The sequence below is a fragment of the Acomys russatus genome, chromosome 6 (assembly GCF_903995435.1).
Source record: "Acomys russatus chromosome 6, mAcoRus1.1, whole genome shotgun sequence".
NCBI classification, from domain to species: domain Eukaryota; kingdom Metazoa; phylum Chordata; class Mammalia; order Rodentia; family Muridae; genus Acomys; species Acomys russatus.
The window spans coordinates 52695807-52984164 of NC_067142.1; the positions used below are offsets into that span (position 1 = coordinate 52695807).

Genomic DNA, 288358 nt, shown 5'->3' on the forward strand with positions numbered 1-288358 from the left:
TCTGTTCTTAGCTTTTGAGAAATCTCAATGCTATATTTATGACTATAGTAATTCATATCCCAACAGTGCAACAGTTCTAGTCTTTGCCATATGTTCATTGGCACTTTTAGATTTGTTTGGTTTTTTTTTTTGGTTTTGTTTTTTGTTTTTTTTTAGTAAGCTGATAACTCTGGGTTCGATTTGCATTTCCCCAATGGTTACTGACTGACTGATTGCTGATGTTTTATTCATAAAGAAAATAGTGTGCATTCTTTTGAGAAGTGTCTATTTAGATCTGTTGCCCAATTTTGAAATTGGGTTCCTGCTATATATTGGGTGAAAATGGGCTTTTCTTGCTATTGAGTTTTAAAAATTCCTTTGAACTCTGGGTATCAGATGTACAGTCTGCAGATGCTTTCTCCCATCCTATAGGATACCACTGCACCTGCTGACTTTCCATGACAATTTCCTAGTCTCATCCACGTATATTTGCCTTTATTCTTCGTGCCCTGAGGACCTTGCCCTGCCCCCATCCTTGTACATTTCAGAAGCCGGAAGGCTTCCCCTGTGCTTGCTTCTAGCAGTTTCATGACTCCAGCATTTATACTCAAGTCGTTTTTATCTACTTTGAGGTTTTTATAACTGATCAGCAGTAGGGGGCAGAGTTTCATTTTTGAGTGTGTGTGTAATTCCCCCAATACCATTTGTTGAAAAGAGTCTCCTTTCTCCAGTGTGTCTTCTTTGTACCTTGTTGAAATTTGTTGCCTTTGGTGCGGCTTTACCTCTGGATGCTGGTCTGTGTGTTTTATGTCCAGCCCATGCTCTCTTGATCACCAAAGCTTTGCCCTCCCAGATGAAGTGGTTGTGATGCCTCTGGCTTTGCCCTTTGTTAGAAGAGGTTTGGCTATTTAGGTTTGTCTCCGCTCCCCAACCCCACCCCCATGTGCACATCTATATAAAATTTAGAATTTTCTTTCTAGTTCTATAAAGAAAACCATTAGTGTTTTGATAAGGATTGAACCGAGTCTATCAATTTCTCTGTTTTTATGTGGGTTCTAGGAGTGTAAACTAAGGTTCCTCAAAGGGCCACATCTATGCTGAAGATTTTGTCAGGCTGAGTAAATGATTAGAATGTTTTGACTGTGGAGTTAGACTGGTGCAGATCTTGGGCTATCTTTGGTCTGCTTCATAGTGATTCATTGCCTGCCTCTGTGTCTCACCTGACATCCCTTTATCAGTTTTTGGAATGTATTCTTAGTGGGTCAGTAAGTTGCATCTACTCACTTGAGACCCACAGGTGAGTTTTCTACACCTTGGTGTATAATGTACCTATATGTGTTCTACGTCATCTGTGCATTTGGAAATGCCTTGATTCATGACTGTTTTGTTCTGTAACTGTACACGCTTCACAAAGCACTTCCGTATTGGAACGTGTTGCTTGGAGCAACCTGAATGTGTGGTCCAGGGACATTGGCACACATATTTGGCTCATGATGAACAATCTATTATTCTCTTTGAAGTGAGAGTGTGTTTCATGTCGACAGTTTTGGTGCCCCACAGATGACCAGTCTTAACCAGAGCAATCCCCTGGGTTGGCGCCATGTACCAGTGTGGGTACCTTGTGCCTATTGTCTATGCTGCTTCCTTGGGACGATTTCTGGCCAGCTCCTTCTGGGCCCTGAACCTCTCTTTGGTGTGGTTAGCAGCCTGCCATCTTATTCTGAGCCAGTTGTTGGGTCCTCTTCTGTTTCTATGCACTCGGCCATAGCATGTTTGTTTGTTTGCTCTTTGAGCATTTGTTTGTTTCCCTTTGCCATTTCTCCAGTGCCTGCCTGAGTTCTGTTCTGTGTGTCCCTAAAGGCAGCCTTGGCCCAGGTAGTTTAGGAATTCTGCATGCACCATCACAGGGATACAAAAGGCAAGAGGTACACGTTCCAGCACTACAGGATGGAGGTGTCAGGGTGAACACCCAATGATGTGCACTGACCTCATACAAAAGACCCCAAAGCGCTCTTCCTAGGCAGGAAGGGACCGTGAGTTAGCCCAGAAGATACATATAAAGGCTGATGTCTCAGTGGCAGCCCCTCACACTCCTGTAAACATGAAAGACCAAGGCACAGTGGGAAGGACCAACCTCAGGAGAAGCGTGAGGAGCTGCTCCCATTAGCGTCATATAAACCCCAAACACAAACCCTCAGACCCACAGAAAAGGCTGCGATTTTCAGGAGTGGTTGTGGTGGGTCATTAAAATGGGAGAGGGACATTTAGAGAGAATCCAGTTGGTGCTCCAGTGGGGTTTGCCTGATTATTGAGGTAATTTAACTTATGGTTGGTTTTTTTTTTTTTAATAGGAGACACATTTAATAGTCTCATATCCTTGTTTCATTCATTTTGCAGTGATAAGGTATCAGTCACAGCAATGAGCATACTAAGGCAAGAGAGGCTTGTTTTAGCTTGCAGTTTCAGGTTATAGGCCATCATAAGGAAGTCTAGGTGGCAGGAATTTAAAACACGGGCAGGGCTGGAGAGACGGCACAGTGGTTAAGAGCGCAGGCTGCTCTGGCAAAAGAACCCGAGTTTGGGTCCCAGCTACCACATCAGGGAGTTCCAGGGACCCAATGTCTCTGGTCTCCACGGGCATGATGCTCACAGGTGTACATAGCCACACATAAATACACAAATCTTAAAAAAAAAAAAAAGATCACATGACAGGATTGAAGATAGCTCAGTGGTTAAAAGCACTGGCTGTTCTTCCAGAAGATCTGGGTTCAATTCCCAGCATCCATATGGCAGTTCACAACTCTAGTTCCAGTGGATCCAATGCCATCTTCTGGCTCCTACAGGCACCAGGGACACGTAAGGTGCATAAACATATATACGGGCAAAATACCCACACACATTTTTTTAAAAAGTCACATGACAGTCATGATATACTTGCTTGCTACTCAGCTGGCTTTCTCTACTGTTGTGTACTCCAGTCCCAGTCAGTGGATTGTTTCCACCTGTACTCAGGGTGAAACTTCTTACCTCAATTAACAATCAAAGTCTACCACACACAAATGCTCACACACATGCTCACATGACAGCCTGCTCTGACTAATACCCCCTTAAGATGATCTTCCTAGGAAATTAACTAGCATAAACTAGAAATCACAGGTACTAGAACAAAAGATGATAACTAGACAGCTTACTTGTTATTATATTTTTATTCTGGAAGGGGAAAGTGCTTTTAATTTCTTATTAAACGTTTTTCATACAATATGTATTTTTATTTTTTAATTAAAAATAATTTTTGTACAATGTCTTAGGGTTTTATTGCTGTCAAGAGACACCATGAGCAAGGCAACTCTTATAAAGGACAACATTTCACTGGGGCTGGCTTGCAGTTTCAGAGGTTTAGCCCATTATTATCATGGCAGGGAGCATGGCAGCATGCAGGCAGACATGATGCTGGAGAAGGAGTGGAGAGTTCTACGTCTTGATCCAAAGGCAGCAGGAGACTGTGTGTTACACTGGGCATAGACTGAGCATATATGAGACCTCAAAGCCTGCCCCCCCCCCCCCCCCCCGTGACACACGTCCTCTTACAAGGCCACACCAGTCCAACAAAGCCACGCCTCCTAATAGTGCCACTCCTTATGGGCCAAGCATTCAAAATAAATGGGGAATGGGTCATACCTATTCAAACCACCACATTCCACTCCCTGGTCCCCATAGGCTTGTAGTCGAAACATAATGCAAGGTGCATTTAGTCCAACTTCAAAAGCACCTGTAGTCTATCACAGTCCAAAGTTCAACCTCTCTTCTGAGACTCATATAATCTCTTAACTCTAATTTCCTATAATATCAAAATTTTAAAAAATCACATACTTCCAAAACACAATAGCAGAGGATATACATTACTGTTCCAAAACGTAGGGCAGGGAGCATAGTGAGGAAATACTGGACTAAAGCAAGATCGAAAGCCAGCCGGGCAAACTCCAAAGTCTGCATCTCCACGTCTGATGCCAAAGTTCTTCAGATATCCAAGTCCTTTCATCTCCGGTGACTGCAACACACGCTTCCCCTTGGGCTGGTCTCACTCCCTGTTGGCAGCTCTCCTCCCCGGGTACCCCAGAGCTCTGGCATCTCTAACACCCTGGGGTCTCCCAGGCAATCCAGGTTTCATCTTCACAGCTTCACAGGATGGCCTCTCTGGGTCTCTGTGCAGGGACGCCCCAGCCACACGCGTGGCCTCAGGGGCTTTCCTTCGTCGCTGAGGATAATCTCATAACACCTTCCTTGTTGGGATAATCTCTTTGTGCACTGTGCAAAAGGTTGATGCTGTATTGTTCAAATGTTGATTTCTGTACCAGCAGAGAGATGAGTACTGCCCGACTTTGGTATGGTCAGTTTTATGAAGCATCACCAGTCTCGTTATTTTGTAAACACACTTCCCTCACCTTTGCATTGATTAAATAAAGGCATGATGACCCAGAGATAGGCAGGAAAGGAGGGACTGCCGGGCAGAGAGAGGGACTCTGGGCAAGAGTCAGACTCAGGGATTTACTTGCCAGCCACACAGGAGGAGTCAGATGGAGCACGAATGAGGAGAGGTAACGGGCCATGAGGCAGACACGGACTAGGATAAACTGCGTAATTGAGTCACGTGAGCTAGTTGGGGACAAGCCTATGCTATAAGGCCTAGGCTTTTATACATAATAAAAGGTCTCTGTGTCATTATTGGGAGCTTGTGGGTTGAGACAGTCTGGTTATACTTTTTTCTACCCTTGACTCTATGAAACCAGAACCACACGGCTGAGGCTGCCACGTTCTGCTGCTGCTGGGGCTGAAGCATGGTTTCTCCTTACTTTCTTTACTACAGCCTTTCAGCTTTTAGTTCTTAATGGTTTCCCCTCATTGCCTGAGCTTGGCTGTCCTGGAACCTGCTCTGTAGACCAGGCTGGCCTTGAACTCAAAGGTCTGCCTGCCTCTGTCTCCTGAGTGCTGGAATTAAAGGTATTACCACCACACCTGGACCTAAACTTTAAGTACTTTTCACAAAATGGAAGCCTAGCTGAGTGGGTCCTTGTCCAGAGGTCACCACTCCCTTAATTCCATTTATTATCTTTGTTCTTGTTGGGGTCCTGAGTGTGCTGAAGAAAAGACCCCAGACTCAAACAGTATGCAAACAACAAAAAATATTTATTCTGTAGAAATCCAGCACGCTGGAGTCACCACTTAGACAGAATAGCCACCCTGAGGTGAGCTCACAGGCTCTTTTTAAGACATCTCAGGGAATCCCAAGGGGGTTAGGCAATCTTTAACATGATTGGAGCATTCAAACTGAAAAAGTGTGGGCAAACTTAGTTAGGGTCATGAGTTAATCATAAAACAAGAGATTTCCAGACTGGCAGTAAAACATCCTTAAGCAATTAGACCAGCAGTAAACCAATCTTAAACAATCTTATCTTTCCTTTGCAAGTGGCTGTTATTTAGAGAGCGCTTCTTGGTTAGAGATGGGGGCTCCACTGAGACCCCATCTGACTTCAACCTGTGCAGGTCTGTGCATACTGCCACAGTCTCTGCGAGTTCAAGTGTGCTTCAGTCATGTCATGTTTCCTTGGTTTCCTTCATCCCCTCTCGCTCTTACAGTCTTTCTGCCTCCTTTTCCACATAGCTAGTATTACTGGAGTGTGTTATAGAAGATTCCAATATAACAACTCTTTTCACCTCCAGTTTTATCAATTAAAAAAAAATTATGGTTGGTTTAGCTAGGGGCTAGAAATTAGATTGCTAATCTTTCATAGAACCAACTCTTTGGTTCTGTATATTGTTCCTTTAAACTTTAATTTCTGCTTTGATCTTTATTTCCTGTCATCTGTTACATTTGGGTTTGGGGACTTCTTGTTTTTATAGAGATTTGGGTGCACCATTAGGTTATTTATTTGAGGTGTTTTGTTTGTTTTTAATGTATATACTTACAGCTGTAATAATTTCTCTTATGGTGGCCTTGGCAGTGTCTCAGGGTTTCTGCTCTCATTTCTACTTGATTTTCTTACCCTGTGGATTTTTAAGGTTGCTCTCCTGAATGGATTTCAGACTTCTTGGCAGATTTGCTCATTGATGTTCTTTTTTATGGGCATCCATATATGTATTGTTGCTGTGACTTCATTCTTCACCCTTGAAACCTAGTATTTTGCTTAGTCTTCTCTGCTGTTTTTGCTTTTTGATGTGGCTTTTATTTGATTCTTTTATTTCCAGATTTCCTGATTTTTTTTTTCCAGTTTTCTTGCATGGATTTTTTTCTTCCATGTTTCAATTTTTTTCCCTCCAACTTGTTATTTAATTTGCTTTGGTAACTTTCTTGTCCAGGTCCTTATTGTAGGGGATTTGTCAAAGACGACCTCTCCGGCATGGCTTTAAGCCAATAGAAAGTTTCTATTAGGCAGCAGGAGACAACACTGGGTGTTTGGGATCCAGTGTAGCTCCTAGCCTTACTCAGGGTGAACTTTTAAGCACAAAAACCATGTTCCAGGCTGACATACTTTGGTTAACAAAAACAGTTAGCTATAAGTGGAACTACAGAAGCCAGAAAGCAAGGTTAGTACATTTAGAAGACTTCCCAGAGTATGGACTTTGATGAATTAGGCTTTTGTTTTTAGCTTGGGCATGCCGTGCTGTGTATGCACTCTGTTTTTATAGCTGGAATGGTACTTGCATATTGGAGGCAGTTGTGGTAGGGTCTGGGGTCCTGTTATAGTCTTAAGTTTATTTAGTAACTTTCTTGTCCGGGTCTTGAATTAATTTCCTTGTTTATATAACATTTTTATTTGGTCACCGAACCTTCTAAAAAGTAGGACTCTGGAGTCTTTTTCTAGTATTTTCATTTCATCATCATCTTTGTTTTCTGGTTCTGAGGAGCTGTCAGTTTGTGGGAGTATCACAGTGAAATGCTGTTTCATAATTTATGTACTTTGCTGTGTGTTGAATTTCTCTTGGAAAGTATGTCTTCCAGCTTGCAATTTTTTTGCACTTTACTCACTGTTTTTGTTTATTTTATGTAAATCCTCCTGGTGGATTGCCATCATTTGGATTTAGATTCAGAGGGAAAGCCAACCGCAGCAGCTATGACAGCAGCCCCAGTGTTCGCTTCAAGAATTGATAGCTGTGGCCTTCAATGAGTCCAACTATGGCTGTCTCCCAAGAGTCCAGGAATCCAGAAGTTGTTCAGTCCAGGAGGCTGGGTGTCTCAGCTGGTCTTCAGTATACATGGAATCCCAAAGAAGTAGGCGCTAATGCCAGTGAAGGAGTGCCTCAGCAGCAGGTCCTGTGTGCCTGCCAGTGAGAGCTTCTTTCTTCCAAGTCCTTTATATTGGCTGCCACAGGAAGGTGTGGCCCAGAGTTAGGATGGGCCTTCCCACCTCAAAACAATCCAGTCGAGAGAAAACAAAAACAAAAACCCTCACAGGTGTGCTCAGCTGCTTGGGGTTTTAGTTAAGTCCGGATGTAGTCAAGTTGACTGCCAAAACTAGCTATCACACCCCCCCCTCCCTTAATCTCCTCCCATATCAATCTCACTTTCCTACCCTCCAATTCTATCTCCCATTGAATATAGCTTGTGTTACCCAGCTGCTCTTGGGGAGCAGGAACTGCCTTGGAGAGTAGTTAACCAACCAGGATCCCAGCAGCTATTAAATGCCCAAAGCTCTTAAAAGTACCGATGGGATTTCATGTCCACTGTCCCCTCCCTGACCCCAGTGGCTCTGCCAGGACTCTTGTCTGGCTTGAACTTGTGCAAGTCTTGTGTTTGCTGTCACTGCTGTGGGTTCATATGTGCAACTGCTCTGCTGTACTGGGAAAGTGCTGTTTCCTTGAAGTTCTCATTCATCTCTGGCTCTTAGAATATGTCTGTCTCCTATTTCTGGAAGATCCCTGAGCTTTATGGGAGGGGTGTGATATGTGCGTCCAATTTAGGGCTAGCACTCTGTAGTCTTACTCTGCACGTTGACTAGTTGAAGGTCTCTGTTTTAACAGCTATCTGCTGCAAGAAGGTTCTCTGCTGAGAGGCACTGTTCTGTGGGTATGGCCCTCAGTCATCAGGAATTGTTTTAACATTGTCTATTGAACAGAAAATAGCATTAGGTTCTCCCCTAGTCCCTAGGGCCTATCGCCAGTTTCTTCGCCCTGAATTGATGATTTTTGATGAATCGTTACCTTTATTAACATATAGTGGCGCTTTTTATCGTTTCTAATTTTGCCCTATCAGGCTTTAGAGTAGCTCGGCCAGCTTGTTTTGACCTTCCACTTGATAGGTTGCCTCCTAGCACATTCTCAGACTGTGAGTGTCCTTGCCAGCAAGTGTTTCTTGCAACAAAGGCAACTGAATACTGTTTTGTAATTAAGCCAGCTCCAGTCATCGTATTTTTATTGCTAAGTTGAGTCCATTTACGTTTAAGGTTGTTGTTGGGATGTTTGTTATTTTTTGTGGGATTATTGTCTGCTCTTTTCTTTCTCCCCCATTAGTATCGAGGGTTTTCTGCTTCACTGCACTAGGCATGATGGACTGCTTCCCAACTCTCCTTTGTTCACCTGGTCCCCTCATGAACACTGTTGTTTGCTGTTCTCCGGTGGTTGTGCTTGTCACTCTTCTATGTACAGTAACCCTTTAAGCATCTTCTACAGCACAGATGTGGTCATGAATTGCCTCCTTTTTCCCTTGTTTGCAAGTGTACTTATTTCTCTATCAATTAAATATATATTTATTGTCTGAAGAGATGTCTCAGTGGTCACAAGCTCATACAGCCCTTCCAGAGGACCCAAGTTCATCCTCGAGTATCTACATCGGGTGACCCAAAACTACCTACAATTCCAGATCCAGGAGATCTGCCTCCTTGGGGACCTCAACTCATATGCTCATACCCATGTACAGAAACACACATTAAAAATGTCTCTCTTTTAAAAAAGACTGTGTGTTTGTATACATGCAACACTTTTGCTCAGGATGCTTGGGGAGGCAGTAAGAGAGTCCTCGATCCCTGGAACTGGATTTATAGGCAGTTGGGTGCTTCCACTTGGGGCAAGAGCAGAAAGTGCATGTAAACACTGATCCGTATTTCCAGCCCCACTCTGTCAATTTTAAAAGATAGCTTTGCTGGATCTCACAAGCTTGATTGATAACTATTGTAATTATTTTCTTTGAGGGCTTCATCCCATGTAAGGTAGTCAGTGGTGACCTTGAGCCAGGGGCTAGTATCTGTGTCTCAAGAGTATGCTATTCATCTGAGTCTGGATGTCATGTGGACAGTGGTCTGGATATATTAACAGATGAACTGGAGAGGGGCCTGGCCACTTTGGAATAGAAGTACAAGATCCCCCAGAATGTCATAGGAGTAGGTGTGATTCTGTTGATCCGCTACCCTGAGGTGAGATGGAATGCCTCATATAGCTGCTGAGGTGAACCTAGAATCCTAAGCAATAGGCAAGTCAGGGTGGTGGACTTGGATCCAAGCCTCACAGGGACACAGAAAGCCTCTGACCCAGTGCTGGCAACAAGGTTGCCTAGAATCTAGAGCCTTATTAGTGATGAGGAAAGAGTAGCAGAGTGAGTGCAGAACCCCAAAGAGGAGGGGCTAGAACTCCCCCAGCAGGGCACAAGCCCAGTCTGAAGAGGGGGGGAAGTTACTAAATGGTCAGGAAGCTGCATCAGCTCACCTCTCAGGCACCAGAGAGGTGACCAGTGTCCAGTTCTAAGTAACAGTAACAGCTAGGCAGTGATGAGCAGGTTTGCTGGAGACACTTCTGAGCCTCAAGCATTTGGAAGGAAGACCCACATCAGTTGCTGAAAAGGTTTCTGCAAAGTACAGATCAGAACTAGATAGCCTGTTGTCTAAAGTATGCAATATAAAATGCTCTTAGCTCTCAAACACACTCCAACATGCCACCCATATGATCCAGTCAGAACATATACCACATTCTGTTTGTCCTTTCATCAGCTGTCATTTCATAGAGTTTTTCAAATCTTTGATTATGCTTTTCCCCCCTTACTGCTATCTGAATGTAGTATTTCAATCTTGTCTTCGATTGCTTGATCTAGCCTTATCAGTAAAACTTGCACTCTATTTCCAGCATGTCTATTTGAGGTTTTGTTTTTCTTTGTTTGAAAACAGTGTTTTTTGTTTGTCTGTCTGTTTGTTTGTTTGTTTGTTTGTTTTTTGGTTTGGCTTTTGCAGCTGGGCACAGGCTTCCCAGTTCAGCCTATCCTTGGACCACAGTGGCCTGGAAGAGGATTTCATACTCTCAACCTTCCTGCTCTCTAACAACAATACCACGAATCTCTGTACTCATCTGCAGTAACTGGGACAGGGAACAGGGCCCTGTCACACCAGGCAAGTGTTCCACACTCAGCTACACCCTGTGCCCAGTTTTCTACCCCTGACTCTGGCCCATTTGTATCTGTCAGGCAGCCACGAGGAAGAAGGTATCGTAGGGAGCAGTTAATACTCCACTGGCTACTCTTTGCCTGTTAGTGTCTGAAATGGCATGCGCAAGCTTAGCCGGCTGATTTCATACACACAGTGTCATATACCAGAGCTTCCATCAGAGACCACACTGTAGGAAGAAAAGACAAGACCTTGTTATGGAATAATCTGTTCTAGCAAGAAATGAGTAGAAACCAGTTTTTGGCTCCTACTTATGGCTCACTAGGATGACAGACGAAGGAAAAGTTTTAGAATTTGCAAACCACCTGGAAACAATCTATTCCAGGCAGAGCTGCACTGCAGGACCTGAGTGTGGAGCAAAGGAAGAATACTGAATGGCAACTCAAAGACTAGCTTGCTTGCTTGTGGGATAGCATCAAAGGCGAATCTTGAGGCTGGCTGCTGCTTCACAGGGGCTTGACACATTGCCATAAATAAAAGACTAGTCTTTGAAGAGCAGCTAGCTGCCAGGAGCTTAAGTGTCCCAACAGCAAATGAATTCCCAGGTTCATGGAATAAGATGATAATACAACAAAGGCTTAAACAAACAAACAAACAAACAAAGGCTTGCAAAGGTCTTGCCAAAAACGAGGACGAACAGTTTAGCCAACAAGGCCAAATCTACTTTCTAACTATATAAACTCTTTATTTTACTCCACTAAGTATCTGGGTCACACATTCAAGTCAATAGTTCATCCCTCAACATAAAAACATAAGCATCTAGACATTTTTGACAAAGCAAGCCTGATCCCCATAAATATTTAAAGAAAATGATATTACATGCTCCAAAGATTAAGCTAATCTTTCTTCTTTGATCCCACTGTCTATTATATAACCAAGAAATCAGTTTTACTTATATCCATTTTCCATAGATTAAAAGTATTTATTTTAACAGAAAGCAAGATGATATCCAATAGATTTTGTTGTTGTCGGAAGACAAGGTCTCACTATGTAGTCCAGGCTTGCCTTGAGCTCACTATGTAGCCCAGGCTGGTTTTGAACTCTCAATGAACTTCCTGCTTTGGCCTCCTAAGGGCTGGGATTATAGGCAGGCACCACCACACTAGACTGGGAAAGGATCGAAGGCAAATAGGATGTAAGACCAAGAATTCAGTTTCACATGGAAAAAGGGACACACTACTTCTGTTACTAAATATCACAGAGCTCCTTAACTGAACACTTCGTGTTTTCTGTGTACATGGTTAAAACAGCAGTCAGTGCTTGAAGAACTTCAGGTAAGCCAACAGTATCAGAGCCTTGTCAGGCTGATTGGTGAGTCACTGAGACAAATGACACCTGTTAGGAACGATGCTGAAGTCACAGTATTGGATAGACTTATTGACACTGCTATGCATTTCGATTGATAAATAAAAGTTGTCAGGATCCAAGTAAGAGGTGGAAATGAATTATTTTCAGTGAGTTGGGGTTGATACCTAATTATGAATAATATAGTCAATGCCACTCATGACTCTATATTGGAGCTTAAGTCTAAAAAGAGATAAAATGTTAGAAAACACAAAAGCTAAGAGACAGCTCTAGAAAGAATTCTCTGGGGGGTGTTAGTTTCCCATTTCTTTCTTTCTTTTCTTTTTTCTTTTTAAGATTTATTTATTTATTATATTAACAATGTTTTGCCTGCATGTATACTTTCTTGCCAGAAGGGGGCACCAAATCCCATTATAGATGGCTGTGAGCCACCATGTGGTTGCTGGGAATTGAACTCAGGACCTTTGGAAGAGCGGCCAATACTCTTAACCTCTGAGTCATCTCTCCAGCCCAGTTTCCCATTTCTTATGACCCCCTTTTCAGATACGCTGGCTGTGCAACTGGCTCATTGTCACGTAAGTTATCTATGCGTAACATCTTTGTGAGCTGCCTCCCACTGCCTATCAATTTCAAAAGGTTTCTTTGGCTGTCAAAAATCACTCTTTTGGACTCATTTACTGTAAGTGTAACTGTGTCTTCTGGCACAAATAATTTAAAGCACATAAAAGGGACCTGCAAGTTTTTGCTCTGGAAAGGCACTGAGCTGGAAGCTACAGGGCACAGGTGTCACTTAAGCTCTATGGCTCTAGAAAATCCCGCCTTCCCAGGCGCCACATTTCCTCAGCCAAGGTTCTTGTTCCATAACGTTAGAACCTGTGAAATGAGAAGGCCCTAGGTTCCTGGGTTTAAACACAATGGAAAGTGTATGCAACCGTACTTCACAAGAGGGGCTGGCAAGCAGAGGAACCTGGCCGGATCTGGCAGCTGAGTCAGACGCTGCAGCCAGTCCTGCAGCAGTAGAGTCCCTGCCTAGAGGCCTGGAGAGGCCATTGTGTGGCAGGGATGTGAACATCTTTTTGTCTTGCTAAATATCGATCACAAAACATTGGTTTTTCAACTTTCATTTATCAGTCATATGTACAAGAGGAACTCACAGAAACATATACATAAATACCTTTAAACTACTTCATTAAAACAAAGGTGAACCAAACCATTCAAAATGAAGCAAAATCATGAACAAAAATAAAAATGAACACAAAATATCAATACTTACAAATCAAAGTGGCTAGCAAAATAAAGCTAGCATATGGTCATAGAGAAAGACCAATCTATCACTACCCAAAGCTACTTTACTTCATTTTTCTCTGCCTTCTGTCCCTCAAGCTTCCACCCTTTCACACTGGGGTACCAGTGCAGGAGGCTCCTGGAGGTGGCTAGCCGCGCAGCAGCTCCCAAGACAGCCGTGGCTGTGCTTCGGGGAATGTAGAGCTTCTGGGACACCTGCTGCTGGGGGGACAACATGAAAGAGAGCTGGTCTAGGGCTCCTCGGCGCTTGTCCTTGAGCACCGTGTCAGCAGGCCTACTAGAATCTTCATTCTTTAGGCTCCCTGGAGCACTTTCCACTACAAAAGAGAAAAAACAAAAGAGTCTTTTCAAGTCATTCTCCAGCCCACGGCCTGTTCTCCCAGGCTAGTTCCTTACCAACATGTGTTACAGCCTTTTTTTGACTCAGGACAATCACCAGTCAGCGGGCTCTACTCAGAAAACAACCAAGGATAGGGAAGAAATGAACCTGAATCCTGACTAGCATAAAATAAATACTGTCAGGCTGAGGACCAAGAGAGGGGGAAACACCTGAGTCAGGAAAGGAAGATAGTTTAGGGAGTGTCAGAAGATAAACTGGATGAAGTTCAAATCCCAGAGAAGAGCGCATGAGCTCAGAGCAAAGGAGGCTCTAGGGCACCTTTACTGCCAAGTGGCTCTAACTCCATGCCAATGCAGCCAGGACACCGCTGTAAAAGCCTGCCTGCTCTCAAGTACCTTCTGTGCTGATTTATGTATGCAAAGATAACCGCGTCAACAGGATGAAATGCTGGAGCTCTAACTCTCCAGAGTTTCTAGTGACCAAGGATGCGACAGGAGACAGTCTGAAATGGGTGTGTTAGACCAGCGCTAATTCCTCCCCCTGGAGACCCCTTTTTTGCCTGAGAAAGTTTTATAGGAGCCTAGTATATAAAATAGGTATATAAACCAAATGTTTACTGATAAATCATATTTATTCTTAAAACATCTTTGGCACACATGTAATTTTACAATTATTAAAGACAATCAAATTCGCATACTAGTATGATGGACGCCATTATTTTTTCACAAAGGATTGAATCTTGGCTGAGTATCTGATGCTATGAAGACAGACATCTTCAATGTTTCCAGTTATCAGTATTTTAATTTTATTGTCCATGCTGAGAACACTTTTGCCAAAATGTATTACAAAATGACATAAATGTTTTAGAACCATTTCAAAAGTTGTTGGAAATTCTACCCTAATCCTAAAGGCAAAATTCATTCAATTAAAAAAAAAAATGAAACTCACAATAATTCAAACATTTGAAGGCATTGCAATCCTTTGAAACTTAGATGTTAAGGAAGGACAATTGACAAATAGTAAGTAAAGTCTTTGTTTTCTATAATTGAACTATTAAACTATTATGTTGTATTGTTTTCTGTTTGTTTGAATACAGGGTTATCACATGGTACATTCCACCCTCTGGAACTCACTCTGTAGAACCCTTGATGCTCCTGCCCCATCTCCAAGTGCTGAAGTTAGTTCCTGCTTCACAAATATGTCAGTCAGATATACTGGGACAGAAGGCTGAAGACAATGCTCCAATGTTACAGAGTTTTGCGTGACTGTTCAGGCAGCAAACTGTCTTTGTTAATTTTTTCATTTTGGAAGCTGCTAACCTGCACACTTCCTGTTTACTCAGGTAATTAATTTTTATTCCTTCTCAAATCTCTTATGGGATTGAAAACCAGATTAGTTTTATAATTAAGCTTAGTTGCTTAGGGATTAAGATTTTTTAGGTCTAAATAGATGTTTTAAGTTGATAATGACAAGATACGATAGATATTGATTTACATTCAGAATTTTAGACTCATCAAGATAGGAAATATGTTTTCTCCACATTTGCTAAATACAAATAGCCAAAACACTATGAATGTAATATTCATGTAATTCCTGATTGTTTCATGGTTCTTCTTGCTGTACGTAGTTTATTGTATATATGTGTAATAATACAAACGTATATGTAAAAAAAGAAAAAATAATATTAAAAAAAAGAAGTGCTTGAGGTTGAAGCCAGGGTTTTGTGCACACTAGGTGAGAATTCTACTAACTGAGCCCCTACCTTTTTGGTAAACCATTATGTTTCTATAAGAGCATAAAACTTTGCACAATAAAAACACTGAAATTCATAACAACTTCATCTCAAGTCTGAGCCAGGGTGTTCCAGAGAGCACTTGTTGCATGGTGTGTTGGCATGCACAGCGCAAGATGCTCGTCTTAAGTGTACAGGACAAAGGCTGAAGCAAAGCACTGTGAGGCAGTGTGTGCTCGTGTACCACAAGCACCCTGCATTCATTAACAGTTCGAATTGAGGGGCTGGAGAAATGGCTCAGTGGTTAAGAGCACTATGGCTGCTCTTCCAGGGGTCCTGAGTTAAATTACTAGCACACGCAGGGCAGCTCATCCAATGGGATTAATGCCCTCTTCTGGTGTGCAGACAAAACACCCATATACATGAAGTACATAAATAAATCTAACAAAGGTTTGAGTTGCGTTTTGATGGTTGTGTGTTTAAAGCCTTTTACTACCATACACTTTTACACCCTCACAGATTTAAGAAGCTGATTCGTAGGCCAGTGCTACGCAAGGTGCCATCTTGCTGTAAGGGAAGCACAGCCATGTTCTGGAGCAGAGTAAACAACTTGGATTTCTTCCACAAAGCCTTGCTTTCATGGAGCACCCTAGGCACACACCTGTAATCTCAGCACTTAGGAAGAGTAATGAGGTTAGTAATTTCCAGACAAGTCTCAACTATATAGCATGGTTCAGTCCAGTATGGGCCAGAGAGCAAGGCTGACTCTGTCTTAAAAAAAAAAAAAAAAAAAAAAAACGAACCAACGAACCCTGCTTTACAAAATTCAGGTGAACGTGACTCTGCTCAGCAGTGTAGCTGGTCTGCTTCCAACAGTCTGACCACTGCACACGCTTGATAGAAGAGCACTGCTATCTTCAAAACATCAATTTCAGTAACTTTTTTCCCTCTAATCATACAATCCCTTTTATCTTTGTATGTTAAGCACAACATACATGATATGTTATCTCTGGTTCATGTGATAAGTTTTGCCAGAGAGGATTTGACAGTGTGTTCTAAAAAGTAATACTCTGACCATAAAATTGTAAGCCATGCCCACTAGAGAGAAAAAGACACAAATACATGAAAGGAGGGGCATGTGGCTACACAGACAGCCGCAGCACAGAGCAGGAGTCTGCTGGCAACTGTGCTGAAGGACAGTGGCTCCTGAGGGAACAATCTAGAGGTGTGTGAAGCCAATGTTGAGAATTACCACCTCCCACGCCTCAGAAAGACGGAAGGAAGGACTCCAGGCAACATACAGTTCAATGTCCGGGATCCAAGGATGTAGAGTCTGACTTAGAATCAGGAGAAAATAACAAACAGACCAAGAGAGCACACAGATGGTAAGTTTCAGAAAGAATCTCAAGAGAAAACACATCCAAGCGGGTGCTGGGACTCTAGATAGTTAAGAAGAAAGAAAACTGTAATCATGATGGGAAACAACTGAAAAACAAAGACTACAAACAGAAATGTGGAGATAAAGAACAGATTACCCGAGATCAAAGTCACACTGGGACACAGGGCAGATGCGCCCAGAGGGCGAGGCTGAGTGAAGAGCCATCAGTGAGCTCAGGGCACCCAGAGGCCTAGTACATGTGCGACCGAAAGGAAACTAACTTCAGTATTTAAATGCTTTCAGCTCTGTGCTTCACGGTTTCATTTAACCTTTGTTCACAACTGTTTCTGTACAGGTCTTGCATAGGTCATATGCCCACAAAAATGAAATACATATATTTGGGGGATGCCAGGGACCAAACTCAAGGGCCTAATGAATGCTGTACAAACTACCACCCAACCACTCTCTAGCCCTATTTTCTAGTCTGGGAGCCCTCACTTAAACTTTGAAATAAAGGGCACTGGAAACAATAAATATGTAAGCAAACACACACAAAAGGCTTTCTAATTTTTAAATTTCTTTAAAAACTGACTATAAAGGAATAGATTATGGGCATATAGCGTAAAAGTAAAGCATATACTATGCTGGGATGAAAACGTACTATTGTAGGATTTTTACTTGTGTAACAATTTAAAGAGGATATAGTGGCAAATACGCACAGAAAAGATGGCTAATATGGGAAACAAAAGATTCAAATGAAAGTTATCATAGCCTTTCATGTGCCACTAGATAGCCAAAGTTTAAAAAAAAAAAAACCACTTAAAATAGCATCTGGGGGCCAGGATGTGGGATACTCACAAATTCCATACCTTGTTTATGGGCATGTGAATAATACATCCACTTTGGAACACATTTTGAGAGTTTAAAAAGCTATGCATATAGTGAACATAAGCCCTAAAAAAAAAATCACATCTAAATAAAAAGCCAACTGAAAAAAACACTACAAAATGATGAAAAAGGAAAGAAGCCAGGTATGAAAACTACATGCTATATAATTCTAGAAAAGGCACAGTGACACGCTAGCGGCCAACAAGCTGATGTAAAGGACTGCAAAGGAGCACAAGGAAACTTCAGGATGATGGAAATATCATGACTGAATACATTTGCCAAAACTCAAGGAACCATGTACTTGAAACTTTATATAAATGTAAAGACCCTGCAAAAGCTGCAAGCAAGAAAGTGGCAAAGGTAAGGAGACCCAAGCTCAAAGCTGAGATGAAAACGTGGAGCGAATGACAGCACTAGCCATCTTTCAAAGAGATAACAGGTTCAGCCAAACGGCAAAGGTCCTGCTTGTCAACTGAGCATGCACAAGGACACACAAACCCACCAGAGCCAGAGTGGTTTTCTGGAGAGTCAACCACTGCAGGAGTTGAAGCTGGCGCTGTTGAGGACGCTCGGCTGTGCTGAGGCTGAGTGCTGGCCGGTTCAGCCAGGCCCCCTTCTACCGACTGCTGGGACTTCATGAGAGAGATGTAGAACTCTTCCAGTCTGGGCAGTGTGGACGAGTCCAAAGGATACTGTAAGTCCGGTTGCTGCAGGACAGGAGAAACAGCGCAAAGGCGTGAAAGGCGACTGCCAGCACAAGAATCAAACCCTTCGTGTTTACTTACTTCAATCACAACTAAAAAGTAAAACTCTGGAGAAGGCAAGTTCTTCTGTATTTTAATGAGATTTCAAAATTCATCTTAAGAACTCTTTATTCCTAAGAACAAATATGGGTGAGCGCTATCCCACAACAGAGTCACACCCTCCTTCTGCCTCGTGCCCAATGTTGAAGTGCACACAGCATATGACAGGTCAGGATCTTTATCTTCTGTGATGTTAATAGCACCAACGTGGTTACCCTGAATGTGGACAAACTGAAGCACTCAAGTTGCTGGTAGAAATGGAAGAAGACGTAGCCACTATGGAAAACAGTCTGGCAGTTTCTCAAAATGTTAGACATAGCATTATTACATATTCGTTAGATTATCTGCCTAAGACACATGAAAACCTTGGCACAGAGTAAAAGGATAGCGCAGAGCCCCTCAGACAGCTGGGAAATTGTGCTAGATATCAGGAAGAAAAAGAAGAATATCACAAATTCCCAAGAAAGACGGTGCTTCAAAAAGGAACAAGAGGCCAAAACATCAAGTGTAGCTGAAACCAGCTAAGAAATCAAGCACTAAGTTAGCACTCAGCAGACGAAAGGAAGGTGAGCCCCTTTCCCGCATGCTTTCTTGTCAACAGTTTGAGCCTTGCCGGAATCTGCCATGCATACATCCCAGAATGGGAGGCAGGGTTCCTGGCCGGCACAGGACACTGGAGCCCTGGACAGGCCTTACACTGACAATTTTAGAGGAGAAAAGAACAACAGGCTTTTGGCTCCACCCTAAGCTTACTGTGTTCTAAAACCTGGGGTCAACTTCATACATGCTGCGGTTCCTCCTCCTAGTAGGGAAATTTTTCTTTCAGTAGACACGAGTATAAGACCTCTGGAAGGCAGTCTACTAGAGCGGTAAGATTAATAAAAAGTTGGTCACGCTGCACGTACATGTAATCTGAGAGAGTAATATCCCCAATTAGGATGTAGTTAGGTCAATTACATCATACTAGTTTCCAACATTTGAATGCTGCCATGACAGAGACCATACCCCCAAGACATGATACTTCAAGAGGGAAAAATACACCCATATGCAATTCCCAACAACAGAGCATTGCTCCTTCTGCTCGAGAGAAAAACACCACATGCAATTCCCAGAGTGCTGTTCCTCTGGCTGCAGACAGCCCTTAAGTTGATGTTGATCCAGGAGGCAAATTTCTGCATCTAATTTTTCTCTCATCCACTTTGTCCACAAGAGTGGGCTGATATTTATTTTTTTTAAATGTGTACTGGTGTTTTGCCTAAATGTATGTCTGTGTGAGAGTGTCAGATCTTGGAGTTACAGACAGTTGTGAGCTGCCCTGTGGGTGCTGGGATATGAACCCAGGTCCTCTGGAAGAGCAGTCAGTGCTCTTAACTGCTGAGCCATCTCTGCAGCCCGCTGATATTTATTCTTAGTGTCTACCCTCCAATGTAAGACATTAGTCATGACTTTCTTTGGAGTTTTGTAAGTGACCTCAATAGGAAGTCTAAATTACAGGTCTGACTTTACAGAATCCTACTCAGCCCCTACTTCAGAAACACTTCAGAGATGCTTCTCTTCAATATTCAGGCCTATCTTCAAATTGTCAGTCCTTTAAAAACAAATTTAAAATTAAGACTTTCCCAGTATACGTGGTCCCCAGCCTGCGCGTTTATTTATTGCTACTGCTACTGCCGTTATCTCTACTTTATAAACTAATATGTGCTCACCATATGTCAAACACAGCCTTAGGGAATAACCTCACTACTGTGGGGGCTGGAAGTGGAAGGCTTCAGAGGGTCACAGATTTGCTTGCTTGCTCTCCAGCTGAGGAGCGCTTGGGGAAGAATTAGAAGGTGCGGCCTTGTTAGAAGAGGCTCGTCTTTCTCTGCCTCCAAATCAGGCGAATCTGTGACTTCTCCCTACCAGGGCTGCCTGTGTGGCGCCCGTGTGCACTAACCCTCTGCAACTGTAGAACTGTCTTGGTCATGGTGTCTCGTCACAGCGACTAACACAAATACTTAGGATAACCTTTGGCAACGTAATCTATGTCTATACCTCCTCATTTAAAATGGTGATAATAGTACTTCTTTTTTAAAAAGATTAAACAAAAGCCAGGCATGGTGGTGCATGCCTTTAATCCCAGCACTCAGGGAGGCAGAGGCAGGTGGATCTCTGTGAATTTGAGGCTAGCCTGGTCTACAAAGTCCAGGACAGTCAAGGATACATAGAAAAACCCTGTCTTGAAAACAAACAAAAAAGGTCAAATGAATTGACAGGGACGTACATGAAGTGCTTACAACAGTGGCAGTAGCTAGTGTGTGTTGTAACCTGGTTAAATTAAACTCCACAGCCCCTCCAGGGAGGCCTACTTTAGTTCCTAGTGTAACTGTGGCTCCTCTGTTAACCCCAGCTAACACTCTTAGCATAACAGGAGCCATTTGGATTACAAGGTGAAATTAAGTTCAAGCTCTCAGGCCCTATGTGCCTGAAACCAGGAAGATTCAATGTTTGATGCTTAGAATAAAACAACAGATGATAAATGCATGTTCTGCTTGGGTCAAAGATAAATTGTGTTCTATTAGAGTTAAGGCCACAACATCTTGCTACGTTCCTTACTCCCAGAGAGTTGGAAAGGTCCCAAGAGCTCCCCTACCCTAAATCCCACCCAATCAGCTTCACATGCTTTGTCTAGCCACCTGGATACATTGTGCTCCAAACAAAATCTACTCTTCTTGTGTTTAACTGGTCAAAATGATGTAATGCTGCCCTCTTCCTTGCTTCTCACCTGGTTACAGTTTTTCTTATAAAAAGCTTGCCTTAGCCGGGTGGTGGTGGCACATGCCTTTAATCCCAGCACTTGGGAGGCAGAGGCAGGTGGACTGCTGTGAGTTCGAGGCCAGCCTGGTCTACAAATTGAGTCCAGGACAGCCAAGGACAGACCCTGTGTAGGGTTTCAAAAAACCAAAAAAAGAAAAAAGGAACAGATTGGTGTCATAATCTGGCTCTTGAGCCCAGATTATGTCCCTGACCAGTCAGTTTTTGTTCAGTGTTTCAAATAAACATCCATCAATCTGGGGCTGGTGTTCGAGCTGGCATTATGGATTCTTGAATCCAAAACAGTAAGTGCTTACTCACTGTCAACAATGTTATCTTTCATCCCGCTGGTAAAGAGGTTATGGAGACAATAAATCCCAAAATCTAAGCCAGCTATTTTACTCCAGAGATGGGGCTCCTTATAACCATGAAGTTCACAACTCCTTACAGACGAGCCCTGGGGAAATTAACTGCCATTAGTTGAAAAGTCCCAGAGTGTTAGGATTCTGCTTCAGCCTGCCTACCTGTGATGTCACTGCCTACCTACCACGGGAGGGGTGTGGCCCTGCCCAGGACCATATAAAAGGACAAACCTCTACGTGGCTCACACTCTCTACCCCTCTCTCTACACTGTCCTCCCCCCCTCTCTCTCTGAGGAACGCACCCCTCTTTTCCTCCCCCCCCCATGCTCATTTAATAAACTCCATATAACATAATATCTGCTGCCTGGTACCTTCTTATATCTTATCACCTTATACCTTACTGTGTTATTTTTTAAACATAACATTGGTGCCTATCATTGCTTTAATTATTAAATATAAAACAAAGTATGGTTACTAAAAGCCCCAGGAGAATCAGATATAGCTGGTTAAACAAATCCCGATTCCTTGATGTGAAGATATAAGCTATAAAAATGTTAGTGAAGCTTCTAATTCTAGTCACAGGGCCCCTCAATTTCACTGCATTGTAAATATTGGACAAATTATATTTTACAATATTGGAAACTCCTGGGGAACAGGCAGTCAGGTGCATTTTCAGAAAACAAAGCAGGTCCCATAGTCACCTCAACATTTCAACTAAGGCATTATCTATTCAGGAGTGGGGCTGAGGTCCAAACAGAAGTTGCAGTCTTACAGGCTAATCAGAGGTCAGATCTGAGTCTGACAATACACCGAGGCCTTGACAGACACACTCAGAGACAGTGACTAGAACAGCCCAACATCCAGCTTACAGCTCTCTCTAGTTTTCTGCCTGGTCCTATTGCAAATTCATAGAGTGAGAGTCTATGAAACCCCGCAGAGAACTGCAGCTGGCAGAGGATTGAGTCCGAGGCTCACCAAGGGAAAAGAAACTCACCAGGCTTTCAATTTACATCAAAGGCCTTAAGGAGTAAAAGCCAAAGAGGAATAAGGAGAAGGACAAGTGTGAGCTAAGCTGTCCTAGTCAGCTCTGTCAACTGGCACAGCCTAGAATTTTCTAAGAGGACGACAGCCTTAACTGGAGAGAGAGCTGCTTGGGTTGGATGGGCCTACGGGTGTGTCTGTGGTGGCTGTCTCGATCAGATGACGCAGAAGAGCATACATGAGGCACAATTTCTGAGAATGAAAATTAATCATCCACCTCATTATAATAATGCTAATTAGATTTTTACCTTGCCAATTCCGGTCATGGCAGCATTTTTTTCTTGAGCAATGGGCCCTTCTGGTGTTTGACTTCCTCCTTTCATGTCATTTCCAAGGCCTAAGGTCTGCCATGAATCATCCCATATATCTTTAGATGTAGAAAAACACCAGTCCTATAAAGAAAAAAGTGGAACAGTAAATCAAGATACAGTGACACAAGATCTCAAAGCAAGATAAGCTGGTGGTAAGGAAGCAATGAGTTTTAAACAACAGAAGGGATGGGCTGGTTTTCTGTCAATAAATACAGCACTGTGGTATTTATACCACTCTCCTAGCTAGATTTTGTATTTATCTACTTTTTAAAAAATCATGTATTCCTTTGAATTCCAGTATGTACAACTTTCTAGAAGTCTAGTCTACTAGATTTCAATTTTTATGATTTGCTGTTTGTTATATCAAGGATCTAACCTTTTGTGTCATTTCTCCATGTGTCTGATACTGTTTCTTCCCAACAAGGCTTGAGGTAAGCAGACGGGAGGCAGGACCCCTTCCCTTCCCCACTTTAGCCTGCAGAGGCAGCCAGTTCTCATCCCAAACATCACCGCCTATGGCCACTGACTCCAGGCACGGCATTCCTGAAGGGATCTCATCCTGGAATATATCACAAGACAAAGAAGTACTTTTAATTTTTATTACCCAACATAAACACATTTTAAAATTGAAATGCATTATTTTTTTCCTAACCCCAAGACAAGATACAAGTTTAGTACACAATTTATTACTATTTTCCCAACTCTGAAATGCCACAGGAACAAAGACATTTGAGACATGTACATGACAAAGAGGTTAGGAGAGGAGAAGATGCCACCTTCTGGGTGTAGGAAAGCAGATGTCATAACTTATCACAGACTTCTGAGTGTACAGTGGGAAAAACTGAGAAACAACCAGATACATACATACATACATACATACATACATGTGATGTGATGTGGTGTGTGTGTGTGTGTGTGTGTGTGTGTGTGTGTGTGTGTAACATAAAAGTTCAGGAGCTTTTAAAGTAAAGAGTAAAACATCAAAAACAAAGTTCTCCGAGGTCAGACAGTAAAGGGGAATGAAAGTCGGTGTAAGGAGCAATTGTATCTCCAGTACCCTGGTGTACTCCAGGGACTCAGGCAACTACTTTCTTCCATCTGCTGGAGACCAGAGCACCTTCTGGAGGTATTTTTGGAAGTAAAACAACATGGAATAAAAAAGGAGAAATGAAATGCTTTTGTCTTTTGATTTTTGCATTAGTCAGTTTCCTATCACTCAATTTCTAAAAGAAACATTTCAAAGGGAAGAAAAGTTTATTTTGACTTCTGGCTTCAGAGTCTCAGTGCACGGTCAATGGACCTGTGGAGACAGGTTATCAGGGCAGTGAGAGCATGTAACAGAAGAGACTCTTCACGCATGGTCGAAGAAAAGAGGCAGGGAAAGCAAGAAAGCCTGTTTCCTGAGATTTCTACTACATCACAACAATACGACACTCGAGCAAACAAACCTTTGGCCTTTGGGGGACATTTTACACCCACATCTCCTAAGTCTCATGTCTACATCGTGCAAAACCACCCCTAGCCTGCCTTCAAGAGTCCCAAAGCCTTAATGGTTCTCGTGTTGCTCAAAACTACAAGCCAAAAGTCTCCTCAAAAAACCTAAGGAAAATCTTAGCGGTGAACCCTGGGAGCCAGAGGAGGGCAGATCTGAGTTCCAGGCCAGCCAGAGGTATTTAGTGAGATCCTGTCTCAAAAGCAAAAACCAAACAAACAAACAAAAAAACCGATGCACTTAATGATAGCACAGAGGTAAAGCCTCTATTCCAAATGAGGAACAGGAGAATACCATGAACGGGCTGGACCAAAACGAGCAAAACACAGCATGGCAAACAGTAATTTCTGTACGCAGGGAGCAGGGGGTGGCAAAGGGCTCTGACGACCCACTCCCTGTCTAGCTGCAGCCCACGCGACAGCTCGCTTGGGCTCTGGTTGGTGCCTATAGCTTTCCTCTGCAGATACCCCATGTTCCTGCCATCTCTAACTTCCTGGGTTTCCACTATGACTGTGGCCTCACTCAGGCTAACGCCCTGCACCTTTAAGAGCTTCTCACAGGGACTCTGCCACCTGCCTGCTCTCCTTTGAGACCTGTAACTCTTACATTCTGTATGATGCTAGACTCTAGTGTCAAGTTTTGTTGTCAGTGGAGCCGCAGCCAGGGCCACTGAATGCCAAGGTGGCTGAACAATACGAAACCCCACAACTCAAGGTTTTGTTTTGCTTTTTTTTCTCCAAAGTTAAGCCTTTCTAATGCCCTCAAAGCATCTATTGTCCTGATTCAAAGTACTTAACTACTTCAAAAGCTTATGCATATCAGTGTTTTGCCTACATGTATGCATGTTATGTACCACATGCAATGTTATGTACCACATGCATGTCTGGTATCCAGGGGCCAGAAGAGGGCAACAGACACAAACTGGTGAGTTACTATGTGGGTGCTGGGAACCAAACTCAGGTCCTCTGCAAAAGCAACCAGTGCTCTTACCCACTGAGCTATCCCTCCACCCCAAACTACTCTGATCAGTATTCAGGATGCCCTCCATGTATTTCTGCGATGCTTTTGTGCCATATGTGTAGCAAGCACAAAAAAATCTTAGCCATGATTATGATCACATAGCTATTTCCCTTTAAGGTTTTGTGCTTCAGGGGTTATTTCCTTATCTAGGGCTAACTGGATGCCTATAAATGCCTGACTCATCCCAGCAAGAGCTAGATGTCCAGGGCTCCATCACCTTGAAGCTAGTGTGCTGGAGCAAAGAATGAACAAAATAGCTCTTTGTCAGAAGTTTAAAGAACGTAAAGATAGTAGAGCCATCACCAATACCCCCAAAGATGATGTTTTTCAATACTAGGTCAAAGAAAATCCATACTCTGTGTACCTGAGGGTTCAAGGGGAGCTGGTGGCATAGACCTCACAATTTCTCAAACCCAAAGTCATGTTCTTTCAACAGCACAGTGGGCTCCTGTTGATTAGAGGACGCTTTGGAAATCCCATTCTTTGCTGCTTCCCATGACTAGCTCTGAGCAATGGCACCAGGGAGGAGGCACCAGGGAGACATGGCATTCAGCACATTCCTGTTTACCTTGCTTCCCAGACCCACAGTAAGAACTCCTCAGGATAGACGAGGAGCTGGATGTTGACTGTGTCCACATCCAAGGTCATGTTCACCTGAAATTTCTTCATATTTGGGTTCATTTTTACATTATTTATTAGCTGAGGCTCTAGATATTTTATCTTAGCAACCAGACACCCCAGCTGGAGCGTGGGTGAGATGTCTTTCTTCTCAGAAGCCACAGAGCTGTTGGGGGTACAGTAAAAGCCTCCTGGGGATTCATCTCCTGGTAGTCAGTGCATCAGAGGCAGCACATCGACCCACATTTCAGGTGCCTGGGAGTAGCTCCCAGGTAACACAAGCACATGTGACAAGTGTTTTTCTCTTTAAAGTGATGAGCATGGCCAGTGCCTTTCCTCTGCTTGCTCTCTCTGAACTACTTTTTAATGTCACTAAGATCTTTACTAAACCTACTTATTTGAGAGGGGATGAAGGAGATAGATTGTTCTCTGGTCTACTCCAAGTTTTTCGTAATTTTTTGTTATGCCTTTTGTACCCAATTCACACTATAAAAAAAATCTAGCTAAAAGCAACCAGTGATAACTATGCCAAAGCTTGACTTCTATGCTGCCTTGAAACTTCCTTCACCATATAAACTAGTCCATCACCTTTAGATCCATATAATCCCAGAACATGAACCAGTGCAGAATGACCTCTATCTAAGCTCCCACTTCTGTGTAAAATCTAATGTATTAAGAGTTCTCTAGAGGACAGAACTTACGAAAGTGACTCCCTCTAATAAAGGGGATTTATTAGAACAGCTTACAGGCTGTGGTCCTCAGGGTACAATGATGGCTGACTAGGAATGGAAGGTCCAAGAATCCAGGAGTTGTTCAGTCCCTGAAGCTGGATGTCCCAGCTGCTCTTCAGTATACTCCAGAATCCTGAAGAAGCCAGTTCTAATGCCAGTGAAGAACAGACTTGCCAGCAAGACAGCAAGCGGAAAAAGAGACAGAAGCTCCCTTCCTCCGTGTCTCTCATACAGCCCACCAGCAGAAGGTGTGGCCCAGGCTAGAGGTCAATCTTCCCACCTGGTAAGATCTGGATTAAAAGTGTGTCTTCCCACAAACATCTGATAAGAACTGGGTCTTCTCACGTCAAATAATTAAGAAAACATGCTGCACAGGTATACCCTGTTTTAGTTAATCTCAGATGCAGTCCAGTTGACAACCCAGCATAGCTGTCACACCTAATAAGCACAACCTTTACTGTGTGAATTCACCAGCACTCTGATCTTCTAAGCTTCTTCATAACTAACCATTAAGCTTGGCTTATATAACATTAAGCTTGGCTTACAGTGGTCTAGTCTTTCTCTAGTCTCCTCCAAATTCCTCCTACAAGGCAGTGATTCCAAAGACTTCCAAACTACAATTTCATGGAATCACAGCAACAACATTATAGCTGGCACCAGTTTTCTGTATTATTTTCGTAACTTTGAAAAAATACCAGAGGCAGAACAACTTAAAGGGGCAATGGTTCGATGACTTTGAAGCCTATGGTGAGGCAAAGACATCATGGGAGAAGGGTGTGGCAGAGAAAAATCGTAAGTCAGTCATTAGGAATTGTTTAATATTATGTCCATTTAACACAAAATAAATAGCATTTGGTTCTCCCTTAGGCCTTAGGACCTGTCGCCACAGGTCCTTGGCCCTGAATTGATGATTCTTTGTGATGAACTATTGCTGTCTCGGCATTCTACTGCTGTGACGAGACATCATTGTAGGCAGTATTTTTTTAATTCTCTTTTATTTGGGGGTTCCTTAAGCCTCTACCTCTAGGTAGGAAGAAAGGGGACATAGGCTTCTTTAGATTTAGTTTGGGCTAGTTAGGGTCACTGGGTTCTTTGGGTAAATACCAATCTCAGCATCAAAATATCAAGCAGTCCAGCAAACGCAATAGGATGAATTGCAGCCTTCTTCCTCCTTCCTTTTTCTGGGCTCTGGTATTTATATTTTCCCAGAGTCCACAGAATTCCACTAACTCCAGCTGGCAAAGACCACACCCCTTTCCTTCAAGCCACAAGAGGCAATTACCAGCTGTGGACAAACTAAGGCAGTCCCATGTGTCACACTTGGGATTGAAACAAAAACCTATTTACATAACATAACTGAGGATTTTTTTCATTTTTTAATCACTTCATTCGTATTACATCTCAATTGCTGTCCCATCCCTTGTATCCTCCCATTCCTCCCTCTCTCCTGCTTTCACCCTACTCCCTTCCCCTATGACTGTGACTGAGGGGGATCATCTCCCCCTGTATATGATCATAAAATATCAAGTCTCTTCTTGGTAGCCTGCTATCCTTCCTCTGAATGTCACTGGACCTCCCCATTTGGAAATCTATCTGGTGCTATCTCAGAACACTGGCAATAGGGCTTCCTCACAACCCAGCTATTCCACTCCTTGGAATATACCCAGAAGATGCTCCAGCACACAACAAGGACATATGCTCAACCATGTTCATAGTGGCCTTATTCCTAATAGCCAGAACATGGAAACAGCCTAAGTGTCCCTCAGTAGAAGAATGGATAAAGAAATTGTGGTATATTTACACTATGGAATACTACTCAGCTATTAAAAACAAGGAATTCCCGAAATTTGTGGACAAATGGATTGAACTAAAAATGATCATGAGTGAGTTAACCCAGAAGCAGAAAGACTCAAATGGTATATACTCACTTGTGACTGGACACTAGCCCAAGGGGCATGTCCCATGAAAGTCTTCACTTACCAGGAAAGTGGTATAGAGGTGAGGACACCCTACTGGGACTCTAGGTGAGCAAAGTATGGGAGAATGGGCAAAAAGAAGGATCCAGAGGGTCCTAGAAACCTACAAGAAGATCATTATGATGGGCGGATCTGAGCCCAGGTGTTCTGCTCAAACTATGGCACCAACGAACCCCTACCCAGATCTAACCAATGGACAGGACAGTCTCCACAGTTGAGTGGAGAGTGGGGACTGACTATAATTGAGTTTTAAAAGAAACTACACATCATCTTCTTGGAAACCCTTTGAAAGGGAAAACATTTAATTAGGGCCTCCTTATAGCTTCAGGGGGTTAGTTTACTATTCTCATGGCAAAGAGCAGGGAGACATGGTGCTGGAGAAATAACAAGAGCTCGCCATTCAGATATGCAGGCAGCAGGAAGAGAAAGACTCCTCTGGGCTTGGAATGGGCCACAACTCCTAACCCTTTCAAATAGTGGTAACCAAGCAGTCAAATCTATGAGCCTATGGGGGCCACTCTTATTCAAACCACCACAGCCTCTCACCTTGTATTGGCCTGGAGAGGCAAGGAGTAATGGGTAAGGGGCTAGGGCTCAATGTCCCAGGTTACTCTTCATCCACACCCCCAATACTGACACCAGACTTCCTCCAATTGGTCTGTCTCCTCAAGCTTCCCTTGTCTCACAGCAGCACCAGCTGAGCCTGTATCTCCACATGGGAACCTCAGGGATGTCTCAGAACCAAACCAGTTTTTATGCTGTTTATTGAAATCACTGACCATCTGCTTACGTAGCAGGAAAGAGTAGGTTGTTGGGGTTAGTCTGGAGCAATTATGTATTCAAATGTTAATTGCTTGCCCTCCAAGGTCCTTATTGTCCTACAAGTAAATTCTCATGTATCCAAAATGGCATCATATAAACGTTGCCTCTGAAATTATCCCTGACTGGATAATAAAAATTGCTGACAGCCTATAGCTGGGCAGGAAGTGGAAGGCAGGACTTCCTGGTAGGGAGAAAGGACTCTGGGAAGAAGAAAGAGGAAAGCTTTTCACCAAATGACAGGAGAGGAAACGGACTTGACTACAGGCCTGGAAGGTATAGCTAGCCATGTGGCTGGATGGAACTAGGTAGTCAGGTTAGCTTAAATGAGCTACTTGAAAGTCTGCCCAGCTAAAGCATATGCTTTGAAATATTAAAAGGTCATGGTGTCTCTATTTTTATCCATGAAGGGCTACCTGGGTTCTTACAACAGAAAACGAACTTGAAGACAGACCCATAGACATTTTCAAGTATGAATAACATAGAAAAGACTTTGGAGAAAAGTACCCAAAAAGATAAAATAGTTCAGGAATCTGTGAAACAATTCCAAAAATTTAACATTTGCATAGTCAAGATTAAGAGAAAGTACAATGTAGGAAATTAACCCGAAAGGCAGAAGCTGAAGCCTGTGGTGGACTACTCACCTGGATTAAATGAAGCCCCTGGTTCCAAATAAACAAGGAACTATGTCTAAAAACTTCCAAACTCCAAAGAAAGGTAAATGTATAAGATGAGTAATCTGGAAGCAGCCTGAACCTGAAGGAACTTATGTCTAGACAGACGACAGCCAGCCTGCTGAGGACAGGAACCTATGCCTGGACAGACTACAGCCAGCCTGCTGTATAGCCATTAAATAGCCCATGCTAAAGAGGGAAAGCGGGCACAAATTTCTCCCTCTACCTCAGAAGCTACTCTCAACCATAGCTGAGGAGAGGAAAAATCCATTTCCTTCAATGAAATGAAGCCACATTCCAGGGCAGGCCCATGCTCAGGAATAGTTGGCCATCACAATTAGAGCTCCATTTTCTTTTAGGAGAGAAAAAGAGCATGAAGTTGCCTAGGTAGGGAGGAGGAGAGGGTCTGGGTCCTCTGCAGGAACAGCAAGTGCTCTTAGGGGAAGAGAAGGAATATAATAAAAAAAACATATGCCATAAAAAATTTAAAGAATAAACAAAAAAGAGTATTCAAAAGTATACATGAAAAGCATCCTCGCATACCATTTGGCTCAGCAGAACCTAGCATTTACACTCGTAAATACTGAATGGGCTAGAGGAAATTTGATATACTGTACTAAGACCAACGAAGGTTAAGTTCATGTGTGGTGAAGGGATAAAACATTTCTTTCATGCCAAGAAATCCAAAGACATTAAAACTGAAAAACCAGGAAATAATAAATATACTATTTAATGAAATAATTAGAGATAAATTTCAAAACAGCTAAATTAGATGAAAATGGTTGTTTTAGAACACAGAAAATGCAAGCCAGGCGCGGTGGCGCACGCCTTTAATCCCAGCACTTGGGAGGCAGAGGCAGGTGGATCTCTGTGAGTTTGAGGCCAGCCTGGTCTACAAAATTAGTCCAGGACAGCCAAGGCTACACGGAGAAACCCTGTCTCACAAAAAAACAAAAAACAAACAAACAAACAAACAAAACCAACCAAACAAATAAAATAAATAAATAAGAAAAAAAGAAAAAGAAAAGAAAACAGAAAATTCAGGTGTCATGAGGGACTCTAGGTTATATGCATATAAACACTTAGTAAAAATAAAAATATATCATCCCAAAAATGTTATGTATTTCCTGCTAAGTTTTCCTAATACTGCTTCTCAAGACTTCTGACACTGCCATGCTTGACTCCATCTTGGGATATTACCCTATGCATCTCGCCCCACCAGTGCTTTTCTTTCCTGCGATGGGCACTGTTCCACAGCTACAGTCTTGGTGACTGTCAAGGAGATCATTTGTAAGTCAGTGTCAGAATGGTCCTCGCAGATCAAAACAGTGGGGCTTAAGACGGACTGAACTAATTAACTCAATTTCAAAACCACCTCTTACCTCCTTTTCTTCCTTCAGACCCTTGGGCTGCAGGATGGACCACTGTGGATCTTCTTCACAGCTCTTTTGTGTTGTCAGTGAACTGAATTTAGAATCCTTTAATAATTCCTCAGACATAGACATAAGGTGACTTACAGGCTTCTCATCATGAGTATCTTGCTAGTGGATATAAAAGAGAAATCATATTCTATATTAATGCTGTTTCCAAACCTGCATTCCTATAAGTTTTGGTGAGAATTTTACACCATAGTTCATACATGCACATAAGTGTTCCTTTATTTATTTATTTATTTATTTAAATTTTACCCATTCTGTTCAACTACATCAGGAAACAAGAATTGTCGAGCACAGGGTATCAAAGTCTACAAGATAGCCTGCAGTTACAAAGAATCCAAAGGTTTCAGATCTAAAGGACTAAAACTTGGGGAAAACACAATCAGGTAATCACAGTGCAGTTTTCCCCAGCACAGCGTCACGGACACGCGGCGTGCATACTCCAGGCAGGAGGACACCTGAGAGGTGCAGGGAAGATGATGACGCTGCTCAGAATGGCACCTAAGAATGGCAGGAATGCCCAACACAGCTGGGTGTGCATGTGGGTAGCACACGGAAGCTTTGCTGTGCCAAAGCACAGACTAAACCAGGAGAGTTTACAGTTTTCCCTTTTTGCACGAAAGATGGTATTTCATTTCTAGAACCAAACTGAGGTTACCTAAATATACTAACAGATAATAAGATAGTCTAAAAAGGTTAAACAATGAATTCACCACTATTTAAGAATGATGAAATACAATTATTCCAATGCAGTAAGAATGATTAGGAGCGATTCAGGCCTGTTATAGGCCAAACAAACCAAATTAATTAAAAACAATTTTAGGGGGTTGGAGAAATGGACCAGTGGTTAAGGGCACTGGCTGCTCTCGCAGAGGACTCAGGTTTGGTTCCTAGCATCCACATGGTAGCTCACAACCATCCACACCTCCAGTTCCAGGGGATCCAATGCCCTCTCTGACTTTTGTGGGCATGCATGCACTGTGGTGTATTACTTACATGTAGGCAAAACATTCATATGTAAGTAAATGTATCGTTAAAAAAACTGAGTTTTATTTTATGTGTATGAATGCGTTGGCTGTGTGTGTATCACACTGTGTGCCTTTAGCCGAAGGCGTCATAAGAGGGAAGTAGATCCCCTAGAACCAAAGTTACAGGCAGCTTTGAGCCACGGTGTGGTGGCTGGGAACCAAACTCGGGTGGGTACTCTGCAAGAGCAGCAAGGTGCTAACCACTGAGCCATGTCTCCAGCTCCAAGCTAATCTTTTTTTTTTTTTTTTTTTTTTTCCGAGACAGGGTTTCTCTGTGTAGCCTTGGCTGTCCTGGACTCACTTTGTAGACCAGGCTGGCCTCGAACTCACAGCGATCCGCCTGCCTCTGCCTCCCGAGTGCTGGGATTAAAGGTGTGCACCACCACGCCCGGCCTCCAAGCTAATCTTAGCAGTAACTAGAAAGCTAAAATTTTCTATTGCCTTTGAAATGCAGCAGGAGCCATTCATATTTTTATGTTTGCTTAAGACAAGGTCTTGTTATGTAGCCTAGGCAGGTCTCAAGCTTGTAATCTTCTTGTTTCAGGTTCCTAAGTGCTGGCAGTGTGGTGTATGTTGTCACCACTCAGCTAACATACCCACTTCTTACATATTTTTCATGACAAGTTAAAATCATAGTAGTTAAAAATATGGCCTTGCCTTTGAATCTTTTTAATAGTCAATAGATACTTACAAAACGGCTTTAGCATGTCCAAAATACATAAATGTGTCTATTAAACAAAAGGATATTTTTATATTTCACTTCACGCAAAGAAAATAGAAGACCTTCCTTCTGTCAGTAATCAAAACACTTTTACCCTTGAATTTAAAACATCAAATAGTCTTGGCCCATCTCTGTTGTTGTGGGATGTCAGACTCCGAGGAGCAATGCACCTGCTACTGTGTTCAAGAGGCATTTATGTTCCTGCTTGGGGCTTCACTTTCCCTTCATGTCAGTAAGGCTGCCCGGGAGACTAAATTGCTATGGGTACTTACAGCAGCGCCTGTGGGACATCACTAGCAATGACTGTTTCTACTCTTATTTGGGCTGGAGTAATACATGTCAATGGAAAAATATTATAATACTGTCATCACCGTGGTGAGGGAGATGACTGTTTATTATAGAGTATGAAATATGGACACTAAAAAAAAAACAAACAAAACAAAACAACAACAACAACAACAACAAAACCAAACAACAACTGAGTAGTATAAGAGAAATAACACAGGCATGGGCTGCAAGATGCTCACTGTGTAAACGCACTTGTCACCAAGCCTGGCAGCCCACGCTTGATCCCTGGGACCCACGTGGTCGAAAGAGAAAACCCATGCCTGCAGTTTTCCTCTGACCTCCAGATGTGCACTGCAGCATGCATGTGCCTACACACATTCACTCAACAAATAAATGCAATAAGGTAGTTTTAAAAGAATACCATTGGCATCATCAGTGTAGGGGAACCATAGCCACACAAAGGAAGCAGGAAATTTTGGCGCATAAGAGGAACTGTTGAGGAGCAAACAGAACCAACGCAAAGGACTAAACTGGCAAAGAGAGACAAGGTCATTGTTCTATCCCTGTGCAGGATTCCCAGATTTTCTGTCCGGAAGCCCTCATTGATCTACAAAGTGATGACAGAACTACAGTTAATGAGATTTTTCCTTGGCTGTGCAGTGTACTCACCTTGGATTGTTGCTGTTGCTCCCTGCCTTCATTAAAACAATGCTGATAAGAAGGGTGCGCCAGCTCAGGCAGAACCATATCACCCAGCACTCCGCTGGGGTTAGTGTAGAGCGCTAACGGATTTAGGTCTCTGAAGCCCTAGGATGAAGCATTTCATTCATTATTTAATAAGCCAGAAAAGATGAACAAGCTGGCACTTGCAAAACTTAAACATATTTTCTAACATTGTTAAGGTGAAAATTCCCATGTTGATACTTCTTTAGTTATAAAAATAAAATAGCATCAGATGAGAAATGTAGATGTACTATCACTAATTTCAAAATAAGAGAATATTGTTCTTTTCTAGGAAAATATTAGATAACTAAATACCTCAGGGTTAGAGTAATTAAATCATTTGTTTTAAGCAGAAGTTTCCACCAAAGGATTAAAGAACAATTAGTGAAAATATGGAGTTGTTTGGTGGAGATGGTGGTAGTGGTGGAGGTGGTGGTGGTGGTGGGGTGGGGGGGGGGGGGGGTTGGGGGGGGTGGAGGGGTGGTGGAGGTGGTGAGGTAGAGGTGGTAGAGGTGGTGAGTGGTGTGGTGTGGTGGAGAGGGGTGGGGGGGTTAAGGTGGTGGAGGTGGTAGTGGTGGTGGTGGTGGTGGTGGTGGTTGGTGGTGGTGGAAGTGTGTGGTGGTTGGAGGTGGTGGTGTGTGGTGGTGGTGGAGGTGGTGGTGGTGGTGGAGGTGGTGGAGTGGTGGTGTGGTGGTGGTGATGGTGGTGGGTGGGTGGTGGTGTGGTGGTGGTGTGGTGGTGGTGGGTGGTGGTGGAGGTGGTGGTGGTGGGTGGTGTAGGTGTGGAGGTGGTGGTAGGTGGTTGGTGGTGGTGTGGTGGAGGTGGTGGGGTGGTGGTGGTGTGGGTGGAGGTGATGGTGGTGGTGGTGGTGGAGGTGGTGGTGGAGGTGGTGGTGGGTTGGTGGTGGTGGTGGTGGAGGGGTGGTGGTGGTGGTGGAGGTTGGTGGTGGTGGAGGTGGTGGTGGTGGTGGAAGGTGGTTGGTGGAGGTGGTGGAGGTGGGTGGTGGTTTTTGTGGGGGGGTGGTGGGGGGTGGTGGTGGTGGAGGTGTGTGGTGGGGTGGTGGGTGGAGGTGGTGGTGGGGTGGAGTGTGGTGGAGTGGTGTGTGGAGGTGGTGGTGGTGGTGGTGGTGGTGGTGGTGGGGGGGGTGGTGTGGTGGTGGTGGTGGTGGTGGTGGTGGTGGTGGTGGGGGTGGTGGTGGTGGTGGTGGTGGGTGGTGGTGGGTGGTGGTGGTGGGGTGGATGGGGGTGGTGGACGGTGGTGGGTGGTGGTGGTGTGGTTGGGTGGTGGGTGGGGTGGTGCGGGTGGTGGGGTGGTGGGTTCGGTGGTGGGTGGTGGTGGGTTGGATTGGTGGTTGGGGTGGTGGGGTTGGTGGTGGTGTGGTGGTGGTGGAGGTGTGTGGTGGTGGTGGTGGTGGAGGTGGTGGTGGCGTTGGAGGTGGTGGTGGTGGGTGGTGGAGGTCGGTGGTGGAGGGTGGGAGGTGTGTGTGGTGGTGGTTGGTGGTAGGTTGGTTCGTGGTTGTGGGGGCGGTGTTGAGTTGGTGGTGGTGGGAGTGGTGGTGGAGGTGTTGGTGGTGGCGGGTGTGTGGTGGTGGTGGTGGTGCGGTGAGGTGGGTGGTGGTTGGTGGTGGTGGTGGTGGTGGTGTGTAGTGGTGGTGTGGTGGTGGATGCGGTGGTGGTGGTGGTTTCGTGGTGGTAGGTGGTGGTGCGAGGTGGTGGTGGTGTGGTGGTGGTGTGGTCGGTGGTGGTGGGGTGGTGGCGGGTGGTGGTGGTGGTGGTGGTGTCTGGTGGTGGTGTTGGTGTTGGTGGTGTTGATGGTGGAGCGGTGGTGGTGGCGTGTGTGGTGGTGGTGGTGCGGTGTGGTGGTGGTGGAGGTGGTTGGTGGTGGAGGTGGTGGGTGGTGGTGGGGGTGGTGGTGGTGGTGATGGTGGATGGGTGGTGGTGGTGGTGGTGGTGGTGGTGGTGGTTGGTGGTGGTGGTGGTGGAGGTGGTGGTGGTGGGTGTGATGGTGGTGGTGGACGTGGTGGTGGATGTGGTGGTTGTGGCGGTGGTGGTGGGGGTGGTGGTGGTGGGGGTGGTGGTGGTGGTGGTGGTGGGGGTTGGTTGGGTGGGTGGTGGTGGTGGTGGAGGTGGTTGTGGGATGTGTTGTGGGTTGGGGGGGTGGTGGTGGTGGGGTGGGTGGTGGTGGTGGTGCGAGGTGGTGGTGGTGGAGTGTGGTGGTGGGTGTGTGGTGGAGGGTTGGGGTGGTGGTAGGAGTGGTGGGTGGTGGTGGTGGTGGTGGTGTGTGGGTGGTGGTGGAGTGGTGTGGTGGGTGGTGGTGGGCGTGGTGGTGGAGGTGGTGGAGGTGCGGTGGTGGTGGTGGTGGAGGTGGTGGTGGTGGTGGTGGTGGTTGTGGTGCGGTGGTGGTGGAGGTTGGTGGTGGGGTGGTGGAGGGTGGTAGGTGGATGGTGGTGGTGCGGTGGGTGGTGGTGGAGGTGGTCTGGTGGTGGAGGTGGTGGTGGAGTGGTGGTGGATGGTTGGTGGTGTGGAGGTGGTGGAGGTGGAGGTGGTGGTGGTGGTGTTGGTGTGGTGGTTGGTGGTGGTGGAGGTGTGGAGGTGGTCGGTGGGTGGAGAGGTGGTGGTGGATGGTGGTGGGTGGTGGTGGTGGTGGTGGTGGTGGGGTGGTGGTGGTGTGGTGGTGGTGGTGGTGGTTGGTGGAGGTGGTGGTGGAGGTGGTGTGTGAGGGGTCGGGGTGGTGGTGGGTGGGTTGGTGGTGGTGGAGGTTGGTGGTGGTGGAGGTGGTGAGGTGGTGGGGATGGTGGTGGGGGGAGTTGGTGGTGGGTGGTGGTGGTGTGGGTGGGGTGGAGGTGGTGGTGGTGGTGTGTGGTTGTGGGTTGGTGGTGGGGTGGTGGGGTGGTGGTGGTGGTGGTGGTGGGTGGGTGGTGGTGGGGCTGGTGTGGGTGGTGGTGTGGTGGTGGTGGTGGAGGTTTGGGTGTGGTGGTGGAGGGTGGTGGTGGTGGGGTGGTGGGTGTGGTGGTGGTTGTGGTGGGGATGGTGGGTGGTGGTGGTGGGGTGGTGTAGGTGGTGGTGGGGTGGTGGACGGTGGTGGTGGTGGTGGTGGTGGTGGAGGGGTTGTGGTGGTGGTGGTGTTGGTGGTGGTGGAGGTGGTGTGTGGTGGTTGGTGGTTGGAGGGTGGTGGAGGTGGTGGTGGTGGTGGAGGTTGTGGTTGGTGGATGGTGGTGGTGGTGGTGGTGGCGGTGGTGGGGGTGGGTGGTGTGGGGTGGTGGTGGTGGAGGTGGTGTGGTTGCGGTGGTGGTGGAGGTGGTGGTGGTGGTGTGGTGGGGTGGTGGAGTTGGTGGTGGAGGTGTGGTGGAGTGGTGGTGGTGGTGGAGGTGGTGGTGGTGGAGGTGGGGTGAGTGGTGGTGGTGGTGGTGGTGGTGGTGGGTGGAGGTGGTGGTGGTGGTGGTGGTGGAGGTGGTGTGTGGAGGGTGGTGGAGGTGGTGGTGTGGTGGTGGTGGATGTGTTGGGGTGGTGGTGTTGGAGGTGGTGGTGGAGGGGTGGTGGTGGAGTGGTGGTGTGGTTGTGTGTGGAGGTGGTGGATGGTGGTGGTGGGGGGTGTTGGGGATGGTGGTGGTGGTGGTGTGGTGGGTGAGGTGGTGGAGGTGGTGGTGGAGGGGTGGTGGTCGGTGGAGGGTGGTGGTGGATGGGGTGGTGGTGGTGGTGTTGTGATGGTGGTGGTGGTGGAGGTGGTGTGAGTGTGGTGTTGTGGTGGAGGTGGTGGTTGGTAGGTGGTGTGGTGGTGTGTGGTGGAGGTGTGTGGGGTGGTGTGGTGGTTGGTGGAGGTGGGGTGGTGGTGGAGGTGGGTGTGGTGGTCGGGGTGGTGGTGGTGATGGTGGGTGGAGGTGTGGGAGTGCGGTGGTTTGATGTGGAGTGGTGGTGGTGGGTTGAGGTTGGTGGGTGTGTTGTGGGTGGTGCGGGGTGGAGGTGTGGTTGGTGGTGTTGGGGTGGTGGAGTGGTGGTGTGGAGGTGGTGGGTGGTGGTGCATGTGTGGTGGTGAGTGTTGGAGGTGAGTGGATGTGGTGGTGGTGCTGGGTGTGGTGGTGGTGGAGGTGGTGCGTGGTGGATGGTGGTGGAGGTGTGTGGTGATGGTGGTTGGTGGTGGGGTGGTGGTGTGGTCGGTGGATGTGGGATGTGAGGTGGTCGGTGGTATGGTGGACGGTGGTGGATGGTGGTGGATGGTTGGGTGGTGGTGGTTGGTGGTGGTGTGGTGGGTGGTGAGGTGTGGTGGTTGGTGGTGGTGGTGGGGTGGTGGTGGTGGTGGGTGGTGGTGGTGGTGTGGAGGTGGTGGTGGTGTGATGGTTGGTGGTGGGTGGCTGTGGTGGACGGTGGTGGTGGTGGTGGTGGGGTGGTGGCGGTGGTGGGTGTGGAGGGTTGGTGGTGGTGATGTGGTTGGGGTGGTGGAGGTGGTGGAGGTGGTGGTGGAGGTTGTGGAGTTGGTGGTGGTGGTGGAGGGTGGTGGGGTGGGGCGTGGTGGAGGTGGTGGTGGTGGCGGGGTGGTGTGGTGATAGTGGGGTGGTGGGGGTGGTGGAGTGTGGTGGTGGTGGGTGTGGAGGGTGTGGGTGTGGTGGTGGCGGGGTGGATGTGTGGTGGTGGTGGTGGTGATGGTGGTGGTGGTGGGATGGTGGGTGGTGGAGGTGTGGTGGAGGTGGGTTGGTGGAGGTGGGGAGGGTGGTGGAGGCGTGTGTGGGAGGTTGGTGGGGGGGTGGTGGTACGGTGTGTGGTGGTGGTGGGATGTTGGTGGTGGTCGCGTGGTGGTGGTGGTGGTGTGAGGGGTTGGTGGTAGGTGGTGGTGGTGGTGGCTGGTGTGGTGGAGGTGGTGGGGTGGTGTTGGTGGTGGTGGTGGGTGGTGGAGGTGGTGTGGTGATGTGGTGAGGTGGAGTTGGTGGTGGTGAGGTGTGGTCGGTTGTGGAGGTGGTGGTGGGTTGGTGAGTGGTGGTCTGCGTTGATGTGTGGTGTTGGTGGTGGTGGTGGATGGTGGTGGTGGTGAGGTGGTGGTGGTGGTGGAGGTGGTGGTGTGGTGGTGATGGTGGTGGTGTGGTGTGGTGGTGGTGGTGATGTGGTGTGGTGGGGTGGTGGTGTTGGTGGTGGTGGTGGTGGAGGTGGTGGTGTAGTTGTGGTGGGTGTGGTGGTGGTGGTGGTGGTGGAGGTTGGTGGGTTATGGTGGTGGTGTGGTGGTGGTGGGTGGTGGTGGTGGGTGGTGGTGGTGGTGGTGGTGGTGGTGGTGGAGGTGGTGTGGTGGTAGGTGGTGGTGGTGTGGTGGTGCTGGTGGTTGGTGGAGGTGGTGGTGGTGGCGGTGGTGGTGGTGGAGGTTGGTGTTGGTGGTGGTGTGGTGGTGAGTGGTTGAGGTGGTGTGGATGGAGGTGGTGGAGGGTGGGATGGTGGTGGTGGTGGTGGTGGTGGTGGTGGTGGAGGAGGTGGTGGTGGTGGTGGTAATGGCTTGGCTTCAACAGTCACCTGAAAATGAAGAGGGTGCTCTGCATTAAGAAGCCAGGAACTTAACAGACATTTCTAAGATTGAAGAGAAAATCAGTAACTGCTCATAGTAGATTGTTTTATATGCTGAAGTGCGACATTTAAACAAAATATGTTGAACAAAATATGCATTCTACCTTGGATGGGGCATTTTCTCGGCATACAATAGCATGACCTTCTGTCCTCAAGACATGATGGAAATAGACATCTTCATTTGAGGATGTGTCACAAAGAAAAATATTAAGGATTCCGTCCATATACTCATCCACCACCCCCACTAATGGCTTCAAACCACACAGCTTCTGGAAGTGCAAAATAGCTCTGGATGTCCATTGTTCCTAAAATACAACATAGATATGTGATAAGATTTTAAACATGAGTTGTAGTAATCATATACAAAAATGAATTGTTATAAACCAGAGTTTAATGTGAAAAAAAAAGAAACCCAAAATCCTAAATATCTAGACTAACACATAAAATATGGTTAGATAAACATGACTGTAAAAAATCTATCTAATGAAAAACTCTCATTTTCAAAAATATTATATTACTTATTTATAATAAATAAAAAGATAATTCATCAAAGAAATGCAAATCAAAACTACATGGAGAATCCACCCCACATTAGTCAATACAATTATCACCAGAAAAAACACAGCAAGTGCTGGAGAAGGCACAGAACAAAGAACTGCTGCCAGGGTGTACATTAGCCCATTTACCGTGGGAACCAGTGTGGAGATTCCTCAAAATGTAAAAATAATAATTCTGCATGACCCAACTTCTGATGACGCAAATCATCATATTAGATGAATTAGAACAATCTCACATAAACAAATATTCTAAGGAGTTGAATCCAGTGGGCATAAGAATAAAAGGGGTAACAGAGATATGGAAGGTAAAATGGGGAGGGAAATAAGCACATACTATATAATAGTTTATAATATATAATAATTTAAAAAGAAAAATAATAAAATGATTTAGAAAAATGTAAATAACTATCTACTGAGCAACTCTCATTAAAAAGAAAAAAAAAGTCAATTAAAGCCATGCAGGTGGCACATGCCTTTAATCCCAGCACTTGGGAGGCAGAAGCAAGTGTATCTCTGAGTTTGAGGTCAACCTGGTCTACAGAGTAAATTCCAGGACAGCTAAGGCTTATTTAAAAAACAAACAAACAAACAAACAAACAACAAAAAAGTCAGTTAAAGACTAACCTTAGAGGAAAAAAATTAAATTCAAGGTAAAATATTATTTTAAATATTTAATGCAAAATATGTATGTATATTTACTATTAATACAAAAGGCCAAAGATTTATAAGCTAGTAAGAAATTGTCAAGCCAAAATGGGCGGGAGAGTGAGATCTTCTGCCTTCAGAGTACCTGTTGATCTGGGCAAATCTCAACTTCAGTTTTGATGGTCAAAGGGGACAGTTATCAGAGCCTGGGTCCACAGCGGTTGGGGGTCTACGTTAACGTCTGTGAGACATACTCCCAGGCAAAAGGGAAGCAAATACACTAAACTGCACATTTTCACACCACCAGAACTGTGCACCAAACTTCAAGTTGTTAACTTACATCACACACTACAGAGTAGCAGGAGTTTGAGACACTTGGCCGAAGCAAATATAAAACCTCTCTGGAGACAGGCATCATGCAACCTTTCTGACACACAAATTACCAAGACAACAGCAGCATAAAGGAAAACATACAAAGACAGGCGAGGACATCGGAGGCCACTCCACAGGTCAAAACACCTGCCCTCAAGCCTGACAAGTCAGAGTTAGATCGCCAAGACTAAATGATGGAAGGAGAGGTCCAAATCTCACAAGTTATCCTCTGACATCCATGTATGTATGCATGCATGTACACAAACACACACACAATGAAAATGTAAAAATGTTATCTAAAATAATACCTGAAGAAATAATGAACCATCTACGACAACACGTAGAAACAACATTGAAGAAACCCCTAAAACCTTGAAACGTTTTTTTATTTCTAAATCAATTATAAAACTAACTTTATGCTTAAGGCAGTATTAACAACAAAACTACCAACTTAGTTTGAAACTCTTGTTGAGGTCAGCAATCTAAAAAAAATCAGTACAGGTCGGCCAGTGAGATGTCTCAGTGGGTAGAAGCACTGTGCATCTGCCTGCCACCCCAGCTCAGCCCACGATCTCACAAGGTGGCTGGAGAGATGTCTTACTCACACCACTGCTTCTACACACACACACACACACACACACACACACACACACACACACACACACACAGAGCTTTTTTTTTTTTAACAGATTTATTCATTTATTACATGTACATACCAGAAGAGGGCATCAGATCACGTAATAGATGGTTGATAGCCACCATGTGGTTACTGGGAATTGAACTCAGGACCTCTGGAAGAGCAGTCAGTGCTCTTAACCACTGAGCCATCTCTCCAGGCCCCAACACACAGATTTAAAAAAAACAAACCTGATATAACTGAACTAAATTTCAGAAAGTAAAAACACAATTAACAAAAACTAAAACCTTCATAGCATTCAGTAGCTGATTAAATAAATTAAAAAGTAAACTAGCACAGTGGAAGATAATTTAGAACAAGAATTGCCTACTTTGTAATGACATGGACATAAAATACAGAAGACATTTAAAAGATTTGGAAGAAGAACTTACCTTTAAAACTTTTAATTTTTGTTCCAGAAAAAGACAGATAGAAACAGAGGGAATAAAATATGATTATGGGGCATAGGCAATAATCAAAGAATAACAACTTCAAATTCATAAGGTTTAATCAAAACTAATAACCCATAGATATTTAAATGTCCAATGAACAAAGTAGGTTAAATAATAAATTCACACTCACAAGTAAGCATCACATTATACATAAACATATACTGAAACTGAATGTAAGGGACAAATGGAAAATCTTTAAAACCGCTAAAAACAAAGAGGGCAAAGCCATGGCCAAGGACTTTTAAAGGAAAAGCCACCAGACTGACAAGTGACCAGAAGCTAGCGATAATGTAACAATGGAGGGAGATTGAGCCAACCCAGAGCCTGCAACCAGAGTGAGGAGAGCATGTAGGCGGGGCTGTCACCCAGCAGGACAGCCTGTTCTTAGCAAGCTGAGGCCCTGCATTCAACCTCTAATGCATGTACAAAAAGTGGTACAAAATAATGATGGGTTCTGATAAACATTACCAAATTTGCCACTACATGACCCTCACCAGACAAAATCCTAAATAATGCAGCTCAAGTAGAAGAAAAGTGTTCTCAGGCAAAGAGTGGGAGTAGATTATGACCTGAGAAATACATAATTACACACACACACACACACACACACACACACACACACACACACACTGTTTGTTTGTTATTTTGAGTCAGGGTTTCTCTGTAGCCTTGGCTGTCCTGAACTTGCTTTGTAGACCAGGCTGGCCTGGAACTCATAGAGATCTGCCTGCCTCTGCTCCCAAGTTACCACGCCCAGCCCCACTGTTACAATTTTTGTAACCAATTTTTTACAAAACAAAATAAATATCTTCAAGATTCAGTGTTTCATTTTCTTTCATCCCTTCAAGAAAACTGGTTATTGTAACTGCTTGTTATATATTAGATCATATTCAGAGAGGCACTAGGTAGCCTTTCAATGTTCTCTTTTATCATTGTGTTAATTTTCATTATACTACATAGCACAAAATACATTTTTGAGTAAGAGACTGTGTTGGAACAGCACATATGATTTATCATGTTACACACATTAAATTACTTGAAAATTTCAAGTTTCCTATTTTTAAAGTATTATGTAAGGCAATTTATATAAGTATATAAAGTATTTGACAAAAATATTATTGAATGTTAGACATTGTAAAATAACTATATTTATAAAATTGTTAATAAAAGCTTGATACATAAGGGACTGTTAATAATAGAAGACTTACAAATACTACAACGGTGAAGTAGCACATTATTTATGCTATATTCCATTAAATAAGAAGATCATGGGCTGGAGAGATGGCTCAGAGGTTAAGAGCACTGTCTGCTCTTTGAAAGGTCCTGAGTTCAATTCCCAGCAACCACATGGTGACTCACAACCATCTATAATGAGATCTGATGCCCTCTTCTGGCCTGCAGGCACACATGCAACCATTATACTGTATAAATAAAAAATAAATATTTTTAAAAAGATAATTTAAGATAAATGTATACTGTATTTTAGTACTTTTCAAATTTAATACTTCAATATGTACATGTTAATCAACTTGGACAGATCTAATAAAATGCCAGAAATTGCACAGCTTAAACATAAACATTAGTTTTTCATGAATCTACAGTCTTAAAATTCTAAACTCAGGTTCTGAAATGTTTTATTTCTTAGTGAGATATTTCCTGGTTAGTAGACCTCCTCCTCCTCCTTGTAATGGGCTCACACATACAGCAAAAGGAAAGAGAAGGAGGGAGAGGGAGAGTGTGGGAAGAGGGAGGGAGGGAGAGGGAGGGAGGGAGAGGGAAGGAAGGGGAGAGAGGGATAGGAGGGAGAGGGAATGAGAGAGGGGGAGAAGGAGAGAGAGGGTGAGAGCGTGTGAATGGTGTGTAACGAGTAAACGGAGCAGGATCAGGTAGGTAAGAGCTCAAAGCACAGAATAATTGGGGTCCCATCCTAACGATGCTCACTTTTATTTACTTCTTTATTATTTAATTTTATTTTAAGAATATAATAATTATCAGATGTAAGAGTTAGTATATATTTTACTTAACACAATAAACACATTAGTGCTCAGTATTTTGCCAGGATACACACACACACACACACAGACGTGCACACACACACAGACGTGCACACACATAAGCGAACCCCTAAGTCATGAACTATGAGGTAACCTAAGCTAGCTCAATGAGGAAAAAGATGAACTGATGTCTGGCTTTGTCTTAAAAAGTTCTAACAGTTTACCTCAGTGCATATAAGTTTTCTACCCAGTAATTTTTGCATAGCTCATAACTATTATCAAAACATAATAGCACAAGACATCCATGCTAAGATATAAATCTAGAATTGATTTATTTCCCAGCACGCACAAGGAGGTTAAAATCAACAGTAACTGGTTTGCATTCCCACCAGCAATGAAGGAGTGTTCCTCTCTCTTCACATCCTCGCCAGCATGTAGTGTTGCTTGAATTTTTGATCTTAGCCATTCTTATGGGTGTAAGATGGAATCTCAGTGTCATTTTGATTTGCATTTCTCTGATGACTAACGAGCCTGAGCATTTCAGTGTTTCTCAGCTATTTGATATTCCTCTGTTGAGAATTCTCTGTTTAGTTCTGAGCCCCATTTCTCAATTGGGTTATTTGGTTTGGTGATGTTTAATTTCTTGAGTTCTTTATATATTTTGGATATTAGACCTTTGTCAGATGTAGGGTTGGTGAAGATCTTTTCCCAGTCTGAAGGCTGTCGCTTTGTTCTCTTGACAGTGTCTCCTGCCTTACAGAAGCTTCTCAGCCTCATGAGGTCCCATTTATTAATTATTGACCTTAAGGCCTGGGCTGTTGGTATTCTGTTCAGTAAGTTGTCTCCTGTGCCAATGTGTTCCAGGCTCTTTTCCACTTTTCCCTCTAACCGATTTAATGTCTCTGGTTTTATGTTGAGGTCTTTAATCCATCCACTTGGACTTGAGTTTTGTGCATGGTGACAAATAGGGGTCTAATTGCATTTTTCTACATGGAGACCTCCAGTTAGACCAGCACCATTTGTTGAAGATGCTATCATTTTTCCATTGAATAGATTTGGCTTCTTTGTCAAAAATCAAGTGAGCAAATGTGTGTGGATTCATCTCTGGGTCTTCAATTCGATTCCATCGATTCACCAGCCTATTGCTATGCCAGTACCATTCTGTTTTAATTACTGTTGCTCTGTAGTACAGCTTGAGATCGGGTATGGAGTGCAAACTAGTACGACCACTTTGGAAATCTATCTGGTGCTTTCTCAGAAAAATGGGAATAGGGCTTCCTCAAGACCCAGCTATTCCACTCCTTGGAATATACCCAGAAGATGCTCCAGCACACAATAAGAAAATTTGCTCAACCATGTTCATAGCAGCCTTATTCATAATAGCCAGAACATGGAAACAGCCTAAGTGTCCCTCAGTAGAAGAATGGATAAAGAAACTGTGGTACATTTACATGATGGAATACTATTCCACTACTAAAAACAAGGAATTCTCAAAATTTGTGGACAAATGGATTGAACTAGAAATTATCATAATGAGTGAGTTCACCCAGAAGCAAAAAAAGACAAATGGTATATACTCACATATCGAGACACTAGCCCAAGGGGCATGTCCCATGAAAGACTTTATTTACCAGAGAAGTGGGTCAGAGGGGAGGACATCCTAATGGAACTTTAGGTGAGAGAAGCATGGAAGAATGGGGAAATAGAAGGATCCAGAGGGTCCTGGAAACCTACAAGAAGAACATTAGGATGGGCAGATCTGGGTCCTGGGGTCCTGCTCAAACTATGGCACCAGCCAAGGAAAATATAGGCAGTAAACTTCGAACCCCTACCCAGACCTAGCCGATGGACAGAACATTCTCCACCATTGAGTGGAGAATGAAGTCTGACTTTCATACAAACTCTGGTGCCCCATTTTTGACCACGTCCCCTTGATAAGGAGGCCTGGTGGCACTCAGAGGAAGGATAACATGTCACCAAGAAAAGACTCGATACCCTATGAGCATATACAGCGGGAGGAGGTCCCCCTCAGTCACACACATAGGGAAAGGGAGTAGGGGGGGGAAGCAAGAGGGAGGGAGGAATGGGAAGATACAAAGGATGAGCTAACAATTGAGATGTAATATGAATAAATAAAATATTAATTTAAAAATTTTTTAAAAATTAAAAAAAATTTAAGTTAAAAAAAATAAATAAATAAATACAATAAAAATCAACAGTAACTTCAGTTCCAGGGTTCTAATATCCTCTTCTGGCCTCAGTGTGAACTGCACGTATTTATTACATATCCATACATTAAGGCAAAACATACATAGGCATAAAATTAAAAAGGAAAGGCTACAAATCAGAGCATCTATGAAACACTAACATGCCCAATGGTAACAGAGCACTAAGGCTGATCTGCCAGTCAGGAAGGTGAAGTCCAAGACGAAGCACTCCTTACAATTATACTTTAAAAGTTCGTTTTAACTAACGTATAGTACGTTAGAAAATTAACTTTAAATTCTTATTTATATTCTTAGTTCCGCTTTGAATTTCTTTTAATAACATCCTTTAGATGAGTCATTTTTATCACATATGCATCATCTTTCTTCTAAGACCCATCCAGCACAAGAAGCTAAACTATTCCATCATACACAAGGCCGAGGAGCACGCTACCATGTGCCAACATGTGACTACTAACTAACCAGACAAGAAAAAGAAGGCAACTTCAACTCTCATTTACTTCCACGGTGTTCAGTTCCACCACGACGAAGGTACCCATGCTGTAGAGACATTGGAGGGTTTGTCATGGAGCCTTTACTATGTTGAGACAGCCCCTCTGCTCCTACTCCAGGACTTTTCTCATGGGGTCATGTTGTGTGCATTCCTTTCTCCGGGAGGCTGGGCTGAGAATCTGGCCCCAGAGTTTTTTCTTCAGCCTTGTGGAGGCTAGCTGAAGAAGGCTCTGTCCTGAGAACCAGTCAAAAAGAAGGCCTTCTGGGAAGGGAGGGAGCGCAGGGCAGCCACACTCAGGTGGGTCGGGACAAGAGAAATCTGCATCCCTTCCAGAAGGGAAAGGGGGCCTCTGGCTTATAAAAGGCCAGACTACACTTTATTAAAAATAAAGACAAAAGAATCAAACAACTCGATTTTCATTCACTAAGCTTAAAAAAGGGCAAGGGCAGGAGGCTGTGGGGAAGGGGTGATGGGTGCACTGCTCAACCTTCCAGCCTCTGGGTTTTTTAACTAAGCTTACTTGAATAGCAGGAGACACTCCCAGAACACATTCCCAGGCTTGTCACCAGGGCACCTTTGATATGTTTTTCTTCATTTTGACACCTTTTGTGTGGGTTAACACATTTAGGTCTGGTGGGCTGTTACCAGCAGGGGGTTCTGCTCACCTATGTCCATAGCTTACCAGGAGGGAGCATCTTCTCTGCCTATAGACAAGGGCCCACAACACTGGATTTTGTCAAAGGCCTTGTCTGTGTCTACTGAGATGATCACATGATTTTGTCTTTAAGCTTACTTATAGGATGCATTGTATTTATGCTGAGCTATCCCTTCACCTGCAGGATAAAGCCATCTACAGCCAACATCATCCTAAGTGGAGAAACACTGGAGGGAATACCATTAGCATCAGTAACAAGACAGGGCTGCCCACCATCTGCACTCCTTCTCAACAGTGTCAATGTCCCTACCTAGAGAAATAAAACAAGGGAAGGATTAAAGGACACAAATAGTCCAATAAGTCAAATTTAAAAATTAAATGACTATACACACAAAAGATAGTAAAATTCCACTAGAAAATGGCTAGAACTGATCACCATTAACAAAGTGGAATGATACAATATCAACTTACAAAATCCAGTAGCCATTTTACATAATAACAACAACAGATGTGCTAAGAAAGCTCATGGAACCACTTCCACTCAGGGTAGCATCAAAAAGTAAAATATGTAGGAAAAAACAGAACCTGGAATGTGAACATTTTTAAACCTCTGAAGAAAGAAACTGAGGAAGTCACTAGAATATGGAAAGATCTTCGTATTACTAGGGTAGAATTAATATTGTGAATATGGCCATGCTGCCAAAAGCAATGTACAGATTTAATTCAATCCCAATAAGTACACCATAATATTCTTCACAGAAACAGAAAAAAAATCCTAAAATTCATATGGAAGGAAGCACACATGGCCTGCTAGCCCAAGAAACCTGAGCACAGAGAGTAATGTTGAAAGGGTCACCATACCAGATTTCAGGCAGATCACAGGGTGTAGTAACATAGCCATAACACTGCTACAAAAACAAGTATGTAGCCTATCAAAGAAAATAGACAACCCAAAAATAACCATATGTAACTACTCCCAGCAGTCAACAGCATAGCTCTATTTTAGACAGTAACAGACTTACACTACAGTGCTCTGTAAGATTATAATGGACCCTGAAAATTCCTACTGCTTAGCAACACTGAATGACACCATGGCCCAACACATTACTCAAATTTGTGGTGGTCATGGTGTAAAGAAACTTGTGCTGCCAGTCACTGGAAAGTACACCAAGTACAATTATGCACAGTATTTAATAATATGACTGCTACTGCTTTGTAGATTATTCACTCCAGGTTATCCTATATTCTGTGCCAACAAGATCTACTTAAAATGTCTCAATGTGCCAGGCCAGGTGGTGCACACCGGTGATCCCAGGACTCGGGAAGGCAGTGGCAGGCGGATCATTGTGAGTTCGAGGCCAGCCTGATCTACAAAGCGAGTCCAGGACAGCCAATGCTACTCAAAAAACAAAAACAAAAACAAACAAAAAAGCTCACTTCCTTTTGCTGTTCTCATACACTGTAGCAGGTGACAGTAAATACTACATGACATGACGTAAATGTTGCCCACATGTCTATCTCTCATACAACATACAATCATTTCACATGTTATTTTTGTGTCCTGAGAACTGGCACAAAATAAGGACCTAAATCTTGCTCACTAATGAGAGAGAAACAAGCAAACACATACCTCTGCTGGCCTCACCCATGCCAAAGAGCAAGGTATAGCCTGAGCTGGAAGCTTTGTGTAGCAGCATCTGCAGAAAGCCAAATATATGACTATTTAATCACGTATGGACACTGCTTTTCTTGAGTCTCTGATCCATTTCTTGTTTTGTTATTCAGAACATTTCAATTAAATTCTGACACTTTAAATTAATACTTTGTACTTTGAAAGTAATTTAAGAAACAAATTACAAAACGTAAGATGTTTCTGAAGAGGACCGTGTTTATAAAAGCACCAATAGAAGCTGTTCAACACCCTGCTGCTTACGTATTCCTCTTAGCAGGACCCTGAGTCATTTTCTTAAGAAAAGATGAAAATTTATTCTCATAGTCCATTCAAATTAATAATCAAGAGAAAAAAGACAAAAGCGGCTATCATCCACCATCCATCAGTGTGATGAGGGGCTGGAAGAGATGACTCAGTAACTAACAGCACGCTGCTTTTGCAGAGGACAGAGTTCAGTTCCCAGCTCACATGTTAGACAGCTCACAACTACATAGCCTCTAACTACCAGGGAGTCCTGTAGCTTTGGCCCCTATCAGCACCTGATCATACATGCACACACACACACAGTTAATAAAAATAAAGCTTTTAAAAGATATTAAATGATCCCTTGCCAAATATGCCCTATGATGAGGGATGTAAAGAACACTGCACGGAACATAGCAAGAGACAAAGGGTCCCAGACCCAAGGTTCCATGATTCAGAAGTTCATTGTTCCAGCAATTTTGCTAAATTGAACTCACTTGAGGAACCTCAGCGAGGACTTCTGGACCGTTCCTATGTTTCCAAAGTCTGGGTAGAATACTTCAACCTCCTTTTCCCCAAGGATTCGATGGATAATAACCCGATACCACCACTTGTCCTCAGAAATCCTTACACAACAAAGATGTCCTGGTTGAATAAAATATTCCGGCATGATGTACCGATCAGAAACCAGCTGGTTAGAGTAACAGCGCCTGTAGAATTCCATAATATAGAAAAATCCAAAGAGTAAGACAAAAATAATGTCATTTTTACTGATGTATCAAGAACAAGAAAGTCTTAGTAAAAAGTAAATAACTAATTTTCTCTGATTTGTTAATGCCTATTAATGTCAATTTCTTTCTTTCTTTCTTAAATTTATTTATTTATTTATTTATTTTTATGTATATGAGTGCTCTAACTGCATGGTCATCTACGTGCCAGAAGAGAACATCAGATCATATCACAGATGGTCATGAGGCACCATGTGGTTGCTGGGAATTGGAACTCAGAGCCTCTGGAAGAACAACCAGTGCTCTTAACCGCTGGGCCATCTCTCCAGCCCTAATGTCGATTTCTTTATCCAAATCCTTTCTTTTCATCAATGAACTCCTTCCAAGGACAACACTTTCATTCTTGTCTTGCCACCTAACAAGACATTGTATACTACATTCTCTGAATAGACCATAACCCAACTTCACTCCACGGAACTTCCTAAAAGGATGCTCTGCTGCATCTGTGGCTCATGGAAGACCTCAGAGGAGGGGAGAGAAAGACTCTAAGAGCCAGAACACCAGGAAATCTGCTGTGAAACAGTCTTACCTACAAATGGCCACACAAACAAGACCAGAACAATGGCAGTATCAAGGGGTGTACTAATGTGGAAGGGGGGAAATTTTCCTGGGGTCTCACCCCTAAACAAAGAACTACAGGCAACCAATAACAAGTAGGGAAGGAGAGCTGGCCCCTTGCAGGAATGAGCCCCAGCATCAGTTATCCAATGCAGCGTGGTCAGCTCTGAAACAATAGACACACATCCGATCTGTGTTTACATGTATCTGTGATGCATATATATACATATGCCTGTAGCAATAATAATCAACAAAAAAAAGGCCATCAACTTGAAAGGGGGGTGACGTGGATAGATGGGTGGGGTTTCAGGGAGGAGCTGGAAGGAGGAAAGGGAGGAGGGAAAGTGGTGCAATTCTAATTCAGTTAAAAAAACATTCCTTAAAAAAAAAAAAAAAAAGCACCAATGGCTTGCTAACCCCAAGTTTAAGAGTCTCTCTCTTCAGCCTATCTCCTTTCATGCCCTTGGCTACTCCATCTCCACAATTCTCTCCTATTCCTTCTTTATTAATATACTTTAAATAGGCTCCACATTGCCTTAAAATCTGGGTTCTTTGGAGTCTTTCAAGCAGAAACCGAGGTTCAAATCCTGACTCCCTTGTTTAAAAAGATTGGCGGCTGTACTTTTCTGTGTTTCAGTTTCCTTGCTGAGGATAGAGAGAATAGCAAAATCTTAGTTAACCTATGCAGACGGTTTGAAAACGGTGGTTTCAGAAGCTCTCAAACACTGCCATCCCTTCTGTATGACATCTCACTCAGTTGCACATGTCATTTCACTATGAGTGATGGACTCTCCTTGCAAGACCCTTGCATCCTAAACATCAAAGCTTGTGTTTTCAACTGTCTGGATGCCATGCTAAATGTCCTCTCTCCTTACCCATTCTGTTCCCCCTTATCCCCTAGCAATAAGGTACCCATATTTTAACTAGCCATACAGACTTTCCAGGATCTAGGTATGGCTCTTTGAATAAAAAGTTCTAGCTATCAGGATTTAAGAAAAATCACACAAAGTTGAAATTACTGTATACTTTATCACAATTTTTTTAAAGGTGAAATGTGCAAACTTCAAGTTGTGTCTTTCAAAGCAATGATGTGGCCCACACCCTCTACCTTTGTTTTCTCCTTCCCATCAGCTACCAAGGGACCTAGTAGACGATGGTTGGCTACATCCTAAGTGGGCAACGCATTATCCAGAACAGTGGCAGAGAACAGCAATGTCTTTAACACCACGGAACATCCACGTTTGCAGGAAGAGACAAACCTTTGGCTACCCAAAATCCTACGACTGCCAAGTCTTTACTGCCAACTATCTGATGTTCACCTCAGATGCAGTGAGTAGAAATGCCTAGTTTCTTTCACCCCAGAAACCTAGTTTCTCATACCTATTCAATCTCTAAGCCAACAGTCTTCATGGTGAAATATTTCATATTCTCTCCCCAAAACTTTTTACTCCCTTTCTTATCAACTGACAGTTTTACTTTCCTAATTTCTCCCTAGTTTGTTCCTTTCTGCTCTCTCTCCCTCCCTCTTAAAGACTTGCCCATCTTATTGACCTTTTCTTCACCCCACTTGCTATACTATGAATGGAGTTAGCCCTCTAAATCTGTTGTCTAAACACACAGAAAGAAACAACCAAGGGCAGTTTCAGGGACCTCAGCTCAGCAACGTGTTCACTGTGGTGAAGCAGAACGTAAGAGGAAGCAGGAGGTGAGCCACAGCCTTTATTATCTCATGGCAGCCAGGTGGAAAAGAACAGAGAGTAAGGGGACAGGAACAAGCTATATCCTCTAAGGACAATTTCACAGTGACCTACTTCCTCTAGCTAAGTATCACCTCCTATTTCAAGCCACTTCCCAATAATGTCTCTAAATTATGGAGCCATCAGTGAATTGATCCACTCATCAAGTCAGAGCCCCCATGACCCAGTCACTTGGGTAAACACTCAACAGTGCACTAAGGACCAAGCCTTTAACACATGAGCCTCTCAGGACATTTCATATCCAAACTATAAGAAGGTCCTCCCCTTTCTGTCTGAAAGAATGCTTTCCCGTGGTGCTAACAACTCGGCTCTTACATCTCCCAATTCTGTATCAGGTCAGGTCCTTCCAACATCACCAGTGCTAACTCTACTTTCTTATCTGCTCCCAAATAACATCATTCAATCCTTCATTAATGCTGACCTTAGTGCCAGAATATATATACTCTCACATCAACTAGCAAAGCCTTGCTTAGGAGGCCTTGTTCAAATTCCAGCTATAAAGCCTTCCCAGACAGAATCACCGCGTCCCACTCTACCCCACTTATCCCCCTGGCTATCTTCCCAGCTTTAGTGTGCTCACGCAGGCAAAGAGTATGCCTTACACATGCGTCCTTGTAGTACCAGGGCCTCAACAACCAGACACAGAGCAGCTACAGTGTGACAGCAGCACCCAGGCTGGGGAGATGGTTGGGTGGTGATGCTTGCTTGTATAGCATGAAGGCCGGAGTTTGATCACCAGAACCCATATTAAAACACCAACGCTGGGTACAGCAACAAGTGCTTTTGTTGAAAAACATGGGAGACCTGGGAGTCTGTGGGGCTTGCTGGCCTAACTAACAACTGCAGTCTCGTGAGAGCCTGTGCCAAAGAACTCATCTTACATCTTCTGATTTCAGATGCATTCATGGCCAACACGTAAGAAACGGCACACAAGACTGTCTTCTGGTCTGCATATGCACACACGTGTGTACTTACACACATGGTACACATACATATACAAAGAGCAGCCAACACTGAACTAGATTCTAAACGCTTTACTTGCCACAGTTCTGCAGTAGGCACTAGACTGTCCCAATCTGGAGATAAGATTAGACCAAAAGAGTTGAATAATGCCCAGATCTCAGAGATGATAATAACACTTTAAAATATGTACTAAGTCACACAGACATAGTAGAATATGTGATGATTTTTCTAATGTGTGTAGGCATGCATGCACATGTGATGTGTGTATGTGTATGTGGGGGGGGGTGCATGTGCGCCTGCTATATGCACATGCATAAACGCACATGGAGGTCAGGGATGACAACCTCACCTATCAGTCAAGAATGCTGTCCACCTCCTTTGAGACAAGGTCTCTGACTGGCCAAGGGCTCAGCAATTATGCTAGACTAGCTGGACAGTGGGCTCCACCCCAGGGAGCCTCCTGTCTCTGCTCCCCCAATGCTAGGACTGCCAGTGTTTGCTACCATGCCATGATAGTATTTCTTTCTAAGGGATTATTACTTGACTTGCATTATGTCAGGTAATTTGAGGTTTTGTATAAAAATATACAATATGGTAAAATAAAAATATGCAATGCTTTTATAAATATAAAAAATTATTAATATGACAAAATATAGTCAGATATTCTTAGTATTTATTAACAAAGGACAGAATTTTTCAGTAGACAAAACAAGTAACAGTCCTTAAGCCCTTGGGGCCCTGGTATTCTTCCCTAACTCCATATAATTCGGCTATTTTCATACTAGAACTAAGACCTTACCCTTTGACATATGCATTGGTGCTGTGAAAGTAACCATAGGTAAATACCATGTGCCTTAGCTGAATCAAGGCAGTGTCAAAACTACTGTCACCTGCCACCGTCACATTTCCATTAAAGAGAACAAAACAACAACAACAAAAGCCAACAAACAAATAGAAGAGGCCAACCAGTTTCACTTAAGAATGTCCCTGATGCCAAAGCCAGGCGTGGAGATGCACACCTTTAGTCCCAGTACTTAGGAAGCAGAGGCAGAGGCAGGCGGATCTCTTAGTTTGAGGCCAGTCTGGTCTACAGAGAGAGTTCCACGATAGCCAGGGCTACACAGAGAAACCCTGTCTCAAAAAATAAAAATAAAATGAAATAAAATAAAGAAAAGAGAAAAAATAAAATCCTTGATATGGCAGTGCAATTAAATTATCTATGACAAAGAAATTAAAGTACATACACAGTATTCCCCAAATATCTCAAGAAGCCCTTTGTACTTGAACTATGACCTAAACTAGCCTTTGGTGGGGACCCACTTTTCAGCTGTAGGCATTGGAATGAATGCTCAGCGGTTAAGAGCATCTAGTGCTCTTGCAGAGGACAAAAGTTCTGTTCCCTGCATCCACATCAGGCAGCTCACAACCAGCCGGATCTACAGCTCCACAGTATCTGATATCTTCCATAGGCACCTGTGCTCACATGCACACACTCCCACACTGACACATAAACACTCGGGAGGTAGAGGAAGGACTTCTGTGAGCTTGAGGGAGCCTGTCTCAAAAAAACAAAACTAAGCTAATAACAACAAAAAAGTAAAATTAAAAACAAAAAATAACTAGTTGCTTTTGCTTTTTGGATTTTGTTTTGTTTTGTTTTTTGAGATAGGGTTTCTCTGTGTGTAGCCTTGGCTGTCTTGGAACCAATTTGTAGACCAGGCTGGACCTCTAACTCACAGAGGTCCACCTGCCTCTACTTCAGTGCTAGGATTAAAGGTGTGCACCTACCACCATCCAGCAACTAGTTGATTTTTAATGTAACACCATTTTCACTTAAATACTGACTAACGTGATGGTGAAGATTATGTTTTAAAATTTAAAATAAAAATGCCTCTAGCCTGTAAGTTCTTTTTTTTTTTTTTTTTTTAAGTTTTGCATCTCAGTGTATTTTGCAGCCAAGCAGTCTAGCATTATTACATTTCTTCTTCTGAAACAGGAGGGGTTTGTATTGGTTACAGTTTCCACAGAGCAGTCTCACGGAAGTCAGTGAGCAACTGAACATACACAGTACAGATACAGAATTCAAAGTTATTGTGCTGTCATTTCTTGAATTACAGCTTTGAATGAAATAGCCTGTAAGTTCTACTTGACCAAGGATGGGTAACTTCCTGGAATCCTGGCGGCTGTTCTTGTAATTGCCTGATCTTGCTCTTGAAAGACAATAATCCAGTGTTTTCACTTCTGTAAAGAAGCTCACTTGCCCGAGTGCACCCAGGAAGACTGTGTGTATGAGTGCACCTCGGCTGAATGTGTCCATCAGAGTATGATCTTGTCCTTGGCTGCATGAAGGCAGGAGTATGGAGCCCTGTGAGTTTGCCTTTCTAATCTCTGACTAATATACTCCAGAGATGCCTCTTGAGAGCGCTCTCTGGCATGGTCCTGGCATGATAAGTATCCAGAGCTAGTATCTGAATAAAGCCCCTTCTTTGCTAAAATGCATGCATGATCAGACTGGTGAATCTCTGCATGACCCCAGGCCCATAACACTAATAATACAGTTCAGAGCTGAACATTTGAAACATATCTTTACAAAACTAAGACTATATATATATTGCCAATGATAAAATTCATGCCTTCAAGCAAGACTTTATAGACTTCTATAGCCGTGGCATTCAACACCAAAACTAACAAACTCTGAAAGTTAATGTTGCTCTGATCGCATCAGCAGTAATAATAAACGCAGTCGTTTCACGGAGCTTAAGTTCATTCAAAACCCACAAATCCCTTACTGACAGGTAGACCTCAGTTTAATACTGTTTATTAAGTGTGGTTTTTTTTTCCTTTTCAATATTGCAGAATGAAACACATTTGGACGAGCTGCACAATTCAGTTAAGGCAGCATTCTACAAGCAACCAAAACATGACATTTAGATTATACACAAGTACAATTCACTCAGGACTGTTTTCATGTTTATAGGACCCTCATGCTTGCTTAAATGATCTGCAGTTACTTATCTTGAAATTCTTAATGATTTCTAAACAGAGGACCCTGTGTTTTAGTTGGTACTGGGGCCTGCAATTATATAGTTTGTCCGGGTTCTTTTCCAACAGCTGATGTAGACCAATCAATTTTAAAATATGAGCATACAAAAAATCAAATTCTAAACTGCATCTAATTTTATAAGGTATTTGTCAATTTTTGACATTATCAAAAAATAATTTTCCCATAGCCTTTTTGTGTTTATGAGGCAGAGAACTTCAAGTTCCTCCATTGCTCATTTGTTCACCTGCCATGGTTTCAGTTATCTAAGATCAACTTTAAATGGAAGTTCAAGGAGTAATTGATATATTCAAAACTGCATAGCACACTGAGCAGCAATGGTGAGTTCTTAACCGCCTTACCCTCTGCAGCCCAGGTCTCAACCACTGCTGGGTGCCCTCAAGCTGCGTGGAGTACTATCATGTCAGCCCAACTGCTACCACAGCACATGGGCACAATTGTTCCATCTTACAGTTTGTTCTGTGACTCTCTTACTTTATCTAATTTATAAATTAATTTTAGCAAAGATAAGTATATATATTAAAAATACACCATACACATACAGATGTATAGAGCTTGGTATAATCCATAGTTTTAGCATTCACAGAGGAATTTGGAGTATACTCTGTATATGGATAGGAAGGGCTATTGTACATGTGTGGATTAGAAAATTTTAGTTACTGTTCATAAAATGTTAATTATCATGCCATCATGTGGATTTTTAAAAACAGATATTTAAATTTTGAAGTTTAAGTTTCTATATGACACCATTGGTAAGCAAAAGCTTTCCGTTCCTTTGGAGTCCTGGGACCAAAGTGTGTGACGACTCTGAGTAAAGACAAATGGGACCACAGCGGGAGCGAGGCACCTACCGCATCTCCATCATCATGTCCTCAAGCAGCTCTGACGAGTCTCTGCTGTACATCCGGATGTAGAACTGACTGGGAGAGATGACATACTCCACAAAGACCCCCACGAGGGTGCTGGTGTCTAACGGGGGGAGCCTGCACAGCTTCTTCGCACGCACGGCGTCTGGTGGGATGTCATGGTTTGCCCCTGACAAGCTGAGCTGGGGTTTGTTCATTTCTACTTGCTACAAGGGAAGGCAGGAAGAGAAAGAAATCATACAAAGCTTTTAAGGGGCATAACAAATCCTTTGACTCTATCTCCCAAACTTTATTTCAGGAGTACTCTTTATTATCAGGATCATCTGGGAAATTACAAAAGCCCGGATTTTGGGCTCAAGCCAAAATTATAATTCAGAACGCTTCAGAAAGGATCTACCATTTACAGCCACCACTTAAAAAATTCTTCAAGCACTACATTATGAAAATATTGAATCTATGTGTAATAATATAAATATTACCTGGTTACCTGACTTTGATTTCTCTGTTTTTCTGAAGCTGTGTGATCTTAATAAATGTCACCAACCTGTCTTCACTGCATTTTCCTTACCTACGTAATACTATTTATTTAATAAGATTGCTTGAGGATTATGCCAGATTAAACATCCAAAGCTCTTAGCTACCCGATTTTATATCAGACTTTAAACTATCATGTTAGAAGTATGATTCATTTCCTAGTAGTCACTGTTTTTGTTGGATGTAATCTCAGTTTACACACAATTTTAAACTTTTTGTATTTTCTGTATGGATCTCTTTTCCACATGGCTGTATAGACTTCCTATGTGTAATCTCATTTTAAAAAAAAAGAAGAAAGAAAAGAAAACACTGAGACTGTTAAGTAAATGTCCTTAACAAAATGGGCAACATGACTTTCAAAACATTAAGGCAGGGGTTAAGGTAGGTTGTCCTCCCACAGCAGGCTCTCAAACTGCTCGCCCCACTGAAGAGCCAGCAACAGTGAGGAATTAAAAACAAAAAAAAAAAAAAAAAAAAAAAAAACCAATTCCCTAGTAACAATACAGCCAGAAACAGGAGATGCAAACACACACAGCCTCCTGGAGGCGGGACTCCCAGGAGAGCTTGGGCTCCTGCACACCCCCAGGCTGAGCAATAGAGAAATCAATGGTGCCATAAGGAGAAGTCTCCAATTTTTAACCATCTGAAAAGCTTTAAAATCAGGCTCTGGGAAACAGAAAACTGAAAAACGAGAGGAAATGCCACACACGGGGCTGCTGGGCCAAAGAATATGCTCTCTGCCAAGAAATATGTTCTAAGAAATATTTTTTCTAACGGAGCATTTTGGTTAAAGAAGTGTTCATCCAGTCCCTGCCGTTAGCCCGTTAGCCGAGGGCGTGTACCGCTCACTCACCAGCTGTAGGGGTTTCACCACCACATTAGGCTTCTTATAAACCCTCTGTTCTGGCTCCTTGTGGCTCTTCAAAGGGCAGTCCCACACGGACTTCTTAAACACTACAGTAGACAGTGAACTTCTAGAAGGACTGGAGGCCCAAGCGTTGGCTTCTGTTTTCTTGTCTGGTTGAACTAAACACGAATTTCTGACTGATGAAAGTGTTCCACCTGAAACAGGCAGAGAGTGCCCGCATATCCATTACACTACTGGAACCACTGCCCCTAGCAGCCCCGTGTGCCAGGCACCAGGGAGACACTGAGCAATGAGCATTTGTCCTTGCACATCTTCAGATTCAGAGACACACGGAGACATTCTCACACTGGGAAACAGGAGCGGGATAACTTCAAATCCAGAGGGAGACTTTCAACATCCTCATTTCCAATTTCTCCTTCTAACTAAGCAATGAACAGTGCAAACTTTTTAATATTCTGTAATTGATGCCTTAACTCAGAGAGTTCCACAATCAACCACATCTTTTTTTTTTTTTTTTAGTTTTTCAAGACAGGGTTTCTCTGTACAGCCTTGGCTGTCCTAGACTCACTTTGTAGACCAGGTTGGCCTCAAACTCACAGCGATCGGCCTGCCTCTGCCTCCTGAGTGCTGGAATTAAAGGCGTGGGCCACCACGCCCGATCAACCACGTATCTTACTGAAATTTATGCATAAATGATGAGTACCTGAGGCTGGCACATTACAGCCTCAGATCTACAACTACAGTGGCTGCTGAAGAAACAAACTCACAAGCACATTGAAATGTAGGCACAAAAATATTAATCATATTTGCCTAGGATGAATAAGGGCCTGAGTTTCATCCCCTAAACAGCAAAAATAGATAGTAAAAAGTTAAAAATACTAGTCACCATGCTTTAATAACAGTAAGAATGGGAACAGTCTAAATGTCCACCAACAGGTCACTGGTTAAATAAATATGTAAGAACTGTATAAAGGTAAAAATGAAAAACATATACTAATATGGAAAACAATATATTAAGCATAAAACCAAAGACACAATATTTATATAATAATGCTCTGCATAAGAAAATTATGTCAGGCTAGAGAGATGGCTCAGAGGTTAAGAGCACTGACTGCTCTTCCAGAGGTCCTGAGTTCAATTCCCAGCAACCACATGGTGACTCACACCATCTATAATGAGATCTGGTGCCCTCTTCTGACCTGCAGGTGTACATGCAGGCAGAGCACTGTATACATAATAAATAAATAAATCTTAAAAAAAAAAAAAAAAAAAAGGAAACCAAGAAAAGACTTGATACCCTATGAGCATGTACAGGGGGAGGAAATCCCCTCAGGAACAGCCATAGGGGAGGGGAATAAGGGGAAAATGGGAGGGAGGGAAGAATATGAGGGTACAAGGGATGGGATAACCATTGAGATGTAACAAGAATAAATTAATAAAAAATTTTTTAAAAAAGAAAATTATATTATAATTAAGTATATAATTTATGAGGTCAAAAAATATAATCACTAAAGCTATAAGCATTAACTATCTGTGTTGTTTGAATGGTTTAAAGAGCTTTAGTGGTTAAAAATTTCTACAAATTCAGATCGTATCTAGTTCAAATCTTCCAAGTCCTATATTCACAGTATGTGGTGTCTTCAGCAACAGGGACTTGTCTTCAAGCTCTGTGAGGCACCTGAAGGCAGCATCCTGTACTGCTCTGGGCCATCTCTGTGGCTAACCCTGACCACCAACTCCAAGAGGATTCCTGTGCCTGGGACTGGGGTGTAAGCTGCCAAGGAGAGAAACAACACTCCAGTCCAGCTGTGGCATCCATGAGCTCAGCAGGTGAGTGAAGGCCTTCAGCATGAGGTGCGCACACTTGGATTCCCGGGCCTCAGGAGCGGCCCAGCACGATCCCTGGGGCTTCCCTGCCAACTAGTAACCCTATTTCAAAATAAACAAGTAAATAAAAAGATGGTCGCACCTGAGGGCCACCACCTGAGCTTATACTCTGGCTTCCACATAGATGAACACACACACACACACACACACACACACACACACACACACACACACACAATATGCACACACACCTCTTTAAAATTAAATGTACCATATTGTTCACACCTTTGCAAAGTGTTACCACTGAGGGAACTAAGTAAAGAATGCATGGGAAGCTATCTACATGGTAATATAAAGTTATCTCAATAAAAATTCTAAAATGAAACCAAACTGAGCTAAAAACAAAAATATAGTGATGTAAATGCAATGTGGTTTCCTAAAGTAAATACAGGAATAGAAAAAGAGCAACCAGGCCATGGTGGCTCACGCCTTTAATGCCAGCACTTGGGGAGCAGAGGAAATGCCAGCCTGCTCTACAGCGTGAGTTCCAGGACAGCCAAGGTTACAAGAGAAACCCTGTCTCGAAAACCAAAAATGTATAAATAAATATTTGGGGTTTATTTATTGTAAAAATATACATGGAAGTTCCTCACATATATTTGATACAGTCTGGCTCTGCATGTTTGTAAGAAGCTTTCGCTGCATAGCCTGATAAGCATCACTTATCAAACAACCCATTCAGAATTATCCCTTCAGAATTACTAATAACTGGACAATAAAGAAAATAATAGGCTGAAGAAGCTCCGTGGTTAGAGCACTGGCAACTCTTCCAGAGGACCCGGATTTGACTCCCATCGCTGATGTGGCAGCTCTTAACTGTCTGTAACTCCATCCCTGGGTCCTGACCCTCTCTGGGCATCTGCAGGCACTGCACATACATGGTGCACACAGATAAAACACCCGTGCACATAAAATAATTTTAAAGAATGACAAGAAATGGCTAAAATGGTGGCTCATGCCTAGAAGCTCTGCACTCAGGAAGCTCAGGCAAGAGGGTTTTCATAAGGTTAAGACCAGTTGGATTACACAGTGAGTTCCAGGCCAGCCTGGGCTACATAATAAAAACCTGTCTCAAAACAACAACAACAACAACCAAAACCCAAACAAATAAATAAATATAAGTTAAGTTGTGAAAAGTTAAAAGTTTAAACTAATAATACAAGTTAACATTACTAAATTTATCACTAAAAAGGAGGGCATTATTCAAACACTTCACAGCTAATATGTGAGGTGTTTGGGTCATGTGCGTCTAATGCTGACTCTTAATGCTTTCTTCTTCCCTATCCTGAAAAAGGACAATGAAAACGAGGTTGCACTGTAGCAGTTTAACTCACCAGGTGGTGCAGGCTTCAGGTCAGCATCAAACACTAGCAAGTCTTGCTTTTCTTCACTGAACTCAACTCGGAGAATGTCACTAAGAGCACCAACAAGCTCTGTCACATTTAAGAACCCTAATTGTTTTGGTGAAAGTTGCTCTTTAAAAATTAGCTGTCATAAAAAAATAGAAAAGCATGAAAACTCTAGATATATGTTAGGCAAGGCTTTAATTACAACTTTGTCAACTTAAATACTTAAGGAGCTCAAGTGTAAAAGCCTGGTTCACTGGCAGCCAATCTAGCCTAACTGGCAGCCCCATAGAGAGACACTATCTCCAGACACAAGGTGACCAGCTCCTGAGGAAGGACACTCCAGGCAGACCTCTAGGTGCCACACACACACATGCAAGTGTACACACATACACAAATATTACACACAAACGCACATCTGTGCTGTTCTTAACACCAATGGCTGCTCTCTTCTGCCTAGGCTTTAAGGAAGTGAAGACTGGCTTCTGAACTAAAGACCTTCAGATGACAACACTATAAAGGACTGGCCCTTCACAGGGTAGTACAGCTGTGGCAGTGACCTTGTCACTTGATTCTCTGATACTGCACTCAAGTCTTTAGGACTCGGGGCCAGGATCTCAGTCAGATCAAAGGCCACATGTACAGCCACCCATCAGCACACTAGTAGAGGACAGGGCAGGGGTGGTAGCAAATTAGAATCAGATTCTCTACTTCTTCACATGTTACATACTAAAACTTCTTTTCCTTTTATGTTTATCAGTCTCTAATAGTCTCTCAAATAATTGTGTTGTATTAACTATGAAAACATAACTTAGCTGAATATAAAACTAGGGTGGGGAGGATTAAAATATAAATAATTGCTTTGCTTTTTTAGATTTTGTTTTTAATTGTGTCTGCATGTGGGTATGTGCACAAGTGCCAGTGCCCTGAGAAGCTGGGTGTTGGATCCTCTGGAGCTGAAGGTATAGGGAGCTGTGAGCCATCTGACATGGGGGCTGGAAACCCAGGTCTCTGAGATATCTCTCCACCTCAAATTAGTAATTGCTAATAGTATATTCAAGCGGTCCAAGTTAGTATTCAGCAAAAACAAGCCTCAGGAGGGTGAAGAGGATAAAAACAATGACGGGGTGCTCAAAGTTATATGTAAATATGTATATATGTATATGCACATATAAACACATATACATATGAAAATTGTGAGAGAAAAACAACTTTAAAGGAAAAAACTAATGGTGAAAAATCTTATAAATAAAAATTTCACTCATTAAAAAAAATCAAGTGTCTGTCACCCTAAATATTACCTAGCATCAGTCACCTAGCAATCACCTCCCTAGAAGTCACTATTATCAACTTTGTGTAACTTTGCAGAAATTGTCCAAACTTAAGTGTGCTTTGTCACCAACAGGATTACATAAGCTATACATCCTGCTTTTTCAGTTACGATAAAAGTAATTCCAATTATTATTATATGAACACAGCTTAGGTGGTTAACTGAGCCAATGCAGTGGTAGGTCAGATCATTTTGTCCTAATTCTTCTGGTGTGCTTCCTGCTCTGCTGGCTCCCAGCCATGAGCAGTAAGGAAGTTGGTACAGTTCTATCCCATGCCCCTTACTTCCTGCCAAGTCCACTGATTTTTCTACTGATTTTAGTCAGAGTTAGACATATGCTTTCAAATATATGCACATACACTTTTACATCATTTCTACTTTTGCCAGCCTCCTACGTTTTCCATATGGCAACCTGTAGTACAAACACTACTTCCTGCAAATTGGCAAGTGAATCAAGCTCGGGCTTGATCCCTCTGGCAAGGCTCTAACGACTCTGTGTTCTAAAAAGGGGCACACCGTAGCGGGTTCTTTTCAAAGTGCTAAGTGTTATTCTGCCATGTGGTTCCTTACTGAGCAGGGACACTTGTGTAGGCATTTGCCTTTCCTTCCTCACTGTTGGGTACCCAGCTATGCAGTTCACTATGGAGCATCAAGGCAAAACACCGAACAGGAGTCTGGGCTGGGACTAAAAGGGGCCTGGCACGTGCTATGTAAGTGTTCTGCCACTCAGCTCATCCCTGCCCTAATACGAACCTTTTCTTGCCATCCTGCAAGATGAATCGTTCTCTGCCATCTTCCAAGTTGTCTAAGTAACTTTTGTAACTATATGCACTGACAGAATTAAATGTATCTGACAGGCTTCCAGCCTGAAACTAGTCAGGTGTGTAAGTCCTTTTGATGTGAACCTAGTCTTTAGCCTCCCTTACTGATCTGCTGACATGTTCCAGGTTCAACCTATGCAATTAGAATATTCTTGTACGCATTATAATTATCATGCAGTTATTCCTGTGTGCCATGGCACATTACATAGCAATACATAACAATAGTTTCCAAGTAACAATAGCATCACCACCCACATAATAAAAATAAACCCTGTGGGTGTACACCCTTGTGTAACTGTACTCAGGGTGGACCTGCTCCTCTCCCTTCACACTGTCACTTGGTTTCACTCTGTACTTCCTTCTGCAGTGCTAATGCCTCTGGTAATTACCTGAAATTTACTCCTAGAAGATTTCCTGGGGAAGACTTACGGGTCACTGAATTCCTGCCTGGTAATTCCTAAGGTTGCAAGTTAATTTCCAACAAAATCCTCTGCTCTTACTTTCTTTGCTTGGTTATAAAGTGTGTTTTATATATGTATATATACATACATACATACATACATACATATATATATTTATTTTAATTTTCATGTACCACACTGCTATGATTACCTAGTTTTAAAAGAGTATTCTATGATTTATTTAATATTGAAGTTTCTGACTACACTTACAGAATTCTTAATGTTCTGTCAAATTTTAGTTTATGTAAAATATTCTTAGGTAAATACAGTTTTGTTTTGTTTTTGTTTGTTTGTGTGTGTGTGTGTGAGAAAGAGAGAGTGTGTGTGTGTGTTTGTGTCGTTCTGGCTATCTTCGAACCTACTATGTAGGCCATGTTGGCCTCAAACTCAGAGAGATCAGTCTGCCTCTACCTTCTGAGTACTGGGATTAAAGGCATGTGCCACCATGCTCAGCTTGGTGAATACACGCTTATGACTGTCTCTCTAAAGAACTGACCCTAAACCATCATGGGATGTCTCCTATCCTAGATGAGATCCTTTCTCCTGAGGTCACTGCAGTTCTCCTATGCTCAGTGCTTGCATGGTGCATCTTTTCCATCTTTTTCAGTGAACCCATCTGCTTTCTTATTTTGGGTTTTTATTATATTAACTTTAATCACATAAAGTAATTTGGAAAAAAAACAATCTGCCTTATTCCTTCCTTCCCTCACCCTCTACAATTCTTTTTCCTTTGTCAAACTTAAAAGTCTTTTTTTTTTTTTTTTTTTTGAGAATTTCACACATGAGCACTGTATTTACATAAGCAATGTTTCTCTGTGTAGTCTGTCTGTCCTGGAATTAATTCTGTAGAGCAGGCTGGCCTCAAATTCACAAAGATCTGCCTGTCTCTGCCTCCCAAGTGCTGGGATTACAGGGTGTGCCACCACTGCCCGGCTCACAGGGTGCATTAAGACAGCAGTTAGTCCACTTACATTTATGAAATCAGCAGTATATCTAGATTTAGAGCTTCCATGCTCCACATGCTGACCCCATGTGTATCCTATTCCTCTGTTTTCTCTCCCACCACCACCTTCGAGTTCCGGTGGCCCCATCCATATCTTGTTCCTCTGTTCTCTTTGCCCACCTTCCTGCATGTATTTATACAATTGGTTTTATCTGATAACTTTATGGCTATCCCTTAATCTTTAACGGTTGTCCTGGGAATAATATATACCCTTAACTTCTTAGTCTTACTCTCCATGTAAGAGAAAGCATAAGAAATTGCAATCTGCACAATCTGCCATGCTGTAGTTTTCATACGCAGTACATCATCTTCATCTTATAAACCCAGCTAGAGGCCATCATTTTGCTTTAGATGGTAATATGTTTTAATTGGTGAAAGAGAGCAGTCTGAATTTTAGATACCTACATGTCTGCTTTATCCTTTGTTCGTCTCTCCCTGAGGACTCCAATTCTAATCTGGAATCATTTCACTTAGCCTATAGTATATTATTTATTTTTTTCTTACAATACAGGTCTAGGCAGCTCCACAATACTAGGCAGAGGGCAGGTGGGTGGGTGGCATCTGCCCCTGGCAGACCCAGCTGCCTCTGTCTCTTTAACTCAAGAGGAAGCAATGCAGAGGGGTGGAAAATGGCAGAGCTGCAGCTGTTACCAGAGGAGGAGATTGTGTCTGGCAAGAGAGTTACCAGACCTGACCCGGTGATGGACTACTGTGTCAACTACTACATACAGGTGACAGGCAAGGGAAAAGCTCTAGAAGAGACCAAACCACATACAACTCAATCTCTAGCAAGTGCTGCTTCTCCAGTTGATGGATATCCAAGCATTTCAGCTTCAGAGGATGGAGTCTTCCATCAATCATTTCATAAAGAAAAAGTGGCTTAAAGAGAGATTGGTACTTTGACAACAAATAACAATCCATGTCAAGAACTCACAAAATAATAGCACCTATAAATATAGAGCACCCTGTCAGGAATACTCAGAAGCCTATCAACTACACAAGTTCTGGATGATGTGGGACATGGGGTTAAGCATGGAAATAACCAGCCCACAAAAACTGCTGCACTGTTGAGAACAAATCCACCCATGCAGAAACCCACTAAGCCTCCTCCCTCCTCCCTTGTCAGGCCAGGGAACTCTGAGACAGAATACCCCTTACAAAACCCTAGAGCTGCTTAAGCCTCCAACAGTTCCTAATGACCACACGACTAGTCCTGCAAGGCTTCTAAGCCAGCACAGTCCAGGCAACAGACCAAGGATGCATGCTAGAAGTAGCGGAGGAAGTGGAAGTCGAGAACACAGTGGCAGCAGTAGGACTGGCATTTCCACGGCTGTGCCTACACCTTCACCTCCCACTGCAGGCCCAGTTGCTGATAGCCCAACTCCATCACCACCTCCTCCATCGGATGACATTTCCATGTGCGGATGACTCTCCATTTCCTCCGCCACCTCCTCCGGTGGACTATGAAGATGAGGAAGCTGCAGTGACTCAGTATAGGATCCTACATGGGCTCCCAAGAACTATATTGAAAAAGCTGTTGCTGTCCTTAAAGCAGCGTGCGCGCAACAATGACGACAGCTGGTCTGAAGGAGTTTGCAATCATGACTGGACTCTTCCCTGGAACTATATTGAATCAATCATGCACTATACTGATTAGTTTTTTCTTTTTTGTTTTCTTTCCATGTAGGTTATTACTCCATCATACTATGAGACTATATGGTTAACAGAATTGTTTTAATGTTTAAAATGTGCCCATATTTTCAGGACATGTTTTACTGGTTTATTTGGATGTCTACCTGTAAGCAAAAATTTTGGAGGCAGTTCAAGTATTGCTGAACAGCGTTTATACCAGAGACTGCCTGTAATTGATTATGCACATGACTCGCACCTTGGTAGGTTTATGACCAGCCTAAACACTCTGGGATGTGGGTTATTATGTTTAACAAATCATGGTTCAGAACGCACCATTACATGTTTCAGTGCAGCACAGTCACTAACACTACGTCAGACTCGTAGAAAAACCAGAACATTTCAATGCCAGTGCTGGTCATACTTTTGGTTTCAATTCTCATTTTTTAAAAATACTGTGTTTAAAGCATGCATAAACTTTTATGTATATAAATATACTTAACAATTCAAGATGCCTCCAATTTGTATAAAACTCATCTGGAGTACTCATATTTGAGTCTCTAAGTTCTCCATGTGAAATGAAAAATTATCTGTAATGTCATTTTTATCTAAGTTTTTAATGAGTGAAATTTACATTATAATTTTTCCATTCATAAATGCATAATTGAACCAAAAGATTTTTTTCTTCTCCTTCACTGATTTGCTTTAAACATGTGCTCACACATACGCAGGCACATACAATCTCCCTCTCAAAACAAAGGGTTTATTGAAAAATTATGGTTCTCGCTTCTCAATACCTTAGCTTGAAAATGTTTTTCAGTTTTATCCTAATATGTCCGAATAGCAATGTGACAAAATTTTGCAGATTTTTGGAGCAAAACAGTGGGTCAAAGTAAGCACATGATACTCCATGGGTAAAATTATGAGGGAGTGCCACACTAGTCCTTTGGCTTTAATGAAACTGAACTTACACTGCTCCGGTGAAAGGAAAATCTTTTACATGTGTAAGCATGGACACAGTTAATTTGTGAACAGGCATATTAATCCATCACATGGTGTTAGCAACATAAAAATGTACAATAATTAGAAAAGAAAGTAGGCCATGTTTTAATCTGTAAATGGGTAATAAGCAGGTCTGTATTTTAGCTGAAATGCAACACATGCACTTTGTGTGTCTCCTTGATTTAAGGGAGGGTTTGACGGACATTTCTCTGGTATATAACTGTACTGCTTAGGATATTAAAGTAAAGCACACAAGTGTGGTTTATATATATTGATAATTACAGATTTGTGGCAGCACAGTAAATGGTGAGAGCAGTGCAAATTATTCCTAAAAATTAAGGATTATATTTCTACCAAATCAATAACTATTCCATATATATTTTACCTTTGTTATTTTTGAAATATTATGTCATTAGTGATCAGATAGCTATATTATGCTTTTTTCTTTTTGAAGCAGAATGCTTTCTTAACTGTTAAATAGCTTACTGCCTAAATTTTATCTACAGTATTTTATAATAAACTATGCTCCTATATGAAAAAATTCAGGCCTATTTACACTTCTCTATCTTTTGATTATCTGAAATGTCTTTATAGCATCTTCATTCCTGATATCATTACTGGATATGAAATCAAGAATGTACATGAGGGTTCTATTTTTCCACATCTCTTCTTGGTACTGCCATACTTATAAAAATTTAGTCATTATTTCAATGATGTTCTAACAATAAGTAGTAAATATATTCTTCCTCTCCATAGTGAACTATTTGTTCCCAGCCATATCCTTAACTATCACAAGAAAGAAAAAGCCACTAAAATGCACAAGGTGGTTTAAATGTTAAAAGCAGACTTAGAGGATCCAGTAGTAATGGCAAAATCTGACTATCATAGGAAAACTAAGCAATGCAAAGAGTAGGCTGGTATCTTACCTCAAATTCTCCAAGCAGTTTAGAAATAAACAAACCTTGTGGAAACTTAGATACAACCTAATCAACAGAAAATGAAACACAGGTAAAATTAGAATATTAAAAGATAAAATATTAAGATTGGTTATTTTTAAAAGCATTATCACCATAAAGATTTCATTTACACATTTGCATAATTTTTGCAACAAGTCCCTAAAAGCAGGGTTGTTTTAATTGCAATACAGTATAAAATTTTTCTGTGTTTTCCTAAATCTTCTAGATACATTTATATATATATATAAAATTCTAATTCATGCATCAGGGGAAAATAGAAATATTCCTCTAAAATCTTGTGACCAAGAGACAGTGGCCGCTGCACTTCAGAAACCATCCTTTCAGAAGGATGCACATACAGATTCCATTGCTTATCCTTTTACATGAATGGACAATGCCAACGAAGGTCGTCTTTAAACTCTTATCTCAGCAACCTGTGAAGAGTACACTGCCTTGGAAAACAATGAAGATATGCCTGAACTTTCTTAAGAGCCACATGATAATCTTAGCTTAATGAATCTTTTATCAATGAATACTTTCCCTCTATTTTTTGGTGCTGTGTTAATGGTCAACAGCCTTGAACAAACAATTGTTACACACTTGTTCAAGTTTCTAAAACAAAAAGAGAAGGCTGCCTGACCGTATCAGCTTTGCCTATCTCTCTCCCATCAAAGTCGCAGTAACTGAAGTGGCACGCTTTAGGGCAGTAGGTGTTGTAACGTACTTTCATACTCACACCAGGACCAAAAATCTTCAGGGCAGACTACAGTGGCCAAAACACTACAACCAAAAGGTTTCCATATACAGTAATGCAAAACAGTGAAGCAGGCCAATCACAGCAAAGTGTAAATTAGTACTAAGGAGATCAAAGAGCAGCTAAAGTAAAACTGTTATCATTTAAAATGCGACTGGAAGTGCAGCTGTCTGCAGAGTGTCCATTTGTTCAGAACAACTCCTTCAGAGCATAATGGAATAATTTTTATCTTCAATAAATCTACCGTTCAGTGCCTTTGATAGCAAGCTATGCTACATAAACCGTCAAGGAACTTTGACTGCAGGATTTTTTAAAATAGCCAAGGTCCAGAGCAACTCAAACTTTAATCCCTCATAGACCCTCTTAAGTGAAACATGGAACAAAACCACACTGGGCAATACAAACTATTTGTAACAACATTACATGTGCAGGACAGAAAATCAAACTGGAAAGATTTGAACTACTTGTCAGCAATGATTTGTTGGGCAAGGGAGGAAAAGAAGGGAAGGGAACATTTATGGAAGAGCCATTTTCTAAACAATTTCATGTTTAAAATTTCAGTGAACATTTACTGATTGATTTTATATTAATAATTAGTATGTCATATTAAAATTTTAGAAACAATGATATATTAATACAAACTAATCATCACTTCAGGCAATTAAATTAAACCACACATGAGTACCAATTATTTTTGTTTTCAAGAAATGGAAAGCACTTACAAATTTTATCTTGTGTTTTAGGTCTGGATCAATAGTGCCACCAGGTCCAATTTGTGCAATGACTGACTTGAATGTGTTTTCCAACTGTGGATAAAAGAAAAAGTCAAATCAATAAAAAGTCATAGATAAATGTGAACAGTCTATAAAAGGAAACGTAGTTCAATCAAGCAGGCCAAACCCTGCTCTTAATGTGTGGCACTGAAGGCTGAAGCGATGGCTCAGCAGCTAAAAGCGCTTACTGCTTGTGCAGAGGACCCAAGTTCAGTTCCCAGCCTTTCACCTCTGTGGGCATCTGCGTTCACAGGAATATAACTCACACAGACATATGTGCATATGCATAGCTAAGTAATAGGAAAGAATTAGGTACCATTAGATATTTTATACTACAGTAAATATGTAAATAAAAATTTGTATGAAACTAGACACTAAGGGATATTTGACGATAAACAACATTATCTGTAGCAGGCGCTCCAGTCTTCAGTTAATCAGAAGGGATTTGTCCAGAAGGAATGCCTGCCATTCATTTCTAAAGTTACTAAGTACTTATTAAATACTTAGTGACTGCCTAATGCCTGAGTCACAGGCTGTTGGAAGGTTCCTGAAGGGAGGAGAGTGTGAGTCAGGGTACAGTGGAAGGCATGGCCTTCTTAAAGAGCTGTAGGGGAACGCTCCTGTAACATAAGCAAAGGAAGAACTGACTCCCTCAAGCTGTCCTCTGATCTCCATGTGGATATATGCATATACACATAAATTTAATAAATTTAAAATCTAAAAATAAGGACATTTCTACCAAAAAAAAAAAAAAAAAAACTAAATTGCAAAACAAACAAAACAAAACAAAACAAAAAAACTAAATTGCTGTGAAAAAAATCTACACAGGAGGAATCTAAAACTAAGGAAATCATTATGAAAGGAAAAGAAGCTAACACTTTGCTATGAGTAATTACTCTAGTTTGGGTTTCTATAGGATCTTACGGTTTCTACTGCTGTGGAGAGACACCATGACCATGGGAGCTCTTGTCAATGAAAGCATTTATCTGGAGCTGGCTTACGGGTCAGAGGTTTAGTCCATTATCATCACGGTGGGGATAGGTAGCATCACAGCACCCAGGCAGACATGGCGCTGGAGAGGTAGCCCAGAGTTCTACATCTGGGTCAGCAGACAGGAAGAGGGAGTGAGCCACCAGACCTGGCTTGAGCTTCTGAAACCTCAAAGCCCACCACAGTGACACACTCCCTCTAATAGTGTCACTCCCTATGAGCCTATGGGGACCATTTTCATCCAAACCACCACATATAGATAAATAATTACCTTCAGTTAAAATTTCTATATGGCTCATACCCTTCTGCTCTAAGCAACTAGAAACTTGGGGGTACATCAAAGAGAAATGTAGTGATGTTTAGTCACAGTGCAGAACTAAGAGATGAGCCTGAAGAATGCTCAACCCGCAGCAGGTGGCCGAGATGAATTAAGGATCTCCTGTCTCAATGTTGTATAAACACTGTTCCCCAATTGTCCCCTGATATGCCAATAAATCAGCTTACAGCCAATCACTGAGCAGGGGAGTGAATAGGGCTGACCTTCCTGCCAGCCAGGAGAGAGGGAGTTAGAGGAGGAAGTAGGGGATTTAACCCTAGGAGAGGGCCAGGAGAGCTGGAACAGGGAAAGCTGCAAAACACAAGCAGCTCTGGGATGTACTCTGGGAGGAAGCCAAATAAGCTTAGAGGGTTTAGAATAGAGTAAAACTGCTCAGTTATTGTGCTGTGAAGCTTATTACTAAGCAACTGTAGAAGAGACTCCGTTATTTGTGTGATACCCAGGTTAAGAAAGAAACTGAGAAACACACACAGTTATATACAAATCGTCTTAACATTTTGGCATACCAAGTGGGTCCAGAATGACACAGAAAATAAAACTACAGAGAGGTTTTAGTTCTGTTCGTTAAGAGAGCAACCAATTTCTAGGGCAAGAGCTCACAGCTTCTGATTAGAACCCCCACAGAGCAGCAAGGCCTCCAGACAGCTGCAGAGAAACAAAAACTGATACATAAAACCCCCAGCGAGGCAGTTCTTCAGGAAACCCTTGCTAAGGAGATTCTCAAATCCAGACTTTCCTAGCCACCACAGGAAACTAATTCCCTTTGAGGAGGCGCTCTCCCTGGCTCAACTCACGCAGGACAGAGGAACAAACACTTATGAACCCAATAACTTCCTGGAGAGAGGGGCCAGGATCGCTTGAGGGAATTCAGAAAACACCTCCTCTTCCCGGAAACAGGAGCCTGAGACAGTGAGAAGCCTCAAGCATCCGAACTGGTAAGATCTAGAAAGGAAGCTGGGTCTAAGAAAGCAAAGCCCTTAGGAAAAGGTTTTGAGATTAAAGCAGACCATTGTCTATGTTTAAAATGGAAGAAGACACAATGGCACTGTGCTAATGGATTCCATTTGTGTTTGTCTCTCTTAGCATACAAATAATTTTTTTCAATGACAACTGCAGTTTGTATATCCTCTTTGGGAGAGATCAGAACAAGAAGACTGAGAAATTAGATGCTAAATTAAAGGCTATACAACAGAGGTTAGAGGAATCTTTGAATCAAAACAGGAAACCTTCAGAGAAATCAAATCTGGAACTTAGAACACCACCAAAAGAGGTAGTTCCAGGTGAGGAAAGTCCACGAAGGCTTGAGGACATTTCAGAATGGCAGCCTGTTGAGATGCTGGATAGGAAAGCCTTAGCTATAGGCCAGCATGGTCAGACTGGATATTCTGTATGTACTGTTCACGGTCCAATTACCAGATGAAGGTCTGTCTATATGCTAAAATATAAATGCAGATCCTGTTTGGTGATGCCTTGGACCAAGGTCACACAATGGCTTGTGTGCTCCATTTTGCAGTTTGGAGAACTGAAATATTTGTACCATGCTATAGATTCATATTCAGAATTCCAATAGGCTTTTGCCTTCAGTTCTGAAGAGCACAATTCTAAGGTTACACATTTGTTAGCAATGGTGACTCTCTTGGAGATGCCTTTGCAGACTGGGGATGATGGTGCTTCAGCACATATATCCATAGAAATACAACAGTTTTTTAGACATTATAATGTGAAACCTGTTAGAGATATAATTTATAATCCTATAGGCAAAACAATTATGAAAATATCTAACAAGCCGGGCGTGGTGGCACATGCCTTTAATCCCAGCACTTGGGAGGCAGAGGCAGGCGGATTGATATGAGTTCGAGGTCAGCCTGGGTCTACAAAGCAAGTCCAGGACAGCCAAGGCTATACAGAGAAATTGTCTCAAAAAAACCAAAACCCAACCAAACAAACAAATAAAAAAGGAAAAGATCTAACAATAATTTTTAAAGGTATTCATAAAACAGAAGGGGACTTAATATCTCTCCAAAACAGATTAAATAATGATTTATTGGTTTCAAAAGTTTTTAATGAGACAAGTAGCATACATGCTAGGATATACTGGATTTTAAAAAGGACTGATGAATTAAAAAAAAAGCATATAAAAGTCCTAATTCCAGAACGGAGGACAGGAAATGTGTTGCATTGGGGAGAATATGCTTTCCCATCAGGTCTAAGTGGTAACACCACTGAACTCAAGTCTATTTTTCAGCCCGTTTCTACCCTGAGCTCAGGCATTGTACGCACCTGGTTTAATTTTTCACTGTGGCTCAGCCTTGAGGTCTGCACTGCATTAGCTGTGGGCATCTTCTCCATGGTCAGCACTTGCTTTGGTGGCTCCATATTTGAAGAGGGTTGTGAAAAGCGCGTCTTTATTACTGGAAATCTTGTAGAGTATGACCCCTGTTGTTTCATTCTAAAAGGCTGAGTAAAAATTTTACCTTTTGGAAGAAAGAAGAAGAAACAGTGACTAGCAATTTCCCAAGGGTTTTGTAGAAAAAGACTTCTGTGATCTAACAGCCCTCAACTTAGAAGAAAAGTTAAGAAAAAAAAAAAGTATATATTCAACAAAACTTACATATGATGTGATTAGTCATTTGTTTTTAAAATGCTAAGAAACCATGTTACTAAAAATATTACAGTTTTCTGAAATGCCATATAAGGCCACCTGAATATAACTGGGAAGTAGCATTTTACAGGCAAAAAAAATCTTAAAAACTGTATTTCACTTCAAAGACCAAAGAGTGCCCAACTAAGAAGTTTGTGTAAAGCTATGCTTTTCATGGTGGCTGTGAGGAAAAGCAAAGAGGAAATGCTACAAAGCATATGATCCTAAAGTGTGAGTTCTCTACTGGGGTCTGTATTCTGTAGTACAATACATATCCCTGAAAACCATCACAGTCTAGTGCTTGCTTTACCCCCAAGATCAAGTTTACCAAATATATGAATTACATCTGAGCTCTCTGGAGCTACGCGGAATGAGCCATGGGTGGGAATGTGATGAAGCCAACCGCTGGGAGAGAATGCACATTCCCATTATTCAGTCAAAGTCGGCAAACTGCTTTACATAATAAGAGTTGTCTTTTTCCTCCAGTGGCAAAAAGCAAACCCTGGGCCTTGCACAAGCTAGGCAAGTGTTCTACCACTGAGTTGCACACCCAGCCCTTTCGTAAGCTCAAAAGCACATGGGTCTTCCTAAGCCTGAGCCCAAAGAATGCTGATAAGGTTGAAAGGGTATCCCCCAAAACTCACTGGCATGCAGAGACCTCTCTGACTCAAATCCTCATGTCTTTATAGAGACCTGCACCATCCGCCGGCTTAAACACTGCTCTGCAAATTCATGGCACATTCTCTTGGCTCATTTACTTTAATCTAAATGCAGACTTTGGAGGAAAAGGTCAGTAAAACAGGCACGAAATTCTCTGAAATGGGCTCCCCTTCCCTGATCAGTGCACACAGTCTGTCTAGAGTCTAGGGTGACGATTACATTACTAAGGAGCCTCATCTGCCACACAGTGGGAACTTAGAAAAGGCCAGGTTAAAGCCGGGCGTGGTGGTGCACGCCTTTAATCCCAGCACTCGGGAGGCAGAGGCAGGCGGATTGCTGTGAGTTCGAGGCCAGCCTGGTCTACAAAGTGAGTCCAGGATGGCCAAGGCTACACAGAGAAACCCTGTCTCGAAAAAAAACCAAAAAAAAAAAAAAGAAAAGGCCAGGTTCTCTACAGACCTTGTCTCATGGAAGGTCTTCCGTACAACTCCAAACACAACTGTTATGACTGCAGAGATCTGGAGGCCGAGGCTTATTCAGATGAACTAATTTGCCTAAGATTATTCAACTCCCACTGGTGGCCAGGTTTAAGCTTTAACAAATTCATGGGGTTTAACCCTTCAATCCCCCTTTCTAGGACTGCTCTAACATTTGTTCATCCACAGCACAGCCATTTCCTTTTCATGTTTTCTTTTATGTGTGTCGTGTTATGTCACGCATCTGTCTGTGTGACGCATGCATGCCTGGTGCCCACACAGGCCAGAAGAGGGGATACTATCCTCTGGAACTGGAGTCACAGACAGCTGGGGGCTGCTGGTTCTCTGGGAGAGCAGCCATCTTAAGCTGCTGAGCCGTCCCTCCAGCCCCACAATTATCTTTTCTGACTTAAGTTTGACAATTTCATCCATGAGTGCTGTATGCATATCATTTCCACTTCTTCCTCTCCCCTCAACTCTTTCCATGTCCCCCACCTCCTCTCAAATTTGTGACCTTTTACATCATTGTTACATACACACACAAATACAGCCGGCTGTGTTCATTTAGTGTTGCTCACATGTAGATATATTTAGGGCTGACTGCTTGGGATTATAAAACCCGTCATAGGGCTCGTACCTAGAGAAGACAGATTCCTTCTCAGCAGCCATCAGTGGCCTGAAGCTCTTCACCTTGGGGTGAATGGAGCCTTCCGAGCAGTCCCCCAGAATGCTGATCTATCAACTGCTGTAGTCTTCGTGCAGGTCTTGTTTAGGTGATCATATTTTTGAGTTTGTGGGCATGACACAGCTGTAAATGCAGACAGGCTTACCTGCTGGCCATCCTCTCTGCTTTTCCTCTGATACACTCTTCTTCAGTGTCAACAGAGAACCTGCTCTGGTCTGCTCTACAGAAATGACATCTGACGCCGCATTAAGCACTTCAAACATAGAGAGGAACCCATACTGCATATACTGAAATGATCGTCCAAAGCGCTTGGCAAACGCCTTTTCAAAGTCAGAAAGGAGAACAGGAGACAATGCCAAAAGGTCTTTCAACTCACTCTTCACAACCGCTGGAAGTATAGGGGGCACCCTTCCCCGGTAAGGCACCCGGCCAGAGCAAACACTGGGTCTTCCCTTTTGGATGGAGTTCCGGACTTTATGGTTCCTCCTCTGCTTTGCAACTAAACTTGCTATTCCTTTGGTGGATTCATCTGGAATGGCTAAAGAGACATGGGGGCAGGGGCATCACTTTCAGGTGAAAAACATACTCCATTTACCCTTCGTATCTGCAATTACACAGGCAACTTTTAACGTCCCAAGGAGCTGTTGCGTAGGTAGTGTAACACGGAGCTCTCTGGGTTCCACTGTTTCTTACATTCTGACCAATAGCTTCCTAACTCCACCATCATCAGACGAAAGCTAGCGCTAATGGTGTCTGCAAGGGTTGAGACTCTTGCTGACGAACAAATTTGCCTTCAATCACATTTTTGTGCTTCGTGAAATGTAAAATGAGTTTTAGGAATTTAAAAAAAAAAAATCAGTCATCTAAAATTGTGCAAATGTAGTTTTTGTGAATATCCATTTGTCTAGAGATTAGGGGTTTTAGGGGTCGTTATGTTTTTCCTTTGCTCTCACTTTTGCCCACAACCTCAAAGGCGCCTATGACCACCCTCAACTCCCCCCCCCCCCCCCCCCGTTAAGATCCACTGCCCTGGGACACAGGATAACGGCAGAGCTAGAACAGTTCTGTACTGAGTGGTATTAATTATAAAGAGTATTAGACCTTCCAAAATCTTAGGCCTACCTTTCAGTATTACGGTGCCATCCCCACAGGGACAGACACTAACCACATCAGGCATGTCCAACACCAGTTCCATAGTGGACCGATAGCCCAGGACTCGGAGAGGTAGGTGGTTGCCAACCATCAAAAGGTACTCCTTTTCCAACTGGTGCGGGGTCAAACCATCTTTAGTGGAAATAAGAAGTGACCTTATCTCTTTCCTCAGGCAGTCCTGTATACGCTCTTGTTCAGACATTGTGCTATAAAAACAAAACCAACGAAAACAAACCCTTTAACGACCAGCCGTGGAATCTTAAAAAACTCAGATGTGAGTTTTATAGGCAATAAGGCTGAAGCAATACCGTGAAGAGCGGTCAAGGCTCCTGCATCACAAGCCCTTCTTGCCACAACTCACCACAAACCCCAAAACTCAGCTTGTAGGGATGAGCACTACCCAATCTTTGCCTTAGGCTGCTATTAAGTCCCAGCCGGGCCGGGCCCATTGGTGTGCTGGCAGGAGAACGCTCTCAAGCTCCTTAGGGGGTGTCATTCCCCATTGCAGCTCAGTTTCAGCTGGACTCTCTCAGCCACGATTTGGGAACCAAGGTTATTGGGCCGCGGTGCAGGAGCGACCGCGAGAAGCGCGAACCGACCGCAGGCCTTCCATCTCCTCGCCCCGCTCCGGCGGCCTGGCGGGGGGTGGGGGGTAGGGTGGGAGTGAGGGGTGTTCCCCTCCCTCGGGCGAGCTGCCCTCACCAACCCCGCCGGTCCTCCCGTCTGCCCCGTGCCCTTCCCGTGACCTGAGACGGGAAGGCACGCCAAGGGCGGCGGTAGCGAATCCCTCGGCCTCCCGCCGCTACCTGGCTGCGGCTCGCCCGCCTCGCTCCCCCGCACCTGCGCTGCCGTTGCGCGCCGCCCAAGTCCCGGGCGCTGTAGGTGGGCCGCCGCGAAGCCGAGCCCGCAAGGGTGTCGCGCGCCTGCGCACCGCGGGCCGTCGAGTCCCGCGCACTACGTTCCACGCGGAGGGGGCGCGGCCGATGTGACGGTTAGCGGAGGGAGACCCGTCCTGCGGCTGCGGACGAGGTTGGTCTCCCATCCGGGGCGGCGGCGTAGCGCGCTGCCGAGCCTACCTCCTGCTGAAGCGGCTGGAAGACGCGAGTGCGGCCGCGGGACCTCCTCACACCTGCGCCCTCAGGCACCTGTGGGAAACCCCAGCCGCTGGCAGAGGGACCCGCCCTCTCCACCCCGCCTCTTCGGACCCTAAGACGTGTTTGGTCCGTGGGTCTGCGATTATTGGGGGGGGGGGGGACGACGGACAGAATTAAGAGCTTGAGAAGTACTGCTGAGCTAGAGGAGACGTTGACTTCTAGAAGGGAGGGAGGGAGAGATAGGTGGGCTTTTGGGATGAGTGAAAACTTGAGGATAATTTCATTTGGATGTATTTGTTGAATTTGTAGAATAAACTACATTGACAAGAGTCCTCAAAAACTAGCAAATAGAAATGCAGGGTATGAAAACTTTCCCCTTAACAATATGCAATTGTAAATGGACAGACTAAAAGATAGTCAAAGAATTCACATTAAGAGCCGGGAAGCTGGATGAGGCAATCACACCTGCTGAACCTGGCGCTTGGGATGTAGAGAGAGGAAAAGCTCCAGTTGGAGACCACTGGGTTGCATAAAGGGGGTTGAATCCCTATGCACACTTAATACCATTCTTCAGCCTGAAATCCATAAATGAAAATTCCAAGAGAACAAACTGTCATATCAATGAACAAGGAATATTAAAGAATCTCTTACAAACAGAAACTAGAAAAGATTGATATATTTGGTTTATAGTAAATCAGGAGTGGCTGATAAGTAAATTAACACGAAGGACAATCATAAGATGAAACATGAGCCCAAATATTGCACATTTCAACGACAAGTTTTAGGAGGAACACATCTTGATATTTTAAGGGCCCAGTGAGTCCTCAGAATAACTTAAACAAAAATCCCTTCTTAGACAAATCCTGGGAGAAATGGAATCAATATGTTAGGTTTAGCCAGGTGTGGTTGATGCATGCCTTTAATCCCAGCTCTTGGAAGGCAGAGGCAGGTGGATCGCTGTGAGTTCGAGGCCAGCCTGGTCTACAAAGTGAGTCCAGGACAGCCAAGGTTAGGTATAAACAGCTATCTGTAAAACATTGGAAATTAGACTACCATCCAAGCAAAATCACCCAGCTGAATCTGGTACCCTTGTACCTTGGCAAGCCAGCATTAAGAGAGTGAAGTTAAAATGTTTTCATAAAAGATTCAGAAAATAGCTCACTGAATCTCTCTCACACACACACACACATACACACACACACACACACACACACACAAAGTCATCATCCCAGATTCTCATATCCTATAATAATCCAAGGTAACAAAAGGTAACCTATTGAGAACCAGGTATTCTATAGAGATTAATGTTATTCCTACTAATGAGAAAGGGTCTTATTGTGTAACTCAAGCTGGCCTCAAACTTAGAATTTCCTGCCTCCACCAAGGATTGAGATTACAGGCATGGACCACCATGTCTGACTTTGATGCAGGGTGTAACAGAATGGTGGATAATATTCTAGTTTCGTTTCTGTGGTGGTGATGAAAAACCCTGGCAAAAGGCAGCCAGGGTGAAAGGGCTTTATTTTAGCTTACAGTTCCGAGTTATAATCCGTCACGGGGGAAGTCAAGGAGGGAACCTTAATGCAACATGTAACATCTGGAGTGAAGAGCAGAGAATAAATGCGCGCATGTTTAGTCACCAGCTACGTGGTCCAGGGCTCAAACCCAGGGGATGGTGGCATTCACGTTCAGGATGGTTCATCCCAGATGAAGTAACCAGATGAAGAAAATGTCCCACAGGCTGACTTGACCTAGACAGTCTTTCACTGAGATTCTCTTTCATTGTGATTGTAGGTTGCGTGGAGTTGATGAACTGATCGTAACAGGTAGTAAAAACAAAAGTTGAATCTTTAAAAGGTTACCAGAGAGAGGAGAGCATGCACAGTATGAAGTTGCTGCGTTCAGGAGATGCATCCTCTGTTTGGGAAGAACATGAGAACATTGGTGTCTTTGTGACCCCTGCAGATGTCCAAGGACACTGCTCTTAATGTACGTGTTTTCACAGCACTCAGTGTCTCCTATCACAAGACTATCTTACCCATGGTTAAATATGCCATGTAGGAAGTCCACCCACTGCTAAAATTACCTATTCCAACAATTCACCATCCGTATGCAGAGGTGAACCTGGGCAAAGTGCCATGTATCTCCTAAGCCGTATAAGCTTAAAATAGTGATAGCATGCAGGCAATGCAATTATTAATTTTGGAATTGGCAAATGGTGGCCACTGCAAAGTTTGAGTGTTTTCTTTTCTCTAGAAGAGCTATCCGTAGGAGCTATCAAGGTCTTTGATGAATGTTTGCCATTGTGTGATAAAAGTTTTCCTGAGGAGATGCAACACACATCTACTCACCCGATAGGGAGCCCACCACAGACCACAGACAGATACCACCAAAGCCCAAATTCATAAACCAATGAGTTTTTGGGGGGTTACTTACAGAAATATGGGTGAGGTGTTACAGAAACAGAAATCACTCAAAGACAGCTCCATCACCAAAGCCCCTCCCATTGTGGGTGACAACTCAGAAAAGCTGGGAACCTGGAGTATAGGGCACACCCTGCAGACAGCTCAGTAGACTAGAGTGCACTTTCCCAGTCACTCAGTCAGTCACTCAGTCGGTCACTCTTGCAGGCAGCTGGTCTGGTCCCAGAGTCATCTTTGCACCTTGGTTTAGTGAGGTCTAAGAGGGACTCTCAGCCTTTACTGCTTACTCTGGCAGGTGGGAAGCTTCCCTGTAGGATGGAATGTTTCAGTCTTGGAGAAATTCACTTAAAGGCTGAGGATCTGCAATCTGGAGTTAGTGCTTAGAAGAGGGTAAAAAGTCATGTCTTTGTAAGACCTGACAAGTCTCTATTGTAAAAAATTAAAGCCTGTGTTCTGCTAGTTTGTTTTATTGCTACACACACACACACACACACACACACACACACACACACAGTCTTAGTGGACTCTAGAGTTTATTCCTTGAGTCCTACAATTTGACTGGAGAACTCTGTGGGTCAGGCCACCACTGGATTTCCTTCCTCTCTGTTAGGATGACCAGTAGCCTATTTGTTGTCTGGAAATTAACTGCCTCCAGCTGGTCTCCTCCCCAGCACTTCATGCAGTCTGGGAGTGAATTTCAACTGCAGCTGCTCCTACAAGCATTCTTGCCTTAGGAACGTCAATAAACATTTCTGGAGCTTTTTGACAGTGTTGGGGAATTGAACCCACGGCCTTTGTGCATGCTGGCAGGCACAATACTCTAAGCTACATCTCAGCCTTAAAGAACATTTTGAAGAGCATAGTAAAGGAATGGTTACTTAAAAGCCCATGATAGACTCGACACATTATTCCTGTCTCCCAAGCTTTTGAACATTAATGCCCAGTTTGGGCCACTTAATACTGAGGTTCATGTCTGTTGACAGTTATTCCAGGACTTTGACATCCATCTTAGACATCTTAACCAAGTATTACCCTCACTAGAAGACAACTTTGCTCTAGCCCCATTAAAAATGTAAATTTTATATATAAACCTCAGCTCCAGCCCAGGATCTGCATTAGCCTCCTGCGTCTTTCCTTCAGCTCTCTGTGTATATGTGTGTTGGAGTGGGGCTCTTTTTCCCATTCCTCACAGTCCCACAGCACCTGTAGAACCACGATGTTTCTCTTTGGCCATACAATTCTCTGTTTCCATCTCTTTATAGACTCCTATAACATAAAATTATGCTCTGGTTCTTTATATCTCGCACAGAAAAGGAGAGAAAGCCAGGAGGGGGCGGGGCTTCCCTTGACCTATGTCCCTTTCTTGCCTCTCCTTTACAGCCAAATCCTTAAATAAGCAGTCCACATTAGACTGTTTGTTTGTTTGTTTGTTTTTTGAGACAGCATCTCTCTGTGTAGCCTTGGCTATCCTGGACTCACTTTGTAGACCAGGCTGGCCTCGAACTCACAGCGATCCACCTGCCTCTGCCTCCCGAGTGCTGGGATTAAAGGCATGGGCCACCACACCTGGCTAGACTTGTTGTTAAAACCTTTTCCTCCACCATTCACCACTTAGTATAAAGCATTCTGCTTTTGTTCATCCGGGAACAAGTTAAAAATGCAAAGTCTCAGCCAGGCAGTGGTGGTGCATGCCTTCAACCCCAGCACTCAGGAGGCAAAGGCGAGGAGATCTCTGAGTTCAAGGCCAGCCTAGTCTACAGAGCGAGTTCCAGGACAGCTAGGGCTACACAGAGAAACCCTGCCTTGAAAAAAAAAATGCAGAGTCTCAGGCTCCACCCAGATGCACTGAATCAAGAAGAACCGGCTCTAGTAGTGATTTAACAAACCCTCTTCTAGAAGGTAGATCTGCCAGAGAAGCTGCAATTGAGACCAAGTGCACAGCTTCCTAAATCTCTCAAGACCTTTATCAAGTCCCCTCATATCAAGAGATGGCCGGGTACTGCCATTGCCCTTCATAATGGAACCAAGTCGTAAGCAGGTGCTCACGAATAGATTCAGAAAATCTCATCATCTTTGACATATTTTCTAGAGTCACACCATCCCCACCCCAAAGCCTTGCATCTGCCTCATCAGTCTCACTTCCCTGGACCCTGCTGTTCTCCTACAGCTGGCCACCCTGTCACCTGAAGATGGAGAAAGTCAAACTTAGCACATCTTTGGAGCTGCCAGGTCCCAAATGGTAACATTTGAAGTTTTGTCTAGTGCCAATAAATTGTTTATATTCCATGGAATTATCTGTATAGCTATATGTCCATCCCTTCTTTTATATAGGTATCAAATTTGAAGGCACTAACTGGGAATAAGTATAACATCGTACAATCAGGCTCTCTCACCTTGCACGCAGGCAACAAGGAGTTTCTCCTCCTCCTAGTTACCCTATTCTTATAGACGTCAGTCTCAACAAATCCAAACAAGGAGTAAAGTATTAAATGCTTATGAATATATAGAATAGTTTCAGCAAAGGTGTGACTAACATTTTTAATTAAAAAGGAATCTGAAGGAAAACATTAGCACCATAACCGTAGCCGACCCGGCAGGACTCACTGCTGACTCTGCAGTGCCTTCCCCAACTCCCCCACCTCCCGGACCGCTGAATCGGCTGTTTTTTTCATGGACCTTCATGAATTTTTTTCAGACTCTTTCATCACTCATAACCCCAACCAACTTGTAAGCAGGTGCTTATGTCACTTTAGATATGGAGACGAAAATTGTAGTCCTTCTCTTGTGTGACCCAAAGGCAGCTGTTCTAGACGGGAAGTGCTCATTGAGCCAAGCTTTTGAAATACTTGCCCTCTCATTATATAGGAGTCAGTGTCAAGCGCTGGATGTGCCTCGGCTTTCAGGAGCATGGCTGCTGTTCAGAGGACCTAGGTTCGATTCCCAGCATCCAAATGGCGACTTAGAGCAGTAACTTCTGTTCCAGGGGGATCTAATGCCCTTTTAAAAATTTAAGGTTCAGGGTTAGAATTGTACTTAATTTCAAGTTATGTGGTTACTAAATATTGTATTCCTGTGGCTACCTGGGACACATAAGAGAAAACAATAGTTTTCTAGATCAATTTATTTCAGGTTCTCATCACTAAAGTTTTTGAAAGAAAAGTGTGAAATCAATATTGACAATAAAGAATAAATGAACATTTAAGCGTGTGCTCTATTGGAGTAAAACTGATCTGTGCTTTAAAAGTTCCCTAGACACACTTCGGTTTCAGACAGAAACAATGGAATACAAGAGGAATCCATAGTGTCAAGTTCCTTCCCAAAAGGGCGAGGCAGAGCCTGGGTTTGCAACTGGAAGCAGCTTGGCAGGTGAACCTGGAAAACGCTGGACGCCAGCCTTCAAGAAAGCATGGGAACAGACCTAGGAGAGAGAATCAAGCCTTTCCAAACACGGAAATTAAAGCAGATCCTCCAGGACCACATGTCTGTTAACCACGGAAGCAGAGCTACCTTCCCTAGTTCGCGGATCTGGTGTAGTCTTTTTCGAAGCCACCAGGTGCACTGGCACGGGGACTATCCCACCCAGGTCCTCTGAGAGCCTAGCATCCTGTCTTGTGAGGTCCAAGAGCGAGATCTCTTCAGATTCAGGAATAACAATTGGGTTATGGGTGGGTTTGGCCACCTCAGTCCCCGCCCTTCGCACCTCCTTCCAGGTCCTTAGGATCCTAGTGTCAGTTCTCAGCCGCTCAGAAAACTGGAGCAGCAACTCTGCCAGCAGCTGCACCCGCTGCGTTGAAAATGGACAGCAGGGCTCGGAGCTCTTCCAGAGAGGCCCACGGGCGAGGTGGCCGGTCCTCTTCTAGGGAGGACAAGAAGGCGAAGACTGGAAGGGGCAGCGGAGACCGTGTGCGCCCGGATGCTGGGTCAGAGCAGCGGAGCGCAGGGCGGACTGGGACCCGAGCAGAGCCCCGAGCTCCCGCCGCCACTGCCACAGTTGTGGACGTGGATGAGGTTCGGGGCTCTGGTGAGGAAGGCACAGAAGTGGTGGCGCTGCTGGAGAGCGAGCGACCTGAGGAAGGTATGGAGGGCAGATCCCACCAGAGGAAGGTTTGGAGGGCAGGTGAGAGATGTCAGACAAGCGCAGTAAGTTGCCCCACTGTGACAACCCCAGACAGACTGAGACTGACTGCATCAGAGATCCCAGTTTCTGGGAGTGGTAGAGACCAAAGTACATCAAATGAAATACAAATAGGAACATCAGCTAAATAGTTTGTCCTAGCTGCCAATCGAATTGGGAGAAGGCTGGGTCCAGTCAAAGTGCAAAGGAACCCAGTGTTGGCTTTGGTGGTCGTGGACCTATGGACACTTAATATGGTGGCTCTGAGCAACAGCTGTGTGCCGCACCTTCCCTCATCCTCGCCCATCAGTCTTAAGTCTAAGAATATTTTAACCAGTCTTCGGAATGGTCTCCTCCGACCCATCTCCTAACATGCAAAGGCAGGGTCAAAGAGCCAGAGTTTACATTTCAGCCTCAAACACTTGCCAGCAGTTTGACCACAGAAAGTGTCTTTACTATTGACCATTGACTACAAATTATACTTCACAGGGTAGACGTGAGAATAAAATAAGCCTTCTAAGGCACTTTGCACAATCTCAGCTAAATCCTTGCAGGCTGAAGGAAAACACCATATCACAGGAGAAGATGCAAAGGTAGCCCTCGTACCTCTGTGGGTATCACAGCTCTTAGGGAGAAGTGTATTTACTTCCAGTCCTTTCATAACAAATGCAAGGGGAAAAAAAAAACAGTATGTCCAAATTAGAGGCTAGCAGATGTTTGAGAAAAGTAGGGGACAGCATATTACATTGCTGTCTGCTGGCTACATGGAGAGTTAGCATTTCCTAGTTATCAGCTATGCAGTATCTGCTCCGTCATAGACAGCTCTTCGTGGAAGCCTCCTACAGTTGGCTATAGTGTAAACAGACTACGCTGCTCTGACGGTTCACCTAACTGATAACCCTGGTCCTTAGGAGAGGTTGTTGGGTTCAATGCTACAGAGACACACATTAACTTGTCCAGATCACAGGAGGGAAGTAGGCAAGGGAGGGAGCCCCATTTGTGGAGCACCCCCTTCTATATGGCAAGCACACACTGCGTGTTTTGTTTTTGAGTTGTTTAGTGACATCTCACAGATGAGAGAAACTGCTTTGAGAAATTAAATAGCTTGCTTGCACTGGGTAGAAGTTTCTAGAGGGACAGAATTAATAGGGGCTTTGGGGCAGGGGGTTGGGTTACACAATGGTCTGGGTGATTCTAGAAAGACAGAAAAACAGATTCCCAGTCCAAACAGTGGGACACCTTAACTGTTCTCTGAAGAGTCTTTGGCACTGAAGCAGCATGGACAAGGAGCACTCCCCTCCTCACACACCCTGCGCCATAGCACCCTTTTACCAGAGACAACCTAATACTGTGCCGAATAGGTGATTTCCAAAGACTGCAGAACACCTTCGTTCCTCCAGTGGAAGAAAGTCAGACTGGAATACCAGGCGCTTGTAGACACTTGAAACAGTAGAACCCTTGTCAAGCTCGAGCTGGCATCTTCATATGCGAATGCCGTTTCACCCTGGTACTATAGCTTATGGGCTATCGATTATAAGACAGCAATCAGTCAACATCTAGTTATATAGGTGAGGAAACTGGGTTTAAAGAGGTTGTACCCTGCTTAAAAGTCATCTGTGGACATGAAATGATGGGACCAGAACTAGAATCAGCTGGTCCTCCTGGCCTCCCAGTCCCCCAATTCTCCTTGCCTGTCCAGTTTATTCCACCTCCTGTTGGCCCACACAACCCTTCACACAGACAGTACCGGAGACTTGGGAACGCTGATCATTCTGATGCCCGGCTCATCCCTGTTTTTCCAGACGTGTCTCCAAGCTGTTCTGACTCTAACACTAAGCACTAGCCTGACAAATACCTCCCAGAAAATACAGTGATGCTTCAACATGACTGTTTCCCTAGGTATCAAGTCCTCTGGGTTGGGGGCCTGTGAGTGGCTTCTCGTCCTTGCCTCCATGCTGATCGTCATCATAACTTTCCCTTTGTCCATCTGGTTCTGCATAAAGGTGAGTTCCCACATAAACCTAAGAGGTGATTTTCTCTTGTTGCTCATAGACCAAACCAGGCCACTGTCAGTCTGTGTTTGATACCTACTTACCCTTCCAGGAAAGCTCTGCTTCCTTCAAGACCTGGCTCAGTATAACCACAAAGTTTCCTTCATTCTCCTAGCCTGCCATCTCCTGCCCTGTGCCCCTCCGGTACTCTGCTGTCACTTTTACACTTCCTATATGCGAATTGTTGGTATAGGTCTTCTGTCATGGCTAGGATAATATGTTAGCAAATCGTGTGTGTGTGTGTGTGTGTGTGTGTGTGTGTGTGTGTGTATGTGTGTGTGTGTGTCCTTACACACAAACCGGTAGCCTAAATCCAGTCCTTACACACACACACACACACACACACCACTTGGTCATAATGTAAAGTCTTTTTATATGTTACTGGATTTAGGCTACTGGTTTTGTTTAGGATTTTTTTGTGTGTGGCAAAAAAAACTTGAGAGCAGCCAGGTGGTGGTGGCGCATGCCTTTCATCCCAGCACTCGGGAGGCAGAGGCAGGTGGATCACTGTGAGTTTGAGGCCAGCCTGGTCTACAAAGCCGAGTCCAGGATGGCCAAGATAACAGAGAAACCCTGTCTCGAAAACAAACAAACAAACAAACAAACAAACAAAAACTTGAGACCAATTGATTCTCTTAGTAAACCTCAAGTATAGTATTATAGTGTACAAATACAATCCAGTCACCGTCGTAACTAGATCCCAGGATGCGTGTATCTGCACAGAGGAACCTTTCTCCTTTGAGGATTCCATGTCTCCCATGCTCCCTCATTCCTGGCTTCTGATAACCAACATTATGCTCTTTGTGTTCTGTGAACTCAACCTTTTCAGATTCCACATAAAGTAAGAACGTGCAATAGTGGTCTTTCTCTGTCTGGCTCATTTCACTTAACAAGATAGTCTCTCCTTTCTCTCTAAGGCTAAATAGCATTTCCAGTGTGTGCCCCACTCTTGTCTTATATAGCAAGTTACAGACCAGCCAGGACTACATAGTGAGACCCTGTCTTTAACACAAAAACTGATTTTATTTACTTTGTATTTTCTGACGTAGAATCGCTAGTGACAGGCTTTTTTTTTTTTTTTTTTTTTTTTTTTTTTGAGGAATACTCATATTGTTTTCCATAACGAGGGGACCAATTTACATCCCTGGCAGCAGTGTACAAGAATTCCTACATTGTAGGAAATTTAAAATAACTTGGGATTTGAATATTTTCAGTTTTTCATCTTCTTGATTCAGTGTAGGTAGTTTTATGTCTCTCTAAGCTAATTTGTTGGCATACAGTTGTCTCCTATCATAGTTTCCTTAACACAGTTAATGTCTTGTTCCCCTGGTGTCTACACTTACCGTGCATAGATTTTAGAACATTAAATGTTAATAGAAATCTGTTCTCTGTGTGTTTGAGGAGTGAGATGGGGGACCACTTGCCTCAATGTACAGGTGGAGGTGAGAGGCCAACCTTAGGTGCCCTCACCTTCCACCTGAGGCTGCTCTCTTGTTGCTTGGCCATGCACATCAGGCTACCTGGCCCACAGGCTTCTTGGGATTCATATGTCCCTGCCTCCAGTCCCATTGTAGGAGCACTTGACTTATAGACAGGCATTACCATGTCCAGCTTGACATGGGTTCTACAGATTCAAGCTCAGGTCCTTACTAAACTGTGCAGAAAGTGCTTTACCCATTGGGCAGTTCCTCTAGCTCCTACCCCCTTTTTGAGATAAGAACTTTATAACACTGGCTGTCCTGGAACTTGCTATGTAGACCACACAGGTGATCCTCCTGCCTCTGCTTCCCCCCAAGTGCTGTGATACCAGGTATGAACTGCCATGCCTGGGCTTGTTCTTAGGACTGAGAAGATTGTTGTTTTGTTTTGTTTTGTTTTGTTTTGTGACAGGGACCTGCTGTATAGCACTGGCTATCCTGGAACTTATTATGTAGACCAGGATGGCCTCCAACTCACTGATCCATCTTCCTCTGCCTCTGCCCCCCAAGTGCTGGGATTGAAGGCATGCACCACCCTGGCTAGCTGACAAAAGATTCCTGTAGCCTAGAATCACTCTTGTGCAAAGGTCTTTTGAAGCCATGTTTTCCTTTGAAATCATTTGAAAGTATTGCTTTCCCTTTAGGTCGTACAAGAGTATGAAAGAGTAATCATATTCCGACTGGGACATTTGCTTCCCGGAAGAGCCAAAGGTCCTGGTAAGAATTATCCTCCGTGCTTTAAAAATCTTATCCCATCTCATGAGTTGCTGTTTTCTTTAATCCATACATACTGATAATCTTTATGATAGATTATATGAAATTATTTGATTCAACATACCTGTATTTCACTCTGTTAGTTTACGGCAGGATGTCATGAATTCTTCAGAAAGCATTACTGACAGGTCACACAGGTGGCCAAGAGAAAGGACAAGTGGAGTGAGCCCCACCCAAACCCGGGCTAGTCTAATTGGAATAGCAAGTCATCTGCAGACCTATAGCTCAGGATTGGTCTGAGTATTGTGTGTGTATAGTCAGAAGCCTGTGACTTCTCAGAGAAAATCTGAGTTAGTTGATCAGATTAAATCATGGAGGTCACACAAAATTCAGCATCTAGCAACAAATATGTTTTTAGTTGGTAGAAAAGGCTGAATCCATCTAGCGTTTTGAACAGTGTGCTGCCTACCAGAGACTAGAGGAATAAGGCATGCTCTCTGATCGCTAGGACCTGAAGATGCAGAGGAGGTCCAACCTGACTCCAGGGCATATAGGTAGAAGTATGGTTAGTCCAAGAAGGCTAATAGTTTAGATTTGGAAATACAAGACAGCCAAGAAGGCATAAGAAAGTGAAATCCCACTGTACATATACTGAGAGGGTTTTAATTCTCAGCCATGCATGCAAGAACAAGTTAAAAATGGAAACCAATCTAGGAGATACACATATCAGAGATTCAAGATTCAGAACCCAATATACAGGTCCACAAAAAATAGAACCAGACTCCATAGCATTCCATGATGTGTTGCATCTTGCTATGGCCTGGTTTTCAGAAACCTTCTCTACTGGGGCTGAGAAAAGGTTCTAACTGGCTGCCCCCACCCCGTACATCCTTGTCACTGTGGGTTGGTACTAGTTTTCACAAAGTTGTGGCTCCTGAAGGGTCTCTGTCTTAGTCACTGTCCTATTGCTGTGAAGAGACACTATTACCAAGGCAACGCCAATAAAAGAAAGCATTTAGTTGGGGGCTTGATTACAATTTTAGAGGTTTAGTCCATTGTCATTATGGTGGGAAGCATGGCAGCATGCAGGCAGACATTGGAGCAATAGCTCAGAGCTACATCCTGAAGTAGAGGGAGACAGACAGACAGACAGACAGACATTTCCCCCAACAAGGCCACACCTCTTAATCCTTCTAATCCTTTCAAATAGCGCCACTCCCTAATGACTAAGATTCAAATATATAAGCCTATGGGGGCTATTCTTATACAAACCACCATAGTCTAAATCATTTAAGGGGTTTTAGGAAACTTTCAACTGGCCAATCTACAGATACTGCACATTAAGTATGTATACCACTTGGGGTAAGTGAGGACTAACTGGCCGACCCAAAGCTGCTGTCATGATACTGTTACTCACTGTTTCAGAAATAACACTTAGAGGTTGTCAGCTCTAAATTGATGCACCAGTCATTCACATATTTTATAATTTTACACAATACCTAAAAGGCCCTATGACACATTAAGGTTAACATTCATGCACATGAACTTACAGAGTTTGAGTCCAGTGGAGAGACCAATCTGTAAGAGATCAGGAATGACCACTATGAGGCCTAAAGTAACCAAGTGGTCTAGTTTTCTAGAATAATCTCTGTTTATAACTGATATGCTGAGTTTAGTTTTAATAATGTAATCCCTCTTTGCCTTCAAAAGTGTCTCCATTTGAATAATGAATTACATGACTTAAATGACATACTGCAGTTACAGTGAAACTACCCAGTAGTTTCTGGGTAATGAAGGCTAGGAAGAGCAATGCAGCCTACATCTAAAACGTCTCTAGCAGCCTTCACACTTGCTGTTCACCTGTTTTTTCTTTCACACCCTCATATAGGCCTGTTCTTTTTTTTGCCCTGCCTGGACACCTACCACAAGGTTGACCTCCGTCTCCAGACCTTAGAGATACCTTTCCATGAGGTAAGCTAAACAGAACATTTGCTTTCTCTTGACATTTGCATGAGTTACCATCCAACTCCATCCCAAATCAAAGTAACTATGCTCAAAAGTAGGAAATAAAAGTAGAGAGTTGGACTGTATCAGAATTAAAAGCATAATAATAATCAAGGTAGACAGTCAACAGAGTGAAAGATAGCTTGTGTAATGGGAAAACATATTTTCAAGTCATTTATAAGAGTTTAATATATAGGATATTTAAAAAGTTCATTTAGGTCAACAAAAGCCACAACCTAACTTTTAAAATGGACAAAGGAATTTATAATAGTTAATTTGTATATCAACTAGGCTAGGTTAGACTTTAGTTCTTTGGCCTATACTTAGTTAAACAAATCTGAATGCTATTGTGCAGGTATTTGGGGGATTAGATTAATATTTAAGTCAGCAAACTTTTAATAAAATAGTTTACCCTTGGTAATATGGGTGACCTTCATTCAGTAAGTTTAAGGTTTTAAAGAACCAACTTTGGCTTGAAAAGGAGGATGTTTTCTCCCAGAGGTAATAATGCTTTTCTGGGTCTCCAGACTCATGATTTTGGCCTTACAAGCACCCATAATCACATGAGCTGATCCTTTAAAAATAATCTAACTCTTCTCCCTCCCCCCCCCCCCCCCCCATTCCCCGCCCCCTCGGTTCTATTGTTCTGGAGAACACAGACTAACACAGCCTAGATGAGACATCTCTCTGAAGACTGTATATGAAGAACGTGATATGCACATTGCCAGCAAACATGAAAATATTCTCAACATCACTAATCGTTAAGGATATGCAAATCATTTTACACCTATTAGGGAGGCTGCCATTAAGAAGATATAACAGAGGCTAGAGAGATGGCTAGGCTCACAACCAAAGTACAGAAAAATATGACAGTAGGGGGAAAAAAAGTGACAAGTCTGAAGAGAATGTGGATAAACTGAAATTCATCCACTGCTGGCAGAATGTAAGATGCAGGTACAACCACTGCTGGTGGGATGTAAGATGCAGTTGCAACCACTGCTGGTAGGATGTAAGGTGGTGTAACCATTGCTGGTGGGATATAAGATGCAAGTGTAACAACTGCTGGTGGGATGTAAGATGCAGGTGTAACTAACCACTGCTGGTGGATGTAAGATGCAGCTACCCAACAGGGTGACTTCTCCAAAACTTAAAAATAGGATTTTTTTTTTTTTTTTTTTTGTGGGAAGGGGGGTTTCGAGGCAGGTCTCTCTGTGTAGCCTTGGCTGTCCTGGACTTGCTTTGTAGACCACGCTAGCCTTGAACTCACAGAGCAATTCGTCTGCCTCTGCCTCCCAAGTGCTGGGATTAAAGACATGCACCACCACTGCCCAGCAAAAATAGGATTTCTATAGGCTAGAAGTTTCTAAGAGTTAAAGGAGGATCTTGGAGAAATATTTTTCCTCAATGTTCATAGTAAGAAAAAGTAGAAACAGAGACAGGAGAGATGGGTTAATAGTTTAGAACACCTGCTACTCTTACAGAAGACGAGAGTTCAGTTCCTAGCACCTGAGCTGCCCATAACTCCAGGTCCCAGTGATCCAGTGCACTTTTCTGGCTTCTGTGGATACCCACATACATGACATCCCCTCACACAGATACACACATAAACATAGATAGATACACACTCACACAGATACACACACTCACACACACAATCATACAGACAGACACACACACATAAAAATAAAAATAGATCTTTTAAAAGTAAAAGCAGGGGTTAGAGGGAGAGAGAGGGGGGAGGGAGGGAGCACAGTTAAGAGCAATGACTGCTCTTCCAGAGAACCCAGGTTTAATTCCCAGCACCTACATGGTGGCTCTATGACTCTACTTCTAGGAGATCTAACATCCACCTCTGACCTTCAAAGGCACTACACACAAGTAATATGCATGCATACATGCAGGACATGCGTGGGTATGCATATCCAATAATAATTTTTAAAGACTAAAAGAAAATTAACCAGAAGCAGCCAGCCCAGATGTCCACTGATGGCTGAGTAGATAACCAAAATGCAATGTGCATCCTATAATTAGACGCTACTCATCCTTTAAGAGGAAATAAACTCTGACATGTTCTATATATAACGAGGATGAACCTTGAGGACATTGTGCTAAGTGAGAATGTCAACCACAAAATCCAAGTAGCATATGATCTATGTCCAGTAGGTATCAAGAGTAGCCCATTCACCCAGACAGGAAGGATGCTGGATTCTGGGGCTCTGGGGAACTGGCTGGGCAATAGTGATTTGATTTCCTTTTTGTAAGATGAAAGGCATCCCAGAGGAGGCTGGTTGAACCACAAACTATACTAAGGGTGGTACTTAGCATGACTAAATTGTAGACTGGATATTTTATGTCATATGTTTTTACCACAATTTACAAAATGCAAAGCAAAGGCAACATCCATATTTCCCCATCAGAGATATAAGCCTTTCCCAAATTGTCTCCCACCTTGTACAAAATTCTTTCCCATTCTTTCTTTTGGTAAAAATAAATGGTTTCTCTTCAAAGATGCTTACTTTTCTTCCTTCTTTCTCTTCCCCCAAGAGACAAGCATTGCTATGCCTGACTCTTCAGTACGCTTGATAAAACCTTCATGCATTAAATATATGTTTATTTTGAATAATCAGTCTCCCATTACTCTCTTGTTTTTCTCCACTGTAACTTTAGTAGTAGAAAAATGAACTTTAGGGGGATAGAGAGATGGCACAGTGATTAAGAACACTGTCTGCTCTACCAGAGGTCCTGAGTTCAATTCCCGACAAGCACATGGTGGCTCACAACCATCTATACCCCCTAATGTCCTCTTCTGGCATGCAAGTGTACATAGAGGTAGAGCATTCAATACATAAAGAAAATATTTTTTAAAAAAGAACTTCAAATGCATTTAGTTCCCTTCGCCCACATAGGAAGGAGTCCAGAGATCCAGCCTGCATTCAAACTTTTCTTTCAGGGCTGGAGAGAAAGCTCAGAGGTTAAGAGCACTGGCTGCTCTTCCAGAGGTCCTGAGTTCAATTCCCAGCAACCATGTGGTGGCTCACAACCATCTATAGTGAAATCTGGTGCCCTCCTCGGGCCTGCTGGCTCACATGCAGGCAAAATACTGTATAAATAAATCTTTACAACAAAACAAAACAAACAAAAAACCAACCAAACAAACAAACAAAAAAATCCTTTTCTTCCACTTAGGTGGTAACCAAAGATATGTTTATAATGGAGATAGATGCTGTCTGCTACTACCGCATGGAAAACGCCTCTCTTCTTCTGAGCAGTCTTGCTCATGTGTCTAAAGCCATCCAGTTCCTGGTGCAAAACACCATGAAGCGCCTCTTGGCACATCGATCCCTTACTGAAATTCTCCTGGAAAGGAAGACCATTGCCCAAGATGTAAAGGTACCAAGATGAATTTAATGGTGACTTGGTCATTTGTTAAAGATGCCATCCCTTGGGGAGCAGACTGTCAATGGCATCATTGGCTTGGGGTACAGATTTGTTTCCCTCTCTTGCCTAAGGTCACTCCCCCAGTGACCTTCAGCACACTGAAGTATCAACATAGTGTTGGAAGCAGCCATAGGTGGGAAGGGTAGGACTGGTGGGGGTGAGCAGGATGGTTGGTGGAGATGTAGTAATGTGAGGAGACATGGTTCCCAGATGCTGAATCTAGCTGGGGAGACAGCACAGTGTGCCCAAAGGTAAATTATGGTAAACTCAAGTAAGGCTTACAGAGACCAGATATCACACACCCTTTCATGATTAACTGCCCAATTGTTCATACTTAACTGGTTTGGAATGAGGGACTAAAAGCAAAAACTGCCCCTGGAGAAATAGCTCAGTGGGTAACGTGCTTGCTATGCAAGCATGAGGTTCGTTCTGAGTCTGGATCCCCAGGGCTGTGTAAAAAGCTGGGTGTGGCAACACGACCCAACCTGGGAAGGCAGAGCAGGAGCTGGGGCTCTCTGGACAACTAGTCCAGCTAATTGATGGGTTTCCAGTCCAGTGGGAGACCTAGCTCAGGGAATAAGGTGGAGCACAATAGAGAAAGATACTCAGTGTCGACCTTGGGTTTTCATATTCGCAAACATGGGCGCGCGCGCACGCACACACACACACACACAATGAAAAGGGAAACAGATCTCTTCTAAGCAGTCCTATGAGTCCTCAGGCAGTCAGCTCTGCCGTCTTGTCTACAGCCTGGGTAGATGCCTCGGTTACCAAGACAGTGGCAAGAGATATTAAGACAGAGCAAAGCAGGGCTGCGGGCAGCTCACCAGTCAGGTGGCAGTTACCCCCAGGGACCCAGCCCAGTACCAAAGTCATGGGGACGCCAAACTTGGCTTAGGAGGTGGTTAGGAAGAAGCGTGTAAAATGGAGGGACCACAGGAACCAAACGCACTGGCCACAGCTGCTTTAGAGAACCTGGGCAGTCACTAACGCAAGAAAATAAATGCAGTGTGCAAATATGTGTGACTTGTCTGGAGTGTAAGGAATAGCTAGCATTCACAGCCTGAGGACGGGTGCATGACTGGGAAACACAGAGACGCTGGAAGGAGATGATGGGTGGCATGCGGGCGCTCGCTCCTACACTGACATCTGAACCACTCGGCATGGTCCCCACTGTTCCCTCCGCCTCTTCCTTCTGACGATGAGGGCCAGGCCACTGATGCCCAAGCTCAGTTTTGCTGCAGTGAGTTAGGACTTGGGCATTATACATCTCTCTCCCCAGACTATGAGTTCCCATTCATGTTTTCTCTGGTTCCCTCCAACTTCAATCATAGAAGGCCTAGAGGACTAAGAAGCTCAAGGAACCCGGCACCATCAGCACTGAGGAAGTGAAAGCAACCCTAAAAACAAAAACCGATAGCCATCGGCAGGTCTGAGCCCAGAGGCGCTGGTTATTTAAGGGGGTGCATTTGAAAACAAACTGAAGAAATACACCATCTGGACCAATTCCCTGTTGTTCATGTAACAGATTTCCCCAAATCTGGTGGCTCGAAACAGCACGAGCTTGCTGGACTCCCATAGCCCCAAAGGCCAGAGTGCAGCTCAGCCTCACTGGGCTCAAATCCAGCATGGCAGAGTCCTTGTGGAGGTTGAGATGGAACCCATAACTTGGTCTTTCTCAGCATCCAGAGCCACCTGCATCCTCCCTCTGCCTGCCAGCCCTGACCTGCACAGTGCGCCAGCCCGGTCCCCGTTTCTGTCATCACATCGTCTCTTCTGGAGTCAAATCTTCTCTCAGATGAACACGCTTGTGATTATGTCCTTCAAGAACCTGTGACTTAATCATATCCTAAAAATTCCTAGGCGCACGAACACCTTTGGGAGCCATTTTTCAGGTCCCTACATCATCTTTAGATCCACAGTGACTATTTAGCAGCACTGTGCAAACTGACTGTCTCTGTCCCAGACACTGTTGTGACATTGAAAAGCGGTGCCCTATGAAAGGACAAGTTCTGAGGACGGAACCATGGACCTTGGTGCACAGGAGGGTCCTCCCACCAAGAGGAGCCAGGTCTCACAGGCATCTCAACTCTTTCCTCCACAGGTTGCCTTGGATTCAGTGACCTGTATCTGGGGCATCAAAGTGGAGAGAACTGAAATGTAAGTAGGAAAGTAACCAGCAAGAACAATACTTGAGCCAGGTGTGGTGGCGCACACCTTTAATCCCAGCACTTGGGAGGCAGAGACAGGTGGATTGCTGTGAGTTCAAGGCCAGGCTGGTCTACAAAGTGAGTCCAGGATAACCAAGGCTAACACAGAGAGGCCCTGTCTCGAAAAACAAACAAACAAAAGGAACAATACCTGAAAACTTATTTCAAATATTGCAGCTACCCTGATACTAGAGGAAAGTGACCTAACGTCTCAGAGCCAAGCTGCAACTGCCACAGCATCTAAGCAGCTGTCTTCGTGGTTTCCAACTGTAATACAATGAGAGGACTTTCTACATAAAACAGCATTTTCATCATAATTTGTTATTAGCTTAGTGCTTTTAGTTCTGGTTGTCTAACTTCATGTTTCCATCCCTCCAAAACCCATAAGCAAGACCCCTCCAACCCCTTGACCTCAGCCCTGAGTTCTTTCTCAATGGGTGTGCCTGTTATCTGGGCATGTCACACAGCAGAAGGCGTTTGTGTCTGGCTTTCTTTCACTTAGCATATTTTTTCAAGTTTTTACCCATGGTGGGGCATGCATTGTATTTCACTCCATTCAAATAATATCTCATTGTATGACCATCCAGAATTTTGTCTTTACACTGCTCAATGTAAAAACAACTTTGGGACTGTTATGGAAGGTACCTTAATGACACCTTCTGTGGTTTTTATGCAGAATACTAGAATTGTTCTTATTTGTTCATTCCTTCTCCTCAAAGTCAATTTTCTTTTTTAAACTTAGACGAATTCTTCTGATCTTTGTTTTTAGTTGTATGGCTCTTCAGAGTAGTTTTTATTATTCAAATTTAATAGCTTGAATTTATATGAAATCTTAAGTGAGAAAAATGACCACAAATTGTGAACATGAAATATGGCCCATGTAATTAGAATACCATAGCTCCATGAGGCTTCCATATGGCCATGCCCACACTTAGGGTATGGACCCAGATGTGTTGTTCACTGTTTATTTTACACATCACCTCTAGGAACAGCACTATCTGTTCATTTAGAATTTGCTATTCAGGGCTAGAGAGACGACGTGGTAGTTTAGAGAACTGTCTGCTCTTGCCTGGGTTCAATTCTCAGCACCCACCAGCTCACAACCCTCTATACTTCCACTTGCCCTCTTCTGACCACCATGGATAATAGGCATTATGTGGTGCACAGACAGACCTATACACAAAATACCCATACACAGACAGACATGTGGGCAAAATGCTTATACACATAGAATATAAATCTTTAAATTAAAAAAAGAATTCATTTGTGAACCAACAGTAGACAGGGACAAGTCTGTGGGAGTGACCTGGCTGCTAAAGTCAGGGCACACACCTATATAACTCTCCTCTTTTTCAGTAAGGATGTGAGGCTGCCAGCTGGGCTTCAGCACTCTCTGGCTGTGGAAGCTGAGGCACAAAGACAGGCCAAAGTGCGGGTGAGCCACTCCTGAGCACCCCATCCTCCCACGCACACATCTGAGTGGTCCACATTGGTGCAGGAACTGAGCGGAATGCTGCTATGCCCTCAGCGCTGGTGACAGTGTGTTCACAGGACTGACCGTGTGGCGTCTCAGTCTCTTTCCAAAGTTCTGCTAACAGGCTGCCTGCTCTTCTGCTTTTACCTTCTCTCCTTGTAACCTTCCCTGAGCCATCCCTCCTGTCCTGTGCTGCATTTTCCCTGGATAATGGAGGTCCCAGCATCCCTAGAGTAATGAAGGGATGAAGAGGCAGATTCCTCTTAAATAACTGTGTGGATGAAGAAAAAGACTCTTAATTACACAGAATGATCAATAACAAAAAACCCCACGAGAAGGAGGGAGGGAGGGAAGAAGGGAGGGAGGGAGGGAGGAAAATGGCCATTGAGGCACAGTTGCATCCGGGGCAGTTATCTGTGCCCAGCATTGGGTGGCATCTGTGAGAGGGGGACTAAGAGCCTTCTCTTCTGAAATGCTTACCCATTCTTTTTGACCAAGTTAAAATTCCATGTCTGTCCCTGGAACTCTGACCAACCTGTCCTCCATTTGACAAGCAAAATCCTCCTAAGTTTTAAGCCCGCCATACATTAACAGTACCCCCTAAACTCCATCTATACTTGTTATGACCTATAACAAGTTTCTTGGTTTTTTGTTTGTTTGTTTGTTTGTTTTTTGACAAGGTTTCTCTGTGTAGCCTTGGCTGTCCTGGACTCACTATGTAGACCAGGCTGGCCTCAAACTCACAGAGATCCACCTGCCTCTGCCTCCAAGAGTGCTGGGATCGCAGGTATGCTCACCACACTAGGCTTCCACCTTACTTTTGATTGCTAGTTTAATCTGCTCCCCTCTCCTCCCCTCACAATCCGCCTGAGAGAGGCTGAGTCTAGTGCCCCACATTTCACCATGCCTGCCCCTGAGGAGGTGTGTGGAGCTTGCTTTCCAGGTCACACTGAACGGTGAGCACGTAAACCCCTCCTGAGGTGAAGAAGCATGACCCCGTTCTTTTCTTTGCATGTGATCCGTAGATGATCGCTGCAGAAGGGGAGAAGGCTGCCTCTGAGTCCCTGCGCATGGCAGCGGAGATCCTGTCAGGCACTCCGGCCGCCGTTCAGCTTCGATACCTGCACACTCTGCAGTCACTGTCCACAGAGAAGCCATCCACTGTGGTTCTGCCTTTACCGTTTGACATGCTAAACCTTCTGTCTCCTCCCAGCAGCAGAGCACAAGGAAGCATCAGCTACCCAAATTCTTCCAAACCCGTCGAACCACTAAATCCCAAAAAGAAGGACTCTCCTATGTTGTAGGGGCGAATGGGCAGGAAAGCAATGTTAATTTGCCATATAAAGTCATATCCCTGAATGAGACATCCAGTCCTCCCTGCCCTTGTTTGGCTGCCAAATAGGATGCCTTTTGAATATGTGATGTCACAAGAAGGCCACATGCATGAACACAGTGGAAATGACAGTGGCAGAGAAGGCGTCTAAACACAGGTGGATTATCTCATCATAGTAATTACAGGCAGGAGATTTAGAATCTTGATTCATAAGTGTGTTACCCAGCTTCTTCAGCATGGTCTTTGCAGACCCGCCAGCGCTGCTGTGAGCACCTATCGATGTGTTTATCACACCGAGTGGTAGGCCTATGCTTAAGAGACAGCATTTTTCCAGTCTCCCACCAAAAGAGCCCATTGAACTCTACTGCTGCCTTTTAACAACTTCCCCAGCCTAAACCTCCAAATTCTTTCACAAAATAGTCCAAAGTCAAAGCCTCATAGTCAGGCTTGTCATGGCAACAACCCCACTTCTTATTCTGTTCTAGTTTCATTTCTGTTTTCTGATAAATATTCCAGCAAGGGCCGGGCGTGGTGGCGCACACCTTTAATCCTAGCACTCAGGAGGCAGAGGCCAAGGCTACACAGAGAAACCCTGTCTGGGTGCGGGGGAGAAAGAAAAAGAAAATTCCAGCAACAAGAAACTTAAAAGAGAAAGTATTTATTTAGCGCACATTCCCAGGTTACAGTCTGTGACTCTAGTGAGTTTCTTAGTCATATCATATGTGGAAATGCAGGAAAGAACCTGAGCAACTGGTCACACCACAGTGCAGGAAGCAACGAATACATGATGCTTAGTGAAAGCTTGAGTTCAGCTCAGTTTATCCAGTCTTCCAGTTCAGGGCTCCCTGCCTAGGGTATGGTGCTACCCACCAAGGGCCAGATCTTGCCACATTGATTAACTTAAACAGCCCCTTACAGACTCGTCCACAGGACAATCTAATGTAGATAATCCCTCATCATTCTCTTCTGGGGCTATTCTAGGTTACATCAAGTTGGCAAACAAAACTCTCACATCTACATAGCAATACCCTGTCTCAAAACCAACAGTGAAAATAGAGTTACCTGTGCCAGCATTTCAAAAAGTAACTAAAGCCTAAACCAGCAGCTCTCAACCTTCCTAATGTTGCAGCCCTTTAATACAGTTCCTCATATTGTGATGACCCCCAGCCATAAAATTATTTTATTGCTACTTCATAACTGTAATTGTACTACTGTTATGAACCACAACATAAATACCTGTGTTTTCTGATGGTCTTGGGTGACCCCTGTGAAAGGGGTTGACAACTGCTGGCCTAACGGTTCTTATATACGATTACCCAATCTAATGCTTTCTAACTTTGGTTCCTATTTGTGGCTTTTGTTTCAGCACAGGCATACCTCAGAGACTTTCATATCAGGTCCTAACTGCTTGCTGTCATGTACAGTACACGCCAGTGCCTACACCCGTGTGCTGGAGAATGCTCTTCCTGTAACTTGGGACTGTAAACTGAAGCCAGGTGATGGCAGTGCAGGCCTTTAATCCCAGCACTTGGGAGGCAGAGGCAGGTGGATCTCTGTGAGTTCAAAGACAGCCTGGTCTACAGAGTGAGTTCCAGGACAGCCAGGGCTACACAGAGAAACTCTGTCTTAAGAAAAAAAAAAAAAATAGAAGTTGTGCTGATAACCAACCAGGAGCATGTGCCACGATGCTATCCTTCATGTGATACAGATCGTATGGCTGTAAGAGTTACTAGTGACATACATAGGGAGTGGCAGGGCACAGAAAGGACAGGTGAGGGCACTTTCATACCCGGTATTGTAAAGACACACTTGCACCCAATATGGTAGGAAGCAATCTTTGCACGCAGAGAACTGATGTCTTAGCTAAGTACACTGCTAACGGCTTCTTCTGCGTTAGCCACCCTCCACAGCCTAGGTGCTCCTGGAGAACACTTGATACCATCAGAAACTAACTTGACTTAGAGTTTCAAGGAGTGTATAGGCCCAGACATCTTCAGAATGAGAGAGAAATACAAGGGATAATAGCAAGAGAAGCACAGATGTCCATCACAGGTCTCAAAAATGTGGCTGACCTCCTGACCAGAGGAGCTAGACTGAGTCTAGCATGATGGGCTGACTGCCCTTGTCCCCCACCATCTCCACTTCTCTCCTGTTAATCCGTTGGAGATCAGATTGAAGATGGGCCTGAGATATTAATCTGCTGTCATCTCTGATTACTTGGTCTCTGAATAAAGTACAGTTTTATGATTCAGCTCTTTTCTGCACTGACTACCGTGACAGGCAACATGAAGCAACGTCCATGTCCACTGGGAAGTGGTGACTTATGCAAGGCCAAGCCTAGCTGGGGGAAGTGGGTAGATGAGGCCGTGCCTTTGAAGGGTATATTTTGTCCCTGGTCCCTTCCAGCTGCTCCACCATACCCTCCCAGCACCATGATGGTCTGCATCACCTCAAGCCCAAACAGACCAGCCAGCCCTGAGCCGAAACCCTGAGCCAGAAAATCTACCTCCCTGTTAAGTTGGTTTTCTCAATTATTTGTCAAAGCCACAAGACAGCCAATCAGTTTCTTCTCTACTGGCGATGAGGTCACACAGCTGTGTCTGCCCATCTGACTGTCTGCCTTTACACAAGGGGCCTCAACAGCTCGATGCCAGAGATGGACAAAGAGTTCCTCTATCAGCATTGTTTGAGAGACCCAAGAAAGTACAGCAAGGTCTGAAAGGCTGTAAAACGTCCCACAAACATGCCTCGTTAACTTTAGCTGTCAACTTTACATCCTGGAGTTAGCCAAGAAGGGAGTCTGAACTGAACTGAGGGTTGGCCCTTATGTGTCTGTCTCGGGGGTGGGGGGGGGGAGTGACTTGACTCCCTAGTCTATGGTGGGCAGCACTATTCCCTGGGCAGGTGGTCCTTCACTATATAAGACAGCTAGCTAAGCATAAGCAATGAGTGAGTCAGAATGCAGCATTCCTCCATGGTTTCTGCCTCAAGTGCTTGCTTGGCTTCCTGTCCTAATTTCTCTGGATGATGAACTCTGAAACTGGACTGTAAGCTGGAATTAGCCCCTACTCCACCATCCCTACCCAAGTTGCCTTTGGTCGGTGTTTTATCACACAGAAAGGAAACTAGAACAGAATGCTTGGTATATTCATAGTGCGGCATTTGACCATGACACAGACTTTCTATCTCTTGGGAACCTGGGAACAGAGAGTTGTGTTCGTAGTAACACTGGGGTGAGATGGTAGAGCAATCATTACACCACAGTTCCCCCAAAGGTGCTTGCTCAGCTTATTCCCAGCCTAGCTTTTAAACATTTCAATTCCATGAGGTCCCCCAGAACCTCCCAATAAATTATTCTGCAAAAGTGGGTTTCTGTGGTCTACAACCAACTAATCAAGTCGTGGATACCAAACATGCCATTGTAATCGGGGTAGCAGTAGACATAGCACTTAGAGATAGCACCTTCTCCCTGATGGAGTTGACAGGATTTGATACACTCTGAGGAACAATGCTCTTGTGTTCACAGATGGAACCTATGAATTTGTATGGGAATGTCCATTCATTCCTGTGCAGCAGAAAATTAATAAAAATTATTCTTTAATTATCAAAAAATAAAAAGCCCCCAGATTTTCCAGTGTTATTGAGGGATGTCTTTTGGAAGCAGGCAGAAGCAAGAGCCTTAGCTGTGGCTGTCAGCTGGGCCATGAGCACACGCAACTGTCTGATAAGCACAGAGTGCAATGGACTCTGTCCAGTAGACATAGGTAACTCACAAGCAATATTGAACCCATCCCTCAAACCTACCTGGGGTTCAGTGTAAATAGGGGAGGGACTCTGGAGTCAGTGGATTTCTGAGGATGAAAGATCAGGCAAAGGTCTAAAATTCTAGGTGAAAAAGCCAAAGGAACAGCAGCTATGTGGAACTAAGATAAATGCAGCAATTTTCCAGTGACAGCTGGAGCCAGAGACACACAAACCAAGTGGGCCAGACACAGGAGTAGGAAGGAGCCCTACAAAGCGACAGACACAACATCCATTTGTCATTCACAGCTCACTTTTACAGGACAAACTATCTTCCATGCCTGTAGGGTCAGGGACATGCAAAGAACAGATGGCTGAGGTCCTCAAAGAAAGAAAACACCAGATTCTGGTGAGTCTCCAGCAAGACAGAGCTGTGCTAAGGAAGCCATGGGAGCCACAGCTGGGCAGTCTGGACAAATCCAGGCAGCTGGGGCTGCTGACTCAGGAGGACTGAGAGCTGTTCTGGGCCTCAGTCTCACTTTCTGAGAAATGGAATCAACAGTATCTCCCCCACCCAGTTAAAGGGTTATAATGGAGATCAGAGCAATCATAAGACTGCCTGAAATCGGAAACTCAGATCTGTGGCTGAAATCTGGGCAAAGGAGCAAGATCTCCTCTGCTGAGTCAAAGCACAAAGCTGTTTCTTCCTCCTTCCTGAGTCTAGGGCAGCATTTTCTTCATAGAAATGACCACTTTTGACAGCGCTCTCGGAAATCAACTGAAGAGCCAGCATACTTTCTCATAAGCTGATTTTAATCTGGCAAATGAACTCATGCACTGACTCCCTACGGCTGCCGCCATGCTTCTAAAGAGGACATTCTTGGTTTGGATGGCATGGCTTTGCTAATGGCTGTTGCTAAGGGAGTCCACGCACGTGTGCATGTTCTGGGGCATGGCCGCTGTGAACCCCATTCCCTAGGGAGTCTGTTTGGGCTTGGTCTTAGTTTTAGTCCTGGTTCCATCTAAAAAGGCAAAAACAATTCCAGTATTGTTAGTGACTGATGTTCTATATGCATTAAACGCTTTTAAGTAAACAACAACAACACACAAAACAGTCTTTAAATTACATTTGGCCTGAATAATTCTAATCCAACTAATGACTCCAAATTGGTTATTGAGTTCAGGTTTCCTAACATTTATGTGTGGCCAGTTAATTACTTGATTTCTAGGTCCTGGCATAAAAGGATTATGCATCAAGGAAGAAAGAAGATATCATTCGAGCGGAGTTCGTCTTGAGCATTGGTGTGTGTTTATTCCTGCACACTTCTGCTGTCTCCTGCCCTTCCCTCTAGCCTCCCGGACACACACACACTATATGAGATGCAGCCCTGAGGTGGGGCCAGGCCGCCTCTGGTCATCAAGCCTGCTCTCCTAGCACAGACATTAAAAGGTGACTACGTGTGAGGGGAAGGTGACAGAGGCTGTCTGAAGGATTCAGCAGGGGGAGGGTGTGTGTCATCTCCACCTCACAAGTAATCACCTTGGTTTGCATGCTGTATTGCTTGTGTGTGTGCGTGTGCATGCATGCACATACATGGGGGTATATGTGCTATGGTGTATATGTGGAACTGAGTTCTCTCTCTCTCTCTCTCTCTCTGTCTCTCTCTCTCTGTCTCTCTCTCTCTCTCTCTCTCTCTCTCTCTCTCTCTCTCTCTCTCTCTCTCTCTCTCTCTCTCTCTCTCTCTCCCCTTAGCAAGGGATCTAGGAGTTGAAATTAGGTCATCAGTCCTGTGCCTACATGTTTTTAGACACTAAGCCATCTTGCCAGCCATAGTGTTTTTGTTTTAATATGGTGTCTTGTTTTTGCCCAGACTGGTATCAAATTTATGAGATCAAAGCAATGCTCCAGCCTCTGCCTCCTGAGTATCTAGGACTATAGGTATACTCCACAATGATACATAGTTTCTTCAGAATGAAATCACTAGATAAAAGTAAATGCAAGCTTCAAAGGAATGGCTATACGTACTAGCAAATTTAAATATGTTTTTCCCACAAGTATATTTATATGACTCTATTGCTACTCCTATATGTGTGTGTCTGTGGGCAGGATACACACATATGTGCAGTATATGTGTTGTGTGACACATGCATGTGTGAGAGGTGTGTGCGTGTGTGTGTGGTGCATGCATAGTGGAAGGCAGTCACTTGTGCATGTGTGAAGGCCAGGGTCTGATATCAGGTGTTGTCGTCTCTATCAATCTCCTTTTATCTTTTAAAACTTTATTAGTGTGTGTGTGCACATGCGTGTGCATACATGCACACATGGAATGCACACACATGTATTATGTGCATTTGGAGCTTCCCCACAATAAATGAATGAATGTAAAATACTCATGCTCTTTTAAAATATCTCTAGTGCAGCCAAGTTTTCTTCATAAAAGGAAAAGCAAATCTCACCTTTCTTTGCATGTTTCGAGGACTTTTTCTCTTGTCTACTTCCTTCCTTGTCTTGGCCCCCCTCTTTGTCATAGTCTTCGTCTTCCTCATCCTCATCCTCATCCTCCTTGGCACTTCGTACCCTTACACGTGAGTCACTTTTGACTTTCTTGGCCATTTCTTCTAGTTCCTTCTCCAGGTCTCTGTTTCTTATGAGGGTATAATGCAGCTTCTCATTTGCCTCATCAAACTTCTCCTCTGCCTTTCTGGCTCTGTTGTCAATCTCTCTGGTGTTGACAAAGCCCAGGGGAACAGAACAGACAGGGGTGAAATGTACACTTCCTTCATACAGCAACTCACGTGAAAACTGCCATGAGAGAAGATGAACCCATCTGAAGGGCACCAGCATGGGAAGCAGGGGGATCAGCAGTGATGGATAATGGGAGGCCTAGGGGCTGCTCCAGGTGACAGCTAAGTGACACTGTCATTTAGAGAACAACTTAGTTCTCATTTCTTAGTGAGGTCAGACTTTGGTATATTTGAAATGCCTGTTCATGGTAGCTTCACAAAATTGGTAGAACGCAACAACTAACCCCTGTAACACCATTTCTTCCCTAACACCTCTAAGCCAGAATTTACAATCAAGAAAACCAGTTTGAGCCACGCTTTGTACTTACGAGAGCTCATTTAGGGCTGGTGACAGGGCTCTGTAAGTAAAAGCACTGGCTGCCAAGCCCGATGACCTGAGTCCATCCCCTGGACCCACATGGCAGAAAAAGAGAACTGACTTCGGGAAGCTGTCCCTTGACCTCCACATGCAACACACAAACATACACAGACATATACACATGCACACACAAATACCCATAGACACATACACATGTAAGCACATACAGACATACATAGACACACAGACACACATGCATAGACACATACACACTACATAGACACACATACACAGACATAAACATACACACACATACATAGACACAAATACACACAGGCATACACACAGATACACACATACATGTACATAAAACATTAAATGTAGGGTATATGTCATATCTGTATGGCAGATTCCTCTCAGATTTGTCAGCCATCTTGACTGTCTTGCCCTCTCAACTCTGGGTGATATAACATTCTTTCTGAAGTACAATACTTTCTCCAGCTGCATTCTTTTCCTCAAGTCGTCTCCCACATACACTGCCTTGGATGGTTCCTCATACCCATCCTGACATGTGTGCACACTGCAACTCTCCACACCAGTGGCCATCTCCACTGTGGGCTAAGGAAGGTATCCTTACCACACACAACAGTGCAGTTCATTGCCTCTAGTCAAAGACTTTTGGGTATTCATCCCACTAGTGACATCAAAACAAGCAGGACCGGGTCAGCTAAGAAGTGTGGATTGCACAGGCAAGCTCGAGGCCAGCGGTCTCTATCCTCTTGCCATCGCTGTTCCTGTACTTACACCAGCTTCTCCTGCATGTGTCCGATCACAGCCATTGCTTCCACATACTTTGGGTCCAATTCACCTTTTACAGCTAGTTCTCTCTGACAAAGAAAACATGAGGTGACTGAGCTGAGAGTCCCAACAGATAATAGTCTATATCTTCAGCAACTGTCTAGAATATTCTTTTCTAGTGCCCATATTTATCTAGTAGATGATTACTCACAACCCTGATACCAAAAAGTCCACAGACACTGCCTGGGGTCAAATAGCACAGCAGATTCCAAGTAGATACTACAGGAAGACATGAAAGACATTGGTGTAGGGGAAGGTAGGAGAAACAATAACAAAAGGAAAATGTAAACGCTGTAAAAGTAAGAAGGATAAACATGTTTCTCTGATGAATTAGGTTAAAGAAAGGAAACAATTCACAGTTAATTCCTAATAATCCACTGCTAATAATTTCACTTCCTACATAGCATTGCAAAATCCAGTAAGATTTTTACATTCTTTAGGGAGTGTCATAATTGCTTAAAAGTGTAAATCTTGTCAGGCAGAGAAAATGTTGGGGTAGGGTCTGTACACTGATTTAGGTGCCACAAAGCAGTTCACAGCTACTGCCGGAATGCCTTGTTTGTACTCAAGACCTCCTTCTGGCATTCACTCTTTTCCCTGAGGGTGTGGCAGAGACAAACATGGTGGCACAGCTCGTAGATGTGTGTTTGGAGTCTCCTGGCCTAGGCTCACACACTGTAGCTTTAAGCCAGTCTCTTCCTGAGACCGTCTACCTTTGGCATGTGGGACTCAGTCTTCCCAGATTTCCTAGGGACGTTAGCCTGGACTAACATCTCTGGCCTGGAAGTGCCCTGAAAAGGTTTGGATCTAGGCCCTGTGCCTATAGACACAGTTCTTAGCACCAAACTGCCTGATTTTGTGCCCTATCTGCTTTGGACACACTTTTATATTTTAAGAGCCTTTTCCTATTGTTGTTATAAGATGGATAAATTAATCACTGCTTTTAATCTCTATACCTGGAGTATATAGTATTATGGTATAAAAATGCAGACAAATGATTAACAAGTACAGAATGTCTATCTTGAGTTGAAAAATACCACAGAGCCCAAATCTGTCTCCTGGTTGCCTTCTCAAGGGTATTCCCAAATGATCCAGAAAACCCTGTGCTATGCCTAGGATTCTTTTTTTTTTTTTTTTTTTTTTTTAAGATTTATTTATTTATTATTATGTATACAGTGCTGTGTGCATGTACACCTGCAGGCCAGAAGAGGGCATCAGATCACATTATAGATTGTTGTGAGCCACCATATGATTGCTGGAAACTGAACTCAGGACCTTTCGAAGAGCAGTCAGTGTTCTTAACCTCTGAGCCATCTCTTCAGCCCTCATGCCTAGGATTCTTTATGGACAGTCAGGACCCAAGAACTTAAGATGACCCTTATATAACCTGTTTCTAATGTGTTGCTTGCTGGCTAGGGGAGCTGAGCTCCAGGCAACCCTGTCATACATCAGAGCACCCGCATTAAGACACAGCAGCTCTCTCGTGGTGCCTGCTGAACTTATAAACAGTCCATAGCTTCACCAGTTGGTCTGAAATCTCAGAGTTGGGCTGTTAGCTATCTAATGATATGTTGGAATTGTTATGATCCAGAGAGGGACCCAACATGCTGCTATGCTGAAAGCTTTCAGAGTTAATAAAACCAAGCCATTCCTGGAGGCAAGAGTAACCTTCCTCACAGAGGAGAGGCAAGTCAGTACAGCTTAGTGGCTCTGAAATGTCCCCAAAGGCCATATGCTAAAGGCCTGGTCCCCAGCTGGTAGCAGTATGGGACTTGGTGGAGATTTTAGGAGCTGGGTTACTTGTGATGTCCTTGAAAGGTATTTTTGGGCCTTTTTTCCTCCCCTCCTCTTCCCTCCCTTCTTCCCTCCTTTTCTTTCCTCTCTCTCCCACGTCTCCTCTCCCTCTTCCTATCCTCCCCTCCCCCTCTCCCATCTCTTGCCAATGAAGAGGGCAGCCCTGCCCTACCGCATGCTCCTGCCAAACTGTTTTGCTCACTACAACACTGACACATTGGAGGCAGGGGATGGTGGGCTGAAACCAGGAGCAAACTAAATCCTTCTTCCTCTTGGCTGGCCTTCTCAGACACTGTTCCACGGGATAGAAAGCTCACTAACACAGCTGGCACCCAGAGCAGTGGGCCCCATAGCAATGCTCTTCAGTTTTGCCTCCCACCCCCAGGCTACAGGCTTCTAGCTCCCTTTGCTTCCTGCCTGTCTCCACAGCCCGATCCCAATGCCTCCTCTGGAAGAAACAGCAGGGTTTTTACTTGAGGAAAACAAGTTCAAGGAAGAACAGCTTTGCCTGGGACTGATGAACAGATCTTTTTTCGAGGGAGGGGAGATTTGTTTGTTTTGTTTTGTTTTTCTTTTTGTTTTTTGAGACAGGGTTTCTCTGTGTAGCCTTGGCTATCCTAGACTCGCTTTGTAGACCAGGCTGGCCTCAAACTCAGAGCGATCCACCTGCCTCTGCCTCCTGAGTGCTGGGATTAAGGGCGTGCACCACCATGCCCTGCCCTGCCTCAGGGTTGTAATGAAGGAGACAGTGCATTAATTTAAATTCCTCACAGGGCTCCACTTTGAGAACATGTGCTTATGATCCCCCATGTACTCTCTTCACCCAAACTGGCCCAACATGACTTACCTGTGTTCTTTCTACCACTGGTGAGTTTTATTGTCTATAATGTCCTTAGATAAATTCACTGCAAACATCTGTACTCCAGGCCTGACCTCTACCTAAGTGCTTGAGCTGCCATCTACCACTATACTGACATAGTACCTCGTTGTCATGGGCAACCACCCAGTCTAAAGAATCACACTGCCTAACAATTGAAAGTCTCCCAATGTTTTGATTGAGCAATTTGGTGATATATATTGATTCCTTCCCTTAACCCAGAAAATTACACATTATGAAACATACAAATTGGGTGCAGCACCAAATTTCACGACATTGATGGAATGTAGTCCACCATAGACTCCTAAAGTGGTGATGTTCTGTAGAGAGCTAGAAGCCAGTGAGGAGCGTGGGGCTGGGGAGCAAGAGCGAGGTCAAGGCATGTCCAAACTCTGAAAACCTCATCATTATACAGGCAAGAGTAGGACTGCTCCATCCCTGTCCGAGGCTTGTATGTCTCAGCACATGTAGCCTTATGGCCTCCACCTCTGCCACCCTTGAGGTGGTCACATAGTCTGGTGACCAGGTTACAGGTTAAACGTCCTCTTTTAAGATTATAGCCAGCAAGCACCTGGAATTCCTCTTCATGCAAATAAGGCATTTCCAGCACCTTGGGGGCTGGCCAATGATGTACACTCACCCCAAAAGCCTCTACCCACTCCCAAAAGGTTTAAATAGTCTTTGTCCCCCCAATTAAATGAGCCGTCTCGCTGACACTGTCTCCTGAGAAGGCTGTTTCTTGTGCACTCACTGTTGGCCCAGGTTCTGCATCGCCCCCCCCCACCCCCCCCCCACCCCCGCAGCTAAGTTTCATTCCTCTGATCCAGCTCTGTGTGCAACAAGCCTGGCTATAAGGAGGGAAGCAGGCATGGAATGGCACATGAGGACCTGGGTTCAAATCCCAGTGCTCACATGGCAACTCAAAACTGTATCTCATTTCCTTACACAGACATACATGCAAGCAAAACACCAATGTACATGAGATAAAAATAAATAATATTTTAAAGCCAATCAAGAGCTGCTTATGTCTACCATGGTCCTAAAATGAACTTTCTATGGAGACACAGAGAAGAGAGAGAATGACAACGTTTTGTTTTGTAAAGTCAAAGTGGAAAAATAAGTCTTTTAAAGATAGTTCTGGAAGAGAAAAAAATCTGCAAAATACATTAACCAGGAGTCCCCTGAAAGAAACTGAAAGCTACATCAGACCCATATTGTTTTTCAAATAATGCTAAGTAGTTTTAAATTTCCTAGTTGGGTTTTAGTTACATACCCAGGATGAAAATATCTCTTCTTCAAACAGAGGTTTGCAATGAATATTTTCATCTTTCCAAATGTATCTAATGGATTTTTCATTGTCTGTAGATGTCGAAGGTTTCTAGAGCACAGAAAAACCAAGGACCCGTTAGCCAGCCAGTGTGTAACCCACAGCACAGCAAGTCGCCAGAGCCCTGTCCGAAACTCCAGCCTCCCATTTGTCACCACCCAGCAGACAGTGTTTACTCCAGACACTGACAAAGATGGGGATGGAGGAGCGGGGACAGGAGGAGACAATTATGAGTAAAACAAAGCGGTTCATTCCAGACCCTAAAAGTGTGATGGCTATTCTTGGCTGTCAACTTGACTGCATCTGGAATTGACTAATACTGAAACAGCTGGATACACCTGTGATGGATTTTTCTTAATTAAATCATTTGAACTGGGAAGAGCCAGTTTTAATCCATATCTATTGAGGTGGAAAGATCCACGTGTAATCTGGGTCACACCTAAATAGGTCCTTCATATAGACTGGCATGCCCTTTATATAGGCAGCCAGCCATAGAAGAAGGAAGCTTCTCTCTTTGCTTGCTTGCAGTCACTCTTGCTGGCAAGTCCACTCTTAGGAGTCCAGCATATACTGAAGATCAGGTGAAACATGACTGAACAACTACCGGACACACACACACACACACACACACACACACACACACACACACACACACACGAACATACACATAAAATGTAGCACAACATTTCAGGAGATTGGTAGAATGTAGCCTACCCATAGACTCCTAAAGTAATGGTGTTCTGCAGAGAGCTAGAAGCCAGTCAAGAACTGCTTATGTCTACCATGGCCATAAAATGAGCTTTCCACAGAGACACAGGGAAGAAAGAGAATGAGTTTTTAAATAAAGTCAAGATGGAAAAATAAGAGTCATATATATGACTCCCTAATACTTTGTATATATGTACATATATACATATATGTATACATATATAGGGAGAATATATATGGTTATGAACATGTATTTATAAATATACAGTCAAATGAATATATGTTCATCCTATAAATTTTGTTCCTCTAGAGAACCCTGATACAGGAACTCAAAACAGCAGGAAAAGCAGATAAGATGAAAATCATGCCATGCAATGGCTGTTAGCATAAAGGTGTGCTCTAAGGGCTGTGTGCACACACACATGGGGGTCCTGATCACAGAAAAAAAATTGAAGATTGAATAGGTACTTGTGAAATAGAAAGGGATGGCCTTGAAGTAAGCTCAAAGATGGTGATGGCTTTAATGTACTCTGTAAATAAATGGGAAAGTATTTGATCTTCCATACACAAAAACTTTGCTAAAAATAAAACAGAAAATGCTTGAAAACAGAGGTCTGGGTGTTGTGCATAATTCTGGGGATAGAACTCAAGTTGACAGCCATCTTGCCAGCCCCTATGGAAACACTTACTCCATGTGCAGGGACATAAATCAAGAAATATGGAGAGCACTGGGCAAGCATGGGCTCTAAGCCAGAGACAGTGGCAGCCAGTCTAGGAGGGCTCTTCTGCCATAACTGTCTGGCCTTGAGTGCTAATTCTGCCACTTGAAACCATATGGCTTTAGGTAGGGCTGTCAACCTTTAGGAGCTTAAACCTCCTATCTGTAAATGAGGTGATATGTGCCCTAAACTGTCATACTAGGCAGCACACATGGCACAAAGCTCATACTCTAACTCAGTCACTGGGAGCTGTTATTGTATTGTTATCACTACTCTAAATGTCCAGGGTGAGTTTTCACTGCTACAAATTCCTCAGCAGGAATAGAGAGACTCAGAGTAAGATGAGAAAAGCTAGAGGTTGGGAGAAGGAGAGAGCAATACAGCAGGGAGCTGAAGCAGAGGCACAGGGAAGTTAAACTTCCTTTTGGAAATCCTAGCAATGAAGGTAAAAAGAAACAGCAGCGGGGTGCGAGGCGGGCTGGGCTGCGATTAGTGAGAGGTGAAAGAATGAAGCATGAGGCGAATGGGATACACTTGGGTGACTAACCCTGCAGCTGTGGCTGCATCTGGATGGGGAAAGCGGGAGGCTGAAGCGTTTCACTCCAAGAGACCGACTTCCCCCTTCTATGTGTTATCACTTTAGTCTTTGAAAAGAGGGAAACTAATCCTAAATAATTACACATCATTTTATTTGTCTTCTTGGTTTGTTGTTGTTGTTTGTTTTATTCTTACTGTGTTGCCCAGTCTTAAGCTCCTAGGCTCAAATGAGCCCTGTGTCAGCCTCCCAGGTAGCTGAGATTAGGCGCTTGTCACCATGCCCAGCATGTAACCTTACCTGCTCTGTTACTATGTTTTCTGCTGCTTCTGCTGCTGCCTCATTCTCCTCTTCTTGACTCTCAGATTTCTTAACCACAATTTCCTCATCATCATCACCAATAAAAGGTTTTTCTGAGTCAAAATAAATTTTTGTAGCTTCCTGTGCAATGTAACAGCATTATAAATGTAATATATATAATACATATTATATATATATATACATATTAACAATTTCATAGTAAACAAGCACTAATCCTACAACCAAGTATTTTGCTATCAATAAGAACATGAACAGGGGTGGAGGGGTAAGGAGATGGCTCAGTGGTTAAGAGCACATACTTCTCCCAACACCTACATCAGGCAGCTCAGAATCACCTAGAACAACAGCTCTAGTGAGATCTGACAGCCTCTTCAGATACCTGCACTCATGTGCACAAACCTATACACATATGAATAATTAAAATAACAATGGGCTGTTTCAAAAAAGAACACAAGGGCTGGAAAGATGACTCAGCTATTAAAAAAAAAAAAAAGGGCTAGTCTCACAACCAAAAAAGGAACGCAAATAATGGTGAGAGTGGTTCCTGTCCTTATAAAGCTCACCATTTTGCAGACAGCACAGTCTCAGGATGCAGCATGAGTCGGAAACATCCAGCCTGCAGTATGTAGTAGACAGGGGTGGCAGAAGACTGGTCAAGGAGGCACTACCTGTGGAGCACTTTTTCTTGTAGTATGAAAAGGGAAAAGAGGGTACAGAGGGGTTCTGAGAAGAAAGCGGTTCCTTAAGACAGAACCTTTGAGGCAAATGGACCCACGAGACACAGCCTTAACACAGGATTCGACTGTCACGTTAAGGGACCAGACTGTGTCTAAAAGGTGACAAAAACATCCAAAAGGCAGCAAAAGATTTTGGGTTTTGTTGATCTGATATAAATTCTAAAGCAATTGTTTTCACAATAGGAAAACGAGTCAGGAAAAAAAAAAAAAAAAGGAAGGAAGGAAGGAAGGAAGGGAGGGAGGGGTCCAAGGAGAGAGTGAATACAGGGTTTACAGTAGTAAAGAGAAGGGTGATCCAGGAGATACTGAAGAAGTGATTCTTACTGACCTATAGATGAAGACAAAATGGTTAGGGAAAAGGTACGTCTTGGGTGACATATAGTTGATGGTTTATGCCGCTAGCGGAAGGCAATGCTATTCAGAGAGAATGGACAAGATTGAGGAAGCAGGTTTGGGAGTGATATGAGTTGTTGTTAGGCTGTGTGTGTTCTAGGCTCTACGGGGATGGCTAAGTGTAAAAATATGCACCTGGAGTCTAGAGAGTCCATCAGAGCTAAATATTTAACACATATATGCATTTAGTTAAAGCTAAGAAAATAAATCACATTTCCACATAAACTTGTGGAGTAGCACAAGAACTTAAGGCAGAAACTAGTTAGATAAAACTGTAGAGAAGAAAAAGGATCCGAAAAGTAGCCCCAGAAGTCTGAGAGCCACTGAGAGCACAGAGAAAAAAGGAGTTAACAATGTCCAATTGCCTGAAAGCGGCCCATTTAAATACTGACCAAAAAAAAAAAAAAAATCCCTACATATCAGAGGGCGCAGAAATGCCAAAGACAGAAAGGAGATCTTAAAAGGTTTTTCAAGACAGGGTTTCTCTGTGTAGCCCTGGCTGTCCTAGACTTGCTTTGTAGACCAGGCTGGCCTCGAACTCACAGAACTCACAGTGATCTACCTGCCTCTGCTGCCCAAGTGCTGGGATTAGAGGCATGCGCCACCACCTGGCAACACTTGTCATTCTGGTCTCAGCAGCCAGTTCAGGCAGCTCACAACTGCCTGTACCCCAGCTCCAGATTCCAGTACCCCTTTCTGGCCTTCAGAAGCTACCTGCATGAATGCACCCCCACCTCTCCCTCCTCACGAATACCCACATGTATCACGTGTGCACCTCCCTTACCCTCGTCACGCATACCCATACATATACATGTGCACACCGCCTCACGCCCTGCCTCACACATATCCACATGTATATACATGTGCACCCCTCACCTCACGCATACCCACACATACACACGTGTGCACCCCTCACCCGCCTCATGCATACCCACACATACACACGTGTGCACCCCTCACCCGCCTCACGCATACCCACACATACACACGTGTGCACCCCTCACCCGCCTCATGCACACCCACACATACACACGTGTGCACCCCTCACCCGCCTCATGCATACCCACACATACACACGTGTGCACCCCCTCACCCGCCTCACGCATTACCCACACATACACACCACGTGTGTACCCCCTCATCCCCGCCTCATGCATAACCCACACATACACACGTGTGCACCCCTGCACCCCCTCACCGCATACCACCATACACACGCCCCACATCCCCGTTTACCCCCCTCACCCGCCTCATGCATGCCCACACATACACACGTGTGCACCCCTCACCTGCCTCATGCAGCCCACAATACACACGTGCACCCCTCAATCACGCATACCCACACATACCACACGTGTGCACCCCTCACCCACCCTCATGCAGCCCACACATAACACGTGTGCACCCCTCACCTCACGCATACCCACACATACACACGTGTGCACCCCTCACCCGCCTCACGCATACCCACACATACACACGTGTGCACCCCTCACCTCACGCATGCCCACACATACACACGTGTGCACCCCCTCACCCGCCTCATGCATACCCACACATACACACGTGTGCACCCCTCACCTCACGCATACCCACACATACACACGTGTGCACCCCTCACCTCACGCATACCCACACATACACACGTGTGCACCCCTCACCCGCCTCATGCATACCCACACATACACACGTGTGCAACCCCCTCACCCGCCTCACACATACCCACACATACACACGTGTGCACCCCTCACCCGCCTCACGCATATCCACACTACACACGTGTGCACCCTCACCCGCCTATGCATACCCACACATACACACGTGTGCACCCCCACCCGCCTCACGCATACCCACACATACACACGTGTGCACCCTCACCCACACCCGCCTCACGCATACCCACACATACACACTGTGTACCCCCTCACCCCCTCATGCATGCCCACATACACACGTGTGTACCCACCCCTCAACCTGCCTCATGCATGCCCACAATACAACACGTGTGCACCCCTCACCTCACGCTGCCCACACATACACACGTGTGCACCCCTCACCCGCCTCATGCATACCCACACATACACACGTGTGCACCCCTCACCTCACGCATACCCACACATACACACGTGTGCACCCCTCACCCGCCTCATGCATACCCACACATACACACGTGTGCACCCCCTCACCCGCCTCACGCATACCCACACATACACACGTGTGCACCCCTCACCCGCCTCACGCATACCCACACATACACACGTGTGCACCCCCTCACCCGCCTCATGCATGCCCACACATACACACGTGTGCACCCCTCACCTCACGCATACCACACAATACACACGTGTGCACCCCTCACCCGCCTCATGCATACCCACACATACACACGTGTGTACCCCTCACCTCACGCATACCCACACATACACACTGTGTACCCCTCACCCTCACGCATACCCACACATACACACGTGTGCACCCTCACCGCCTCACGCATACCCACACATACACACGTGTGCACCCTCACCCGCCTCATGCATACCCACACACAACACGTGTGCACCCCTCACCCCGCCTCAACCGATACCCACACATACACACGTGTGCACCCTCACCTCACGCATACCCCACATACAACGTGTGCACCCCTCACCCGCCTCACGCATACCCACACATACACACGTGTGCACCCCCTCACCCGCCTCACGCATACCCACACATACACACGTGTGTACCCCCTCACCCGCCTCATGCATGCCCACACATACACACGTGTGCACCCCTCACCCGCCTCACGCATACCCACACATACACACGTGTGTACCCCTCACCTCACGCATACCCACACATACACACGTGTGTACCCCCTCACCCGCCTCATGCATGCCCACACATACACACGTGTGCACCCCTCACCTGCCTCATGCATGCCCACACATACACACGTGTGCACCCCTCACCTCACGCATGCCCACACATACACACGTGTGCACCCCTCCACCCCGCCTCATGCATGCCCACACATACACACGTGTGCACCCCCTCACCTCACGCATACCCACACATACACACTGTGCACCCCTCACCTCGCACCTACCCACACATACACACGTGTGCACCCCTCACCCGCCTCATGCATACCCACACTACACACGTGTACCCCCTCACCCGCCTCACGCATACCCACACATACACACGTGTGTACCCCTCACCCGCCTCATGCATGCCCACACATACACACGTGTGTACCACATCTTTTAAAAAGCAAAAAGTCGGGCTGGAGAGATGGCTCAGAGGTTAGGAGCACGGACTGCTCTTCCAGAGGTCCTGAGTTCAATTCCCAGCAACCACATGGTGGCTCACAACCATCTATAATGTGACCTGATGCTCTCTTCTGGCCTGCAGGTGCACATGCAGACAGCACTGTATACATAATAATAAATAAATAAATTTTTTAAAATAGCAAAAAGTCTGTTTTCTATCTTTGTTATTTAACATTGAATATGAAGAATTCAAGGTAATTTAACAATTAAAAAGCCATTAGAAATTATCAAAATTGAGCTGGATAGTAGTGGCCCGCGCCTTTAATCCCAGCATTCAGGAGGCAGAGGCAGGCAGATCTCTGAGTTCAAGACCAACCTGGTCTACAGAAACAGTTCCAGGACCGCCAGAGCTACCTACACAGAGAAACCCTGTCTCAAGAAAACAAAGAGGAAAAAAAGAGATTATCAAAATTGATAAAAAAACATAAAACTATTTTTTGTAGATGACATTATTAAAAATCTAGATAACTCAAAAGAAAACCAATTGAAAAATTTAAATGATAGAGCAAATTCATACAGCATGTAAAACTAAAATGCAAAAGTTATAAAATATCAAATAAAATATTTAGACATAAACTTAACAAAGGTGATCAAATTATTTAGCAACATTTATAAATTTAAAAGTACATGTTATACCCCATGTTCTTGGTCAGGACAGTTTAGCATTAGAAAGTTGTCTATTCTGAGCTAATATATAAATTTAACATTATCCTAGTCCTTTTTAAAAAAAAATTTATTTATTATTATGTATACAGTGCTCTGCCTGCATGCACACCTGCAGGCCAGAAGAGGACATCAGATCACATTACAGATGGTTGTTAACCACCATGTGGTTGCTGGGAATTGAACTCAGGACCTTTGGAAGAGTAGGTGGCACTCTTAACCACTGAGCCATCTCTCCAGTCCCCTCCCCCCAAAATTATCCTAGTTTTTAAGAAATCATTTTTTCTAGAGCTAGATTATAAAGTTACATAAAGAATAAATGAGAAAAGCCAAGAAATGTTGAAAAAATTTAAGAATCCATGAGGAAGGCTGGTTCTTTTGGATGCTAAGATATCAGTATAAACGATTGCAGTGTGAGGCTCAAGAGCCACCATCACTGCTCTCTCAGAGAACCGAGGGTCAGGTTGCAGCACTGTGCTGGGCAGCTTGCAACGGCCTGTGACTCCAACTCCGGGGCATGCAGCTCCCTCTTCTGGACTCCACAGGCACTGCACTTACACATGTGCATAATTTTAGAAATAGAGATAAATCTTAAAAAGAAAATAGAATATTGTGGTAATGATTTATGAATAATAGGTCAAAGAAAAATAATAAAAAATCCAGAAATAGACTTTGATTGAATATGGCCAAGTACTGGGATAGTATGTCAAAGATATTAACTCAAGCATTGAATTAGGGAGATTAAAGCAAAAGGAATCATCAGTAGTTGGTAGGGAAAGATACAAGGAGACACAGGGCACTTATCTTAGTAGAAATACTAATGTTCAGTGCTCAACTTCTTATCAAGAGCACATCATTAAATATCTAGATATTTCTGAAAGCATCTCTGGCATAAGATATTCAAACCTGGGCACATGATCAAGTCTGGATATTCTCTTAAGGTTCTGTGAATCAGATACATGCAAGGTTGTTAAATCACCTCTAAAGCCGGGCGTGGTGGCGCACGCCTTTAATCCCAGCACTCGGGAGGCAGAGGCAGGCGGATCGCTGTGAGTTCGAGGCCAGCCTGGTCTACAAAGTGAGTCCAGGATGGCCAAGGCTACACAGAGAAACCCTGTCTCGAAAAAACCAAAAAAAAAAAAAAAAAAAAAAAAAAAAAAAATCACCTCTAAGGTCCCATCTGCGCTCATGTCTCTATGATTATGCAAATTTAAAAAACTTTATGTTTGTTGTTTATTTTGTATAAGGCATTTTGTGGTACAGGAAGGCCTTTTGTAGTACAGGGTGGCCTAGAACTCGCTGTGTAACCAAAGATGACTTTGAACTCCTAATCATCCTACTTTTTCCTCCCAAGGATTACAGATGTTTGCCACCAAACCCAGTTGATTCTGTGTGCTTGTGTGCCCTAGATTCAGTTTGACCACAGTCATAACTATGCTACTTTACCAGGTTTCTAGAGTTATACTGTAGTTTAAGAGTTATGGTGTCAGTAAGATCTTTCAGTAGCTAATTGAGAAATAATTCTGACTAAGATCTGGTCAACATAGAAAAAGTTTTGTTAAAGATGCATAACTTCTTTAAAGGTGATGTTTAAAGTCCTATGAATATTTATATAGAAACATCTTCCCCTCAGACCCAGGGGACATGCCATCAGATCATATTTGTGGGGTATGGCTGTCATAGCAACAGAAACATCTTCAGAATTTACCAGAGACTGAAGAACTATGTGACTTATTGAACAATCAGTGTGCACTGGTCTGGGATCACCGGTAAGTAGGTGGTAGGTAGAACCACAGGATGAGCCAGGTATGATGGCTCACTCCTGCAATCCCAGCACTCGGGAGGCAGAGGCAGATGGATCTCTGTAAGTTCGAGGCCAGCCTGGTCTACAAAGCGAGTCCAGGACAGCCAGGGCTACACAGAGAAACCCTGTCTCGAAAAACCAAAAACCAAAACAAAAGGCCAAAGGCAACCTATCCCAAACAGTTCAAGCCAATCTGGGCTACAAGAGACCCCATGTCAACACACAAGAAACAACGAATGCAATACTATGTAGACATGTAGAAAGGGTAATGACAGAGTCTCAACATGTCATACACAGACAGCTGTGAGTGACTAAAACAAGGATAAGTAGGCACAAAGAGGATACAATCCAGGGGATTTTATCCTGTAAGGAGAGTTTGCCAAAGGAATCAGCAGTTAACAGAGCCAAGTGCTAAAGAGGAGCCAGGTTAAATAGGACACTGAACATTCTAGAGCAGGCAACACAGTTTCTCATGACTCACAGTAGCTTTAGAATTTTAACAGGACCCATTGTGGGCCAGGGGCTTTGACTCAGAGCTTGTTCAGCATTCATTAGGACACCCAGGTAAGATCACAACCATTTAAAAAAGTGATTATGATGGAAGAAGAGAGAGAAATGAGGCAAAAAGAAATTAACATATTTTTTAGAATGGGAGAAATTACCATGTTTGTAAAGTTATATATTTCCAGATAGGCTAGATGGAACCACTGGGAAGATATCAGAGATACACAAGAAAAAATATTCCACAGATTAAATGATCAAAAAAGGATGAAACCCTGGTGAGCACAGGGAGGAAGGGTGTATACAGAAGCAGATGGGTCTGAGGAAGTTCCTTGAGAACTTATCTGAAAGCCATTTTCCTTAAGATTCAAGCTGGAAATGGTGGCTCATACCTTTAATCCCAGCATTCAGGAGACAGAGACAAAGGGATCTCTGTGAGTTCCAGGCCAACCGGAGATACAAAGTGTGACTCTGTTTCATAATGGAGGGAGGGAAGGAGGGAGAGGGAGGGAGGGAAAAGAAGAGGAGAAGGGGGAGGAGAGGGGAGGAGAGGAGAAAGAAAAAAAGAGAGAAAGAAAAGGTAGATTCAAGATCACCTGGTACGTGTCACCTGTTGCATGGGCTGGAAAGATGGTTCAACAGCTAAGAGGGCTTGCTGCTCTTGCAGAGAAGCCAGGTTCAGTTCCCAGCATCCCTATCAGGCAGTACATGCCTGTATGTAACTCCAGCCTCCACAGGCACAGACACATATGCCCCACACACACACAAACAAAGAATGCTAAAGTATTTTAAAACTGTCCGTGTGGAAGAATCTCTTTCTTGGGAGGAAGAGGAGCTGCTGACGTTCTGCATCAGAAACACATTCCCTTCTCCCAGCGTCTATGGTGAGGATGCAGAGCAGCAACTTCAAAAGATGCTGCAACTTACGTACCTTGAGATGCAGGTAGAGCCCGTTATGACCATCTGACCTTACTGACGACTATTCCACTCATTCCTTACAAAGCAAATGATACCATGTGTGGTAAATACCTCTTCTCCAACGAGCTGCTCTGCCTCCTCATATGTCAGTAACAGTATTTTCCTGCCTTTGATATCAGAAAGGAGGTACGAACATGTGCTGATCCAGTCATAACACTCTCTCTGGGAAGAGACACAGCGTAATTACTACTGTACCAACTCACTCATTGACTTCCACGGACCTGCTAAGCACAGTTCCTCTAACTACAACTCCTCCTGTCCGGTTAGGTCATAGGCTTGCACAGAAGTACCTTACTACAAATGTAGACCTAAATAACATGATCTCTTAGCAGGGTTTATGATTTGGGTTGTAATAGGATAAAGTGTGGTGATGTACCATAAAGCCAGATACAGAAGGATTCATGGGTTTACTAACACTTAAATGATCTGTCCCAGTCAATTTTGTAACTGACCATGTCAACATGACTGTTTGCTAATAACAGTAGGGTTGTGTAAGAGGTTTTTTTTTTTTTCCCCCTAAGATTGAAACATCTCATTCTGCCGCAGGGAAGCTCCTTAACACAGAAAATAAACAACTCAAAACACCTTTAGGAAGTCCCTGAAACTGACCAGATTCACTTGACTCCTTCCCTTCCTGCCCAGAGTTACATTCAGACAAGCCCAGCAGCAGAGATCAATTGAACTGCCTGAAAAAGGCTCAGACCAACTGAGCCGTCTGGAAAGGACTCTCCAACCTGTTGACCTGCCTGCAGGCTGTGCAGCGTGCCCTAGGTTTCCAGCTTTTGTGAGCTGTCTCCCATGCTGGAGTGGGCTTTGGTGATGTAGCCATCTTAGAGTGATTTCTGTTCCTGTAAGTAACCGCTCATTCATAGTCCTACAATTAACCCCAATAAAACCCACGGATACACTAAACTGGACTTCAGTATAGTTATTACTTGGTCTGTTGTGGGCTCCCTTTCTGGAGTAAATAGGCATGTTTGTATTGTGTCTCTTCAGGAAAAGTCTGTCACACAACAAATAGAAATAGCAAACCTATTTATGGTTTTTAGTTCTATACTAAACTCTTTTCTAAACATTATATATATACCAGTACCAATAAAATATTCATTTGATTTTCAGTATTAAATACTGGATATTTATAGTAACACCAAAATAAAATAAGGATAAATTTGATGAAAAAGAACTATATGTTGAAAATCACAAAATTTCAATGAAATAAAACTTGAATGAAGATATATACTGTATTAACAGATCCAAAGACACAAGATGGTTGTGTGTGGGGGGGTCAATTCTCCACCCACTGATCAATAGTTAAAATGTAATTCGACTGAAACACTCATCAGACCTTCTGAAGAGATCAATAAAGCTAAAGCTCACATAGAAAAACAAAAGACCTGGTACATCCTTAAAAAGACAAATGTTAAGGACTTTTACCACTAGGTTATAAAACTTGTGATAAAAATAATGAAGATTGTGCCTCTGTGTGTGTGTGTGTGTGTGTGTGTGTGTGTGTGTGTATGTGTGTCCATACAGTAAAATACTTTTGTTGCTCTTTGAGTAGGAAGTGTTCCCTTGGATGGCTCCTGAGTTGGCTGTTCGGTCTACAGCTATTGAGAGTCTATCATGAGGGTTACCAACTTCACGGATGGGTTAATCCATTGAAAAGGTTGTGAGGAATATGCTAATAGAGGGTAGGGCTCGGTTGGATTCATGGGGGTTCTGTCTTGAAGAGCAAGTCCTGTCCTTAGCCCCTTCTTGTCTGTCTCTTTCTGCTGCCCAGTTGCCATGAGGTGAGCATTTCTATCCCATTATATATCCCCTCTGCCATGGTGCCTGACCACAGTGCAGGTCCAAAGCAATGGAGCCCGCTGAGCCCAGACTGAAACCATGAGCCAAAACTACTTCCTCCTTTCAAACCCCACTGATGACACATGAGCAAGATAGCTGCTCTTCACTAAAAAGCACGAGCTTTTGATAAAATCAACAATTTGAGTCTCAGAGTGACTACTTAGTCAAAAAAGTTAGGCCAGGGGCCAGGGCACAGGCTGACTGGCTAAGGGGCTGGGGCACAGGCTCACTGGCTAAGGGAATTTGCTGTTCTTATAGAGGCCCTGAGCTCCGTTCCCTGTATGCATGACATGCAGCTCACAGCTGTCTGTAACCCCAGATACAGGGGATCTGACACCTTCTGACCTTAGAGGACACCCACATGTATGTAAACATAGATACAGAGATATATAAATACTCTTAACCTGATAATAAATCTTCCTAACCCTAAATATCTCTATATATTCTATAAAGTTCCATTTTTATAAGTTCAAAAAAAATTGAAGATAGGTTTTTGTATCAGAAAATGGATCAAATATTCCCTGGGGATAAAACAAGTCTGAGAGGAGAGACTGCCAAGGGTAATACACTTTTAGAGCATTGGATATATTCACCACTTCTATTATTTTTTTGGTTTGGTTTGGTTTTTTGTTTTTCGAGACAGGGTTTCTCTGTGTAATCCTGGCTGTCCTGGGCTCACTTTGTAGACCAAGCTGGCCTCAAACTCACAGTGATCCCCTGCCTCTGCCTCCTGAGTGCTGGGATTAAAAGTGTGTGCCACCATGCCCAGCCACCACTTCTATTATAATGAATGTTTTAATGGCCACATGAATATTTTAGAATTGTGAAATTATGTAATTCAAGTATGCACAGTTGTTTTGAGTTAATTAGGCTTGAAAAAAAATCTGCTAAAAACAAAACAAAGCAAAACTAAGACAAACAATTCCTACCCTCATCTTCTCCAGCTCCTGGAGGTCCTTAGCAGGGTTCTTCTTCAGGTGAGCAGCTCTGATCAGAACCATTGCTCTCACCATGCTTATGCAGGAACTGGAGAGAGACAGGAAGCCACAGTGAGTCCACATACCCTCAGTGCTATGATTTGGATGAGTGTCGCCCCCAAGGGTCACATGCTACATAGGTGGTCCTCTCCTCTCAAGATGGCACTATTGGGAGCTAGTGAAAGCGGCAGGAGGAGAGCCTACCAGAGGCCATTAGGACTCTGGAGGTGTGCCAATGGAGGGGCCTGTTTTATTCCATTCTTTTCCCCTTTTGCTTCCTTGCTATGAAATGAGGAAGTTGTTCTCTCACAGACTCCCAAAGTCTGTGCCACCAGGACTCAGGCCCAAAGCACTGGGGCCAAGAGGTCATGGGCTGGAACATTTCAAACTATAAGCTAAAAACAAAACTTTTATCTTTATAAATTAATTATCTCAGGTATTTCATTATAGTAATGAGAACCTGACTAATATTCCTAGCATGATCCACTCATAACTGATCCTGTAAGTGCTTAAAATCCAATCACCATTAGCCATGCTTATTTACCATAATAATCACAGTACTGCTTTACCAGGACAATAATTTGTTGTTCTAAGTATCTTGCCCTGCTGGCCTTCCTGCCACATTCCTTTCTCTGAACATTTGTAAACTTGAGTTGAAATAAAGGCAAACTCAGCTTGGTTTTATGAGCTACTTCCAAAACTAAATGTAACCACAAGCAACGCTCAACTTAGTCCACAGGTCACAGTTTTCAGCCCTCATCTTTACTTGGCGTGAATCTTCTAGCTTCACTATTCTCCTAACTTTTTAGATTGTTTTTCTTTTTGAAACAGTACTTCATGTAGCCCAGACGGATTTCAGACTTACTATGTAGCCAAGGCTGGCCCTGTTGCCTGGTCCTCCTGTGGCCATCTCCTAAATGCAGGGACTAGAGGCATGTGCCACCATAAACACATTTTGGAATTTTTGTTGTTGGTGGTTTGTTGGATTGGTATTCAGTTTTCTGAGACAAGCTCTCTCCGTGTAGCTTTAGCTGTCCTAGAACTCACTATTAGACCAGAGAGCTGTCTCAATCTGCCTTCTGAGTACTGAGATTAAAGGTGTGAGCCACCATACCCGGCTCAGGTTTTTGCTTTTTTGTTTTTGTTGTTTCCGTTTTATAAAAGATGATGGTTAGTACTTAGTTAAATAGATGAAAGGTATAAATTCAAATTTTCATGGAATTAGAAGCATCTTATTTTATTTCTCTCTCTCTCTCTTTCTCTCTCTCTCTCTCTCGGGGGGGCGGGGCGTGTAAGCCAGGGGCTCATGGCTTGTGTCAGGTATCTTCCACTATTGTGCCCTACTTTACTTTTGGAGACAGAGTCTCTTTCTGAGCATGGCACATACTGTTTGGCTAGACTGACTGGCTAGCCAGCTCCAGGATCTGCCTATCTCTGGCTCTCCCAACCCTTTGCACGGGGAGCAAACATAATGTTTGTCTTTTCTGTGGGTGCTGGGCACAAAAGCCAGGCACTCACGCTTGCATGATAAGCATTTTACCCACTGAGTCATCATCTAAGCCCCAGGACTACAAGCATTTAAGTGTTTCCCAGCACATATAAAAGCACAAGATATATCTTATTTATGCAAGTAAGCCAGTCCTTTTGTTAAAAACTAACACTCGGGCCTACATAGCACATTTTCTATCTTCCTTCTGCCAATACTGTTTCCAAAAGGATACTATATTGCCACTGGGCACAGTGTTGAAGCAAGTTGAAAAACCTGAACTAGGACTGCTTTCTTCTTTTTCCTCTTTTTTTTTTTTTTTTCCCCCTCTGTTTAGCCTTGGCTGCCCTAGACTAACTTTGTAGGCCTCGAACTCACAGCAATCCACCTGCCTCTGCCTCCTGAGTGCTGGGATTAAAGGCGTGTGCCACCACGTCTTTCTTCTTCCAAGACAGGATTTTGTTACATAGCCACCCTGGCCTTGAACTCATGACCCTCCTGCCTCGAGCTAATATTTCTCTCAAGGTCTTAAAATAATCCCTAATGCTATTATTTTGATACCTGTTCTACCTCACATGCATTAACCTTCAAATGGACAGCAGTGCAGGAACCAGAAGGTGTCACCTGTACAAGTATGTGGAGAACTGTACCAACCGCTTGGCCAGTAAAATCCCATTTAACTCTAATTCTGCAGCCCCTACATCGCGTTCCTCAGCGGTCTCTACTTCGTTGTCATCCAGCTTTGGGAGAGTGTCGTGGTCAGTAAAGTCAGGAAGCATTATAGTCAGAAAGTTTACCATCCACTGAACCATAGCTATGTGCAGTTCATCCACCTGTTGAAATGATTGCAATCCAAACAACCATTTTAAAACAACAAAGGCTATATTATGTTTAAATAATAAGAACAGGAAGGAGGCTGGGGAAGATGACTTGCCCTTTGCAGCACTTGTAAGCAAGAGACTTCAACCAAATGCTGGGTGGGCATGCCTGTATCCCTATAATGCCAGTTCTGGGGAGCAGAGGCAGGCATCGCATCCCCAAAGCAAGCTGGCTAGCAGGACTAGTTATATAGGTCAGCTCTGAGTTTGGTAGAGGGATCTTGCCTCAATGACCAGGGTAGATGAGCCACTGAGGAAGCTACTTGGCATCAGTCTCAGGCCTTCACACACATGCTCACATGCACCTGCACGCGCGCGCGCACACACACACATACACACACACACACACACACACACACACACACACACCAGTCACATACACATGAAAATAAGACAAAAATAGGAATGATCATACTCATTTCCAACTTTCAGCAACCCACAATTCTTAAAGAAATCATATACTTACGTAGCTACTGTAATCCTTTTTTTTTTTTTTTTTCTCACTATTGTGTGTTAAACTGGTTTTTGCTTCTTCATCTTGACCAAGGGTGTTAAGTCACTAAGGTTCAAGTTGCCAAATTGTGCCCCAAGGTTTTCTCGCTCTATGAGTAACTCGTTGGGACACATGTTATAAGCAGTCTGAAGCCAGCAGCTTCCTTATCATATCACTTTTGATAATGTAGTATCTTTTCAAAGTTTGTTGGTTGGTGGTTGTGCAGAAAGTCAACATCAAATACAAACACGGGAGTGAGGTGTAGGAGGTGCAGAGGTCCTCGGGCTCACACATAAATAAGCACCAAGGGAACCTGGAATGTTAGCATACAGGGTTGTTCCTTCAAGGGGAGGAATGCAAGGCCTGGTATTCACCCAGAAGGCAGACATGTGTTCTAGCCTGGTGACCTCTGTGCTATCTGTGTGACCAGAGGCCACACTGGATCCTCATTGCATCATAAGCTTGTTTCTCTCAGTCACTCTACAGAATCTATCCTGCAGAAGGCATCACGTGTGCTTTACAAAGGATGGTTATACAGTCACATCTGACTTTTATTTAGCTTACTTTGTTCCTTAAAGAGTTTTATGTCCGGGGATTCCAAGATGGCGCCGACCATTAAGCCACGTACCTGATCTACCCCGAGGAGACCAGAGACATAAGTGGAGCAACAGATTACTGGACTTTGAGAATTGTAGGTGAGTGGGGCCCCAAAGGCCGCAGACCAAACAGGGGGCTTACTCCCCTGGGACAAGCAACATCCCGGAGGTGCTAAACGCATTCCCCAAACTCTGGAATGGAATCCACATGCAAACTGCAGCCTGTATATAAAGCACAGACTCACGGTTTGGGGAGAGGATTTTCCAGAATCCCCAGCCAGAGGAATCTCAGTGAAGAGGGTGAATCTGCCCTAGGATTCCTCCTTCCACACCACCCCAAACTGCGGAGGTCACCCGCCTAGGCCGAGTGGAAACAAAGGCGGCGGGACCCAACAGAGACAGCTAAAGTGGGACTGCAGCTCGCGGGCCATCCGGGGCCAAACCTAACACCAATCACATCGGACTGAGCCTGCAAACAGCGGCAGTGAGAAATCAGCTTGAACTGCTTCCACAGACCCATCGGGAGACGTGGGTCTTGCCTAGAGCTATAGCTGAACTTATTAGCCCTGCGGGAAGACCTGGTTCCGTGGGCTTCCGCCAGAGCTCTGCAACCCTATTGTTACTACCCAGCCGCAAGGCACTGGTCCTACGCTCCCCGCTCCCTGCTCCCCGCTCTCTGCTCCCCAAACGAGAGAGCCCAGCTAGAGATCCTGGCCTGAGCAAGGCAGGCACTCTCACATTATCGGGAGAGAGACGTGGATGGGTCGTGTTTGCATCACAGCCTGGCGGGAAGATCTGGTCCCGCGGGAGACCGCCAGAGCTCTGCAAAGCTAGTCTTACTAACCACCCAGCCGCAAGGCCCTGGCCCTGCGCTCCCTGCTCCCTGCTCCCTGCTCCCCGAGCGAGAGAGCCCAGCTGGAGATCCTGGCCCGAGCAAGGCAGGCACTCTCACATTATCGGGAGACGAGGCGTGGATGGGTCGTGTTTGCAGTGTCTAATTGCTGTCCTAGAGTGTGAAGGGACCATCATAGCCTGGCGGGAAGATATGGTCCTGCGGGCGGCCGCCAGAGCTCTGCAGAGGCAGTCTTACTAACCGCCCAGCCGCAAGGCCCTGGCCCTGCGCTCCCTACTCCCCGAACGAGAGAGTCCAGCTGGAGATCCTGGCCCGAGCAAGGCAGGCACTCTCACTTTATCGGGAGACAAAAAGAGGGTCTTGCTTGCAGTGCCTAATTGCTGACCAAGAGCGACCTTGGTCCCTCCAGGCATATAGTACTGGGAGAGGTTGGGCACTGCTACAGGATATAGAGGCAGAGCTAAAAGACAGCTACAACCCCAGAAGATCTGATCTACCTGGGGTCTTGACTACAAAGCCACAGGAAGGACAGGCAGCTGGGATCATCCTACTCAGCCAGAACATTTGTCTGCGGGCCTTATTCTAGGTCCCAAGACTGCTGATCTGAATTACAGCAGTAAAGTCCAAACAGATATCTACTTTGGCTGGCTCAGCCTGGAGCCCAGGGGGCAGAGGAAAATCACCAGGAGTGAAACCGGATCACCTACCTGTTCCACAAAAATACCCCGTGATCCCCACAGGCAAGAGCACCTGACCTATAATCAGTCATCAATTAACCACTCTCAACCAGCGAAGGTCACTACAAAATACCATCCAACATCAGAGCCATCAAAATGACAAGAGGACAGCGAAAGAATGCTATCAAAAACCAAAACAGTTTGACATCTCCGGATTCCAACATTCCCAATGAAAACAACCTAGAGAACCTAACAGCAATGGATAGGCAAGAAAATGACCTCAAGTCCTTAGTAAAGAAGATGATAATGGAAGAAACAAATAAAATCTGTAAACAAATGCAGGAGGAGGCAAACAAGAGGGCTGAAGAGTTAAAAGAGTCATATAAAGAGGCACTTGAAGAATTTCAGAAAAATATAAATAACCAGATGATGGAAATCATTAAAACAGTCCGAGACATGAAGATAAAAATGGAAGCTATGATGCAGGAACACACAGAAGAAAAACGTGATCAAGAGGCATCAAAGAAGAAAGCAAACATCTCAGAGGTGGCCTTATCTCACAGATTGCAAGAAATGGAAGAACGAATATCGGGACTAGAAGATACAATCGCAGAAGTGGAAACAACCATTCAGGGAAATGCTAAATCTGAAAAGTTCCTAACACAGACCATTCAAGAACTAAAAGACAACATGAAAAGACGAAACTTGAGAATAATAGGGATACAGGAAAAAGCAGATAGCCAACTCCACAGCCCAGAACACATCTTTAATCAAATAATGGAGGAAAAATTTCCCAATTTGAAGAAAGAGATGCATACGAGCATACAAGAGGCCTACAGAACACCAAATAGAATAGACCTGAAAAGAAAATCTTCCCGCCATATAATAATAACAACACAAAATATACAGAACAAGGAAAAAATATTGAAAGCGGCAAGAGAAAAAGGCCGAGTATCATATGAAGGCAAACCTATCAGAATTACTCCTGACTTCTCAGCAGAAACCATGAAAGCCAGAAGGGCCTGGACAGAGGTGCTGCAAACCCTAAGAGAACACAGATACCAGGCAAGACTACTATATCCAGCAAAATTATCAATAACCATTGACGGAGAAGACAAGATATTCCATGACAAAAACAAATTCAAACAGTACCTAGCCACAAATCCGGCTTTACAGAAGTTACTAGAAGGAAAACTCCATTGCAAAATCACAACCTCACAAAATCTTGACTGTTACAAATACCAAAAATGAAGGGACTTACCAATCACTGGTCATTAATATCTCTCAACGTCAATGGTCTCAATTCTCCAATAAAAAGACACAGACTAACGGAGTGGATGCATAAACATGACCCAACATTCTTCTGCATTCAAGAAACACACCTCAACCACAAGGAGTAAAAAGCCTCAGAGTAAAAGGTTGGGGAAAAATATTCCAAGCAAATGGTCACAAGAAACAAGCTGGGGTAGCCATTCTAATATCTAATAAAATAGACTTTCAACCAAAATTAATCAAAAGAGATGAGGATGGACACTTCATACTTGTCAAAGGTAAAGTCAACCAAGAAGACATCACGATTTTGAACATATATGTTCCGAATACAAGGGCTCCCACATTTGTAAAAGACCTATTAACAAAGCTTGCCCCACTCATCGATACCCACACATTAATAGTGGGAGATTTCAACACCCCACTTTCACTCAAGGATAGGTCTTTGATTCAAAAACTAAGCCAGGAAATAACCTCATTAACCAATGTCATGAAGCAAATGGATCTAACATATCTACAGAACTTTCCACCCAAACGCTAAGGAGTATACCTTTTTCTCAGCACCCCATGGAACATTCTCTAAAATTGATCATATAGTTGGTCATGAAGCAAACCTCAACAAATACAAGAAGATTGAAATAGTACCTTGTATCTTATCAGATCACCATGGTCTAAGGCTGGACTTCAACAGCAACAGAAATAACAAAAAGCATTGTAACACGTGGAAACTAAACAACTTTCTACTTAATGACACATGGGTCATGGAAGAAATAAAGGAAGAAATAAAAGACTTCCTGAAATTCAATGAAAATGATGGAACAACATACCCAAATTTGTGGGACACATTGAAAGCAGTGCTAAGAGGAAAATTCATAGCACTAAGCGCCTTCAAAAAGAAAAAGGAATCATCCCACATAAACAACCTAACAATACATCTGGAAGCTCTAGAAAAAAAAAAGAAGCAGAAACACCCAAGAGGAGTAGATGCCTAGAAATAATCAAACTCAGGGCTAAAAATCAATAAATTAGAAACAAAGAGAACAATCCAAAGAATCAACAAAACCAAGAGCTGGTTCTTTGAGAAAATTAACAAGATAGACAAACCGTTAGCCAATCTAACTAAAAGACAGAGAAACACTATCCAAATTAACAAAATCAGAAATGAAAAGGGAGACATAACAACAGACACTGAAGAAATACAAAGAATCGTAAGAACCTACTTTAAAGGCATTTATGCCACAAAATTCGAAAATTCAAGGGAAATGGACAAATTTCTCGACCGATTCCATTTGCCGAAATTGAACCAAGACCAGATAAACAAATTAAATAGCCCTATTTCACGTATAGAAATAGAAGCAACCATTGATAGTCTCCCAACCAAAAAAAGCCTATGGCCAGATGGTTTCAGTGCAGAATTCTATCAGACCTTCAAAGAGGAGCTAATACCGATACTATTCAAGCTATTCCGAAAGATAGAAATGGACGGAATATTACCAAATTCCTTCTATGAGGCCACAGTCACATTGATACCTAAACCTCACAAAGATCCAACAAAAAAAGAGAATTTCAGACCAATTTCTCTTATGAACATTGATGCAAAAATACTCAACAAAAATCTCACAAAGCGAATACAACAACATATCAAAGACATCATTCACCATGACCAGGCAGGATTAATTCCAGGCATGCAGGGACGGTTTAACATATGGAAATCCGTCAATGTAATCCACCATATAAACAAACTGAAAGAGAAAAACCACATGATCATCTCTTTAGATGCAGAAAAAGCATTTGACAAAATCCAACACCCATTTATGTTCAAAGTTCTGGAGAGATCGGGAATACAAGGCACTTATCTAAACATAATAAAGGCTATATACAGCAAACCAACAGCCAACATTAAATTAAATGGAGAGATACTCAAGGAAATTCCTCTAAAATCGGGAACCAGACAAGGCTGCCCTCTGACCCCATATCTCTTCAATATAGTTCTTGAAGTTCTAGCCAGAGCAATAAAACAGCAAAAGGAGATCAAGGGGATCCAAATGGGAAAGGAAGAAGTCAAATTATCCTTATTTGCAGATGATATGATAGTGTATATAAGTGACCCAAAAATTCCACCAGAGAACTCCTACAGCTGATAAACACCTTCAGCAAATTGGCAGGATACAAAAGAAATTCAAAAAAGTCAGTAGCTTTCCTGTATACAAATGACAAACAGGCAGAGGAAGAAATTAGGAAAACTACTCCCTTCACGATAGCCACAAACAATATAAAATATCTAGGAGTAACTCTAACCCAGCAAGTGAAGGACTTATCCGAAAAAAACTTCAAACCTCTGAAGAAAGAGATTGAAGATGACATGAGAAGATGGAGGGATTTACCTTGTTCATGGATCGGGAGAATCAACATAGTAAAAATGGCCATCCTACCAAAAGCAATTTACAGATTCAACGCAATCCCTATCAAAATACCTACAAAATATTTTGAAGATATTGAAAGATCAATTCTCAAATTCATATGGAGAAATAAAAAACCCAGAATAGCAAAAACAATCCTATACAACAAAAGATCCTCCAGAGGAATCTCCATACCTGATCTCAAGCTGTACTACAGAGCAACAGTAATTAAAACAGCATGGTACTTGCAAAGCAATAGACTGGTGGATCAATAGAATCGAATCGAAGACCCAGAGGTGAATCCACACACATTTGCTCACTTGATTTTTGACAAAGAAGCCAAACCTATTCAATGGAAAAAGGATAGCATCTTCAACAAATGGTGCTGGTCTAACTGGATGTCTACATGTAGTAAAATGCAATTAGACCCTTATTTGTCACCATGCACAAAACTCAAGTCCAAGTGGATTAAAGACCTCAACTTAAAACCAGAGACATTAATTCAGTAGAGGAAAAAGTAGGGAAGAGCCTGGGACACATAGGCACAGAAACAACTTCCTGAACAGTACACCAACAGCCCAGGCCTTAATGTCAACAATTAATAAATGGGACCTCATGAGGCTGAGAAGCTTCTGTAAGGCAGGAGACACTGTCAAGAGAACAAAGCGACAGCCTACAGAATGGGAAAAGATCTTCACCAACCCTTCATCTGACAAAGGTTTAATATCCAAAATATATAAAGAACTCAAGAAATTAAACACCACAAAACCAAACAACCCAATTGCGAAATGGGACTTGGAACTTAACAGAGAATTCTCAACAGAGGAATATCAAATGGCCGAGAAACACTTAAAAAAATGTTCGTCCTCGTTAGTCATCAGAGAAATGCAAATCAAAACGACACTGAGATTCCATCTTACACCCATCAGAATGGCTAAGATCAAAAAACTCAAATGACACCACATGTTGGCGAGGATGTGGAGAGAGAGGAACACTCCTTCATTGTTGGTGGGAATGCAAACTAGTACAAACCACTTTGGAAAGCTATCTGACGCTTTCTCAGAAAAATGGAATAGGGCTTCCTCAAGACCCAGCTATCCCACTCCTTGGAATATACCCAGAAAATGCCCTACCACACAACAGGGACATATGCTCAACCATGTTCATAGCTGCTTTTATACATAATAGCCAGAACATGGAAACAGCCTAAGTGTCCCTCAGTAGAAGAATGGACTAAGAAACTGTGGTATATTTACATGATGGAATACTACTCAGCTATTAAAAACGAGGAATTCCCGAAATTTGTGGACAAATGGATTGATCTAGAAATTATCATAATGAGTGAGTTCACCCAGAAGCAAAAAGAGACAATGTATATACTCACTTATATCAAAACACTAGTCCAAGGGATACGTACTATGAAAATCTTTACTTACCAAGAAAGTGGGTCAGAGGAGAGGACATCCAATTGAGACTTTAGGCAAGAGTAGCATGGAAGAAAGGGGAAATAGTAGGACCCACAGGGTCCTGGAAACCTACAAGAAGAACTTTATGACAGGCAGATCCGGATCCTGGGGTCCTCCTCAAACTAAGGCACCAGACAAGGAAAATATAGGCAGTAAGCTTCAAACCCCTACCAAGACCTAGCCGACGAACAGGATATTCTCCACCATTGAGTGGAGAGTGAGATCTGACTCTCACACGAACTCTGGTGCCCCTTTTCTGACAATGTCCCCTGGATGGGGAGACCTGGTGGCATTCAGAGGAAGGATAGCAAATTACCAAGAAGAGACTTGATATTCTAAGAGCATATAAGGGAGGAGGTCTCCCTCAGTCACAGACATAGGGGAGGGGAGAAGGAGAGAAATGGGAGGGAGGGAAGAATGGGAGGAAACAGGGGAAGGGCTAACAATCGAGATGTAATATGAATAAATTAATAAAATTAAATAATGGAAAAAAAAAGTTTTATATCCACTTTGCTGTGCACATAGGATTGAATTAATTATCACCAGAAAAGTTTTCACCCAGTTGTGCTGTGTTTACATATGCCTAAAATAAACCACTCAGTGTCAGACTTCTGAAGTTTGAACCAGCATCGTGTTGAACCCAACTGCCTTCTTGCCTTCCATAGGTCATTATTTTCTATTGGCTGTGGTGGTCACAGAGGCTCCAGCAGTGATGCCCCCTCTGGGTCAAGTCAGTGAAGTGCAGTGCTCAGCAAGCACATACATCCTGTTAGTGAATCCTTTCAATCAGGTAAAAACTAAAGGAAGCTGGGGAGATGGCTCAAAAGTTAAAAGCACATGTCGCAGTTGCAGAGGACCCAAATTCAGGTGGTTGACAATCTCTTACAGCTCCAGTTGAGGGGATCTGATGCTTCTGGCCTCTTCTAGCACCCACATACCTGGGCACAAACCTTGCACATGCTTGCTCACGAGAGAGAGAGAGACAGAGACAGAGACAGAGAGACAGAGAGAGAGGGGGAGAGAGAGAATTAGTAAATGTAATGTACTAAGGAGAGGCCGTTTTGTAAATCCACTGCTGTTTGTAGCTCCATCTTGGTGTGAACTGGCTGCTGAAAATTGATCACAGACCAGCAGACTAGCTTTGTTTGTTTGTTTGTTTGTTTACTTACACACTTGTGTGTGCGTGCATGCGTGTGTTTGAGACAAGGTCTTCTTTGTAGCCCAGGCTTTTCCAGATCCTACTATGTAGCACAGATTGGATGCAAACTGATGAGGACCATCTTCCTGCCTGAGCTTCCCAAGTACACACCACCATACCCCACTGAATTACTTCTTTACATAAAAGCCTGAAAGTAAATTTCAAATCTGTTACAAAATGAACTGAGAAACTATCTTAAAATACAGAAATACTACTCTAGCTACTGTTGGCAAGAACACCCAATGGATATCGTGGCCAGCGGAAAATTTTACTAGTCAGTTAAAAAGAATTCATTGCATAATTCACAGGCTCAAAAATGAGTGCCGTCATGTAACAGATGCGCCTAGTGATGAACTTCACTTTGGATCTGAGTCTCTTTCTGAGCTATAGTTTCAGCAAAAAAACATCAAAGTAAGCTGAGCTTTGAGGAGACCTACAAGGGGCTTTAACCAGTGGACCCCAGCCTGCAGGTAGAAACAGTTAAGAAGCAGCACTGGTGGAACTGTTTGATCATATAAGTGTTTTGAACCATTTCAAAATTGTTTTAAAATATTTTAAGTCTTTTGACTTTTGTATATATTTTATAACAGAAAGCATATTCACAATTCTAATATGCAAGTTAGAAATAACGTCTTCTTCAAATTATTTTTGCTAAGAGAATTACAGAATAAAGCACTTGTTATATAAGCTTAAAGACCAGAGTTCAAAATCCAGGTAAAAACTGGGTAGGCATGGTGGCCTGCTGTACCTCAGTGCTCAGAAGGTAGAAATGGGACCCCAGAGCAAGCTGGCTAGCTAGACTAGCTGAGTTGGTGACTGAATCCATGAGTTCCTGGTTCTGTGAGAGAACCCTCCTCAACAAATAAAGAGAAAGTAAAGAAGACAACACCAACCTGTGGCCTCCACAAGCATGCTCATACATATACTTGCAAACACACATGCACACAGGCAAACACACTACATGCATGGGCAAAAAAAATTTAAATAAAATGCTACAGACCAATGCTTTAGACAGGCAAATAGCACAGAGAAAACAGAACAAAGCCAAAGAAAAAATGGCAAAAAACTGGTGGTTGAAAATGGATTAGAAAGTGAAATGCCTGGTTGTTGGAGAAAAAGACACACTCTTCCACTTTCAAACACCCATGCTTGTAGTCACCAGGGGGTACTTCCAGTGTCTGACATTGCTTACATGGACTAACTACACTAAAAAAACCCAGTGTTAATAAAGAAGTATATAAGGATGTTCTCAAATGATCCTGTGGCAATGAATGAATTCTATAAAAGAGAACAAGTATATGACTCTGTGGGTCTCAATGGTGGTAAAGCGAGCATTTGTGGAAAGGCTTGCTGTAGCAATGCCTTGAGGTCCTAACAGTGCTAGAATGTCTTCCCCACGTCATAAGACAGATCTTGAGTCCCATCATGTGATACCTACTCTGCTAAACTTTATTTTTCCATTGAAAATCATTTGAATAATTACTATATAAGCTTCCATTTTGCTCTTCCCACTGCCTACTTCAATTGGGCCTTGGTTTTCCTTGAAGAAAATCCCCAACCAAAGCAAAATTGGATCCTGAAAAATCCATACAAATACATACGTGACGAAGAAGTTCAATGTTACCATTGCTGACTTCATTACCTATCTTCAAAAGCAGCTGCTGAATCATGCCAAATATATGTCCTTGGAGTGACCTGCAGGAACAAAGCAGGCAAATTAAGTGTAAGAAACTTGACTAGGGTATACAAGTCACCATCTGTGAGGGGAAAGGGGATTGACTTAGCAGGATATGGCGGGGGTTGGGGGTGGGGTTGAGAAGTTTTTGAGAATTTAGGTAAACGTGATTCAAAGCCTTGACCTGCTAGATATGTTGGTTAGGTTGGAACAGTCTTCCTAACTCCTAGACAGATGTCAACTGGCATGATGCACTTGGGACAGTGTACCTGCAATATTCTCTCTCGACTGTGAACATCTGTGCACCTGAGTGTTCCCTCCTAGGCTAGGAGGACCTTCTTGTGTAATGCTAAATAATTTTTAAATCATCTCAGTGATTGGCTGGCTTCATGACAATGTGCAGAATCAGTATGGTCCACTCCCCACTGAAAACGATGAGAGTTAATTTTGAAAAACTAAACTACTGAAAACTTCCGGGGCGACCCAAGAAGGCGGCTCCTATTGTGCCACGCACGGTGTCTGTGACTGAGCTGATGGACTGGGCTGGGAGCTAACAGAGCACTGGAACTGGAGTGTCCTGACTGAGAGGGGTTCACACTGTGTGGAGCATGGGTGGGCCTGGCCTTAGGCCCTCAAAATTCCACCAGAAAATTCCTATAGCTGATAACACCTCCAGCAAAGTGGCTGGGTACAAGATTAATTTTTTTTTTTTTAAATCAGTAGTCCTTCTGTATATAAATAACAAATGGGCTGAGAAAGAAATTAGGGAAACCACATCCTTCACAATAGCCACAAATAATATAAAGTATCTTGGTGTAACTCTAACCAAGCAAGTGAAAGACTTACATGAAAAAAAACTTCAAGTCTCTGTAGAAAGAACTTGAAGAAGATATCAGAAGATGGAAAGATCTCCCATGTTTGTGGATTAGGAGAATCAACATAGTAAAAATGACCATTTTACTGAAAGCAATCTACAGATTCAAAATGCAATCCCTATCAAAATACCTACACAATTCTTTACAGACCTTGAAAGATCAATTCTCAACTTCATACGGAAAAACAAAAGACCTAGAATAGCTAAAACAATCCTGTACAATAAAAGATCTTCCAGAGGAATCTCCATCCCAGATCTGAAGCTGTACTATAAAGCCACAGCAATAAAAAATAGCATGATACTGGCATAGACATAGGCTGGTTGATCAATGGAATTGAATTAAAGATCCAGAAATATACCCACACACTTATGAACACTTGATTTTTTTTTTTTTTGGACACTTGATTTTTGACAAAACCATACAATGGAAAAGAGATAGCATCTTCAACAGATAGTGCTGGTCTAACTGGATGTCTACATACAGAAAAATGCAAACAGACCCTTATTTATCACCCTGCACAAAACTAAAGTCCAAGTGAATTAAAGACCTCAACATAAAGCCAGACACACTAAATTTTTTAGAAGAAAAAGTGGGAAGAGCCTTGAACTCATTGGCACAGGAGACAACTTCCTGTTAAGAATACCAACAGCTCAGATCCTAAGATCAACTAATAAATGGGACCTCATGAAACTGAAAAGCTTCTGTAAGGCAAAGGACAATGTCAAAAGAACAAAATGACAGCCTATAGACTGGGAAAAGATCTTCACCAACCCTACATTAGACAAAGGGCTAATATCCAAAATATATTAGGAACTCAAAAAATTAAACACCATCAAACCAAATAAACCAATTAAAAATGGGGTACAGAGATAAACATAGAATTCTCAATAAAGGAATATTGAATGGCTAAGAAACACTTAAAGAAATGCTTGTCGGGCAATGGTGATGCACGCCTTTAATCCTAGCACTTGGGAGGCAGAGGCAGGCGAGGCAAGCCTGGTCTAAAAAGTGAGTCCAGGACAGCCAAGACTACACAGAGAAACCCTGTCTCGGAAAGAAAGAAAGAAAGAAAGAAAGAAAGAAAGAAAGAAAGAAAGAAAGAAAGAAAAAGAAAAGAAAGAAAGAAAGAAAGAAAGAAAGAAAGAAAGAAATGCTCAATGTCCTTAGTCATAAGGAAATGCAAATCAAAACAACTCTGAGATTGCATCTTACACCCATTAGAATGGCTAAGATAAAAAACTCAAGTGGCAGCACATACTGGCGAGGATGTGGAGAAAGGGGAACATTCCTCCACTTCTGGTGGGAGTACAAACTTGTATAACCACTTTGGAAATCAATCTGGTATTTTCTCAGAAAATTGGGAATAGTGCTATCTCAAGACCCAGCTATACCACTACTGGGCATCTACCTGAAAGATGCTCCACCATACAACAAGGACATGTGCACAATTATGTTCATAGCAGCCTTATTCATAATAGCCAGAATCTGGAAACAACCTAGATGTCCCTCAACTGAAGAATGCATAAAGATTGTGGTACATTTATACAATGGAATATTCAGCTACTAAAAACAAAGAAGTCTTGAAATTTGCAGGCAAATGGATGGACTGGAGATCAACATCCGGAGTGAGGTAACACACATGGTATATACTCACTTATAAGTGGATATTAGTCCAACATAGATGTCCTCTGAGAGACTCCACCCAGCAGGGGATTGGGACAAATGCTGGGACTCTGGGTGAGAGGGGTGTGGAAGAATGGGGGATGGAAGCACACAGAGCATTCAGGAGCCCTACAAGGAGACCACCAACACTGAAGGATCTGGACCCAGGGGGGCCTGCATAAACTGTTGCACCAACCAAGGACAATGCATGCAGTAAACCTAGACCCCCTGTTCAGATCTAGCCAATGGGCAGCTCATTCTCCAAGGTTGTGGGGAGAGCGGAGACTGCCTCTGACATGAATTCTGGTGTCCCCGATTTGATCACTTCCTCCTTGGTGGGAAGGCAGGCTATCCAAATGAGACTGGTAGGCTGTGGTCATAAGGTGGGGGGCGGGGGGAGGTCCCTTTCTGTCAGAGGTCTAGGGGAGGAGAATAGGGTATAAGAGGGAGGGAGGGTGGGAACAGGAAGATACAAGGGAGGGGACAACAATTGGGATGTGATCTAAATAAAATATAATAAATTAAAGAGCACTGAAAAAAAGAAAAAGAAAGCAAGCTTCCAGAAATGATGAGAAAGAAAAGGGAGGAAAACTTAAAAAAAAAAAACAAAACAATGGCTGAATATGACCCAATTTTATGGAAAAAAACAATTAACACAGAAGGTTAGGCAAGTCTCCAAACACACGGCTGTAGTCCATCATCCAGGGGAGTCAGACAGGAATTTAAGGCAGAGCTCTTGAGGCAGGACCTGAAGCAGAAGCCGTGAAGGAAAACTGACCACTTGCTTCCTCCCTGGGTCACTCTCATAAATCATTAATTAAGAAATTTGCTATAGTCCAGTCTTATGGGGTCCTTTTCTCAGTTGTGACTCACTCTTCCCAAATGACTAGAGTTTGTGTGGAGTTGAACTGCAACTGTAAGCTGAAGTAAACTCTCGTCAAGTTGACTGTAGTCATGATGTTTATTACAGCAGGAGGACCCCTAACTAACACATCCTTTTTTCAAAGAACCACCTTTTTATGTAAAAGTAGTCAACACAATTAATAAACACTTAGCTCAATGTGCCGAGAGAAGCAGGGGCAAGGTCCAGTGACTCCATTCAGAAATGAAAGAAGGGGCAGAGGCGCTGACTTTTGGAAACAAAGGATGGGGATGCAACTGACGCTCAGATGTGGCTGGAGTGTGTCCCTCCATGGCCCCTGTGTTAGAAGCTTGTTCTCCACGCAGTAACATTAAAAGGTAGCAGAGACTGAGGCTGTAGAAATGGCTCTGCTGTTGTTCGTTGCTCTCCCAGAGGACCCAGGCTCAGTTCCCAGTGCCCACACGAGGGCTTACAACCGTCTGTAACTATAGTTCTAGGGGACCTGATGCCCTCTTCTGACCTCCATAGGCACCAGGTCCATGGACATACATTTGGGCAAAAGACCCATACACATAAAATTAAATTTAAAAAACATTTTTTAACCTGTAATCCCAGCACTCGAGGAGGCAGAGGAAGGAGGATCTCTGTGAGTTCGAGGCCAGTCTGGTTTACAAAGTGAGTCCAGAACAGCCAAGGCTACACAGAGTAATCCTGTCTGAAAAAAAAAAAGTAAAATAAAATACAATTTTAAAAATACGTTTTGTAATGATTTGTTTGTTTACTATGTATACAGTATTCTGCTTGCATGTATGCCTAACACCAGAAGAGCGCACCAGATCACATTATCAATGGTTATGAGCCACCATGTGGTTGCTGGGAATTGAACTCAGGACATTTGGAAGAGCAGCCTCTGAGCCATCTCTCCAGACTCCCTTAAAAAACTTTTTTTTAAAAAGAAGTAATATAACCTTTGAGATTCAGATATGCAGTTAGGGTCTGCCAGACCCCTCAGGGAATAATATACTGGAGAAAAAAAAACAATAGCTATTAGAAGAGGTGGCTGGTGCCTGGCATTTCTTGATTTGACAGCAAAGTAAAATTTAGAACTTTGTAAAACATGAACAGAATCTGACCTGGAGGGCCTGGCTCTCAGTGGGGAGTGCTAACCCACATGTGAACATTGCTCAATATAAAGCCAGAAAATCTGGACAGTGCTTCCTGCAACGGACGTTTGAGAGAACAGAAGAGAGAAGCCCGTCAGCGGATGTGTAAGGGCACCTACAGAAGGACTGTGTAGGGCTGGTATAGCTATGGAATGCTGGGCTGGTATCCTGCCCCCTGGGACTACACGACGGATCCGGGCCACCAAGACACCGCTAGGTGGAGAAAGGTCTTTCTTTGGAATGGAAATTGACAAGGTGGAAACTCTAGCAGAGCCGGAGCCTGCGGGGAAACTTAAACACAGGTTAGAATCAGGATGTCCAGGACAAAAGGGCACAAGGCAGGGCACCTGCAACAAGACTTTTGGGGTTTGGTTTGGTTTGGTTTGGTTTGTGTGTGTGTGTGTGTGTGTGTGTGTGTGTGTGTGTGTGTGTGTGTGTGTGTTTTGGGTTTTTTTGTTTGTTTGGTTGGTTGGTTTTGGTTTTTCAAAACAGGGTCTCTCTGTGTAGCCTTGACTATCCTGGACTCGCTTTGTAGACCAGGCTGGCTCGAACTCACAGCAATCCACCTGCCTCTGTCTCCAGAGTGCTGGGATTAAAGGCGTGCGACACCACCGCCTGTCTACATCTATAGTCTTATCTCCCAAAGGAAAGTACCCAGGTAAGAAGGGCCATTCAGAGGCACAACAGGCTTCTCAGGACCTGGGAAGGACGGCCAAGGCTCACACAGGAAACTGAACCTAGCAGCCCTCCAGCGGGCGGGGCTATTTTCACACAGTGTACTCTCTCCGGTCCCTGGTCTCCTTCTTTAATTAATAGTCTCTGTCACTTTAAGGAAGCCAATTCTGCCCTTCTCTGTTCTTGGTCCATATTCCCCTATTGTGGTTTGAATAAAAATGCCCCCTATAAACCAGACAAGGTGGCACACACCTTTAGTCCCAGCACTCTGGGAGGCAGAGGCAGGGAGATCTCTGTGAGTTCAAGGCCAGCCTGATCTACAAAATGAAACAAAACAACAAAAAGAATGGCCCCTATAGGCTCATTTATTTGAATGCTTCACACTAGGCAGTGAAAGGATTAAGAGGTGTGGCCTCATTGTCAGCAGTTCTTCACTGAGGGCTCCTGGGCTATGCCTCCCTCTCTGCCTGCAGATCAGGATGTGGCTTTCACCTATTCCAGCTGCCACGCTTCCCACCTTGATAATGGACCAAGCCTCTGAAACTGTAAGCCACCCTCAATTAAATGCCCCCTTTTATAAGAGCTGCCTCGATCACGGTGTCTCCTCACAGCAGTAGAACCGTGGGTGATTAAGATGCTCTTGGCACTTTTCATTTCCTCTCCCGAGGAACACAACTGCGCAGTCCGTGGCATCTCTGTGCCTCAGCCTTCTGAGGGCTGGGAATAGCCTTACCTGATTATGTCCTGCTCGCTCTCCTGTCACCCACCCCTCAGCCACAGTGGCCTCCTCCTCTTCCTCCTCTGCTCCTACAGCTCTCTCCTCTGTCCCCCTCCTCTATCTTTTCTCTGTCTTTCCAATACTAACCACTAGTTTTACCCTGAGGGGTTCTTTTCTTTACTTTCCCTTCCCGCTCCCAAATACAGTAACTGACATTAATCAGTGAGTATAATACTCAGTACCCTCCCCCAACGTGAGGCACTTACAAGGTGATTTTTTTAATACTGCTGTATTTTGGATAGTGGGTCTACATTTGATAGTGATTACTTCTGCAGCAATATTTCTTTCATATGAAGTGCTTATAATGGAGAAATGCAGAGCGATGAAGCATATTAGTATTGACTAAGCCTATAGGTGGGGGAAGGGATATAGGCTAGATAGGGTGCGTCGGCTTGGCTATGCTTTTTTTTTTTTCTTCCCAAGGGCTTGTGGGTTTTTTTTTTTAGTTTTAAATTTTTATTTATTTATTGTATATGAGTGTTTTGTCTGCAGAAGAGGGCATCAGATCACATTATAGATGGTTGTGAGCCACCAAATGGTTGCTGGGAATTGAACTCAGGACCCCGGGAAGAGCAGGCGGTGCTCGTAACCACTGAGCCATCTCTCCACGCCAGCGTTCATGTTTTGGGATCTTAGCTTTTTGCATGGTCATGCAATCTTTAGGGGTACGGCTTACTAGGAGATACTTAGGTCACTGGGGTACTCTCAGGGGATTCTGGGTAGTTCCTACAAAGAGGAGTTGCTGGAAAAGAATGAGCTGGATACCTCTGGCTTGCCATGTGACTCCCTCCCTCCTGTGCTCATTCCCACCATGATGCTCTTAGTTATATCCCTCAACAGAATTGGTACCATGCTGTTCAGACTTTCAGCTTCCAAAACTGTGAACAAAAATAAGCCTCTTTTCTGAATAGAGTCCAGCCACTGGTATTTTGTGACAGTAACAGAAAGCTTGCTTCACTATGACGTACAAAGCTTTGTTTTGAGGAGAACAAGATGCTTTACCACTGACTGCAGCCGCCCACACCTGGGAGCGGTGTGGAACAGCTAGGTTGTTACAGTGGGCTTCAGAAGCATCCACCCCAGGGGAAGAGCCAGGGACTTACGTGCCCGTGTCCATGTCCATGTACTGTGGAACAGTGCCAATAATGTTCAACAACATGTCCAGCTGAAACTTCATGTCATTGATTTTTTCATCAATTTCAAGCCACTCTTCAGGGGGGGCATACTAGAATGCTCTACGAGGTTCTCTAACTTCAAAGAACATATGTCCAGAGAAATAATCAAGTTTGGAAGAATTTTAGAGATACCTACAAAAATGGGGTGGGGGAGGGAACATTAACAAACTACTTGCAATATCACTGTTTCAATACTAGATTATAAAATCTAGGCAAAGACAGACTTCTTTTTGTCTATCTTGTGCCAGAGAACCTAGATTCATTTCTGAAAGGACAGAATTGACATAAAATACCCCCAAACCAAGTTCTCAGTGTAAAGATGATTTATTTTTCCCAGAGGGACAAAGGGCAGGGAATAAGAGACAAAGACAAGAGATAGAAAGTGAGGGAGGCCGGGCGTGGTGGCGCACGCCTTTAATCCCAGCACTCGGGAGGCAGAGGCAGGCGGATCGCTGTGAGTTCGAGGCCAGCCTGGTCTACAAAGTGAGTCCAGGATGGCCAAGGCTACACAGAGAAACCCTGTCTTGAAAAACCAAAAAAAAAAAAAAAAAAAAAGAAAGTGAGGGAGAGGGCTGGAGAGATGGCTCAGTGGTTAAGAGCACAGCCTGCTCTTCCAAAGGTCCTGAGTTCAATTCCCAGCAACTACATGGTGGTTCACAACCATCTGTAATGTGATCTGATGCCCTCTTCCAGCCTACAGGTATATATGCAGCCAGAACACTGTATACATAAAAATAAACAAATATTTTTAAAAAGAAGAAAGAAAGAAAGTGAGGGAGAAGAGAAAAGGAACGGGGGGGGGGGGGGGGGGAGAAGGGGTATGGATATTTGCACACGGGACAAAGGACTGCCTCTGGATAGAGAAAAGACAGATGTGACCATGAGATAGGCAAATGTCAGTTTATAAAGGGAAACCTCATGTTAGGATGAGGTATTTAATGTTAATTAGGTGATCCAAAGGGGGCTTTTGATTGTTAGACTTCAATAGTTTGATAGCTGGGCCTTGGTAGTCAGGCTCAGGAGGAGGAGCTGGACAAATAAGGGAACAGAACTTGGGGCTAGCTTTAGGAATGTAATCTAATAGTTTAGCAAGGCAGAGGAATGGGGGAAGGGCAAGGCCTACCAGAGCCATGCTGGCCATGCTCAGGTCTACAAGAGCCTTCAATTAGTAAATTAAAAACAAGAAAAAACTCTGCAGCAAATTCTTGTGTGACCATGGGATGCTTATTTGATGAGATTGTATTCTAGTTTTCTTGTTTTCCCCATGAAGAATCAAATGCATTAAACTCAGAAATCACTAACTATAGTTTTCTGTCTGAAGGGAGCAGTGATGATGAGCAGCTTCTCCCCAGGATAGTAAATGGCAGGTGAGAGGAGACATGGTTCTGAAGCCACTTCCTGGGTCACTGACTGGGTCTTCATGGCAACGTCTACACCCAAAGGCCCCTGAAGAACAGAGCCTGGATCCAACTGTTAACCCAGTGGACTATGTCACAGAAGAAAATACCTTCTCTGTGTCTCATTTCATTTTTGAAAGATGAAGTGAAAATGCTGCCTTCTTAGAGGCACACAGAGAAATGACTGTAAGCCAGCTGTTTGTCTCATGCTTGAGGAAAACGGTCCCACTGCACTCACCAGTGAATCAATAAGTAATCAGGAATGTACAAACTACCTTAAGAACTGTCCTATCATTTTGATTTTTTTGTTTTAAACCTACTACCTCTTTTTTTTTTTTCATTTTATTTAAAATTGTACTATTGTTACTATAGAAAATTAGGGCCATGTCTGCTCCTGTAGCTTTGCATTGACCAACTCTATCAGTGGACTAGGGTAGCCACAACCCTTTACTGAAAAGAATATATGATGTAGTGAAAATACATTGATGCACTTTTAGCATCTCCATGGGTTTGGGAGAATGGATCTTCATTATCTCCCATGTCCATCTTCTAAGAAGTGAGAATAAATTAGACTTCAGAATCTACTGAGGGCTAGGTGTGGTGGTGTGGTGGTGCATGCCTGAACGTCCAACACTCAGGAGGCAGAGGCAGGTAGATCTCTGTGAGTTTAGGGCCAGCCTGGTCTACATACAGAATCTACTAAGAAGCAGATCATCTGTAAGCATACTAGACTTCCACTGAACCCCAAAACTACCACACCATAGAAGGAATGGTGGTGTCTTGTCCAGCCTTCATAGGAAAGGAAGTGCCTAGTCTTACTGCTACTTGATATGCTCTGGTGGATTGATATTCATGGAAGGCCTGCTCTTCTCTGGAGGAGGAGTAGATGGGGGAAGGGAAGGGACCAGGGGGAGAGGAGGAGGGAAAACTTCAGGCTGGATGTTAAATAAATAAATAAATAAATAAATAAACAAACAAAAAATATTTTAATGTGCTGTTGTTTCTATTGACAGCATTCATGTGAGGATTTTTACATCTATGTTCACCAAGGGTATAGCTTTATTTTTTAATCGTTTGCTTCCTGCTTTGCATATGAGGATAAAGATGGCCTCACAGAATGAGTTTGAAAGAATTATATCCTCTTTAACATTCCAAAATAATTTCATAGAAAAATAATAGTAAATATTTGGTAGACATCTGCAGTAAGTCATCTGGCTCTAGGATGTATCCAGTCTCCATCTGCAGATATGAATATATGTGTATGTATGGTGCGCTGTCGGCCGTGTTTGTTTGTGTACATGAAAGCCAGAGGTTGACATTGGGCACCTTGCTCAATTGTTCTCCCCTTATGTATTTTAGATGGGGCCTTTTACTGAGTCTGGAGCTCACCAGTTGGCTAGACAGACTGGCCAGCAAGCCCCAGGGATCCTTCGGCCTCCACCTTCCGACACTGGGATTGAAAGCACACCTCACCACACCTACCTTATTAACATTGTAGCTGCGGGTGTGGGCTTAGATATTCATGCAATACAACAAGCACTGAGTCTGCCTCTATGCTTCCTTAATGGAAAAAGATTCATCACCATCTTCCATAAAATAGCTAATCTGATGAATGTGGACATACCCTACTTTTCGGTCCCTTTCATCTCCTACTATTAGCCCTATACTTAAGGGCTAAAAGTTAAAGATATTTCTTGTGAGCATGTCATCTAACAAGCACTAGTTACAGGAAGCACAATGTATGTACAGATACAAAGGAGTAACATGAATAATAACTAAAGTATACCAACAGCAGCTGGGCATGGTGGGTGCACCTTTAATCCCAGAACCCTGTCTTGAAAAACAAAAACAAAAGTATACCAATAGTTACAAAGTAAACAGAGGGAACAGCTGTCAGAGAGATATCAGAAAAACTCTACAGAGGTAAATAGTGGGTGTAAAGATTTTAAAAGATGAGTAATAATCATGTAGGTATCTTGCATAGAGGAATAGACCCCCTAATAATAATATTACTACTGCACTTAGTGATGATAACACTGGCTCCTGCTCAGAACAGTTTTGGAAGGTTCTTCGTTCTATTAGTAAAGTAGTTTTCAGAGAGCTGTCTTAGCTATTCCCTGTATGAGATTATTGCATGAGTTTGGGAGATAGTGTCTAGGCTAGAGTGTGAAAGATAACTTATATAACATATTCAATAAACTGGCTATGAAATGACAATTTTAAAATAATTACTGTTTTTCTTACTATGGTTAGCAAGTAGTCAAATCTCCCTGAAAAGCCCGAGAGAGACAGATATATGGCACATAACAGTGAGTGGGAATAGCATGGACTGAAGGAATCTAACCACAAATCCACAGATGGAAAAATTAGAGATGTCTCTTAAAAAGTGGGACACAGAGATCTTATCCTATTAAAAAGGCCAACTCGTGGAAAAGCTGTAGCCATGATAAACACATTGACCCTCAAACAGGGCACCCTAACATACAAAGCCAAACTAGAAGACCCTTCCAAAGCAATAACTGATGACTCCAATTTTCTGTTTTACAAAATGTCTCAACTTTACAAAATGTCTCACTCAACTTTTGGTGAGAGAGGACCCAAGTTCAATTCCCAATGGCGACTGACAATCATCTATAACACCTGCCTGCTCCAGAGGATCAGGGGCCCTCTTCTGCCTCTGCAGGCCCTGCATACATGTGATGCACAGCTGTACATCCAAGCAAAACCAATGGGAACTTGAAAAGGCAAACAATAGAATGGAAGAAAATGTTTGCAGTTCACATGCTTAAAAAGTGATTTGTACCTAGAATAAAAGAACTCTTAGAATGTAATAATAAAAGGAACACACACACACACACACACACACACACACACACACACACACCAGGTACTTTCCCAAAGAAGATAGACAAATGGCTAAAGAAGTCTCACAAGAACATTTGGTATCCTTTACTACAAATCAAGACCATGATGAAACAGTATTTCACATCCACTGTGATGGTGAGATGGCCACAGTAGAATCAGAAACATCAGAACCGCTTAACTGCTTCTGAGAATATAAAACTGTGTCCACCTGTCTTCAGAAAGCTAAACATAGAGCTGCCGTGGCGCTCCGTCCAAGAGAAACAGAAACAGAAAAGAGGGGCAAACCCAATTGCCTATCAACAGTTGAAGCTACATACAAAATCAGGTGTATACATATAATTTATCCGACAGTTTATCTGGTCACAAAAAGGATGGAAGGGCAACCTCGGTGGCAAATAACCGTGCCCAGCACTTGGGAGGCTAAGATATGAAGATTTCAAGTTTGAGGCTAAGCCATGCTTTTAAGAAAGAAAGAAGACAAAAAAGAAAAAGAAAGAAAGAAGAAAAGAAGAAGAAGAAAGAAGAAAAGAAGAAGAAGAAGAAGAAGAAGAAGAAGAAGAAGAAGAAGAAGAAGAAGAAGAAGAAAGAAGAAGAAGAAGAAAGGGTTCAAGGTCAATCTGGTCTATATAGTGATCCTAAGACAGACAGGACTACATAGAGAGACCCTGACTCAAAATAAGGGGAGACAGAGGATAAAAGATTGATACATGCTGTGAACATAAATGACCCTTAAATATATCATGATGCTATGTAAAGAAACATGGAAGGGCACAAGGCACACTTCTTTTTTGTATGAAAAGCCAAGTGGAACTGTATGGGATAGAAAGTGGAGTTCGGACTAGGGTATGGGTGAGGGGACAAAGGGGTAAGAACTGAAAGACACAGAACTCAGGAGTCATGGTGACGTGTAATAAATACTGAGGATTTGACTGTGGGGTGCATGCACACGCCTATGTATGTTGCATTTATACTTTCAACATGTGGCTCATATTATATATTAAACTATATCTCAGCAAAATGATATTGAGTGCTTTATTTTACTTGATTGTTTAAAACTGTAATAGTTTGTACTTACACCTTAGACTTGTGTCTTGTTTTGTTTTTATTTTTTGAGACAGAGCTTCTCTGTGTATCCCTGGCAGTCCTGGACTCACTTTGTAGACCAGTCTGGCCTTGAGCTCACAGAGACCCTCCTACCTCTGACTCCCCAAGTGCTGGGATTACAGGCATATAGCACCACACCTGGTTTATATATTAAATTTTAACTCTTCTAATTCTAATTGTAATTACAGTCAGAATTCTTTACACTTCCAGGCAATCCATTTTCCCTGTTTTGCTCACCGTTGTCACCATTCATTCTTATTTCATACTCTCTGTAGAGACTGCTTATGGTTTTTGTAATTTCTTCCATGTACTGGTGCTCAGGCGGCAACTCCCCATCCATATTCTTATGGCGACCAAATATCCCAAACCCAATGTCTGTCCAGTTTTCCTGTGTGTGTTTAATAATCTTGAGAGAGTCATATTTGGACAACAGAAAATCCCCTGTAAACTTTTCTTTCTCCTCATTCAGCAACTAGAAAGTAAGGTAGAGAGAAACGGGCGTTATTAACCACCCCTGCCTAGCCTCCATCCCCCACGGTCCTCAGTCACCCTGGAGGTTCACGGGTTATTGTTAGTGTTTGTGAGATAGACACACACAGGCTAAAAGTCTCCTTCTGCCATTTGCCATCGACAGCTAACTGTTAAGTACCTTCCTAAGCTTCCGTTTTAGAATGTATGAGATGCAATCATAAAACCTCCATCATGAGCTGTCGAAAGAAGATAATGGGTGAATTGCATTTTCAGCATCACAAAGTATTTAATAAACTAAATAAGAATTATTTCTTTTTGTTTGTTTGTTTTTTGTTTGAGAGAGGGTTTCTCTGTGTAGCCTTGACTAACCTGGACTTGCTTTGTAAACCAAGCTGGCCTTGAACTCATAGCAATCCACCTGCCTCTGCCTCCCAAGTGCACCACCACCTCCTGGCCTATTATTATAATTTCTAATAAAGCACTTTTCAATTTTATCTATACATGTCAAAACTACCACATAAAAGAAATCACTAAAATATACTGTCTATAGAAAAGTAAAGATCCTCAGTCCTACAATTATTACAAGCCGTTCCAAGAGAAGAGGAAGTGGGCATGCGCGGTGGTGTACACCCGTAGCCCAGGACTGGGAGGCAAGAGGTTGGGAGGAACTCCAGTGTGTTCTCGGCTACATTGTAAATTTAAGATCAGAAATGGACCACTCCAGACCTAGTCTCAAAAGCATATACACACGAAAAATCACTTCTTGAGCTCTGTATGAGATTTCATTAGGTCATGAATTTTATATTCCTTCTTAAATTAATTGAATGCCATTATACATTTTCCTATGTTCCACTACTATAACATAATTGTGTGTGTGTGTGTGTGTGTGTGTGTGTGTGTGTGTGTGTGTGTGTGTGTATGGTATGGATGAGGCTTGAACTAGGGCCTTGCATGTGTTATACTTAGTGGTATTATAACATATCTCTGGCCCTCATAATAGTGACTTAATTAATCAAATTTCTTTTCAAAGATTGAAGCTTTCGAAAGACATCCTAATAATGTATGAAAAAGGATATATTACATACACAATAAAATACAGCTTAGCCTTAAAAAGGGAGTAAATCCCGAAACATGAATGCACCTTGAAGGCAATATGCTGAGGGAAATAAGCCATTCCTAGATGACCAAACCCTAGAATGAAATTCACCATGAATACAATAATGCTTGCCAGGGGCTGAGAACAAGCAAACACTGGGAGTTACTATTTAATGAGTAGCATTTCAGTTTGAACGGTGGACCTTGTAGCAGTATGAATGTACTCCATGCCATTAACCTATACACTTAAATGGTTAAAACGGTAAGTTTTATGTTACATATATTTTCCCAATTTGTCCTTTATACAAAAGCTACATACAGGGGAGCAGAAACAATACTTATAATGGAAATTCGAGCAAGAATCAGAGCCACTCTTGTCACAGAGCCTACCTTCATTCAACCCACAAATCTGAAACAGAACTGAAAAATATTTAAACATATTTTAAAGGCTCCAGTGGTATTGCTATTTTTTTATTTTCTGCCACTCACAAACCTTGATATACCATTTTATAATTTATGTGCATTGATATTTTGCCTGCTTGTATGTCTTTGTGAAGGTGTCAGATCTTGGAATTACAGACAGTTGTGAGCTGCCCTGTGGGTGCTGGGAATTGAACCCGGGTCCTCTGGAAGAGCAGTCAGTGTTCTTAACTGCTGAGCCATCTCTGCAGCCCCTAGTACAGCATTTGAAAGGATGAACTGTGGTTCAGCTGTGGGTGAGAGCCAGCACACTGGCCACCAGCCATTGGATTAGCAGACTGTGTTGAGAAAGCCTTACCTTTTGGTACTCCTTGAAGTCTATAAGGGCTGCAGTGAACGGGTTTCCCTTATTAGGGATTACAATCTCCTTTCCACTGGAAGAGGAAAAAGAGCAGTAAAGGTCTCAGAACAAGGGATGCGCAAAGAAAATCTCAAGTCCGCACATGAACAACAGCATCACCTTTTACCTCTGCTATCTTTCGGTACAGTCTCCAGGCCCAGCCTCTCTCCTCATGAGCATTCCTCTTAAAATTCACAATTAGAAATAACAAATTCCAATTCTAACTAACCAAGTTGCAGGGCTTACCACCTTCAGAGTATCTCTTTAAAGAGTGAGCTCTCGTTTTGAGAACTCAAGACTGGGGTGTTCATAAGAATTTCTTGTTGCAGTCAATACGTATTATTAATAAATATTATAATTAAATAGCCTTAATTATTATGGCATATTTTCTAACCTGGTATCATAATCACTAAAGACACAGACACCTGTTATATTTTAGAATAAGCCTTATTTTCCTAGGCCTGGGCAGATATTAACTCCCTGAACTACCTCCCACCATCTCCCAGGCCCTACCTCATGCCATCTGCTGTAATCATTTCTATCTGGGCTACTTCCCATCCACAATCCCAGAATCCTTGTTTATGCTGCTTATCTGGGCTGCTGCTTCCCACGCAGAACTCCAGAGTTCCTCCTCCTGACCACGCAGCTCTTTACAATAGTGATTCTCCTGTACACGTCTTTCTCCCCTGTGATCCTTCTGTCCCCACAGAGCCCTCAAAGCTTAGCTCCACCCCTCACTTCTGCCCTGCCCAGGTGGAGGCCTTTTATTCAGCAGATCAGGAATTAATTTCTTAGGCAAGGTTACAAATGTCATTATAGGGTACATGAGTGTCTGCTAGTAAAAGACAGCAAGCAGACCTCAGGGAGCAAAATAATAACAATCAAATACAAGGCACCAGACCACACTGTTACAACCCCCCCCCCTTTTTGTCTAATTAAAAAGGCTTTTAAAAAAAACTATGTACAGTAATAACAATTATGAAATAAGTTATCAAAACCAATAGGTTTAAGGCTTATATTCATGTCTAGTCTAAAGGTATTTGGCAACCTTGAAGAAAATACTATCTTGGTGGGTCTAAAGTTTTGTACCTAAGTTATTCTCTGTCTTATTTTGTACCTATCAACTTAAAAACATCTCTCTAGACCTTAAAACATCCTAACTCCTAAGCAACTAAGTTTACAACTATCTGGTCTTAAATTCCATCAGAGACTTGAGAAGAAATAAAAGTAACTACCTAAGTAAACAGGAAGTACAAGCTAGTAGCTTCCAAAAATAAAAAGTAATGGAGACAGTCCACTGCCTGGGCAGCCACTCAAACTCTATAATGTTGGAGCATCATTAGCCTTTTGACCACGTACATCTGACAGACATTTGTGAAGCAGAAACTATTGTTGGAGGAAGACCCAACTGTGTTGGGTTTTTTTTTTCTTTTGGGTTTTTGTTTGTTTTTGTTTTTTAAGACAGGGTTTCTCTGTGTAGCCTTGGCTGTCCTGGAACTCTCTTTGTAGACCAGGCTGGCCTCGAACTCACAGAGATCTGCCTGCCTCTGCTTCTGCCTCTGCCTCCCGCGTGCTGGGATTAAAGGCATGTGCCATGCCTGACTACAACTGTGTTTTCAAATGCTGGTTTCAGTGCCTTGAGATCTGGTTACTGCCCTGCCATGGCTTTGTTATGAATGTTGGGCTATTTCCTGTAACCACGTGATGATAAGGAATGTTTCCCAGTTATCCCTGATTGGCTAAATAAAGATGCTGAAGCCTATGACTGGGTAGATGCGAGGGAAGTGAGCTTTAGGTGCCTGGGCTTGGGGAAGGAAAAGCTGGAGGAGCAGGAGAAGATGTAACAGGAGGAGAGGATGCTGGGAAGAGAGGAGTCACCATGAGGCAAGATGGAGAACAGACTATGGAGCAGAAGCCGCCCCGGGAGTCATCAGATTGGCAAGTCGTTGGCTTTATGTGGATTTTTAAAGGTACTAGGATTATAATAGCTCAGAATCTGCCCGTCATAGTGCCTACAGCTTAATAATAAATCATAGTCTCTCTGCATCAGTCACTGGGGAACTAGCTGGTTAAAGAAAACTGAGTAATAATTTACTGAGTTAATTAAGTTAGAAAGAATAATTTTTTTTTTTTGTTTTTTCGAGACAGGGTTTCTCTGTGTAGCCTTGGCCATCCTGGACTCACTTTGTACACCAGGCTGGCCTTGAACTCACAGCGATCCGCCTGCCTCTGCCTCCCGAGTGCTGGGATTAAAGGCGTGCACCACCACGCCCGGCAAGAATAATTTTTTTATTCTATAATTTCTGCTGAATAACATACGACTGACAACCAATATATGAATGGACAGGAAATCTAACGGAAAGCTATGACAACAGTAGGAACAGGAGTCTCAACTTCTTATGGAAACTCCCCTTTTGTCTCTCTGACGTTCACAAGGAGAAAGTTGTTTTTGTTTTTATTCTTTTATATTTTTATTTATTATTTTCTTAATTTGGGGAGTTTTTGTTTGTTTGCTTGCTTTGTTTTCCAAGACAGTGTTCCTCTGTGTAAATTTGGCTGCCCTGCCACTTGCTCTGTAGTCCAGGCTGGCCTCCATCTCAGAGATCCACCTGCCCCTCCTCCCAAACTCTGGGGTTAAAGATGTGTGCCACCACTGCCTGGCTATTTGTTTTGTTTGTTTGTTTTTTAAACAACAAAATAATATTTTTTTGAAGCTTGAAGGTAATTTTATTACAATGTGAAAGAAAAACAACTGAGCAAGCAAGCTGAAAACCCCAAAAGCTGATGGCAAAAGGAAGACAGAGATGAGAGGAAAAGATTTTAGGAGCTGGGTATGGAGACCATGGAGCAGTGCTGGAATGGGGGAGGAGAAGACAGTGTCTTCAGAAAAAACAGTGACAAGCTGGACATGACAAGCTGAACATGGTGGCGCACGCCTGCAATCCCAGCACTTGAGAGGCTGAGGCAGGAGATCACTGTGAGTTCGAGGCCAGATTGGGCTACAAAGTGAATCCAGGACAGCCAAGGCTACACAGAGAAACCCTGTCTTGGAAACAAAACAAAGACAGTGACAAAGTCCAGTGTAGGAAAAGCATGCTTAAGCTTTTGTCTACTAATGACAAAAGAGACAGAATTGAGGGAGAATCAAAGTTACAGTTTTAAAATTAGAACTCAGAAAAGCAGGCATGCTTAGCAACAGAGTCCTGCAAGTGACTGCATAAAGAATATTTATAAAAACAAGGTATCACTAAGTAGCCCAGGCGGCCTTGAACTCTTGATCTTTCACCTCTACCTCAACAGGCCTTACAGGTGACCGCTATCATAGCTAGCCTGAGAAAGTTACTCTTAAAAAGTTCTCGAAGAACAAGGGAGAGGGCGCCTGCGCTTCCTCACGGCTAAGAGGGCTGCATGAAGCCACTCAGGGATGTTCCAACTCTGGCTTTCAGAATTTTCAGCTCTAGTAATTGGGAAGTCTTCTAAGGTTTTGAAAAACTGGAACTACTCTATCAAATTTAAAATAGAAATGGTGCTTAAAATGTGTCTCTATAACAGAGCACTTATGGATACACGAGTCTTCTGTCCTGAGGTGAGCCTCTCTAGAAACCCGCTCCCAGATGCTCCAGGGGTGTCCAGAGTGACCCATACGCAGTCACACCAAGGTCAACTATCAGCTTTCTCCTCTGTCTTCTGTCTAGAATGTGAGCGCCAGGACAACAGGCACCTGTTGAGTCACATGTGTAACAGGAACTGAGGTCACCTACTCCAAATGCATCCAAAGTACAGGTTCCCACTACCCTTCACTGTGCACATATGACTCAGTCACGCAGCCTCATCTGAGCTACTTTATGGCTAGCTCCTTCCCCTTTCTGACGACTCTAGGCTAGGAAATACTCCGTGAGGGAAAGTGAGCTTGATGACCAATGATGGGTTGTCAGAACCCACAGAAAAGCTGGAAGCATTAGCAAACACTGTCTGTAATGCCGGCATGGCGACAGATTATCTAGAAGCTCTTGAGCTTACATGGCAAATCCTATCTCAAATGAGGCAGAAAGACAGGGATGTTGTCCTCTGAGTTCTGCAGGCCTGTGTACACACACACACACACACACACACACACACACACACACAGACCATATACACTTGATAATCTTCCAGATGACCAAAGTTCCCAGGACCCAAGTGAAGCAAATCACAACAGCCTACAACTCCATCTCTAGGGGATCCAATGCCTTCTTCTGACCTCTTTAGGCACAAACATACATGCACATCACAAAGACAGAGAGGCAGAGACAGAGAGAGACACGGGGGGGGGGGGGGGGGGGGGGGGGAGTGATGGCAGTGGCACATGCCTTTAATCCCAGTACTCAGGAAGCAGAGGCAAATGGATCTCTGAATTTGAGGCCAGCCTAGACTATAAAGTAAGTTCCAGGACAGTCAGGGCTACACAAATAAATCCTGTCTCAAAAAGAAAAGAAAAGAAAGAAGAGGTGGGGAAGGAAGGACGGGAAGTCAAAGAGTTGGAGTTGAATGAGGCAGCAGCAGTGTGACAGGGTTGTCAGGAAGACTACATCGGTGTCTAGCACTGGGAAGCACCTGTGTCTAAGGTCCTTATGAAGAACATCACTCTGGGCCAATAATAGATGTTCTTGTCTACCCCAACCTCAGCGTTAGAGTAATTAATGATGGTGTTGACTGAGTTACCAGACATAGTGTAAGGAAAATCAGAAAAGCAAGGTTCTCGCAGACTCACACGTTAGCCCTGAAGAACTGCTGCCATTTGAGAATGCCATCCTTCACGGTCTGGGATCTGTCCTTTGTAGACTCCTCTGTGCGCTCCACATCCTCCTTTAATCTGTTCATCAATGTTTTCCACTTTTCTGTCAATTTGTGAAGCGTTCCAAGGTCTCCAGTGTCCTGAAATGCAGAGTCAAGGTACTTATTTATTCATATAATAAACATTGGTTGACATGTACCAGGCCTTTGTTAATATTGAATTACTAGAAGAATTTACAGGAAGTGGGTCAAGAAGCTGAAAAGGTATTTTACTTCCAAAATACCACCACTGACAGTATGGTAATGGGTTTTCTGTGGTATGTGTTATTAGGGACAAGAATTTTTCCTTTGCAATATGAACCAGTTCAAGGACAGGAACTGGAAAGCCAAGCAGACCCAAATGTAAATTCTAGACAGTGCCATTTAACCTAAAGTTCATTTTTATTATCCATAAAATAAAGACCCTACTATGTACCTCTCAGGGTTAGTTTAACACTTACATGACACTGGAATAATGACTGAGTGATGAAGAACAATTTCTAATCCTGCAGAGGGTCAATCTGGAGTTCTGTTCCCAGCACCCTTATCTGGTGACTCACAACTGCCTGTAACTCCAGCTCCAGAGGATCTGATGCCCTTCCCTGTCCTGAGGGCACTTGCACACACATGGTACACATGGACTCACACAGGCACACAAATATGCACATAAATTTAAAAATAAATATAAAAAAGGTCAAATGACTGGAAGGTTTCCTCCCTCCAAGCCCTCTCTGCTCCTGAGTTTTTTCTCACTTTTCCTTAGTAAATCTACATTTGGCCAGGCATGGCGGCACACGCCCTTAATCCCAACACCTGGAAGGCAGAGGCAGATCTCTGTGAGTTTGAGGCCAGCTTGGTCTACAGAGTGAGTCCTGGACAGCCAGGGCTATTACACAGAGAAACCCTGTCTCGAAAAACCAAGCAAACAAATAAACAAATCTACATTTGCTGTGCTCAAAAGGGAGGGGCTTTAATGACCCTGTAAATGATGTGACTTGGTGAACATGCACTAAGTGTCAGAGTTCAATAAATTTTATCATAAAATTGTTTATGAATGTATCACTAATGTCTCCTTTTTCCTCCATCTCTTCCTTTTCCTCTTCTTCCTCTTCTCTTTCTCTGTAGCCCAGGCTAGCCTCAAACTTATGACCCTCCTGATTTACCCTCCTGAGTTCTGAGGTTACAAGCATGACCCTCACATGCCCAACCACCACCTCTTACTTATATTTTAGCTTAAGCACTAATAAGTGACTAACTCTCTGGAACTCTGCAGTATTACTAGATGTGCTGCTTCGGTTACAATGGAAGACAATATAACTAAAAGCCTTTATTCCTTCTCTTATATTTTTCATTCTGCTCACAATAAAGCATTAAATATAGAACTGTACTTAAGAATCTATAGATTTAGCATTTTACCCATGACTTAGGTAAAGTAGGAGTTACCTTAGTTGACAGCATAATAATGAAATGCTTAGCATATTTATTCCAGCCTTTTTCACTGAGGTAGAGTTTTTTAGCCAGTATGACTCTATTTCTTTCAATTACCTATTTTAAAAAAAAGTACTATAATCAGGAACCTAAAACAGTTTTAAACACTATTATGTATTATAATGTTTTTATATATCGGTTTTTATTGTCATTAATTCAATCCAAATTTCTTAAATAATTAATTTGAATCACAAAATGTATAAACTATTGAACTGGAAGCATAATTCAAGTTGTACTTGAATTACACTTCAAGGCTTCCGGGTAAGATGGAAGATCATAAACTGTCATCCAAATAAAGAAAATACAGAGTAATCCAAACAGAGGGCAAGTTTCAGAATGTCACAAAGATAATGACAGGTTACCGGAAAACTGTTAAGAAGACAATACATGGGAAAGCCCCCAAGCTGGGGCTAGAGAGATGGCCCAGTAGATAAAATGTGAAGACCTGGCTTCAAAAACCCAGAAACCAGGTAAAGCCAGGATAGCAGTGTACTTCTTTACCCACAGCATCCTACAAGATGGTGAATGCAGGAAAGACTCTGGCAGCTCACAGGCCTGGTAGCCTCATGGTTACAGTGGGGAGAGAGAGATGGGGGTAGGGGAAGAGGCAAGGACAAAACCCACAGCTGTCCTCTGACCTCCACTTAAGCGCTCTCTCTCTCTTTCTCCCTCTCTCTCTCTCTCTCTCATACACACACACACACACACATACTCTCTCTCTCTCTCTCTCTCTCTCTCTCTCTCTCTCTCTCTCTCTCTCTCTCTCTCTCTCACACACACACAATGAAGAAAGGGAAAAAAGAAAAAGAAGCCAAGCTGAACACAGTTCCCACTGCAGCCCTACCCAAACAGAAGACTCACCCAAAAGGTAAGGCCAGCTGGCTGGGGAACAGCAACAGGCCCACACAGGACATGCCTACAGTGCTCACAAACCTCAAAAACGGCTGCAAGTTTGGGTGAGTTGGTGATTCCTCTGGCAGACACGTCCGCAGAGGACCAGAACCCCATTCTGTCGCTCTGTGACGTGGGAAACAGGGACTGGGTGCCTTCTTAAAACCCATTGCTTGAAAATAGGCTGCCCTGGGATGTCTTCCTCCGTCACCCTCCAGCTTACCATTTCATAACATTTGCATTTATGTTATAATTAGTGTGTGTGTAAGATGGTAGGGTGCTCAGTGGGGTGCACGTGGGCAGGTCAGGGAATGACTTGAGTTCGTTCTCCTCTGCCGCCTGAACTCAGATCATGAGGCTTCCGTGCCAAGCGCTTTTCTCCACTTCGCCATCTCTCCTGCCCCTCCACCTCATCTTCTGACACAGGTCTCTCTCTGGACCTGACAGTCACTGGCTGGCTCAGCCCCCAGCCTGTGCTGGGCTTAAAGACATGTGACCACACCTGGATTTTTAACATAGGTGCTGGGAACTGAACTCATCCTTGTGCTTGTACGGCAGGCATTATGCTGACTGAGCCATATTCTCAGATCCTCTTTTCTGATTTTAAAGGAAACCATCTCAATTTTTCCCCACTTAAAGTTTGGATAGTCATTATTATTGTATTGAGATATTTTCCTTTTATTCCTTGTCTCTTGAGGACTTTGTTATGGGATTTTGTTTTTATTTTGTTGTTTGTTGGGTGTGTGTGTGTGTGTGTGTGTGTGTGTGTGTGTGTGTGTGTGTGTGTGATTGGCTCTGGATTGTCCTGAAACTTGCTCTGTAAACAGGGTGGCCTCAAACTCGGAGATCCACCTGCCTCTGCTTCCTCAGTGCTGAAATTAAAGGTGTGCATGACTACCTCCCAGCCAGAAGACTTTTATCAAGAAGAGATATTGAACTCTTTCTAATGCCTTTTCTGTGTCTGTTGAGATACCTCTGTGATTTTTGTCTGTTTATATGTTGTATATATTTATTGATTTGTGTATGTTGAACTGCTGGGATAAAACCTCACAACTTGATTCATAATCTTAGCATATTCTTGAACATATTTTGCAAGCATTTTATTACTTTAGTGCATCTATGCTTTCAAAAAATTGGTTAAACGCCAGGCCTGGAGGCACATGCCTTTAATCCCAACACTCAGGAGGCAGAGGCAAGTGGATCACTGTGAGTTAGAGGCCAGCCTGGTCTACAGAGCGAGTTCTAGGACAGCCAGGGCTACACAGAGAAACCTTGTCTTGAAAAAACAAAAGTAAGGGGGCTGGAGTGATGGCTCAGTGGTTAAGAGCACTGCCTGCTCTTCCAAAGGGCCCGGGTTCAATTCCTAGCACCCACATGGCAGCTCACAACTGTCTTTAACTCTAAGATCTGACATCCTCACACCAATGCACATAAATTAAAAGTAAATAAAATATTTTTCAGAAAAAGAAAAACCAAGCCGGGTGGTCTTTAATCCCAGCACTCAGGAGGCAGAGGCAGGCGGATCTCTATGAGTTCAAGGCCAGCCTAGTCTACAAAAGGGAGTCCAGGGCAGCCAAGGCTACACAGAGAAACCTTGTCTTGAAAAACCAAACAAAAAAAAACAAAAAAAAAAAAAAAAAAAAAACCCAAAAATAAAATAAAATAAAGCTATAGGTTTTAATATATGCCCAAACCAGAAGAGAACAAAGAATTTAGAGGCATAGGTACCAGGTTCTGGTTAAAGAGGAAAATGCCCTGAATTTCACAATAGATAGTTAGCCAGCATAGGAAAGAGATTTTTCCATCTTTCAGTGCCCACAAAGCCTATGATATTCATCAATAAATAAATATACACTTTCTTTTTTCTTGGACCTTTTGTGTGTTTTATTAAAAATTATCAAACAGGTTGAGTGGTGATGGCGCATGTCTGTAATCCCAGCATTTGGGAGACAGAGGCAGGCAGATCTCTATGAATTTGAGGCCAGCCTGGTCTACAGATTGAGTTCCAGGACAGCCAGGGCTGTAATATAGAGGAAACCTGTCTTGAAAAAAAACCAACAAAAAATGTCAAATGAAACTTTAGTCGAAATAGGAATCTGAGTAGAAAGCAAGAGGAACAAACCTTTAGGGCCAGTTCATATGTAGCCGAGCTCCAAATGTCTCTCTCTGTCATTAGCAGTTTAATATCGTTCTCCATCCTTCCTCTCTGTAATGTATATAAGTCATGGTAGTCTTCCACTATTCTGAGAAAAATTAAGAAATATCTATTTAGATACTTTATTTGTTTTGTTTTGTGTTTTTTGTTTGTTTGTTTGGTTGGTTAGTTTGATTTGGTTTTTTTTTGTTTTTGTTTTTTCGAGACAGGGTTTCTCTGTGTAACAGCTCTGACTATCCTAGAACTATTTAGATACTTTAAATATATTTTTGTTATGAAAATAAGAAACGTGTTCCTTCATAAGGTAACTATGGCATACTTGCTGAATATATTGGTAACACTTTTTAGAGTGAAGTTTTAAAAGTTTATATTTACAAATATTATGATACTCATGATAAAAATAATAAGTCCAGTGTAACCTTCTAAAGATTACTGTATCCAATAAAAAATTCAGAATAAGCTCCAAAAGATGGCTGGATGAGTAAGAGCACTTGCCTTGCAAGCCTGATGTTCACATTTCCAGGAACAACATTAAAGAGTCTGGTGATGCAGCATGCATCTAATCTCAATACTCCTAACCCTCTAAACTGTCCTCTCACCTTCACGTGTGTGTCACATACACACACACACACACACACGTAAATGTGATAAAAAATAATAAACATAAAAGTTATAAAGTAAGCCAGGCATGGTGGCCTATGCCTGTAATCCCAGCACTCAGGAGACAGAGGCAGGTAGATCTCTGTGAGTTTGAGGCCAGCCTAGTCTACAAAATGAGTCCAGGACAGCCAGGGCTACACAGACAAACCCTGTCTAAAAAAAAAAAGAAAAAAGAAAAAAGAAGTTACAAAGTGACTGTGGTGATTTGATGGCCCCCAGAGACTCACTCATATAGATTTGAATGTTTGATCAGCAGGGAGTGGCACTGTGAGTGACCCTGTGGGAGGAAGTGTGTCACTGAGGGTGGGCTTTGGGACTTCAGATGCTCAAGCCAGGCCCAGTCTCTCTCTCTCTCTCTCTCTCTCTCTCTCTCTCTCTCTCTCTCTCTCTCTCTCTCTCTCTCTCTCTCTCTCTTCTCTGCTGCCTATTGGCCTCTCAGCTCCTTCCCCAGCACCATGTCTGCCTGCACTCCACCATGCTTCCTGCCATGACGATAATGGACTAAGTCTCTGAACTGTAAGCCAGCCCCTGAATACGAGCTGCTGTGGTCATGGTGCCTCTTCACAGCAACAGGACATTAACTCAAACAGTAACAAATAACACTCTCCTCATTGATGTTAACTTTGCTATAAGAATTAAAGTCTGAGCGCACTTAAAGGTCTACAATGAATGAAGTTGCTGGCTCCAACGGACGCCAAGTGAGCCAGACTACAAACATCATTGTTTACCAATGTCCACAATGGATATTCATTTTAGAAGATTGCTTTCGATCTCTGGACTTGCTGTTTCCAGCAAACGATGTCATGACACACATGCACTGTTCTGGATCAGGGCATCGAAGAGCACATAAAGTAAAATTACAGCTGTGCATTAGCTTAAGTTGTAAGAGTTTACTACATGAAAATTCCAAGGCAAGTGAGGCTCATTGTTACATGTTCTCTTAAAGGCAGGTTGAACACAGTAGGATATCAGCCTTAAGTGGCCTCAAGCTATGCTTTTAGCACTGGCAAAGCTCCAATCTCTTGGAATACAAGAAGTACTTTCATTTCTTTGCGCTGTCACATTAGTTCTTTAATGGTCTGCCTTTGTGACATGTGCCGTTAGAGTGCCAGGTCAGGGGCAGGACATAAACATGGTGTGTCCCCATATGGCTTCATTAACTGACTCTGACCCAGAGATGACACCTGAAGCGCTTCTCTGTGTAGTCTTGTCTGTCCTCGAACTCCCTTTGTCCAGGACTCTCTTTGTAGACCAGACTGGCCTCAAACTTACAGAAATCCACCTGCCTCTGCCTCCTGAGTGCTGGGATTAAAGGCCTGTGTCACCACCGCCAGGCTCTGAAGGTCCCTTTTAACCTTCACACCGCCTCCTGGATTTTACATACAGGACAACTGAGGCCTGGGAAAGCAAACTGATTGTCTCCTCTTTCCATTATCAAGCAATATAAACGTGACCAACTCACTTGGCATTCTTTTCCGCTTCCAGAAGCGCTTCTGCCAGATCCTTCTGAGCTTTCTCTGCTTCTGATGTTAATTTCTTGTCATGAGCCCGAACCAGACAAAGTTCCCTTGGAGGGTGGGGGCGAAAAGCAAAGAAATTTCAAACTCACAGTTAGAAACTCCCAAAAAGTTTCTCCCCTACAAATCAGATTTACACATAATCTCGATTACCGTGTGTCTCCTCCCTTAGCCAAACCAAAACCCCCAGCGCACAGGATGGACAGAATCTTTTCAGGTTTGACAATGTACTTGGGCTGACAGGAAGAGGCAGAATGATGTGGCATCTTCTAGAACACAACACTAACCATAACAGCCCACTAACCATGTTTACTCTATTGTATTTATTTTCTTTGGAATTTGAACTTTAGCATCTACAATCATGGAAGTGCTCTGGACATAGAGACAAGTGTCTGTAATGTGGGACAGGTTCTTCTCTATCAAATGTAGACAGAATTTTGGCTTCAGTTAAAATGAGTAACCATCCTCTGCCTCTCTGCCAACTGCAGCCCGGTCTCCTGGTTTGCTTGCTGAGCACTGAAAGCAAAGCACCTTCCCCTTTAACCAGCCTCTTCACGGTCATCATTCACTAAAGAAAAGACAGGCCCTGGCTTCCAAGGCTTTCACCTGGTCAGTTCCTCAATCACATTCTTGAAGTTATACAGCTCTTCTAGGATGCGCTGGTCCATCACCCTCTGAGTCACCAAATCTTTGTAAAACTCAATCATCTGCCGGGCGATTTGGTCGAGCATTTGTGTATATTTCTGTCTGCAGGAGAAACAAATGGAAGGAGAGAGAAAAGACACATGGGAAGCATGCAAGCAAGAAAGTAATGCTAGGCAAAGGAATGGCCAACAGGCACGCCGGAGCCCAGGCTCCTCTCCCGAAGCTTGAGAGTTGGAAGCAGAGATATGACATGGCTGTTAGCAGTATAAGCAATGTCTGAGGCCAAAAACAACAACAAAACCCAAACACGGACATGTTCTAGTTCTTCTAAATTATCAACTCTTTTGAGAGAGGAACCACACCATTCCTATATGTATATATTAATAGCAAGGGTGCCTTGAATAGAGACCTTTATATAGTTGAATTCATAGATGACACTTTCCTCAAGCTGACTAAATGTAAAAAGACCTTGTAGGCTGTTGTCCTGTGTTATTCCAGTTTGGCATTCCTCATGGTATTCTATGTGCTCCTCTCCCCAACCAGTCTCTAATGGCTTGGGCTCTACTTTCTCAGACCAGACAGAAGCGGGTGGAGGAAATTCAGAATAACAACTCACACTAGAGGGAAGCGTGTTGGACTGCAGATGTGGCTCAGCGAATGAGGGCACTTGCCACACAAGCCCAGTGACTCAGGTTCAGCTAAAGAAGACACTTGACTGCAAAGCTGTCCTCTGACCTCTGACTTCCTTGTGCCTTCATACATACGTGATACACTTGTATACAATAAAAATATTTTTAAAAAGAAACTGATAGGCTGGGTATGATGGTGTATGCCTTTAATCCCAGTCCCTCCTATGTACCAGAAGGCAGATCTTTGTGAGTTCAAGAACAGCCTGCTCTACATAGTGGGAACCTGACTCAAGATGATGATGATGATGGTGGTGATGATGATGATGATGATGATGATGATGATGATATAACAGATATTTAACAACAGGTTCAAGGCCAGCCAGGTCTACATAGTGAGATCCTGTATTTAAAAAAGAAAGAGATGTTCAGAAAGCTCTTACTACTCCCCCTGGTTCCATAGAAAGTGAAATACAGATAGACTTTTTGGCCAGTGTAGTCTTTCAACTCTCTGGATAAAACCAAAATCATAAAAAAGATTATTATAGTAACAATAGCATTTATCATCTTCACCATTAATAACTACATATGCTGAGCACCTATTACTGTTTTTAAGTTTAATATAGTCATTATTATTCTGAGATAGGGCTGTATGTACTCACAGGTGTGTAGGTGACACGGCACATGTGGAGGTCAGAGGGCAAATTTCTGAAGTTGGTTCTCTCCTTCATTGTGAATTTCACGTCATCAGGCATGCATGGCAAGCACTTTGCCTGCAGGGCCTTTCTTCATTCACCAGCTCTGTATTCTCATTTAAATCTCACCACAGCCATTCATGGTGGTGCACACCTATTGTTCCAGGAGTTCCAGGCCAGCCTTGGCTACATAAGAAGTATGAAGCCAACCTGAGCTACGTGAGATTCTGTTTCAATAATCGTCAAACGCTGGAGAGATGGCTCAATGGTCAACAGTTGTTCAGTTAGATCTTCTACACTCCTATCAAACCTCTCAATACTGGGCACCGAGTAGGCACTGGTTTATGAGTGGATAGGAACATGGAAACCTTCACTCAGAAGAGAAAACAAAGGCCCCGACTTTTGCCAAGAGCTTAAACCAAGATGAAGATTTTACTACAGAAATTAAAACTAAATACAAGTTAATACCATAGAGATATTTTTGTAGCTTTCTCAAATAGATACAAAACTCAACACATTTTTTAAAATGTGCGTATGGCAATAGTCCAGTGAATTCCATTACCTTGAGTAACTAATATGTTCTAATAATTACAATTACAATTTTTGAAGTAGGGAACCTGGAGCATTCGATTAGCAGTTCTAACCTGATTTTTGACAGTAGCTCTCCTCTGTCTGCACAGTCCACACTGACCTGTCGAATCAGTTCATGAAATACTGTGTTGTAAATGGTCTGCTCCTTCTTCAGCACATGCAACAGTTGGTGCATCTGCAGAGGCAAGCCACACAAGCAGCGCTTATCACCGAGGACCAGCTGAATCTCTTTAAGAAGTAAGTACACTGGCAGTGAGCATTGTTTAGCAGAACCTTGTTGACTTACTGTGATTTCATTCACATATTTACATACCCAGAAATAAAATCTAGCTAATTTTTGGATGCTTTTATGTGATGCACTGAAAATATCAATGCCACTCCTGTATTGTACCTACCAGAACGAATCCTGATTCTAATCATGAGTCTATATCACAGAAACAAACTGAGGCAGATTCTATAAGCAAACTAGCGTATGGATGACAGGGTATTGAGGGCAAGAAAGGCAAAGAAATGCTAGTGATCTGTTTGGGACTGAAGCTATGTAAAGTAATGACAACTAAAAGCACCCTGGGATCCTGGACTGAGTGGAGATAACTTATAAAACCCATTAGAGGAATGCCGGGCGTGGTGGCGCACGCCTTTAATCCCAGCATTCGGGAGGCAGAGGCAGGTGATCACTGTGAGTTCGAGGCCAGCCTGGTCTACAAAGTGAGTCCAGAATGGCCATGGCTACACAGAGAAACTCTGTCTCGAAAAACCAAAACAAAAAACAAAAAAAACAAAAACAAAAAACAAAAAAAACAAAAACAAAAAAAAACCATTAGAGGGACAACTGGGGAATTATAAAATTTGAATATGAGGTAATCCTATCTTATCCATCACATATTGATCAGATGCATGGTCATCAGATTTGGGGGCAAGGGCCTTTACCCACTGAGCTATCTTGCCAGCCTTTTCTTATTGTTTGTTTTCAAATAAGTACTTGCTATATAGCTCAGGCTAGATTGGGACTTGAAATTCTTCTACCTCAACCTTCCAGTGCTAAGAAGACTATAGACCTACACCATCATGACCAGCTACATATTTCAGAACAACCAAGAGAACGGTCAGGGACATTAAGGCAGTTGGTAAAGTGCGTATTAGCCCTGGGGTTCAATCCCAAACACCACATAAATGTTGGGGTCTATTTGGAACCCTTGGAAGATGAAAGATGGAGACAGGAGGGTCAGAAGTTCAAGATCTACAAAAGTTCAAAGCCACCTCCTGATACATAGTGAGTTCAAGGCAAGCCTGGGTTACACAGATCCTACTCCAAAACAAAACATCCAGTAAAGACAATTTTAAATGTACCAGTACAAGGACAGATGTTGGAAGATATGCAAATTACCCCCATCTGATCACTACACATTGTATAAGGAAAGATTGCATTGCGCTCTATAAATATGTATAAGCATTACATGTCCATTAAAAATAAAACTATGGAGCCTTGGGGAACAGAGTAACAATTAGTCTCATGCTGAATAACAATGCTTCAGTCAACAACAGGCCAGGACTTAACCATGGTTCTGGAAGGTTAGAATGCAATTGAAAATGCCCCTCACCTGCTATCTTTTCTGTCCTCCTCTGTTTGGCTATAGACTGCTGTGGGTTTGGCAGTCCATTCCCCCCTAGGCTTCTGTGTCTAGGTTTATGCAAATCCATGCTATCATGTTTGCGCAGTGATGTCAGTGCCTCTCTCAGAACACATCCTCATGACCAAACAATACACATCTATCCTAACAGGGGATGGTGTGGTGTTTGCCACGTCAGGCTCTTTGTAAGCTCTTTAATAATGCCATTCGGTCTCACTCACAACAACCACATGTGACTGGTACTATTATTACTTCTAACCAATAGATTAGGAAATTGAGGAACAAATACATGAGATTTTACCCGTGCTACCCACTAATAAATAGCAGAGTTGGATTTCTAGGCAAGCACTCTGCCTTCCAAGAACACACTGTTACCCACAGGTTGCTCTGGCTAACCATTACCTTGGTTGGTCCTACGTACTCCTCATTTTCTACTCCAGCCCTCTCCAGCATAGTTTCCATCACCTCACCCAGCTGGATCACTTCTACTCTTTTATTAGGTTTCCTAAAGATCAAAGGGACAGACTTAGGAAAATGACATCTCATCAGGTCATCTTCAGATGAAAATAAAAATATAGTGTTTCAGGAAATATACAGACTATGGAATACTAAGGACAATTTAAAGGATTAGGCCCAGATATATTTATTTAGTGGTATACCAGTAACATAGTTTAAAACAATGAAAATTAAAATTGTGTAATTTTTTTCATAAAAGAAAAAAATTTTTCTCAGAAGACAGAGGCAGGTGAATCTCTAAGTTCAAGGCTAGCCTGGTCTACAGAGGGAGTTTTAGGATAGCCAGGACTACAGAGAAACTTTTTCTCAAAAATCAATAATAATAATAGTAGTTATTATCTTTTATTGTTATTATTAATAAACCCTAAAGATGCTCTCTCAGCACATATGGGGTGGCACGAACAAAGGGGAAAGGAGGGAACCATAAATACCAAGCTTCAACACTGAGTTATTCCAAGGCTAAGAAGAGACAAAAGAGCTGGGCAGTGGTGGTACACGCCTTTAATCCCAGCACTCGGGAGGCTGAGGCAGGTGGATCTCTGTACGTTCGAGGCCAGCCTGGTCTACAAAGTGAGTCCAGGACACCCAAGGCTACACAGAGAAAGCCTGTCTCGAAAAAAAGAAAAAAAAAAAAAACCAACAACAACAAAAGAAAAGAAAAGAAAGACAGCAACGCAGAGAGAGTCTAACTCTTGATGTACAGAACATAAAAGCACACTACAGTTTTAGTACCATGCTATGTATGCTGTCTGAATATGCAATTGGTGACAGGAACACAGCTAATTAAATGATGGTCTTACAGGCAGGCAACCGTTACCTTCCTGGGTCTCTGCTATGACTAGAACAGTTTTGGGTAATAAAACACCAAGAAAAGGAACATATGTGTATGTAGTTTATTCTTTCTCAGAAACACTTTAGAAAATCACCTGTACTTACATGGATGGGAAGAGCAGCAGCCTGTTCTCACTGTCTGTGAGAAGAGTGGTGTATTTGCTGCAACACACAGAGAAGGGAAATGTTAAGAAGAGTGTAGGACAGTGGTAGGAACCGAGGCCCTGGGCAGAGAGAGGGGAAGAGGAAAGGAGGGCGGATACTGCCTGACCTGTTCATCAGTTCGCTCACCAACTCCCCAGCATCTTGGTTCCTGAGAGCCATCCTCCACTAAGAAGCACGTGTTCTCTAGAGAAATTGCTGCTGACTCATTCGAGGAACAGAGATGGGAGCAATCACAACATGACAAGCTAAGGCCTCATAGGATTCAGAATCTTGGGCACGATTTTTTTTTTAAAGATTTACTTATTTTTATTTTATATATATGAATGCTCTATCTGCATATATGCCTGCAAGGCAGAAGGGGGCATCAGATTCCAGTATAGGTGGTTGTGAGCCACCATGTGGTTGCTGGGAATTGAACTCAGGACCTCTGCAAGAGCAGAGAGTGCTCCTAACCTCTGAGCCATCATCTCTCCAGCCCCTGCCCCACACACAATTCTTTAAAGGTCCTCTATGTGTATACAACATCATCCTTAAAGGTCAACACAGAAATACATGACACTGATCATATGTGAGACAATTTTGCTAAAAGATCTTTAATTCCATTTTTTGACATATCAGAATACAAAATTCTCCTTGATTCATTAAATCAAACAAACAAACAAAAAAAGACACTGGCCCGCAATCCCAATGCATGGGCGGTAGAGGCAGGAGGATTGGTTTAAGCTCACCTCCTTTCAAGACCTATCTGAATTACATGAGACTTTTTTTTTTTTTTTTAAGACTTTTAAGATGGTCAACAGAAGCAGGCACAGTGGCGCCTGTGATCCAGCAGAGGCAGAGGTAGGCAGCTCTGTGAGTTCGAGGCCAGCCTGGTCTACAAAGCAAGTGCAGGACAGCCAAGGCTACACAGAGAAACCCTATCCCACCCCACCCCCCAAAAAATGAAATACTCAACACATAAAGGTACTCACCACCAAGTCCAACCACCTGAGTTTGATGCCTGGAAGGCACATGGTGGAGGGAGATGTGACTCCCAAAAGCTGTTTTCTAATGTGTAACCCCCCCCACAGCACACACAAATAAATAAGTGTAATTAACAACAACAACAAAAGTTCTTTTTGGCATTTTCAAAAATGGCAGGGTGGGCTTGGAATGTAGCTCAATGTTGGAATGTGGCTGTTGCTGGCATGTACAAAGTCCTAAGTTCAAGCCCCAGTATCAAAAAGAAAAAGAAAAACAACTTTGACTTCACAATCCTCCTGCCTCAGCTTCCCTGTGTTGGGATGACAGGGATGTACCACCACACACAACTCGAAAGTCCATTGCTTTAAAGATTTATTTTTCATGTGTATGTGAGTATGGCTGAGTGTATGTATGTGTACCACGGGCCTGCAGATGATGTCCGAGGCCAGAAGAGGGCACCAAATCCCCTAGAACTGGAGTTGCAGGAAGCTGTAAATCGCCCTGTGATGCTGAGACTCAAACCTGGGTTTTCGTCAAGAGCAGCAAGTGGTCCTAAGTGTTGAGTCTTCTCTCCTAAAGTTCCACTTTTTAAAATATTAAAATTTAGATGAAGGGAAAAGCTACAGAACTATTTAATCATGAAAACCCAAAATTCTTGTATTCCTCCCTTAGAGTCAACTATCAGGAATTCTTTCTTGCTTCACTCTGCCCTAAAAACAAACAGGAGAAGGAGAAAGAAGAGGAGATAGAAAAAGAAAGGAAGAAAATCAGAATAAAAGAAAGGGAGGGAGGGAGGGAGAGAGGAAGGGAGGAAGGAGGGAGAGAGCGGGAACCTTTAGGCCCATCTCCTCAGGTGACCTTGCCTTTGCTTCTGCCTTAATCTTTCCTGATGGTACTGGGACAGCTCGCCCAAACATTCCCTAGAGGAACGGGCGTGAAGAGGAGAAGCCAGCGCTTGCCAGATATCCAACAGAGCACCACAGCACTCACTCGTCATAACACTCCAGTCCCACAACGCCTGTATTCGACACAATATGAAATTCTTCGGGAACCAACGTGTCTGCTAATGTCTTCTGCTTATAAAGAGAAGGATGAACATATTAGTACATGAGAAAACACCTTGAGTTGCGCACATTTCTGTCCCTATCCCGACAGGCTGCCATTACTTAGCTGAGACACTGGAGCAGCACTGGTGACTGAGGATCTGTTGGCTGCCTTCTTGAGGCAGGCTCTCGCTCACTACAGTAACCCTGCCTGGCTGGGGCTCCCGGCTCTGCTTCCCAGAACCGCTGGGTTCGCAGGGGTGCACCACCATGCCCAACTTTAAATTAAGAGACTTGGTTTTTTGTTGTTGTTTTTGAGTCAGCATTTTCCTGTGCTGTGTAGATTTGGCTGTCCTGAAACTCACTCTGTAGACCAGCCTGGCCTCAATTTCACAGAGATCTGCCTGCCTCTGCCTCCCAAGTGCTGGAATTGAAGGTGTGCACTACCATGCCTCATTTTAAGTTGAGAGACTTTTATAAGATAAATAATAATATTAGTAATGTGGGTCATAGCATAGGCCAAAAACTGTTTTAAGTTGGACATACATTGGAAAAATAAGCGTGAATGTGAAGACAGATTTTCTTCTGGTATAAGCATTTCCTGGTATTTAAGGACTAATTTTAAGATCCTTCAAAGATACCAAAATCTAGATCAATGGTTCTCAACTTTCCTAGTGCTATGACCCTTTAATGCAGTTCCTCGTGCTTTGCTCCCCCCACCACCACCACCCCCTCCCAGCCATAAAATACTCTGCTGCTACTTTACAAATGTAATGTTGCTACTGTTAGGAGCTGTAATATCAACTGGGTGGTGGTGATGGTAAATGCCTTTAATCCCAGCACTCAGGAGGCAGAGGCAGGAGGATCTCTATGCATTCAAGGCAGACTAGTCTTCACAGCAAGTTCTGGGACAGCCAGTGCTACACAAAGAAACCCTGTCTTGAAAACCCAAAAGAAAAAAGAAAGAAAGAAAGAAGAAAAGGAGGTAAAGTGTGGCTTTTATTGAAGGAGGTATATCACTGGGGCGAGGATGTGGAGCAAGGGGAACACTCCTCCATTGCTGGTAGGAGTGCAAGCTTGTACAACCACTTTGGAAATCAATCTGGCACTTTCTCAGAAAACTGGGAACAGTGCCACCTCAGGATCCAGCTATACCACTCCTGTACATCTACCTGAAAGATTCCCCACCAGACAACAAGGACAGTTGCTTAACCATGTTCATAGCATCTTTATATAGCCAGAACCTGGAAACAACCTAGATGTCCCTCAAGCAAAGAATGGATGAAGAAACGGTGGTACATTTATACAATGGAATACTATTCAGCTATCAAAAACAAGGAAATGTTGAAATTTGCAGGCAAATGGATGGAACTAAAAGATCATCCTAAGTAAGGTAACCCAGACCCAGAAAGACAGGCATGGTACGCACTACTTATAAGTGGATATTAGCCCAACCTAGAAACTCCACCCAGTGGGGGCTTGGGACTGCCAGACTCTGGGCAGAGAGCTGAGAGTTGTATGGAAGAGTTGGGGCGGGTAGCGGTGGAGGGACCCAAAACAGTCAGGAGCCCCAAAAGGAAACCACGAAGGCCAATGCATCTAGACCCAGGAAGCCTGCACACACTGATGCACCAAACAAGGACAATGCACGCAGAGTACCTAGCCCCTCTGTTCAGATGGAGCTGATGGACAGCTCATGCTCCGTGTGTGTGTGTGTGTGTGTGTGTGTGTGTGTGTGTGTGTGTGTGTGTGTGTGTGGAGAGCCGGGGCAGGGGGGGGGGGAGGGGGAGGGGAAGCTCTGGTGCCTGCGATTTGATCAGTGCCCCTTGACAGGGCAGCCTTGTGGCCACACAGAGAAAGGAGATGCAGGCTACCCTCATGAGACCTGATAAACTGTGATGAGCCGGTGGGGGAGGAGAGACCCCACCCCACCCCACCCCCGCCCCTGTCAGAGGTCTAGGGGAGGGGACTAGGGTGGAAGAGGAAGGGAGGAAGGGAACAGGAAGATAAGAACGAGGGGATGACAATCAGGATGTAATATGAATAAATTATAATAAAAGAACTTTTTAAAAATGGACTCTGAAAAATAAAGGTACCAAGTCAGAAAGACTAGGTTTTCCCTCCCCAGGGAAAGTTCAGAGCTGCAAATGATGGCTTTTCCTCCTCTCATTCTCCTTTTCCCCTCCTTTCTTTCTCCTCCTCCTTTTTTTCTTTCTTTTCTTTTTCTTTCTTTCTTTTCTTTTCTTTTTTTTTTTTTTTTTTTTTTTTTTTTGATAGGGTCTCTCTATGTAGCCCCAAATATGCTGGAACTTGCTAAGTAAATTTAGGCTGGCCTTGAACTCCCAGATTCTGGGGTCATCCCTCCCGTTAGAGTATGGGTCAGGCCTTCAGAACAAGCCTTGGCAATATCATTAAGTTTCCTGGTGCTCTTTTTCTCTTCAAACTGTACATTTGGCATCTCTTCTGCCTGACTTGCTCTTTTCCATCATATACCTGCTTAAGAATGATTACCTCTAAGCACAGGACAGTCAGTTAGGCTGTCTTGAAATCTCCAGCCATTTCCCAACCAGTTAACTGTTGCTTTTAAGATCAGTGAGTACATATTCATGGCTTAGAAGAGCCTTCTATTTTCCCAGTAATTGCGTCTGTAAAGAATTAACCAGGATGCATGTGAGGACTGTGGAGCCCTGCAGGCTGTTGTGGTCTGATGCCAATTGACAGCTTAGGGGAATACTCTAAAAAGCCAAGAGTGAGAGAGCCCCTCCAGCACTTACGTTATGAGGCACCATGGCACTACCCTGTGGCTGAGAGGACTTGTTCGCACCGGGCGGGCAGAGTCTCTTCTCCCTGGCCTCTCCTCTAACATATTTAACATCATACAGAAAAGAAATATCCCTGAAAAATTAAGAAAAACATGTTTTAGAAGTCGAATTTTCTAAGAGTGTATACAGCCACACACTTCCTACTAGTTGGTAAAATGGTGACTTTTGGTCAGCAAAACTGCTCTCGTTACCTTTTTTTTTTTTTTTTTTTTCTCCTGCTTATCTGATCTTTTTCTTAAAAACATGGGGAAAAGGAAGTGTGATTTTCATTGAATAAATGTTTTTTGATTTTCACACAGCTCTGGGCCAGAAGGTGAGTCCATTATTTTAGAATGACGATAGCAATTTGCCAACCGAATAATCTTCGATTACAGCAACAATGCTCCTGAACTGTCTAGAGAGACTCTGGGACTGCAGCATTCTCATTCCAATGGACTGGCTCTTCTTCACTTTTAGCATCTGTCACTTTTAGTACCATATAAGGACACTTAAGGGACCACAGCTGACAGAACTCACAGAAAATGCATAAGCTTCCAACAAAGCTTGCCTAATCAAGGTACAACAGTATTGGATCTGAACTCTCTGGGTGGAGCAGCTTAAATCACAGGGGGAGGGGGAGGAAGCAAGCAAGGCAGGCAGAAGGGTGGGCACAGAAGAACTGGGCGAGGCTCACTCTGGCAGGGTCCACAGCTTTTGGAGTCTGTGGTCACTCTCCTGGTTGGTGACCTTGGATTTAGCATCTAGCACCAGCTTACTGAGTGGAGGCCCCTCCGAGTTTGCAAGGTAAACCTTCCGACACCTGGCCCAGCACTTCCCAGCTCATACAAGACTAGGGCACCAGGCAGGAGTCTGCCCACATTCTCCCTCCTGACCGTCAGGTCACCAACTCTACCCCCCCCACCCCCCCGTGCATCCCCCTGTTCAACCTCCAATGAATCAGCTCTTTTCCCCACAGTTATTCCAGGCAGTTGTGGGTTGCTGAAGCTCGTCTTGGTCCACAGCCCCAGAATCTCATTCCGTTGGAAACTTCTGTAGAAAACGTCCACTGCCCTATAAGACACACCCTGTCCTGGTTTGCTTTTTGCCACTATGATAAAATAGATAAAATACTGACCAAAACCAACCTGGGGAAGGAAAAGGCTTATTTGGCTTTCAGGTCCCAGGTGGCCATCAGGGGAAGCTGAGGCAGAGCCTAGAGAGGAACTGCGCTTACTGGCTTGCTCTCCATGGATTGCTCAACCTGCCTTCCTATACAACCCAGAACACCTGCCCAGGGAGGGTGCTGCTTCTAGTGAGAAGATTGCTAATCAAGGAAATGCCCAACAGACACCCCCACAGGCCACTCCTCCCAGGTAGCTCTAGTTTGTGCTTAGCTGACAAACACCAGAACATTCGTTACAAGTCTGTCCCTTCTAAAAAATCTCTCGGTGACCATGCATTGCTGTTGTGTTATCATGAGGTAGCTAGCTGGCTTCTGTCTATCATCTTTGTCTTTCTGTTAAACTTCCTGATAGTACCTTGCAGAAGAGGCGTCACCTCCCTTCTGACACTGCAATCTAGAATACTTTCCCACCTTGACCACTCCTGTCTGAACCCAACCTCCTGGATTCCCCGTGTTTGCAACAGTCCTGGTTCTCCTGTCAATCCCAGAGGCCGCTCCTTGGGACTTTCTGTGTCCTCTAGAGACGGTCCACAGAGTTGTGTCCTGCACATTCCTCGATGCCGGTAGCTCTCACCTTTTGCACTGTGAGCCCTTTGGGGATTAAATGAGGCTGTTACAGGGATTGCACTGTAATGCCTAAGTCATAAGACTGCCAAAGACCACCAGGGATCAGTCAGATACAAGTCATACGGGGTCTTGTTTATTTCAAGCTCAGAGCCTGGACGTTCAGCCCCCTCGTGAGGAAGGAGGATGGCGGCCCCTAGTACTAGGGGAGCAGGGTTTTTAAAGGAAAAAAAACCGTAGGGGCTGGGGTTTTCCAAGCCTTGCTGTTACATGATAGGTTAGAGGGGTACAGCCCTTTAGGCTGATTGGCTGGGGGACCAGGGCTAAGCAAGGGGACCATGGCCAGATCACAAGAGGGAATTTTTTGTATGTTCTGGTTGTCATGACCTGTGGCTCTGATTGGTTGGCCCCAAATGCAAGCTCCTAGGAACAGTTGCTAGCTGTATGTGAAACTCATGAGGAACTCCAGGTTACGGTGTGTGTGTGTGTGTGTGTGTGTGTGACGTTCTCAGGCCTTGAACACAAAATGGCATTGATTTGGTCTCTACGGCATATCGGCCGGACATCCTTGCATAGCACAACAGCTGTGAAGTAGCAATAAAGCAATTAACATGGTTGGGGTCACCACAACACCAGGAACTGAATTAAAGGGTTGGAAGGTTAAGAACCACAGTCCACACTTTCTTCATTGTCGAAGCCATCAAATCTGTAGACTGTTCCACCCTCCACTGCTCACTAAGGCTGTCACCAAAATCTCAGCATCAATACTCAACCCCTTCCCGTCCTTTGCCCTGGATACCCAAGCTACAGCTAACATGTCTAGGGTATGTATGTCTTATATACTTCTGTCAGACTTATCCTCCTAAGGCATCATGTATTTAATGTGTAATATTTGATCTCAATGTGATCCATGAGATTGTGAACTGTGAAAACCTATCTTTGATCCCATTGTGATCCCTGAGATTCTGAATTGTAAAAATCTGCCAGTGATCCCTGAGAATGAACTGTAAATCCCTGTTCCTTGTGGTTGAGCCAGAACACACCTTTAATCCAAGAACTTTCTGATTATTGTAAACAGGTGATTAAGGTGTGGTTCAGTCAGCTTTAAACACACCTTTAATCCAAGAGCTCTCGGCACACAGGATTTAATACAGTTGATCCCAGGTCAAGAGATGGATCAAGAAACCAGCTGGCAGGGATTAAGGAGCACGAAGGACTTTGAGTTGAGGGGCGTTTACGACAGTGTAAGGCCCTGTCTCTCAGCCAGCCTGGGAACATGACCCAGGCAAGCTTGGGAAAATGACCCAAAAAGAATTAAAGGCCAGCTCAGCTTCAGTTTCTGAGATAAAAGTGGCCAACCGAAATAAACAATTTCAACTAAGATAAACAATTTTCAGAAAAGTACCATCTGGAAATTCTGGAAACTCCCCAACACCCCTCCCTGCCAAAAATAGCCCCCAAGACCAACGACCCCGGCAATAGCCAATAACATTTAGACAAGCACCCCTAGCGACCACCAGGGCCAATCCTAACATAGGGCACGTAGCCCCTCCTAACCTTTGCAGTTTTAGCCTTTAAAAAGTCTGTAACAGTGACTCGGGGTGCGCCTCCCTCGCTCCCGAGTGAGTGCTGAGGCCCCCTGATACACATCAGCAATAAACCTTGTGCTTTTACATCAACACTGTGGTCCTCGAGTGGTCTCTCGCGACGACCCCCTACTACCCGAGTAGACTCTAGGGTCCAACAACAGCATGTAGAAGTAGAAGGGGTCTTTGGCACGTTAGCTCTTTAGCTTGGGATTTTAGCTTTGCTCTATAGCTCTTAAGCTCCTCAGCTCCTTGGCCTTTGGCTTTTTGGGGCTTTGAGCTAGCAAGCCTTTGGCCTTGGAGTTTTTGACCTTTTCCTCCTGGGCTGTCAGCTGAGCTAGTGAGCTTTTTGGGCCTTCTCATTTGGGACGTGAGCTGAATAGGAAGGTCAGCTGGGATCTTTCTCTGCCTGTCTGAGCTAGCAGGTTTTTCACCCCAGCATCTGGCTCCTAAGTCTTTATTAGTAAAATAGAATGATCAGTGATTTTCAATTAAAACAACACGCGCCGGGGTTGGGGGTGGGGAGGGTGGCACATGCCTTTAATCCCAGCACTCGGGCAACAGAGGCAGGTGGATCATTGTGAGTTCAAGGCCAACCTGGTCTACAAAGCGAGTCCAGGACAGCCAGGGCTAACACAGAGAGACCCTGTCTCAAAAATAAAAAAAAAATAAAAATAATAAATAAATAAATAAATAAATATAAAACAACATGCATCCCTCCATCCAGCTTTAAAGCCGACTCTGGCCTGCTTCGTGCTCCTATCCATCCTCTCCTCCATGTTGCTGCTGCTACAGAGGACAGTGGTTGATTTTGCTGGCCAGGTGTCCATTCCTTTTTCATCAAAGCGCTAGTCCTCTCATTTTCCTTTAAATAATTGCCTTACTCCAATGCTGGGTCTCTCAAAAAAGATTCTAGGGGCCTGCAAGGCAGTTCTGTGGGTAAAGACACTTGCCGTATAAGGCTGAAGACATGACAGGTGGGACCCAAATAAAGGTAGAAGAGGAGAATCCACAGAACACAATTTTCCTCTAACCACCACAAGCAAGCTGTGACACACACACACACACACACACACACACACACACACACAGTGCTAATGAACTATAAGGAGCAACATATATAATGTCACCTAGGGCAGGTAAGATCCTCAGTGATAAAAGCAATTACTGAATAAACTGAGTCTGGTCACCAGAATTCACAGTGCAAGGAGACAACTGACTAGGAACGTTGTTCTCTGTTCCCCATATGCATACTATGGTATGAGGACACACATGCAATAAATAAGTGTAGTAATAAAAAATATAAGTAAATGAAGTGACAGTAGTGACCTGGGTCATTTGCACTAAAATATGTCATATGCAGAGGCCATAACAGAAAAATAGCAAGCATTACTGCACACATTTAAAAAAATGTTATTGGACAAAAACACCCAGAGCATGGGGGGGGGCACTGCAGAAGGGGGACTAATTAGAATAAAGTCTGCTGACACATGTGTATGAAAACATCCTAATGAGACTTTAGTCTCAACACCCAAGAGCCACAGACAGATGGCTCTTTGCTTGAGTACATAGTTCTAGGCCAGCCAACATTACATAGTGAAACACACACTCTCTCTCTCTCTCTCTCTCTCTCTCTCTCTCTCTCTCTCTCACACACACACACACACACACACACACAGAAGAGGAAAAAAGAAAAAAGAATGTCATATTGAAACTTAATTTAGTAAAAAAGGAAAGGATTTCCGGCGCGCACAGGAAGTCTGTGAAGCCGCCCATCATATCATACCCATGTGAGGAGCCGCAGGCGCTACACTCAGATAAGCACCAGGTTTTATATCCTCCCTCCCTTTTCATAGAAATATACAATTATGCACAATTTTACATCTACTACATTCTTCCCTCGGTGTGGTATGGACACCTTAACCTCAGCACTTGGGAGGCAGAAGCAGATAAAAATCTCTGTGAGTTCAAGGCTATCCTGGTTACATAGTAAGTTCCAGGTTAGCCAGGGCTATACAGTAAGGCCATATCTCAAAATATATTACCTCATTATTGGGGTGTGTGTGTGTATAAATGTAGACGCAGATAATTACTATAGCACTCACCCGGCAGTTGGAGAACAATCTTGGGGTGTCAATTCTCTTGCCTAATTAATGCATGGGAACAGGTTCAGGTTACCAGGCTTGCAAAGCAAGTGCTTTTACTTGCTGAGCCTCAACAATTTTGGTAGCAGTCAATTTTCTGCATTCAATGATTTCCTGCTTAAAATCCCAAGACTTATGTTTTGCATTAAACGCTGATGGAGCCATCAAATAAAGATTCTTAGAGGGTAAATGCTTTCTCATTTGTATTTTATTGCTGTGCTCTGAATATACTCCTTGCCCCTACCAGTTGAGTATGTCATTTTCTATGTGTGAGGGTCCAATGTGCAAAATCAAGATGTTGGTGGAGATGTAGTGTGGGCGCCTGGAAGAAGCATGGCTGCGCCTGTGTGGGCTGGTTTTCTGTTCTCTTTTGTTTTGTTAACTTCACACAAGCTAGAGTTAGCTGGGAAGAAAAGCCTCAGTTGGGACAATGCCTGCATCAGATTGCCTGTAGGACATTTTCTCAGGTAATGATTAAGTGAGCAGTGCCACCCCTGAGCGTATAAGAAAGCAAACTGAGGCTGGGCGGTGGTGGCTCACACCTTTAATCCCAGCACTTGGGAGGCAGAGGCAGGTGGTTCTCCATGAGTTCGAGGCCAGCCTGGACTACACAGGGAGTTTCAGGACAGCCAGAGCTGTTACACAGAGAAACCCTGTCTCGAAAAACCAAAAAACAAGAAAAAGAAAAAGAAAAGAAAAGGAAGAAAAAGAAAGCAACTGAACGATCATAGGGAGCAAGGCAGTAATCAGAGTTCAACCAGGGATCCATGGCTTCTACTTCAGCTCCGGCCTCCAGGTTCCTGCCCTGTCATCCCTCAGTGATGGCGTGTGACCTGAGAGTTGTAAGATGAACTGAATGCTTTCCTTCCTACGTTGCTTTAATCACAGTGTTTTTTTCACAACAAGAGTGCTGTGAAAGAGAGTACTTATCCCGAGGTTGTCAGACTTCATTCCTGGAGGTCTTGGGACTGGGACTGCTTCTTTGGTGGATATCAGCTGAGCTGTCCCTGGAAGGCCCAGCTTCCAGTTAACTTTCTTGACTTGTGCTCTTCCCTTCTGCCATCCTTGTTTTGTCTCATCTCCCGACCCTCTGAATCACCTTCCTTTTCTATTTTCAGAGTCTGGTACTTTTGCTGACCTCACTAACAAGAGCCATAATTTCTCTGTCTTTAACCCCAGAAGAGCAGCTGCAAAGGCTGAGATCTGCACTCACAGGTCCTGGGGTTATAGTGAGGATTGGGGACTGGGGTGTATGCTGAGATCCATATTCACAAGTCCCAGGGTTACTACTAGGATTGGGGGTTGCTGCTACTTGATGTCCACATTTTAAGAACTTCCACTCAGAAATCACTTAATATCCAAGAAGAGACTCGATACCCTATGAGCATATAAAAGGGGAGGAAGTCCCCCTCAGTCACAGTCATAGGGGAGGGGAGTAAGGAGAAAATGGGAGGGAGGGAGGAATGGGAGGATACAAGGGATGGGCTAACCATTGAGATGTAACAAGAATAAATTAATAAAATAAAATAAATTAAATTAAAAAAAGAAATCACTTAACATTAAAACCTTTAGTGTCAGTTTACTGCCACATTCAGATATAACTAGGTAACTTTTCAACGTACTTCAAACAGCTCACAACTGCTAATTACTACACTAATGATCATAAACTGTGAGCTGAAGGCATAAAATACAGAATCTTTAGGACATGAAAAGCCCCACGACACAAAAGCCACCCAGCCAAGTTTCCGCTACTCCTTTAAACACTGGGGCACAACTGAGCAATAATATCCTACACTTAGTGTGTTGTGGTTGGACATGCTCCTGCCTCCACCCTCTCCTCTCTGCTTTCCTATATCCCTGCACGCACATAAAACTGAGCAACTCTATGTGTCTCTTTTCACAGATGAGAAAAATAACTTCAGTAAGATTAAAAATATCCTACTTAAGTGTGGCAAGAGGAACACGGTGTGCAAGCCAGGCATGTGGGGAGATTCTGATGAGTGGAAAATACTGCAATCTCCGTGGAACACAATTTGACAGAGTATTTTTGTGAATGATACAAAATAATAAATAGTGTTTGATGATTTAATCTGAAACAGTATGAAAGGTCAAGAGTTCCCTTTGAAAAGACCTGAAAAATTAACCTACTCATCAACGTTTTCCACATCATGTTTCCTGTAAGATATTTAAAAAAAAAAAAAAAAGGGACACCTATAGATGCAAACTGTACTTATGTCTGTTGGATCTTGTCCCTTTTAATACAGTGAAAAAAACCCAAGCAAATAGGAAAAGACAGGAAGAAGTATTCAAGTGCATGCACAAAAAAACCAAAACAGACAAACAAAAAGCAAAACAGAAAAACAAACAAACAAAAAAAAACCCAACAAACCAGGCGTGGGAGAAGTCAGTGGATCACAGCTCTTGGCACCAAGCCTGACAGCCTGAGCTCAGTCTGCAGGACCCACATGGTGAAGGGGAAAACAGAATCATCCAAGTTGTCCTCTAATCTGACACACAGGACATGTCATGTGCACAGGATATCTCTCTCTCTCTCTCTCTCACACACACACACACACACACACACACAAATAAACAAACAAGTAAATACATCTTTAAAAATTCAACAACCAAAAGTATGTCCAGTCAGCATTCGTAGCTGCTACTAATAACCACACATATATGCTTTCAGAATTATCACTCATCAGTGATACTGCAAGTCCCACAATCCGTTATGCTACAGGATTGCCCTTCTACCCTCTCCCGAGACCATCACACAAAATGAGAAAATCATTCTATCCTTATGCTTCCCACTCTGTTCCTTCTTTACCTTCCAGCTCCTGTTAGGGAGACAGGATGATCAATCAGGTATTTGAATTTATGCCTTCGAACAGGGTGGTGCCAGACATGGTCTGCAAGACGTGGAAGGGCACCCTAAGGGAAAACAAAGCAAAAACCATAAATGTCCAGCAGAGGGCACTCTAGTCAAAGAAAATGTTACTAACGTGAATATTTAAATCAAGGGTATTTGGATGCTTTAACAGAATGCTTATTCAAAAACATAAATGCAAATAGACTATTAAGAGAGAATCAATAATATATCTGGTAAATTTACATAAAAATGTTAATGGAAATACTCAAGCAATGGAAACATTTGCGAAAAAGACGTGAGGAGTTTTTGCTTTTTTTGAGACAGGTTCTCTCGTAGTGTAGCCCAGTCTGGCCTGAAACTCGTGGCAGTCCTCCTGCTTCAGCCTCTGAAGTTCTGGAATTATCAGTACCAGCCACATACTCAGCAAAAATCTGTTCTCTAGCTGGCAAGAGCGCTTAGCAGCTGAAAGAGCTTGCAACCTGATCACGTGTGCTTCTCCCCAGAACCCGTGCTGGAAAGAGAGAACGTGCTCCTGAAAGCTGTCCTCTGATCCTGAGCCCAAGCCACACGTGAACTAACAGTAAATTTATTTTAAAATTTGAATCTGTGTTTTAAAAGAGTGCCTGAATATACAACTTCTGCTCACCAAATGCTTAATGAAGTGAATACAAAAAAAGAAAGAAAGAAGGAAAAAGAAAAATGACCCTAAATGTTCTAAGTATATGTACACAAACCTTTGGAGCTTTAAGTTTCTTAGTAGGCAATAAGTTTTCAGGACAGGGCCCAGCGTTGGCTGCAGAGTTCAGAGACAGGAGCACTTCCTCAGGAATGAACTCATTCTTAAAGGCAGCAGGAAGGGGTTTGAGATGGTCCACCATGGGTTTCTTCTCCCTCAGCTCAGGAAACCCTAAACAAGTAACAGGAAAGAAAAGCTCTTAGTGGAGTGTCCTGGGGACTTAAAAGTTTCCCACACTGCCCCATCAATCTGGTGTGTTTGTAACAGGAAGGGCGCTTCTAGTGGACAAGCCTAGCAACAAATACTACTTAAAACACAGCACAGCGGGGCTGGAGAGATGGCTCAAAGGTTAAGAGCACTATTTGCTCTTCCAGAGGTCCTTAGTTCAATTCCCAGCAACCACATGGTGGCTCACAACCATCTATAATGAGATCTGGTGCCCTCTTCTGGCGGGACGTGTACATGCAGGCAGAACACTGTATACATAATAAATAAATCTTTAAAAACAAAACACACACAGCACAGCATCCCGTCCACAGAGAAGAGGGGAGAGAGGATGGTATGAGAACATGGCAAGAGCCACAGAGTGAGTGTACAGCCAGTCTGGACAGTTCGGAGAGGCTACCCTGTTTCAACATAAAAAGCGAATATGTAGCTAGTCAGGGTAGAGCATTTGCTTAGAGTGTGTAAGTCCCTGAGTCGAATCATCCATACCTCTAAATAATAAAAGATTTGGTGGAAATGTAGCAAAATATAACAAATCAAAAATCTCTTTAGTGGCAGTAAGGCTGGAGAAAGTGTACATCTAACAAGTAAGAATAAAAGGGTGACTGTACTTGATTCCTATTCTAGCACAGGTCTCCATTTACCATAAATTGGTTTTGGGGGTTTTTTTTTTTCCTTGAAACAGAGTCTCACTATGTAGCTCTGACTGTTCTGTAGCTCGCTGTGTAGACCAGGTTGGCCTCAACATTCACAGAGATCCGCCTTTAAAGGCATGCGCCACAAAGCCCCAACCCGAAGGATGGAAATCTTGAGGAGTCTCAGAAAAATTATTTAATCTTCTACAAATAGGCATAGTGTACTAAGCTGTGTTTATCTTATCTACACTACTACATTTTAAAAGCTCCCTTAAAGTCAGATAGCAAGAAGCCAAAGCGGTATTGTTGCATTCAGCTGTCACTATTTAAACAAAGAGGAAATAGGATTCTGACTTGGTGACTGTCCAAGCTGGCCTGAGAAGGGGAGAATGAGTTGTGAATTGTCAGTGGCCATGAAGGTTCTGTCCACGGCATCTTTAAAGTTTACCTTTTGCCTCCTCCTTGACAACATTCAGTTTTGACTGTTTGGCCTCAGGTGCTGATGGGGAGTTCAGCGAAGTGCTCGACACTTTGTGTAGAGACATAATAAACAGTGCCTGCTAGCACCCTCAGAAATACTCCTGCAGAAAATTAATTCAGAAACAAATCAAAATCGTTGTTGGGACTTTCAAGCAGCTCCGTAATTCTGTAGGCAAAACAAAGCAAATGGACGAGGAGACCATTTGAGTGTTTTTGTTCAGATTAGAATTCAGAATTCATCTAGCATGGTGTCCTTTCTTTGGGGAACCCTCAGTGTTCTCTAGGATAACCTTACAAGACAGAGGTTGTATGGGTGGCTCAGAGTCAGAGCCCAGCCGGGGAGAGTCAGGTTCCACCGCCCTACAGATCGCGGGAAGGTTAGAGAGGTCCAGCTCCACAGGCTCGAGTGAGGAGGGTCCCCCCCCCCCCCACGGTCCCTTCAGGAAAAACCTGCAGACACGGACACCCGCAGCTCTACCCACAAATTGTGTTTCCCGCCAGGAGTGGATCAGCGGCCCTTTCCTAGAACGCCCTGCGTCGTCATGACAACGCAGGACCCCGTGTCCTAGCAACCTGTGGTCCGAGCTGCCTCCGGCGGCGCCGTCAAAAAAAAAAAAAAGAAGAAGAAGAAGAAGAAAAAAAAGAAAAGCAGTCTCTACACTCTCTAGATGTTCCCGTGTGGTTTTTGTCATGGGTAGTAGCAATAAGGAAGACAAATACTTAGTCGGGTTGTTGTCTTGGAATGGGACAGTCCCTTGTAGTCGCGCTTCCGGCTGCGGATTGCGCAAGCGCAGACCAAGCTCCTTTAGAGACACCCCCCCGGGACCCCGCCCCCGCCCCCGCCCCGCCCTTACGAGAAGGTGATGCAGTTGTGAGTCGTTTCCGTTCTCTACTCTGTTCAAAGTTAGCATAGTGTAATGTGAGTTCTGAGTCAGCAGGGAAACTTACCCAGAACCTAGTCTCAAAAGGAGGGGAGGAGGAGTAAGCTAAGGAACACACACCCCAGTTCTGTTGTACAAGTTTTTATGCATTCGGTAATTATTTCATGTTCATAAGTGCTGTTCATTTAGTTTCAGGCAGCTTCATATACCACCAGTAGCTGAAGGAGAAGACAAATAACTGAGTAAGCTAAGGGAGGAATTATGTTACAAGTTACTAGTAAATAAACGGCCCCGATTTGCATTTGCAGTGGCATTGATTCTTTAGCTTTCTCTCTACTGTGGCCATTCGCTTTTGGGAAGGTGGAGGGCGAGTGGGGGTTGAGAAGTATTTCTGCAGCCCTCTCAGGTGCTATGGTTATTGCTATGAGCCACCAAACTAGACCTGCCAGCACTTGGCTTTTCCCAGTCGCCACTGCTGTGAAGTAAACGTCTTTTCATCTTGTATTCTACTGTGGCAGCACAAGTGTACTAACGACACCTTCTCTCCAAAGAATCTACCGACTGTAGGAACACATCGTGGTCAGTAGTTGACAATACAACACTTCCCATTGAAGCGCCTATGGAAACAATAGACACAAAGTAACTCTCTGCCTACCCTCTATAACCTAATTACTCCCACCTGTATCTCCAGTGCAAGGCATGGGATGGGAGAAGTCTCTTCAGAAGTTAGGCGTGCCGATTTATTGAACCAAATGGCTATTTATTGTCATGCAGGAATAAGTGGCAGCATGAGAAAAAATAATTTATGGAGGTTTAGGGTTCTTTTGGGCTCAAATTAACCAAGATTGTGCATCTGACTTATGAGGTTGATATAACAATTTGTAAATTTAACAAGAGAAAGCTCTTATGGGATACCATACTCAAGGTTGGTGTGGCTGCTCACTTTCATAGATTTATTTCTTTTAGGGTGGGGGGGGTATGCAGGAAGGTCCCCCCAGAGAAGAAGAGGAAGTCAGATCCTCTGGAGCTGGAGTTACAGGTGGTCATGAGCCACCTGACACCCTGACACAAGCTCTGGGAACCAAACTCAGGTCCTCGCTGCATGAGCAGTCAGCCCTCTTAACTGCTAAAACACCTCTCCAGCCCAGAAACGTTGATTGTAAATACTGCTACATATTGAATTCTAGCCCAGCTTGGACTACAAGAGATCTTGTTTTATTTTTTATTTTATTTTATTATTTATTTGTTTGTTTGTTTGTTTTTCGAGACAGGGTTTCCCTGGGTAGCCTTGACTATCCTGGACTGGCTTTGTAGACCAGGCTGGCCTCGAACTCACAGTAATCTGCCTGCCTCTGCCTCCCAAGTGCTGGGATTAAAGGCTTGTGCCACCACTGCCCTGTAAGATCTTTTAAAACAAACAAACAAACAAACAAACAAAAAACTTGAATTTTAACTTGAGATCAGCCTATTTGTGCAAAGCTATGCTCTCAGCATTGGTGTTATCAATCTAAACAAACAAAACAAAACAAAACAAAAAAACCTTTCAAGATGCATCCTACAGAATTAAACGTTCAGTCAAGAGACCTATGTTAAGCATGGTAGCACACTTTTTTTTTTTTTTTTTTTTTTTTTTTTTTTTAGTTTTTCAAGACAGGGTTTCTCTGTGTAGCCTTGGTTGTCCTAGACTCACTTTGTAGACCAGGCTGCCCTCGAACTCACAGCAATCCACCTGCTTCTGTCTCCCGAGTGCTGGGATTAAAGGTGTGTGCCACCACACCCAGTGGTAGCACACTTAAGTCCCAGCTCTCGGGAGGCAGAGGTAGAGGTAGAGGTGGATCTTTCTGAGTTTCCAGCCACACAAAGAGACTGTCTTAAAATTTTACATTTCTATTTATAGATATAGATATCTTCAGAGAAAAGGAACTGTGAACAGCGAAAGTTTAAGCAAAGAGTGCAACAGCTGTGGAAGCTCTTCACAGAAGAGCTGAGCTTTCAAAAGACTGATAGGGAGCCACTCTGCAAAGCAGGGAGCGGTCACTCACTGGGGAGGAGCACGGAGTTGGGGGTGGGGAGCATGGGGTTCTACACCAACTGCTCCAGCGCCTTGAGAAAGTTGATGCACCCATGAATGCAAGGCCACACAGGAAGAGCTGTGAAACCAAATCAAACTGTCCAGAGAAAAATTTCAAAGACCAGGTGCATTCGTAACTGAAATAAAAAATTTTGTGGGTGGCACTGAGGGCTCCAAAGAGCACAGCTTCTTCCTATTCGCACAGCATGACCACAGAACGATTGGCACCGTGATTGGCCAGCACAGTGTGAAGAGGGGCTTTACTTTCATAACCTCTGATGAGCACTGTGCCCTGGTTAAGACTGTCATTCAGAAACAGACTCTGAATGACTGTGACATGCAGACAGCTCTGTCAAAGCAAGGGATGGCCAGTGCCTCCTCTAGCCAGAGGACCAAGTGCTTATGGAACCTAAGGTGGTTTCACTGAGGTAGTGTGACGGTGATGACAATTCTGGCTCTGGCGGCAGCTGTGGTGGTGGCAATAGAGATGGCTATCATGGACTTGCTAGTGATAGTGGTTGTGGAGGGCGTGGCCTTGGCTATTCTGGAGGACTCTGTGGACATGGCTGGACAGGGTTATGGGAAGCAGGGAAGCAGGGCAGCAGCTACGTGTGCGTGGCCGCTGTACCACGGGAGCAGTGGAGGAGGCAGCACCTGGCAGCGGTTGTGGGAGCTGCAGTGACTTTTACAACGGCGATTTTCCTCAAGTCTTCAAATGCCAGGCTCGTGCAGAGGTAGAAAATTCTGAGGCAGCAGCTCTCGCCCTGTGATGCTGAATACAGAGGCCAGTGCTTTGCCGAAACATGTAACTAAGGAGGCTATGGTGGTGCGGTAGTGATGGAAGGCTCTAATTACTTCCAGGAAACAAAGTTTAACAGGGAGGAAGAGCTGGTGAAGGTACAGGTTACAACAGACTTGACTTGGGAGCTCAGTCTAGCACAGAGGTGCCCTAGACAACAGCTGTGAGTACGGAGGGGACAGCCCGTCAAGGACGTGTCTAGGTATGTAACGGGTTCTTTCTTTTTTTTCTTTTTTTGTACTGGGGGGAGGGGACTACAGTTTGGATTTTTTTTATGCCCATGCTGTTAGCTGATCAAGACACTGAATTAAAAAAAAAAAAAAAAAGAAAGACACTGAATTAGGGACTGGGAGAATAGCTCACTGGGTACAAGCACCCCCTGTGCAACCCAGTTTCAGCACCCATGGATGTGAGCCGAGCCTGTTAGCGGACACCTTTAATCCCAGCACTGGGGAGGCAGAGACCGGCAAATCTCTAGGCCAGCCTGGTGTACGTAGGGAGCTCCAGACCAGCCAAGGCTTCAGGGTAGGACTGTCTCAACAACAAAAACAAACAAGACAAAAACCCCTGGGTGTGGGTGGACACATGTGCTTTGCTGACTCAGCCTTCTAGTCACAAGGGTGAAGCCAGGTTAGGGAGGCTCAAGGGACTAAGGCGGAAAGGGATAGAGCAAGGCACCCAATGTCCTCTGACCTCCACATGCACCCACAGGTGCAAACAACTGCACACATGTACACACTACACACACTGAAGGGTTTTTTCTGAATATGTTTATCTACCACGTTCTTTACATATGCAGTACTCTGCCATTTTGTGTATGAAGTTTTCAGAGGAATGTGAGCAACATATTATTAAACAAGTTCATGGTTAAAGATCTGCAGGAAGAGGTAATCAAAATTTCAGGGGGGGGGTGTCGGCGGGGGAAGCAAGTAAGACAACCAGAAGCTATCTTTAATCACACACACACACACACACTTCAAAGACAGCTTTTGCTTCTGAGACTGAAGGCAGCTGCTGCACAGTCTAAATGGCAGGGCCTAGGCCAGGCCTTCAGCTCTCTTCACACCCAAGAGGCAGCACACTGACACGTGGCTATTCAGACTGCATCTCTAACGACTAGGTGTGCGGGCTGCCTGTTTCAGCAACAGTGAAGAGCAGTACGGCTACCCTTCAGTAAGACACACAACACAGGCGCGCGCCCTCTACTCACCTGAAGGGAAGCGCTCCACCTTCGGGGCGCGTTGAAGTAGAAATGGGACACGTGGTGGCGTAAAGACGAGATCGAGCATAGAGGAAAGGGGCGGATACATGCATTTTCCAGTTTAAACACAAAGCAATTTGAGTCAGTTCTGAAGACAGTGCACTCTTTTTCTCAAGTCTAAATGGACGTAAAAGCATTTACAGAAGAAAAAAAAAATATCACTAAGGATCTCTAAGACTCCAGAACTTTCCTACCGACTGACAGCCGACAGCTTCTTTCTGCTTGTTCTTCAGCGGTCTATTGAACCGAGAGCAGAGACGGCTCCGATCTGTGTTCAACAACCAGCTGTGTTTATCGTCTCTGTAAACTGGGCTTATACGTAATGGTTTATTCCAACAAAGGATGTAACGCTGCATTGCCTACTAGAAGCTGCATTGATGGTAAAAACAAATCAAACTCTTCCACAGGTGCCGCTGACGTGTGTTGCACTCATCAAACCTTTGTCCTGGTTCCTCCAGTGTCGCAGCCACCAATGCCTGGAGTCTGAGATTTCTTTGCCACCGCAGGTCATTATGCATAGCGTTAGAAAGGCTTAGGTGAAATTACCGTGTAAGATTAGCAAGCAAGGCACTTACACTTTATTAATCAAAGTAATGAACTATCTTCTGCTAAGAGGTTTCCTCTAAGGCTGGGGCTCTAGCTCAGTGGTGGAGCATCCTTTACCCTGTCAGAGGCTCTTACCTCTGTAATTCTAGGACTTGGCTATGAAATATGCACACCAGTTTATAAATACACTTGCTGCAAATACCTAGGTAACAGCAGCAGCGATGATCTCCAGAAGCTTGCCTTCTCCTCTCACGGTAAAGGAGGTTTGGGAGGACAAAACCCGAGTGACTGCCAAAGACCATCTCGTTTTAGACGACCGAGGAGGTGTGGTGGCTCCCGCCCGTTTCTCTCAGGAGGCAAGGCAGGGGAGCTGCATCTTGGGACAGGCCAGACTCAACAGTCCCTGGGGCGCTCTTTATAAAAGTACATTAAGTGCCTCTTGGGACTTAAGAGGTAACAGCTCAGACTTAGGTTTGGCTGTAGGGAGGACAAGGATACAATAAAACTGTTTTCTGCCAGGGCTCTGCAACAGTCCTATGAGGTAGTTAGCGTCCCCATCTTACAGATGAGGAAAGCTGGCTCTGTAACGCAGGCAGCTCTGCCCCCGGGTCACTCTGATATAAATCCCTAGCGCTCGGGATCCACCGCCCATGCAGTGGAGTAGTCACCTCCCTACTGGCTCTCAATCCGGGTATTGGCGGCGCGGGGTGTGGGATGGGGTGGGGCATACCACTGTGCCTACTAAGAGGAGCTACCCTGCATAGATACTTTGTGTCTCTTTTATGAGATGCGGCTTGAGAGACAGGTCACTTGTACCCTAGGCTGGTTTCCAACTTCAACTGGTTGTGTAGCCAGGAATAACCTAGAACTTTTTTTCTTTTTTTCCCCCGGAGGCAGGAATGTCCATGGGAGATATGGTGCCAAAGGGTAAATTGGCCTAAGGAATGTATTTTGTTGGACAAAGTAAAGACCAAGGTTGCATGGGAAGACAGACATGAAGCTGTATGGCTCCCTCGTAGAGAAGGGAAGAGACAGAAGCACCCGCAACAAAGGTAAAAAGCCAGGTACAAGACACCTACTGTATAAGAAATATATTTTGTTGGTCAAAGTGACGACCAAGGTTAAAAGGGTAGACAGGCATGCATGCTGCATGCCTCCCGTCGAGAAGGGGTGAGACAAAACCACTCATAACAAATGTGAAAAGCCAGGTATAAGATACCTATGATATACATAAACCCTAAAATAAGAAGAGTTTTTATATAAAGTTTATTTAAAGCTTAATTCCTTTTTCTTTTGCTCAGGGCAACTGGCTTGTCTCTAAAACGGGAAGCATTTTCTCAGGAAACAAGTAGCAGCCTGGCCTATACATCAGGCGCCACAGAGCCTAGACATTTAGAACTATACAATGTTGTTTTGATTTCAATATGATAAATTGTATGCTCATTGTTAATGGTGATGTTATATTTCATCTTTGAAAGAGGTCAAAATAAAACAGACCTGGATAAGAGAGACTGCCAACTTAAGTAGGTTTACATGAATTAAAAAGCTGCAGACCAAGCACACCTCATACATTTAGTTTCAAAACTGTATAATGCTTGTGAAAAATTATGCTTTCAGAATTAAAGAACCGGACACTGACGCTGGATCAGACCTGACAGGATTCATTCTTCCAACATGCTGAGACGCTGATATCCTGCATCCTTCATGTTCCAGCCCCAAGTGCTTTGGTTGCTGTTCCTCATTAGCAAACGACAGCTTCAAAGAGGGCTCCTGATCCAAATTGGTCCAGCATTTCAGACTGTCCCACACAGGACTTAATATTAAGCCTGAAATTTCTCAACATTTAGAGACTGAACCATAAATACTATTCCTAGCTTGTTTAACCATTTTTTTCCCCTCAGTTTTATTTGGGTCCCTAAATAAGTATTCTCCGCCCCAGATCAGCCTGAAGAAACTTTAAGAGAAAGATACCCCATTTCCCTTAAGGGGGGTTGGGTAGGTTTTGGGTTGTTTTCTTGGGCTATAGATATATATTGTCACTAAAAGGTATGGAGATAGGGGTTGTAAAGAAGAAAGAAAGGGGAGTATAGAGATATGTAGGGATGATAGGACCAAATATAGATTATTGACTCTACCCCTCAACTTAAGGCCTTGTTACTCACAAAGTTAATTTTAATTCATTGATAAAGAATTTTGTACATCGATACAAAATAAGTTTAATTTTTATACATTAAAATAGAATTCAAATTTAATATTCTTCACACATTATATTTCTACTCTGAGGTGTTGTGCACATACAACTCAATACATGGTTTACTTCCAATACTCCGATAGTGTTATTGCAGGCTGTTTAGGATAATTAAGTAATGCAAGTCCATTGTTGATCAATTCACGGTCATGTCAAATATAGAAATATACATGCTAGGTTTAGCAGATATGATTCTGCAGACAGAAACCTCAGAGACCTACAGAACATGGCATTTAAAAATGTTTTTATTGAGCTGCACGCCTTTAATCCCAGCACTCGGGAGGCAGAGGCAGGCGGATCGCTGTGAGTTCAAGGCCAGCCTGGTCTACAAAGTGAGTCCAGGATGGCCAAGGCTACACAGAGAAACCCTGTCTCGGAAAAAAAAAAAAAAGTTTTTATTAATTTAAGGATTCTTTGACAATAAGACAGGTTAACTCCTGGCAGCACCCAGCCTCCACAAAGATGATGAGCATTGAAGAATCTTGTGGAGATGGCTTTGAGTGTGGCAAAACAGCCACTGGGCAAAAATGTCCTTTTTTCTCCCACAGACAAAATTCTGCCAGCATGGTCTACATGAGTTCCAGGACAAGAAAGGGCTATGTAGAGAGACCCTATTTCAAAAACAAACAACAACCCCAACCTTGGTGTTCTAATGAAACTCTTAACATGAAGCAAGCAATATTATCCAGACAATTTTAGTACATTAGTCAACTATCAAAAAAACTAAACTTGGCCCTCTCCCTCTGAGACTGAGAATAAAAACATCCAGTACTGAGGTAATAAATGACCAACAGAGACATATAAATGCAGGTGAAATATTGTACATAAAGTGGTTTTCTTGTATGGTCACTTAAAATCAGTTATTGTCACTAATACTTCTTATGGAAAGCATAAATCCCTTACTTGGTAAATGATAAGAAGTTTCACGACAGAAAACAACTTTTACCCATGGCACAACAGGGAACAATAAACGGACTACTTGGAGCAAGAAGTTTTGGTTTTATTTTCTTTTTAAAGAGTTCAGATGATAGTTTGAAAAAAGGCACCTTTTTCCAACATGGTCATGGTTGCCAACCAAGCCAGTCTTCTTTCACCGAAGTGGCCACCTCTTTAAGGGTTCTGGATTTTTGAAGTTCTCTTAAGATGCTCTGAGGATTCTAAGTAGTTTGTAGTCCTACACACATTATCATCACCTAAAATCTTGGGAGAAAACAAATCCCTAATGAAAGGCCTTGTCGGGTGCGGCAGCACATGCTTGTAAACTCTGGCACCTGAGGAGGCTGAGGCAGCAGGATGTTAGGCCCACGCCAGCCTGGGCTGCAGAGAAAGACCTTGTCTAAAGAGTGGGAGAGGAGCAGCTTCAATCTGTCCACCAAATGCAAACTTGAGAACTGCTACAGAGTAACGCCCTTTCCTGAAAATGCACACATACGATGCCTCAGAGAGGGTCACCCTGAAGTCCCATCCCCTTGCTGCAGAAGACTGGCTTATGACCAAGTCCCAAGCCAATCTGTCCCCTCCTTATATTTAAAATGCCATTACACATACAAGTGACTGGCTCATTTTAATCTTTAAGACGCATGACAGAATTCAGTAGGCTCTGTTTGCAGCAGGCTTGTTGAGGGGTTATGGTTCTGTGACAATACAGAGTACTATTGTTTGGGGACAGAAACAAACAAATAAACAAACACTGTGTCTGCTAAGGTGGTGCCGATGTTCAGACAGACCCAGCTCACCTAGAGATGTGGTGAGTAAGGCAGGGGCTGAAGCTGGAGACGGGATGGCCGAATGAAGAGTGGTTGTAACGGGCTCTATGTATCTTCCTGTGAGACTCAACAAGATGTCTAAAACCACTCTGAAAAGACTTCCCAAAACTGTACGGACAGCTGCCGGGATACCAAAACGTTTCTCAAATGGCTGTGCTGTGGAACAGTAGGTGTGCAAGCAACTTGTAAGGCTCATTTCTTGGGGTAGGAGGTTGAGCTACATGGTCTGGGCTACTCTTCCAATGCACCAGCCTCACACAGTCTTACCCAGGCACACAAGCACAGCAGGTCCTCCCGCCACACCAGGTGAGGAATAGGCACCTCAGAACTTGGAAATGTCACATAATGAGTACATGTCCTTAAAAATGATCACACAGTAATTTATTTCATCTAAAAATATACTGCTAAAGTATAATAATGGCTGAGCAGATGCTCCAGAAGCCAGCTTCTGGACCCTTAGTAGCCATTTCAGTATTATTAGTAGTGAGATTAATACTTCCAGTATGAATTCACGAGGAAAGTCACTGCTTGTTAAACACTGAAGCAACTGTACCAAAGAAGGTATGCTAGTTAACTTCAAAGAAGTTTTAAGAACAAAAATCTTGGTGATGTCATCTGTGATCCTAGCACTTGGGATGCAGGGGCAAGAGGTCATGGGTTCAAGGCCAGCCAGGCTACATAACAAGTTCAAGAAGACGAGCCTGGGCTACATAGCGAGATCCTGCCTTTTATAAACCGAAACCAAACCAACAGTACTAAAATCTTTCACAGGACTTCTATGATAGAATAATTAAGATATATGAACAGCTCAGTGAATCTGTTTAAAAATGACTATTGAAGTTTCAAAAGGAAATGTGTTTTTCCCTTTCTACTTCTAACCCTTGATTTTGTACTAGCATTGAGTTCAAGGTAAGAGAATCCTAATTGTTTCCAAAAAAAATCACAACTTATACAGAAAATGAAAAAAAAAAAGAATAGACCAGACCTTTCAGGAATATACAACTTAGGCACTGGGTGCAGTTCCATGCGCTGCCACTGAGCAAGGCCCTGGGTTCTAGTCCCAGGCATGAAGCAGAACAAACCAGAACAGCAACAAAAGATGTGAGCAGAATACATAACAAGATTATCTTTGGAAAACAGATATTTTTTCTCCCTCTACCAGAAATAACAGAATCTATTTCTCCCTAATTGCACAGTCAACTTGCAGACTTCCTAATAGTGTGCCTGAAAAACTTCTAAGCCAGAGAGAGGCTTAGTGTTTTGGCTAATTCATGGCCAAGATATGTTTCATCTCTGGTTGGATAGAATCAATGAAATAAACAGATAAAGCTACCAAGGCTTGAGCTGAGATTTTCCCACAAAAATCTGCCATTAGCTCAGATACTGGTCTTCTTTCTCTCTAAAAGGAAACAAAACAAGAAAAGCACTAAGTGAACTTCCCACAACCCAGCTTCAGGTGAGCCATCCGGAAAGGCCAGAGCAGTCAACGACGTGGCAGAGATACGCTCAGCATCTGTTGCTGACAGCTGGCTCGGAGTCAGAAGAATGTCCAATCTTCAGTGGCAAGGACGGAGGCAGAGCCAGGGCATCTAGAACACGTACCGACAAGTCCAGGACCGCGGCCGGACGTAATCCAGAAATGTAGGCTAGGATGGCAGAAACAGAGAAGATCTGTTTAGTTATGTCAACAGCAGGTGTGGATTAGCTATGGGCTGAACATTATATACTGTTCTTCCTCTCCCTCTCTCCTTCCCTCCCTCTCTCTCTCAGTTTCTTGAGACAGAGTTTCTCTGTGTAGCCTTGGCTGTCCTGGACTCACTTCTGTAGACAAGGCTGGCCTTGAACTCATAGAGACCCACCTTCCTCTGCCTCCATGTGCTGGGATTAAAGGCCTGCGCCATCATGCCTGATAAATATATAATTCATTTATTTTATTTTTATGTGCATCGGTGTTTTGCCTGCGTGAATATCTGTGTGAGGGTATTGGCTCCCCTGTGGCTATAGTTACAGAAAGTTGTGAGCTGCCATGGAGGTACTGGGACTTGAACTCTGGTCTTCTGAAAGACCAGCCAGTGCTTTTAATGGGCTCAACCATCTCTCCAGCCCTTATACTGTATTCTAAGCTAACTCCCAGCATTTCACTGGCCTTTAAGGCTTAAGAAACACCCTGATTCAAAAGATGTTGAGATGTTTTCTACCAATAGCACCAATGAATTCAACTGCGAAGCTTTGCAATAGTTTCTGAAGTTCAATAAACTGCAATCAGTTCCATGGGCCATGGATTAAATGGTCAACAGGTGTTGTGTCTCTTAGCATTGGGACAGCTTATTTAAGGTTTTAGTCTAGACTTTAAATTGTGTAGGACTAGGATAAGGAATAGGCACATGACCCTAGCTAAGGTTAAAGTTCACGAGCCACTTCAAGATGAAGGACTTTGCGAGTTCCAAAACAGGAGAGATGGAACAAACAAACTTGAGCATAACCACAAGGGAAAAAAGAAAAGAGTAGCAAAACAAAGTAAGACACAATCCCAGGCTTAGGGCTGCCTGACACTGTTTCCCCTTGCTCTCCATTACTGCACCACCCTCTGTAAGGCCACCCACCCCCTCACATTAGGGGTGACAGGCACCCTACTCGGGCTGGCAACTCACGTTCTTCAGAGGACAGTGCTGACGGGCATACCATTCTTGAGAATAAAAGCACAGAATGACTCCATGGCCCAGGAAAAGAGAAACCCACATCATAATGTTCCAGATTGGCCTTTTCCGACTGTCGTTGACAATGAAGTTAAAAGCCACTGAAGTTAGAAAGAGAACAAGAGTGCAGTTATCGTGGGGGAATGAGGGCCCAAATCCAGGCAGTGGCTGAGTCCCAGCAGTGAGCACCGGCCACTCCTCCACATCCTTTATCCTGCTTACTTACCCTACAAGTGAATGACACTGAACTACTGACACTTATCAGTCCCTACTTAGGAGGATGCCAACAGTGGGAAAACATATTTCATGGAGTTATTCTTATGGGCTCCTCTCCACATACTCAAGCATGGACCTGTTTTTTCAGGAGCTGTACAGTGACAGTGTTTCTCATTGGTACCCAAGAGGCCCCCCATCTCCCTCCAGTGTGTAAAACACCCATGGACACGACTGCACACGATCATTCAAAGTCAACGTTCTGATCGGCTTAAGCAAACTGCCTTGAACTGGCATTGCCACCCAGCATTGCTACAGTGACTTCGTAGTCTCCTTCCTGTCCTGCTTTTGCCTCTGGAGTACGAGCCAGTACCCACGACAGGCCGCGTCACTCACTTCCAAAGAACATGAAGAGAACAAAGAGCACCGGGTAGAAATAGCTCAAGCAGACGGCGAGAGCGTACTCATGCACAACAGCGGACAGGGCGAAGACACCCAGCATGGCAGCAGTTTTGAACCTCTTGGAGAAAAACTAAGGCACAAAGAAAAAGAAAATATCAAAGAGTTAGTAGCTTTAAAACGCCAGGAAGTATGAACGACAATATGAGACAGGATTGTCATGCGCCAACGGCCCCTGCTTAGTTGTATCCGCCTTTCCGAACCTTAGATCAACCTACTCCTTTTAGGTTAATCCAAATCCATTAGAAAAATTACAAGAGCGTCTCAATGTTGTTTGGATAGGAAGTGTCCTGCCTAAACCAGCGCTTGGTTTCCAAGTTGGGGCACTATTTTGAGAAGTTCCAGAAATGTTATTTAGCCAGGCTTCATGTCCCACAGGCTAGTCTTGAACTCTGGATCTTTTTGCCTCCACCTTCCAAATGCTAACAGAACCATACCAGGCTCAAATCTCAATCGTCAGAACCCAGGGCCGGCACCCTTTCCAAAACTATGATTTAAAAACCAGAGATTTGCTTGAGCCAGACCTGGGACTTCACTGTGAGTCACTGCCTGCCATTTTCCTTAGGATGTGGTCAGTCACCGAGGTGGATGACCCTCCTGCTTAACAATGAAAATTGCTTTCAGAGACACTAGCGTTAGCCGGAAGTACAGACAATACTTAGTTACTCTAAACATATTATGCTCCAGAGCATGGCTCTCATAAACCTGTCTCTGAATGGAGAGAGATGTAAATCCAAATCTACTCTTAACAAAGAGACAAATCCAAAGGAAAGTGGGTGTGGTAGGCAGAGGAAGGAATCGCTGGAAATTTCACGCCTGCCCGGTCTACAAAGGGAGGATGGCAAGGGGGGGGGGGGGCGCGAGGAGGAGGGGAAAGAGAGTGAGAGGGAGATAGTGGGGGATGGTGAAGGATGGAGTGTGTGGAGGTAGGAGTAAAGGGAGATCAATTGTGGGCAATGAGATTCCCAAAGGTCCTTGGAAGGTAGGTCACTTCAGCTCCTACGCCTCTAAGAACTGTAATTTTGTGGCCAGGCAGTGAAGTCCAAAGAAGGCATGCTATCGTTCTAGTAATGTATATCACGGTTTTCACAGCTACTACCATTCACAGCATATAGGTGCCTACATGAAAAGATCTAGGGAAATGGACAAGAAACTATAACCCCTTCTTCACTGACTATTAAACAACCTTTCCCAGCTTGTGCAGCACTGGCTGTCACAGAATCCTTTCATGTCTGTATGGCTGGCTTTTTTTTTTGTTTGTTTGTTTGTTTGTTTGTTTGTTTGTTTTGAGACAGGTCCTTACTGTGTAGCTCTGGCTGCCCTGGAACTTATGATGTAGACCAGCTTGGCCTTGAACTCAGAGAGAGATCCACCTGCCTCTGCCTCTCGAGTACTGGGAGGTGTGTGCCACTGTGCTGGACTTTCTTGTAAAGATTCACTTCTTGTGGCTTTATGTGTATACTCATATGTACCACATGCATGCAGGTACGTGCAGGGGCCAGAATCTGTTTTTTTTTTTTTTTTTTTTGGTTTTTCGAGACAGGGTCTCTCTGTGTAGCCTTGGCCATCCTGGACTCACTTTGTAGACCAGGCTCAGGGGCCAGAATCTGATCCCCCGGGATAGTAGTTAGATGTGGCTGTAAGCTGCCTAATGTGGGGCCTGAGAACCGAACCCAGAAGCCAGGTTTCCTGGGAGAACAGCACGCACTCTTAACCACTGAGCCATCTCTTAGGTCCCTCAGCATCCTCCTTTCTTACATAACATCAACTAGGTCTTGCTGTTTACCCAGAGGAGGTCCTTGTAAGCGTAGTAGTAGAGCCAGTCATGGACCACCACGTTCCAGGTCCTGTAGTAATTGGAGTATGACGTAGAGTTCCACCAGTCCTGAGGAAAAAAGGAAAAAGTATGAAATCACACACACACACACACACACACACACACACACACACAGAGCAAACTCCCTGGCCACTTCCGAAGTGCACACATGCCTGACATAAAGGCTGGAGCACTTTATGATAAAATTGTTAGTCCACACACAAATGCTAAGAATCTGAGACGGCACTGGGCAGTCAGTATGCAGTGCTCACGGATGTAGACGCTCTACACAGGCTAAGTCTCAGCGTGCCTTTTGTCTCATTATCAAGCATGCTAAGATGCAAGATACAGAAAACACCTACAATTTAAATCTAGCGTTTGCCACCACAGCAGTCGGTAAACATGAGAATTTAGCACACATGAAAACCGACTGACGGAGAGGAGAGCACCACAGCAACATCGAAGTATAAAGGGGGCGAGATGGTGCTCCCAACGTCCTGGTCCTGTTTGTATTTCTTGCTCCCAATTTGAAGGTAAGACTAACAGAATCAGGCATCTAAAGTTTGCCATCTGCATTTCCTGTCTTTGAGAAAAGAATGGTGGACTAGAAGTCAGAACTACAGCCCTTGACAAGGCCATGGTCAGACGCCTAAGAAGACCGCTGGAAGCAGAAACAACACCCTCAGAAGCGAAGGAATTCATTTCCCTTGTGAACTGCTCACCAGTCTGAAGCAGACTGACCTGAGGAGGCCACTTAATAAAATCCAACAGTCAATCTGAAACGCTGGTGCTGCCACTGGCACAGTGCCCTCTGACAAACATTTCCCCATCATAGTCACCAACAGAAAACTATACGCTCTTTGAAGGGTTTTTATGTGTAATAGAGCCCTGGATGTCCTGGACTTGCTTTGTAGACCAAGCTGGCCTTGAACTCACAGAGATCCACCTGCCTCTACCTCCCAAGTGCGCCAGTACTGACAGCCCTAGACAAGTTTTACTCTACTGTAGCTCAGGCTGGCCTGGAATTCCCGGTAATCACCCTGCCTCAGCCTCCCATCTGCTATCTAAAGGGAGCAGGTGTGAGTGTTATGTCAACTACACATGTATCCGAGTTCCAGATTTAACACTGTTAAAGACCGGAAGAAAAAAATTATCTCACAGGACTTGTGTCAAAAAGAGGGTAATACTAGTCAACAAAACTTGATACTTAACAATATGGAAATAAAACGAAATTTGAGGGCAGGCAGGATGGCTCAGCAGGTCAAAGGGCTGACACCCTGAATTCCATCTCTTGAACACACATGAATTCTGTGGTATATGTGTGCCCCAATTTCTCCACCCAGTAATTTTTAAAAATTTATTAGACATACCAAGCGTGGTGGCACGGGCCCTTAATCCCAGCACTCAGGAGGCAGAGGCAGGTGGATCTCTGTGAGGCCAGCCCGGTCTATATAGTTTTCCAGGGCAGTCACAACTACACAGAGAAACACACAATTAGAAAGAAAACGTGATGTGAAAAGACGCGAGCGAGTATACAATACCTTGTAAAACATCCTGTCACCGAAGCGCATCATCTCAGCAAAGCCATTGAGCCAGCAGTGCAAAAAGGCAAAAAACGTAAGGAACAGCATCAGCACACCTGAAAACAAGAGTGACAGTCTGAAGGGCCTCTCCAAGCAGCGCACACAGACAGCCATTGTGAGCACTTGAGCGTGTGTTTAGCTGGGATGTCGCCATGAAGCATCCGGGCACTCCAGCTCACCCATTCTGATGCAGCATGCTTTGGAAAGGTAGGCAGTTCTTTTCTTTCCCTCCTTCTTTCTTTTGCATCTGTTTTTTTTGAGACAGGGTTTCTCTGTGTAGCCCTGGCTGTCCTGGAACTTTTTTCATAGACCAGGTTGGCCTCACACTCACAAAGATCCACCTGCCTCTACCTCCCAAGTGCTAGAATTAAACGAGTGAGCCACCACGCCCAGCATAATTATTTCTTTTTAACTTAAAAAAAAAAAAAAAAAAAAAAAAAAAAAGGGCTGGAGAGATGGTTTGGAGGTTAAGAGCACTAGCTGTTCTTCCAAAGGTCCTGAATTCAATTCCCAGCAACCACAAAGTGTCTCCCAACCATCTATAATGAGATTTGGTACCCTCCTCTAGCATGCAGGCATTACATACAGGCAGAACACTGTATACATAATAAATAAATAATAAATAAATAAATACACAAATATATAAATCTTTAAAAATTATTTCTATGTAATTTTAACAGAAAGTGGATGACTCCAGCTTGGTTTAAAGAAATGCATGGACATACAGCTGAACTTTGGTGCCCAAGTCCTTTTAACTCTCCCCTGGGTGTTATAACCACCATCTACAATGGGATGCCAAGATACCACAGGCCTTTCTATCTATCCTTCTATCTGAAAACCTTCCTACCACTTTTGTCCAGGGAATATTTTTTAATTAATTTTTTTAGTTGAGGGCTAGAGAGATGGCCTCAGAGGTTAAGAGCACAGACTGCTCTTCCAGAGGTTCAGAGTTCAATTTCCAACAACCACATGGTGCCTCACAAACATCTATAATGTGATCTGATGCCCACTTCTGGCATGCAGGTGTACATGCAGGCAGAATACTGTATCCATAATAAATAGATCTTTAAAAAAAAAAGTCTTGATTGGCCAGGCATGGTGGTGTACACCTTTGATCCCAGCACCGGGGAGACAAACAGAAAAACAAAACAAAACAAAACAGTTGGGCTCTTTTTTTTGTTTCGTTTATTTGCTTGCTTGTTTGTTTTGTTTTGTTTTTCGAGACAGGGTTTCTCTGTGCAGCCTTGGCTGTCCAGGATTCACTTTGTAGACCAGACTGGCTTTGAACTCACAGAGATCCTTCTACCTCTGCCTCCTATGTCCTGGGATTAAAGGCCTATGCCACTGCACCCAGCTGAGTATATTTTTCAATGCCCAATGTTAGATGTCAACTCTAATATGGGAAACAAAGCCCACAGAGCTAGTGTGCTCATGTTATATTTATATTGTTCTTATTGCACTATATTGTAAAATACCTTTTGTATGCCCACTTATTTTGTTCACTTGTTGAAAAAGGATTCATAAAGTATTTGCTGGACAGTACAGGATAAACTAAAAGCGGCTTTAAAATACGATCCTTGGGGCTAGAAAGATGGTTCAGTAGTTAAGAACATGGACTGCTCTTTTGGAGGTCCAAGGTTCGATTCCCAGATCCCACATGATAGCTCACAACTGTCTGTGACTCCAGTCCCAGGAGATGGGACACCCTCTTCTGGCCTCTGAGGCCACTGCAAACACATACACTCAGGCAAACACTAATACCCATAATACAAAAATAAATTTAAAATCTTAAAATATGATCCTTATTCTCAAGGAGTTTGTGACAGAGTTGTTCCCCAGGGGGAGCTATTCCTGTAATAGGAACAGACGAGAGACAGTGACATTACTAAACTTTATTAAGTAGAGACAAGAAGGCTAAGGAAGCTCTAAAGTGTGCGATTCCCGAAGTGCACAAACATTGTGCTTGCATCATTCACACCTGAGCCCTCAGCATGGTCACACAGTAGGAACTTGTGTGTTACCATAAAAAAGCACATTGAGACCAGGTGTGGTGAAACGCAGAAAGGTAAGAAATAGCGGCAAACTGAGACTTCAAAATGTGGCTGGAGCATCCTGAGTCTCCTATAGGTCATTCTGGAAATGGCTAAACCTTCCACAGGGCTTATCACCAGAGAGTTAGTAATGAGCTGAGCAATGGGTGTTTGATGGCCTGGTGAGACTGAGAGACTACAGAGACCTGAATAGGAAAGGGAAGACACACAGAAATGTGGGCTGCCCACTGGTGGAGGAAGCAAACTTAAGCGACAAGGGAAACCAGACCATTTCCGTTCAGGAGCAGATGGAGAGGTGGTAGACGGGCACACGTACAGCTAAGTTCACAGGGAGCCAGCAGTTCCTACAGACGGCAGCTCCCTGCGTCCTTCCCAGCTGTATGTGGATGGGCACGTTAATGAGCACCCGGGTTACCTGGCAAGATGGAGTTAAATACACACAGGACCAAGACTCGGGCGCTGAAGGGCTCCTGTTTGATGTTCCGGAACAGCGGGCCGCAGAGCCTCTCAAAGATGTAATAGACATAAAACAGGCAACCGAAAACCTGAGCACAGCAAAGAAAACCACAAGATCTTGGTAAAGAGAGAGAGAGGGCGGGCATTTCTCCCGCAAAACAAAACATATTCGACTAATGTTTACAACATATATATTTCATTTAGCCCCGGTATATAAGATGGCCACACTCCTTCAGAGAGATTATTCAAGCTTCATTTCTACCGTGGTTTTTCCTAATCATTGACTGAAGACCATATCTTGCTGTAGCGCAGGCTGACTTCAAATTCAATAATCCTCCTGCCTCAGCATCCTGAGTACTGGGTTTATAGATGCATGCCAGCACACCTCACCCAAATAGCATTTTTAGACAACTGTTAAGAACAAGGTTATGAAGCCTAGAGCAAGATAGCCCATTCCACAACCGAGGGCTTGACTTAAACAGAATTTAAGATGGGAACTTGGGGGATTCATGATTCTCAAAATGAGTGAGGAAGAAATGGGGGGTTCAAAGCTTGCAGAAAAGGCAAAGGGAAATCTATCTAGGTTCTTACTGAAATAAGGAAAGAGAGACTTACTTTAATTTAAATACTCTCCTTTAATGGAAAAAAAAAATGACCTTTGATGCTGGCAATGCATATACCATCCCCTGCATCAGGGTAGCTTTACAGGAAGCTTTTGAACTGCTTGCTGACACACATTACCAACTTTTTTTTTTTTTTTAAGAGACAGGGCCTCACTATACAGTCCTAGTTGACATTAGAACTCAGAGATTCTTCTGCCCCTGCCTCCCAAGTGCTAAGATCAAAGGCAGATGCCACCACCCTGACTCAACCAACACTAAGAGGGGGGTGGTGGTGGGGAGGGAGAGAGAGAAAGAACAGCAGACATCATGGTGCACAGCTTTAATCAAGCACCTGAAAGGCAGAGGCAGGTGGATCTCTGTGAATTTGAGGTCAGCTTGACCTACAGAGTGAGTCCAGGATACCCAGGGCTACCTAATAGAGAAACCCTGTATCAAAAAGATTTTTAGGGCTGAAGAGAGCACTGGCTGCTCCTCCAGAGGACCCAGGTTCCTACATGCCACCTCACAACTGTCTGTAACTCCAGTTCTGGGACTCTGACACCCTCACCCAGACACACATGCAATGAACATAAAATAAAATAAATTATATATTAAAATAAAAAAAAGAAGCCCATTTCATTTTGTTTGTTTGTTTGTTTGCTTTGGTTTGGTTTTTGCTGTTATTGTTGAGACAGGGTTTCTCTGTATAGCTCTGATTGTCCTGGAACTCACGCTGTAGACCAGGATGGCCTAAAACTAATAGGTCCGCCTGCCTCTCTGCCTTCTGAGTGCTGGGATTAATAGCGGCATCATCATTGCCCAGCAAAAAGCCCATTTGTACAATAAAATATATATATATTTACCAATCAATAACAGGTTAGGCACTTTTTATAAGTTACCTGTAAAAACTGCATAGCAACATAACCCCATCGTACAACAGGAGTCCTAAAAAGAGAGAGAAGAAAGGTTTTCTAAAGTAAGCAATGCACTACTTCGGTTTTATCCTCTTATCTACAATGTAAATTATCTAACAATGTTTTTCTACACAGAATATCATTTATGGGCTTGAGGAACAGCGTAACAGGACAGTGTGTGCTTTGCGTGCCTGAAAGCCTCGAATTTCATCTCCAACCCCTCCCCCCCCCATTTCAACATCAAAACCATAACAAAATTATATAATTCTATCAAGACTTATTCAGTAGAACTGGCCTACAAGAATGACCACTTAAGGCATTCAATTTTCTCTATAGTCCTATATGGCTTGCCCTCCTCCAAAGCTGTCCCCTCACTGGGACACCTCTGGTGCTCCGCATATTTCCTCCCCATTTCAAGGTTACCTTGGATAGCTGTCACGGTAAATAAGCGTAGGAGCAAACAAGAAGTACAGGTACTGGTTGACTGTGGGTACTGGAACTGTGCCTAAAAAAGGAAAACTACTGGATTACAAGATCTTTGACTTCTCCCAGCAAACTGGAAGAGCCAACACATGTAACAAGAATAGGGTTTGGGGTGGTGGTGCAGGCCTTTAATCCCAGCACTCAGGGGGAGGTGGACAGAGTACTCAGGAGGAGGAGGAGGCAGGATCTCTGTGAATTTGGGCCAGCCTGATCTACAGAATGAGTTCCAGGACACTCATGGCTATATACAGAAACCCTGTCTCAAAAAATAAAAACACACACAAACCAGAAAGAAAGAGAGGAAGGAAGGAAGGAAGGAAGGAAGGAAGGAAGGAAGGAAGGAAAAGGGAGGGAGGGAGGGAAAGTGAGAGGGAGGAAGGAAGGAAGGCAGACAGAAAGAAAGAGAAGACCCCAGAACATGACCTCTTGGCTCCTGTTTTTCTTTCTGGTCTACTAAAATGATTTGTTATGCATGCAAATCCAGGACTATCAATCTCTCTAAGCCATTACTGTGACTACGATAGAAATTCTAGAGCAGGAAGCAATGATTTGCAGAGTAAGCAGACACAGGTTAGAGTGAGGCTATTAACATTCCACGAACGCTAAGCTGAGTCTAAAGATAAATTCACTGCATTGCAGATAAAAGGACAAAACAGAGCAGTCAGGAAATAATGAGTCCTCCAAATCAATATGCATCCCAGGCACTCAGAGAGAACTGTACTCTCTACAGAATGCAGTGTCACCCTAGGACGTCAAAGGATGGACAGCCCATCAACAGTCTTTCCTGCAATAGAGATACATACTTGACTTCTCCTTGGCTGCATTGAGCACTCGAGGCACATTCTCTCTGGCAAAAGAGTGAGCCTTCATTATCATACGAATCTGCCAAAAGAGAGAGGAAGTGAACGTCCTGTCTCTGCCTTGTCTCCTGTAAGTAACTTCAGATCTCCACTGACTAGTAATCACACAAAAGAGCTTAAATTTGCAATATACCAACTCAAGTTAGCCTTAAAAGGGGCAGTGGGGAAGCTTCCAAACAAGGACATCAAACCACTCCAATTATTTTGCACCTAACAGAAGTATTACAGGTTTGTAAAAAAACAAAAATGAGTCATTAAAAATTTGTCCAAGGGGCCTGGGAGTGATAGCACAGACTTTAATTCCAGTACTTGGGAGGCAGAGGAAGGAGGATCTCTGTGAGTTTGAGGCCAGCCTGGTCTAGGACAGCCAAGGCTACACAGAGAAATGCTGTGGGGGGGGGGGGGCAGGGGGGGCACTGTTAAGAGCTGAATGCAGTAGCCCAGTGGTATAGCTCCTGCCTCACACAACTCCAGGACCGCAAAGGAAGTGTTCACACCAAGTCTCCAATGGTCCTTTCCACTGGTCAAAACAAGCCAGAAAACTCCCAGTGGAGTGTAAACAACTTAAAATAGTATCTCTTTTTTTAACAAGAGTAGTTAGATGACCACTGGTGAATTCAGCACTTCAAAAGCGGAGTTTTTCAACTACAAACATATAGTCTAAATGGCTTTTACAAAAAAGTATTTCAAAATAGGTTAATATAGCCAGGCATGGTGGCGCATGCCTTTAATCCCAGCAGAGACAGGTGAATCTCTGTGAGTTCTGGTCTACAGAGAAGAAAGAGTTCCAGGACATGTAGAGAGACCCTGTCTCACAAACAAACAAAGAAGCAAACAAACAAACAAAACAAATAAAAAGTTCAATATGACTTATTTCAGGTCCAGATAAATGAAGTAGAATGAATATTTTTTTTAAACATTACCTCGTTAAACACTTCAGATCTAAAGCTAGGCGTGGTGCCGCACGCCTGCAAGCCCAGGATTTGGGAGCAGGTGGCAAGAAAATCAGGACTTAAAGTTGATGCACGTGTGCTACTGAGCCACCTATGCACACGATCCCAGCACTAGCATCAGTTAGTGACACCATCACTGTTAGGTCATTACTACCCATAACTACCCATAACATAACACTCAAGGAAGCCCTTACCTGTTCAAGTATAACGATGAACCTGGAGGCCGGTGGCAGTGTATACGCTAAGACAACATAGGTCGGCATAAAACCTAGAATTCCAAGCTGAAAGACTAAGAAGAAAAACCCGTGGATAAAGGAATAGATGAGCGGATGAGAACTCTTGCTGTAGCCGTGGGCCCAGCGTTGGAACAGGAAATAAGGGATCGAAAGTGTAGACAGGAACATGGCCCACCATGTCCAAATAACAGTAGGAAGTTTGCCAAAAGCATAGGCCAGGAGATTGAACTCAAGCACCAGCCTGGAAAAGAAAAGAAGTGAACCTCTGAGATGCAGTGAATTTAAAGAACTCAAAATATTCTCTCTCTCTCTTTCTTTCCTTCTCTCTCTCTCTCTCTCATACACACACACACACACACACACACACACACACACACACACACACACGCACACACACACACAGCAGAGCTTTCAAAATACTACAACATTAACACATCAAATGTCACATGTGTTTCTTTTTTTTTTTTTTTAAAGATTCATTTATTATTATATATACATGTACATCTGCAGGCCAGAGGAAGGAATCTGATGATCACATTATAGATGATTGTGAGCCACCATGTGGTTGCTGGGAATTGAACTCAAGACCTCTGGAAGAACAGTCAGTGCTCTTAACTGCTGAGCCATCTCTCCAGCCCCCACATGTGTTTCTTCTTATAGCACTGTTCACAACAGCTAGATTATTGAACCAACCTAAATGCCCATCAATGGAGGATACATAAGAAAAACGTGGTTTATATACACAATGGAACTTTTTCAGACTAAAGAATGAAGTTGTATCACTTACAGGAAAACGGGTACAACTGGAAATAATCTTATTAAGGGAATTAAGCCAGCCTCAGGGAAATAAATAGTACATGTTTTCTATCATTTGTGGGTCCTGGACTTTATAGACATACAGGGTCTTGTATGTATAGGTGACACGAAAGTGGAGGCAAACTGGGAAACAAAGGGAACTAAGAGGAGGGAGTGGGGGCGGGGCAAGTGCCGTATGGGGAAAGTAAGCTCAGTGACCGTTATCCACTTGCACAAAAATGGCCGTGCACAACCACGTATAGTAGAGAAAGCGCTCTAAGAGTGTGGGGTAGAGCTCAGTTGATAGAGTGCTTCAGTTCTGACTGCGGAGGTGGTGCAGACTTGTCAGCCCAGCACTAAGGAGGGGGAGGAGAGAAAATCAGGAATTCAAGATTATCCTCAGTGACACAGTGAGTCGGAACCTAGCTGGACTACTTTCTAAAAAAGAAGTGAATAATGATAGTCATAATGAGGAGTAAAGAAACTTGTTTACTTTTAGGAGAGAAAAAAAGGCATCATCAAGTCAACTGCCTTGTTATTTTTTTTCAGCAAATAAGAACGGTCAGTTTGGGGCTGGAGAGATGGCTCAGAGATTAAGAGCACTGTCTGCTCTTCCAAAGGTCCTGAGTTCAATTCCCAGCAACCATATTGGGGCTCACAACCGTCTATAATGTGATCTGATGCTCTCTTCTGGCATGTAGGTGTACATACAAGTAGAGCCATCATATACATAAAATAAATAAATAAATCTTTTAAAAAAAAAAAAAATGTCAGTTTTTCACACCAGCCTCCAGGCCACTTGTCTTACCTTCCTTCATCAATGTAATCCACCACGAGTGTGCTGAGGATAAAGAGGATGAGGAGCGCGATGAACATGTGATAAATTGTTCTGATGTGGTCCACTTCAAACAGCTCACTGGAAATACACGTCAAGAAAATCATAAATTAATAACCTATGTTTAATTTTAAGTATCACACAGCAAATACACTTATTAAAGCAGTTTACAAGATGCTTAATCTGGGCTGGAGAGATGGCTCAGTGGTTAAGAGCACTGCCTGCTCTTCCAGAGGTCCTAAGCTCAATTCCCAGCAACCACATGGTGGCTCAAAACCACCTATACCCTCTAAGGCCCTCCTCTGGTGTGCAGGTGTACATGCAGATAGAACACTCATATAAATGAATAAAATCTTAAAACAAAGAAAGAAAACGAGGTGGGAAAGACATGCATATTAAGAAGGCAGCAATCCCGAAATCCCCTCCCACGGACTGCTTCTGCCCTAACCCTCTGGATAACCAATTCTCTGTAGCACAGCGTCAAAGAATTTTTCAGAAGACAGATAGCTGTTTTTATGTCTTCCTATCCCAGAGAAGCCAGACAGAGAACCAGAAGACAGGCCAGAAGGAAGGCAAAAGCATCACCAAAGTTCATGATTTCTATGGACTTGGGACAGATGATAGATAGATAGACAGACATACAGACAGACAGACAGGCAGGCAGACAGACAGATGATAGACAGACATAAACAGGGCAGAGATTCTATAAATCAGGACAGCTTTTTTTTCATCCATCAATTTGATAATTAACAAAAGCACTTTATCACTCACTCTAAGAGAGACCGCCTTGCAATAAAAATCTTCCCTTGCTCTGGAGGTGCTCTCAGGTCTCTGAAAAGAAAAGAATACAACAAAACCTAAGTAGGACAAGCACGATGAGGAGCTTAATCCTGTGAGCAAGACAGTGCATCGCTTACCATTAACTGTACTGGTTAGCTAACGTTCACTGGCCACTATGCATATCACCATGCATGCTGTCTCACCACTCCTGACAGTGATCTGATGTGGGTGCGGGAATACTTATTTAGGGAGGAGCTATGTCAGACGTTTAACTGAAACAGCAGACCTTCCGTTTCCAGCCCCCATGGGAAGCTAGTCCCAGTACCGCCCGTCCCGGGGGGCCCGTGGCGATGCACAGTCCCCATCACACTGCATACTGCTACTGACCTGTCCTCCACACTGCCCTGATGTTTGTTTACTTTCTACATTTTATTTAATTACTTATTTTGGGGAGGGCGGCACACGCATGTGTTTATAGAGGTCACATACTCACTTGGCTCGGTGGTTCTTTTTCATTTCTTCAATAATGGAGAAGGTTGTGAGTGCACAGCCACCATTGTCCAGAGACGCAGACTTCTCAATGAGATTCGTCACAAAGTCATCAAAGTGATAGCCAACTTCCTTCAGAAACAGCGGCTTCAGTTCCTGAAGTTTTAAAACAAACAAAGGAGAATGTCAGCACATGCTCGTGGGTCATTAACGTTTCTCTAAAAAGGCTCCTTAAGCAGAGCTGGTTCACTAGAGAGCCACACCAAACAAGGAAGCTCAGGGAGTAAAAGCAGAAGAAATAGTCTCTATAGGTGACTCGTGGTTTCAGACATGGCACTGAAAACACAGTAAGAATGTATACCCCATTAGCAGTGTAGGCCCTCTTTTTCTGCTCCCTCCCACCCCCAGACAGGATCTCATGTAGCCCAGCTGGCCTCAAAGTTGCTATGTACACAAAAAGCTGACCTTGGTCTTCCAGCTTCCATGTCCAAAGTGCTGGGATGAGTCACACAGCACCATGCCTCACAATATGCCCTAAATCCCCTAAAAGGATCCCAAAGGAAACTACCCAGTAAGTTAACAAAGGACACTAACATCAAAGGTACCCGAGGGTCTAAATGAGAGGTGGAGGCAGGCAGAGCCAAGTGTGAGGCGAGACACACACACACACACACACACACACACACACACACCATGCAAATGAAACAATTCTTGTAATACTTTTATTTAGAAAATAAATATCAATGCATTACATCTATATTATGTAATTACCATGAGTTTTTCCCCCTAAAGACATCCCATTGCTCTCAAGTTCCCACAATGTATATTCTGAACAGCTTTTTAAAAAGAGTCATCTTATTTTGTGTTCTCAATGTGTGTATATACGTACACTATGCGCGTGCCTAGTCTCTGAGGAGGTCAAAAGAGGGCATCGGATCTCCTGGAACTAAGCTTTGGACGGTTGTGAACTACCATGTGGGTGGCTGGGAACCAAAGAGCAAGTGCTCTTAACCACTGAGCCATCTTTCCAGCCCCCACAACTTGCATGTTAAAGCATGTCATTCTGTATTATATCTATGTTCATATGTATCCATTCTTACCTCCGTAACCGTACTTAGCTAATCATAAAACATAAATAGATATGTAGAACCATGTGAAGTGGTGCATACATGTAATCCCAACTCTTAGGAAACAAAAGCAGGAAGATTCTCTGTCTTAAAAAAAAAACAAAAAACAAAAACAAAAAAACCCCCAACAACAACAACAACAAACAAACAAGAAGAGACTTGATACCCTATGAGCACATACAGGGGGAGGAGGTCCCCCTCAGTCACAGTCATAGGGGAGGGGAGTAAGGGGAAAATGGGAGGGAGGGAAGAATGGGAGGATACAAGGGATGGGATGACCATTGAGGTTTAATATGAATAAATTAATAAAATATATTTTAAAAAGAAAAAAAGTATATACAATTGTTATTGTTTTGGGCCCCCAGCTGTTCTTAACATTTTAAGACAAAAACTTCTAGCCTTTGAATATATTTTTATATTATAATATATGTATTTTTCAGGTTATAAAATGCAATGAGTTTGAGACCAGCCTGAGCTAGACAGTGAGCTTTAAAATAACTTAAGCTATTCTAGTGAGACCCTGCCTAGAGAGAAAAAAAAAAAAAAAAAAAAGAATAAATGGAAATAAATAAATAACATAAAAAATAAAGCCTAAAAATTTCTATTCATGTAATTACATGAAGGACAGTGACAATATGTTAACATATTCTCACAGATGATACAAGACCTGCCTCTGCCTCCCAAGCGCAGGGATTAAAGTCAGGCACCACCCCACATAAGGCCTTAAAAGAAAATGTTTCAAAGAGTAAAATGCTTTGACTTGTGGAAGAATACTGACCAAGAAGGGGCGGCAGAATGCTTCGATCCCGCCCAGGGCTAGGACAAATTCTGGGCAGTCTGGGGTACTAGAGGCAATAAATAACGCACAAGCCCAGGACCCTGTCCTTGTGGAATTTACAGCATGACAACGGCCTTGTTAAGTCTACAAATAACAGGGATGGAGTTCTTCAGTGTTGAAACAGGAAAGTGGTAAGAGCTGCAGTCAGAAACGGGAGAAGGGGACAGGCCATGTAAGGCCTCAGCACTCCTTGTACTTGGAATCAAGCCTTGATCATTTATTTACCCAGCACTAAAAGAAAAGCCTGAGGCAGGAGGATCGCTGTGAGTTCGAGGCCAGCCTGGTCTACAGAGTGGGTCCAGGACAACCAAGGCTACACAGACACCCTATCTGGTGGGGCGCGGTGGGGGGGGGCACTGTGGGGTGGGGGAGGCAGAGGCAGGGGTGGGGCTGAGCTCTTGAGACCTGGTAAAGGTTTCCAAGCCACTGTTCTTTGCCAGCATTCCTCATGCGTAACACACCCCAGTATCAAGTCAAGGCAATAAAAGCATGGGGGCTTGGTAAAGCGTGCTATATAAATGTCGGTAAAAACTGACAATGCCAGGTCTTTGCGCTAATTGCCTTCTTAAGTTAAAAGGTGGGACAGGCAGTCACCAAGAGGGCTCAGCAGGTGAAAGAGCTCCCAGTGCAAGCCTGACAACCCAAGTCTCACTCCCCTGAACCCTGGGGAGAGAGAGAACATGGACTCCTCTGACCTCCAGGTGTGCACTGTAGCATATCAATGTCCCACATACACATTGCACATTCATACCACATACACACACATACACAATCCACTACCTGCCAACAGATGTAGAACTTTTGTATTCGTCCGACAATGAGGAAAAACACAGTGTGGCACAGAAAGGCCAACCCTGAGTAACAGGACAACAGGGACACTATGAGACGGGAACTTACAGGCAGTAATGGTGACGGCCAGTGTAACGCAGAAGGATTCCAGTTTTCCCTGATACCCCAAAAGGCACACAAAGCACTCCAACAAGGATTAACTCCCTTTTAGTTTCCCTGAGCTCAAATTTGGAAGTGGGTACTTCAGGAATCCAAGGTAACCACTTAAATGTAGCTTACACACAGCTTTATAATTAGAGCCTAATGCTCGTGTCTTGATGTCTTTCTTTCTCTGAGGAATTAAAGACAACAGAAGCTGCTGCCAGTGGGACTCAGGAAAACTGCCTTTGTGGCGACCACAGTTTCTTTAAACTCCTTTCAAAAATCCTCACAGAGAGGCCACAAGCGACTACTTACACTGTTACTCCCTGTGTGAGAGGGAAGAGAAAAACAGCTAACAGAGGGGGCCTTCTACCTTCCAAGTTCTCCAAGCACATAAAACTGCTTATTTAGAATTCAAAAAGTGAGCACAGTAAATCCGGGTAACGCCCGAGTGAAGTGACCTCAAGTGACACAGCGTTGGAAGGGGCTTTACCACTGACAGTCTCTCGAACCTGCATCTACTCTGTTAATTTCACTCAGCCAATGGACCCGGAGGGATGGGCAGATGCGGAAGGAGAAGAAAGAAGCTGACTAGAAAAGGAAGGTAGGTGTTTAGATAAACAGCAAACGAACAGAAACCCAGCAAACAAATGTACTGTATTCTGAAGCTCAAGTGAACCGTCTATTTTAAACACGCAGCTGACTCAAATCACCGGAAAGAGTCCACCAAGGGGGAACAACTAAGGTCTGTGGTTAGGAACCTACACGGTAAAAGCTCAGGGATGAGCAGGATGCACTGACGTCTTAGGCACAGACTTACAAACTTGCTCAGATCCACAACTCAGAGAGCAGCTCCTCCAGAAAGAAGCTACAATGGACTGAGTACGGAAATGAGACAAGAGCAGAGTTGTGGATGAATAAAACAACTCTTTCAAAGGCTGGGAAACGTTCAAGTAGGCTGGGAGAAGAAGCACAGAGCAAGCCAATCAGAGCCCAGCGTTTTAGCACCTCAAAAATCCACAGGCTTTAATCACAAATTCTTCAAAGACGGCTTTAAGAAAGTTTATGCTGACTCCACAAGGCCGCTAATAGTCTGCGGATTGTTCAGCTCCTGACTCAGTGCCTGGCTCAGCGCAGACAGCCCTTCACCCTCTCAGTGGCTCAGAACAGAAACCCGACCCTTCCAGGCAAAACGAACAGCACAAGGAGCAGGAAGGGCGGGGCTCTGGGCAGACAGGAAGGGCTGGGCTCTGGGCGGACAGCTGCTGACAGCCAAGGCTACACAGAGAAACCCTGTCTCGAAAAAACAAAACAAAACAAAACAAACAAACAAACAAAAAGAAGTGGTGTGTGCAAAATCCCAAAACTTGTCAGCTGTAGACTTGGGAAAACCTGGGTCACACAACCTCAGACTTCCTTACACTATATCGCCCTCCACCAAACATTATCTGAAATATTTTCTAGATACACGATCAGTACCAAACGGGATTTCTGGGAGAAAAACAAACAAACAAACAAAAACAATGAAATATCAATGTGTATGGGAGGCAGGCGTAGGTAAGTAGGTAGATCTCTGTGAATCTGAGACTAACCTGGTTTACAAAGAAAGTTCCAGAACCAGAGCTACATCGAAGGACTCTATCTAAAAAAATTAAAAAGTCAATGTACACATGTAGCCTGAACATGACAGGTAATCTAATAAGAAGGAAGGCCTTGTTCAGGTTAAGTCAACCACAGCATTTTGTCTGAAAGCAGACAGGGTGCTGTGAGCTGGCACAGTGGTACAGGACACTGCTTCCTGGTTGAGACCAGCCTAGGCTAACAGTTTGAGCTTCTGTTTCAAAAAGTAAGAGTGGGCAGAGAGCATCTGTGGATGCAGATCTGCTGATGGAATGCTCGCCTAACATTCAGGAGGCCTGGGGTCTGCTCTCAGCACAGCACAAACCACACAGGATTTTGTCAGCCTGACATTTCTGCATTCATAAAGTCATCCTTGGCTACAGAACTTAAGGCTCACCTGAGATGGAGACCTTATGTCAAAAATCACCCAATTTAGTCTACAATATTCTCATTTTAATCAGCCCACACTAGGCCAAAACATACTTATCCACCTTAATTTTCCACTTAAACAGCCAATTCATCTTTATCTTGCAAATGTTTTTTGTTAGTGTGTTTAGTATTATTAAAGACAAGGTTTTACTATGTAGCCCAGGCTAACCTTGAACTTGAAATGCTTGGGCCTAGTGAGTGCTGGGATTACAAGTTTTAGATGGGCATGGTAGTTCAGACTAGTAATTTCAGCACTCTGAGGCTGAGGCAGGGGGAACTGTTTCGAGTTCAAGGCCAGCCTGGGCTACATACATAGCAAGAGCTTGTCCCAAAATAACAAAATCAAGCCCAAAAAGTTAACTTGGATCTGTGTAACTTTCCCCAATTCTGTGCCCCTCCTGCAACCCCCCTCTCCCTCAAATCTACTTCCCTTTCCTCATTCTTTCTCCAGTGGATTTGTAGATCTGTATAAAAAAGTTCCTTCCACTTGAGCTTTTCCTCCGCTTATAGAAATCTTTTATCATACGTTTGTAAATACTGAGGGAAACAGGAGTTGCCCGGTAATCACATGTCAGATATTTATGTTATAATTCGTAACATCGGCAAAATTCCAGTTATGAAGTAGCAAATAGATAATGTTATGGTTGCGGTCCCCACAACGTGAGGGACTATGCGGAAGGGTCGCGTCGGGAAGGCTGAGAACCACTGACTAGGAGAAGGCTGTGTGTAGAATAACCTATCAACGTTAAGCAAATAGGCTCTGGTACTAACATTGCCAGTGATAGTATCATCCGAGGCTCAAGAGGGCTGTGTTGCAAACAAATGAAAAGGGAGGGAAATATCACTTTGTGGCCTTGAAAGGTAACTGGGAAACTAGAACAGGTCACTAGACACCAAGTGATCTTCAACTTTCTCAGTGAGCTTTGACGCTGATCTCATTGGAAAAGGGAAAAGTTTACCACAGTCAAATTACAATCATATCTTTTTAAAAAATTTAAAGGCACTGCTGAGCCTCTATGGTTCATGGGGACAGCCTGCCCCTGTTTAAAATGGCTCCACACTAGTATTTAAAATCATTTCTGTTTCCCTGACAGGTAACTAGATTCTAGATTCAGAACAGTTAAAAGATGCAGATAGAGCAAGAAGCACGGCAGGTATTTTCACAAGCGCGCGCACGCGCACACACACACACACCAGCTGCTCACGGATTTGCTCGTAAAAAGCTAGATGATGACCCAGATGGGCGGATGACAAGGTGACAGATCTTATCATTCCCGTTCATAGCATGGTGTCAACTTACAAGAAAGGCAAATACTTCTTTATCAAGCAGGACGAGGCGGCGGGCACTATTAATGCCAGCACTGGAGAGATGGAGGCAGGAGGCGCCACAGTTCCAAGCCAGCCTGGATTAGACAGGGAGTCTCAAAAAACAAAAAACAAAAAACAAACAAAAAAAAAAAACTAAAGACACAAATGGGGCGAGGCCAGAGAGCTGGCTCAGCTGGTAAAGGTGCTTGCGACCAAGCCTGGCAACCTGAGTTCAGTCTCTGGGACCCACATCGGAAAAGAAACAATTGACCCGTCAGGTTGCTGTCTGACCTCCATATATGTGGCCAACACATACACACACTAACAGTAACAAAATAAAGAGCAGATGTGAGGATCGGGTCAGTACCGGGCTACAGGAGAACCTGTTTTTAAAAAAATAAAACGAAGCCTAGCTAAATAAATGAAGACTATTTAAAATGTCTCTTTACTTAAAGCCCCGTCCATGTTCCTGCTTCGGGGAGGGGGGGGGGGGGGGGACGACACGTACCTCCGCCTCTGCTGCCAAAAGCCTCTTCTTGGCTATCAGTTGTTTCATGGTGATGTGACCTAAGGAAGAGAAAAACAACTGAGTGTTTAAAACCGAGCTTTATAAGTTGAGTACCGAGCAGCAGTAAAAAACATGAAGTCGAAAGCAAGCAAATATAAAGATGGATGCATGCATCATGATACAAAACACAGCTGGGTCCTTCAAAAAGAAGCAGGAGCAATCCAGGGAGATTGCACATACAGTGATGGGTCCAGTGCTGGCAATGTGAGAGAGTGGGCCCCAGAACAGATCTTCACTTGAGACCATGGGGAAACTGAGTAAGATATTAAGATTGAAAAACCCTTTCTTTCTTTTACGGTTCATTGCTGGGGCTGGAGTGGTTAAGAGTGCCCGCTGCTCTTGCAAAGGACCCGAGGCTGTTCCCAGCACTCCAGTCAGGCTGTACAAACCCTCCCCCCGCCCCCTCCCCGCCCCTTTCTCCAGGGCATGCAACACCTCTCCTAGCCTCCCAGGGCACCTGCACTCACATGTGCACACATACACACACATTAATACATAATTAATTGAAAAGCTGGTCCAAATGCACAGAGCGAAAGGGAAATGGAGCTAGAACCTTAGGGGGCTTGTGACAAGCACCCGGATGCTGGCCAATGCTACAGCTTTTGCTCACCAGCTGCCACACAGTATGCGGTCCTCTCATGGAACAGGACCCAAAGCACAGGGTTCTTTATAGACTGCAGAACTCTAGAGCCTGTTTGCACTTCAGAATAGGAAGTCTAACTAACAGAATACCTCCTTACAGCTAAGGACCTATATGGCTGTGTCCTCGGTGTCCTGGACAGAAACAGAAGGGAACCGAAAGGAAATGTGCCTGTCTCTCCTGCAAGATGGGACAGTCCCTGTCCTTGTCCCTCCCCCCACCCCAAATCTTGCAACACTTCAGTGGATTTTGCAACCTTAACTTTTGCTATCTCAAAAACCTCAGAGTGTGTTTGTTTAAAAGGAAACTCAAGCTGTGTTCCCAGACTGTTGACAGATAAGTACAGTTCCTCCAGGAAGGTCCCAGAAGGAGCCAAGGCCTCCAACAGTTCTAACAAATAAGAGTTCTAAGAACAATGGAGAAACTCCTCCTGCTTACAGACCAGGGGCAAAGTGGAAGGACTCAGGTTAGAAAAACTAAAGACATTAGCATTGCCATATAAATAATCTATTTATTTAAGCAGGGTCTCACTGTATATCCCTGACTAGCCTGGAATATGCTATGTAGACCAAGCTGATCTCAAACTCTGCCTGCCTGCCTTTGCCTCCTGAGTGCTGGGATTAAATGTGTGAGCACCAGGGCAGTCATGAATTCAGAGAGACTGTCTCAAAAAAAGAAAAAGGAAGAGGAAGAAGACAAGGAAGAAGAAAGAGGAGGAAAAGAGAAGATGATTAGGACGAAGTTAGCTAATACTGATAAACCCACGACTTTAGCAGACACATCTGAAGAGTATTCCTAGGCTGTGCTCAGTTGGTTGATGCACCTATCTAGTGAAAATTCTTTTGGTCAGTAAGACACCTCAGCAGGTAAAGGCGCCTGCCTGCCAGCAAGCCGGAGGACCAAAGTCCAGTCCCAGGATCCACGTGCTAGAAGGAAAGAGCAGATTACTGAAAGTTGTACACACACACACACACACACACACACACACACACACACACACACACGCACACACGCACACGCACACACACAGAGAGAGAGAGAGAGAGAGAGAGAAAAGAAGAAGAAGAAGGAGGAGGAGGAGAAAACAGACAGAGAGAAATAATTTACGGGCTTTCTTTCTTTGCTGGTTTTTACCAGCCCTATTCCCTATAACAATCCTGGACTTCTATTACTATGTCAGAGCTCAGATGACAACCACAGGTGACATCTGTTTATTCAATTACAAACCCACTTTGTATACACAAAACTCTGCCTTTGGACTCTGAGGACAGGTACACAAACAGATGATTATAATTCTCAGAAGGCCTATGGGAACACAGGTGTGTGTAGGTGTGTGTGTGTGTGTGTGTCCGTGTAAGAAACGGTGACAGTCAATATCTGAGCTAAGGAGCTGAGAGTATAGTTCAGTGGTAGAATGCTTGAGCTAAGGCTGAGTTAGACCCCTAGCAATGCAAATAAAAGAAAATAAATTATATAAAAATATATATTATGTGTATATACTTTGCATATTTTATTATATGTATATATTATGCATATATATACGTGTATACATAGTCTCAAATGACAAGAAAATTGATGGTAAGCATATGCCAAAATGATTTTTCCAGAAAAAAAGAAAACAGCACAAAGACTTGTTAAGAGTCCTGGGACTTTAACTGGGTCAAATGTCAAGCTCACACATTACTTTACAATATTGTATTTAATATGCTTTTTGCCAAAAGGCAGATATATACCTATTTCCTAGGTTACCAGTTGCATAGTAAATCAGTGTTTTCCAAGGTGGTACTCACTAACTATATAGCCCAGGTTGGCCTTAAACTCACAGTAATCCTCCTGCCTCAGTCTGGATTACCAACATGTCATAGTGTCCAGCTAAGTAAAGCTTTGTTTTGTTTTCAAACAATATCTAACATAGCCCAGTCTGGCCTTGAACTCTTGATCTGCTTGCCTATAGCTCACAAATTCTAGGATTACAGATGGTAACAACAACACCCTGTTTAATATGGCTTTTTTGTTTGTTTGTTTGTTTGTTTTGAAACAAGGTTTCTCTGTGTAGCCCTGGCTGTCCTGGACTTACTTTGTAGACCAGGCTGTCCTGGAACTCACCTGGAAGATTCGCCTGCCTCTGACTCCCAAGTGTTGCTGAGATTAAGGGCGCCACCACACCTGGCTTTAATAGGCTTTTTTAAAGTTACAAAATAAGACTTCTAAGTAAGTTGGCCCATGGAATCTGCCTCTACGTATGAAAAGTGTCCATATAAGGAAAAAGACTTGAGGCTGGAGAGATGGCTCAGAGGTTAAGAACACTGGCTGTTCTTCCAGAGGGCCTGGGTTCAATTCCCAGCACCCACGTGGCAGCTCACAACTGTCTGTAACTCCAGCTTAAAAAAAAAAAAAGACTCTATTTGAGAAAGGAAGGTTTCAGAAATGCTTCAGGTATGGTAGTCAGCTGGCAAACGCAGAGGGACAGGATGTGTGGTTCCTGGTTTGCTGCACCTACCTCACAGAAGGTAAACCAGGAAGCCTCGTGAGAAGAAACCAGCAGCCTCTCCACAGGCAGGGCCAGCTTTCACCAGCCTCAAACTGTCTGGTCTGGCTTAGAAACTGACTTCTCTGCAGGACAGGTGGCAGCTGACAAGTGCAACTCCAAGCTCGGAGAGCTGGGGCAGGTGCCATCTTAAGAGGAAACCTATTGTTAAAACTGAGCTGGGAGGCCTCAGAAGCGGTGTACCCCTTTAATTCCAGAAGTCAGGAGGCAGAGATAGGCAAATCTCTGAGTTCAAGGCTAGCCTGGTCTACAGAGTGAGTTCCAGGGCTACACAGAGAGACACTGTCTCAAAAAGAACAGAACCCAAAAAAACAAAACAAAACAAAACAAAAACAAAAACAAAAACCAACCACACACACACACAAAACAACCAACTGAGCAGGCCAAGCATGGTGCTACACACCTTTCATCCCAGAACTCAGGAGGCAGAGGCAGGCAGATCTCTGTGAGTTCGAGGCCAGCCTGGGCTACAAGTCCAGGCCAGCCAGCCAAGTCTTCATAGAGAAACCCTGTCTTGAAAAATAAAAACAAAGCAAAAAGCAAACAAAACAAAACAAAAAAGCTGAGCTGTGGGCAGCAATGGCTCAGCTGGGGAGGGTGCTTGCAGCTAGGGCTGCCGCCCTGACTTTGATTTCCCACGGCAGGAGGAGTGAGAGCACCAACTCCCGGAAGTTGTCTTCTGAAGCCACACCACAGCACTGTGATGGGTGGGGGTGGAGAGCATGAAGGAAGGTCATCTCATGTTCAAGGCTAACCTGGGCTACAGAGTAAGATGCTGTCTCAAAGCAACAGCTGCTGTGAGATAGCTCAACCACCTGTATTTGGTACTTGGAACCCGGAGTGAAAGGAGAGCCCCAACTCGCAAAGCTGCCCTCTGACTTCCACATACGCCCTGGCACAGGTGCCACACACTCACACACACACTCACACATGTACATCATACACACATACACAAAATCAATAATTAGGAAACATACAACAAAAGGCAAATGAAGCCCATTTCTTCGTGTGTAAACTCAAATTTAAATTTAAAAAAAAAAATTAAAAATGGAAGTCATAAGACAGTATATTTGGTTTGGATATACTAGCATATTACAAAAATAAAATCCTGACTTTGAGATACAATACCTTAGAAATAAACAGCAGCTCTTTCCAACGATCCATTTAATCCTTATGACCCAAGCATCGTGGACATTTTTCCTCTTTATATAGCACGCCCGGGCCTAGCAAAGATGGTTTGCCTTTACTTTCTCACTACCCCTCCCTGCCTGTGGCGCCACTGTGGCCTCTGGACTGCTAAGTCTTTACCTTGGAACTTGGACGATATGTAAGGCAGAATCATGAGGTGACAGATAAGCCAACTACCCTGACCTAATCAGTGCAAACACTGTCAAGATCTGCTCCATACACAACCAATTACTCCACTGATAACTATAAAGACTGTATCAAACATCAGTAATTTAAGCTTTAAAACCCAGTGAGAAAAGCAGGAGCTTGTACCATTTTTATTTTCAAAATGAATAAGCTGATTCAAAGAAATGGACGTCTTGCTCACTGTCACGTGGCCAGTGAATAACTGAGCCTTCTGAGGTCCCAGTCAGCCAGCATTAGAACACACAGAAACTTAAGCTCAGAGCAAGTGTGTTCCTCCTGGTGACCACGGAGTGCTACATGCTGACAAGTCATTTTACAGGTTCAAGGCCAGTCTGGTTTACAAATTGAGTCCAGGACAACCAAGGCTATACAGAGAAACCCTGTCTCAAAACAACAACAACAACAACAAAAATAAAAAGCATATTTGTCTGTTTGCAGCAAGTACAGAATTAGCTAATTCATAGACATTAACCAGCGAGTTTTTGTTGCTTACTAAATGTCAGATTGATTTGAAAATTCTGATTATTGCTTGAGAGAAGGATCCAGGCTCCATCCTAACATCTACATGCTAGGTGACTCATAACCATCTATAGATCCAACACCTCTTCTGACCTCTATACGGACTGGACACACATGCAGTACACACATACATTTGTAGGCAAAATACTCAAATACATAAACCCCTCACTGACGATTTTCTTAGACTACTTTCATCCTAGCTTTACCATGCTCACCATGAAGAGATAAAAATAAGTCATTTGAAAGCTATCTGCGGGGGTGGGGACTGAAGAGAGGGCTCAGGGGTTAGAGCACTGGCCGTTCTTCCAGAGGTTCAATTCCCAGGACCCACACAGAGTTCACCACTGTCTGTAACTCTAGTTCCAGGGGTTGTGGCACCCTGACACACACACAAACAGGCAACACATCTATGCACATAAAATAAAAATGACCAAAAGAAACCCATGTCTGCATCCACAGAACAGCTAAGCTTAGGAATTTTCAGAGAGTAAGAGGTTGTCTTTTTGTTTTGTTTTGTAGACAAGGTCTTAGTTATCAGAAGCTAGCCTTATTAAACTTGCTATGTGCATAAAACTAGCCTAGAACTCTTTGATTCTCCTGCCTCTGTCTCCATTGGCAATTGCACTCACATGTGCAAATAGCCCTATACACAAAAACAAATAAATAAAAATACATCTTAAAGAAATGCTCCCAACAAAATTAAAATGGTCAGTAAAGGCTGCTGACAAAGAATATAGCTCTTGAAAAGACATTTCCAATAAGAATGTTCAAATAAACTGGGTGTGGTGGCCCACTCCTATAATCCCAGCACTCGGCAGGCAGAGGCAGGTGGATCTCTGTGAGTTCGAGGCCAGCCTGGTCTATAAAGCAAGTCCAGGACAGCCAAGGCTACACAGAGAAACCCTGTCTCAAAAAACAAAAAAACAAAAACAAACAACAAAGAATGCTCAAACGGCGGGCATGATTTCACAGACTTTAGTCTCAGTACTAGGGAGGCAGAGGCAGGTGGATCTACACAGCTCCACACAGAATTCCAGGACAGCCAGCACTTGGGAGGAAGAGGCAGGCAGATCTCTGAGTTTGAGGCCAGCCTGGTCTACAGGACGAGTTCCAGGTCAGCCAAGGCTAAACAGAGAAACCTTGTCTAAAAAAAAAAAAAAAGCAAACCAACAAAAAACAAGAAAGGCTGTCTAGACAGCTCTGGATCATGCCTAAGAACATAAGCTCCTTTCTTTGATGTAAATTAAAATGTTCTTGCAATCTCAAAATTTATGTGAAATTTATTCACAGTAAAAACTGGTCATAGCTCCCTAAGCAACCTTTATGACCCCTGGTTTTACCTATCAGACTGTAATCAGACCCAAGGCACCTATGGAAACACCATGATCTCATTTCCTGGAAAAGAGGAGGGAGAAAGTGCCTCAAAGCCAGAAGGATGTCAGCCACTGAGATCACACATCAGGGTAAGACGCTCGGGAGTCCACGCCCCACTGGCCATGTACCGCCGGCCTCTGCGCAGCACCGCCGGCCTTGCCTTTCTGCTTCTGCCTCAAACACACACAAGTTTTTTGGTTTTGTGTGTGTGTGTGTGTGTGTGTTTTAAGATTTATTTATTTTATGTGTCTGAATGCTTGGCCTGCATGTGTGTCTCTGCTTGTTGGCTGAGGAAGTCAGAGGAGTCAGATACTCTAGAACTGGAGTTGGGATGGTTGCAGGCCATCACCTAGGTGTTGGCAACTGAACTCTGTGCAAGAGTGGTGAGTCGGGGGGGGGGTGGGAGCGGGGGAAGAATGGTGAGATGGTGAGCATTCCTCAGCACTAAAGCCATCTCTACAGCCACACCCTCCAACACCCCCCCCCCCCCGCACCAAAAATTACCACCATTTTTGTTTTTTGGAGATCTGAGCTCACTTTGGATTCACAGAGACCTCTTTGCTTCATGTGCCACCACGCCTGTGAAATTGGATCGCTGAAGCATAATGAAGCTGAGTGTCAAGGCTCTTCACAGCGGTGGCATCAGGGCACAGACAGCAACGAGCACCACCAGCAGGGTCTTGCACACTTCACACCCGGGGTCTCTGACTCCAATCTCACGATGCTGTATTGGATAATTTCTACATACTAAAAGCTGTGCCTCAAGCTGGACATGGTGGCACACACCCACGGTCCCAGAATCAGGGAGGGAGAGGCAGGAGGATGAAGGCCAATTTCAACTATATAACAAGTTCCAGCCTGGGCTACATGAGACCCTGCGGGGGGGGGGATAGGAAGGGGGGTAGGAAGACAGACAACTAAACAAATAAAAGCTGTATCTCAAATTTTAACCTGTAAATGAGCCACCAAGAACCCTATTGAAATAAAATTTTTATTCAACACATGTGAGGTGATGCAACAAGCTCCAAGGCTGGCCTGCTTGCTCAGTCATACTGAAGGGCCTTCAAGCCCTTGCCGCTCAAAGGTCACATGTCACTCATCCGGATTCCACAAGCACTAAAGTGGTTTAAAATACAGTAAGTGCCAACTTTATTTTCCAATCAGCATTACCTGTATTAAGACAAGGAGGGCGTCACACTTCTGAATTTAAGCTAAACAACATTACTTTTTTAACAGCTGCACTAAAACCTAGAATGATTACAACCCGCGGCTGGAGATCTCACTCAACAGAATGTTTGCCTAGCAAGCAGGAAGCCCTGCACGAATACTGGGCGTGGTGCCGAAGGCCTCTGAGCCCCACACTTGGGAGACTGAAGCAAGACTACACAGAACAATCCTCCTGACAAAACAAAACAGCTTTTTAAAAGGTAAAATATAAAGAGAACAACAGTGTGTGACAGCAGATTTCAGTAATAGTTCTCCAGTCTCTAAGATGTACCAACCTTAGAAAAAGAAAGAAAGAAAGAAAGAAAGAAAGAAAGAAAGAAAGAAAGAAAGAAAGAAAAGAAAAACTAATTCGTGAAAATCTAGGCAAATGAGACAACCCAGACTATCACCAAGACCCGTGTATAATGGAGGAAAGGAAATGCTTCTTTCCGATGCTGGCTCATCCGCCTTTGCATAAATGTCACTTTATATCACGTTAGAGCCCGACCCACCCCACGCAGCATGTCCCACGGAGTTAGGAGTCTGTCGATAAGCCTCGTTATGCCAACTTTCGACAGACAGCCTCACTCACAGCCCTGCTGCACCCTGGCTGCTGCTGCTTTAAGTAGGCATAGTTCAACAGAGCCTCTTCATGACAGGAAGTCTGAGGATGCCAAAGGCAACCTGCCTCTAAAAGTCCTTCCCTATTTGTTAACCAAACAGGTCTCGAGTTCCCAACCCCCACTGAAAGCAAAACGATACAAACGTCATTGCAGAAGATAAGTCTCCTGATGCAGTAGACGGCATCAAGAGGGTTGGAGCTCCAAGCCTGCTGTCCTCAGCCTCGGCGAGCGCTACGTCATACTCTTCATGCATGAAGCAAATAACAGATGCCCCAGTTTCTCCCTTGCTGCTAAGACTGCATCAGTCCACACCCTGCTCCCTACTCAGCTTCGCTCATTATATCTATTATAAGATTAGTGACTTTATTAGAGTATACTTATTTATAGTAATTCAATTACGGGTTTTTTGTTGTTGTTTGTATGTATGGCTGGTTGGTTTGGCTATGCTGGGGAACAAAGCCAGGCGATCGGTGAATTACACCCCCCTCCTCAGCATGACTTTGAGGGCTCTGCCACTGATGGAACTTGAAGCTCCATAAATGCAAACACACATCCATTTACCACTTCTGTAGCCAAGGATCCACCAGGACATTTCAATAATTACTGGGAGACTAGGCTGATTGAGTGAATTTGTTTACTTTTACGTGTACAGAAGTTTTGTCTGCATGTATGCCTGTGTGCCATGGCACACAGTGCTCTCAGAGACCAGATGAGGGCAGCAGATTCCCTGGAACTGGAGTTAGACACAGTTAAACATCATATGGGTGCTGGGATTCAAACTTGGGTCCTTACCAAGAACAAACGCTAACCACTGAACCATGTCCCCAGCCCATCACTAAATTAACTTATATGAACTCATTCACCAATATGAATTTGCAATAAACAATTACAAGCCTGCCCTTAGAACAGTGAACTTCCTTTCTAGCTCATTCATTTACCTCGGAAACTTAACCCTTACCATTTCTCTGTGCGTCAGAGACATTTCTCTGGGCTTCATCTTGCTCAAAATTTTCGCCAAGTTTTGCCAGCCGGTTTCTTAGTAACATCTCTGCTCCCACCATTGAGCTGCCTACTAGGAAAGAGGAACAGGAATAAAGATGCTGGAGAGTCCCAACATGAAAGAGCTATTTGTCCTGGCTGATCAGTGCACAGGCAAACAGCACAGCACATCATAAGTGTGCATAATAATTATGTGCCCATTGAAATGTGAAGAAGGCGGAGAATGAAGCTCAGAAGCACGGCATTTGCCTAGTATACATGGCTGACGCCCTGGATTGGAACATAGTATCAAAAAGATCAATTTAATTTAAAAATTAAAAGTTCTGAACTAAGTATCTGGCTAGTTGAGTTTCATATCACTACAGTGTTTAAGAGAAGTAAAAACTAATAATGACATACTGTCTTTCTCTGATTTTATTTCAATCAGTGTTAAGACTTTTTGAGTATAAGATATTGCAACAAATTTGAAGAAATTAACCCCTATCAAATAATTGGCTAGTTTCAAGGGCTTCCCCCCCCCCCCTTTTTTCTTTCTTTTAGATATAGCCCTCATTCTTAAAGAACGGTTTAGCACTAAACATATGAAAACTTAAGAAAAGCAGAGGAGCTGGGCATGGTGGCACATGCCCTTTATCCCAGCGGGGGGTGAGGGTAGGGGGGAAGTTCTTGTGAATTTGAGACTAGCTTGATCTATCTTGAGTTCCAGGATAGCCACAAAGAGAGATCCTGCTTCAAAACAACAACAACACAAAAACATAAAACAGGGGCTGGAGAGATGGCTCAGCAGTTAAGAGCATTGATTGCTCTTCCAGAGGTCCTGAGTCCAATTCCCAGCAACCACATGGTGGCTCACAACCATTTATAATGTGATCTGATGCCCTCTTCAGCACTGTATGCATAATAATAAATAAGTATTTTTTAAAAACATGAAACAAAAGAAGAGCAGAAGGTGGCAAAGATGTGTGATGAGAGTCCTAGCCAGAGGATCGCCATCTTCCACAGCCACCATTTAGCTGTTCTGCACGCCGGACTGTGGTAAAACAAGCCATCCTGCCCTGGGCTGAAGTGTCTTCCAAGACAGCAGAGCCTGGGAACGGCAATGATGAAGCTCGCACACAAGCAACTTCCCCTCAGGACACTTGTCTTCCGCTTTACAAGGGCTGAGTCTGTAGTCACCCCTAGTGCCACCGTACATGATGACTGCCTGAGATCTGCACTGTGAACCTGCACGTACCTCTACTGCCCTAACCCTGGGCACTGCTTCCAAGCCAGGTTCCCATCAACTGTTACAGACTTTACAAGTCACTGGGTCAGGGGGGGGGGGGCAGAGGGGGGGACAGGGAGGGGCCGGGTGAGGTGCAGGTTATCCATCTGTCTTTGTCTTTTGGACCATCTAGATGAACTTGAGGGAGGCCTTCCTTGGGCCGCTGGCACTATTCCAGTTTGGAGGCAGATGTTAATTTTACGTCTCTTAGGAAGAGTCACGCATGAAACCACAAGCTGGGGTATGATTACCAAGGCAGTGGTAATAAGTGCAAACGCTTAGCACTCAAAGAGAGGCTAGGTCAGTAATCAAGGTGATGGTTTCAAGAGAGAAATTATTCGTTGATTGAGCCTTGAAGGATGAACACGCCATGTGTGAGAAAGGGCTAAAAACAAGAATTCTCTGGGCTCAGAGGTTGTCGCTCTTTCAGATGACACGTGTTGTTTCCCAGAGTCCACCTCAGGTAGCTCACAATGGCCTGAAACTACAGCTCCAGGGGACCAGACACCCTATACCGGCACCCACACACACATAGCATATATTCACACACACAATAAAAGAAACAAAAAGCACAAGCCCTCCTCTACTGACACTTGATGACAGCAGAGTGCCAGACTGCTTGTGTTTTCTCTGGTAACTGAACTAAGCGCTGTGAAGCCAGGCTGAGTCAGAGTCACAGGCACTTGTGTCTGTGGCAACAAAGTCATGCGCATTTCTTTTCTCAGTGATGACTGAGAGGATGAAGTGAAACCCACTGACACTTTTCAGTGATAGAATAAAAAGAAAAACAACTTTCTTGCGGCCTTTAGATATCCAACAAAGCAGCCAGGCCTGGTAGTGCACTTCTGTAATCCCAGCACTCAGGGAAGCAGAGGCAGGTGGATCTCTATGAATTCGAGGCCAGTCTGGTCTACAGAGTGAGTCCAAGGACAAGCAGTGACACAAATAAATACTGTGTCCAAAAAAAAAAAAAAGTCAACAAAGGCTAAGACAGGCCCTTATCTCACATGCTAGGCAAAACTTAACCCAAAATATACCAAAGACCTAAAACTGGGGGTTGGGAGTCTGTAGGTAGAGTGCTTCCTGTGCAAGTACAAGAACGTGAGTTCGATCCGCGGCACTCATGTCAGAAGCTGGATACGGGGGCTGCAGAGATGGCTCAAAGGTTAAGAGACGGGCTGCTCTTACAGAGGCCATGGGTGCAATCCCAGCACCTACACAGTGTCCTACATCATCCCTAAGGGCAGTTCCAGGGGATCCAATGCCCTCTTCTGACCCCATGGGCAGGATGCGTTCATGTGATGCACGCACATGCTTACAGGCATAACACTCACACAAACGCATGTTTTGTCTGGACTACTGATAAGAGATTTGAACGTCATCTATGTAACAGTCTGAGAAGAAGCCAAAACATCTAATTATTCAGCCAAAATAATCAGAGCAGTGGTCAGTAGGAGTGAATGTTCATGATTCCTTCGAAGGAAGCTATGGTGGTTTGAAAATGCATGGCCTCCATAGGCTCCTGCGTTTGAATGCTTGGCTCTATTAGAAGATGTGGCCTTGTTAGAGGAAGTGTGTCACTGTGAGGGTGGGCTTTGAGGTCTCCTGTGCTCAAGCTATGCCAGTGTGGCACACAGTCTCCTTCTGCTACCTGCAATCAAGATGTAGAACTCTCGGCTCCTTCTCCAGCATCATGTCTGCCTGGATGCCGCCATGCTTCCTGCCATCACGATAACGGACTAAACCTCCTTAAGTGTAAGCCAGCCCCAGTGAAATGCTGTCCTTTATAAAAGCTGTCATGGCCATGGTGTCTCTTCACAGCAACAAAACCCTAGCAAGGACAGAAGTAGAAGTCAGAAATAAAAACAGCACTGGCACAGCAAAAGAGAGAGTTCTCCAAGGGAGAACGTGGGCTTTAAAATATGCACGCAGGGCAGAGTAGTGCAGCACGCCTTTAATCCCAACACTCAGGAGGCAGAGGCAGATGAATCTCTGTGAGTTCAAGGCCAGCCTGGTCTACAAAGCGAGTGCAGGACAGCCAGGACTACAAGAGAAATCCTGTCTGGAAAAACCCCTGTGGTACTCTTCTAGCCCTATTACCCCACCCCCTACTACTGTTTTTGTTTTTCCTTTTCTTCTCCCTCTATAACACAACATTAGAATTACACTTGTTCAAAAGGGAAGGTAGGGGTTTCATCTGTCTAGCACATGCGAGGACCTCGGTTCAGTCCCCGAAGGATGTAATATTTATCTTGAGGAAGATTAACTCACAACCAAAAGGAAGGCTGTGTCAAAGAAAAGCAAGGCTGCCAGGTGTGGTGGCACACGCCTTTAATCCCAGCACTGAGAAGGCAGAGGCAGACATATCACTGTGAGTTCAAGGCCAGGCTGATCTACAAGGAGTCCAGGACAGCCAAGTCTACACAGAGAAGCCCTGTCTAGGGAAAACAAAAAGGAAAGGAAAAAAAAAGCAAGGTCGGCAGTGCCAGCAATGAGCTCACAAAGCAATAAAGCCTGAAGACTCCCAGGACATGTGTTTACTGGAAAAAGAAACGAAGAGGGAAGAGATAAGAGGGAGATCAGATAATTTTACACAAATGATTAATTCCGAGAAGTCTTTGAGGTGTTGTAGCTGGCTACACAGAAGGCAGTTGTTCCCAGATCCCAAGTGAGTATGCTAATTCACAAAGGCTAGGAATACCATAGAGCTAACTAAAGGGAGGAGAAAGAATTGTGTGCCCATAGGCCACCCAAGGTATAAAAGGCCCCCTGAACACACAAGGGTAGGCTGAAGCCAGGGATCTGGGTTGCATCAGTGCACTGACAGCTAAGGCTAAGGCACAAGTTTAGGAAGTTTCCCAGGTACGTTACCCAGGAAATAACCAGGCTACTATTTACAGAGCCCTTATTTAACATGGTAAGCAGGAGATAGTAGCATCGGCTTCTAGCTGGTTAAGTAATTTCCCCAGTATTATGGGGCATTTAAAAAGTTAACAGCAAAAAGACAATAAGCAAAGAGATTAAAGAAGAAAAGGGAGCAAAAAAATTGCTGGGGGGGGGAGGGGAAGTGAGAGGGTGCAGAGGGGTTCTTTGGGGTCAGCAGCAGGGAGAATTCAAGATTACAAACACACACACACAAAAAAAGTTGTGTGATGTTATTTGCAAGGCTTTGGGGAGATTTTTTTTTTTTTTTTTTTTTGGTGGTTTTTGAGACAGGGTTTCTCTGTGTGTAGCCTGTCTGTCCTGGACTAATTATGCAACTCACAGAGATCCACCTGCCTCTGCCTCCTAAGTGCGGGGATTAAAAGCATCATGCACCACCATGCCCAGTGGGTTTTTTTTTTTTTTTTTAATAATAAGAGTTACTTTAAAAAAAAAAAAAGGGTGAGAGCCAGGCAGGATGCTGCATGCCTTTTTTCTGTTTTGGTTTTAGAGCCAGGGTTTCTCTTATTGTCCTGGCTGTCCGGGCCTCCACTTTGTAGACCTGGCTGGCCTCAAATTCACAGAGATCTGCTTGTCTCTACCTCCCACTGCTGGGATTAAAGGCGAGCACCATCACACCCCTTGGTGACCACCTTTAATCCCAGCGCTTGGGAGGCAGAGGCAGGCTGATCTCTTTGAGTTCCAGGCCAATCAGGTCTACAAAGCTGGGTCCAAGACAGCCTGGGCTGTTACACAGAAAAACCCTGTCTGGAAAAAGCGAAAAAACGAAACAAAGAACAAGAAGGTAGAACTTGGGACAGCTGTTTAACAATGTGGAGACTGCTAAAGTGGGCGTTTTATTAACTACGTGTACAACTGCTTTCAGGAAGGGCAAATGTTGGAGTAGGCTGCAAAATCTGTTGAGGAACTGAAAGCAGATCATAGGACTGTTCTCATAAGAGGCCCAGCAGGGAGGGAAAATAAGGACCATCCGTATTGCTGAGCGCCAAGGGCGGTGTGCCACTAGCTCACTTAACATTTGCACTTTTTACTTATTGGTGGGTTTTTTTGTTTTGTTTTGGTTTTTGCCTTTTTATTTTGGGGTTTTGTTTCTTGCTTGGTTTTTGAGACAAGGTCTCACTACGTAGCCCTGGCTGCCCTGGAACTCAGATCTGCACACTTCTGCCTCCAAGTACTGGGATTAGAAGCCTGAGCAACCACACACATTTCCACTTCCTTTGCAAAGACGTAGATTTGTGTGGTGGAACTATCCTCCTTTTAGGTGACAAAGTGGACCAGTGAGGCTGGTCAGCTGGCTGAGTGCGTAAAAATGCTTGCCACATAAGCCTGACAACCCAAGCTGAATCCCTGAAAGCCACGTAAAGGTCAGGGAGAAAACCTACTGCATCAAGTTATCCTCTTCCTCTGACCTCCATATTCACAGTAGTGGCATGTGTGGCACCTTCACCCTGCAAGCTAAACACATGCATACACACACACAGACACACACACACACACACACACACACACAGACACACATGGACAGATACACAGACACACACACAGGCAGACACACACATACACAAGGACAGACACAGACAGACACACTGACAGACAGACACATAGACACACACACAGACAGGCAGACAGACACACAGACAGACAGACAGACACACACACAGACAGACAGACACACACACACAGACAGGCAGACACACAGACAGGCAGACACACACACGGACAGACACAGACAGACACACACACACACAGACAGGCAGACAGACACACAGACAGACACACACACACACACTCGCAGTATTAGAATGTAACATACTGATTAGACAGGAATGTAAGAAACCAATCTTGCAGGGAAGTTACGTAATGTTCTGTGGTGAGCTCCTAACTTGTCTCCAGAAAGCAAATAGAAGGGATTAGAGAAACAAGTGAATCACGTCCCAAAGAAATGTCAACTTTAGCCTGCCCACAGTGTTTCCATTAGCAAAGATTTCAAAAGAACCTATAAATCTATAGACAAATAAATACTGGGAACCTAGTGCAGGCGAATAACTCCCTGAGGCTCAGTGAAAGAGAATCCACTGTGGGTAGAATTTACAATCCAACCCAGAGCCAAGTACACACCTGTAATCCTAGCACTTGGGAGGTTGAAGCAGGAGAACCAGGAGCTTAAGATCACTCTCAGCTACAGTTTGTCAGGGCAGCCTGGGCTACATGAGATCCTGCCAAAAGAAAGAAGGTTAGGGCTGGGCGTGGTGGCGCACACCTTTAATCCAAGCACTCAGGAGGCAAAGACATGTGGATCTCTGTCTTTGTCGAGGCCAGCCTGGTCTACAAAGTGAATCCAGGACATCCAGGAATGTTACACAGAGAAACCCTATCTCAAAAAACAAACAAACAAACAAACAAAAAAGATGGGAGGAAGGGAAAGAAGAGAAGAAATTAATAATCCAATGTACAAAGTCTTCATTTTCTTCCCTCCAAAAATGGTTTGTCCTACCCTACAACCTCTTCATGTACCTAACAGGACTGGGTCAGTTGACAAGAATGAAGAACATGAGAATTTTATTTACATCTGAGTTTATTTTACTTACAAATGATTAAATATAACTAAGTTATCCAACTTGGCAAAAAAAAAAAAAAAAAAAAAAAAAAAAGAAAAGAAAAAATCCTGAGAGTCCTGTCTGACAAACGGAACTTCCAGGGGAAACAGGCACTCTCTAGGTAACTTTTTCCTCAAAGCTCCTTCTTTGGTCCTCCCAACTCTTTAGTTCTGTTCATGACAGGTACTGAGCCAGACCCTGAGAAGGCAGAAAAAAGATAAGACTAGCCTTGCAAAGTCCACTAGAAAACAAGGACAGCGGCTACTTCGAACACAAGATTAACTGCTGGTAAAGGCTGATACTGATGAGTGGCTCCCACAGGGAAGTGACCTTTGGTTTGAGGAATGTGAGGAGAAAGGGGCAAAGAACGTAAGGCCTGGGGAAGCCTCCAGAAGATAAAAGGAAGCCTTCCAGGGACAAGGGAGGAATCTGGAGCCTGGAGAACCGGCCCAGGCCGAAGACAGTAGGCACTCAGGAGGTTGGTATGAGTTATAAGAGAGCATGAAACACCACCACCCCCCCCCACCAATTCCAAGCACGTGACTCGCTACACGGTGTGCTTCACGTTTTTACTCTGCTTACTCCGCGCTGCTTCAGAGCTTTTTGCAAGCCCCACTCCCATGCTGCCTGCGCTGGCTTTTTAAACAAGTCCTTTATATTTCCCAGTTGAAAGCAAACAATGAAAAAATATATATATTCAAGTTGGGAGTCTGCATTAACGAAGAAGGCGAGTAGTTTGGGGCGGGGGGAGTCAACTACTTAAAGTATTACAACTAGTTTTATATAAAATGCAGAGAATGGAGCTTAGTTTCTCACAAATAACAGCTATACACACACACACACACACACACACACACACACACACACACACACACACATCTTAAGTTACATGCCTTTTTTTTTAAGTTACATGCCTATTAACACTTAAGATCCAAGGCAGAAGCTTAACTCCCCACTGCTACTTAAAAACAGAACATGAGCTTGACTAAAGATTTTGGTGCTCCTGCCCCTATAGAGTCTGGTGTCTGGTAGTGCCATCTCTTCCCTTACATATATCTCTCCCGCTCACATCGGGGGCGGGGGGGGGGGGGGACTGACTTCCTGAGCGTTTTTTTTTTTTTTTCCGAGGTCGCTTTCCAGAGAATGCAATGACTTCTAACACTCAACTTTCTTTACCGACTGGCTTGAGAGACGCCACGTGATTCAAGGGGACATCAAACCATCCCTGATACTGAAAAGGCTGCCAGTATTCCAAATGGCTGCAGGTAACTTTCCCGCTCTCCCCTCCAAACTCCGCAGGATCCTCCCCTGGCTGCCGGCAGCTAGCAGCGTCTCGGCGGGACAGTCCGGCCCAGGCCAGGCCCGCAGAGCCGGAGCGGCGCCACCACCGCAGTCCGCTTGGTAGATCTGGACAGGAAAGGAGGAAGGGAGCGGAAGCTTGGGATTACCTGCGGCCAGAGGGCAGCTGCGGTGGTCTAGGGAGGAGGGTCGCTGCGTTTGGATGTCTCTAAGAAGCCCGCAACGCCGCCAGCCCGGCTGCGGAGGAAGATAAAGCTCCGGTCCCTACCCCGTTCTCCGCCCCAACCTTCCAGCCCGCGGCTGCGTCACGCGCATCGCCCCGAGCTCCGGGATGCCATTGGTGGTCCTGCGGCGCCTCGCAACGCCTACTGCCACGCCCCCTCCCCAGCGCAGGGTACCCGCGGGGCTTCTCCAGCTACCTGGCTTTCTGGCTCCACCCTAAGCCTACTCCGGTGTAGCCTCGAGCGAGCGGATGGAGTCAACTTCCTGAGCGCCCGAAAATGCAGCCCATGTGGTAGTTTAGGACGAGATGTGTCTGGCGCTAACGCTGACACTGACCAGTAGAGGAACAAGACAGAAGCGGTGGCCGAAAACCTGTCATAAATAGCTCTGTGGTCTAAATTCTACTTAACTGAGTCTGTCCTTCAACAACACACAAACTAGATAAAACCGAAATGAGTCCGTTGACATAATGGGGCATCCTCGGAGCTGCGCGGCGGCGCATACACATGCACGCCTTTAATCCCAGCACTTGGGAGGCAGAGGCAGACGGATCTCTGTGTGTTCGAGGCCAGCCTGGTCTACAAAGCGAGTCCAGGACAGCCAAGGCTGCTACACAGAGAAACCCTGTCTCAAGAAAACAAAACAAAACAAATCAACAACAGCAACAACAAAGCATCCCTGCAACAAGAGAGAGAGACTCCGTGCAGAGAGAGAGAGAGAGAGAGAGAGAGAGAGAGAGAGAGATTTGGGATCTAAAGTTCAATTTCTGCAGGCCGACAGGGAGTTTTTAGCTCTTTCACCCACCTTTACCCTAAATTCACCCACATCTATCTTTGTGAGAAGTCCAAGGCCTAGACGGCCTTATCTATGTCCTAAATCTATCTGTACCGGTTTTGGACTATTCTCAAGGCTGCTTTTTAAATTACTTGAATGTCCCGTTACTTCAAAGCACAACTGTGAATAAAAATAGAAGCAGGCGCTGCAATCGCAAGTGTATGTTTCTAATGGGGAAGAAAAATAAGACAATTACAGGTAGTGATAATTGTGAGGAGAAAATATAGAGTGGTCGTGGAAAATGTGAAAAAATGCCATAATTAATTTTAAAGGTTTTCATAAAATAATACAGTGAATTTGAGGACATAAATTACATACAACAATTAGCCACTTAAATTTTGTAAAGACAAAGGCAAGGTTGACTTTTCTGAGGTGATCTGAACTAAGACTTAAATAAAGATTTAGTCATGCCAGCCACAGACAGGAAGAACATTCTAGACCGGGGACAATGAGTGGGAAGGGACTGATATTGAACAACTTTAGCTGGTTTGGGGAGCAGGAGGCTGGAGCACACTTGCAGAGAAAGGGGAGCACACTAAGGTTGGAGCCTTGAACAGGAGCCCAATGCTGTTGTTTGGATTCATATTCATAAGTGCAAAGGAAAGAAAATACAGACTGTGGGGGGTGGGGATGGGGGTGGGAGTTAAAACTTGGCCTCTCTATGTAGCCCTGGATGCCCTCTAACTCAGAGATCCACTTGCCCCAGCTGGTATTGAAGGCCTGTGCCACCACACCCAATGGGGGTTTGTTGTTGCTTTGTTTGTTTTCATTTCAGATGTTGACTTTTTTACCTGTTGTATAGAACAATCTTTGGAGAAGAGGAGAAATGGAACAAAGAGAAGCAAGGTAGCAAAGGTGTTATTGGGTAAGGATATGAGGTAGATAGTAGCAGTTACCTGGATCAGAATAGTTGCTGTGGAAATAGAAGATGAAAGAGTTCAGGGTACTTCCCTGAGGTCAGATGTGAAGAAAGGTAGACACAAGGTAACCACAGGTCATTGCTTTGAGCAACTAGGAGGGTGGCAATATCATCTAGTGCAGAGGTGACAGAGAAACTACAAAGCCTCTGGCTGGAACCCAAGTGTCTTCTACACCAGCCTGTAAAAATCTCACATCACCTAATCCTGAGATCAAGACTTAGTTAAATGCCACTAATTTCATCATATTCAAAAAGAAGGAGGGAAAAAAGCACAACATTTGCAGTACTTGTAGCCAGTTTCTAGGGACATGAGGTACAATGAGACTGTCCATTGGGAAGAGAGCTAACTGAGCCTTTTGTTACAAATGTTACAAGAAAAAAGAAGTTAAGGCAATGCCTACCTAATAGGGTCATTGTATTTGATAAGTCCCTGTTTTCAAAGCTTTCCACAGCAAATCTTGGCAACCACCGTTTGTCTGTCTGTCTGTCTGTCCATCCGTCTGTCTGTCTGTTTGTCCTTGTTCTTCTGGATATAGTAAGATCAGATAGACTTGGGGAAAGGGGAAAGAGAACAAAGCTTATCAGATACTTGTCAGAGAAAGGAAGGAGGAGTTTTCAAAATAAAGGGAAAACAGGGTCCATACTATAAGACACACACACACACACACACACACACACACACACACACACACAGAGTCACAGAGGTAGCTGAGTCTCCTTAACTATATAGGGTACTCCCTGAGACACAACAAGGGATAAAGCTGAATTTGTAAGCCAGCATGTCTGATTCAGACTCTCACAGACAGTGGGGAGCCAGCAATGGATGCTAAGGAGGGGGGACTCCGGATTTAGAAGACCTGACTGGACAGAGATGCAGCTGGAGGTGGGTAGATTAATTAGAAGGGTAATGTGCAATATGGGTGAGATGATGAGGAGCCATCTTAGGCAATAGCCAAGTGGGATATAAAGAATGAGGAGAGAAATGAAAGGGGAGAGGACTGGGGGTATAGCTCAGTTGGTAGCATGATTGCCCAGCTCTGGGAAAGCTCTGGGTTCGATCCCCAGTCCCACATCAGCCCAGCATTGAGATGGAGGTAGGACCAGAAACTAAAGTTAGCCCGGCCGCACAGGGATGCCGAGACTTGCCTGGCCTCCGTGAGGCCCTGCCTCTAAGAAAAGGGAAGTTGATATTTGAAAAATGGTTAAAGGACAGAATGAAATAGTATTTTGGGTTGTGAGAGCTAATGATGTATTCAGAATTTGACTTAGAAAGCAGGGCAGCAGGAATTAATGGGGGCAGAGGTAAGACATCCTGGAGACAGAGCAAGAGAAAGCTTTACCCGGCTTAATGTTTTAAGCCACGTTACTCCACTCCTCCTGAGACCTGAAGGAACTGCACTAGAGACAGTCAAACTAGCCTTCATGCAGCAAAATCAAATACAGAAAAGCACAGGGGTTGGGGATTTGACTCAAGAGAGGGCTTGCCCAGTAAACTCAAGGCCCTATGTTCAGTCTCCAGCACCAGAAAAAAAAAAAAAAAAAAAAAAGAAAAGAAAGAAAAACATACAAATATAAACGTCAGTTAACATTTTAACTAGAGGTACAACAAAATCTTGATGTGAAGGAAGAGAGCAACAGCCTGAGCTTAGCCTCTAAGCTCCTTCACCGGAACGTCCTAAGTTTTACAAAGAAGCCAAAAACAGAAGTGGGACTTTAAAAATATGTGACCATAGCCGGGAGTGGTGGCGCACGCCTTTAATCCCAGCACTCGGGAGGCAGAGGCAGGTGGATCTCTGTGAGTTCAAGGCCAGCCTGGTCTACAAAGTGAGTCCAGGACAGCCAAGGTTGCACAGAGAAACCCTGTCTCGAAAACTTAAAAAAAATATGTGTGTGTGTGTGTGTGTGTGTGACCATGAGCAGCAGGGCCCGTTGATGGACGCCTCCAATCCTGGCTCAGGAGGCAGAGGCAGGTGGCGCAAGACTGCCCTAGTCTGCATAGTGAATTCCAGGAAATGGAGGAAAAGAAGGAAAAAGTAAACAAAGCAACAAAAGACCCTGACTGTCTTCATGCATTAAGGGGAACACATCTGCCTTAATGACGCCAAGTGGAAAGCACACTATTATGCCATCCCAAGCATTGGTACTAAAGCATAGAGAAAACAATGAGGCAAGGGCCAGGTATGAGGGCATATACTCAAGTGACCCTGAAAAGCCCTGGAGGGTGGCACTTCAGTCTTCTTTATATTTTTTGGAAGCACCTAACACAATATCTATGTATCCCATGCTAAATACTGAATGAAGTAATGAGCTGGGAGTGGTGGTTCACACCTGTAGTGCCAATACTCTGGAGGCTGAGCAGACAACAGAGGTCATTTCAATTTAGCCTGGGGTGCATAGAGAACCTATCAACAGAAAGCAAATAAATAAAAATAAAAGGTAAATCATTAAATTATTATTTCGCTTGTTACTAACATAAACTTTCTCCTAAATAACAAATTTGTATGTTGAGCCCCAACTTATACACATATTTTGGGTTTATCTTAAAGAATTACCTTAACTACCAAATTGGCCCAAACCCAATTTGAATACTGTTCCAGTACATTGGGGACCTCACTATGTGAAATAGTGGCACCCGCAGGCCAAGGGTGTGAAAGCCATGGAGCTCCACCAGCAGCCTCTCGGAATTCCTGCATTCACAGAACTAAAAGTTAAAATAAACAGAGCATTGGTGGGGCGGACCTTTAATCCCAGCACTAGGGAGGCAGAGGCAGCCTGATCTACAGAGTGAGTTATAGGACAGCCAGAGCTACACAGAGAATCCCTGTTTCAAACAAACATAAAAATTAAAATGAAATATTTCAAAAATGTTCAAGAAAGCCAAGCATAGTGGCCCATGCCTTTAATCCCAGAACTCATGAGGCAGAGGCAGGTGGACCTCTGAGTTGGAGGTCAGCATGGCCTTCAGAGACAGTTCCACGACAGCCAGGGATTCATAGAGAAACTCTGTTCAACAAACAAAGACAAGAAACGTTCTTGGGACCGAGGAAATGTCACTGACTGAGCACTTACCAGGTATGTATGAGGGTCAGAGTCTCAGTACCACATAAAGCTGCTTGGACCTAACACCAGTTCCCCTATAAATCTACCCTCAGAATACGAAGATAAGTGGTCCCCAGAGGAAGCCAGACTAGCCGCATTCAGAAACTCTGGGTTTGATTGAGAGACCCTGCCTTATTGAGCAAGGTTTGGAGAATGGTTCCTGACATTAACCTCTGACCTCACATGCACACACTCACATGCATACGTACTGTATTAATCACAACCACACATGTGCACTGCACCCACAGTATCACACACACGAGAATGGAAAAAGAAAAAAATCAATGAACAAAAATCAACACATTTGTACATATCTAAGATGCATAAAGTATTGTAAACAAAGATGAGGATTACAGTGTTAAAGGTGGTATTGTTGCTGGGTGTGGTGGTGGGCGAATCACTGTGAGTTCGAGGCCAGCCTGGTCTACAAAAGTGAGTACAGAGAAACTCTGTCTCAAAACACCTAAAAAAAAAAAAAAAAAAGTTGGTATTGTTTCTGACAAATTTTTTTCTGTTCTTATAATTTAATACATTGTTTGGGGTTTTGTTTTTTCCAACAAGCTTCTGTTATTTATCTAATACTGAGTCTCTTTTCTTCATGGAATTGAAAAATCCCCTTTGGGCTAAAAGAAGGAAGCAAGCCCCTTCCACTAAGCTGCCCAAACATACATATGTTCCAGAAGAAGAGAAATGAAAAAGAAAACAAGGAAATAAGAAAAACTTAACAAAGGCAAAAGCATTAGCCTTTGAAGCCAGGCATGGTGGTACACATCTTTAATCCCAGCACTCAGGAGAGAGAGGCAAGCGGATCTCTGAGTTCAAGACCAGCCTAGGCTACAAAGAGAGTTCCAGGACAGCCAGGACTCTGTTACACAGAGACACTGTATCTAAAAAAAAAAAAAAAAAAAGAAGCCTTGTAAGACAAAATCCTGAAAGCAGCAACCTAGTGGGAGCTCTAAAAAGATTGGTAGCTAGCGGGTACAGTGTAGCACAACTGTGATCCCAGTACATAGGAGGATCTCTATGAGGCCACCCTGGTCTACAAAGTGAGTCCAGGACAGCCAGAGCTACACAGGGAGACCCTGTCTTAAAAAAAAAAAAAATGGAAGGACTAGGGCTATCGCTCCCTGGTTAAGAGCAGTGGCTGCACTTGCAGAGGACTTGGTTAAGTTGTCAGCAGTGGCATGGCAGCTCATCACATGCATCTAAAACTCCAGGGCCTCTCATGCCTTCTTCTGGTCTACGCAGGCAACAGGCACACTCATGGCACATACATACGTACAGGCAAAACAATTGTAACAAATAACACATTCACATACGTGAGCGAGCACACGCGCGGGCTTAGTGTGATGGTCCATACCTGTAATCTTGGCAGTGAGGACACACAGGCAGGGGGACTTTTGTGACTTCCAGACTAGCCCGGGCTACATATCCAGGCCCTGTTTCAAAAGTAAACACCAAACACAGGGGGAAGGGATGTGGGCTATTTGGGAGCTGGCCTCTTTCTAAGAGAGAAGAGGCCCAAATTCCTACTCCTAGAACTCAGAAATCTGCCCGTCTTGCCTCCCAAATTGCTTTTAACCATGATAGGAAAAACCCGTAGGTGCTCACCTGCCCTTGTCTGTGCACCACATGAATGGCTGGTACTTGCAGAGGCCAGAAGAGGCCATTGGGGACACTGAAACTAAAGTTACAGTTTGTTGTGAACTGGTCCTATAGAAAAAGCACCACTGAACCATCCCTCTAGCTCTAAGTAGTATATTATCAAAGGACCTAATTACGGGCCAGGGGCAGTGGTGCATGCCTCTAATCGCAGGCAGAGGCCGGCAGATCTCTGTGAGTTTGAGGCAAGCCTAGTCTACAAAATGAGTCCCAGACAGCCAGGACTTGATTACACTGAGAAACCCTGTCTCGCAAGCAAAACAAAAAAAGGACCTGATTGCCTACCTGAAATACATCTCAGTGCCTGCCTATAGTGAACCCATAGTCCGTGCTTTCCTTATCTGACATCTCGTAGCCCAGGAGCTTGCTAAGAAGTGTATGACCTTGACAGGATCCTGATCCTTACGTTTCTTCCTCCGCCAGAGTAACTGTGATTACAGGCATTTGGCCCAGCATACCTTAATTCCCTATTGGCTTGGGATGCACTAAACGCTTGTGTCCTCAAACTCAAACATTAAAGTATTAAACTCTGAAGAGATAGTATCAGGAGGTCAGACCTTTGGAAAGTGGTTTGGTCGGTCTGGAGAAGCTCTGGTTAATGGGATCAGTCAGTGCCTTACTTAGGGACCCAGGAAGCTCCCTCACTCTCTGTGCTACCCAAGGACAGTGAGGGGACAGCATCCAGTAAGTAGGGACAGCCTTCACCAGACAGTGAATGTGCCAGTGCCTTGATTTTGGACTTCCCTGTCTTCAGAATGGAGAAACACATACTTCCTATTACACAACACACACCACACACACACACACACACACACACACACACACACACCATGATAAAGCCTTTGTAATATTTCTGTACTGATGAAGTCAAGAAACAGCTCACGCTGGAGAGAAATGCAATGAAATTACGCAGTGTGTGAAAGCTTTCATCTCAGCAGTCAGGAGGCACAGGTGGGCGGATCGATGTGCGTTTGAGGCCAGCCTGGTGTAGAGAGTGAATTCCAGGACAGCCAGAGCTACAGAGTGAAACCTTGTCACAAACAAACAAACAAAAAACAAAACAATAACAACAAAAATCCTAATATGGCAGCATGCATCTGTACCTCAAGCTGGGAGCTGGGGACAGTAGAATCACCTGGAAGGCCAAGGGCCAGCTAGCCTGGCGTCTATAACATGACATAAACAAGGGAAGCCCTGTCTCCAGAAGGTGGAAGGAGAGAACCAGGCCAGATAAGTTGTGCTATGACCTATGCACTATGGCACACATGCACCTGTACTACACAACTCTGTCTCTCTCTGTATGTGTGTCTCTGTCTATCTCTGCATGTCTCTGTCTCTCTGTCTCTATCTCTCTCCTGTATCTCAGACATGCATGGTATCACCCATACTGCCCTCCCTGTATGGTATCTGTCACTGTAATGGTAGGTAGGTGCTCAATAAATAGGTTTTGAATATCTCTAAATCACACATATAAGAAGTGGGAAGAAAAAAAAAAAAAAAAAAAAAAGAAGTGGGAAGTACACCGCAGAAAGTCCTCTAGGCTTGGTGTAGTGACACATGTCTGTAATCCGGGATTGGGAGGTAGAGGCAGGAAAACCAGGAGTTCAAACTCAGTCTGCCTACCTGGGACCCTGTCTCAAAAAAACAAATAGTGAACTTTTCTAGATGTGATGTGTTTCAGAAACACAGCAGGTAAGAGGGCTAGCTGTTGAAACTCAAGTTTCTTTTCCTCAGGACACACAAGGCATATGCAATAGAGAACAATTACTCAACCTAGAATACCAAACTCACTGTGCTCTTTGGCACAATGAAGGACTAATATAGGTGAGAGATCCACCTACTCAGAATGAGACTTGTGTGATGATGACACGTGTCTCTTGGGATGACTTTTAGAGTAGAAAGTGAGGATACATTAAACTTCATACCAAAGTCAAAAGCCCATCTCCAAATCTATATACAACCCCGTTTGCAATATTCTAATAGACCATCTGGTCACTGGAACCTATAGACTACTTTTTGGTTTTACAAGAGTCTACTGATAAAGGGGCAGGAGAGATAGCTAAGAGGTTAAGAGCACTGTCTGTTCTTTCAGGGGGCCTGGGTTAAATTTCCAGCACCCACGGAGTGGCTCACAACCATCTCTAACTCTAGTTTCAGAGGATGCCATCTTCTAGCCTCTTTGGGCACTGCACACACGCATAGACATACAAGCAGGCATAAAAACCATACCATGAAATGATAACTATTTCTTTTTTCTTTTTTCAGACAGGGTTTCTCTGTGTAGCCTTGGCTGTCCTGGATTCACTTTGTAGACCTGGCTGACCTCAAACTCAGAGATCCACCTGCCTCTGCCTCCCAAGTGTTGGGATTACAGGTGTGTGCCACCACACCCAGACATAACCATTTCTTAAAAGGCAATTACCAATAAAAATCCAAGTGACAAGTCTTTTTTTTTTTTTTTTTTTTTTTTTTTTTTTTTTTTGGTTTTTCGAGACAGGGTCTCTCTGTGTAGCCTTGGCCATCCTGGACTCACTTTGTAGACCAGGCTGGCCTCGAACTCACAGCGATCCGCCTGCCTCTGCCTCCCGAGTGCTGGGACAATTCTTATTAACACTACAATCAAGAGCCATCTATTAGAAACCCGAGGGCTGGAGAGACAAAGGGTCAGTGGGTAAAGGAATTGCTACACAAACAAGAGAACCAGAGCTTAACCAACCCCCAGCACTGATACTGGGGAAGCCAGAGCTTCCACACATACACACAAAAAAATTTAAAAAAGAATAATTTGAATAAAGCTTGGTTGGCATGGTGGTCCATACATGTTATCCCATCACTTAGGAGGCTGAGGCAAAAGGATTTCCCAAAGTTCAAGGCTACCACAGACTACATAGTGAGTACAAGGCAAGCCTGGGATAGACAGCAAAACTCTGTCTTCAAACCATCCCCCAAAGTTTTTTTGACGAAGATCTTCTACTAGGCAACTGGAGTTGATTAACCCAGGTCCTCTCAAAGAGCAACAAGTGTGGGGCTGCTGAGATGACTTGGTGGTTAAAAGAGCTGTTCCTATTCCAATGAACACTGACCCAACACCCAGTACCAACATGACAGCTCACAACTTTCTATAACTCAGGTGCTAGGAGATCAGTCACCCTTTCCTGGCCTCCGTGGGCATCAGGCTTGAAAGTTGTGCATAGGCGTACATGCAGGCCAAACACCTATTCACATAAATGCTCTTAACCATCTCTCCAGGCCCAGGGCTGTTACACAGAGAAATCCTGTCTCTAAAAACCAAAGAAAGAAAGAAAAAGAGAAAGGAAGGAAAGAAAGAAGAAAAAAATTGAGCATGCCAGAGTTTATCCTTTGAGAGCCTTGCTTCACATACAGGCATATATATACATAGATGTATACATAAACATACATATGTGCATATATGTTCTAGAACTTTCAAGTGGTCTGCCACATTATTTCAAGTGAAGAAATCTGACGAAGTATATTAATTGTGCCAAAGATCTCACATCCCACTCACCCCTACTAACAGTAATCTCTGGGTAAGCACTTATCTCTGGGAAAATGCGTTACACTCTTTCTCTTACCTCCTGGACATTCTTGCATCAGTTGGGGTTTAGGAAACATGGCGGAGGAGTGAGAGATGAGGTTTTAAAAGGTAAACAGAAGGCATGAGAGCAGCTTTGAGAGCAGGAGGAGAAATGGAGACAGATGTGCACCATCTCACTGTTAGTTCCTTGGACGGCAAACTGCAACCTATGAGAGTTATTTTTCTCCTCAAATGAGTTCTTTCACTCCACCTCTTGGGTGACTTTTATGCACCCAACACTGGTTTAATGTTATGATGAAAGACACCATTCTGCCCTTAAGCCATGTGTATAAGCTAATCTTGAAACATTTTTTTTATATGCCAGTGGCTGCCATGTAACATAAAACATGATAGGTACCAGGTCAACGGTGAGAGTTCAGAGAGCCAAGAAAATTAAAAGCAGCCCTCCCAGGTTGGAGGGCAGCTTGGGCGGTCATCAGTCCTGACTTACACTTAACTGGCTTGATGGCCACTTTGTAGCTGTGACAAAATACCCAAGGAAACAGCTTAAAGGATGAGGGATCTATTGTCACTTGGGAGTTTCAGAGATGCCAGTCCACAGTTGACGCCATTATTTCTAGGCCTGTGGGGGCATCATAGTTCCCACGGGGGCGCAGTCTGTCCTAGCCAGGGGTCTAGTGGAGCAGATCTGCTCTCCTGATAGTGGCAGGATGTAGAGAGATGGGAAAGATCCCAGGACAATACAGTTTCTAAAGGTGCACTCCCAGTGGCTGACTTCAAGCATCAGTCCCCATCTTCTGAAAGCCCATTCCTCTATAAATCTATTAATGGAAAGCCCGCTGATGAATTTAATGCCCTCATGATCCAGTTGCTTCTCAATACATGAGCCTTTCTTGGGGCAAATCACATCTATATCCTAACATCTGGAGTTTGCAGGGGGCGGTTGGGGGTATGGGACCATCACTGATAAGTCTGGAATAGTCTGGGGCAAACCAGGAGGATAGGTGAATTACCACAGGCAGGGAGGGATGTAGGAAGCGTCAGAGAAAAGCTCTGTTCAGGCGAGGAGACGGGAGCTGAAAGGGATCCTGTGGAATGAGCTGGATTCGATTGCCTATCTTGAACACAAACACGAGACAATCAGGTCCCCCACTCCTTAACACTAACACTAGCAATGTATTGTAGCCATAGGTGAATGCATCTCTCTACCCTCCTCTGACAAGCTTCTATTTGTGGTAGATGTTGATTAAGACAGAGAACCACAAGTTGGCCAATGTGCAAACAATAAGAAACTGCAGAACTCTCAGCCCTAAATGGAACGTATATTCTGCACATGCCTCACCCCCAAGGCTCAGGGATCATTTCAGAAGAGGGAGCAGAAAGAGATTAAGAGCCAGAGTTGGTGGATGACTGTAAGAAAATGTTTTCTGGACACAGAAGGGCAGCTGCACAGGTGGACTCCCAGGGGTCTTAGCAGCAGGCACAAAGCTCGTGTAAGCCCACAGCACGGGCAAATCCAGGCCTGCCCAAACCCCAGCACGAACAGGGGTGTTGGGCACACAATCCCACCATAGTTAAAGAGGTAATGGCAACTGTTAGCTGTTGGGAGATGGAGAGAGAGGTTTTTTTTTCCTAAGAGCATACCCCTGAGAAGATGGCCAGGCACCAGCGGAAGACAATACCTCTACATATATTTGGGCAGCACAAATTAGGTTCCCTCCACCACCACCCCCGGTTTTTGTTTGTTTGTTTTTTTTGAGATAGGCTTTCTCTGTGTAGCCCTGGCTGTCCTGGAACTTGCTCTGTAGACAAGGCTAGCCTCAAACTCAGAGATCCCGCTGCCTCTGCCTCCTGAGTGCTGGGATTATGATCTTCATGGGGGAAGGAGGAGGACACAAAGTTGGGTGTGTAGGGAGTAGGGGTGGATCTGTTAAGAGTAGGGGAAGAGGGAATGAATGTGATGTGCACACCTTTAATCCCAGCCCATTAGCAAGCAGTGCTAATACAATGGCACCCACGCTGCCACACAGAGCTTTTTGGAGGGAAAACACCCAGGGGTCCACCAAGCTATTGGATGTCTCACCGGCCCATGTACCCAAGAACAAACTTTCCTTTAGATGATGATGGTTTCCAGGGCCGCGAGATGAGGGCTAGAGTGGGGAGGGGCCTTGAGAAGGAGGGGCTAGGGACCAGGTGGAGTACTGAAGGCCAGGATTGGCTGTTGGTATCCAGCTGTGGCCAATACCTGGGCCAGAAACAGGTCTAGATTTTGTCGAGTTTGAAGTTTGGAGGCCTCTGTAAGAAAAATAACACAGGGCAGGCATGGTGGCACACGCCTTTAATCCCAGCACTCGGGAGGCAGAGGCAGGCGGATCGCTGTGAGTTCGAGGCCAGCCTGGTATACAAAGTGAGTCCAGGATGGCCAAGGCTACACAGAGAAACCCTGTCTCGAAAAACCAAAATAAATAAATAAATAAATAAAGTAAAAACACACTGTATAGCTCTCAAGTAACCAATACCGAGGCTCATCACCTCAGAGCACACTGGCCGCTCTTCTAGTGGACCGCAGTTCAATTCCCAGCACACAGGGCCAGCTCACAGTTACCAGGAGTTTAAACACAACCCACGCAACAGGACACTCTGCCTCAAAACAAAAACAAAAATGAAAACAGAGAAAGCTGCAGCCTCCTACCTCCAGCAGTTTGGGGAGAGGGTAGACACAAGGTACAGGAACTGTTCAGCAGGAACCTCAGATCCTGGCCTAGCTGGGTCTACAGGACACCCAGCCTGGTAGGTCCATGTCATCCTAATATCAGTACGTTTGTTTTGTTTTGGTTTTGACACAGGGTTTCTCTTGCTTTGTAGATCAGGTTGGCCTGGAACTCACTGAGATCTGCTGCCTCTGCCTCCCAAGTGCTGGGACTAAAGGCATGCACCACCACGCCCAGTCCATCTCAGTACATTTTTGCACATGTCCTTCAGAATGCAGCAACAGATCCCTGTCATCCTCCAACCCAGGAGCTAAGTGTCATCATTTAGTATCTGATGCCTACAGCGAAGGTTTCCAAGCTCTGCTGTAACCCACCCACCCTGTAGCTTCTACCAGTGTCTCCTCCTCTTCCTCACCCTCTTCCTCCCCGTCTTCCTCTTCTTTTCTTTTATCACCCATGTATTTATTTTTTGAGTGTCTCGGGGCCAGCAAGACGGCTCAGCTGATAAAGGTGCTTGTCTCCAAGCCTGGTGACCTAAGTTCAGTCAATTCCTAGAGTCCACATGTTGGGAGGAGAACCAGTTCCATGTGACCTTCTGCACAGGAGTGCCTTGGCATGTGCCCATCAATAAATAATAAATAAATGCAACCTGTATATATTCTAAGCATCTTGATTCATAACTTTCTTTGTTCTGTTATAAAGATTTAATTAAACTATGACTGCCTTGGGAGATGGGATTTGAGGTGACCTAAATTTGTGTTCCCAGGCATGATTAAGTATATTTGGCTCCAGAATAAACTCTTAGTCCCTTTGAGGAGAAAGCTGGTTTTCTCATGTCAACAACACTCTCTGTTCTGAGACTCAAATTCCATATGTAGCCAGCTGATGGCCTTGGACTCCTGATTCTCTGGTCCCCACTGCCTGCTGGAACTATAGGCACACACCACCACACCCTCCTCAGGCACTGACTAACAGCGGGGTCAGGGAGGTAGACAGAAAGGCATTAGGAAGAACTAGGTGTTGGGGCATCGTAAAGTATTGGGAAAGTACAGCCACTTACAGTTAGGGCAAAAGCAACACAGAGGAGGAGAAGGAGGAGAGGAGGGAGTGAGAGGCTACACACATAATCGCAACAGTTCTGGAAGCCTCGCCTTCAGACAATCGGAGGAAACCCAGCAATCCTAATTAAAAGCAAGCCTATTCCTGATGTTTTATAGACAAGTCTGACACAGGGATATGTCAGCAGCATTAATTGTCTTCTCTCAGTTTGACTGTGCAATTGTGCAATGGAAGAGATCATTTTGCTAAATGCGCAAGCCCAGTTGATTTGGCAAATATTGCCTTTTAATAAAGATTAAAGATTCTAAGACAGGAGTCAGAGCTAAAGGAAAGGCTGCTGGCGGCCCCGGGAGGTGATGGTACTTGCAAGAGTCAGCCACTGTGGGACCAGCTGGTTCTAGGGATGGGAAAACTGAAAACAAGCAGGTTTAATTGCATTACCCAATGATATTTAAGTAGTTAGTAAAACAGACGGGACTCAAATATCAAGACTCTTAATTGGGTGCTTTTGGTGATGCTACAATCATTCGAATATGTGGAAGAGGGGTGTGTGTGTGTGTGTGTGTGTATGTGTGTGTGTGTGTGTGTGTGTGTGCGCGCGCCCGAGTGTGTGTGTGTGTGTGTGTTGATCTCAAAAGGCATTTTCTTGGAGTTGTTGAGACAGTGTTTCTTATTGGCTTGGCTGGCTGGCCAACAAGTCCCAGGGTATCTACTTCTCACGTCTTTGCCAGAACTGGAACTACAGATGCACAGCAGGATATTTTACGTGGGTTCTGGTGGAGGTGGGTGGGAGGGTGGGCATCAAACATAGGTCCTCACGCTTGCAAGGCAAACACTTTAATGGCTCCCCAGCCTCACAGCTCTTTAGACCTTGCTGGCTTCATACTTTGATTATACAGTGGTCTCAGTGTTTAATAGCAGAGGCCAATAAGACCATTTCTACCCATCATAATTATTTGTGTGTATGTGTGTTTTAATTGTGAGAGTTTATTTTTATGTGTATGAGTGCTTGACTGTTGTCTGTGCACTATGTGTGTGCAGTGCCCTTTGAGACCAGAAGAGGGTGTCAGATCTCCCTAGGATTGGAGTTACAGAATCTGGGACTGGAATTACAAACAGTTGTGAGCTTGCCAAGTGGGTGCTGGGAATTGAACAGGTCCTGTGCATGAGTAGCCAGTGCTCTTAACTGATGAGCCATGTCTCCAACCCAATCTTTGGTCTTTGGTTTTTGGATGTTGTTTCTGTTTGTTTATTCGTTGAGACAGAGCTTCTCTGAATAGTCCTGGCTGTCCAGAAGCTTGCTGGGTAGAGCAAGATGGCCTCAAAGTCAAGGAGATCCTCCTGCCTCTGCCTCCTGAGTGCTGGGGTGAAAGACATGAGCCACCACACCCAGCCCCATCTTTTTAAGAGATTTATTCCTACTTCATGTGTGTGGGTGCTTTCCTGCATATGTGTCTCTACACTATGTCCACGCCTAGTGCTAGAGGAGATCAGAAGAGGGCATCAGATTCCCTGGAACTGTTGTGAGCTGCCATATGAGTGCCGGGGAATTGAACCAGGGTCCTCTGGAAGAACAGCCAGTGCTCTTAACTACTGAGCCATCTCTTCACCATCAAGATCAGTATGATTGTCTTTTTTTCGAGAACTTTTTCTATAGCATCTGGTTATGTAGCCCAGGCTGGCCTGGAACTATGGGTCCTTCTGCTTCTGTCTTCTAAGTGTTGAGGTTAGGGACACATCCCACCACACTGAGCTTTGTAGGTAACGTCTTTAAGGAGTTCTTAAAAGAATTGCTCACTTGCTCTCCCCACCTCCTTCTCCAAGGTATGGTGGTGGCACACACCTATATAATCCCTGCTCAGGGTGCCAAAGATGGAAAACTGCAGCAAGTTCAAGGCTAGCTTGGCCTACATAAGGAACTAGTTCCAGGCCACTCCAAGCTACAAAGTAAGAACACATCTTTTTTTTGGGGGGGGGGGCGGGCAGTTTGAGACAGGGTTTCTCTGTGTAGCCTTGGCTGTCCTGGACTCACTTTATAGACCAGGCTGGCCTCGAACTCACAGACATCTGCCTGCCTCTGCCTCTTGAGTGCTGGGATTAAAAGCATGCACTACCACACCCAGCAAGAACACATCTTTAATAGAAAAATCTCAAGATTAACTCTTTGCCCCCCCCACCTCACTCCCTCCCTGTCTGCCTTTCTGGTGTTACTCTCATGCTAAGCATGCACTTTACCCCTGAGAAACAACACTTCCTAGTTCAAAGATTAGAATCTCATAATAAAGGTCTCATAACCTTCTTACATTTGAAGTTAGGAAAGAAAACTGTTCATAAAACATCCTTCGGTGGCTGGGCATGCTGGCGCATGCCTTTAATCCCAGCACTCAGGAGGCAGAGGCAGGCGGATGGCTGTGAGTTCAAGGCCAGCCTGGTCTACAAAGTGAGTGTAGGACAGCCAAGGCTACACAGAGAAACCTTGTCTTGTAAAAACAAAGAAACAAAAACTAGCCTTTGGTGTCAATATTAGAGTCAAAGTCGTCTGGATGAGTCACAGATGTCCCCCTGATGGTGCAAATGAGTACTAGAGTAAAGAGATGACTTAATGAAAGCCCATACCTTGTTGGATAATCAAACATTCCTTATGCCGTGGGTATCTAACATCAAACATTAACAGGAGGAAAGAAAAAGCAACGTCTGTTTGGAAGCCCTGAAGGAAGAGGCCAGAACCACTGCAATCCAGACCCTGACTTCCAGGAGGACAAATCCCCACAGCAGACCCTTTGCATCTCTTCAGTTACCAGATTAATGAAAAATATAATTTCCAGCCTGACATTATGGTGCACACCTGTAATTCCAGAACTCAGGGAGAGAGAGGCAGGTGGATCTCTGTGAGTTCAAGGCCAGCCTTGTCTACAAATTGAGTCCAGGACAGCCAAGGCTACACAGAGAAACCCTTGTCTCAAAAAAAAAAAAAAAAAAAAAGCCAGGCGTGGTGGCACATGCCTTTAATCCCAGCACTCGGGAGGCAGAGGCAGGCAGATCGCTGTGAGTTCAAGGCTAGCCTGGTCTACAAAGTGAGTCCAGGATGGCCAAGGCTATACAAAGAAACCCTGTCTTGAAAAACAAAACAAAACAAACAAAAAAGAAAAAGAAAATTCCCTCTTTTTAATTGTGTGTGTGTGTGTTGCTTGCAAGTAAGTCTGTGCATCATAGGGTGCAGTACCCTTGGAGGCCAGAAGAGGGCTTCAGATCACCTGGGAACTGGAGCTAGAGATGGTTGTGAGTCTCCGTCTGGGTGATGGGAATCAAACTTGAGTCCTCTGCCAAGAGCAGCCAGTTCCCAGAAGACATCATTAACCATGGATGTTGTCTTAGTTTCTATTACTGTGAAGAGATTCTATTATCAAGGCAATGCTTATAAAACAAAACAGTTCATTGGAGCTGGCTTACAGTTTCAGAGGTTTAGCTCACGATCACCATGGTGGGAAGCGTGGCGGCATCCAGGTAGACATGGAGCTGGAGAATCAACAGAGAGTTCTACATCCAGATGGGCGGGCAACAGGAAGAAGAGGTGACACCGGGCCTTGCTTGGGTTTCTGAAACCGCAAAGCCCACCCTCGGTAACACACTTCCTGCAACAAGACCATGCCTCCTCCAACAAGGCCACACCTCCTAATAGTGCGACTCCCTATGGGTCAAGCATTTAAACACCACAGATATAAAGACAGTTTCTATTTTGAATCACATTTATATATTCTCTGCACGTGCGGCCTATGATACACGTGGCAGTCAGATGACATTGAGTGGAAATCAGTTCCTCCTTCCACCGTATATACCCAGGGGATCTAGCTTGTCAGCGAGCCCCTTGACCACAGAGCCATCGCACCAGCCTTTTTATTCCTTTTGCTCTTATGTTTCTATCCTTTTCTTAAACTTCACTTCGTCTGACTCAAGAACCCTTACTACTGAATTCGCTTCACGGCAGCTATCCCTGTCCCGTGGTGCCTTCAGGGGCATATAAATACAGAAAATAATAACAGGGCACCTGCAGGTGCTACAGCCTACTGAAGTGAAGCTATAAATATTAGTCACACTGAAACCCTAAACAGATGCCCTGATTGTTTCCTATGAAACCTTAAAGTATAGGATGAGCCAACACAGTCAATAAAAAGTACAAAAGAACAGATGTGAGGAAAACTCTCTGAGCTTAAGATTCATACTGTTTTTTACCTCGTAAAGATTAAAATTTGCTCCATTTCTCTCCTTTTAAATGCTCCCTTTAATTAACCTTAACATAGTGATGATACACTGAGAGTTTAATACCAAGCTTTCCCGCACTCCAGCCACAAAACTCTTTTTCTGTCTGTCTCTGGGCAAATTTCCAGAGGCCTTTCTTTCCACACACAGTGAAAACAGTTGAGAGAGAGAGAGAGAGAGAGAGAGAGAGAGAGAGAGAGAGGGAGGGAGGGAGGGAGGGAGAGACTATCCCTGTGTAAAGGACAAGGCAGCTATCTGCCTTGATTTTGAAACAGGGTTTATCTCTGGGACCTGGTGCTCACTAATTAGGCCAGGCTGGCCAGGTAAGCCCCAGGGATTTCTGTCTCTCCCTCCACAGCTCCAGAATTCAAAGTTTGCACCATCACACCCAACTTTATACATGTTTTCTGGGGCTCACTCCAGGCCTCATTCTGGCACTGCAAGTACTTTACAGACTAAGCTAGCTCTCCAACCCCTAGGGATATCCTTTTTTTTTCTTCTAATTAACAATTTATTATGTTTATTAAAAACATTTTCTTGGAGCTAAAGAGATTGTTCCATGGTTAATGACGCCTGCTACTCTCGCCAAGGACCTGAATTCAATTCCCAACACCCACATCGAACAGCTTACAAACCACTTGTAACTCCAGCTCCAGGCAATGTGATGCCTTCTGATCTCCTTGGGCACCAGGCACGCACATGGTTCAACGTACATACATGCAAGCAAAACACTCATATACATAAGACAAAATAAATCTGAAAATAAATAAAAATTTAAAAAGTCTAATTTCTGAATACTGCCTTTAGTTGATAAAATGCTTATTTTTGAGGACATAAGAGACTAGGTAAAGTGCCTGCTGTGTGAGCATTAGGGTACGAGTTCAGGTAACCAATAGAAGGCAGCAGAAGTGATACCCTGCCAGTTCCAGAGCCTAGGCCTTTAGGCTTTCAGCAGCTTCTGCCATCAGTCTTTGGGAACAAAGCCACTGTGTAAAAAAAGTCAAAATGGCTTCTTCTTCCTCGGGAAAACACCAAATGGCAGATGATGCCAGTGCAGTGGAAGGGCCCAGAGGACCCAGGGGCCCAGGATTAGGAGGCCGCACTGGTTTCCATGGTCACCGTTAGGGATCTTAGGGGCCGCCGAGGCCATGGTCGTGGTCAAGGCCACGGGGCTCATGGATGTAAAGCAGAAGACAAGCAGTGGATCCCTGTCACCAAGATGGGTCGCCTGGTTAAGGACATGAAGATCAAGTCCTTGGATGAGATTTATCCGTTCTCCCTGTCCATTAAGGAATCTGAGATTACTGACTTTTTCCTGGGCACATCGCTAAAGGATGAGGTTCTCAAGATCATGCCAGTGCAGAAGCAGACACGGCTGGCCAGTGGACCAGGTTCAAGGCTTTTGTCGCTATTGGGGACTACAGTGATCACCTTGGTCTTGGTGTTAAGTGCTTCAAGGAGGTAGCCACTGCTATCCAAGGGGCCATCATCTTAGCCAAGCTTTCCATCGTCCCTGTGTGGAGCGGCTACTTGGGGGAATAAGATTGGCAAGCCACGTACTATTCCATGCAAGGTGACAGGCCTCTGTGGCTCTGTTTTGGTGAGTCTCATCCCTGTCCCCAGTTGTTATGCCCAGATCTCAAGTTCCCCAAAGATCACTCAGGAGCCTCTTTCTTTCTTTCTTTCTTTCTTTCTTTCTTTCTTTCTTTCTTTCTTTCTTTCTCTTGTTTTATGAGACAGGGTCTCTCTATGTAGCCTTGGTTGTCCTGGGCTCACTTTGTATGTAGTTTAGGCCAGCCTCGAACTCACAGCGATCCGCCTGCCTCTGCCTCTTGAGTGCTGGGATTAAAGGAGTGCGCCACCACAAGGAGCCACTTTTGGTGCAAGAGCACAAGGGTTTTTTTTATTCAAGCCAGGGCAAGGACTCCCTCCCTCACCAACTCCTTGGATCTGGAGTGGGTGCCCAGAGTTTAGAAAATGTGTGGTTTTTATAGGTTTAAAACAAGAAATGGAAGCCAGACATGGTGGCACATGCCTTTGATCCCAGCATTTGGGAGGCAGAGGCAGGTGGATCACTGTGAGTTCGAGGCCAGCCTGGTCTACAAAGTGAGTCCAGGACAGCCACGGCTACACAGAGAAACCCTGTCTCAAAAAACCAACCAACCAAACAAACAAAACAAAACAAAAACAAAAGACAAAGAAATGGGTTTTACAGTATATGATTGGATGACATTTGAACAGACAGACATGTCTGTCCCTGATTGGCTGTTCTTATGTGCCAGATCATTTGTAGTCAGTTTGACCAGCAGGAAGTATATTTGGACTCCGGGTACTTTCCCAAAGCAAGCTGATTGGTTGTTGCTAGGCGAGCACCTAAGGACTGACTGTAAGGTTGGGTTCATTTGTGGTTGAAGTAACCTAGTGCAGGAACTTTTACCCAGACCTGGGGGTATTAACAATTTTTTTCCTTAGAACATAAACATTTGCCCTTAGTCAGCTTGAACCCATCCAGCGAGTTCTTTCTGGGCTAGAGTTGGAGGTCTTTTGTGATAAAATGGAGTCTTGTGGCCCTTTAACAGAATGGAGTTAGTCAGACTCCACATACCCTAAAAAATGGAATTTCCTTCTCAGAAATGGGGTTACACAGTATCATCTCTGTCCCTGTGCCCAAGACGCTACTGATGATGGCTGGTATTGATGACTACTACACATCAGCCAGGGCCTGTACTGCCACCCTGGGCAAATTTGCCAAGGCCACCTTTGATGCCATCTCTAAGACCTACAGCTACCTGATACCCAACCTCTGGAAAGAGACTGTGATTACCAAGTCTCCTTATCAGGAATTCGCTGATCATCTTGTGAAAACCCACACCAGAGTCTCTGTTCAGAGGGCCCAGGCTCCACCTGTGGCTACCACAGAGGTTTTTATACAAGTGCAACTGTCCCTGTTGTCTCAGTTTGGTTTCTGTTGCTGTGATGAACACCGTGACCAAAAGTAGCTTGGGAAAGGAAGAGCTTATTTCGTTTTTACAGCTCTCAGATCACACGCCATCAGTGAGGGAAATCAGAGCAGGAACCTGGAGGCAGGAAACTGAAGCAGAGCTGAGGGAGGAGTGCTGCTTACTGACTTGCTTTGCTTCTCCAGGCTTGCTCAGCTTGTCTTCTTCTATACTTAAGGAGTCCCTGCCCACAGTGGGCGGAGCCCTTCTACACCAATCATCATTCAAGAAAATATCCTACTGAGTTGCCAACAGGCATTCTGGTGGAGGCATGTTCTCAAGTAGGGTTCCTCTGCAGAGCTGACTCTAGCTTGTGTCAAGCTGACTAAAGACAAAACAAAACCAACGAAATGTAGTGAGAATTCTGGAATTTGGGGTTCTTTCCCAAAACACAGAAATATTATAAGACTATGTTTTTTGCTTTTTATCCCACGTGTGAGGAGATGGGGCTCCTTGGGACTGCCTGGAGTAGGTGACTATGATTTGCCTCATGCCCTAGCAGAGGTGTAGACATTGTCAGATGCAGATAGTCTCTGAAATTGTGTGACATTTGGAATTCTTGGAAGTTTTTCAGAGGGTATATAAATGCAAGGGCCCCAGGAGGTGGGGTTGGTGGTTGCTGGTAGTTCAGGGGGATTGGTTGAGGTTTGTTAATTTTGCTCAAAGAAGAAAGAAATTAGATTCAGATCTCTCTCTCCCCCCTTTATTCCTGGGTGGGGGATAAAGAGTGGGGTAAAAAGAACCTACAAAGTAGCAAAGACAGGCTACAACAACAACAAAACCAATCAGCATACACAGCAAGGAACAAGTCCTGTTATGAACTGTGATCATCCTCAATAGAAATACAATGATATAGAATATAAATTTGCTAAACATGAAATAAATGCATCATTGTAAGATATAAATATCAACAGAGAGGGGTGTCCTTCCCTGGATCCTGGGAGAGAATCACAGTGTGTTAATGAGACTGAACCTTATAGCATAAAACAAACAAAGGGTGACAATCAACAACGTTACATCATCACCTGAAATCCCTGAGTATACATCATTACACAATCAGATACAAACTGTTGCCTTATTTTCTAATTAGTGTTTAAATCATGTGTGTGCATGGTGTCTAGAGCTTCTACTGTGTTTCTTTATATGTATATGTATGTGTGTTATGTAGTCATATCCACAAATGCTTGGGGGTGTGGATTAGGCTCAAGTGTCATTCCTCAGGAGTTATCCACCTTGTTTTCTGAGACAGGGTCTTTCATTGGCCTGGAGCTAGCCAAGTAGGTTAGGCAGGCCAGTGAGCTCCAGAGATCTGTCTCTTTAGGCAAGGTTGCTGGCCCCAGGAGCATCTGGAGAGGCTGCCATTTTCACCTCCTATCTTTCAGCAGGGATCACTGGGATTACAGACACTTGTATGCGGGGTCTGCGATCTGAAGTCTAGTCACCAGACTTGAACAGCAAACATTTTCACACATCAGTGAGGAGACCCAATCTCAGAGTACCTCAAGAGGTGAGGGCGGACAAGACACCTGACCAAGGTTGTCCTGCACCCTCCACAGGCATGCATGGCCACCCACAGCAACAAACAAGCACACAGAGAAATATACTAATTCATCACACACACACACACACACACACACACACACACACACACACACACGGCGGGGGGTAGGGTGGGGGGAGGAGAGAGAGAGAGAGAGAGAGAGAGAGAGAGAGAGAGAGAGAGAGAGAGAGAGAGAGAGAGAAATAAGCAGATTTATTTGGCTCCCTGGATACCCTAATCTACTTGGCTAGCTCTAGGTCAATGAGAGGCCTTGTCTCAACAAATTAAGTGTATGAGTCCTAAATGATGACGTTTGAGCCTGATATGACCTACACACACATAGACATGGGACTGTACCCACACAAACATGTTCCCCCCAAAATACATGTAACATACAATTGACCTTTTGTGCTGTTCCTTGGCCCCACTTTTTTTTTTTTGGCCCCACTTTTTCTAGAGAGGGTCTCATTATGTAGTCCTGGCTGGCCTAGAACTTACTATGTAGACCAGGCTGACCTCAGACTCAAAGGCATTCACTTGCCTCAGCCTCTCAAGTGCTGGGATTAAAGGCCATGCACCATCACACACAACTTCTTCCCCCTTCCAGTTTTTTTTTGGGGGGGTGGTTGTTTGTTTGTTTATTTTGTTTTGTTTTTTCGAGACAGGGTTTCTCTGTGTAGCCTTGGCTGTCCTGGACTCCCTTTGTGGACCAGGCTGGCCTCGAACTCACAGCAATCCACCTGCCTCTGCCTCCCAAGTGCTGGGATTAAAGGTGTGTGCCACCACCGCCCAGCCCCCTTCCAGTTTTAAAGCTAAAGTGTTCGATTTTGTGGTGCATATTACATTCACTCTGCTGGATAACCATTGTCACTTTCTAATTCCAGCATATTGTATATCACTCCTAAAGGAAATCCTATACCATTAAGCAGTAACTGCCCGATCCCTGCTGGCTTCCCTTCTGGCTGCCACTCATCTGCTGTCTGCTTGCATGAATGCTTCTGGATAGGTCGTATGAATACAGTGACACACCGTGTTGGCATAATGTTTTCCAGATCCATCCTTGATGAAATGTGCATCAGAGCTCCGTTCCTTTTCATCAGTGTATATACTTTCACTGTCTGATTACACCATAGCTGTCATTTGAGGATGGACTTTTGGGCATTTGCACCTTTTGCTATTGTGATGGTTCTACTACAAACAAGCTTAGACAGGCATTATTTGAACACTTCTTTTTAGTTCATGGATCTACATCTACCTATTTATTTATAGATATATGTGTGTATAGAGAGATATATATGTATGCAGAAATATGAATAATTCTATGTTAATTAATACATGAAATTATTATGGTAGCAATTTTCTTTAACCAGCTAGTTCCCCCAATGATTGACACAGAAAGGCTATGATTTATTTTTAAGCTGTAAGCAGATCTGCTGGGCAGAATCTGCTGGGCAGATTCTGAACTACTCTAATCCTAGTATTTTTTAAAACCCACATAAAAGCCAGTCACTTGCCTGTCTGATGATTTCCGATGGCTTCTGCTCCATCAGTCTGTTCTTAACAGCCATGCGTTCATCACCATCTTGCCTCATGGCCACTCCTCTCTCTCCGGCTTCCTCGCCCCCTGAGCCATGCGTTCATCACCATCTTGCCTCATGGCCACTCCTCTCTCTCCGGCTTCCTCGCCTCCTGATACAACCTCTCCTGTTCCTCCATCTTCTCCCTTAGCTCTGTTGAATGCAAGCCTGGGCGCGTCAATCTTCACATCCCAGACATAGGCTTCAGCATCTTTATTTAGCTAATTAGGGATAATTGGGGAACACTCTTTTTCAGCACCTGGTTACAGGAGATAGTGCAGCATTCATAACAATGCCATGGCAGGGCAGTAACCAGATCTCAGGGCACTGAAACCAGCATTTGAAGACACAGTTGGACCCTCCTCTAACGTATGTATGTATGCATGCATGCATGTATGTATCTGAAGCAGGATAAAAAGACAGGGAAAATAACTACGGGGATATGAAAGATGTCCTCTACTCTAGGGACAAGAAACTTTAGCACAATTGATAAAACCAAAATTGCCTACAGAGATAAGGCGTGGGTGGGTCTTAGAAAAATTATAATACATATTTGTGTATATGATGTGTGGGAGTATAGTGACATGTGTGTGAGATCAGAGTCAGTTTTGTTCTACCATGAGAGTTCCAAAAATTAAACTCAGGTTGTCAGGCTTGGCAGCAAGCACCTTAACCTTGAGCCATCTAGCCAGCCCTGACATTTCAAATAAGGACATTAAGAACAGCAAGCAGTGTTTAATTAGGACCACCATGTTTGTAATCTTGAGCTTTACCATATTAGCATTGCTTGCTTTCTCATTCCTAAGTCCAAACAATATGGCTCACATGACACCTTACAGCCTCTCTCTCTCTCTCTCTCTCTCTCTCTCTCTCTCATTTTTTTTGAGGCAGAGTTTCTCTGTGTAGCCTTGGTTGTCCTAGAATCACTTTATCACTTTGTAGACCAGGCTGGCCTTGAACTCACAGTGATCTACCTGCCTCTGCTTCTTGAGTGCTGAGATTAAACGCATGCATCGACACCACCCCTCCTTTTTTTGGAGGCGGGGAAACAAGGTCTCTCTGAGTATACTAGAATTCTCTTTATAAACCAGGCTCGCCTTGAACTCATAGTGATACGAATGCCTCTGTCTTCTGAGAGCTGGGACCTTACAGTTTCACTTACAAGAACAAACTTTTCAGTTACAGAATGCCATTTGTCAATCCCCAAAACAAAATATACTGTCTTCACATTTTCATTTTCTGAAGTTGCAACATATTTCTATGAATGTAAGACTGTGACAACTAGAATTTGAATTCCTAGCTACTTAAAGAGAAAGCATGTTTTATTTTATTTTATTTTATTTTGCTTTTTTTCAGAGACAGGGTTTCTTTGAGCCTCAGCTGTCCTGGAACTCACTCTGTAGACCGGGCTGGCCCTGAACTCAGAAATCCACCTGCCTCTGCTTCCAGAGTGCTGGAATTAGGGCATGAGCCTCCACTGCCCAGAAAGAAAGCATGTTTTAAATGTATTAGGCATTGCTACATCAATTTCTAAAAGTTTGTGCTAACAAGGAACAAGAAATAATTGTGTACCTGTTTCTTTAAATCCCTGGTAAATCTTGCTGTGTTGGATGCTAATGGGTATATAGTGAGGTCTTGTTTTTGTTTCATTTTTATTTTTAGATGTATTTATTTCATTTTATATGCATGATTATTTTGTTGAAATGCATGTCTGTGTACTATGTGTGTGCCTGGTGCCCAAGGAGGTCAGAAGAGGTCATCAGATCCCCATGGGCTAGAGTTAGTGTTACATAAGGTTGTGAGCTGCCAGGTGTGTGCTGGGAATCAAATGTAGATCCTCTCCCAGAGCAGCAAGTACTCTTAACTGCTGAGCTGCTGAGCGATCTATTCAGAACCGGAAGCCTTTTTCCTCCTCCAGCTATCTCTTGGAAGTCCTCCTGCCTTCTCTCCCTGGGCTCTCAGATTTATGCCGTCTCCGAGTCCTCAGGATTAAACTATCTCCAGCTAGCAAAGACTACACCCCTCTCAGAGTCTCTGGAGGCAATTATCAGCTGTGGATGACCTAAGGCAGTCCCATATCCCACACTTGGGATTAAAACAAAAACATATTTGCATAACATAATTGAGTTGTTAAAGACACCAAAACTTCCACTACAGTAGTGTGCATGTGTACATGTACTTGTGCCATGGAACACATGTGGAGATCAGAGGACAAGTTAACAGAGGCAGTTCTTTCCTTCCACTATGTGGGTTCTGAGTGGTGAACTCAGGTCATTAGGCTTGGATGCAAATGCCTTTATCTACTAAGATATCTCATTGGTCTGTCCCCATTTTTACAAAAGGAAAATTTGTTTTTGTTTTTGCTTTTTTCAAGACAGAGTTTCCCTGTGTAGTCTTGGCTAACCTGGATTCACTTTGTATACCAGGCTGGCCTCAAAACCACAAAGATCATCTGCCTCTGTAAGTGCTGGGATTATAGGCATGCACCACCACGTCTGGCTTTTTAAAAAAAGATTTACTTATTTACTTTATATATGAGTACTCTATCTGCATGTGCACCTGCATACAAGAGGAGGGTGTAGGCTTTGATTTTTTACATACTTACTTTATTTGGGGGCCACTTTAATTACCTGTTGGTCCAGAGGCTAGAGGGCCAGAGTTTTCTTTGTTTGTTTTTGTTTTTGTTTTTGTTTTTTGAGACAGAGTTTCTCTGTGTAGCCTTGGTTGTCCTGGACTTGCTTTGTAGACCAGGCTGGCCTCGAACTCACAGAGATCCACCTGCCTCTGCCTCCCAAGTGCTGGGATTAAAGGCGTGCGCCACCACCACCCGGCTGCTTTGCTTGATCTTTTAAACCTTGTAAACTATAATCTTTAAGAATATTACCCATGCCAGGCGTAGTGGTCACACCTTTCATCCCAGCACTCAGAGGCAGAGGCAGAGGCAGAGGCAGAGGGATGATGTCTGTGAGTTTGAGGCCAGCCTGGTCTACATAGAAAGTTCTAGGACAGCCTGGCAAATATAGACCCTGCAAATAAATAATCCTTGGGTTAGAATGACGGATCAGCAGTTAAAAGCACTGGCTTCTCTTCCAGAAGACTAGGCTGAGAACCAGGCTCTTGGCTATTCCTGCTCTTCCTCCAGTCTGCTCCTGCAGCACTTCCACCAGCACTCAACTACAACACGCCGGTGCTCCCTTAACCAGCCGTTCACCCCCTGCTCAATTCTCCCTACTGTGGATCCATGTCTCTTTTCTCTTCTTCGCCATTCCTGGAGCTGGTCTTGGGGAGTGGCATTCTTTGGCGCATATTTGTGGGGCAGACGGTAGTGTAATTAATCATCGTTTGTTTATAATTACTTTTTGGCGTTTTGAGCTAGGCTTCCACTCGTAGAGTGCTACAGCAGATTCCTCTGACAAGGGAGTCATCAGATCAGGAGCGGGTAATCATGGGTCAAAATGAATCTAAGGAATGGAGCATGTATATTCAGATTCTTAATATTTGGGGGATGGGCTGGAGAGATGGCTCAGAGGTTAAGAGCACTGTCTCTTCTTCCAGAGGTCCTGTGTTCAATTCCCAGCAACCACATGGTGGCTCACAACCATCTATAATGTGATATGATGCCCTCTTCTGGCCTGAAGATGTACATGCAGGCAGAGGACTGTATACAAAATAAATAAATAAATCTTTAAAAAAAAATATTTGGGGGCAGTGGTGATCAGCTGGAGATGTTTGGAACTTTGTCAAGCAAAGCCTCAGCAGCTACTCTGGATGTCTAGTGATCATGCTACACAGTCAGAGGTCCCTGGAACTTTGTCAAGCAAAGCCTCTACGACTTATCCTCATGTCTGCGACATCTCCCCCCCTTTCTGTAATAATTCAATGGTCTTCGGGTCCACTGTCAAGGCGTCTATGGCTTTTTGGAACTGGCTAATGATGACTGGGAGACAGATGACCAAGAGGAAGAATAGCCTAAGTGCAATAACACCATTGACTAACACCAAAGTTTATGAGGATGTTTAAAGAAGGTTACCCAACGCAGAGAAAATGCAGTAGCCACTTCTTCAAGAGAGGCAGAGCCTAAATGTGAGCTACCAATGTCAATTATCTTTCCATGAAGTAGATCAAGATTAATTCCCAAATCAGAATGATTCCAGAGTCCTTTACTATTATTGCTCCGTATACGTACCCATTCATGTTCTGGTTCGTTATATTGTAATGGAGTTATGCAAATCCATTTAAACATTGAACGGCATGGAACTGCTAATCTAACTTTGATGTTCTGAATCGGATTTCCCATATATAAAACTGTTCCTCAAGAGCATTAACTCTATCCTGAAGTCCTCTATCAATGTTTTCCTGATAAAATAATGTCAGAGAGACAGCTGATGCACATAATCAGCTGTATGGACTTCTTCCTCCTCCTCTTCCTCTTCCTCCTCCTCCTCTTCTTCTTCCTCCTCCTCTTCTTCCTCTTCTTCTTTCCTCCTCTCTTCTTCTTCTTCTTTTTCTTCTTCTTTGTTTGTTCTTTCGAGGCAGGGTTTCTCTGTGTTAGCCTTGACTGTCCTGGACTCGCTTTGTAGACCAGGCTGGCCTTGAACTCACATTGATCCACCTGCCTCTGCCTCCTGAGTGCTGGGATTAAAGGCGTGCGCCATCACGCCAGGCTGGACTTCTTTAATAAGTGATGTGGTGGAAACAGCAAAGCTGGAGATAGTGGCTATCAGTGCTGAAATTCCTAAAATGAGAGAAACCACAAATCTTCTTGCTCGCTTTAAAGATAAAGTAGCTCTACGTAGTGCCTCAATTCCAGGATTGTTAAACCAAGACCCAGTGATGTTCACAGGCAGCATAGCATGGGGGAGTTGCTTCAGCAACATAAAAGTGTCCTGACTAGTTTCAGTGATGCATTAGTGAAAACACATCCCTTACCAGAAATACGATAGATACCTTCATTTCATTTTTTAAGATGTAAAATTCCATTTGTTCCTTTATGTAAGATGGAAAATGGGGAAGAAACACAAGCAGTGACTGGTTCTTTTGTCACATCAACTATGTACCAGATGAAAGACTTTTTTTTTTTTTTGGTTTTTCAAGACAGGGTTTCTCTGTGTAGCCTTGGCTGTCTTAGACTCTCTTTGAAGACCATGCCACAGTTCTAGGTCATTAAAATGAAACCAAGCTATCTGACACTCCAAGAAATCAATAAAGGGAGTATTGACAGCCTAATTCCCAGAACAGGCTGGGTTAATGGCAGGGCCGGCAGCTGCAGATGAACTCAGAGCTAAAGTGCCTGCTTCCCAAGAAGAGGCCCTGGGTTCCATCCCCAACATCAAAGCCAAAATGAACAAAATCAACTGGCTTGATTCTCACACATAAAACCCCTGGCATTAGGTCATTATTTTTCCATTGTTTCTCTTCCATATCTACCTTACCAAAATAATAACTTGGTTTGTTACTTTACTATTTCCTGAGAAATGATCTCACAGTGTAGCCTAAGCTGGCCTGACCTCCTGATCCTCCGCCACACAATTACTAGATTATAGAGTGCATTACTTTGTTAGTTAAGGTCTCTCTTGCTGTGAAGAGACACCATGATGAGGGCAACTTGTTGACTCTGTTTCTTAGCAATTAAACTTTATTATACAACCCAACTAGCTTATACAAGAAGGAAAAAGGTTAAAGGGACAAAAGAGTGAACCTTCCGGTAGCCGTTCCACGGGACGGGTCCTTAGGTGTCTCTCTGGCCTGCGTGCTGCTCCAGCTGGTCCGCTGCCCTCGCACGCTCTCCTTGCAGCCGACTTTGTTATTCTCTCTTCCCCAACTGCCTGAGTCACATGGGAAGGACCGGCTCCTTCTCCCGGTGAGGGTCCATTAGAAAGACAATAGTCCAGGTGGGGTTCCCAGGTCTGCTTCCTGAATTCCAGACCCAGGATGGCTCCACTCAGTCTGTCACCAAGGTATTCATGGGGTGCCCCAAGGGCAAAGCCCACCAAGACTGCTCCCACCTGTGACAAGGCCTATTCTTTCCCACAGCAACTCTTATAAGGAAACATTTAAGTGGGGCTGGTTTACAGTTCAGAGGCTTATTATTGTCATGGTGGGAAGCATGGTGACATACTGGCAGACATGGTGCTGGGAGTTCTACATCTGGAGTCACAGGAAGAGAGGGAGACACTGGTTTGGTTTGACCATCTGAAACCTCAAAGCCCGCCCCCAGTGACACACTTCTTCCCACAAGACTACACCTCCTGTAACGTCACTCTCTATGAGTCTATGGGGACAATTCTCTTTCTCTTTCTTTCTTCTCCTCCTCCTCCTCTTTTCTCCTTCTCCTCCTCCTCCTCCTCCTTCTTCTTCTTCTTCTTCCTCTTCTTCAAGACAGGATTTCTCTGTGTAGCCCTGGATGTTCTGGACTCGCTTTGTAGACCAGGTTGGCTTCAGACTCACTGAGATCCACCTGCCTCTGCTCTGCCTTTCTGAGTGTTGGTATTAAAGGTGTGCACCACTACACCCAGCTTATGGGGGTCCATTTTCATTCAAGCCACCACAGCTATCCTGTCCAGCAAAATGGTAACTTTAAAGTGACTAATCTTGCGGGTTTTCTTCATTTGTTTGTTTCTTTTTTACTACTATTGTTTGAGGGTTTTGTGGTTTTTAAAAGTTTTATCATCTATTTATGTGTATGTATATATGTGTGTCTGTGTCTCTGCTCAAGGAGGTCAGAGAAATATTGGCTTCCTGAAGCTGGAGTTCCAGGCATTTGTAAACCTGAGTCCTCTGCAAGAGGAATATGTGCTCTTAACCATGAAGCCACTTCTCAGGTTCTCGTTTTCCTTTTGAGACAGGATCTCTCGTAGCCTGAGTTGATCATAAATTTCCTACTGTAGCTGAGGATGGCCTTGAGCCCCTGCTCCCTCTTCCTCCCTCTCCTCACAGGTGTGCGCTACCCTGTCTGGTTTATGTGCTTTGGCATCAAACCAAGAACCTCAAGAATGCTGGGGAAGCGTTCCACCAACTGAGCTATACAACCAGCTCCCTGATTTTACTCTGTATTCTGAGGCAGCACCAGTGCCATCACATGAAGGCTAGTGGTTGAAAAAGTTTTGAGTGATTATGTTTGGGATCTACATGTCTGCTCTCAGCAACTTATCGTGAGAGAGGTGAGCCTCATCTAGATCAAGCTCAGCTTAATTCAAGCAGATTAAAGAGGATGAAGAAAACACATATGTCATGGATTTTACCAGTGCTGTACGACAGAACTTTTCCTGGGGAGATGCCACATACATGTATGCTCACCACAAGCTAAAGTATGGACACCACCTGCCACAGACTGTCTCGGTCGACTATAGGTCCTTGGGAACAGGAGTTCTTGAAGTGTCAGTGGACAAAGATAGGTGAGGTGACAAACAGAGTCAAACACAGGGGAGCTTGATCTGAGTGTATTTTGCAGGCAAGCAAGCCAGATTTTTATGCACATTTTTTGAAACGGGGAGTGTTTTTGTGGTTACATTTTTTTTTTCATTCAAAGAAGTCAGTCAGTGACTTTCACACGATCTCTGGTGCCCCATATTTGGCCATGTCCCTTTGTTGGGGAGGCCCAATGGCACTCGAAGGAAGGATAGCAGACTACCAAGAAGAGACTTGATACCCTAGCACCATATTCATGTGGAGGAGGTCCCCCTCAGTCACAGTCATAGGGAAGGGGAATTGGGGTGAAAGTGGGAGGGAAAGAGGAATGGGAGGATGCATGGGATGCAATAGAAAATGAGATGTAATATGAATTATTTTATTTTTCAATAAAAATGTGTTAAAAAAAAACAAAGAAGTCAGTCAGGCATACACAATTCAAAATACAGGATGCAAAGTAATAATGTTGTCATTATTTCTTGAGTCACCATTCTTAAGTCATTAGCTTGGTATCAGTATGCATGTGCCCTCTTTATCAAAGGTCAATGTTCTCTCATAATGCCAAACATCTGTGTGTCAAGACAGTTTTTTCTTAGTTCTTCTTTTTATCTGAGCGTCACTATCTGGAGCTTTCTTAGACGCTTTATTTGTAAGTCATAATATAAACTAGTAACTGATGCTTAATTCTTAGCCATGTTTTCTTTAACAAGTGGAGCGGAACTTGGTGGTAAACTCCAAGCCTGAATGGCCCTTGGCTACAGTCTCAAGTTAGGGAGTTTCATAGCAAAAGAGTCACGTTTGGAAAGTTCTGATATGAGAGTAGGTTAGAAGAAAAAATAAAGGTAGAATGTTCCAACACAAATAAGTAAGAAAAAAAGGGGGGCTGCAATCAGTTAGTTACCCCTGGCAGGAACATCAGACCCATTCCAGGAGGCTGTCCCTGGGCAGGGGTCATCACACAAATGTGCAGTACCATTTGTCACACAGACTCCACTGGAGGGGTCATGACAACCACCAAAGTCTAACTTGGTGACTCCATGAGTTTTAGTGGGGTTACTTACAGAAATATGAGTCAAGGGCTACTTACAGAAGCAGAAATGACTCAAAGATGGCCGCATCACCAAAGCCCATCCCAGCACTGGTGACAGCTCACAAAAACTAGAAACCCGGAGCACACTGCACAGCCTGCAGGCTGCTCAACAGGCTGGAGGGTCCTTTCCAAGTGACCCAGTTGGTCTATACCTCTTCCAGGCAGCACTGCTAGTCCCTGCTTCTTCCAGGAAGCTTCTCTGGACTTGGATTCTTAATGGCAGCTTGGCTTGTCTGAGAGTCTTCTCAGAAGCTCAGCTCCTTCTGAGAGGGACTCTGGGCTTTTATTATTTATCCTAGTGAGGGGCGGGGCTGGCTGGGTGCTGGTGATGGGGTGGGGTAGGGTGGCGCATGGCTGGGGGGAGGTGCCTAGTGAATCTGGTCAGTTTCTGGGACTTCCTGAAGCTACTTTGAATTATTTGCCTTCCTGCTTAAAGAGATTCTCTGCAGAATGGAAAGTTACAATCTTGGGAAAAAGATGTCACAGAAGAACAGGGTAAGAAAATGTCATTACTTCTGCACCCCAAACATTGCAGGGTAAGGCAGAAAAGAACTTCAGTGGCAGAATCAATAAAATATTCAAGTAATCCAAATGACACATCTATATAGCTATTAGACTGAAGAAACTGGGTCCATTATAAAGCGTTAAGATGAAGAAGAACTATGGGAGAATGGGGAAATAGAAGGATCCAGAGGATCCTAGAAACCTACAAGTAGAACATTATGATAGGCAGATCTGGGCCCAGGGGTTCTGCTCAAACTATGGCACAACTAAGAACAATATATGTAGTAAACATCAAACGCCGACCCAGATCTAGCCAATGGACAGGACATTCTCCACAGATGAGTGGAGAGTGGGGACTGACTTTCACATGAACTCTGGTGCCCCATATTTGACCACGTCCCCTTAATGGGGAGGCCTGGTGTCTCTCAGAGGAAGGATAGTAGGTACCAAGAAGAAACTTGATACCCTATGATCATATGCAGGGGGAGGAGGTCCCCCTCAGTCACAGTCATAGGAGAGGGGAATAGGGTGAAAGTGGGAGGGAGGGAGGAATGGGAGGATAGAAGGGATGGGATAACAATTGAGATGTAATATGAATTAATTAATTAATTAATTTCTAAAAAGATGAAGAAGAGAAGGAGGTGAAGAAGAAAAAAATGGAGGCGGTCCCTAGGCGGTGGTGGCCCATGCCTTTAATCCCAGCACTTGGGAAGCAGAGGCAGGTGGAACTCTTGAGTTTGAGCCCAGCCTGGTCTACTGAGCAAGTTCCAGGAGGGCCAGGATTACACAGAGAAACCCTGTCTCAAAAAAAATTTTTATTTTTAAAAACAGGAGGTGATCTTGAGAGTGACATATAGACATAGTTGCCAAATTTAGCAAGAATACAAGACATTCAATATTTGATCTGGCAACCTTAGGTTTAGAAAATAACTTTGAGAATAGTTACTGGTACCTGAAATGAAATAAATTGTAAAAACACCAAATTTTTGAGAGGACTGTCTAATGGAATCATCAGTCTGGGCTGGGATGTAGTCCATGGGTAGAAGTTGAGTTCAGCATGCTTGAACCATAGATTTGCTCTCCAGCTAAAAGGAAGGGAGCAGGAGAAGGGGGACTTGATGGGAAGCCATGGACTGACTGGGAAGGCTTTGGCCAGGCCACTTAAACACATCAGGCCTCCACATGTGTACAAGTACAAAGTTCTCCAAGAAAGTGTCTGTGTTTTCTCTCCGTTGCCGTGATAAAACATTCTGACTAAAGGCAGCACAGTGAGGAAAGGGTTTGTGTCATCTTCCGGGTTACCACCCACTATTGAGAGAAGCCAGAACAGGAGTTCAAGCAGGAACCTGGCAGCAGAAACCATGAAAGAAGAGACTGGAGAGATGGCGCTGCTAAGAGCACTTCCTGCCGAAGGATCTGCATTCCTGTCCCACCCAGTGCCATCTCAGGCAGTTCACAACCACCTGTAACTATATCTCCACAAGATCCTGTTGCTGTCTTCTGGTCTCCACAGGCATGTTCACTCACTCCGGGCATTCATTCACACAGATACACACATATATAAACAATATTCCCCCCTTGGAGAGAACACAGAGAGATACTGCTTCCTGGCTCACTTGCTGTCTCATGTTTAGCTAGTTTTCTTTTTTCTTTTTGGTTTTTCGAGACAGGGTTTCTTTGTGTAGCCTTGGCTGTCCTGGACTCACTTTGTAGACCAGGCTGGCCTTGAACTCATAGAGATCAGCCTGCCTCTGCCTCCCAAGTGCTGGGATTACAGCTGTGCACCACCACGCCCGGCTAGCTAGTTTTCTTATACGGCCCAGGACTACCTGCTCAGGGAATGGTGCCCCCTACCATAGGCAGTTCCTCCTACACTAGTTAGCAGTCAAGATAGTCCTCCCACAGATATGTCCAGAGGCCAATCCAATCTGGGCAACATCTCAATTGAGCTTCTCAGGTGACTGAGTGTCAAGTTGACGCTTAGAGCTAACTATTGATAGAAAGCCTCCCAAGATAGTATGTTCTTCACTTTTAGCGCAGATGTGCCCATGAAGGATAGGACCTCCCTCTCCAAAAGTATCTCAGAACATGTGGTCCTGTGAATCTCAGGGCCACAGAGAAAAATAGTGAAAGGAGTTTTCTTAGTCAGTGTTCTATTGCTGTGAAGAGACACCATGACCACAACAACTCTTATAAAAGAAAGCATTTTACTGGGGCTGGCTTACAGTTTCAGACACATGGTCCATTATCATCATGGTGGGAAGCATGGCAGTACACAGGCAGACATGGTACTGGAGAAATAGCTGAGCGTACTACATCCAGACCCACAGGCAGCAGAGAGAGACATTTTTGGTGATGGATAAGTGCACAAAAATATATTTAACAGTTTTAGTATACAATCTCTTCCAAATGGCTACCTAACTGTACGGAAGAAGTTCATTGAGTTGCATAGATATGGGGGTGGGGGGTGGTGAGGGTCATTAATTTTCTTTTTACTAGCTACACTTTTGTAATAAAGTTTAAAATTTTTAAATATAACCTTTAAAAGTTGACATAAGTGCCAGGCACAGTGGCACACACCTGTGATCCCAACACTCTGTAAGGCAGAGGCAGGCAGATCTCTGTGAATTTGAGGCCAGCCTGGTCTACAAAGTGAGTCCAGGAGAGCCAAGGATACACAGAGAAACACTGTCTTGAAGAAAACAAAAAAACAAAACAAAACAACAAAAAAGTTGACATAAGTATTTTAGATTCTTGGTGTAAATGGATACAAGTTTTGGAAAAAAAATATAATTCTTTTCTAGTTCGTATAAAGTTGACTATATGCTAGACCAGAAGGTAAATGCCATCAATTTTAAACAGCTGTTTTGCTAACTGTCTGATCCATAGGCACCAGCTTCATAAACAATGGGCCTAATCCCAGCACTCGGGAGGCAGAGGCAGGCGGATCGCTGTGAGTTCGAGGCCAGCCTGGTCTACAAAGCGAGTCCAGGACAGCCAAGACTACACAGAGAAACCCTGTCTCAAAAAACCAAAAAAAAAAAAAAAAAAAAAAAAAAAAAAAAAAAAACAATGGGCCTAATAGAGACACTTAAATGTGGCTAGTTCAAACCGAGATGAACTGTGTGAGAGACATAACAGATATGAACATGTCATTAATGTTCTTAACTACTGAGCCATCTCCAGCCAGTGAAACATTTATTTTTACTTATGTGTGTTTGTGTGTGTGTGTGTGTGTGTGTGTGTGTGTGTGTATGCACCCGCGTGCTATGTGCATGCAGATGTCTGAAGAAGTAGGAAGAGGGTTGGGTGTTGAATCTCCTTGAGGCTGGAGTTACAGGTAGTTGTGAGCCACCCAATGTGGGTTCTGGACATCAAGCTTAGGTCCTCTGCAAGTGCTCCGAGCTGCTGAGCCATCTCTCCAGCTCTGACAATGAGTCACTTATTATTATTATTATTATTATTATTATTATTATTATTTTATACAGTGCACATCAGATCATATTATAGGTGGTTGTGAGCCACCATGTGGTTGCTGGGAATTGAACTCAGGACCTCCGGAAGAGCAGTCGGTGCTCTTAACCGCTGAGCCATCTCTCTAGCCCCTTGAGTCACCTTTTTATTTTGTCGGCCATGGGATAGGATAAGGGTTCTCAACCCTAGCACTTCCCATGTCTGATAACTCTTCGTTGTGAGATCTGCCCTGTGTATATACAATACTTGGGCATTTCCACTGTTTACCTACTAGATGCTACTAACACCCTACCCCAGTTACAACAACAAAAATGTGTCAAGAAGCTGCAAGACCCGGAGGCAGGCGTGCAAGAAATGCTAAGTATGTAGCCTACGTGACATATGGAAGGCACAGCTATACTAAACGAGTCTCACTGAGGTCTATCTGAGGTCCAAGCTGACACCTATGTCTTTATTTGCTAAATCCGGCAGCCCTGTGTAGGATGTAAATCATTTTCAGTGGGCACTTCATCAGGTCCAGGTTGGATGCAGCTGATGAAGTCCATTGATTAAAATAAAACCAAGTACAACTCAGCAGCATTTCACTAAACATGTACTCTACAGAGAGGCTTTTACAGACAACATGTTTTTCCATTTTCATACTAAACTTGCATTACATCCTCTGTGTGTGTGTGTGTGTGTGTGTGTGTGTGTGTGTGTGTGTCTGTGTCTGTGTTTACCATGGTGTGTATCTGGAGGTCAGAGAACAACTTATGGGAATCACTTCTCTCTTTCCACCATGTGGTCCTGGGGAATCAAACTTAGCCATTTGGCTAGCCCTCTTCTTATACTTAAAGAACCAGAAAGTGCCTGCTTGAATGACAGGTACTCAGAAACATCATTAGCATTTATGAAATAATATATAGCTTCTACAAAGGCATAGATTTTTATTTGTTTGTTTTTTGTTTTTTGAGACAGGGTCTCTCTGTGTTAGCCGTGGCTGTCCTGGACTCACTTTGTAGACCAGGCTAGCCTCGAACTCACAGCGATCCGCCTGCCTCTGCCTCCCGAGTGCTGGGATTAAAGGCGTGTGCCACCATGCCCGGCCTGCCATAGATTGTTTTTGTTTTGTTTTTTTGAGACAAGGTTTCTTTGGGTAGCCTTGGCTGTGCTGGAACTCTGCCCTAAGTAGAAGCTAGGAAGTGGTGGCACATACCTCTAATCCCAGCACTTGGGAGGCAGAGGGATCTCTGTGAGTTCGAGGCCAGCCTGACCTGATCTACAGAGTGAGTTCCAGGACTACCAGGGCTATGCAGAGAACTCCTGTCTCAAAAAACCAAAAGGGGAAAAAAATGAAAGAAAGAAAGAAAGGAAAAAGGAGGGATCAAACAAGCCATACACAAAGCTCCCGCATCTTTGACCTGGTGTGGAAGAAGGCAGACGTGGATGGCTTCCCTCTCTGTGGCCTGAGGTGTCAGATGAGGTAGAGCGTCTCTCCTCTGGAGCCCTGGAGACCACATGTCTGTACCAACAAGTACATGGTACGGTTGTGGCAAGATGGCTTTCTTATTCGGGCAAGGCTCTGCCCCTTCCCGTGTCCACATCAGGACACTGACGTGTGCTGGGGACCACAGGCTCCAGACAGGAATGTTGGATGTCTATGGGAAACTCCTGAGCACGGTGGCCAGCATCCTGTTGTCCCAGCACCATTCCACCCACACCAAGTTGTAGAATGAGGAACATGTGGCTGAGGGCCGCGTAGGACCAAGTTCAAGGTCCCTGACTGTCAGAAGATCTACAGCTCACACCAGTGGGGCATCACAAACTGTTACTGCGGACGGATTTGAAGACATGGTAGCTGAGAAGCGCCTTATCCATGAAGGCTGCTGGGTCAGACATATCCCCAAGTGTGGTCCCCTGGACAAGTGGCAGGCCCTGTACTTGTGAGGGCTTCCTTTGTGCTAAGATACCATGCCCTAACAGTAGCGGCCGCTGACAAATCTCACATCCAGCCTGCCAAGCAAAACACCCAAATGGATCAGCATACGCGGTACATATGTATGCAATTGTCAAAGAGTATTTGAAACACACTTTTAAAAAATCTAAAAAGAAAAGAACAGCAAAAAGGAAGAAGTAGGTAATGCTGGCGCTGAGGAGAGGCGTGGGGAAGAGGAAAGGGTGACTATGTAAACCTCTACAGCAGAGCAGGCAAGGTGACTCGGCGGCTCAAGGTACCTGCAGCCAGGCCTGATGATCCGGCTTGAGCCAATTTCTGGGAGCTGTTCTTTGACCTCCACAGCACCTGTGTCTACACACTAAAATAAACAAACAGAAAATAAAGTGGCAACATGAGAGCTGGCATATGACTCAACAGTAGAACCCTCGCCTCCCTTGGAAATCAAAAAACAAAACAAAGACAACAACAACAAAAGCCCCAAAAGCTACAGTTTTAAGAGTTTGCCGACACTTGCAAGATCGCACAGGACAGAGTGACAAACACTTGTGCTACAGTAGGACTCATAAAAACAAGACTTCTATGGGCAGCAGCGGTGCACACCTGGAATCCCATAACTCAGGAAGCAGAGGTAGGTGGCCTCTGTGAGTTCGAGGCCAGCCTGATCGACATACAGAATGAGTTCCAAGACAGCCAGGGCTACACAGAGAGGCCCCGTCTCGAAAAACCAAAACCAAAACCAACAAACCAAACAAAAAACAATCATAGGCTTCAGGCAGCCAGGCCCAGGGTCGGAGTATTTTGGTTGCCTTGAGTTTCCTGTCTGAGAATTGGGACAGTTATGGCATATGGGTTCATTATTAGGCTTTTAAAAGGTGTACACAAGAAGCCAGGTACCATCACACCTCTAATCCGAGCACTCAAGAAGGCAGAGACAGGCGGATCTCTGTGAGTTTGAGGCCAGCCTGGTGTACGAGCAAGTTCTAGGACAGCTGTGGCTGTTACACAGAGAAACCTTGTCTCGAAAATCAAAACCAGAAAATGTGTACAAAGTGCTTAGCATATTATTTGAAGCACAGTGACCAGCACCCAGGAAATAACTATTATTATTTTAACTGGTACAAATGTGAGGGAAGATGAGACCCCCTCCCCTATAAACCGATTCCCAAAGTCCCATTCATCAAAGTTTCTCTTAGCAACCTCCAACCCTTCTGGATGGCTTTTTCTCTCCTGGAGCACTTATGAGCACCTTGTCTTGGTTAAAGTTTCTATTGCTGTGAAGAGACACTGACCGTGGCAACTCTTAAAAAGGAGAACATTTAATTGGGGCTGGCTTACAGTTTCAGATGTGTAGTCCTTTATTGTCATGGTGGGGAGCATGGTGGCACACAGGCAGCCATGGTGCTGGAGAAGGAGCTGAGAGTTCTACATCTGGATCTGCAGGCAGCAGGAAGAGAGACTCAAACATTAGACCTTGCTTGAGCTTCTGAGACCTCAAAGCCCACCCCCTAGTGACACACTTCCTTCAACATGGCCACACCTCTTTTTAAAAATACCAACCAGGATTTTTAATATAAATAAAACTAGTATATTTAAAACACAAAACAAAACAAACAAACAAACCATATAAACCCAAACCAGTGACAAGTGGTGGGAGGAAGGGCCCTTTGGTTCAACTAGCTTTCCAAATAATAACAAAGATTTATTGCAAGCTCTTGTACGGGTATGGTGAATATTTGATTTGTCAAGCTGGGAATTGAGCAAGGGTACTAGCTCAGAGGTCAAATCAGACCCTGGGCTCATTGAGGGGGAGAACAAGGTTCCTCCCAGCTAAAGTAGCACTTAGGTGTGACAGGGTCCTGTTCCAGCAGGGAAACCTGTCACCAGGTCTCTGTCCCTCTGGGATCAAATTGTGGCTACCCAGGCTTGCTGGGCTGGGGATTGGCACAGGCTCATCCTATGTCGTGTCCCAGCCATCTGGAACATATCGAATCAGGGTTCACCTGAAAGAGAGAGTGGAGATTGAAAGTAGGATACAGAGACGCGAGAAATAACGAATCAGGTCAGGAAATCTCTAATCAAGGTTCCTTTAATGCGGACAAGTAAGACATAAAGTCTTATACATAGTAAGGTCAATAGGATCTATTCTGATCCTCCCCCCCCCCCCCCAAGCTCCCAAGGCAAGAAGAACACAATAGCCTGAATAGCTCTCTGTAAGAACTTCCTAGTACTGAGTATCTCTCTGAAAGGATTTCCTTAACCCTCCAGGTGTTTCTCAGTAGGCTCTTCCCTACTTCTTTCAAAGGTAAAATAGTCCAAGGATGGCCTGGAACACAAAGACCTCCTCTGGCAGAGCTCAGCAGCTGGAAGGTCACAGCGTGCATCCTAAGCACGGGATTTCTGACGTGGCAGAATTTAGCACTGCTTCCCACAATCCTACTCTTTTAGAGTGCCTTTAGCGAGAAGGGGGAGGGGTCACTTAACCCTAGGACTTGCTTCTGTCCCAGGAGACCACAAGCTGCTCCTAGACTCATTCAGTGTCTCTAGCAGCTGGGCAGACACAACATCCTTGACCGTCTCATGTCCATCCTGCCAATCAGAAGGCAGCACAAACCTAAATGAGGCCACTGAAAGGCATTGAATGCCCGGGGATCACAACCTGGTACCAAAAGCGATGCCAGCAAGCGGGCCCTGTTGCTAAACAGGAAGGAACACTGGGCTGCCCAGCTTCATTCGCTGACACAGGAGCTGTAGAGCATCCCGAGCCCCTTTTAGCCATGGCTGCAGCTTGGGGCGTGCTGAACTTGGCGGGGTAGCAGCAGCGCCTCCTGCAGGCAGGGCCCAGCGGGTCGCGGGAGAGCACCCGCGCACGCTGTTCCCCGCTGTTCAAGCTCGCAGGCAGCCTGTCTGCTCGCGCTTCTTGGTGCTTCGGCACACCAGGAGCCGGCAAGAAGGACGCAGCTGGTGGTTGTGCAGTGTAGCAATAACTGCTTGGGCACCAGGCCATGAGCTGTAGCGCGCGTAGACAAAGCCGCAGCTGAGGCCACTGGAGGTCATCATCAGGCGGAACTCAGAGGCACCCTACACGCTGAAAGAGTGGGATCAGCTGCTGTTTGTACACATCCTGCGGTAGCCTTCCAATAAACACCTCGGAGCCTGAAGGTAGCGGGCTGCCCACCCAGCCTGGGGGCGGCCTGCCATACTTCCTTTGCCGTTTGACCTGCACCAGGCAGATGCCAGTCTCCCTTACCCACGCCTCCAGGGCTGCCTTGTTCTCTGGATTCACCCTCTCACACCATTATCCACACTCCTGTTTACACTGCCTAACTCTCTCCTAACACTCCCAGTACCCTCTTTTCGGCCACACCTCTTAATAATGCCAGTCCCTATGAGTCTATCAGGCCATTTTCCTTCAGACCGCCACGTACCTCTCCATGAATTCTTTTTTCAAAAAAGTATTTATTTATTACTCTTGATAAATATCACATATTAATGTAAGGTATTTTGGTCAGTTTCTTTCCCCCATTATCCTTACCCTCCCCACTCCCATTTCTGGTGGATTCCTATTTAGACTTATCCCATGTTACTTCTCTACTCTCTGCTTATCTAAATACAAAAAAGGGAAAATGTCAAACAATAAAAAAGATTTACAGCCGGGCGTGGTGGCGCACGCCTTTAATCCCAGCACTCGGGAGGCAGAGGCAGGCGGATCGCTGTGAGTTCGAGGCCAGCCTGGTCTACAAAGTGAGTCCAGGACAGCCAAGGCTACACAGAGAAACCCTGTCTCGAAAAACCAAAAAAAAAAAAAAAAAAAAAAAAAAAAAAGATTTACTTATTTCAGACTGGCTGTGAGCTGGGCTTCAAGACATGCACCATCATGCCTGGTATTAAGAAGAGTTTGGGGGAGCTGGGTGTGGTGGCACATGCCTATAATCCCAGCACTCGGGAGGCAAAGGGAGGCAGATCTCTGTGAGTTCGAGGCCAGCCTGGTCTGCAAAATGAGTCCAGGACAGCCAAGGCTACATAGAGAGACCCTGTCTTGAAAAACCAAACAAAAGAAGAAGAAGAGGAGGAAAAAGTGGAGGAAGAGGAGGAGGAGGAAGAGGGCGAAGAAGAAGAGTTAGGGGGCTGGAGAGATGGCTCAGAGGATAAAAACACTGACTGTTCTTCCAGAGGTCCTGAGTTCAATTCCCAGCAACCACATGGTGGCTCACAAGCATCTATAATGTGATCTGACGCCCTCTTCTGACCTGCAGGTGTACATGCAAGCAGAGCACTGTATACATAATAATAAATAAATCAATCTTAAAAAGAAGAAAAGAAGAAGAAGAAGAGTGTGCGTCTTTAGTCTCTTCCAAGGCTAAGCTTTTTATTCTTTGAGACAGGGTCTTAGCGTGTACCCTGGCTGGCCTGGAACTTACCATATAGACCAGGCAGGTCCCAAACACAGAGATCCATCTTCCTCTGCCTCCCCAGTGTTGGGATTAAAGGCGTGTGCTGCCATGCCAGGCTATTACTAAGCAAGTTTTTTCTTGGCTAATTTGGGGCTTGTTTTGAGGCTTCAGCAGATGCTCAGTGGAACCATACAAATACTTTACCCCAGCTGTGACCCCGAAGGTCTTTCAGATGTTCTGTGAAGAAAACGCCTCTGCAAACTCAGCAGGCTCACAGTCAGAAATGTTAGTAAAGGACCTTTACAACTTGACCTTCAACTGCAGTACCTAGGTCCCTTCCCCTCCACCAGGTCACACCCTAGGCCCAGGACAGAAGCACAAGGGTCTGGTGGGACACCAGAGGTTCCCTCCCAATGGAAGTGAGTCTAGACATTATTATCCGAACAAAGAGAAAGGCAGGCAGGGGCGAGATACGCTCTAGTAGAGCCCTGGCTTGAATGAAGAGAACTGAGAAGTGCTGCTCTTAAAGCAGGAGGTGTGCCCTCAACAGACCTGCAGTGTTGGCACGTGTCTCAAACGGAATGCTTCTGAGCATGCGTGACAGACACGCTTTAGGCCTGAGTCTTTGTTGTTTTTGTTTTGTTTTGCTGAGACAGGGTTTCTCTGTGTAGCCCTGCCTGTCCTAGAACTGGCTCTGTTGACCAGTTGGGCCTGGAATTCAGAGATCTGTCAGCCTACCTCCTAAGCGCTGCAATTAAAGGTGTGCACCACTACCGCCTGGCTAGGCCTGAGTCTTACACTAAGAGACAGGGTTCAGTGGTTACGGCCGCTAAGTCTTCTTGCAGAGGGCCAGAGTTCAGTTCCCAACTTGCCTGCATCTAACAGTTGGGTAACTCCAGTTCCGTGGGATTGGAAGCTGTCTTCTGCCCTCTGCTGGTCTCTGCACTGTAAATGGCTCACAGAAGCTAATGCAGGCTCGCAAACATACACCTAAATAACAGCAAGTCAATCTTCAGGAAAAGAAAAAAGATGCAGCCTTGAGTCTGCGGTGGAATACAGTAGCTCGACGGGGTGCAGTCAGGCTGTTTACTTAGGATGTTAAGAATTAAGAGAGGTAGGTAGATTTTTCTGGGTTTCAGAAATTTGCAACGAAGGTAAATCATGTGGTATTTTAGTTTTTAGGAGGAAACAAATGTTGAAAGGGGCAGGTTAACATTGGGAGGGGGACAAAAAGTATCTTTTAACTCAACTTGCCCTGGAAAGATCTTGGTAGCTACTCCCTTGGATTTCTCTGTCTGAGGGAGACATCTAGAAGCTGCTGGTCGGTTCTGTGCTGTCTGTCGTGAGCGGCTTCTCCAGCTGGTTTCCTCACCGATCCAATCACTGATCCCAGTGGATAAAACCCAACTAGAATGCTATGAAACTTTGGCTGATTTGAAGGAGAAGAGGCAAGCCTGAGGAGGTTCTGTCATTTCCTGGGCACAGCAGAGGAGCAGTCCAGAGAGCAAGCATTGAGAGACAATGGGAGCAGAGGACAGTTTAAAGGACACCTGGGGACACCTGAGGAAATCTGAGTGTTGACCAAATTCCGACTGATGCCGACTGGGTTGATGTCTATTTTCTTTAATTTCCCTCTTGCACCTTCTTCTCTTCTTTTTGTGGTGGGGTCTTGCTTTGCTGCCCAGCTAGCAACCTGCAGACTCACACAACCTTCTGGCCCCAGGCTCCCAGGTGACTGGGACTATGGGCGCTCACTACCACATCTGGCCTAAAGTTGTTCTTCGTAGGTGTGGGTAGGGCATTGCTCAGGGTAGGAGAATGCTTCTGTTCTTGGAGATGCAGGTCCAGGTCTTCCAGGATAAGGATGCAGACACCTGTAAGCTATTTTGGGCAAGGGCATGTATGCAGGGATCCACAGAGAGCAAAATGTCAATAATTGTAAAATCATTTGTGTGTAGAATGTGAATAAATGAATAACTACTATATATTTTTTTTTCAAAATGCAAAGGAAACTTTATTCAAAATCAAAACTATACTGAGCATGTGGTGCCATCCTCTAATCACAGCACTTGGGAGCCAGGGCCAGGTAGATCACCATGAGTTCAAGGCTAGCCTGGTCTACACAGAGAGTTCCAGACCAGCCAGAGATGCATAGTAAGACCCTGGTTTTTTTGTTTTTTGTTTTTTTTTTTTTTTGGTTTTTTTGTTTAGGAAAAAAAAAAAGTGGGTCGGGGTTGGTGGCCTTTAATTACAGCACTCAGGAGGCAGAGGCAGGCAGATCTCTGTGAGTTCAAGGCCAGCCTAGTCTACAAAGGCAGTCTAGGACAGCCAAGACTACACAAAGAAACCCTGTCTCAAAAAACAGAAAAAACCAAAAAACAAAAACTTGAGCTGAATCGTGGTATTTGCCTGTAACCCCAAGTGAGGAGGCTGAGGCAGAGGGGTCTTACCTTGAAGACCTCTTACCTTATGTGGGACCTCGTATCAAAATGACAACAACACTGAAAATCGAATTTGCACCTCAAATGTGACAAGCCTTATGCTGGCTTGCTTGTGTGGAAATGTAATGTTTCATGCCTTGCAGTCTCGCAATGCTGTGACCACTCACAGCCTTATCTGCTGTGCTTCGGATCACTTCCCAGCACTCCTGCATTCTCTCAGGTCTGACATGGGCTAGATGGATGGATGGATGCTGCCCTCCTCCCTTCCCCAACCCCAGCTTCCCAGGTTGACTCTGGCTGGTCCTCTGGATTCCTGTGCTGGTGGAAGCCTTGCTCCCTACTTCTCTCCGGCTAGGTCACTTCCCTTGCCTCAGCACTTAGCCCAGTCTACTCTAATTATCAGCTTCTTGACTGATATCTCTCCAAGTCTACGGTTTCCTGGAAGAGATGAGAACTCTGCCTCTTTACAGCTGCAACTTGAGTCCCTGGCACAGCGCCTGTGCAAAGAGCCTGAGACCATGTGGTGTGGGAACAGCCAACACCAGACCTACCGACTTTTTCCTTTTTTTTTTTTTTTTTAGATTTATTTATTTACTTATTTATTAAGTATACAGTGTTTTGCCTGCATGTACACCAGAAGAGGGTACAAGATCTCATTATAGATGGTTGTGAGCCACCATGTGGTGGCTGGGAATTGAACTCAGGACCTTTGGAAGAGCAAGCAGTGCTCTAACCTCTGAGCAATCTTTTGAGCTCCCCGAGCAACTTTTTGGAGCATCAAGATGGAATGCAGCAAGCTGTCCTAGGAGACTCTAAATATATATATGCATGTCATAATTTAGCATACATATGAAAATGGGTGCCTAATACCAAATGGATTTTAATTAGGATTATGATGCAAATTCTTAGAAATTACATTTTATAAAATTAAGTTCTCTTCAAAAGTGCTCTTTACTGGAAAAACAAGCAGAGTCCAGAAGATTCAGGTCACCCCATGGCCCTGTGTGCGTTGACTAGCATTCTGCCTCTCTGAGTCTGTCATTCCCCACCTGGGTTCTGACTCTACTCCCTGCTGCCCAGATACAACGTCCTCTTTCAACTGCCCTCCACCTTGGTGTTGCCTTCTCACCAACCGGTGCATATGTCTGTGAACCTTAGTGCCAAGTCTGTGTCCTGGAAGAGCTGTACTAAGAACACAGTTAAACCAGTGAAGATGAGGAAATCTGAGAGTCGAGACCATACAGGCTGCATCCGAGGACATGGTATTGGTGGGGTCCACAAGCAGAATTATCGAATGATCAACTTTCTATGGAAAGGAAACCAAGCCAGGACCCTTTGAAGAGAAGATTGTCATGGCCCCCTATGATCCTTGTAGGTCTGTAGACAGCTCTGATTGCTGGGGGCAGCCAGAAACGTTGGATCATTGCCACAGAACACACGAAGGTAGGAGATACGATTCTCAACTCTGTGTAGGCAGGATGGCAGTGGCTGCTCATGAAGGGGATGCGCATCCTCTTGGGTTGTTGCCTGTGGGGACCCTCATCAACAATCTAGAAAGTGAGCCTGGCCGAGGAGCCCAGTATATCTGAGCTGCAGGGACATATGGCATGCTGCTTCAGAAAGTGAATGGAACAGCCATTATCCAGGTGCCTTCTAGGTGCTGGAGCTGTGTACTGCCACTGTAGGCTGAGTTTCCAACGTTAATCTTTTCTTTTCTTCTTCTTTTTTTTTTTTTTTTTTTTAAGAATATTTACTTAGCATGTATACAGTGCTCTACCTGCATGTGTGCCTGCAAGCCAGAAGAGGGCATCAGATCATATTATAGATGGTTGTGAGCTACCATGTGGTTGCTAGGAACTGAACTCAGGACCTCTAGAAGAGCAGTCACTGCTCTTAACCTCTGAGCCATCTCTCCAGCCCCCTCCAGTGTTAATCTTAACCAGCAGGTTATCAGCAAGGCAGGATGGAACCGCTGGCTGGGCAAGAGGCCTAACAGTGGGCTGTGGCAACATAAAGGAAGCTGGGCCGGCTGAAAAATTCAGCCACTGCCCACCATGAAGAGTTTTGTGAAGTTGCCCTGAGGGGCTGCCCAAAGCTGATATCCCTGGACTCTAATAAAATGCCCCTTGTTTTTTTTTTTTTTTTAAAGTGCTCTTTACTCATTGAACTACTTTTAAACCCTTAAGCCGGGCACGGTGGCGCATGCCTTTAATCCCAGCACTCAGGCAGAGGCAGGTGGATTGCAGTGAGTTCGAGGCCAGCCTGGTCTACAAAGCGAGTCCAGGACAGCCAAGGCTAACACAGAGAGACCCTGTCTCGAGACCCCAAAATTAAAACAATTTTTTAAAACCCATAATTTTAGCTGTTATTATTATTTTTTAAAGATTTATTTATCTAATATGTATACAATGTTCTGCTTGTATGTGTGCCTGCCCGACAGAAGAGGGCACCAGATCTCATTATAGATGGTTGTGAGCCACCATGTGGTTGCTGGGTAGCCTCTGGGCCATCTCTCCAGCCCTAGTTGTTATTATTTTGGGTGAAGGGGGTGTGTGCCACAGTGTATGTGCCGAGTGGAAGATAACTTGTGGAAACTGGTTCTCTCCTACTATGTGGACTCTGAGAATCAGACAGGTTATCAGGCTTGGTGGCAAACACATCACCTGCTCAGCCGTCTACAATTCTATCTGCAGCTCCTTATTGCTCCTGCAAGGCAGTCAGTCGCATCAGCAGTTGTGGAAGTGTTTCTCCAACAATTATGCCCCCCCCCCCCTATTTTATTATCTTATCTAGGACAATGGCTTTCACACCGACACCCAATTGCCTTTGGAATCCACAGAGATGATCCTATTTCATGTGAGCAAGGGGCTTTATCAGCGTCAGCCTGGATGAGCCTGCATGTGGAGAACGAGAGACCACATGTCTCCTTTCTAATGCTCAGAAAGGCACTTTAGGGATCGCACCAGCGCTGGCATTAAGTTTTCAGATGGATTTTTACTCTAGCCACCTAGGCCAGCTCCAAGCCTCATCTCACAAAGCATGAACCAGCCTTATGAGGTCCTCCTGACAACTGAAGGTCGCCGTGTGTGGTGGCACACACCTTTAATCCCAGCACTCCGGAGGCAGAGGCAGGCAGACCACTGTGAGTTCGAGGCCAGCCTGGTCTACAAAGTGAGTCCAGGACAGCTAGGGCTGCTACACAGAGAAACCTTGTCTTGAAAAACAAACAAGCAAACAAACAAAAAAGTACTGAACAAAGTATTTGCCTCTCCCTCTCTCTCTTTTTCTTTTTTCTTTTTCTCACCAGAAGGAGTCAGTCATTCCTGGGTTGACTGACGTCCAGCAATGTTCGCACCTCATAGCAGTGTTTGCCTTTCTCATCCTGTACTTTTGAGATTCCATCTATTTTTTAATCTTTTCTTTATTCTTTGACAATGTCACACATATACCCAGTGCATCTTGATCATACCTACCTCCAACTCCCCTCTCCCATTCTCCTCTGACACCCCCCAACCCCTCCCCTTCTCATCCTCATCTCATCTCCTTTTGTTTTGTGACCTACTGAGTCCAGTTAGTGCTGCCCACTGGCTGGAACACTGACTGGCCTTCCTGTCTTGGTCTTGTGCTGGTAACTCTAAAAGCACTGAGCTGGTGAGTACAGTGGCCACACCATGTGGAGGAGACAGCCCTGGGTTTTTAATGGCACTCCTGCCCTTCATCTGGCTCTTGGATTCTTTCTACCTTCTCTTTTGTCACATTCCTTGTGCCTCGAGGCTAAGGAGAATTGATATAGACGTCCCACTTAAAGTTGAATACTCTTGGTCACTTATTCTCAGTACTCTGACTACTTAGAAGTCTCTGCTCTAACTGCTGTCCACTGCAGAAACTCCTCTGGCTAAGGTTTGAGAACAGCACTAGTCTATAGGTTAAAAAGGCAAGTATTTAGAAGACAGTTTTTTCAACATTCCATTTGGCGAAACAATAGTAGTTTCTTCCCTAGGGCCTATGACCTCCTGAACCCTGGGCTTTTGGCCAAGTATACAGGATTTTATTTTTCCTTACAAGAGTCTCCATCTATAGCTCAAGGTATGCTGCATCTAATTGCGGGGGTTCTCCTGCTTCAACCACCGTCCCCAAGGGGAGAGTCATTCTTGAAGTCACTGTTCTTGCCCTCTAACGCCAAATTCTTTCCCACAAGTTGTATAGTGCACTCTATTTTGGTTACTCACCTTTTTAACCTATGTGGGTTCTCCTATCATTAGCATAGCACAGATGGCCACAATCTTCAAAAGTAAACTAGCAGCATACTCCTACAAGCACAATGGTTAACCCACAGGCAAAGTCAAAGACAGATCTTTACAAGCTATCCTAAAATTACAGGACTCACAGTAATGCGACAATGAGAGAGTGCTAACTGAGGTGGAGACGTCAGCCTGAGACAATGGAGGGAGGGTAGCAAGCATCCACGACAGAAGGTAGATCATTTATGTTGGGACCAATTGACACTAAAAATAGTGTTGCCTTCAGCCTTTTTAAAATAGATTGTTTATTTTTATGACTGCTTTGCTTTGTATGTATATGTGCATCATCCCCAGAGGCCATAAGAATGCTAGATCCCTTAAACTGGAATTAGGGATACTGGGGAGCCACCAGGTTAGTGCTGGGAACCAAACTTGGGTCCTATGGATGAGCAGCCAGCGCTCTTAACCACTGGGCCATCTATCCAGACAAATATTCAAATATTGTGTGTGTGTGTGTGTGTGCGCGCGCGCGTGCGTGCGCGTACGTGTGTGTGTTTGAGATGTCTATAATTCTGCACCTTGGGCACCAATGTGAGAGTCTAGTACCTTGAGTTTACAAATGGTGCTGGTAATGACAAGAGACATTCATTCAGACTTAATGGATTTGCAAAGACATAATAAACCGGTCCTATGGGCACATGCCTACAATCCCAGCTATGGGGCATGAATAAAACCATGAGTGAATGTGTTTTGTTGGCACGGCACAGCCGTGTCAAGAATGTCAATTCCTCAGAACCCTTGGAAATGGCAAAGGCTCCCTTAAGTGAGGCTGGAGGAGGCCGCAAGGATTGGGGTCGGGGGTGAGGCTAGCAAAGCTTTCTTCTTGCCCAAGTACAATTGACCAGTATATGAAAAAAAATTATCAACCACAGCTTTTCTCTCCTGGATATCCACAACCTAAGACCACTCCCTTCCAGACATCTCCTACTGAGACTAGCAAATTCTCCTCTTGTGCTGTCGGTAATAAATGCCCTGGTTCCCAGGAGCCATCCATCCTAGCAAACTCAGCTTTTCTGTATGGGCATCTCTCATTTCCTCAATGTCAGTCATTTCTTTGCTCCTGTGTCACTGCAGTCAGATTTCCTGGATCAAGCTGTGCAGGACAAAGCACCTAGCACCAGGAAGACTGAGGCAAGAGAATAGGAGTCAATTCTCGGCTAGTCTGGACTATATAGTGACTTCTAAACCAGTATGGAGTACTGGGATGTCGGGACTATGCTATACGGATAGAGGGAGGGGTATGGTTCATAGCAAGAAGCCTTACAGAGGAGAGCCAAGAGTCTCCAACTGAGCCACGTAGTGGTAGCACACTCAGAAGGCAGAGCCAGGCGGATCTCTGAGTTCGAGGTCAGCCTGATCTACAGGGTGAGTTCCAGGACAGACAAGGCCACACAGAAAAACGTTGTCACAAAAAGCCAAAAGAAAAAAGAAGAAAAGAATCTCCAACTGGCAGCAGCATTGGTTGCCACACACGTGAATGAGGCTATCATGTGCATTCTTGCTCAGCTGACCACTCCAGCAAAATTATTCAGAAATAACGAAGCTTAGACTACCGGGCATGGTGGCGCACGCCTTTAACCCCAGCACTCGGGAGGCAGAGGTGGGTGGATTGCTATGAGTTTGAGGCCAGCCTGATCTACAAAGGGAGTCTAGGATAGCCAAGGCTACACAGAGAAACCTTGCCCCTCCCAGAAAAAATGGGGCTGGAGAGATGGCTCAGAGGTTAAGAGCACTGACTCCTCTTCCAGAGGTCCTGAGTTCAATTCCCAGAAACCACATGGTGGCTCACAACCATCTGTAATGAGGTCTGGTGCCTTCTTCTGGCCTGCAGCTGTGCTGGCTGGCAGAGCACTGTATACATACTTACTTACTACATTAAAAAAAAAAGATGAAAGCAGAGTTTCATGTAGTTCAGGCTGGCTTTGAACTCACTAGAGCGTTGAGGATGACCTTGAACTGCTGATCCTCCTATCTCTACCTGCCAAGTGCTTTGGGGGGATTTTGGTTGTGGGAACCATTCCTAACAAACGGTTTGCTATGTGACAATGGGTTACTAAAACAACTCCGCTTCCCACAGTCTCCAGTCCAGGCCTGAGCCCATTATACTGTGCTTGATGATAGGTTATGTGTAAAATGGATTGGTTAGTCAGCTCTTTCATTATTACCATTGAAAAGGAAGTGAGTACTAATTTATTAATTTAAAATGAATAGACGGTGCTACTGGTAACATTTGTGTAGCACTTTGCCAATTGTTTGAAACAGTCTGTTAATAATTTATAAGGTTTTTTAATCAAAGAAATATTGAATGTTAGACTCTTGGGGGCTAAAAGGAGCAACAGGAGGCCCCTTACTCTGTCTCTTCACCTTCAAAGAGAATGCCTTATTCCATCTCAGCCAGACAAAATTCTTCATCTTCTTCCTTCCCCGCCTCCCCCTCATTATTGTCAAAACAA

At 44.1% G+C, this 288358-nt stretch overlaps 4 protein-coding genes and 4 pseudogenes across 4 annotated transcripts; 4 read left to right on the plus strand and 4 right to left on the minus strand.

Moving 5' to 3' along the window:
• Window positions 1-12695: 12695 nt before the first annotated feature.
• On the minus strand, window positions 12696-78208 carry Tdrd5 (tudor domain containing 5). Its single transcript, XM_051147621.1, has 17 exons — window positions 77977-78208; window positions 77000-77392; window positions 74673-74866; window positions 71015-71098; window positions 69509-69565; window positions 62325-62478; window positions 59089-59297; window positions 57687-57907; window positions 50206-50418; window positions 49424-49490; window positions 39829-40029; window positions 34131-34268; window positions 31371-31529; window positions 23035-23217; window positions 22596-22739; window positions 17851-18055; window positions 12696-13327 (listed from the first exon to the last, which is right to left on the minus strand). Exons 1-17 carry the CDS (start codon window positions 78206-78208, stop codon window positions 13050-13052), a joined length of 3132 nt encoding a protein of 1043 aa, XP_051003578.1. The 3' UTR covers window positions 12696-13049.
• LOC127190549 (abl interactor 1-like) lies at window positions 66581-67608 on the plus strand (annotated as a pseudogene).
• Window positions 78209-85268: 7060 nt separating the features above from the next.
• Nphs2 (NPHS2 stomatin family member, podocin) lies at window positions 85269-100318 on the plus strand. The gene is made up of 8 exons (XM_051147626.1): window positions 85269-85598; window positions 87537-87640; window positions 89811-89883; window positions 91769-91851; window positions 95071-95274; window positions 97427-97482; window positions 98889-98967; window positions 100032-100318. Exons 1-8 carry the CDS (start codon window positions 85319-85321, stop codon window positions 100308-100310), a joined length of 1158 nt encoding a protein of 385 aa, XP_051003583.1. The 5' UTR covers window positions 85269-85318; the 3' UTR covers window positions 100311-100318.
• Window positions 100319-100430: 112 nt separating this feature from the next.
• Window positions 100431-186692, minus strand: Axdnd1 (axonemal dynein light chain domain containing 1). Its single transcript, XM_051148327.1, is given in 27 exon segments — window positions 100431-100612; window positions 106538-106803; window positions 107988-108070; window positions 111986-112090; window positions 114302-114442; window positions 122770-122880; window positions 125496-125592; window positions 127654-127862; window positions 138460-138553; window positions 145652-145767; window positions 145770-145855; window positions 151327-151561; window positions 153434-153509; window positions 158226-158389; window positions 159731-159832; window positions 162789-162909; window positions 164944-165048; window positions 165605-165745; window positions 167609-167730; window positions 169589-169691; window positions 170639-170695; window positions 172652-172737; window positions 175479-175599; window positions 183810-183913; window positions 184586-184758; window positions 185896-186028; window positions 186648-186692. Coding segments are annotated over 26 exon segments (3297 nt in total). The 5' UTR covers window positions 185993-186028; window positions 186648-186692.
• A 10103-nt stretch (window positions 186693-196795) lies between these two features.
• Window positions 196796-218786, minus strand: Soat1 (sterol O-acyltransferase 1). Its single transcript, XM_051148328.1, has 15 exons — window positions 218721-218786; window positions 218481-218558; window positions 211725-211876; window positions 211223-211282; window positions 210425-210532; window positions 208780-209062; window positions 207576-207654; window positions 206713-206794; window positions 206275-206320; window positions 204733-204862; window positions 202225-202322; window positions 200654-200752; window positions 198805-198940; window positions 198151-198296; window positions 196796-197145 (listed from the first exon to the last, which is right to left on the minus strand). Exons 1-15 carry the CDS (start codon window positions 218784-218786, stop codon window positions 197089-197091), a joined length of 1620 nt encoding a protein of 539 aa, XP_051004285.1. The 3' UTR covers window positions 196796-197088.
• Window positions 218787-255356: 36570 nt separating this feature from the next.
• On the plus strand, window positions 255357-274762 carry LOC127191099 (60S ribosomal protein L10-like; annotated as a pseudogene).
• A 29-nt stretch (window positions 274763-274791) lies between these two features.
• On the minus strand, window positions 274792-281816 carry LOC127191100 (dead end protein homolog 1-like; annotated as a pseudogene).
• Window positions 281817-282664: 848 nt separating this feature from the next.
• On the plus strand, window positions 282665-283703 carry LOC127191101 (39S ribosomal protein L2, mitochondrial-like; annotated as a pseudogene).
• Window positions 283704-288358: the final 4655 nt, after the last annotated feature.

Bases quoted from the DNA above. Each gene is read 5' to 3' on its own strand.
- Tdrd5 (XM_051147621.1), bottom strand. From the start codon at position 78,208: ATGTCTGAACAAGAGCGTATACAGGACTGCCTGAGGAAAGAGATAAGG. The intron at 23,218-31,370 runs GTAAGAGGTGGT...GATATATTCCAG, and splicing joins GTCTGAAGGAAGAAAAGGAG to GATGAGATCCCTTCAGGAAT. The intron at 22,740-23,034 runs GTTAGATCCTTG...TTTTCTTTATAG, and splicing joins ATGGAGAAATGACACAAAAG to GACTGGTGTTTTTCTACATC.
- Nphs2 (XM_051147626.1), top strand. From the start codon at position 85,319: ATGGACAGCAGGGCTCGGAGCTCTTCCAGAGAGGCCCACGGGCGAGGT. The intron at 95,275-97,426 runs GTACCAAGATGA...TTTCCTCCACAG, and splicing joins CCATTGCCCAAGATGTAAAG to GTTGCCTTGGATTCAGTGAC. The intron at 98,968-100,031 runs GTGAGCCACTCC...TGTGATCCGTAG, and splicing joins AAAGACAGGCCAAAGTGCGG to ATGATCGCTGCAGAAGGGGA.
- Soat1 (XM_051148328.1), bottom strand. From the start codon at position 218,786: ATGGTCTCAAGTGAAGATCTGTTCTGGGGCCCACTCTCTCACATTGCC. The intron at 210,533-211,222 runs GTGAGTGATAAA...GTGTATTTCCAG, and splicing joins GCAAGGCGGTCTCTCTTAGA to TGAGCTGTTTGAAGTGGACC. The intron at 198,941-200,653 runs GTAAACAGCAAG...TTTGTGCCTTAG, and splicing joins CTTACAAGGACCTCCTCTGG to TTTTTCTCCAAGAGGTTCAA.